The sequence below is a fragment of the Coregonus clupeaformis genome, chromosome 8 (genome assembly GCF_020615455.1).
Source record: "Coregonus clupeaformis isolate EN_2021a chromosome 8, ASM2061545v1, whole genome shotgun sequence".
NCBI lineage: Eukaryota > Metazoa > Chordata > Actinopteri > Salmoniformes > Salmonidae > Coregonus > Coregonus clupeaformis.
The window spans coordinates 15,961,699-16,250,056 of record NC_059199.1 but is presented as its reverse complement, the minus strand read 5'-3'; the positions used below and the strand labels follow the sequence as shown (position 1 = coordinate 16,250,056).

Sequence of the window (288,358 nt, the reverse complement as noted above, 5' to 3'; positions counted from 1 at the left end):
CCTGACTAGTGTCCCAGTCCCTGCCGCTGAAAAACATCCCCACAGCATGATGCTGCCACCACCACGCTTCACCGTAGGGAAGGTGCCAGATTTCCTCCCGACATGACGCTTGGCATTCAGGCCAAAGATTTCAATCTTGGTTTCATCAGACTAGAGAATGTTGTTTCTCATGGTCTGAGAGTCCTTTAGGTGCCTTTTTGCAAACTCCTAGTGTGCCTTTTTACTGAGGAGTGGCTTCCGTCTGGCCACTCTACCATAAAGTTCTGATTCGTGGAGTGCTGCAGAGATGGTTGTCCTTCCGGAAGGTTCTCCCCATCTCCACTGAGGAACTCTGAGCTCTGTCAGAGTGCCACTAGAGATCCTGGTTCGAATCCAGGCTCTGTCGTAGCCGGCCACGACCGGGAGAACCCATGGGGCGGCGCACATTGGCCCAGAGTCGTCCAGGGTAGGGGAGGGAATGGCCGGCAGGGATGTAGAGCATGGCGTTTGCAACGCCAGGGTTGTGGGTTCGATTCCCACGGGGGGCCAGTATAAAAAAATAAAAATAAAAAAAAGATAATGTAAGTCACTCTGGATAAGAGCATCTACTAAATGTCTAAAATGTAAATGTAACTCTAGCTCAGTTGGTAGAGCATGGCGCTTGCAACGCCAGGGTTGTGGGTTCGTTTCTCAGTATGAAAAACTGTAGGCACTCACTAACTGTAAGTCGCTCTGGATAAGAGCGTCTGCTCAATGACTAAAATGTAGTCTAACAGAAGGCCTACTATTGAAACAGGTAAATGAGGCTGTCAGAAATTCATGTTTCAGATTTTTCCCTTTTTTTTATAGGTTCTTGCTCTCGAAGTCACACTTTTTAAATTGAAAACAACAGAATTGGATGTTCTAACTTCATAAAAAAGCTCAAACCATATCAGGAGACCACTTTTGAAGTCTGGGAAAAACGTTGATTTGTGAGTGTAGTTACCCTTTAATTCAAGTGCACAGGTACCTACCACTGTTGTTTGGTTAACAATGTTTCTGTAGCACATGAGATGGCGTTTGCACAACAATGGCCACTGGATTGATGCAAATAATCATATCATTCTGCCAGTTAGACATAGGCTACTTTGTAGCCTGTTAACATTTAATTGAGGTTTTTGGGAAAGCCTTTCTATCTACCAGAAGACAGTTAGGCATATCATTAGCATCAATATATTTTTCCTGTTCCTTAATTGTTTGAAACCTTTACTTCATATTATGAGGCATGCCTTAACTTGCTTCAAAGAGGCCTACAGCCAAATCCCACCACAGAAATATGGAGGCAATTATTTTATAAAAACTTCCTCATATGCGTTCTCCTGTTCTATCGGTTTTCTTTCCACTTACTTTAATTGTCTAGCAGCCAGCATTATCCTAGTCATATTAGCAACCATGATAATTGTTGGATCTTTAGATCTCCCCTCTTTCTAAATTTCTAACTAATATGTGGTCCTCTGTAGCTCAGCTGGTAGAGCATGGCGCTTGTAACGCCAAGGTAGTGTGTTCGATCCCCGGGACCACCCCATACACAAAAATGTATGCACGCATGACTGTAAGTCGCTTTGGATAAAAGCGTCTGCTAAATGGCATATTATTTAATATTTCCATCTCTGTCCATGAAGCCGCTCGCATGTGCTGTGTGCATTTTAGAATGGTGTTTTCACACAAATTACATTTTGAAACATTCAAGCATAGGCCTACAACCTTGTGCACATTGGTGTGACTAAAATGTGAAGAAATAATAGTTTATCAACATTTCAAGCCAAACATTCTGATCTGTTCCATATTAATTGATACGGAGTATACTTCCATTACACTATTTTGATACGCATCGTGGGGATTAAGAAGTAAGTATGCGCAATGCCCACTGCAAAATAATTGGGTATACAGCGTATACCTGCATTTACCCTCCACTACACCACTGGATACTGAGCATTAACACATACATTTCCAATGCACAAATTTGATTCCACCATTTTGTTTGTGCGCACTCAATATATTAATTCAATCATGTCTTAATTGAGATAATAGGTCTCATTTGCTGAAGAGTATATCAGTATTTAGATGTGATTATGCATCCTACTTAAAAAGTCTATGCATCAAGGTTTCATTTATTTATAGCATCTTTGAGTGTGAACCTCCAAACCTCCAAGCTGTGAGGGTCATATCCATATTATTTATTTAAACTGTGATCGAGCCTAAAGTGCTTGGCAAATGCAGTAAATCTGCAAAGTGATTTCAGTTCTCATGAGTGTCTTCTTATGTGGTAAAATGAGTCAATAAGTAGCCTTGCAGGAGCCTTGGCTTGTACAAGCCGGAATGGCTCATAGGAGCAGGAGCCTATCTCCTGTTTCTGTAACGTGAGGCAGCTTGATGTACAAGTACACCCTATGGACAGGACACTAGTCTATCGCAGTGCCTTTCCATCCAATCTGTCTCCTTATGTGGTAAAATATGCTATCAACTGATAAGCATCAGTCTGTGATGCTTATGCAAAATATGCATCACGAGTCATGACACATAAGTCAATAAATTGCATTCAATGCAAAAATAGTTGCTGATAAAGCTGCAATGGCTAAATTGGTGAGAGACTCAGACAGAAAGACAGACATACATATATACTCACAGACAGACAGAGACAGACAGACAGACAGACAGACAGACAGACAGACAGACAGACAGACTAATGTGTAGTCACTGAGCTTCATCTAATAGCAGAACCAAATGACCTGGATTCCAGTTGAGATTACATTAAAAGAACATAGTGCAAGTGATCAATGCTGTTAAAGATTCTGCCAGATTATTATAGCAATTGTGAAGATCTCCACAGACCTTCGACCTTTGCATGCTATCTTGAACATGCATGTTTTCTATGATTACATAAGAAGATATTTATAGTTACAGTAACCACAAAATATGGCCATGGATGTGTTACTCATTTTAAGGTTAAATAAATACAGTTACATTGTCTTACAAAAGTAATATTGAATTGTGTTTAGATGTAAATGCAACCAAATATCAACATACACTACCAGTCAAAAGTTTGGACACACCTACTCATTCAAGGGTTTTTCTTTATTTATTTATTTTTTTTTACATTGTAGAATAATAATGAAGACATTAAAACTATGAAATAACACATATGGAATCATGTAGTAACCATTTTTTTTTTAAACAAATCAAAATATATTTGAGATTTGAGATTCTTCAAATAGCAACCCTTTGCTTTGATGACAGCTTTGCACAATCTTGGCATTCTCTCAACCAGCTTCATGAGGTAGTCACCCGGAATGCATTTCAATTAACATCCTTAAAAGTTAATTTGTGGAATTTCTTTCCTTCTTAATGCGTTTGAGCCAATCAGTTGTATTGTGACAAGGTAGGGGGGCTATACAGAAGATACCCCTATTTGGTAAAAGACCAAGTCCATATTATGGCAAGAACAGCTCAAATAAGCAAAGAGGAACGACAGTCCATCATTTCTTTAAGACATGAAGGTCAGTCAATATGGAACATTTCAAGAACTTTGAAAGTTTCTTCAAGTGCAGTCGCAAGAACCATCAAGCGCTATGATGAAACTGGCTCTCATGAGGACCACCACAGGAATGGAAGACCCAGAGTTACCTCTGCTGCAGAGGATAAGTTCATTAGAGTTACCAGCCTCAGAAATTGCAGCCCAAATAAATGATTCACAGAGTTCAAGTCACAGACACATCTCAACATCAACTGTTCAGAGGGGACTGTGTGAATCAGGCCTGGTCGAATTGCTGCAGACACCACTACTAAAGGACACCGATAATAAGAACAGACCTGCTTGGGCCAAGAATAATGAGCAATGGACATTAGACCGGTGGAAATTTGTCCTTTGGTCTGGATTCCAACGTTGGAGATTTTTGGTTCCAACCGCTGTCTTTGTGAGACGCATTGTGGGTGAACGGATCATCTCTGCATGTGTAGTTCCCACCGTAAAGCATGGAGGAGGAGGTGTTATGTTGTGGGGGGGCTTTGCTGGTGACACTGTCTTTGATTTATTTAGAATTCAAGGCACACTTAACCAGCATGGCTACCACAGCATTCTGCAGTGATACGCCATCCCATCTGGTTTGGGCTTAGTGGGACTATTATTTGTTTTTCAACAGGACAATGACGAAACACACCTCCGGCTGTGTAAGGGCTATTTGACCAAGAAGGAGAGTGATGGAGTGCTGCATCAGATGACCTGGCCTCCACAATCCCCTGACCCCAACCCAATTGAGATGGTTTGGGATGAGTCGTACGGCAGAGTGAAGGAAAAGCACCCAACAAGTGCTCAGCATATGTGGGAACTCCTTCAAGATTGTTGGAAAAGCATTCCAGGTGAAGCTGGTTGAGAGAATACCAAGAGTGTGCAAAGCTGTCATCAAGGCAAAGGGTGGCTACTTTGAAGAATCTCAAATATAAAATATATTTTGATTTGTTTAACACTTTTTTGGTTACTACATGATTCCATATGTGTTATTTCATAGTTTTGATTTCTTCACTATTATTTTACAATGTAGAAAATAGTCAAAATAAAGAAAAACCCTGGAATGAGTAGGTGTCCAAACCTTTGACTGATACTGTATATATATATATATATATATATATACAGTGGAGAGAACAAGTATTTGATACACTGCCGATTTTGCAGGTTTTCCTACTTACAAAGCATGTAGAGGTCTGTAATTTTTATCATAGGTACACTTCAATGGTGAGAGACGGAATCTAAAAATCCAGAAAATCACATTGTATGATTTTTAAGTAATTAATTTGCATTTTATTGCATGACATAAGTATTTGATCACCTACCAACCAGTAAGAATTCCAGCTCTCACAGACCTGTTAGTTTTTCTTGAAGAAGCCCTCCTGTTCTCCACTCATTACCTGTATTAACTGCACCTGTTTGAACTCGTTACCTGTATAAAAGACACCTGTCCACACACTCAATCAAACAGACTCCAACCTCTCCACAATGGCCAAGACCAGAGAGCTGTGTAAGGACATCAGGGATAAAATTGTAGACCTGCACAAGGCTGGGATGAGCTACAGGACAATAGGCAAGCAGCTTGGTGAGAAGGCAACAACTGTTGGCGCAATTATTAGAAAATGGAAGAAGTTCAAGATGACGGTCAATCACCCTCGGTCTGGGGCTCCATGCAAGATCTCACCTCGTGGGGCATCAATGATCATGAGGAAGGTGAGGGATCAGCCCAGAACTACACAGCAGGACCTGGTCAATGACCTGAAGAGAGCTGGGACCACAGTCTCAAAGAAAACCATTAGTAACACACTACGCCATCATGGATTAAAATCCTGCAGCACACGCAAGGTCCCCCTGCTCATGCCAGCGCATGTCCAGGCCCGTCTGAAGTTTGCCAATGACCATCTGGATGATCCAGAGGAGGAATGGGAGAAGGTCATGTGGTCTGATGAGACATAAATATAGCTTTTTGGTCTAAACTCTACTCGCCGTGTTTGGAGGAAGAAGAAGGATGAGTACAACCCCAAGAACACCATCCCAACCATGAAGCATGAAGGTGGAAACATCATTCTTTGGGGATGCTTTTCTGCAAAGGGGACAGGACGACTGCACCGTATTGAGGGGAGGATGGATGGGGCCATGTATCGCGAGATCTTGGCCAACAACCTCCTTCCCTCAGTAAGAGCATTGAAGATGGGTCGTGGCTGGGTCTTCCAGCATGACAACGACCCGAAACACACAGCCAGGGAAACTAAGGAGTGGCTCCGTAAGAAGTATCTCAAGGTCCTGGAGGGGCCTAGCCAGTCTCCAGACCTGAACCCAATAGAAAATCTTTGGAGGGAGCTGAAAGTCCGTATTGCCCAGAAACAGCCCCGAAATCTGAAGGATCTGGAGAAGGTCTGTATGGAGGAGTGGGCCAAAATCCCTGCTGCAGTATGTGCAAACCTGGTCAAGATCTACAGGAAACGTATGATCTCTGTAATTGCAAACAAAGGTTTCTGTACCAAATATTAAGTTCTGCTTTTCTAATGTATCAAATACTTATGTCATGCAATAAAATGCAAATTAATTACTTAAAAATCATACAATGTGATTTTCTGGATTTTTGTTTTAGATTCCGTCTCTCACAGTTGAAGTGTACCTATGATAACAATTACAGACCTCTACATGCTTTGTAAGTAGGAAAACCTGCAAAATCGGCAGTGTATCAAATACTTGTTCTCCCCACTGTATATATATATATATATATATATATATATATATATATATATATATATATATATATTTGTGTGTGTGTCTGTCTGTCTGTCTGTCTGTCTGTCTGTCTGTCTGTCTGTCTGTCTGTCTGTCTGTCTGTCTGTCTGTCTGTATGTCTGTCTGAGTCTCTGACAAGTTATCCATTGCAGCTTTATCACCAACTTTTTTTGCATTGAATGCAATATATTCATGTATTGATTTATGCGTCAATACCCTTGATGCATATCTTGTTGCATTGAATGCAATGTATTGACTTATACGTCATGACTCGTGATGCATATCTTTTTGCCTCAGTTTTAGCTGTTATCCCAAATGTCAGTGCAAGTACTAATCTCAGCAAAAAAAGAAACGTCCCTTTTTCAGGACCCTGTCTTTCAAAGATAATTTTAAAAAATCAAAATAACTTCACAGATCTTCATTGTAAAGGCTTTAAACACTGTTTCCCATGCTTGTTCAATGAACCATAAGCAATTAATGAACATGCACCTGTGGAACGGTCGTTTAGACACTAACAGCTTACAGATGGTAGGCAATTAAGGTCACAGTTATGAAAACTTAGGACACTGAAAAACACCAAAAGAAAGATGCCCAGGGTCCCTGCTCATCTGCGTGAACGTGCCTTAGGCATGCTGCAAGGAAGCATGAGGACTGCAGATGTGGCCAGGGCAATAAATTGCAATGTCCGTACTGTGAGACGCCTAAGACAGCGCTACAGGGAGACAGGACGGACAGCTCATCGTCCTCGCAGTGGCAGACCACGTGTAACAACACCTGCACAGGATCGGTACATCCGAACATCACACCTGCGGGACAGGTACAGGATGGCAACAACAACTGCCGAGTTACACCAGGAACGCACAATCCCTCCATCAGTGCTCAGACTGTCCGCAATAGGCTAAGACAGGCTGGACTGAGGGCTTGTAGGCCTGTTGTAAGGCAGGTCCTCACAAGACATCACAGGCAAGAACATCGCCTATGGGCACAAACCCACCAGTGCTGGACCAGACAGGACTGGCAAAAAGTGCTCTTCATTGATGAGTCGCGGTTTTATCTCACCAAGGGTGATGGTCAGATTCACGTTTATCGTCGAAGGAATCAGCGTTACACCAAGGCCTGTACTCTGGAGCGGGATCGATTTGGAGGTGGAGGGTCCGTCATGGTCTGGGGCGGTGTGTCACAGTATGATTGGACTGAGCTTGTTGTCATTGCAGGCAATCTCAACGCTGTGCGTTACAGGGAAGACATCCTCCTCCCTCATGTGGTACCCTTCCTGCAGATTCATCCTGACATGACCCTCCAGCATGACAATGCCACCAGCCATACTGCTCGTTCTGTGCGTGATTTCCTGCAAGACAGGAATGTCAGAATTCTGCCATGGCCAGCGAAGAGCCCGGATCTCAATCCCATTGAGCACGTCTGGGACCTGTTGGATCGGAGGGTGAGGGCTAGGGCCATTCCCCCCAGAAATGTCCGGGAACTTGCAGGTGCCTTGGTGGAAGAGTGGGGTAACATCTCACAGCAAGAACTGGCTAATCTGGTGCAGTCCATGAGGAGGAGATGCACTGCAGTACTTAATGCAGCTGGTGGCCACACCAGATCAAATCAAATCAAATCAAATTGTATTTGCCACATGCGCCGAATACAACAGGTGTAGACATTACCGTGAAATGCTTACTTACAGCCCTTAACCAACAATGCATTTATTTCTTAATAAAAAAGTAAAATAAAACAACAACAACAAAAAAGTGTTGAGATAGAAAGAGCAGAAGTAAAATAAAATAACAGTAGGGAGGCTATATACAGGGGAGTACCGGTGCAGAATCAATGTGCGGGGGCACCGGCTAGTTGAGGTAGTTGAGGTAATATGTACATGTGGGTAGAGTTAAAGTGACTATGCATAAATAATTAACAGAGTAGCAGCAGTGTAAAAAGATGGGGTGGGGGTGCAAATAGTCCAGGTAGCCATGATTAGCTGTTCAGGAGTCTTATGGCTTGGGGGTAGAAGCTGTTGAGAAGCCTTTTGGACCTAGGCTTGGTGCTCCGGTACTGCTTGCCGTGCGGTAGGGTGGCTGACTAGGGTGGCTGGAGTCTTTGACAATTTTCAGTCTCCTGATGGGGAATAGGCTTTGTTCAGGGACACCCCCCCCCTCTGTTGTTGAATCTTGTTATGTTCATACAAATATTTCCACATGTTAAGTTTGCTGAAAATAAACGCAGTTGACTGAGAGGACATTTCTTTTTTTGCTGAGTTTATATTTTATTGTATATTATGTACAGGTAACTGCCAAAATAAAGAGGTAAATGAGGGATACAAAGTATATTGAAAGCAGGTGCTTCCACACAGGTGTGGTCCCTGAGTTAATTAAGAAATTGCTTAGAGTCATGTATAAAAATGCCCAGTTGTCCATTCTTTTGGCTACCATGGCTAGAAGAAGAGATCTCAGTGACTTTGTGTGTGTATGTGTCTCAGTCACCAGATCTCAACCCAATTGAACACTTATGGAAGATTCTGGAGCGGCTGCTGCGACAGTGTTTTCCGCCACCATCAACAAAACACCAAATGATGGAATTTCTCATGGAAGAAAGGTGTCACACCCATCCAATAGAGTTTAAGACACTTGTAGAATCTATGCCAAGGCCCATTGAAGCTGTTTTGCAGCTCATGGTGGCCCACCGCCCTGGCAGACATATCAGTATGGATGACGGATCACCACCTCAAGCTGAACCTCGGCAAGACGGAGCTGCTCTTCCTCCCGGGGAAGGACTGCCCGTTCCATGATCTCGCCATCACGGTTGACAACTCCGTTGTGTCCTCCTCCCAGAGTGCGAAGAGCCTTGGCGTGACCCTGGACAACACCCTGTCGTTCTCCGCTAACATCAAGGCGGTGACCCGATCCTGTAGGTTCATGATCTACAACATTCGGAGAGTACGACCCTGCCTTACACAGGAAGCGGCACAGGTCCTAATCCAGGCACTTGTCATCTCCCGTCTGGATTACTGCAACTCGCTGTTGGCTGGGCTCCCTGCCTGTGCCATTAAACCCCTACAACTCATCCAGAATGCCGCAGCCCGTCTGGTGTTCAACCTTCCCAAGTTCTCTCACGTCACCCCGCTCCTCCGCACACTCCACTGGCTTCCAGTTGAAGCTCGCATCTGCTACAAGACCATGGTGCTTGCCTACGGAGCTGTGAGGGTAACGGCACCTCCGTACCTTCAGGCTCTGATCAGTCCCTACACCCAAACGAGGGCACTGCGTTCATCCACCTCTGGCCTGCTGGCTCCCCTACCTCTGCGGAAGCATAGTTCCCGCTCAGCCCAGTCAAAACTGTTCGCTGCTCTGGCACCCCAATGGTGGAACAAGCTCCCTCACGACGCCAGGACAGCGGAGTCACTCACCACCTTCCGGAGACATTTGAAACCCCACCTCTTTAAGGAATACCTGGGATAGGATAAAGTAATCCTTCTACCCCCCCAAAAAAAAATATAAACATTGTAAAGTGGTTATCCCACTGGCTATAAGGTGAATGCACCTATTTGTAAGTCGCTGGATAAGAGCGTCTCCTAAATGACATAAATGTAAATGTAAATATGTTGGGGTTTCCTTTATTTGTATTTTTTTGTAGAATTAAAGGGGCTAGCAACATTTCCCAAAGTAAAATATAATAAATATACTAAGGGAAAACCCAGGTTTTCAGTTTATTAAAGTGTATTTAATTTAATGGCCATGTGAATATGCCTTTTTGAGTACATTACTTCTGCTTTTATCTTAGACTAAACCATCTGCCATCACATCTGAAAACTAACGAGACCACGAGAAACCTGATTTAATAAAAGGTTACTCTCCTCTCTCCTTGTATTCTTGAAGATACACCCCATTACGTTGCCACCCCACCCAACCCACACTATTTTTAACCCAAGTTTAAATCTACAGTCAAATCTATTTAGGCAGGGTCCCACCACCAAATGTATTAAATAAGATTTTCAAAAACTCTCATTGAAATGGTCAAACTCTGCATGAAATAGGATCATTGGGGACACACACATTTCGTTTTTCAACCAAGTAAACCTGCTACTCCAATATCCTGCCCATACAAACCAAAGGACCTTGAAAATGATATCTAATTTCCAGGAAGATTAGATGACCCGCAAGCTGTCATCACAATATTATTTGGAGGGCATGCTTAATAATGATCCACTCCAATGCCACCCAGACTGCATCAATCGGCTCTCCCATCAATTGGCTCTCTCCTTGGTCTCAAGGAGATATTACTCCATGTGGCCTGTGATCATCCTCTTTCTGCTATTGTTGGATTTAGGGGACATCTGGGATGACATTCGCAAGCAGCTGCGAGGGCACCATTATGGTTGCCCCCACCTCGTCTGCCATATTTCCCCCATCAGTGTAACCGTGGCAATGAGGTTCTCTGGGAGGGATCCGACCCGGAGGTTGGCCTCGTCCTCCAGGCCAATCTGTTTCAGGGTGAACACACTCATACGCAAACACACATACAGCACACACACACACATACAGATGTCGGATCATAATTTGACCCGTTTCGTCGCTGGAGGAAAATAATGCTGCAGCAGGAGAATTGGAATATCTGAAGAAATGTTTAGATTCGCCGCCAGGGGGCAGCTGGAAGTTGTGTTTGTATACAATGCAGTACCGTACATACATTCTACTGGGCACAGAAGTCAATTCCACGTCTAGTTCACGTTGGTTCAACATAATTTCATCGAAATGGGGTGGAAACAACGTTGATTCAACCAGTGTGTGCCCAGTGGGATTGTACCTTAGACTGCAGGTCCACTGGGCACCAGTTAAAGTAGCCTATGTGGGCTATGTGCCGGCTACAGCGCGTCTCATATGAATACTTATGTGGATTATAATAAATGGACATACAGTATTTGTAAGGGGTAGATGTATTTTTCATTAAGCGTTTTCATTAGCAGTTTTTTTTAGATCAATGGTTTTATTATATGTTCAAGTCAAGCAATAGGCAGAATAAATGAATGGTCACCTCAGTGCCTGTGTGGTCCAGCACTGAGGCCACCATTAATTTATTCTGCCGCTGACCCACACACATACAGTATGCCAGAGTCGGCATCGGTTCAAATCCGTCCCACTGCCCTTTGACTCACTCTCTCCCATCTTTATAACACTGTTCTACCTCGTCAATAAAAGCTAAAAAATTAGGAATGCCCCACTCCTTCAAAAATACCTTTAAGAAAGATTAAGTCATTGGACAAATAATATTAGATTGTGAGTGCACGTCCAACATAAACCATGATTATAAATAATACAAGTAGGTAGGTAGGTTAAATTGATTCATAGAACATGCACAGACCTAGCAAGCAACAATAGATGCTATGCTAACGATTCCACCATTGAAAGAGAAAATAAATAGAAAATAAACTTTATGCTGAGATTCAGGTCTGAAATTTTGAGGTGGAAATTCTAAACATCAGAGGACTTTTAAGCCTTCAATACATGGCAAGTTTTCACTTTTGATTCACTAAATGAGTGGAGGAGTTCCACCATCAGATGGTTAAAGGTCCAATGCAGCTGTTTTTAGCTCAATATCAAGTCCTTTCTGGGTAACAATGAAGTACCTTACTGTGATTGTTTTCAGTTAAAATAGTCAAAAAGAAATAAAAAATTGTTCTTAGCAAACGGCAATTTCTCAAGCAAGAATTTTGCTATGACTGTCTGGGAGTGGCCTGAGTGGGGAGAGGAAAACTGAAAACTAGCTGATATTGGCAGAGAGGTTAGGAACTCTTTCTTATTGGTCTATTAACTAATTTACCACCTGGTGATGTCACCAGGCAGGCCAAAACTCAATCCCACCAAAATAGGCTGAAATTATATGGATATATATATAAAACACAGGAAAATCACGTTTTTGATTGCACTGGGCCTTTAATTTTTCTATTAATTTAGAGCGCATATAGCCTCCAATAGGCTCACCAATTAATTTACTTCAATGTTTTCAAGAAGTAGGGGCGGGAGGTAGCTTAGTGGTTAAGAGCGTTGTGCCAGTAACCGAAAGGTCGCTGGTTCTAAATCCCAGAGCCGACTATGTGAAAAATCTGTCGATGTGCCCTTGAGCAAGGCACTTAACCCTAATTGCTCCTGTATGTCGCTCTGGATAAGAGTGTCTGCTAAATGACTAAAATATAAATGTAAGTAAAACGAATAGTCTGATCATTTACACATCAAAGAAAAGTGTCTCAGCTCAACAAAATCGTCTTTGGATAGGCTCAAAAAGCATAAACATCTTGACAGCTTTAAGAAAATAAATATTAAAGCCACACAATACAGGCTTTCAATCCACAACAAGGATGACTTCAAATGCTGGCATCAAACTGAAAGTACAGTAGGCCTATGCTACTGTAGCCAGCGCATGACAGTTTAGCAATGGAAATATCAGCTACTGTAAGTGCAGTCCACACCAAACACCATAACTATATGACAAATTACACATAGCCTAACTATAAAACGTGGGCGAGAATCCACACTGGAGGAAAGTTTATCATTCTACAGTAGGCCTACATCTTTCAATCAACTGATGGCCCAAATCATCTCATCAACTCAGGGAAACACAAACAGTAGCCTATTATCGCTTTTCACACCTTTCATTATGTGACAATAGATAGGCTAATGAGTAGCCTACAGAACGTATTGGAATATAATCAAATAACAAGGGGTCTACTGCAACTATCGATGGCACTAGATTATCGCCAGCTGATGTCTCCTTAAATCATCGCTACATGCTAAATTCACCCACACAGCTGATCTCAAGTGCAACCATTATTGATCACCTCATTACCGCTCCCTAAAATATGATGTCTGTGTTACCTTAGTCCTGCTTGCAACCAGTCTTTCAAGATATGCTCGCCCTCTGGTTGGTAATATCATCAGAACAACTTAGTCATTTTTGAACAGACTAAGGGTGAATTATATATTTGACAAGCATTCCGTACAATAGAACTAAAGTATTTACTTGTTTTCCACGCAAATCTACTGTGGCAATTTACCCAACACTTTGTATGAATTGAAACTGATGTTAGTGTAGCCTACTGTTATTATATTAGTTTCCTATTGATGTTATTCATTAAACACAACTGTCTATAAAAAAAGTGACTGGTATGGTAATTTCTTATCAAAATATCCCTGGACTGTCCATATTTTGACCAATAAAATTTGATTTGATTTGACATCAAGTCAATAGGGGGGATTGATTTATTTGTGCCAGAAGGAAGTGGGCCGGAATTGAACACACGCTGACATGGTAGGCCTATATGTGCGCACTGAATGCAGCAGCTCTAACCGCTAAACCACCCCAGGCCACAATTGAAATTCGTAACCTTAGGTTTGCTAATATACCTATATACTGTATATGCCTCTTTTTTTTAAAAATCAGAGTCGCTCTCTTTCATGCGTCATTGCGCTCCATTCCACAGGCTACCTCACTATTCTCAATTTCATCTTATCTTTACATCTGATATTATAGACCTGTGTGTGCAATTCGTTTTGATAGGCTACAGTAGGCTATAGATTAGGTGTAGCCTATTGTACGGCTGCATTTCAGATACACTTGACAATTGTATGTCTTAGTGGAAACCAATATCTATCTTGTGTTATTAAGCTAAATAAAATGACGTTTGTTGAAGTGTACGGATGCATTTCAGATACACTTTTGTACATTTGAATGTTGCAGAAAATAGGACCTATAGGCCTACATTAGCAGTAGGACATGTATTAATGTTCTGTCTGGTGCTTTTAGCGTTTGAGCGAGCGAGAGTGGGATGATGATTTTTATAGCTGACACTGGTCCGAATGACTGCCCCCGCATGGAGAGAAAGAGAACAGTGGGTTTCCAGTGAAGGTATCTAAATCACAATGCTCATTTGAATACGTAGGTAAAACTTTCCGCCACAAAAGACTGATCAAATTAAGATCCGACATCTGTACACACACACATACACACACACACACTGTCCGCCATGCCATATGGGTACACACTGCTTAATGAAGGTCACTCCAGTGCCAGAGTGATGAGTGATTGACAGGAGACAGGTGCAATGAGTCCATCGTACAAAAGGACGGAGATGACAGTCGCCAAAGCAAGCCTAGACACGCGGGGCAGGAAGGTTTCTGGGCCCGCGGTGAAGAGCTTCAAAACGCTTGACCCAAGGTGACTCCCTACACTCTTCTTTCAGTCTGAGTGTCTCCTGCTGAAATTGATTTGACGGAACGCGTTGAGGTTGGTGCAGAAAGTTTGCAAAGCAAAATGTTTTGTTGGATTCAATAGGATTACTGCCACCATAGTCTTGTTGTCTGATCTGGTTTGAAAACCTTGTCATGACTACTCAATGTGATTGTTTTATGTAGTCTTCCTGTCTGGATACCATGATGGATTCTGATTGACAGTGGGGCTTCTCTAAGTATATGAAGATATCAAGTTATCTATGCCTCTGTTTGTGTTGACTTGTCCTTGTTGATCATTCACTCTCCTGATGAATGATCTACTTCATGGCTATGTTGCTAGTCTGAGAAAGACAAAGTCCTACTTTAAATGAACAACTTATAAAGGTTTTAACAGACATAGAATAGAGTCTTACTAAGCCCTTCAAAAATAATTTAAGCAGACGTAATACATTTTACGTTTACATTTGTATAATTTAGCAGACCCTCTTATCCAGAGTGCCTTAGCTACAGTTTGTCCATTCATCTTAAAGTAGCTAAGAGAGACAATCACATATCACAGTCATAGTAAAAACAAATCCTCAAGAAGTAGCTACTGTAGCAAAGTCAGTGCTAAAAGACAAGTGAGAGTGTTAGTTCATGAAAAGCAAGGGTGGGGGGGAGCTTCATTAATCAAGAGACATAAAGGGTGATATTAAAGGTACCGTATATGAAGGTTATGAAGGCTTCGTTAAGTTAAGTTTTATAGTGGGACCAGATATTATTTGTATGTTTATGTATATTGATATAATGTCACAGTAATATGGGAGAATAGCACAACCATGTACTGTATATGGCCTATTGCTCCGGTCTTTTACACAGAACCATGTACACTGAGTGTACAAAATATTATGAACACCTTCCTGATATTGAGTTGCACCCCCTTTTGCTCTCAGAACAGCTTCAATTCATCGGGGCATGGACTCTACAAGTTGTCTAAAGTGTTCCACAGTTGTGTCAAGTTGGCTGGACGTTCTTTGGGAGGTGGACCATTCTTGATACGCACGGAAAAATGTTGAGCGTGAAAAACCCAGCAGCGTTGCAGTTCTTGACACACTCAAACCAGTGCGCCTGGCACCTACTACCATACCCCGTTGAAAGGCCCTTAAATCTTATGTCTTGCCCATTCACCCTCTGAATGGCACACATACACAATCCATGTCTCAACAGTCTCAAGGCTTAAAAAACATTATTTAACTTGTCTCCTCCCCTTCATCTACACTGATTGAAGTGGATTTAACAAGTGACATCAATAAGGGATCATAGCTTTCTGGATTGTGTGATGCGTGTGATAGAAGGAGTCAGGCGCAGGAGAGTAATACGCATCCAAAGAGTTTATTCCGTCGATAAACAGTTGCGCAAGCATGCAAAAACTAAACTCAGGCACAGGGGAAAAATACTACCCTGGCAACAAGAAGGTAAGGGTAGCTCAACCGAGCTACACACAGCTCATAACAAACAATCACCCACACAGACAAGGAAGCAGAGGGAACACTTATACAATGACTAATTGGGGATAAGGACCAGGTGTGTGTGATTAATTAGACAAGACAAGTGGAGTGATGATAAATGGATCGGCAGCAGCTAGTAAGCCGGTGACGATGAACGCCCGAAACCTGCCCGAACAAGCAGGGGAGGCAGCCTCGGCAGAAGTCGTGACAGATTGACCAGGTTAGTCTATGTCATAGAGAGAGCACGTCTTCCTAATGTTTTGTATACTCAGTGTATATGTACTGTACAGTATATTTATATTAATGTCTCAGTAATATGGGAGAATAACACAACCATGTACTGTATTTGGCCTATTGCCCCAGTCTTTTACACAACACCATGTATTTGGCCTATTGCCCCAGTCTTTTACACAAAACCATGTACAGTGCATTCGGAAAGTATTCAGACCCCTTGACTTTTTCCTAATTTTGTTACGTTACAGCCACAGACGATGCAATCGCCATCACACTGCACACTGCCCTATCCCACCTGGACAAGAGGAATACCTATGTAAGAATGCTGTTCATTGACTATAGCTCAGCATTCAACACCATAGTACCCTCCAAGCTCATCATTAAGCTCGAGGCCCTGGGTCTGAACCCCGCACTGTGCAACTGGGTCCTGGACTTCCTGACGGGCTGCCCCCAGTTGGTGAAGGTAGGAAACAACATCTCCAGTTCGCTGATCCTCAACACTGGGGCCCCACAAGGGTGCGTGCTCAGCCCCCTCCTGTACTCCCTGTTCACCCATGACTGCGTGGCCAAGCACGCCTCCAACTCAATCATCAAGTTTGCAGATGACACAACAGTAGTAGGCTTGATTACCAACAATGACGAGACCGCTTACATGGAGGAGGTGAGGGCTCTGGGAGTGTGGTGCCAGGAAAATAACCTCTCACTCAACATCAACAAAACAAAGGAGATGATCGTGGACTTCAGGAAACAGCAGAGGGTGCACCCCCCTATCCACATCAACGGAACCGCAGTGGAGAAGGTGGAAAGCTTCAAGTTCCTTGGCGTACACATCACTGACAAACTGAAATGGTCCACCCACGCAGACAGTGTGGTGAAGAAGGCGCAACAAAGCCTCTTCAACCTCAGGTGGCTGAAGAAATTTGGCTTGGCACTTAAAACCCTCACAAACTTTTACAGATGCACAATTGAGAGCATCCTGTCGGGCTGTATCACCGCCTGGTACGGCAACTGCACCGCCCGCAACCGCAGCGCTCTCCAGAGGGTGGTGCAGTCTGCCGAACGCATTACCGGGAGCAAACTACCCGCCCTCTAAGACACCTACAGCACCCGATGTCACAGGAAGGCCAAAAAGATAATCAAGGACATCAACCACCCGAGCCACTGCCTGTTCAACCCGCTATCATAAAGAAGGCGAGGTCAGTACAGGTGCATTAAAGCTGGGGCCGAGAGAATGAAAAACAGCTTCTATCTCAAGGCCATCAGACTGTTAAATAGCCATCACTAGCACATTAGAGGCTGCTACTGCCTATTGAAATCACTGGCCACTTTAAGAAATGGAACACTAGTCACCTTAATAATGTTTACATATCTTGCACTACTCATCTCATATGTATATACTGTATTCTATTCTATTATATTCTACTGTATCTTAGTCCATACCGCTCTGTCATTGCTTGTCTATACAGTGGGGAGAACAAGAAAATCACATTGTATGATTTTTAAGTAATTAATTTGCATTTTATTGCATGACATAAGTATTTGATCACCTACCAACCAGTAAGAATTCCGGCTCTCACAGACCTGTTAGTTTTTCTTTAAGAAGCCCTCCTGTTCTCCACTCATTACCTGTATTAACTGCACCTGTTTGAACTCGTTATCTGTATAAAAGACACCTGTCCACACACTCAATCAAACAGACTCCAACCTCTCCACAATGGCCAAGACCAGAGAGCTGTGTAAGGCCATCAGGGATAAAATTGTAGACCTGCACAAGGCTGGGATGGGCTACAGGACAATAGACAATAGGCAAGCAGCTTGGTGAGAAGGCAACAACTGTTGGCGCAATTATTAGAAAATGGAAGAAGTTCAAGATGATGGTCAATCACCCTCGGTCTGGGGCTCCATGCAAGATCTCACCTCGTGGGGCATCAATGATCATGAGGAAGGTGAGGGATCAGCCCAGAACTACACGGCAGGACCTGGTCAATGACCTGAAGAGAGCTGGGACCACAGTCTCAAAGAAAACCATTAGTAACACACTACGCCGTCATGGATTAAAGTCCTGCAGCGCTCGCAAGGTCCACCTGCTCAAGCCAGCGCATGTCCAGGCCCGTCTGAAGTTTGCCAATGACCATCTGGATGATCCAGAGGAGGAATAGGAGAAGGTAATGTGGTCTGATGAGACAAAAATAGAGCTTTTTGGTCTAAACTCCACTCGCCGTGTTTGGAGGAAGAAGAAGGATTAGTACAACCCCAAGAACACCATCCCAACCGTGAAGCATGGAGGTGGAAACATAATTCTCTGGGGATGCTTTTCTGCAAAGGGGACAGGACGACTGCACCGTATTGAGGGGAGGATGGATGGGGCCATGTATCGTGAGATCTTGGCCAACAAGAGCATTGAAGATGGGTCGTGGCATGACAACGACCCGAAACACACAGCCAGGGCAACTAAGGAGTGGCTCCGTAAGAAGCATCTCAAGGTCCTGGAGTGGCCTAGCCAGTCTCCAGACCTGAACCCAATAGAAAATATTTGGAGGGAGCTGAAAGTCCGTATTGCCCAACAACAGCCCCGAAACCTGAAGGATCTGGAGAAGGTCTGTATGGAGGAGTGGGCCAAAATCCCTGCTGCAGTGTGTGCAAACCTGGTCAAGACCTACAGGAAACGTATGATCTCTGTAATTGCAAACAAAGGTTTCTGTACCAAATATTAAGTTCTGCTTTTCTGATGTATCAAATACTTATGTCATGCAATAAAATGCAAATTAATTACTTAAAAATCATACAATGTGATTTTCTGGATTTTTGTTTTAGATTCCGTCTCTCACAGTTGAAGTGTACCTATGATAAAAATTACAGACCTCTACATGCTTTGTAAGTAGGAAAACCTGCAAAATCGGCAGTGTATCAAATACTTGTTCTCCCCACTGTATATGTATATATTCTTAAATTCCATTCCTTACTAGATTTGTGTGTATTGGGAATATGTTGTGAAATTGTTAGATATTACTTGTTAGATATTACTGCACTTTCGGAGCTAGAAGCACAAGCATTTCGCTACACCGCAATAACATCTGCTAAACACGTGTATGTGACCAATAAAATTTGATTTGATTCGATTTGAACAATCTACACACAATACCCCATAACGACAAAGCAAAAAGTGGTTTAGAGAAATTCTTGCAAATGTATTCCATAAAAAAAAAACTGATATCACACTTACATCAGTATTCAGTCCCTTTACTCAGTACTTTGTTGAAGCATCTTTGGCAGCGAGTACAGCCTCAACCCTTCTTGGGAATGACGCTACAAACTTGGCACACCTGTATTTGGGGAGTTTCTCCCATTCTTCTCTGCAGATCCTTTCAAGCTCTGTCAGGTTGGATGGGGAGCGTTGCTGCACAGCTATTTTCAGGTCTCTCAAGAGATTTTGGATCGGATTCAAGTCCGGGCTCTGGCTGGGCCACTCAAGGACATTCAGAGACTTGTTCCGAAGCCAATCCTGCGTTGTCTTGGCTGTGTGCTTAGAGTCGTTGTCCTGTTGGAAGGTGAACCTTTGCCCCAGTCTGAGGTCATGAGCACTCTGGAGCAGGTTTTCATCAAGGATCGCTCCGTTCATCTTTCCTTCGATCCTGAATAGTCTCCCAGTCCCTGCTGCTGAAAAACATCCCCAAAGCATTATGCTGCCACCACCATGCTTCACCGTAGGGATGGTACCAGGTTTCTTCCAAACATGATGCTTGGCATTCAGGTCAAAGAGTTCAATCTTGGTTTCATCAGACCAGAGAATCTTGTTTCTCATGGTTTGAGAGTCTTTAGGGGCCTTTTGGCGAACTCCAAGCGGGCTGTCATGTGCCTTTTACTGAGGAGTTGCTTCTGTCTGGCCACTCTACGATAAAGGCCTGATTGTTGGAGTGCTGCAGAAATGGTTGTCCTTCTGGAAGGTTCTCCCACCTTCACAGAGGAACTCCGGAGCTCTATCAGAGTGACCATCAGGTTCTTGGTCACCTCCCTGACCAAGGCCTTTCTCCCCCGATTGCTCAGTTTGGCTGGGCGGCAAGCTCTAGGAAGAGTCTTGGTGGTTCCAAACTTCTTCCATTTAAGAATGTTGGAGGCCACTGTATTCGTGGGGACCTTCAATGCTGCAGACATGTTTTGGTACCCTTCCCCAGATCTGTTCCTCGACAGAATCCTGTCTCGGAGCTCTATGGACAATTCCTTTGACCTTATGGCTTGGTTTTTGCTCTGACATGAACTGTCAACTGTGGGACCTTATATAGACAGGTGTGGGCCTTTCGAAATCATGTCCAATCAATTGAATTTACCACAGGTGGACTCCAATGAAGTTGTAGAAACATCTCAAGGATGATCAATGGAAACAGGATGCACCTGAGCTCAATTTCGAGTCTCATAGCAAAGGGTCTGAATACTTATGTAAATAAGGTATTTCTAAAAACCTGTTTTTGCTTTGTCATTATGTGGTATTGGGTGTAGATTGATGAGGAAAAAATTTACTTTAATCCATTTTACAATAAGGCTGTAACGTAACAAAATTTGGAAAAAGTCAAGGGGTCTGAATACTTTCCGAATGCACTGTCTTTTACATAAAACTATGTATATTGTCTATTGCCCCAGTCTTTTGCATAAAACCATGTATATGGCCTATTGCCCCAGTCTTTTACATAAAACCAGTGTCTGGTTCATGTAATTACTATGTGTTGTGTGTTCTTTTACCAAAGCTATGTTTTTCCTTCAATTACTGTTCTATGACAAATTATTAGGGCGGTAATGATATGCCATTCATGTATCTCCCAGCAATTATCTAATTTCAATGGAAAGGTGCATAAAGGTTACACATGGAGTGTGTCTGCTATTGTTTCCCTTGAGGCTTGTATTATTTAGTTTGTGTGTGTGTGTGTGTGTGTTTGTCTATTTGTGTGTGTGTTTGTGTCTTTCTATGTGCATGTGTTTTGTATTGTATTTGCATTTATTATGGATCCCCAATACTACCTGCCAAGGCAGCAGCTACTCTTCCTGGGGTCCAGCAACATTAAGGCAGTAATATACAATTTAAAATATTACATGACATTACATTTCATAACACTTTTCACAACACAAGAAGTGTGTGCCCTTAGCCCACTACTCTACTACCACATATCTACAATACATAATCCATTTGTACGTGTGTGTAGAGTGCGTGTCTTATCATGTGTATGTGCCTGTGTGTGTGTCTCTTCACTGTCCCCGCTGTTCCATAAGGTGTATTTTTATCAGTTTTATAAAATGTGATTCTACTGCTTGCATCAGTTACCTGATGTGGAATAGAGTTCCATGTAGCCATGGCTCTATGTAGTACTGTACGCCTCCCATAGTCTGTTCTGGACTTTGGGATTGTGAAGAGACCTCTGGTGGCATTTCTTGCGGGGTATGCATGGGTGTCCGCGCTGTGTGCTAGTAGTTTAAACAGACAGCTCGGTGCACTCAGCATGTCAATACTTACAATACTTACCTACAAAAACAAGTAGTGATGAAGTCAATCTCTCCTTTACTTTGAGCCATGAGACATTGACATGCATAATATTAATGTTAGTTCTCCGTGTACATTTAAGGGCCAGATGTGCTGCCCTGTTCTGAGCCAATTGTAATTCTAAGTCCCTCTTTGTGGCACCTGACCAAACGACTGGACAAAAGTCCAGGTGCGACAAAACTAAGGCCTGTAGGACCTGGCTTGTTGATAGTGTTATTAAGAAGGCAGAGCAGCACTTTATTATGGACAGCCTTCTCCCCATCTTAGCTACTGTTGCACCAACATGTTTTGACCATGACAGTTTACAATCCAGGGTTACTCCAAGCAGTTAAGTCTCCTTAACTTACTCAATTTCCACATTATTCACTACAAGATTTAGTTGAGGTTCAGGGTTTAGTTAATTATTATTTGTCCCAAATACAATTATTTTAGTTTTACAAATATTTGGGACTAACTTATTTATTGCCACCCATTCTGAATCTGACTGCAGCTCTTTGTTAAGCGTTATAGTAATTTCACTCACTTTAGTAGCTGACGTGTATTGTGTTGAGTCATCCGCATACATAGACACACAGGATTTACTCAGAGCCAGTGGCAATGAAAAAAGTAAGAGGCCTAGACAGCTGCCCTGGGGATTTCCTGATTCTACCTGGATTATGTTGGATAGGCTTCCATTAAAGACCACCCTATGTGTTTTGTTATACAGTTAACTCTTTATCCACAATAGAGCAGGGGGTGTAAAGCCATAACACATACGTTTTTCCAGCGGCAGACTATGACTGATAATGTCAAAAGCTGCACTGGAGTCTAACAAAAAAGCTCCCACAAGATTTTGATCATCAATTTCTCTCAGCCAGTCATCAGTCATTTGTGTAAGTGCCGTGCATCTTGAATGTCCTTGTGAGAATGTGATTTGAAGGAGTCAGGCGCAGGAGGGTATATCACCGCATACAGAGTTTATTCCGTAGGACACAGTTACGCTAGATAGCGTCAACAAAATACAGGCACATGGGGAACAATATCTCCGGAAATACAAGGTACGGGTAGCTCAACCGAGCTACACTCAACTCACAATAACAATCACCCACAAGGACAAGGGGGGGGGGCAGAGGGAACACTTATACATGTACTAATGAGGGGATATGAACCAGGTGTGTGTAATTGACAAAACAAGACAAATGGAATGATGAGATATGGAGCGGCAGTGGCTAGTAGGCCGGTGACGACGTACGCCGAAGCCTGCCCGAACAAACAGCTTCGGAGGAAGTCGTGACAGGGTTCTTTAGGTCGTCCAACGCCTGGAGAGGAGAGGACCCGATCTGTCGAGACCAGCTGGCAAACCGGATCCAGCCACCCACACCCCAGCACCCGGAGGGATCCAGATATCCCGACCACGGGAGTTCGACGGGACGGCGGCGGTCTGCCAAGGATTCCTCCTCCAACTGGCACTCTCGCATCACCCCAGGTATCGAACACCCACACTCGTTCAGAGCCCTCTGCTGCGCACTGTACCCTACCCATCTACTTTCCCGATCACATGGTAGTTCCCCAGTGTAAGGCGCTAGTCAATTCATGCGCAGCTGGGAACTTTATGGACAGGGCATTCTCATGCCGTCTAGGTATTTCATTGGTTTCCCTATCCGTTCCACTCCCCATCAGAGCACTTGATAGTCGACCATTAGGGTCCGGGTTGGTTCAGGAAGTTACTGCACCAGTCACCATGATTACCCAGAAGACTCATTGTGAGCAGATCACTTTTTTTATTATTGAGTCCCCTGCTTTCCCTGTGGCATTAGGTATCCCTTGGTTAGCACTCCACAACCCCACCTTCTCAAGGCCGCAGAGGGTTCTCACGGGGTGGTCGCGAGAGTGTCAGGGTAGGTGTCTAGGTGTTTCCGTTGGTGCAACCACAGTGGAAAGTCCAGACAGTACCTCCACCGTGCGCATTCCCCCCGAATACCTCGATTTGGCGCACGCATTTTCAAAGACGCAGGCTACCAAGTTACCACATCGTCGCGCGGGGGATTGCGCGATAAACCTCTGGGTAGACGCTGTACCTCCCAGGAGTCATGTGTACCCCCTGTCGCAGGCTGAAATGGCGGATATGGAAACATACGTCACGAGTTCCTGCGCCAGGGAAAAAAGTATTTGATCGCCTGCTGATTTTGTACATTTGCCCACTGACAAAGAAATTATCAGTCTATAATTTTAATGGTAGGTTTATTTGAACAGTGAGAGACAGAATAACAACAAAAACATCCAGAAAAACGCATGTCAAAAATGTTATAAATTTATTTGCATTTTAATGATGGAAATAAGTATTTGACCCCCTCTCAATAAGAAAGATTTCTGGCTCCCAGGTCTCCTTTTATACAGGTAACGAGCTGAGATTAGGAGCACACTCTTAAAGGGAGTGCTCCTAATCTCAGCTTGTTACCTGTATAAAAGACAACTGTCCACAGAAGCAATCAATCAATCAGATTCCAAACTCTCCACCATGGCCAAGACCAAAGAGCTGGTGAGAAGGTGACAACAGTTGGTGCGATTATTCGCAAATTGAAGAAACACAAAAGAACTGTCAATCTCCCTCGGCCTGGGGCTCCATGCAAGATCTCACCTCGTGGAGTTGCAATGATCATGAGAACGGTGAGGAATCAGCCCAGAACTACACGGGAGGATCTTGTCAATGATCTCAAGGCAGCTGGGACCTTAGTCACCAAGAAAACAATTGGTAACACACTACGCCGTGAAGGACTGAAATCCTGCAGCGCCCTCAAGGTCCCCCTGCTCAAGAAAGCACATATACAGGCCCATCTGAAGTTTGCCAATGAACATCTGAATGATTCAGAGGAGAACTGGGTGAAAGTGTTGTGGTCAGATGAGACCAAAATCGAGCTCTTTGGCATTAACTCAACTCGCCGTGTTTGGAGGAGGAGGAATGCTGCCTATGACCCCAAGAACACCATCCCCACCATCAAACATGGAGGTGGAAACATTATGCTTTGGGGGTGTTTTTCTGCTAAGGGGACAGGACAACATCACCGCATCAAAGGGACGATGGACGGCGCCATGTACCATCAAATCTTGGGTGAGAACCTCCTTCCCTCAGCCAGGGCATTGAAAATGGGTCGTGGATGGGTATTCCAGCATGACAATGACCCAAAACACACGGCCAAGGCAACAAAGGAGTGGCTCAAGAAGAAGCACATTAAGGTCCTGGAGTGGCCTAGCCAGTCTCCAGACCTTAATCCCATAGAAAATCTGTGGAGGGAGCTGAAGGTTCGAGTAGCCAAACGTCAGCCTCGAAAACTTAATGACTTGGAGAAGATCTGCAAAGAGGAGTGGGACAAACTCCCTCCTGAGATGTGTGCAAACCTGGTGGCCAACTACAAGAAACGTCTGACCTCTGTGATTGCCAACAAGGGTTTTGCCACCATCTACTAAGTCATGTTTTGCAGAGGGGTCAAATACTTATTTCCCTCATTAAAATGCAAATCAATTTATAAACAATTTTGACGCGTTTTTCGTTTTTGTTGTTGTTATTCTGTCTCTCACTGTTCAAATAAACCTACCATTAAAATGATAGACTGATCATGTCTTTGTCAGTGGGCAAACGTACAAAATCAGCAGGGGATCAAATACTTTTTTCCCTCACTGTACGTCCCTCCACTTCACCCGCCTCCTCGAGTTTCTTCTTTGTGAAGAAGAAAGACGGCGGTCGGTGCCCTTGCATTGATTATTGACCACTGAACAAGGAGACAATCAGGTTTAGTTATCCTCTCCCCCTCATTCCGTCAGTGATCGAGTCAATGCATGGGGCGCGCTTCTTCACCAAATTAGATCTCAGCAGTGCGTACAACCTGGTGCGTGTTTGGGAGGGGGATGAGTGGAAGACAGCATTCAGCACAACCACGGGACATTATGAATACCTGGTGATGCCCTACGGTTTGATGAATGCTCCATCCGTCTTCCAGTCCTTTGTGAACGAGGTGTTTCGGGACATGCTTGGTCGCGGTGTAGTGGTCTACATCGATGACATTCTGGTGTATTCCGCTACGCTCGCTGAGCATTTGTCCCTGGTTCACAAAGTGCTGGCCCGACTGTTGGAAAATTACCTTCATGCCAAGGCAGAGAAGTGTATGTTTTTCCAGCAGTCTGTCTCCTTCCTCGGATACCGCATTACCACCTCAGGGGTGGAGATGGAGGGGGATTGCATTTCAGCCGTGCGTAATTGGCCGACTCCCACCACGGTTAAGGAGGTGCAGCGCTTTCTGGGCTTTTCCAACTACTATCGGAGGTTTATCCGGGGCTTTGGCAAGGTCGCAGCTCCCATTACATCTCTGTTGAAGGAGTCAGACATAGGAGGGTAAATCACCGAATACAGAGTTAATTCCGTAGGACACAATTACGCTGGATAGCGTCAACAAAATACAGGCACACGGGGAACAATATCCCTGGAAATAAAAGGTACGGGTAGCTCACAAGGACAAGGGGGGCAGAGGGAACACTTATACATGTACTAATGAGGGGATATGAACCAGGTGTGTGTAATTGACAAGACAAGACAAATGGAATGATGAGATATGGAGCGGCAGTGGCTAATAAAAATGTATGCACTCACTAACTGTAAGTCGCTCTGGATAAGAGCGTCTGCTAAATGACTAAAATGTAAATGTAAATGTAGTAGGCCGGTGACGACGAACGACGAAGCCTGCCCGAACAAGGAGGGGAGGCAGCTTCAGAAGAAGCCGTGACAGTCCTTCTCTTTACGCGTGCTGAAAGTCTGTTGTTTGTTTACTGTAAAATAGCATTGTATCTGGTCAAACACCATTTTTTCCTAAAGTTTACTAAGGGTTGGTAACAGGCTGATTAGTCTGCTATTTGAGCCAGTAAAGGGGGCTTTACTATTCTTGGGTAGCGGAATGACTTTTCCTTCCCTCCACGTCTGAGGGCACACACTTTCTTGTAGGCTTAGATTGAAGATATAGCAAATAGGAGTGGAAATATCGTCCATTATTATCCTCAGTAATTTGCCATCCAAGTTGTCAGACCCAGGTGGCTTGATATTGTTGATAGACAACAATACTTTTTTCACCTCTTCCACACTTTTCAGAAAATTAAAACTACAATGCTTGTCTTTCATAATTTGGTCAATGTCACGGACATTGAAGGACGGGTCAGACCAAGGCACAGCGTGAAATGCATCCATGTTTATTAAACCGTATAAACATACAAAAACAACAAAAGTCAACGAACCGTGACGTCGGAAGGCTATACACACACAAGCCAAACACACCGAACACAAAACAAGATCCCACAACACAGGCAGGAAAACAGGCTGCCTAAGTATGATCCCCAATCAGAGACAACGAGCGACAGCTGCCTCTGATTGGGAATCACACCCGGCCAAACATAGACATCCAACACCTAGATCTAAACATAGATCTACCACCACGTAGAACTCAACATGCACACCCTGACCAAACGAACTAGAGTTCTGTAGGTCAGGGCGTGACAGTACCCCCCCAAAGGTGCAGACTCCGGCTGCACAAACCTGACTTAACAGGGGAGGGTCCGGGTGGGCTTCCAGCCTCCGTGGCGGCTCCGGCTCCGGCCGTGACGTCTCCTCCCTTACTAACTCCGCGTTGCACCCCTGGACCGGTCTGGACCTCAATGCGGAGCTTCCCCTCTCAGTCCTCCCACGATGCACCGATCCCTGTCTGGACCCTGGTGTGGGAGTCCCCGAACCTAGAGAAGGGCTGACGTCTGGACCCGGAGGGGAGCCGCTGACCGGAGCTGGCTTGGGCACCAGTGGAGCGGACTGCTCTGGCTCCGGAGTGGAACCGTTGACCGGAGCTGGACTTGGCACCGGTGGAGCGGACTGCTCTAGCTCCGGAGTGGAGCAGCTGACCGGAGCTGGAGTGGGCACCGGTGGAGCGGACTGCTCTAGCTCTGGAGTGGAGCAGCTGACCGGAGGTGGACTGGACCCCGGTGGAGCGGACTGCTCTATCTCCGGAGTGGAGCAGCTGACCGGAGCTGGACTAGACCCCGGTGGAGCGGACTGCTCTAGCTCCGGAGTGGAGCAGCTGACCGGAGCTGGACTGGACCCCGGTGGAGCGGAATGCTCTGGCTCCGGGGTGGAGCCGCTGACCGGAGCTGGACTGGGCACCGGTGGAGCGGACTGCTCTGGCTCCGGAGTGGATCTGCTGACCGGAGCTGGACTGGGCACCGGTGGAGCAGACTGCTCTGACTCCGGAGTGGAACTGCTGACCGGAGCTGGACTGGACCCCAGTGGAGCGGAATGCTCTGGCTCCGGAGTGGAGCTGCTGACCGGAGCTGGACTGGGCACCGGTGGAAAGAGCACGGGCCGTGCCGGACTGGAAACACGCACCACTGGTCTGGTGCGAGGAGCAGGAACGGGCCGGGCCGGACTGGGAACACGCACCACTGGTCTGGTGCAAGGAGCAGGCACGGTCAGGGCCGAACTGGAGACACGCACCACAGGTCTGGGGCGAGGAGCAGGAACGGGCCATGCCGGACTGGATACACGCACCAGTGGAGTGGACTGCTCTGGACCCGGAGTGGAGACGTTGATGTACCATAAACATTTTCAATTCGTCATCAATCCACAGGGATTTAACAGTTTTTACAGTCATTTTCATAATGGGTGCATGCTTATTAGTAACTGGAATAAGCAATTTCATAAATGTTTCAAGTGCATCATCTGGTTGCTCCTCATTACACACCACAGACCAGCAAATATTATTTACATCATCAACATAGGAATCACTACAAAACGTATTGTATGACCTGTTATACACTATATTAGGCCCAGCCTTTGGAACTTTGGTTTTCCTAGATATGGCTATTATATTATGATCACTACATCTGATGGATTTGGATACAGTTTTAAAACAGATTTCTGCAGTATTAGTAAAGATGTGATCAATACATGTTGATGATTTCATTCCTGTGTTTGTAAATACCCAGGTAGGTTGACTGATAACCTGAACCAGGTTGCAGGCACTGGTTATAGTTTGAAGCTTTTTCTTGAATAGGCAGCTTGATGAAAGCCATTCAATTTTAAGCTCAAATAAGCCAAGAGAAACAAAAGTCCATCAGTACTTTAAGACATGAAGGTCAGTCAATACGGAACATTTCAAGAACTTCGAAAGTGCAGTCGCAAAAACCATCAAGCGCTATGATGAAACTGGCTCTCATGAGGACCGCCACAGGAATGGAAGACCCAGAGTTACCTCTGCTGCAGAGGATAAGTTCATTAGAGTTACCAGCCTCAGAAATTGCAGCCCAAATAAATACTTCACAGAGTTCAAGTAACAGACACATCTCAAGATCAACTGTTCAGAGGAGACTGTGTGAATCAGGCCTTCATGGTCGAATTGCTGCAAAGAAACCACTACTAAAGGACTCCGATAAGAAGAAGAGACTTGCTTGGGCCAGGAAACGCTGTGTCTTTGAGAGACGCAGTGTGGGTGAACGGATGATCTCCGCATGTGTATTTCCCACCGTAAAGCATGGAGGAGGAGGTGTTATGGTGTGGGGGTGCTTTGCTGGTGACACTGTCTGTGATTTATTTAGAATTCAAGGCACACTTAACCAGCGTGGCTACCACAGCATTCTGCAGTGATACACCATCCCATCTGGTTTGGGCTTAGTGGGACAATTATTTGTTTTTCAACAGGACAATGACCCAACACACATCCATGCTGTGTAAGGGCTATTTTACCAAGAAGGAGAGTGATGGAGTGCTGCATCAGATGACCTCGGCTCCACAATCCCCCGAACTCAACCCAATTGAGATGGTTTGGGATGAGTCGGACCACAGAGTGAAGGAAAAGCAGCCAACAAGTGCTCAGCATATGTGGGAACACCTTCAAGACTGTTGGAAAAGCATTCCAGGTGAAGCTGGTTGAGAGAATGCCAAGAGTGTGCACAGCTGTTATCAAGGCAAAGGTTGGCTATTTGAAGAATCTAAAATACAAAATATATTTTTATTTGTTTAACACTTTTTTGGTTACTACATGAATCCATATGTGTTGTTTCATAGTTTTGATGTCTTCACTATTATTCTACAATGTAGAAAATAGTAAAAATAAAGAAAAACCCTGGAATGAGTAGGTGTATCCAAACCTTTGACTGGTACTGTATGTTCATTTGGACTATTTTAAGCACTTTTCTGGGATGCTTGATTGTTTTTATTACTTTACTGGGAAGCTTATCAGAAGAAGACATGACAATGTTATTTATGTTTGAGTTAATAGTGCATGGTGAGCTGCACACAGTGGACTTCCTACTAGGGCACACCGCCTCAGTGCTAACAGTATAACTCTGGTTCATAGGCACATGATTACTGTATACAATAGCTGTAGGATCGACAGGTGTATTCAGGGGAGTTAGAGGGACATAAATTAGGTTACTTACACTGTGACTGCCAACGCCACTATACATTTGTTGCAGCATTACCACAACTCAGCGACACAATGGTACAGTAGGGATTATCTGAGCTGGTCTTGTGGCTCATTGATAAGTCATTGACTCAACGCAGCCTTGAAATGTTTGGACAGAGTCCAGGAGCCAAGATGATTTGGATGGACTCCGTCATTCCTGTAGAGCATCTTTTGTTTCCAGAAGATGTCAAAGTTATCTATAAAAGTTATTCCAACAGAGCTACAGTAATATTTTAGCCAGATGTGTAATGCCAGTAGCCTGCTGAATCTTTCACACCCATGGCCCAACGATGGTACCGGACCTGAAATAATTGGCCGCTTTTTAGAATCTTTCAGAGCTAGAATCAGTTCTTTAAATCAATTTTCAGCAGTTCCAAGCTAGCCCTCCTAATGTTGTTTGACCCCACATGGACTACGACAGCGTCAGCTCCCGGTAGCTGTTGCAGAACGGACTGGATGTGTGTGTTTTTGTTTTGTTTTTCTATTTCTTTCAAGAAAATAAAAACACAGCTTGAGAAGCATTACAGCAATCCATGACTTGGCTGAAACGTACATACATCTCCGAGATTAATGGTGGTTTACCCGTCGAGATTAGAGTTGAGAAAAATGTCTGTTGATGTAAGAAGCAATGCAGGCATCTGTTCGGGCACCATATGGGCCCACCTTGCTAATGAGCATGATGGACCCTTTTAATAACTTTCCTAATGTCTGCTACATCATAACAGTAAGAGGAGAGGTGTGGATGCACCATGTCCCTGGATGGCAGTAATTAGCTATTTACTTTGTGAAAAGCCAACTTTGTTAACAATAATGGGAGATTGTAGGGACTAGGGATCACACAAAGGGTTTCACCAAGTGTTTGAAGCTACAATCTATCTGCAATATTAAAGCTGATCTAACCCCTACATTTTTTTAAAATAACAAATGTTTGCTTGGCACTTGGTAGGTGCAAAGTCATATGGCGTGCAAGAGTGTGCAAAGCTGTCATCAAGGCAAAGGGTGGATATTTGAAGAATCTCAAATATAAAATATATTTTGATTTGTTTAACACTTTTTTGGTTACTACATGATTCCATATGTGTTATTTCATAGTTTTGATGTCATCACTATTTGTACAATGTAAAAAAAAAAACAGTAAAAAATAAAGAAAAACCCTTGAATGAGTAGGTGTGTCCAAACTTTTGACTGGTAGTGTATATATATATGTTTTTTCCATCTGTGTTTTCCCCCCTACTTTGTAACTCTGGCCTATCTTGAGACATTACTTTAATTCCTTCTCCTAATGTTTCATTTCATTCAACTTAGTTGTTCCCTTCCATATACAGTGGGGAAAAAAAGTATTTAGTCAGCCACCAATTGTGCAAGTTCTCCCACTTAAAAAGATGAGAGAGGCCAGTAATTTTCATCATAGGTACACGTCAACTATGACAGACAAATTCAGGGAAAAAAATTCAGATTATCACATTGTAGGATTTTTAATGAATTTATTTGCAAATTATGGTGGAAAATAAGTATTTGGTCACCTACAAACAAGCAAGATTTCTGGCTCTCACAGACCTGTAACTTCTTCTTTAAGAGGCTCCTCTGTCCTCCACTCGTTACCTGTATTAATGGCACCTGTTTGAACTTGTTATCAGTATAAAAGACACCTGTCCACAACCTCAAACAGTCACACTCCAAACTCCACTATGGCCAAGACCAAAGAGCTGTCAAAGGACACCAGAAACAAAATTGTAGACTTGCACCAGGCTGGGAAGACTGAATCTGCAATAGGTAAGCAGCTTGGTTTGAAGAAATCAACTGTGGGAGCAATTATTAGGAAATGGAAGACATACAAGACCACTGATAATCTCCCTCGATCTGGGGCTCCACGCAAGATCTCACCCCGTGGGGTCAAAATGATCACAAGAACGGTGAGCAAAAATCCCAGAACCACACGGGGGGACCTAGTGAATGACCTGCACAGAGCTGGGACCAAAGTAACAAAGCCTACCATCAGTAACACACTATGCCGCCAGGGACTCAAATCCTGCAGTGCCAGAGGTGTCCCCCTGCTTAAGCCAGTACATGTCCAGGCCCGTCTGAAGTTTGCCAGAGTGCATTTGGATGATCCAGAAGAGGATTGGGAGAATGTCATATGGTCAGATGAAACCAAAATAGAACTTTTTGGTAAAAACTCAACTCGTCGTGTTTGGAGGACAAAGAATGCTGAGTTGCATCCAAAGAACACCATACCTACTGTGAAGCATGGGGGTGGAAACATCATGCTTTGGGGCTGTTTTTCTGCAAAGGGACCAGGACGACTGATCCGTGTAAAGGAAAGAATGAATGGGGCCATGTATCGTGAGATTTTGAGTGAAAACCTCCTTCCATCAGCAAGGGCATTGAAGATGAAACGTGGCTGGGTCTTTCAGCATGACAATGATCCCAAACACATCGCCCGGCAACGAAGGAGTGGCTTCGTAAGAAGCATTTCAAGGTCCTGGAGTGGCCTAGCCAGTCTCCAGATCTCAACCCCATAGAAAATCTTTGGAGGGAGTTGAAAGTCCGTGTTGCCCAGCGACAGCCCCAAAACATCACTGCTCTAGAGGAGATCTGCATGGAGGAATGGGCCAAAATACCAGCAACAGTGTGTGAAAACCTTGTGAAGACTTACAGAAAACGTTTGACCTGTGTCATTGCCAACAAAGGGTATATAACAAAGTATTGAGAAACTTTTGTTATTGACCAAATACTTATTTTCCACCATAATTTGCAAATAAATTCATTAAAAATCCTACAATGTGATTTTCTGGATTTCTTTTTCTCATTTTGTCTGTCATAGTTGACGTGTACCTATGATGAAAATTTCAGGCCTCTCTCATCTTTTTAAGCGGCAGAACTTGCACAATTGGTGGCTGACTAAATACTTTTTTTCCCCACTGTATGCTTACTTCCCTCTTGAAATAAAATAGGCCTACCGTCAACCGTACTGTTCCAGCGGTCCATTAAGTGGTCTTACTTACTGGGACAAGTCCTAAATCCTGTCCTCGATGGGTGTCTGCCCGGACCTGAACAACACACAGAATAGAAACATGTTTATTTCAGTTGCTGATCAATTTCATGCTACATACAATTTGAAACGATCTGTGATCAAAATTCCAACAAATGTAGTCCACCATCTCCAATATCCAAGCCTCAATCTTCCAGCAGTAGTTTGAGCAGTATTAATGAAATACATTTTGACAGTAGTCTCTTCCTTTTGTTCTTTCGACAGTCATCATCTTGTATTCTTTGTCAGAAGTGGCCTCTTCCTCTCCCTTCTGAAAACTAAACAGTATCATGAAAATAACATTACGTTTATAAATTGTCACTTTCAGGTGATGTTTGCCACATGAATCCATGTCAATCAACAAAAGACGTCAGGAAAGAGTATTCCATTGGCCCCTTGAGTATTGTATTAATCCTGTCCCTGAGTGGAACCTTGTCCCGGAGCAGCATGTTGGCAGGCTCTGAGCTTTTAATAATAGTAGTATGAAGAAAAAGGCAATGGCATCCCCCATTCAGTGAGTGTGTGTCCATGTTGGAACACTGTTTTCCTCTCACTTTCACACCACCTGTATGACCACCTGGGTGACACCAATGATGCGAGGCCAGTGACACTTCTCAACACATTCACCCACGTCAAGATGAAGGCTGTCGGTCACATCGAGCAGATCTGAAAATCTTGATACTTCTGTCGCCGTCATAGGAACGATGCGTCAATGTTTTTGCAACACAGCCTTACCTGACATAAATAGACCGTCGGGTGGCCCCAAACTTCTCTCTTATTCCCCACACGTGGGGGGCGCATGATCTCCCTGAAGTAGGCTATCAGAGTTTCTCAACCTTGGCTTAGTACTAGTGCCCTACAATAGCTGGCTGACTGTGCTGATGTGATCATTTCTATCTGCCTTCCTCTGATCGCCGTCTTATTGTTGACTCTTCCCCTCGTTTCCTGTGCCCATTGCTGCCTCTGGATTATTACATCTGGAATCGATCTACTTTTGATTTACTTCACTATATCACTATTGGATTAGCTGACTCTCTCTCAGCCGGTGAAACGGCCTCTCTGAAGTGCGTCTTTCCTTGGTTTTTCTTTGGTAGCTAACTCAGTCAATCGGTAAGTCTCCGCTCTCTCTACTTTATATCTGCTGGCTTTTTGTGTGTGTTCTGTGGGTTCCTGCCTGTGCTAGACTAGTTGTTGTTATTCTCTGGCTTACTACTTAGCTATGTCAACTGTGGTGGTTGGCTAGTTAGGCTACTTAGCTGGCTAGGCTAGCTAGCAGGTTAAAATAACTAACTTTAGTTGGTTAAGATAACTGCATATACCGGTAACATTATTTGATAACTGGTTAGATGGTGTTATGTATTTCCAAAACTTTGGTTTACTTTAATGTAGCTGTAAGCTAGGTGTTGATAGCAACTGGCTAACTCATGCAGTGCTAACATAATGTTAGCAGGCTAGTAGGGCTAACGTTAGCAGGCTAGTTGGCTAGCAACCTTGCGAGCTGATTTTATACAATAAATTCATAAATTATTTGCTTGTAAGTTGGCAGAATATGAAATAGAAACCAGTAATCATGGATTACCACTGAAAACACTGCTACTCCTACTGCTCTCTTCTCGTCTGACCATGTGTTCTCGCATACCCCGAGAGCATCTGGTCAGAGGGGTGGTGGCACAGGAATCCTCATCTCTCCCAAGTGGTCATTCTCAATTTTTCCCCTAACCCATCTGTCTATCTCCTCATTTGAATTCCACGCTGTCACAGTCACTACCCCATTTAAGCTTAATATCCTTGTCATCTATCGCCCTCCAGGTTCCCTTGGAGAGTTCATCAATGAGCTTGACGCCTTGATAAGTTCCTTTCCTGAGGATGGCTCACCCTTCACAGTTTTGGGGGATTTCAACCTCCCTACGTCTACATTTGACTCATTTCTCTCTGCCTCCTTCTTTCCACTCCTCTCCTCTTTTGACCTCACCCTCTCACCGTCCCCCCTACTCACAAGGCAGGCAATACGCTTGACTTCATCTTTACTAGATGTTGCTCTTCTACTAATCTCACTGCAACTCCCTCCATGTCTCCGACCACTACTTTGTATCCTTTTCTCTCTCGCTCTCCTCCAACACTACTCACTCTGCCCCTACACAGATGGTAACGCGCCGCCGCAACCTTCGCTCTCTCTCTCCCACTACTCTCTCCTCTTCCATCCTATCATCTCTTCCCTCTGCTCAATCCTTCTCCCTCCAATCTCCTGATTCTGCCTCCTCAACCCTCCTCTCCTCCCTTTCTGCATCCTTTGACTCCCTGTGTCCCCTATCCTCCCGGCCGGCTCGGTCCTCCCCTCCAGCGCCGTGGCTTGATGACTCATTGCGAGCTCACAGAACAGAGCTCCGGGCAGCGGAGCGGAAATGGAAGAAAACTAAACTCCCTGCCGACCTGGCATCTTTTCACTCAACAACCTGCCCGCTTGACCCCATCCCCTCCTCTCTTCTCCAGACCATCTCCGGTGACCTTCTCCCCTACCTCACCTCGCTGATCAACTCATCCTTGACCGCTGGCCATGTCCCTTCCGTCTTCAAGAGCGAGAGTTGCACCCCTTCTCAAAAAACCAACACTCGATCCCACTGATGTCAACAACTACAGACCAGTATCCCTTCTTTCTTTTCTTTCCAAAACTATTGAGCGTGCCGTCTTTAGCCAACTCTCTTGCTATCTCTCTCAGAATGACCTTCTTGATCCAAACCAGTCATGTCTCAGGACTGGTCATTCAACTGAGACTGCTCTTCTCTGTGTCAAGGAGGCTCTCCGCACTGCTAAAGCTAACTCTCTCTCCTCTGCTCTTGTCCTTCTAGACCTGTCTGCTGCCTTTGATACTGTGAACCATCAGATCCTCCTCTCCACCCTCTCCGAGCTGGGCATCTCCGGCGCGGCTCACTCCTGGATTGCGTCCTACCTGACCGGTCGCTCCTACCAAGTGGCGTGGCGAGAAGCTGACTCCGCACCACGTGCTCTCACCACTGGTGTCCCCCAGGGCTCAGTTCTAGGCCCTCTCCTTTTCTCCCTATACACCAAGTCACTTGGCTCTGTCATATCCTCACATGGCCTCTCCTATCATTGCTACGCTGACGATACACAACTAATCTTCTCCTTTCCCCCTTCTGATAACCAGGTGGCGAATCGCATCTCTGCATGTCTGGCCGACATATCAGAATGGATGACGGATCACCACCTTAAGCTGAACCCTGGCAAGACGGAGCTGCTCTTCCTCCTGGGGAAGGACTGCCCGTTCCATGATCTCGCCATCACGGTTGACAACTCCGTTGTGTCCTCCTCCCAGAGTGCGAAGAGCCTTGGCGTGACCCTGGACAATACCCTGTCGTTCTCCGCTAACATCAAGGCGGTGACCCGATCCTGCAGGTTCATGCTCTACAACATTCGGAGAGTACGACCCTGCCTTACACAGGAAGCGGCACAGGTCCTAATCCAGGCACTTGTCATCTCCCGTCTGGATTACTGCAACTCGCTGTTGGCTGGGCTCCCTGCCTGTGCCATTAAACCCCTACAACTCATCCAGAATGCCGCAGCCCGTCTGGTGTTCAACCTTCCCAAGTTCTCTCACGTCACCCCCCTCCTCCGCACACTCCACTGGCTTCCAGTTGAAGCTCGCATCCGTTACAAGACCATGGTGCTTGCCTATGGAGCAGTGAGGGGAACGGCACCTCCGTACCTTCAGGCTCTGATCAGTCCCTACACCCAAACGAGGGCATTGCGTTCATCCACCTCTGGCCTGCTGGCTCCCCTTCCTCTGCGGAAGCATAGTTCCCGCTCAGCCCAGTCAAAACTGTTCGCTGCTCTGGCACCCCAATGGTGGAACAATCTCCCTCACGACGCCAGGACAGCGGAGTCACTCACCACCTTCCGGAGACATTTGAAACCCCACCTCTTTAAGGAATACCTGGGATAGGATGAAGTAATCCTTCTACTACCCACTGGCTATAGGGTGAATGCACCAATTTGTAAGTCGCTCAATGACTTAAATGTAAATGTAAAATGAGTGCAAACGATTTGATTTATTTGAAGTTATCCATTTGAAGTTATTTCTGTTATAGGGAATAGGCTGGTTTGCTGTGTCCTCCATATAATGTCACACCCCGCAATAACAAATTCTAGCTTCACTTCAGTAGTCTTTGGAATTCTGATCAGTTTTATGTAATAACTAGAACATTTGAAAAGTGAGGTGTAACTTTGCACGGGACTTTTGATGCACATTATCATGCAAATCCATATGTTACATGTGGTTACGTTTATGCTACCTGCCTTTTAAGCAGAGCTGTAAACAGCCGCGTCGTGTGATGCCTCTAATGTTGTCATAGGCTTAGAACGACGGCTCCCTTCTCAGGAGGCAATGCAACGTTGATTGATAAATGTCGGTCCTGACAGCAGGGCGCAGTGAGACAGACAAGTAGACCACTTGCTAGAGGAGCAGAGCTCGCCCCGACTTTACGACTGCCCACGGGGAAATTAACTGATGAGTGCATGGTTGCTACAGGGGTTTCCATAGAAACGTCAGATGTAAGACTGGCTTTCTACTCTGTCGTGGAGGAAGAAGAAGGAGGAGAAGGAAGAGAGGGAGGAGGAGGAAAAGGCTGTTGAATGTCGAACTACAGAGGCTTCAGAAGTGGTGTCGTCTACAGCGGAGGTTCCCAAATGTTTTGCTTTGCGCCATGACCCACTAATTGAGGTGTCTGTTGTCGCGAAAAAACATACTCCAACCTAGGCGGCAGGTAGCTTAGTGGTTAAGAGCGTTGTGCCACTAACCGAAAGGTCGCTGGTTCTAATCCCCAAGCCAACTAGGTGAAAAATCTGTCGATGTGCCCTTGAGCAAGGCACTTAACCCTAATTGCTCATGTAAGTCGCTCTGGATAAGAGCGTCTGCTAAATGACTAAAATGTAGGAAATCCCGTGGCCCACGCTGCCATCACCTGTCATTCATTTTGATGACACATTAATTATTATTGATAAAGCCCTTACAACTCTAGCATACAAATGCTCAGCTCCAATGTAGCTTTCGGTTGTAACGCTACTGCTTGGATATTTGCATACCTCTGTATCGATATGGTAATCAATTTAAGTTTGACATTTATCTATTATAATAAAAGTTGGTCAATTTGGAAGGGAGAGAGATTTCAACTTGTGTTGAGAAAAAGATTGGCTGGAGGTGCATTTCCTTAGATACTGTTGTACTGCCTCCTATTGGTTATTAAGATAATTTCATTTGCAATTAAAGGGACATGGAGACCATTTCATAACTAGTAGATATAATCATTAAACTTTGTGATATCTGATACAGATATGTTACTTTATTGCTCAGATAATAGACCATGACGGATCATGGGTCGATTCCCACTGGGGCCACCCGTATGAAAATGTATGCTCGCATGACTGTAAGTAGCTTTGGATAAAAGGGTGTGCTAAATGGCATACACACTGAGTGTACAAAACATTAAGAACATCTTCCTGAGTTGCACACCCTTTTACCCTCAGATCAGCCTCAATTCATCGGGGCACGGACTCTACAAGGTGTCGAAAGCGTTCCACATGCTGGCCCATGTTGACGCCAATGCCTCCCACAGTTGTGTCAAGTTGGCTGGATGTCCTTTGGGTGGTGGACCGTTCTTGATACACACAGGAAACGGTTGAGCATGAAAAACCCAGCAGCGTTGCAGTTCTTGACACAAACTGGTGCGCCTGGCACCTACTACCATAACCTGTTCAAAGACACTTACATATTTTGTCTTGCCCTTTCACCCTCTGAATGGCACACAAAAACAATCCATGTCTCAATTGTCTTAAGGTTTAAAAATCCTTCTTTAACCTGTCTCCTCCCCTTCATCTACACTGAATTAAGTGGATTTAACAAATGACATCAATAAGGGATCATAGCTTTCATCTGGATTCACCTTGTCAATCTATGTAATGGAAAGAGCATGTTTTGTACTCTCAGTGTATATTATATTGTGATATCTTGTATGTGTCCATATTATGTGTTTACTATGTGGAACTGTAAACTTTAATTTGCTCTCTAACTCTTAGCAAGTGGCTCCTGAGTCCTCTACCCCAGTCAGAAATCAATTACTCCAGCCGGTTTCCTCATCTTAAATTCAAAGACAAGGGCAAAACTACACTGTAACGGAAAACTGTAAATTATACGTTAAGTTTGAGTATTATCAACAGTAAAATACTCTGAAACGTTTTACTGCAGAATACTGTAAATGATGGTGCATTGTGGGAAAATGTTGTGGGCTGGGCAAATAATTGCTATATTTCAAATGGTACTGTAATTCCATCCCACAGAATACAGTACAATACCATATTTTTAGAGCGCCAAAAACCTTTTGACAACTTGTGGGTACATGGTATTGTTGTTTCTGGCTCATTAACATATTTTGAGGTATGTGTACCAATTTTTTGAATGCTGTACCAATTTAACTCCTATTTAGTTATAGTGCCCCATGAATTTGTATAGGGGATAGATTGGAGTGGCAGCAAATCTTAACCCTTAAATGGTTGATTATTTTGGTCTGTTTTGCCCTGTAGTCACTGCCAGTTTGTAATCCACAGTAACCCCTTTACAGTGTACACTTCTCTATATCCGAGTGAGAAGTATTTGATAATACTGTGGGAAAGGGCTAAGAAAAAAAAACTGTTCCCCTTTGAAGACAATATTTACTTTATGAAATCTATTTTTCAGGTCAAGAACAGTTGTGGAGAGATACACCTGTGGAAGAGAAGGAGATGAAATATGAGTAAGTGATGGCCTTCATTTATTGCTGCAAAACCAGAAGCCTCCACAGTGATTTATGGCTTTCAGAGCTCATCCTAATTTCAGTCTGGGTGACACACTAGTTTGAATTGTGCTTCAGGCGCTGACAGGAGAGTTGCAGAGCTATCTCCTTCTCTCCCCTCCTCCCTCACGCCTCTCCCGCTCTCTCAGCGACTGTCAGAAACGCCGGGATTGAAGATTGTCATGCAGGGGTAGACTCGCACATATCCATTGAGTATCACTTCCCTCTAGAAAAGTGTTCAGAGGAAAGTGAGAGAAAATACACACATCCCTTTTGAAAAATGTTTCTTCATAACTCCCATGCATCCCCCACCTGCGCAGTTTGGGTAGGTGTGTGTGCGCTGGTGGGGGACGCACATGTACTCACTCACACAGACGCACGTGCCTGCACTCACTTACACACAAACACTCATACCATGTGCACACACACACACACACATTTTCCTTCCAGACCTCTTTCTTTATTCTCAGTCCCTAAAGAAAATGACTAGGGTGAACATAGGCTAGGTTGAGGAGTGATATTGCCACAGTGGTGAATCTGTCAGAATGCAGGAATTATGGTTGAAGACAAGGTTTCCTCGGTTCATGGTATTTATGAACTAACTAAAAAGCACAGCTTTGCTGAGGAGGCTGGAATGGAGCCTGGAGTGGATCCTGTGGAGGCTAGAGTGGAGCCTGGAAAGGAGCTTGGAGTGGAGCCTGAGGAGGCTAGAGTGGAGCCTGGAATGGAGCTTGGAGTGGAGCCTGAGGCTGGAATGGAGCTTGGAGGTGAGGCAGCAGAGGCAATTGGTAGAGGGAGGCTGCGGCTGCAGTCCCGGAATGGCGGCCCACTGTTGGTGGTCCGGGTGGTGTCTGCACTGCTTGCTCAGGTTTAGGAGTTACAGCTGGAGGCTGTGTTAGGGTGGAGAAGTACTGTGCACTGGACCTTGAAGAGCTGGTTGGTTCCTGTAGCCTCATCTGTGCAAACAGTGCTGTGTGGTTCTGAAACAGTTTTTTAAATAGTGCTTTGTGGGTTTTCGACTGTTTTAACCACTGCCTCTGTATCTGCCTTAATAGATTGTAGCATTGTTAGAAGCTGTTGTAGGGGGTCTTCCTGGCCTATGATAGACGACATCGGGGGCTGTCGCAGGAAGCTAGAGACGATGGTTGTTGGAGTGGGGCCAGGGTGCGGGTTAAACTCAGATATTTTGAAATCACCATATTTTGCCCATTGTCTTCGTGCCTCTGTTTGCTGTGTGTGGATTTAGTGCATTTGGGGATGGCTCCTGGGCCTCCATCGGCTTGGCTGTTGTACTCAACCTCGTATTCCTGGAGGTGAGCAGGCCATCGAACCACGCACCCAGAGCGCTGAGGTAAAACAAGCTGCTTATATAGGTGAGGAAGGGAGGAATGGTGATTATCAGAGTGAGTTCAGGTGTGGTGAGTTGGCTGGAGACCGGGCGTGTCCAGGGGGTAATTAGGTAATTGATGAGATGGCATGGTCATTCAAAACAGTCCCTTTTAGCAAGTCTACCTGGATCTGGGCCTCATTACTGTGCATGCAGCCTGGTTTGGAGTTAAGGGAGGAAAGTGGAATTTTAAATGTCACCTTTGGCTCTTTGGCTTCTGGGGAAGGGCTACAAAGAGTAGAATGGGACATGTTGGGATCTGCTGATCCCTAGCCTTGGGACAGATGGTACGCTCGAACCCTTGGACGAGGAAAGAATGGGCCATGCCAAACAGAGTAGGGTGCGGGGGCACAGGTCGCATCGCTCAATCAAGGCCACGAACTGCGGCGTCAACGCGGTGGGTCAGCCCCAGCTGGCGAGTTGGCCGTTGTGACTCTAACAATGGGTCAGTGGCCAAGAATAGGACTGAGCTGGCCGAGACTTGATACCTTTCTTCCTCTCATTCAAAGACTAGCAGTAATGGAAATAGTGTGGAAGTAGTGTCTTCACTATGGTTTAAGCCAGACTTGGAGTCAATTGAGGTTAAATTGCAAATGGAATTTGAAGTGAAAAACGAATAAATGAACGAATAGGGTTACTTGCTTTTCAATTGAGATTTCATGTCCAAATCAGTTATGGATTGATTGTAATTGAAAATACATGGACCCTTCCTTGAAAGCCTGTTCTCCCTTTCATACAATGCTGATACTACCTGATACGAAACAATACTGGTCTGTTTCTTCTATTTCTCATGTCTTCTATCTTATGAGGCAGGATGGTTGTCAACACGTCATATTTGGCATTGAAGTTATTGAGCGACAGCACCTTATGATTAATTTCTCATTCAAAAGAACACGTTGTGATGTTTTCCAATTACAAGTGAAATGTCAGAAATGAAAGAGGAGGCTTACGTGTGCTGAGCTTGTTTTCAAAGATCAAAACCGAGCCCTCAAATTCGAGTTATCCTTGAAATCCCCATTGTCCCAGCAAGGTAAAGGTCAGCATCTGTGCAGTATTCTACCATCGCTGTAAGAGTGTATCGCAGTGCAATCTAGTTTTCAATGTCTTCTATTTATTCTTACCAATCTCATTCTACCATACACACATTGTCTTAGAAATCAAAATAGTGCTCCGAAAGATTTTTCATGTAGTCGACTTGGGGATTCCAACCAGCAACTTTTCACTTACTGGCCAAGTGGTCTTTACCGCTAGGCTACCTGCCACCGCAGCTATAACTTTCTATTGTCCAACAACTTTATTGACGCATTGGGGTAAGTTGTTCAACTCAGAAAATAGTAATTGTGTAATAACATGTGATTGTGCACTTGTTGTCAAGATAATGTACATTGCATTCAAAAACACCTACTATCTAACACAAATTTGTGTCAAAATCGCCAAGATTTTTCACAATGACTTCCCATGGGACCACAGTCTAAACGGACTTGTATTTCTCCATTATCACGTATTCCTGTTGGGTAGGTGAAGACTCTTATTTTCCCATAGACAAGCAAGTGTGATATGCATTCATATCATCAAAGCTATTGATCCGTCCTCACCGACACTCTGCCTCATCATATATGCTACATTTAGCTCAGAAAGCACTCGCCGTGGTGACCTTATTTGTAAAGTGTACAGGGTTGTCTTCATTAGTCACAAAACGGAAGAAAACAGACTGAAACAGGGAGGGACTACTTTTCGTTTCCCGTTTCATAACCTAACATACTCTACGGGTGGCAGGTAGCCAAGGGGTTAAGCGCGTTGGTAACCGAAAGGTCGCTGGTTCGAATCCCTGAGCCGGCAAGGTGAAAACATCTGCCGTTATTCCCTTGAGCAAGATAATAATGTAATTGTCATAATGTCATTGATGTGTTTAATCCTCTTCTGCACATCTTTATCCTCAGGCAACAGAAAACCTATTTACCCCTCACACCCCACAGAAAAAATACAAAAATAAATCCTACACATGACAATATGCAATGACAAGTCTGTAAATGATCCAAAAAGCTGCAGAAGTTGGCATGATGTATCAATTGGGGGAGGGACATTCTTTCAGGAAGCAGAGCGAAGTGAGCGCATGGTGTTTTGCATGTTTAAATAGAAATGAAAAAAATATGTACTTGTGTAGGAATCTCTGAAGAAGCATATTTGATAGTTTTTTTTTAACAGATTTTGTTTCTATATTCCAAAAATGTTGTTGCTTCAGGGCAACGTTGTGCAGTTAGGCTACTTTTCAAAGCAAAATCATGCTCAATGAAAGACATGTAATTTGATGTAAAATGATGGCCTTGGTCAATGTTTTTGCCAACATATCCACTGACATTCACAGAGACATTCTATGGGCGAAAGGAGCCTAAACGAGCCATTTGAATCATACCCTCCGACAGTGAGGTCAGTGAGCAAGGCAACAAAACAAATGCTGTGTGTGTGGGGGTAAAAGTAAATATTTGTATTAGTGATGCATCATCAGAAAGCCTAAAACTTCCAAGAAATAGGATGGAATATTTGTTTGAATGAAAATCCAAAATGTGTGCAGTAGAGGGTTAATATCTTTCTACCTTCATTTCTACCTGGTGAGTATAGCGTGACTGGCAGTTTTGGAAAAGTTTGGTTTTTCAATCATTTACATTATAGCACCGTTTGGGACAGAAACAAGGTCAATTGAAATATGAGGCTTTGAACACAAATATCATTCACAGTCATTGGCTAACTCAGTGGAGGCTTTTAGTCCCTCCAAACAAAGACCATGAGGTGAGTTGAATGACAGGGCCTGGCAATCCCTTGTCACACTTACAACTACACTCTTCTTCTGAGTAAAATAGATTATGACAGTATACCTTTAAGCAACAGTCTGTCCATTTGACCAAGCAAAGACTCTTGTGTGTTTGTGTGTGTGTGTGTGTGTGTCTTGAATAAAACGTGCCATTCTGTATCTCCATTGCCTGTGGCTTTGTGTGTCTGTTTGTGTGTGTGTGTGAGTGTGAGTGTGTGTGTGCATGCGTGGTTATGTGTGTGTGTGTGTGTGTGTGTGTGTGTGTGTGTGTATGTGCGCTAAATGTATGTACAGTCTGTGTGTGCTCAGACTCTGCATGACACTATCACCAAGAATCTGTCTGACTCAAGCTACAGTACGTTCTACTTTGTCATCCCTATGTGCTAAGCCTGCAATCATCATGTCCTTAGGCAGTATGTCAACCCATTGCAATTCCAGGAAGTGTGTGTGCATGGTATATGGTATGACGCTATCTCTATGATCAAGGTCTGACTGTACATGATCACCACTGGGTAGAGAGTCTGTGAATCAGACCTCTTCTCTGGTGTGCAGTGAAACAGTGCCATCTATGGAGAGGATGGTATTCTTATGATGCGTTTTGATGACAAAATGCAACTCTAACAGTGCATACAGCAAACAGGACGTTACGATATTATACTGAACAAAAATATAAACGCAACATGTAGTGTTGGTCCCATGTTTCATGAGCTGAGATAAAAGATCCCAGAAATTGTCCATACGCACAAAAAGCGTATTTCTCTCAAATGTTGTGCACAAATTTGTTTACATCACTGTTAGTAAGAATTTCTCCTTTGCCAAGATAATCCATCCACCTGACAGGTGTGACATATCAAGAAGCTGATTAAACAGCATGATCATTACATAGGTGCACCTTGTACTGGGGACAATAAAAGGCCACTCTAAATTGTGAAGTTTTGTCACACAACACAATGCCACAGATGTTTCAAGTTTTGAGGGAGCGTGCAGTTGGCATGCTGACTGCAGGAATGTCCACCAGAGATGTTTCCAGAGAAAGTAATGTTAATTTCTCTACAATAAGCCACCTCCAACGTCATTTTAGAGAATTTGGCAGTACGTCCAACCGGCCTCACAACCGCAGACAACGTGTAACCACACCAGCCTAGGACCTCCACATCTTCTTCACCTGCGGGATCGTCTGAGGCGGTGCTGAGGAGTATTTCTATCTGTAATAAAGCCCTTTTGTGGGGGAAAACGAATTCTGATTGGGTGGGCCTGGCTCCCCAGTGGGTGGGCCTGGCTCCCAAGTGGTGGGTCTATGCCCTCCCAGGCCCACCCATGGCCATATCTCAGATTAAGATGGGCAGTCTGAGATATGGCTTTTTCTTTGCAACTCTGCCTAGAAGGTCAGCATCCCGGAGTCGCCTCTTCACTGTTGACGTTGAGACTGGTGTTTTCCAGGTACTATTTAATGAAGCTGCCAGTTGAGGACCTGTGAGGTGTCTGTTTCTCAAACTAGACACTCTAATGTATTTGTCCTCTTGCTCAGTTGTGCACTGGGGCCTCCCACTCCTCTTTCTATTCTGGTAAGAGCCAGTTTGCGCTGTTCTGTGAAGGGAGTAGTACACAGCGTTGTACGAGATCTTCAGTTTCTTGGCAATTTCTCGCATGGAATAGCCTTCATTTCTCAGAACAAGAATAGACTGACGAGTTTCAGAAGAAAGTTATTTGTTTCTGGCCATTTTGAGCCTGTAATCAAACCCACAATTGCTGATGCTCCAGATGCTCAACTTGTCTCAAGAAGGCCAGTTTTATTGCTTCTTTAATGGGCACAACAGTTTTCAGCAGTGCTAACATAATTGCAAAAGGGTTTTCTAATGATCAATTAGCCTTTTAAAATGATAAACTTGGATTAGCAAACACAACGTGCCATTGGAACACAGGACTGATGGTTGCTGATAATGGGCCTCTGTACGCCTATGTAGATATTCCATAAAAAATCTATTATTTTACTTTCCCTTGAATGAACAATTACACGGTATCATAGATGCATATGTACTCTAGATCCAGTGGTAAGCAAACACACTGCTCTCATCTGTGCTTGATTGAGCTTGCCTGATGTAATGGACCAATAGAATAGTCCCAAAACTGCAAACCCTGCCCATCTGGCACTCCAGGCAGGCTAGAGCAAACTCTCCAAGTATTTGAAAGATTTCAAATAGTGTTGGAACCCAGGTCTGACTAGAAGAGCCAGTGTCCTGGCTTCATTATTGTAAATATTCAGCTGACCAGAGGTCTCATATGTCAGGTTCCGGTGCTCTCAATCATACTTAATGTTGTTGCGAAAGCCCATCAGAGCAATATTCTAGCCACCACAGGATTCATCCATTTTCTCCTCATTACCAGCCCAATGGCATTTCCAGTTTACTGATGCCTTGGGACCCAGAGGAGATGTAGATTAATTCTGATCTATCAAATTATGTTTTCTCATTTGAAATATGCTTTCGAGACTAAAAGTCTATTTTTGGAGAGGCTCCCCCTCCCTGTATTTTTTACCAAATGGTGGTATAATAACTTGAAACAATGGTGCAATATAGTCTGATATAAGCAATGTACTGTATATTGTCCCAGCAGGTTTTCCTAATTGAGTAAAACTAGCTTGAGTTTCAGAAATTAAATGTACTATAACTTGCATGTGGAATATGTGTTACATTTGGTGCTAGAACTTCAACCAAATTCTAGAACTTTATCCATATTCTAGAACTTCAACCATATTCTAGAACTTCAACCATATACTCAAATTAGAACTTCAAAATAATGTTTCAATTCAGTACACTACTTAATAATAACAAACAGACTTTGCCCACCCATAACCACTTTAAAACCTGGGACAAAAATGTGCCTGCAATGAATGTGAACAAATAAGACAGTTTGTCAATCAGATAACAAAGGCTGTGCACATTGGATTGTCATCTCAACAGGTCTTCTTCAAGCCTGTACCTGAGTCACTGAAGTGGCAAGGGAACAACCAAAGGGGGTTAGCTTTTATGCTAATTTAGTGTCACGCTAAAAAGGATCCCCAAAACGTCACCTTCAAAATTACAGTTACACTAGTTAAAACTTCAGTCTGACAGTGCTGTTATCTCTTCAATTGATTCCCATGTTGAACCATAATCTTTGACTGTGAATGGATGCCGATCATTTATCTCAAAACATTGCTTTAAAAGGTGTCTTTTTAGAGCTGAGGACCTCAAGGTTAAAATACACTGGTATAAACTGAGTAGTTGTTTAATGTGTGGTACACTGCTCATAAACCATTATCTCTATTTCAGATGTTTCATTTATGAAGTGACCTAAGGTTTTTGTCTGAGAGATATAAGCTGCTTTAGAGAGAGAGAAAACCAGGTGCTAAACGTAGTCTGTGAGAAGATTCCCCTAACCACCAAGTAGACATGAACCCCTCCTGATACTTCACCCCCTCACCATCCCTCCCTCCTGTCTTCTCTCTATCAAATAGGATATGTGCGGGGCTGCAGACAGTACAATGTGTTCCTGCAAGGACCTAGAGCCCAATGAGTCTGGAAGTCTGGAAGCCTGGGGTCCTCCAGGGCCAAGAGTCTGTCGGTTCTCTCTCCACCCCACAGACCTCAATTACTGAATCAAAGGAGGGGAGAGGCCCAATCTCACACACACAGGGTGTAGCAGAACCCTTTTGGGAACCCTGCAAGCGAGCTGGTGGATGTGCTCCAAAGAAGCTACATCACTTTGTCTTATTTAATTTCTTACTCTTATTTAATTTCTTATTTAATTTCTTACTCTTTACTACATATCTCCCATATCCCCATCACCCACCACCATCAGACATTGGCTATATATACAGGTTATGCTGTTTCCCACAGGCACCACTGCATTTAAAAACTGCTAGTCCTACAAAGGAAAATGTACACTGTATATACAAAAGTATGTGGACACACCCTTTCAAATTAGTGTATTCGGCTATTTCAGCCACACCCATTGCTGACAGGTGTAAAAAATCGAGCACACAGCCATTCAATCTCCATAGACAAACATTGGCAGTAGAATGGCCTTACTGAAGAGCTCAGTGACTTTCAACGTGGCACCGTCATAGGATGCCACCTTTCCAACAAGTCAGTTCGTCACATTTCTGCCCTGCTAGAGCTGCCCCGGTCAACTGTAAGTGATGTTACTGTGAAGTGGAAACGTCTAGGAGCAACAACGGCTCAGCTGCGAAGTGGTAGACCACACAAGCTCACAGAACGGGACCGCTGAGTGCTGATGCGTGTATCGTGTAAAAATCGTCTGTCCTCAGTTGAAACACTCACTAATGAGTTCCAAACGGCCTCTGGAAGCAACGTCAGCACAATAACTGTTCATCGGGAGCTACATGAAATGGGTTTCTATGGCCGAGCAGCAGCACACAAGCCTAAGATCACCATGTGCAATGCCATGCGTTGGCTGGAGGGGTGTAAAAATGTTGCCGCCATTGGACTCTGGAGCAGTGGAAAAGCGTTCTCTGGAGTGATGAATCACACTTTACCATCTGGCAGTCCGACAGGCAAATCTGGGTTTGGCGGATGCCAGGAGAACGCTACCTGCCCCAATGCATAGTGCCAACTGTAAAGTTTGGTGGAGAAGGAATAATGGTCTGGGGCTGTTTTTCATGGTTTGGGCTAGGCCCCTTAGTTCCAGTGAAGGGAAATCTGAACGCTACAGCATACAATGACATTCTAGACGATTCTGTGCTTCCAACTTTGTGTCAATAGTTTGGGGAAGGTCCTTTCCTGTTTCAGCATGCACAAAGCGAGGTCCATACAGAAATGGTTTATCGAGATCAGTGTGGAAGAACTTGACTGGCCTGCATAGAGCTGACCTCAACCCCATCAAACATCTTTGGGATGAATTGGAACGCAGACTGCAAGCCAGGCCTAATCGCCCAACATCAGTGCCTCACAAATGCTCTTGTGGTTGTATGGAAGCAAGTCCCCGCAGCAATGTTTCAACATCTAGTGGAAAGCCTTCCCAGAAGAGTGGAGGCTGTTATAGCAGAAAAGGGGGGACCAACTTCATATTAATGCCCATGATTTTGGAATGATACGTTAGACGAGAAGGTCATGTAGTGTACTTTTGGTCATGTAGTGTACTCTTTATCTGGTGCAATTTCCACGTATAGAGAAACGTAGAGGCTCAGCCCGGAAGAGAGGAAGAGATGACAGCTGGAATATTAATGTGACTGGTACCACTCGACTAGTTTATTATGACATAGATAGGCTGCAAAAATAGCTTTATTTTCTCTTCTGCATCGCGTACACAGAGGATAGATATTCTCCAGATGATTTCTGCTGGGGATGTGCTCCAAAGCCCTGGAGAAAATACTTCATAAAATCCTGCCCCAGTAAGGTAAAGCAGTGCAGCACATGACAAACAGAATTTTCAGCAGCAAAGGAGCCGTGTTACATGGCAAGTCAAGCTCCCTTTTTTTGGGGGGGGGTTTTGGTGAAGGTTTTGTCAACAAGGTGTAATCTTGTGGCTAAGGTTTTTGGTGTTGTGGATGTAGGCTAATCCTGCCAGCTTGTTTGGAAATCTGACTTCCACATGTATTTTTTGATAAAACTACGCATCCAGTGATGCTGAACAACATATTAAGTTATTACACATGCAGTTACATTGAAACATATTGTCTGAAAGAGACATCTATCATAGGTAAAATATTTATTTTGACCATTTCACTATCAACCTGTGCTCCTACCTAGTGCTAGTTACTGTCACACAGAAACACATTCAAACAGGGTGTTGTTTGTTTTGAAATATGATTCATAGTTCTTGTGAGAGTTACAGTAATGGTAAAAGGTTACAATCCTCGTACACCATACAGTATGGTTATAGATAAGGCTTGTCACTAAAACAAACTAAAATGTCAGCCTCTAAGAATAGCTCCTAGTCCTGAAGCTTAAAAGGGTTTGGGAACCAATGACAGCAGGGGCCCTACCAAGATAATCACATTAAATGCATCTTTTTATATAATTTACTCAACCGTTTAGGTTTATTCTCATTAAGAAAAGCCCTAAGAGTTTAATCTGGTTGGTTTAAAAAATTTAAAATAAATTAAGTGAAACTGTGAAAACGTAGGCCTATGTGAAGGATATCCCAAGTAGAACTAATACAATATTAAATGTCCAACTGGTTGTCCTCAATGTCTCTTCCTTGGTTCACTCTCACTCCAGCCAAATCTTCAACTTCTCAATCATCTCACCACGTAGTCCATTTTATTATAGACAATGCTTATCAAATATACCATTCTGTCATGGCGTGATCTTATTCCACACATCTTAAACACCCACTGATATATTTATCAGTAGACAGTCATTAACACTTTCTTCGTTGCTTCACTTTACATTTAACAACTGAAAATCACATGAGAATTACATAAGCGTTACGAAGGCCCATGTGGAGATTTATTTAGTCCAAATGGCATCTGCATATAGTGCATATAGTGAGGGAAAAAAGTATTTGATCCCCTGCTGATTTTGTACGTTTGCCCACTGACAAAGAAATGATCAGTCTATAATTTTAATGGTAGGTTTATTTGAACAGAGAGAGACAGAATAACAACAAAAAAATCCAGAAAAACTCATGTAAAAAATGTTATAAATTGATTTGCATTTTAATGAGGGAAAGAAGTATTTGACCCCCTCTCAAGATTTCTGGCTCCCAGAAACTCTTAAAGGGAGTGCTCCTAATCTCAGCTTGTTACCTGTATAAAAGCCACCTGTCCACAGAAGCAATCAATCAAATTCCAAACTCTCCACCGTGGCCAAGACCAAAGAGCTCTCCAAGGATATCAGGGACAAGATTGTAGACCTACACAAGGCTGGAATGGGCTACAAGACCATCGCCACGCAGCTTGGTGAGAAGGTGACAACAGTTGGTGCGATTATTCAATTATTTTTTTACATTTTAGTCATTTAGCAGACGCTCTTATCCAGAGCGACTTACAGTTAGTGAGTGCATACATTATTTTTCATAATGGCCCCCCGTGGGAATCGAACCCACAACCCTGGCGTTGCAAATGCCATGCTCTACCAACTGAGCTACATCCCTGCCGGCCATTCCCTCCCCTACCCTGGACCAATTGTGCGCCGCCCCATGGGTCTCCCGGTCATGGCCGGATACGACAGAGCCTGGATTCAAACCAGGATCTCTAAGGCACTGCAATGCAGTGCCTTAGACCACTGCGCCACTCGAGAGACTTGGAAGAATGGAAATGGAAGAAACACAAAATAACTGCCAATCTCCCTCGGCCTGGGACTCCATGCAAGATCTCACCTCGTGGAGTTGCAATGATCATGAGAACGGTGAGGAATCAGCCCAGAACTACACAGGAGGATCTTGTCAATGATCTCAAGGCAGCTGGGACCATAGTCACCAAGAAAACAATTGGTAACACACTACGCCGTGAAGGACGCCGTGAAGGACTGATGCTCTTTGGCATCAACTCAACTCGCCGTGTTTGGAGGAGGAGGAATGCTGCCTATGACCCCAAGAACACCATCCCCACGTCAAACATGGAGGTGGAAACATTGTGCTTTGGGAGTGTTTTTCTGCTAAGGGGACAGGACAACTTCACCGCATCAAAGGGACGATGGACAGGGCCATGTACCGTCAAATCTTGGGTGAGAACCTCCTTCCCTCAGCCAGGGCATTGAAAATGGGTCGTGGATGGGTATTCCAGCATGACAATGACCCAAAACACACGGCCAAGGCAACAAAGGAGTGGCTCAAGAAGAAGCACATTATGGTCCTGGAGTGGCCTAGCCAGTCTCCAGACCTTAATCCCATAGAAAATCTGTGGAGGGAGCTGAAGGTTCGAGTTGCCAAACGTCAGCCTCGAAACCTTAATGACTTGGAGAAGATCTGCAAAGAGGAGTGGGACAAAATCCCTCCTGAGATGTGTGCAAACCTGGTGGCCAACTACAAGAAACATCTGACCTCTGTGATTGCCAACAAGGGTTTTGCCACCAAGTACTAAGTCATGTTTTGCAGAGGGGGTCAAATACTTATTTCCCTCATTAAAATGCAAATACATTTATAACATTTTTGACATGCATTTTTCTGGATTGTTTTGTTGTTATTCTGTCTCTCACTGTTCAAATAAACCTACCATTAAAATTATAGACTGATCATGTCTTTGTCAGTGGGCAAACGTTCTGTGACGAGGTGTAGAAGGAGTCAGGCGCAGGAGGTAAAATACCGAAGTCCAGAGTTTAATCCGTTTGCATAAATCAAATGCCCCAAGCGTCAAACAAAACTGTACAAGGGAAAATATCCACCTTGGTAATAACACAGTGAAATGTAGCTCAACCGGGCTACACGCTCTCACAACAGAACAATGACTAACAAAGAAAAGGGGAACACTTATACACATACTAATTAGGGGAATGAGCACCAGGTGTGTGTGATTGACAAGACATGACAAGTGGAGTGATAAGAATGGGATCGGCAGTAACTAGTACTCCGGTGACGATGAACGCCGAAGCCTGCCCGATCCAGGAGGGGGGGCAGCCTCGGCAGAAGTCGTGACAGTACCCCCCCACCCCCCCGACGCGCGGCTCCAGCAGTGCGTAGACCCCGGCCTTGGGGACGGCCAGGAGGACGCAGAGCAGGGCGAGTCGGGTGGCGATGGTGGAAATCCCTCAACAGGGAGGGATCAAGGATGTCCCACCTTGGGACCCAGCACCGTTCCTCCGGACCGTACCCCTCCCACTCCACGAGATACTGAAGGCCCCCCACCCGACGCCTCGAATCCAGGATGGAACGGACCGAGTACGCCGGGGCCACCTCAATGTCCAGAGGAGGTGGAGGAACCTCCCGTACCTCAGACTCCTGGAGCGGACCAGCTACCACCGGCCTGAGGAGAGACACATGTAACGAGGGGTTAATACGGTAATCAGGGGGGAGTAACAACCTGTATGTCACCTCGTTTATTCTCCTCAGGACTTTAAACGGCCCCACAAACCGCAGTCTCAACTTCCGGCAGGGCAGGCGGAGGGGCAGATTCCGGGTCGAAAGCCAGACCCGATCCCCCGGTACGAACACCGGGGCCTCCCTGCGTGGGCAGTGTCCCAAGTCTCCTCTGCGCGCCTACAGCGTCTACCCGAAGGTTTATCACGCAATCCCCCTCCTGATGAGGTGGTAATTTAGTCGCTTGCGTCTTGGGAAACGCGAGTGCCAGATCATGGTATTCGGGGGGAATGTGCACACGGTGGGGGTACCGTCTGGACTTTCCACCGCGGTCGCACCAACGGAACTCACGCGACCACCCCGTAAAAACCCTCTGCGGCCATGAGAAATTGGGGTTGTGAAGGGCTAACCACGGGATACCCAAGACTACAGGGTAAGCAGGAGACTCAATAATCATAAAGGTGATCTGCTCAACATGTGTCTCCTGCATAATCATGGTGACTGGTACCGTAACTTCCTTAACCAACCCGGACCCTAATGGTCGACTATCTAGTGCTCTGATGGGGAGTGGAATGGTTAGGGGAACCAATGAAATGCCTTGACAGTGTGCAAATGCCCTGTCAATAAAGTTCCGAGCTGCGCCTGAATCGACTAGCGCCTTACACTGGGAACCTACCAAGTGATCGGGAAAGGAGATAGATAAAGTACAGTGCGCCGCAAAGGGCTCTGAACACGTTTGGGTGTTCGTTACCTGGGGTGATGTGTGAGTACCCTGCCTACCGCCTCCAGACCCAAAAGAACGTTGACTGCGACGTGAGGTGGATTGTCTCTTTGTGCCACCAGAGTGGCACTGTCGCTGTCCTCCTGTGCTCTCTCGACCGGCGGCTCCCCTCAGCTCCATCTGCTCCGGGTCAGAGTCGTCCGGAGTGGGAAAGGGCAGACCCCTACCAGGACGTCCTCTGGCTGCTAGCAGATTGTCCAGCCAGATGGCCATGTCCAGCAGTTGGGAGAACGATAGCATGGCATCCCGGCAGGCTAGCTCCCGTCGGACGTCCTCCCTTAGGTGGCACCGGAAATGGTCTATCAGGGCCCGCTCGTTCCACCCGGACCCCGCTGCCAGCGTCCGGAACTCCAGTGCGTAGTCCTGAGCGGTCCTCGTCGCCTGCCTCAGATGAACCAGTCGTTCGCCCGCCTCTTGACCCTCAGGCGGGTGATCAAAAACGGCCCGAAAGAGGCGAGCAAACTTCTCCAACGTGGTACCTCCCTCGTTCCACACCGCGTTGGCCCACTCCAGGGCTCTCCCACAAAGGCAGGAAACGAGGACGGATACCTTCTCCCGCTCCCGGGGCTCCGGCCTGATGCTGGAGAAATACAACTCCAGTTGGAGTAGGAATCCCTTACATTGCGCTTCAGTCCCGTCAAACGCCGGTGGCCGGGATATCTGGATCCCTCCAGGGGCTGGGGTGTAGGTGGCAGGATCCGGTTGACCAGCTGGTCTCGATAGATCGGATCCTCTCCTCTCCAGGCGTTCTACCACCTGAAGAACCCGATCCATTGCTTCCCGAGCTGGCCAACATCGAGGAATGCTCCTGGAACCCTTGCCACAACTCCAGGCATGTGGTCTTCTCCTGCTGACTCCATATCAGATCAGGTGAGTGATTCTGTGACGAGGTGTGAATGAAGGAGTCAGGCGCAGGAGGTAAAATACCGAAATCCAGAGTTGAATGTGTTTGCATAAATCAAACGCCCCAAGCGTCAAACGAAACTGTACAAGGAAAAACATCCACCTTGGCAATAACACAGTGAAATGTAGCTCAACCGGGCTACACGCTCTCACAATAAAACAATCACTCACAAAGACAAGGGGAACAGAGGGAACACTTATACACATACTAATTAGGGGAATGAGCACCAGGTGTGTGTGATTGATAAGACATGACAAGTGGAGTGATGAGAATGCGATCGGCAGTAGCTAGTACTCCGGTGACGACGAACGCCGAAGCCTGCCCGAACCAGGAGGGGGGGCAGCCTCGGCGGAAGTCGTGACAAGTACAAAATCAGCAGGGGATCAAATACTTTTTTCCCTCACTGTAACTATCCAGTTGGACGATAGATGAGATTGCTCAATTGGACTAATTGTGACATTACAATGCAGTGCAGTGTCATGTGGTGCCGGTCCTCTCCTCCCTTTCTCTGTACAGTACCTGTGTCACCACACCTTCGCTGCAGCACACACTCTTGGGGCGTTGCGCTTGATAAATCACAATGTTCCCAGGAGTCAGCCACTGGGAGGAGACAAACATTAATTATCCGAATGTCTCTGACTTCCATTCCCCTCTGCTGCAGGTGGCTCCCATTCCGCCATTCCTCACCACGTCTTAGCATTTCTCTAATGAGCTGTCTCCCACATTACAGCGGAAGTCTCTAATGAGCTGCCTCCCACATTACAGGGGAAGTCTTCAGCTCAGAGAGTGGGCGTATCAATATTCCTGAAAGAGAAAGGGATGCTGAAAGAGGCTGGAGTGAGTGTACTGTAGGTGCCTAAACCAAAGCCAAGAGTAGAGGAATTGGTAGTGCTTTGGGTCTGTGCTTTTGTTTAGCACTAACTGTTGTCAGTTTAGTTTCAATTAAGTTTTGATGCATCACCTTCAGTGCAAGAACCAGTGTTCTTGGGAAGATCATAGCTCATTCAGTGATTACATTTCCGAGTGCAACATTATGTCAAACTGCCTTTTCCCTTGACATACAGAGTGTTTGTACCAGTTTTCTTCAGTAAGGGATAAAATAACAAAAACAAAGCTAAAACATGACTTAATTTGACCTTTTTCTTTATTCCCTTTTGGAGAAAAAAAACAGGTGCTCAAACGCTTAGTAAATCTGTGTCACAGTGTCACTTATTCCTATACCAAGGAGTTGCCTGCCAATGAATACCAATTATGATGATGCACTTGTAAATGTAATTGCATTTATCAACAATTGCATAAGTACCACTGCCTTTGAAATACATTCAGATTATTATTTTACGTGCTACAAATTCAGTTGCCTTGAATACTTTCAAACCAGGTGCAGTTCAAAAGGATTCTGACCATACTCACTAGGCCATGGGTTAAGAGGGGAGTGATTGATAGGGAAATACGCCTTAACAGTAAGCTGAGCCCCTTCAATAAGACAAAGCGACAACCCCATCAAACCTGTTTAATCCAGTCGCTAAAATCAGTTAATGCTAGCGACATCACCTGTGCAAATCCAAAAGAGAGAAACTGGGCTCTGCTATGTGGATAGAGATCCCAGACGCTCAATAACGCTCTGGATAAGAGCGTCTGCTAAATGACGTAAATGTAAATGTAAAATAACGGTGGGGCACAGGTTCTGTTATTGAGAGCCTAGTTGAGAAATGACTGTCTGCACAGGAGAGTCAGGGTGCATTGGCACCGGTCCATAATATCTCTAACTCTCTCATTCTCTCACTTTCTCGCATTCGCACTAAGACTGGCGTTCTACTGACAACAGGAGAGGCGGTGGGGGATGGTGCATTAGTCCTGCCCGCCAATGGTATACACCATTCCATTATAAGACACCATCTCCACTCTTCGCAGGGAGGAGAAATATACCGCCAACACTGGCTACAATGGTTGGTGAACAAAGCGACTTGCTGGAATTGAAAGGCTGGAGAAAACGCATGCTCACATGCACACACAGACACTCTATTACATACCCACACATACACACACACATTTCTCTGTACCCACACACGCACACATTTCTTTGTACCTTATCATGACATACATGGGCCTTCCCGTTTGAGGGTTCAGGATTTCCACCTCCATGTATCCCAACTTGGCCACAACCTGTGGGAGTCCATGAAAGGTCCCGCATGCATGCCATTGTATTGGAGGCAGGTTATTGGTCCTTTTTATCCACAGAAAGAACAAAAGGATATTATCCCCTTTAGCCGTCTTGTCCACTTATTGAGTATGTGTACGGACACTGTACGAGCTTGCAAACGAAAAATAATTATCTTCAAAGCTTGGTGGTCCAAACTGTCTCAGGGGACGCAAAGTGACATGCCACGTTAAGTGGCATAATCGTAGCTGCCTAAACAGAGACAAATGTGCGGCTATATTTAAACCTCTCTGGTGGAACGCCTGTTTTTCTTTTCCACGCCTCAGTGTTTAGTTTTGCTACGAGGGAAACATGGCTGTCTGCTTATCTTGTTTGGCTGTTGAGGGCTTGGAGTGTTGGCAGTGGGGACTACCTCTCACAAACTGTCCCAAATGTTGGCAGGGGAGAGTTTATAAATGCATAACCCCTCTAATAAGAATGAATGTTGTGGTAGCAAATGGATGGATGGATGGATGGATGGATGACTTGTCTCAGAAATTGTGGAAAGCGTAAACGAGGTCATTATACAAACATTGGGCACGTGTAGAACATCATTGTTCAGCGTGAGGCATCCATTGCCACAGGCAATATGTATTGATCAGAGAACCCAGTCAAACCTGAGGGCTTTCTTGGCAAACTCTTTTACAGTAGGTCCCCTTCCAGATTACGGGGTCTCCCATACCATCAGCCAGGTGTATTTTGATTACATAGGAAGATAGGAATGTCAAGCTTTAAACCAACTTGCCTAAATTATTTATTGAAGGCATTTCTTCTTGGACATCCTCAACGTGGCTATTTTTGACTTGACTCTCTAATGTCCTAGATCGAAATAACTTTTAGGAAGGGGAAACTCTAGATTTTTTGATAGTATGTAAATATTACACTAAGTATTGAAACTGTTTACAATACAATTCAAATAACTTAGGGCTCTATTCAATCTGTGTCGCTGAAGTGTTACAGATTGCGTGATAGAAATGTAAAGGTCATTTCCAATTGGGTCGACATATGCAGTGCTGACTGTGAATGCAGTCTCCGCTAACGTGGGAACATTGCTTTTAAATTTCAATCACTCTTTAACGCTGAATTTCCGCGATACGGATTGAATAGAGCCCTTAGTCTTCTTTGCCATGAAAACATCCTTTTCTCATTACCCCACCTCTGATGAATCGAAGCGGTTTCAGCTCGGGATAACTTTGCCTTAACTTTCAGAAAAGACAAGTCTAAGAGACAAGTTTGAACTTCTCCATGCCTCTCAGAATTGACCTAATAAGATGAACCCACTTCTTTCCATTGGATGTTATTTTTTTGAAGGCAGGAGTGACAAGTGGCCACCTGATGCAGAGGACGGTAGCAGCATGCTGACATCAGATCAGAGACAGATCAGCAGTACAGAACAGAAGAGCCCAGGGTCTTAGTGAGGGCCTCATCTGGGTTTAAATTGTTTTTAAAACTAGGGCTTGTTATTGGGTTTATTTTTACGCCAAATGAGTTCTAGTGATGAATCAGGAGTACACTTACCTTAGCATCAGACTTGAGACTAAATTAAAGGGGAACTGCACAAGCTGATTTGGCCTCGTTTTTTTTGGCTTGCTCCTTAAGAAATGCTGGCGGCCATGACAGAGGCCAAGCGTGAGTTGGCTTGTTGGTGTGGTTTGATGTGGGTGTTTCTTGGGTGTGTCCTTGCCACCACCAAGAAACACCCATCTGTCAGAACCTTGCACAAAGCCGTTTCCCCCCACCCAATCATAACAAACCTCCTGCAGGTCGATGCCACACATGCCGTTTTCAAAGGGATTAGTTGCTTTTTAGGGGCACTCCATCCCTAAAAGTCGAGTTAATAGCTCATAAGCACCCAAGGTTTGTTTTCAAGCTCTCTACAGTATGTGCCTAATTTGGTGAGTGTGAATAGTACTGCAGGCTCAGATTCTCCCGCAATAATAAAATGGCTTAAGTCATCAAGGTTAAGAAGTATTACATGATTTAACATTGATGTCACCTCTTATGGCATTTCTCCACAGCAGACCTTACATTCAGAGCATGAACTGACTTTACAGAACTATCATGTGGTTGAGAATGGTCCAGGACTCTCCACCCTTGAAACACACAACTGATGATTGTGTTTTTTGCCGCTGCATGGATTCCAAATGCTTTGACCCTTCCTCAGCGCTAGCTCCACACAGTCTTAAGGAGGTGTTATTCACACACACACAGGAGCAGATGTTGCAAAGAAAACACAGTGTGACATGATTGTGATCGATGCACGCTGTCTCACCGAAATCTCAGCATAATTTGGCGGATGGCATCAGGATAAGAAAATGCATTAGCCAGAGACAGCTGTCGTCGTGGCGCCCGGGCAAAGGGGCTGCTACATTCTCCGCTTCTTATTTCAGATAGAGGTAGGACAGACAATTAGAGTGATTTACAGCTGGTGCCGAGACCACATTGAAGCCCATTCCCACACATGCAAAAACAAAGGCAAGGCTAACTGGGGCAAAAGTGGGGATCCTATAGTATATGAAGACACTGTGAGAAATGTTAAGTCTTTGAGTCTGACAAACCTGTTAGTGGTAGCACAATGGTAGACATTTAAAAGTGTATGGGGTTTTCCTTTAATGAGCAAATGTGCCTAAAAGTGGTTATTTGCCACTGTCAGCTGTTGTTCCCATTGTTTCCTTTTGGAGATAGAGGTACAAGATAAAATAATATAATCTATACTAGATCTATAATAAACAATCGTAAACATAATGAATTGATAATTGGGTCATTCCACAAAAAGAGTGCCCTTTGATATTTTAAATAGAAATTGCGCACCAATATTGCATTTTAAAAGCCTGTTATATTAAATGAAGTGCCATTTAATATAGACCACATGGAGAATTCAATCAATCAGATTTTTTATATAAATAAAGTCTTGCTAAAGTGCCCTCCGTCAACCCTCTGTCAGTTGTTGTGATGGGTGATTTGAAGGAGTCAGGCGCAGGAGGGTAAATCACAGAATAACAGGATTTATTCCGGAATACAGAGTTACGCAGTAATGCGTCAAAACAGTCCAGTGCGCAAAACAGGCGCACTGGAACAAACAAGGCACACAGGGAAAATAACCCTGCAATACAAAATACAAGGAGCTCAACCGAGCTTCACTATCCTCACAATAAACAATCACACACAAAGACAAGGGGGCAGAGGGAACACTTATACAGTTACTGATGAGGGGATATGAACCAGGTGTGTGTAATAAACAAGACAAAACAAATGGAATGATGAGATGAGGAGCGGCAGTGGCAAGAAGGCCGGTGACGACGAACGCCGAAGCCTACCCGAACCAGGAGAGGAGGCAGCTTCGGAGGAAGTCGTGACACTTGTAGCGAGATTTTAACCCGCTTAATCCCAAAATGTCTCCAAATTTCACCATCATGGTAAAGCCCTATTTATTGTGTTGCTTTGACAAAGCCATTTCTGAAAATTATCATTTATTTATTGTGATAAGTGTTTTTTTTTTTTTTTTGGTCATTTAGCAGACGCTCTTATCCAGAGCAACTTAGAGGAGCAATTAGGGTTAAGTGCCTTGCTCAAGGGCACATCGACAGATTTTTCACCTAGTCGGCTCGGGGATTAGAACCAGCGACCTTTCGGTTACTGGCACAACGCTCTTACCCACTAAGCTACCTGTCCCTCATTTTAAGGTCAACCCGGTTATGTGAACTGAACTCTCGTTTTAATATGGTGAAACAATTCCTTTTAAATATTTATTTTCAAAAGAAACATTAAACTAAAGATAACTAATGGTAAGTGCATGCAGCCAAGCAATCCCTTTTGCTTCAGAGCGTGTGTTCACTACATGACATGAATAAGCATGCAGATCTCCTGCACTAAATGATGCCAGGTTAGAATGTGCCTTTCTCCACTGGGAGAGGACTGCATATGGTTTATTATCAATGTATGAGCCATACATTGACACGTTGAGTCCAAAACGGGAGGTTTAAAAAATAACAAGGTCATTTTCAATCTTCCATAGTTTCGCTTTAAGGTTAGAAGTATAGAGCCCCACAGTAGATGTGCCATAACACCCATAAAACCTAGCGGTCAAACAAGGAAATGGTTTCAATCGTTTTTTCCACCATTCATTTTTCCCATAGGGAATTCTAGAAACACTTAAAATAAGGGCTGTGTTTTGTGTAGGCTTATCCTGGTATGACGTTTTGATAACCATATAAATCTCCCGGTGACTCTCAAGGTGACTTTTATCAATATATTTGGCTCTATTTACTCTCAAATTCTAAAAGGCTAATTAGCATCAACATAGACATCATGCAAGACTACAAATCCCTGCAAGCTCCTGCACGTCATCTCTAGCTGACACCTTTGCTAACAGGTATTGTGTCAATTTAAAACTTGCACAAGACAGTTCACAGAATTGTCAATTTAAAAGAAATGTAGCCAATTTATTAATTTCTAAATTTAGCTAACAATAGATAATTCTTACCTTTGCCTCAATTCGGCAGTCTCGTCGAAATCATCATGGCATTTGTAGTTCTTTATGATAGCCACATTAGCAGATAATTAGCTTTTCATTTTTGGGGGGTAAATACATGCAAATATATTGCTAAAAGTCACCTTGTCCTAGAGAGATTTACACAGTTATCAAAACGTCACACCAAGGTAAGCATACACGAAACACAGCCCTTGTTTTAAATGTTTCTAAAATCACCTATGGGATTTTTTAAAAAACATTTTAGTCATTTAGCAGACGCTCTTATCCAGAGCAACTTACAGTTAGTGAGTGCATACATTTTTCATACTGGTGTATGGTATGGTGGAAAAACTATTGGAACCATTTCCTTTTTTGACCGCTAGGTTTTATGGGTATTATGATTCATACTGTGTTACTCTATTAGAAAAGACAAAAGCAGTGGTCAAAAATTGTGAGAGTAGGAGAGCACTAGATGGCAGCAAACAAGGACTACAGTAGATAAAACAGCAGAGGGCAACAGGGGAATATGTTCATTAGAAGACAGCAAAGGGACCACTAAGACTCAACAGGAATGGTGAGAAATCAATCTATTCATTTAAACTAGGGTAGCCTTCCTAGTTGCTAGCAGTTTGTAAATCCCAAAACTTTCCCTTTGGGAAACAAAGACTACCAGATGGCAAGGCACTACAAGTCCTTACACCATGGCAACCCTGCCTCCCTACCAGTGGCGGCTCCTGAAAAAATTCTCAGGGGGGGCAATTTTTCTGATGATTTAGGTGACCTACACACATTTTAAAAAAGATATGTCCAGCAACAACATGAAGACAGGGGCAGCATATAAGTCAATACCAGAAGCATTTATTGACTGATCTCAAAAGTGTTGGCTTACCAGGGTTGGTGGAGCCCTCAGTTTCATCTTTGCCTCGCAAAGCTAACTCAAACACTCCGCAAAACTTCACACACTGGATTAGCCGGCTGAGGATGTGGCGGTTCTTGCTAATGTCGTAGTAAATATATTTGTTATAGTGAATATGGAATATGATATGTTGAGTAAAATGTTGTGCTAAGATCTATTTAGGTCAGGAGCTGGTTATAAGTTCTGTTCCTATCCAATAACAATGGACAAAAGGGTCCTATCTTGTCAGCCTTGTCAGCAGGTGGCCAAGGACAACACCCACGCCATAGGCCTCTCAGTTCTTCCAACTCACGAGTTCTTGCTCTGAGGACACACACACACACACACAAACACACACACACACACACATCATCACTGTTAAACACACACACACACACACACACACACACCCCACTCATCACTGTTAAACACACACACACACACACACACACACAAAAATCCCCTCTCTTAGGCTGAACATTTGAAGACAGAGAACCCGACTCAGAGCCAATGCAACAGTGACACTAGCCTGGAGGTGACCTCGCCCAACTCATCAGGACCAATCAGAAGATCAGAACTACTAGATTCAACCTACTTCATTTATTGCATAAAATGTCTGCACACAATGAAACATTGTCTTCAGATAACGAACGGGTCCGTGCACGCGATTCCAGATATCTTTACCTCTGAATAAACTGCCTTTATTATACCATATCCACCCTGTCCAAAGTCTCTACTTGGTCTCAGTTCTCCAGTAAACTTGTGATTATCAACACTAACCTCATCGTTGTGGCGGCGGACAGCTAGCCTGTATCCCTCATCCAGTTGAGTGGCAATGTTCACTCCCCAAAGCAGACAATCTCAAACAGCTATCCATGTGGGTCTTTGACAGCTCATGTTTCTTAATCTTTCCTGAAAGATGGTGCATGTCCGTTACACACCAGTCGCTGTCCAAGCGGTGCTGTCTGCCGTGCCGCCTTCAGGGTGAAAGAGTAAGCAGGGGGTAGCAGAAGACTGCATTAGCTACATCGCAGCCTGCTAGCCAGGTTTTTCGTTCAGTACTAATTTTTGGAAAATCCTCGGGTGTAGGACTTTCCGCCTTTAGTAGAAACCTGTTGAATTATTAAATTTGGTCTGGGAGGTCCTAATTGTTTCGTTGCCAATTTATCTTGATTTGTTCGCCGACAAAAAGTAACTTATTTCAAAGAGACAATCGAGTTGCACTGAACGCTATAGCAATCTTACCAGTAGTACGTGAATTGATTGACGCTGCTACCCGCTCTTTTCTTAGTTACGTTCATGGTTACGTATGACGTAAGCGCGTAAGTGCAAGCCCTCAGAAACCCATAGAGATTGTATTGAAAGCTCTGATATTTGAAAAAAATTGATTTTACATGGGAGTCTATGAGAGACTTCTGGGCGATTTTCAACCTGACTGAAATCGCCCCAAAAGGGGGGGGGGGCCATTTGAAGCACGACTTTAGCCTGATTGGACATTTAGTGGCAGATCAGACGTCTAGATTACAACACTGATAACTACTGTTGCCGTGATATAATTGATTAGAAAAAAAATCCCTTCCTTTTCCCGTTTGGCAGTGCGTCGCCCATATCGCCCTATTGAACACACCGCCCCTGCTCCCTACAGGATATGGGTATTGATCATGTTCTGGCCTCAATAAGAAAAGGTGACAGCCTTAAACAGTTAAACCCCCCAAACATGTGACTCCACTGCACTGTACTGTCAGGCATAGTGGAGTCCTACAGACTGATATAACAACATTTCATTGTAAAAGTTTACCACAGACATCCAAAAGATACATGTAATTTATTTTCTTGATATTATTTCTTAATTATCCAAATATTTTGTCTTCTCCATTCTGTTGAAGAATTGTATTTCTAAATTGGTGTCCAAAGGTCATAGGCTATTTTTAGAGTATGCAAGTGTAGAGACATTATCCTACTCATTGCAACTGTAGGAAATCGTAACTAGCAGACCATGATGACAGGGCACGACTCCATGACCCGACCCTTATGAACGGTGCATCCTCGTTTTACACTTTAAGATCAAAGTGACAGTGGAGATCTAACACTTGTAGTCATCTTGTAGTCATTGCTAACTGAGTATAACCTGATTATTAACGCTTCACTTGCCTGCCAAGCCAAAGCCCATAGGCATTGACTCCAAAACAACTTTTCAGGTCTCAGGCAAGGTTACGCATCACACAAGCGTGGTCAGTCACCAAACCACCTCAGTTACAGTAACACAGTCATACGGCCGATAGATTGAGTCACCACGGGCCTGTTCATAACTTCCCGGCCACCGTATGTTCATAATAATAATAATATAATATGCCATTTAGCAGACGCTTTTATCCAAAGCGACTTACAGTCGTGCGTGCATACATTTTTGAGTATGGGTGGTCCCGGGGATCGAACCCACTACCTTGGCGTTACAAGCGCCGTGCTCTACCAGCTGAGCTACAGAGGACCACCTGTTCAGGAGGATGTTACATTACAGAATGTTCAGATAGAAATGTATTGTGTAGATCAAATATGAGTGTCTGTGAGATAGAATAGGGAATCGTGTCTGTTCTATACATTATACTGGATTTCTATCATAGATGCAGTGGGCATATAAATCATTTTCAATCAACTTGCGCCATTTAGTTCATAGAACCGCATTACGTGAGTAATATGGTATCTGAAGATTATGCCTTTGTTAAATGTTTTTCATGACGAAATGGAATGTTGGTTATGTTAGTATCACAAGACAATGGTTAGTATAAGGTAACATATAATAGACAGGAAGTGTATTGTAAACTGGCCAGCAGAGGGAGCCCATCTTGTTGCATTGGTTATAAATAGGGGTGAACGAAGAAGATAGGACAGAGCAGAAATTAGAATGGGAGGACACTGCTCTCCGGACCACGCGTGTCTGTTACTCATGCTGAAGCTTGTGGTCTGAATAAACCTTATGATCAATGTTCAGTATGAGCAGACTCCTTTTGTTCATCAGCCATGACGACCACCATTCATCATATACTACATAATGGCGAGCTTGCCAGGAGGGATGATGCAATCCTTCTTTGCTGCATTTGGAGTCATGACCCGACTAGACACAGCTAAGTTGTTGGTTTTGTTACTGCTTATGTACACTGGAGGAGTGTACCCTTACGACCGTGTTTCGGGTGGCGTTATGGCTGTTAACTGGGAGTCTGAACGAAAATAGTCTAAATTTGGTTGATGTGTAAACGCTGTTTACAACAATGGATTGTACAAATGGATTGGTAGAGAATATGTTGGGAGATGTCTGCATAATTAGGGGCACCGGGGGATCTGGAAAAGCCCTCGAGGAGGCGACTCACAGGAGTGGGCCAGAAATCCAGACTTAGTTAGTATTGGGTCAGGTTGATTCCTTAAGCGGGAATTATGAAGTGAATTGGTGTATTTCGTTATACTCCGCCTCTGGTCGACGGGAAATTGGTTTGGGGGTAACCTCTTGATATGAGATTCATCTTTCAAGGCAACACAAAGTTAGAAGGAGATATTATTGATAATCATGGAAAATGATTGGGCCACGGTGCAGGATATTGATTTGTGTAGTATACCGTAGTTAGCTAGAGGCTACAGCTCATTCTTCATTGTTTCAGGTCACGTGGTACATCGTGGCTAATGCTAACGGCTAATGCTAACGGCTAAATGTGTGTTGTGTCACCATGTACTTTAGGCTAAGCTAAATGCTAATGCTACAGGCTAATTGTGTTGTGTGCTACATGTTAACGTATCCTTAGAGATTCCGTTGCGACGGGTGAAAGTCTCTTAAACTTGTTTATGTGTTCGTAAGTCAGGTTGTATGTTTTGTGAGCGCTGTTAAATGTTGTTTGACTATAAGGGGGAAATGGGAATTACAGCTGGACTGGTATTATTCTGTTTGGGGAGAGAGAAGAGAGAATCTTTCTTCCACGGTGAAAAGGGGTTTTTGACTGGTTGTGCGCATGCGTTTAATTTTGCGACACTACACTACAGAAAGGGGGAGTTTATGACACGAGATTAGGACACGTTTTGGTTTACGGCACTAAATCTACGACATGCGGTCGAAGAAACAAAATGGGGGCGTAAGGTCCTATCTTTGGGGTTTCTTGGCAGGGGTTTAATAGGGGTTTAATAGCTATCGGGAAGGAACGTTGGACATGAATCTTTTAAAATCGTTACAGTAACTGTTATTGGAACATTAAACTATTTGGCAAGATGTAGTAAAGTTATAAATCAAATATATGTTGACGGAGTATAATTAATTAAATTAAAAGACGATTAAAATTAAATGAAATGTTTTGGAGCGATTTATGTAATAAATGTATGGGCATGCATTTAATTGTGTGACACTACACTACAGAACGGGGGGAGTTGGAGTTTATGGCACGAGATTGGGGAACGTTTTGTTTTATGGCACTAGACGGCATTATGATGGGATGCTGAAACTCAAGCATTAGGTTAGAATGTAATTTTGCGCATGCGTGGAATTCTGTAAAAGCAACACCTTGGTTAAACTGCAGGGGGAGACAGAGGGACACAGACGACGAAACAAATAGGCACAAGGAGATTTTAACACGATGATTCTAGTTTAAACTGCGATTGGTTAAAGATGAAACTTGTTTTGTAGCCTATTGAATTTATAAATTAAATATAGGATAACGGATTATAATAGATTGAATTAAATAATTAAATGACGGATTGAAAGCAAAAGGTTTTTGGGCGATCTATAATTAGTCCTGAGTTAAAGTCTTACAGTGAATAATGTAGAACAAACGAATATTGAATGGTTGGAAATACTCAGTGATTGCATTAACGACTAAAATGTTATGTTGTGTCTTTGTTCTTCTGTCATATGAGAGGAACGCTAAGCGAGAGGCGAGAGGAGATACAGGAAGTGCTGACTGCGTCACGTGACAAGGTGACGAGGCAGAGGATCGGATCAGATATCAGGCTAGTTCACAAAATCTTCCCCATACAGGATATGTGATGTTATGACGATTTCGCATAAGCTTGGCAAACTGATTCATTAAAAATTGCATTTTGGAGGCTATGTGCATCATTGGGGTTTAATTACAGATGTGTTGGGAATCCAGGATGGATTGAGGATTCTTCTGTAAATTTATGATAATTAGAGCTAATAGAGCAAGGGGTTATGGGAATTGGAGTATTGAAGGGTTGTAAGGTTAGAAGGCTTTGTTTATGGGTATTTTAGTCTGAAGTTTACTAACTTCATTTACTTGCATTTGATGGGTTGTGGTAAGATAGCCAACACTAATTGATATTGGTGACATAGGAATAGGAATTGGGGTTAATTATTCAGGATGGTTAATGGATTTGTTTAGGTTATATTAAGAATTACAGGGGGAAGCTTATATAACTTATATAGTCTAAAATAGGATAGTTGACAATAAAGGAATATAAAGGGCTTGATATAGGGGAAAATTGATTAAAATAGTCATTTTTGATCAAAGTAGGGTTAGAGTAGTGTTAGGAGAGACTAATGGCAGAAGTTAGTACACCTTTCTCACATATGGATTCAGCAGAAAGACATCATCCAGCAGGGTGATTATGGCATCAGAGATGAAGACGAATACGAGCAGAAACAACGATGAAGATGAATCCAGAAGAAGGAAGGAAAATCGGGATGTCTGGGAACTTAAGGAGAAGAGGATGATGATGATGAGAGGTCATGGGTGGAGGTGACTCTGTGATCAGAAGGAAGTTGGCAAGAGAGAAACGAAGAAGGGTACACGAGATTTAATCTCTGATTAAAGTTGAACGAAGAAGGGGACAAGAGATTCGAGTTCTGATGAAGAAAGTGATGAAGATTTGGAGATTAAGGGTGTTGTATGTTCAAGAGGATTTTATCCTACAATGACTAGCAAAGAAGAAATGGAGGTATAGACCGATGCTTATCATGCCTGGATAAAGCGAATAGTTTAGAAGAAGTAACACCGCTGAAGATACAGAAGAGGAGAAACTGCTGAGGAAAGGATCCCAAGAATTAAAGAAGAAGAACACATTGAGGACACTAGTAAGAAGATGATGGAAGATGATATTTCAAGGACAGAATTTAGAAGAGAACCTTTTGAAGAATACTGATATGTCAACGACTGAAGAACCGGACGAAGAAAACTCTATCAAATACAACTTATAACTGGTGGTGGAGAAGAAGAAAATAAGTGTTGGTTATGAAGAATCAGAGTGAATCAAATCAACAATCACTGTTACAGCTTTAACTGAACAATATCAAAGGCAATTGTACCAGCCAAGGGGGACCAGATGTTCCATATCGACTGTCAGTTTCTGGACAGACACAGAATTGGAGAAGAAGAAACAGAGGAAGATCAACGAGCAAGTGAAGATCACCTGTGCTTCAGGTGAACACTAAATATTCTAGAAAGCCGAGAATATCCGGAAGGGGTGCATTGCTGAGAGCATCGATTAGAGAAGAAGAGAAAATAGCTAACAGTTGAAACAACCGACCATTAGAAGGGATAGTGAATAGGGGAAAACTTATCTGGGTTTAGGCCTAAAGAGGTTAAACATATCACTAATTGATAACTAATTAGGATAGGGATTTGAGGTAGTACTTACTCTTAAAGTACTAATATTAGAAGATACTGTTATTGTAGTGTTGGGAAGAGAATTGAATGGTACAATAAGATGTACACTAGACTGTCTATTAAGACAATCTGTCTGAAAAGTTAAAAGGGGTGACTGTTTATTCTGGGTTACATTCTTACACTAAGGGATTTCAGGCTAGGCTAAAGGTGTTTAGTCGGTTTTGCCAAGTCTGTGTGTAATGAGTCAGAAGCAGGTGGGGAACTTTCCCAATCACATATTCTAAAAATTTGGTGGTAAGAGATTTTGTCAATAACTCAGGGGAAAAGGTTTTAAATGTTATGAGAGAAAAGATTAGATTAAAATAAGTTAGGAGAACTAGGGGTGAAGGAACTCTGAGACAGTAAGCTAAGTTTCAAAGCTAGTAGTAAGAGAGAGAACAATGGTGAATGACACTGTACAGTAGGGAGATCAAGGTCATTATAGGTGTATTTTGTATAATCAGAAGGTTTAAAGTTTAGAGGTAGAACTGAAAGGGGGAAAAAGGTGACACTAGTGGGGATGGATGGAAGTACAAGGAAAGAGTTCAAAGTCTTAGGGGAAAACTGGGGGAAAACTAGGAGTAAATAAGGACATTAACACTTCAGTCTATTACAACAACAGGGAGAAGCAATTTAACTCTTTCAACATTGATAGGTATTAAAGTCATAAATATATTGCATTTGATTATAAGGGAACCAATACAGCACCAATTATAGGGGGAAAATACTGTTATTAGAGTTAGGATAATAATAATAATAATATGCCATTTAGGATGATGATGTTTCTTTCACAGAGAGAGAGAGATAATTAGGGAGGATAAGTATTGTTAGCAGGATCAGAAGTAGGAGCTGTTGCACCTACTCAAATAAGGGATTATTTTGCGTAAGGTTACAGATAAAGATCAGGGAGAATATGTGTACTTATCTAGTGAAAGCATTAAAATTTGTTTTGGGTAAGAATTATTGGTTAAAGGGCTATGTAATTTGTAAGGTGATGCTTATAATGGAAGATTTGAAGTCTGTAAAACTTTTCACAGTCACAGAGGGAGTTAAGGATAAGTTTATTACAGTAGTCACTCCAACAGGGAATAATCGAATAGGATGGTGGTAGTTTCCCACTAGAGGGAATCAAGGGTTTTAATTCATCAACTAAATCAACAACGTTAATGGTAACTTTGGGTAGGGATTAATGATACGATGGTAATAGCAAATGTAATAAGGAGGACGACAACTTTTCTGAAATTAGAGGTAGCAAGAGGGACTCAGGAGGTTATGGAAAATAGGAGGGCAGAGAGAGAGCAATATAGATTAATCTGAAATGGAGAAGAGAGATTCATCATGGAAGCTGCAGGATGAGGTCTTTTGATTTTGATGACAGAGGGGGGGGGCATCTGATCAGTGCTGCTCGTTCCTCTGTTGTGGAAATTAGAGATAGATTAACTCATTCTGTAAGAATCAGTGAGGAATCTTGAGGGTTGATGTCTGTTGGGGATGCCAGCCCAAGACGTGTTAGACGGTCGCGCGGCCTCTGGCGGGTCTGGGGCAGGGTTATGCTTTGTCATGACTGTGGTATCGGCAACAGTCATTGACCGATAAAATAATGTAGTTGTCAGAACAGTAGGGTTTAAGTGTTCTTGGGTAAATGGATTACCCTATGGGAATTGTTAGATAGAAAGTAAAGTCAGGTAACAGTGGAAACCTGAAGTATTCAGGTGAACCAGTGAGGATAAAAGTTGTTTTTGGTCTAATAAAACATATGAGGTAAGGGGTATGTTTATGGGAATATCATATTGGGATGTTATATGATAACTTTGGATAAGTATGACCTTAAGGGTAGTAAGGACAAATATAATGTAATTTTTAATATACCAGGGAGTAAGAAGAGCAGGATTTTGATGGTTAAAATATTAGCTTTTGATTAAAAGGGTGACTATGGGGAATCTTAGAGATATTTAGGGGTTTGGGGGTGATAAAGCATCTATATTCTTACATTAGGGATCATGTCAACGTTGAAGCTTCCATATGAGGCTTTTACTATTAAAAGAGAGCTAGCATCGGACACAGCTAAATCTAGGGTTAAAAGGGTGACATGGCTACATGTTATAGTCTTCAAGCCTATCATTGAAGGGTAGGTTTAAGGGAGAAGGGGGACTTCATTCATGGTATGGTGTAACATTTGGAAGATATCAGGGATGCATTTGGATGCAAAATCAGTTAGGCCAGTAGGGGGCAGTGATGGGGTACATTTTAAGGCACTGTGTAATATGTTACTGACTTTTGAGAAAGTTATGAGGTTGAGATAGGTTGGAGAAGTGGTGCCTGGAGGCAACACTCAGATGCCATTGTTGACTGTTCCGGATTTGGACGAAGAGGGACAAGTGGCCTACTGATGGATAAATATCATTTTGGATTATTTGATGATTTTTCAAATTGGTTTTTCAATATTAGTATGATTTTTAGTATGATTTATGAATCAAAGGGGGGGATGGATAATGTGATTCATGCATCATTTATATATCATTTTTAGATTGTTAGTGGATATTGATGTTTAATTTCAAAATGTGGTTTTGCAAAAGATACTGTTTGGTCGTTTATTTTCTTGTCATTCCAGAAGCATTTGGGAGAACATGTGGAGATTGGAATACTCAAACAAAGACAATATGAAGGGACAATATGACTGGAGGAGATGAAACAAGGAGGGTGTGGCTGATTCCATCATCAACAAGTCCATTGGAGGAGGAGACTACGGAGGAGATGAAGTGTAGTGGACTACATTCCAGTGTCTGCAATGAAATATAGACATATTTGATGTGTAATACATAATTGTGTCATATTCTTAGGTATTGATTTTAGTAGAATGATGTTTGATGTTATTGAATGCAGATGAGGAACTTAGATGCTTTTGTTTATTTCGATGGGGTTAGGGACAGAAGGTCTAGGAAGGGAGAGATTCATTGTACGATTCGATGGGTTGACCAGCTGTACAATGGATATTTATGGATAGGATTTTGTTTACATGTGTATTTAGTTGCATCATACTTTCAAATGCATTTACATGAGTTATGAGGTTATCTGGAGTACCGACGGTGGTTGCCTGGGGCAGAGGGACCGTGAGAGAATTTTACTGTCTTGATTGATATGGATGGATGGCTGCTGGACAGTTTTTCGCTCTTACACTCCATAGAGATTTCTTCATATGTCATAGTAATGTATTCACACTTCATAAACAGGTATTTCATAGAAAGGTATTTACACTCTAGAGGAGAATGTGTTTGGTTTAAGGTTAAAGATATTCAATAAGATAAATTGTTACTAGTCATAATCCTATTCTGTTTGGTTTCGAGACGTTTGGGTTGTCTCGAAAGGGGGGAATATGGTATCTGAAGATTATGCCTTTGTTAAATGTTTTTCATGACGAAATGGAATGTTGGTTATGTTAGTATCACAAGACAATGGTTAGTATAAGGTAACATATAATAGACAGGAAGTGTATTGTAAACTGGCCAGCAGAGGGAGCCCATCTTGTTGCATTGGTTATAAATAGGGGTGAACGAAGAAGATAGGACAGAGCAGAAATTAGAATGGGAGGACACTGCTCTCCGGACCACGCGTGTCTGTTACTCATGCTGAAGCTTGTGGTCTGAATAAACCTTATGATCAATGTTCAGTATGAGCAGACTCCTTTTGTTCATCAGCCATGACGACCACCATTCATCATATAACTACAGTAACCTCCGATAACCGCTAAATGCGGTTGTGTCAAACAGAGCGGGTTCAGTTTTCTTTGGCTCTAACTATTGGACGGTTGGAGTTATCATTCGCTGTTATTGCCCGATCTTTGAACACCCATGTCTTCATTTTCCCTCTATGACGCTCACAAGCTGCGCAGGACACGTTAGAATGGACTGTGACAAAAAACGCATTTAAAAGCATTATGCACACACCCACACACACACACTTATTACCAGATGATCCCATTAGCATTCTGACGCATTTAAGTCACTACAAACCATAACCCTTCAGATAAGGGCTATTTTACCAAGAAGGAGAGTGATGGAGTGCTGCATCAAATGACCTGGCCTCCACAATCACCCGACTTCAACCAAATTGAGATGGTTTGGGATGAGTGAAGGAAGAGCAGCCAACAAGTGCTAAGCATTTGTGGGAACTCCTTCAAGACTGTAGGAAATGCATTCCAGGTGAAGCTGGTTGAGAGAATGCCAAGAGTGTGCAAAGCTGTCATCAAGGCAAAGGGTGGTTATTTGAAGAATCTCAAATATAAAATATATTTTGATTTGTTTAACACTTTTTTGGTTTCTACGTGATTCCATATGTGTTATTTCATAGTTTTGATGTCTTCACTATTATTCTACAATGTAGAAAATAGTTTTAAAAAATAAGAAAAACCCTTGAATGAGTAGGAGTTCTAAAACTTTTGACCGGTAGTGTAGATCAACTGGCTTCATGCTACAGAAACGGAAGATAGGCTCCTTCCACTATGGACTGTTCTGCCTAGGACAAGTCTTACTTACTTAATGGATGCCTGGGCCATGTTATGTATAAGAGCAATTACAAACAGACTGCTGTAAGATGTCTGCTTGACAAGATGATAGGATGACCAACAGAGCATATTTGAATAGTCCTCTTCATGTAGAACTCAAAAAACAAAGAAGGGGTTTTTATGTTTTAATCTTCTGTGTTGTATATAACGTGTAATATTGGGATGTAAACAAAAACGTAAATACATTTCAACTCGATATCTGACATGGTACGGGTGTGTTCTTCAATTTGAGCCAATAACCATATACAGTGGGGAGAACAAGTATTTGATACACTGCCGATTTTGCAGGTTTTCCTACTTACAAAGCATGTAGAGGTCTGTAATTTTTATCATAGGTACACTTCAACTGTGAGAGACGGAATCTAAAACAAAAATCCAGAAAATCACATTGTATGATTTTTAAGTAATTAATTTGCATTTTATTGCATGACATAAGTATTTGATCACCTACCAACCAGTAAGAATTCCGGCTCTCACAGACCTGTTAGTTTTTCTTTAAGAAGCCCTCCTGTTCTCCACTCATTACCTGTATTAACTGCACCTGTTTGAACTCGTTACCTGTATAAAAGACACCTGTCCACACACTCAATCAAACAGACTCCAACCTCTCCACAATGGCCAAGACCAGAGAGCTGTGTAAGGACATCAGGGATAAAATTGTAGACCTGCACAAGGCTGGGATTGGCTACAGGACAATAGGCAAGCAGCTTGGTGAGAAGGCAACAACTGTTGGCGCAATTATTAGAAAACTGTATGTGTGAGGCGTATACTTTTGATACCATGAAGATTTGTAAGACTACCAAAATGAAACCTGTGTGACCCTGTTTTAGCCCATTGTGACGCAGTGGGTAAACACTATTTGGCAGTGGATACTATTTGGCATGACAGGAAACTGTGGGTGGCAAGTCAACAGAATGGAGGGTCCTTTAAAGGCTCTATGAAATGTAATTGGTAAAAAAAATTCACAGCCGTTGTCTTTCCTATATTGTCCTTAAAAGTATACTTTTACTTATTAACTACATTGGCTATTATAATGAATGAGTAAACCACTTAAAGGTAAACTTGACTAAATAAGGCATCCTCTCAGTCACTTTTACAATAGGCCTTCCACAAAGCACTTGTGGCTGGAGTGGCAATTTTAATGTAAAGTTTGATAATTGTGCACCAGTGGCATTTTGCACTTCAGTTGTGTACACTTTCGATAAACTTAGGTACAAATATACTTAAAGTATACTAAATGCATACTGATTATACTTGCGATATGCTTAAGTATACTTAAATAATACTATAATTATATATGTAATACATTTAAAGTATACTTGTAACACATTCCAAGTACACTTTCAGTCAATATGAAGAAAGTGTCATATAATACAATATATGTCATTTAGCAGACACTTTTATCCAAAGCGATCTACAGTTATGCATGCATAAATTTTTTATGTATAGGTGTCTCTTAGTCGATTGAACTTGAGTGGAGTTGAGTGGCGTCTAGTGTGGGCGGACTGGAGCGCCAACATCACATAAAATGAACTTTTTATCAAAAACGACTGATGTCAGCACCCAAAGAATAGCCCACAATTACACTGTGTTCATGGCTTGAGTGAGGTCAGAGGAGGGAGGAGGTGGTCAAACGGGGAGAGCCGAGAGCAGGCATGCAGCAGGCAGTACGTTGTCATCACGGTGTCTCACCATCCACGCCATCTGTGGCTTCGTAGTAGGACTCAGTCAGATGAAGTTAGAGTTCCATACTAGCCACTGGACTTGCCGGTACTCTTCACTACTACCGAAATGCAGCACCCACAAGGCGCCAGAAAGCACACCACACAATAGTAATTCAGGATTAGCCTTATAACTTAGTCCATGACTCCATACAGTCATGGTCATCTGTCATCTCTTTACACCTTTGCCTTCAGGCTTCTCTCCATCCTCAACCTCCGGACAGTTGGCATAATCAAATCGAAACATTGCTAGACAGCTAACATTAGTTAGCTAGCTAGCTAGCTAGCCAAAAACAAACCGCCAACTTCAGTCTTGAAAACGCTCTGATTCAAACTATTCAGACTATAATAATAAGCTAAATCAATAGTTCATTCATAAAACAAAAAAATTGTAGGGGAAAAATGCTATAAAGACAATTCATTATTAGAAATATTTACAAAATGTACAGCAGCTCTCTAACTAGACGACCTCACGGTGCCATGGCAACCACGGAACTCATTAGGCCCCTCCTCTCTGTTCGATTGATCCACAGTCTAACAGTGTAATTAATACATTTTATATATGCTATCACAAAAATACTCAATTGGCTGTGTTTATGAAGGTCTTAGGTAACATTAGAATTTGAAAAAATATATATTTCAAATAACACAATAGCATTTTCATTAGTTTATGTTACTGTAGGCTAGATGTACAAAACAAAAAACACAAAAAAACACAAATATTCAAGTGTTCAATCAATTTTATTCATGGAGAGTTTTTGTTACAACTATGAAACAGAAACAAGGTAACAGATTATTTTTATAACGACAAAATAAAAAAAATACCCCAGCAAGAAGTGCAGTTCAATTATGAAAACATCAGTAGCCTAAACATCATTATAAGAGCCAAGTGTGCTTGATAAATAGTGAAAATCAGCACAAAACCAATAATGGCACTGTAATGAACAGAGGGGGGCATGATTTAAAAAATGGCAGAGTAATATTTGTTTTAAATTCATGAGCAGTCAAATGACTGCTTTAGCGGTTCTAGTGTTAATGCACTGCTTTGGTGCCCTTCCCCTCTACACTCAGACAAATCCCAGACAGTCCTAGCTAAATTCTTTCTTGAAAAATAGTTTTTTTGCTAAAAAGCTATTTTTGGTTCTTTTTGACAATTTTCATAAACTATTGCGGTAAGGTACAGGAAAAAGAGTGCAGAACACACCCCCGTTCACATCGACGGGGCTGTAGTGGAGCAGGTCAAGAGCTTCAAGTTCCTTGGTGTCCACATCACCAACAAACTATCATGGTCCAAACACACCAAGACAGTCGTAAAGAGAGCACGACAACACCTTTTCCCCCTCCAGAGACTGAAAAGATTTGGCATGGGTCCCCAGATCCTCAAAAAGTTATACAGCTGCACCGTCGAGAGCATCCTGACTGGTTGCATCACCACCTGGTATGGCAACTGCTTGGCATCCGACCGTAAGGCGCTACAGAGGGTAGTGCGTACGGCCCAGTACATCACTGGGGCAAGCTTCCTGCCATCCAGGACCTCTATACTAGGTGGTGTCAGAGGAAGGCCCAAAAAATTGTCAAAGACTCCAGTCACCCAAGTCATAGACTGTTCTCTCTGCTACCGCACGGCAAGCAAGCGGTACCGGAGCACCAAGTCTAGGTCCAAAAGGCTCCTTAACAGCTTCTATCCCCAAGCCATGAGACTGCTGAACAATTAATCAAATGGCCACCCTATTTGCATTGACCCCCCCCACCCCCCTGCTGCTAATCGCTGTTTATTATCTATGCGTAGTCACTTTACCCTACCTACATGTACAAATTACCTCGACTAACCTGTACCCCCGCACATTGACTCGGTACCGGCACCCCCTGTATATAGCCTTGTTATTGTTATTTTATTGTGTTCCTTTTTTAGTAAATATTTTCTTAACTCTATTTTCTTAAAACTGCATTGTTGGTTAAGGGCTTGTAAGTAAGCATTTCACGGTAAGGTCTACCTACACCTGTTGTATTCGGCGCATGCGTGTGACTAGTACTGAGGATACGAAGAGGCAGGACGCAGATGCAGGAATCAACAATGTGAAGATTTACTTAAACACTGAGCACAAGAACAACAACGAGCGAGTACACGACAAGACACTAACAATCACACACAACACAACACTGAACAGGCCAGGGCTATATAGGGGTGGTGATGAGATGATGAGGTGCAGGTGCGCTGGAGGTGATTAGGGTGCGTTGTGTTTCCATTCCGGTGTTGCGCTCAGACCGGTGGCTCAGTAGACCGGCGAATCAGAGCGCCAGAGGGGAGCAACGGGAAGAGACGTGACAATGTGACAAATATATATTTTTTGGGAATTGTTACCCTGAAATAATTTGATATTGAGATAAAAACGGCTGCATTGGACCTTTAAAATGCAGGAAATGCGTCTTCAAGTTTAACACATTTTCTGCGGGAGGAGGACCCCCTGCCCTAATTGGTCCTCCCAATGTTAAAATCACGTCTACGCCACTGATTTCTATCAGAATGTTTCACATCACTGAATACGTCCCAGCTCTCCAATGAAGAAGGTCTGGTGAGTTGTGATCACAAATGGGTTGAGGTCGCAAATGGAGGGCCTAGGGGAAGGGGTGATTTGGGATTCAGCCTATGTCTCCATGAGAAGCCATCTTAACTGACTTCCTTGGCTTCAAATGCACTATTGAGTCTTCACATAGGAATGAATGGTGTCACGTGATTGATGGTTTTGAGGTGGAGGTTGTGACAGTACTCTAAGGACCCCACACAGGCTGTATTAGTCTGCCCAGTGGGATGCCTGTGGCCTGTCATCCTCCCTCTCCTTTGGAAATGTTCATGAGTGCCGGACGTGAAATGAAGAAATTAGTCATCAGAACAACGCCGTCAGGAATGGTTAAACTTCCTGTGTTCAGTGACTGTTGGCATCTATCTTTGCTACCAGCTATTACTAATATTGTTGCCTACAGTGGGTTTTAATTCCCCATTCTTCCCCAGGATAGAAAACAAAAGAACTTCTGAAAGCTGAAGTATGACTCCAGCCAGGGCCACTGTTGGCAGAGTTCAGGTATCATTCTCATATCATGAATACCATGGCCCAGTCAACAAGTAGAGTAGAATACCGTAATGTCTGGGCCGGGGTAAAGTCTGGGACATTTGAGTTGTCAAACCAGGAGTTCACAGCAGTGTATAAACTACACACATAAACAAATTCTATCCCACATTTAGTTGTTTGAATATGCATTTGCATCTTTGCCCTTTGGCTAGATGAATGCTTACTTCTTCTGAGAACATGATGGTGTGTGGGGAGAAAAAGCTAGAGACTAGGAGGGGGCAGGGGGGGTTGAGGGGATGGTGGGCAGACCTTCCAATTAACATTTGAGTCATTAGCAGCTCTGTGTGGCGCATTAGGACCACACATCGCGCTGGATTCACGCATCAGGGCTGGTGGGGCTAATCTCAACTGATGTACACCACCACTGGGCCTGGCTGAGAAGGATGTCAACCTCCAACCTCCTCCGTTAGCGCCTTACACTGGACCAACACTAGACTGTGAATGAGTGCCAAATGGCACCCTATACTATTCCCAATAGGGTGCCATTTCAGACAGGGCCCTGGTCAAAGTAGTGCACTGTACAGCGAACAGGGTGCTATGTCATGCACACTTGACGCTTTTTTGAACACTTTCAATTTCATGTCACAACTTTGCAGATATTGGAAGTCGGATGAATGTACAATATTGTTTTTGTTCTTGTGACGGCGTCAAACCTCATTGTGACCTTCTCCACAGCTAGTTTCAAGACTGGTCATTCAACTGAGACTGCTCTTCTCTGTGTCACGGAGGCTCTCCGCACTGCTAAAGCTAACTCTCTCTCCTCTGCTCTTGTCCTTCTAGACCTGTCTGCTGCCTTTGATACTGTGAACCATCAGATCCTCCTCTCCACCCTCTCCGAGCTGGGCATCTCTGGCGCGGCTCACTCTTGGATTGCGTCCTACCTGACCGGTCGCTCCTACCAAGTGGCGTGGCGAGAAGCTGTCTCCGCACCACGTGCTCTCACCACTGGTGTCCCCCAGGGCTCAGTTCTAGGCACTCTCCTATTCTCGCTATACATCAAGTCACTTGGCTCTGTCATATCCTCACATGGCCTCTCCTATCATTGCTACGCAGACGACACACAACTAATCTTCTCCTTTCCCCCTTCTGATAACCAGGTGGCGAATCGCATCTCTGCATGTCTGGCAGACATATCAGTGTGGATGACAGATCACCACCTGGCAAGACGGAGCTGCTCTTCCTCCCGGGGAAGGACTGCCCGTTCCATGATCTCGCCATCACGGTTGACAACTCCGTTGTGTCCTCCTCCCAGAGTGCAAAGAGCCTTGGCGTGACCCTGGACAACACCCTGTCGTTCTCTGCTAACATCAAGGTCGGTGACCCGATCCTGTAGGTTCATGCTCTACAACATACGGAGAGTACGACCCTGCCTTACACAGGAAGCGGCACAGGTCCTAATCCAGGCACTTGTCATCTCCCTTCTGGATTACTGCAACTCGCTGTTGGCTGGGCTCCCTGCTTGTGCCATTAAACCCCTACAACTCATCCAGAATGCCGCAGCCCGTCTGGTGTTCAACCTTCCCAAGTTCTCTCACGTCACCCCGCTCCTCCGCACACTCCACTGGCTTCCAGTTGAAGCTTGCATCTGCTACAAGACCATGGTGCTTGCCTACGGAGCTGTGAGGGGAACGGCACCTCCATACCTTCAGGCTCTGATCAGTCCCTACACCCAAACGAGGGCATTGCGTTCATCCACCTCTGGCCTGCTGGCTCCCCTACCTCTGCGGAAGCACAGTTCCCGCTCAGCCCAGTCAAAACTGTCCGCTGCTCTGGCACCCCAATGGTGGAACAATCTCCCTCACGACAGCGGAGTCACTCACCACCTTCCGGAGACATTTGAAACCCCACCTCTTTAAGGAATACCTGGGATAGGATAAAGTAATCCCTCTACCCCTCCCCTTACCACCCCCCCACCAAAAAAAAAAAAAAACATTGTAAAGTGGTTATCCCACTGGCTATAAGGTGAATGCACCAATTTGTAAGTCGCTCTGGATAAGTCGCTCTGTCTCCTGAGTGGCGCAGTGGTCTAAGGCACTGCATCGCAGTGCTAGCTGTGCCACTAGAGATCCTGGTTCGAATCCAGGCTCTGTCGCAGCCGGCCGCGACCGGGAGTCTCATGGGCGGCGCACAATTGGCCTAGCGTCGTCCAGGGTAGGGGAGGGAATGGCCGGCAGGGATGTAGCTCAGTTGATAGAGCATGGCGTTTGCAACGCCAGGGTTGTGGGTTCGATTCCCACGGGGGACCAGTATGAAAAAATATATATGTATTCACTAACTGTAAGTCGCTCTGGATAAGAGCGTCTGCTAAATGACTAAATGTAAAATGATAAGAGCGTCTGCTAAATGACGTAAAATGATAAGAGCGTCTGCTAAATGACGTAAACTTCAACAGGGCTGTGTTTTGCGTGTGGACCTAGCAACCTTCTTCCTTCTCTCAGATCCAGTCGTTTGTTTTGTTTTCCACTATAGGCTAGTTATTGTTGGACATCCAGTCTAAGATTATTGCTGCTGAATATAGCATTGAAGGATACAATCGGTATACATTTGAATCAATAGCCAAACATACGGACAGGGTAGATGCTGTGTTCCCAACTACAGGTGTTACTGGTGGCTCTATCTGCTTCAGTGTTGCTGGCGAGGGTCAGCATCGCTCCACACAGAGACGTGCTAATTGAACTACAGAGAGCAGACACAACCAAGGGCAATAAAGTGAATGGTCGACTGACTTGTGTCAATAGCCTAATTCATACCTGGTTCTAATATGAGTCCTTTGTTCTGATCTTATCCACATTCTGATTGTGCCCACATTGTAGCCTTTGCATGACACATGGTAGTAAAATGTGTGTCTTATCCATCCGCTGTGTCCGCATTGTGAACAAATGTCCGTGTCCCTCCCTGCATGCAAATTATTTTACATCCTTTCAAAGCCATATTTATTTTAAGACACATATTGATGCCAAACCTCAATTGTTCCACTGTCAAAATCCATCTACACTTGTAAGATATCCAGACACAATGGGTGCCTACTTCCTCTGGAGGTGGACAGGAAGTTCTGATCACAATCAGATCACAATACATCTTTTAATCATCTACACTTGTCTAAAAATGTGGGAACAATCAGAATGTGGACTAGATTAGGACAAAGAATGCATGTTAGAACCAGGTATAAACAGGGCTAATGTGTATAGTGTTTTTATTCATTCTTGAAAGATATTCTGTAATATTCTCAACTCAAATGTTAAACAATTTCAAGAGACCTGGTCAGATTAAATGACCATAACTTAAATGATTTGATGAAGCTTCTGATAATGTTTTGGTCCTTGAATAACTGACAGAAGTGGTCCCATGAAAACCATCATATTATGGAGTCTAGCAACAAAGAAGTTCAAAAATCCATGGTACCAGTCAATTAGTTTTGTTTCTGTAGTTATATTTGATTATATTGTTTTCTACTCTATTCTGTTCCCTATAGGACCTCTCCCGCATCCTCCTGCTGAAGATGTCGGACCTGATGACCACAGCCGCGGGGGAGAACGAGGTACTACCGGACCTGGAGGAGGCACTCGGGGTGAGGTCAGAGGTGGTGCGCCAGCTACCCCTCTCCCAACGGGAACTGAAGTTAGGATGCCGTAACTTCTTTTGAAAGACCTTCACATCATGCTAGCGCGCCTCCTCACCATCACCAAGCAGCACCTCTTCTTCATGTTGGATCATTTAAAGACCTATTTCTTACAATGTCACACATGTAAATGCTAGTTACTTAATCTTTTGCATTGTTTAAGGCCTAGAATGTTGGCGCTTGCTTGATATGTCAAAGATCAAATAAACTTAAAGTCTACTAAGTATGCAGCTTTTTCCATAGGTTGTCATGTGTAATAACACTGAATAGGTTTAGATTGGGGTCTAGTACAGCGGTTTATCAAAAGACATACACATGGTGTAGTTTGCTGAAAAAAAGGGATGGTTTATTGTATTGATCACGTACTACAATCGGCATTAGAGAAAAAAGGCAAATCATTTACACACACCTACTTCAAACTCAAGTGAAATTGTATAAACCACCTGCTCAGTCTATTCCTCGCATGGACAAATAAGATTATTCTGCAGTACTTATCAATAGGATGCTGTGGAACATAAAACAAATACACACAGTGAAAACACGACAAAGTGATGACCCTTAACCTCAATATCACAGATAAACATTGACTTAGTAACAATAGGAGTACAACATGAGTTGAAATAAATAAAAAGTGGAAAATGCAACTCACAGGGCTCAACACAGGGACCTTCATATCATTGTGCTCATTGGCCTATACTCTGAGAAGAATCAAATACTGAAACAAAACATGATTCTGGACAAAGAAAACTATTGGTATTTTAAGGGTCTTATAGTTGGAAGAGAAGCTTCAAAACCTTCAAATCATACAAGCAGTTTTTACGTTACAAAGCAAATGAAGACAGCGGAACGAAGAGACACGGTCAAATTACATCAACACAATGTGTGAATAACTCCAATGTCCCAGAGTTACTTAAAACAGGTATTACCAACACAAATCAAACTTCTAAGGCTAAGCTTAAACAAAACCCCATAATGAACACAAGAGGACGTTTTTTCAGCCCACGTGGCAAGCATGGAGATCCCTGTTTCTCAGTAAGACAATGGCAAGCATTATACTTCATTGCACCTTCTTCATCTTCATTGCAAAGTATCAAAATCAACCTAAATGTTAAAAAGGAAAAATATATATCTAATAAGCACATTCACATTTTAAAGAGGGGGTTTGGAGTTTGGGGCTGGTATACAAGTAACACATTCTCTGAAACTCAGTACCAATTATCCTTCTACAAATCGCTGTCCTGTGGAATACAATATTGATGTTATGTTCTGACATGTAGTGAAAGATATCATTATATAACATAGCCTACATACTGTTTTAACATCTAATGGGACCAAAGCATTGACTTTAGTGATCTTGTTCTCACTAACAAATCTTTATTTCCGTCTACTTTCTTAAACCTCTATTCTATTCACTGCACAAAGCACTCTGGCTCAGATACTTGCTCTCCAATCCATTCACTACACAACCACCTGCAATATAAACTCAGTCACAGAAATCACTTGCATATGTGCACTTTGTTCATGAGGCAGTTCAGCACTGTTATTGACTTTAGTGGTATACAAAATATATGTTCCATTATCTGGACTGATCAGTTACCCCACAGCCAGGAAGATATTGTATTCCTCATCATCATGCTCCTCCTCAATATCACCTCATTTTCCTACTTATCATCCTCCTCAACATCGGCCATATCCATCAATCATTATTTTCCATAGAGCTCCTTCCATGTCCCACCTGTGTCTGGCAGGGTAGTGTGCGAGACATAGTGTGTAACATGCAGGATAGGGTGTGAGATGAGCAGTAGTGAGGTCAAGGGTTTGGGGGGCGGGGGTAGTGCAGCCCCTGCTGCCTGCAGGTCAGGGGCTCTATCCAGTACTGGTATGGGACTGAGGGGTAGGAGATCGGGTGTAGTGTAGTGGAAAGGGAGTAGGGGTAGAGGATAGAATATAGAGGATAGGTGATAGTGTAAAGCAGAAGATAAGGAATAGAGGATAGGTGATAGTGTAAAGCCGAAGATAAGGAATAGAGGATAGGTGGTAGTGTAAAGCCGAAGATAAGGAATAGAGGATAGGTTATAGTGTAAAGCCGAAGATAAGGAATAAAGGATAGGTGATAGTGTAAAGCCGAAGATAAGGAATAGAGGATAGGTGATAGTGTAAAGCCGAAGATAAGGAATAGAGGATAGGTGATAGTGTAAAGCCGAAGATAAGGAATAGAGGATAGGTGATAGTGTAAATCAGAAGATAAGGAATAGAGGATAGGTGATAGTGTAAATCAGAAGATAAGGAATAGAGGATAGGTGATAGTGTAAATCAGAAGATAAGGAATAGAGGATAGGTGACCTGTAATCCTGTACCAATAAACCTGGTCAAGTGAAATTAAATAATGACTTCATATTGAAGACTGTCAGACAGTTTGAGGTTAAATAGTAGGCCTACTACTATTAATTCCACATATTTGGGCATCTGAAGAATAAAGACAGGCTATGAGATGATGAAAGTGAAAGGGGATGAAGTTGTAGTTAAGGTTACGAGTCAGAGAGGGGTAAAACTGATTCCAGATCTGTTCCTTAGGCCAACTAAATACCCCAGAGCAGGTGAAAGTAATGGAAGGGTTGAGGGGTCATAGGTTAAAGGTCAGAGGTGATTTCCCCTAGTTGGTTAGCAGTCAGTGGAGATTTTGGCAGAGAGGTCCTGGATGCGGAGGGCGCTGCAGCCCTTACACAGGATGTGACCATCCAGGGGGTAACAGCCTCGCCCCTCACCCTCAGAGGACAGGAGCAGACCACACTCCTGGAGGTGACAGAACACACACACAGGGTCAATCCAGGAACACTGATTGGGTTCAACTGATTGGGCTGTGTACATCTGATGTGATAGCCTGACAAACTGTAAACATCATTCAACTTGTTTTACTAACACACACTCGTGCACACACACACAGTGACCACTCACCTCACACACATAGCAGTTGACGTGGAAGCTGCGGTCCAGCGCCACTATTCTGACCGTCTCCTCCTGGCCCGGCTCGGGCATGATAGCCTGGCCACACACTGAACAGCGAGGGGCAAACTTCCTGTGTAGGACAGGAAGCAGGAAGTACCAGCGTCAACACTAACAGAGCTCAGGGGGTGGAAAATGAACAACACAATCAGATATAATAATCTGTCCAATAGACTCATGTCTAAAACTTGAAAACTCGTAATTCAAAGTTTAATTGATCAATGGGAGACTTGTGCTAGTGTTCCAGTTGATTGCATGTCTAAAGTACAGTCAGTATCTGGGCCGGGTAAGTATGTTCTATCCGTGTTGCTGACCTGTGGAAGTCGTCTATGCAGTGGATCTGGGAGGTGGCGTCCACGGTGAAGGGCACTCCGTCCAGGCAGCAGCCACACACCACGCAGTTGAAGCAGCGTGGGTGGTAGGCTTTGCCCATGGCCCGCAGGATACGGTCCAGGATGGGCTTGGAGCACTTGGAGCAGCGCGCTAGGGTACTCTAAGGGGGAGGGAGAGGGGCAGCACAGGTTCAGACAGAATAGTGTGGGTGTGTGAGAGAATCCAATACATATGGAGAAAGACGGCAAGAAAGAGCGAAAGAGAAGGAGAGATCAACTGATGAACTGAGAGAATACTGCTAAAAAGAAATGTAGAACATAAAGAGAGGAAGAAGAGCATTCTCAATACAAAGAGAGGACAGTCAGTGACAGCCACTCACAATGTAACAGCTCTCGCAGTAGCTCTTCTTGTCCAGGGCGTAGAACGGTTGCCCCCGGAGACGGGCGTGGCAGGTGATGCAGGTGAAACACTCCACGTGGAACACCTGCTCCATGGCGATACAGCCGCTGCCGTCGCCAAGGACATTGTCGCCGCAACGTGCACAGTGACCTGGTAGTATGGAGGGAAAGGGGGAGGGGAGAAGAGATGAGACAAATGGGAGGGATAGGAGATTTTTACTCAGAAGGAACATCATGTTGAATTGAAATGAACTTGGTCACCCAAGGGGAAATTAAGATGTAAATAACAGTCAACACAAAGGACATACAATTTTATTAGAAAGAAAGCGGGACGTACCAAAGTATTCCTCTGTAGGGGGATGATTCATGTCATACACCAACTTCTTGGTGAGCCGGTCCAACTCCTCCTCTTGCCTCGGAGCTGCTGACCCCTGCTGGACAAATATATGAACATTTTCCAAAAACATCAGCATATTAGAGATTTTACTTTCCCATTTAGATCAGTGAAACCAAGAGACTGATGATACAAGTATTCAAAAAGGACCATAGTTTACCTTAAAAAAAAGAGGCACCACATAGTGTAGTTGACCTTTGAACTCCACACTCACCTTACTGGGCTGATAGGTGGAGCTTGGTGCTGAGCCTGACCCTGATTGGTGAGTCTCTGGGCCTCTATTTGGCGTGGGACACTGGTTGGCTCTCCCTCCAGACCCTGCAGCACTCCCCTTGTAGCCCCCCTCAGAGTGCAGCTCCTGGGCTTGGGAAGCGGGGTGGGGAGGGTACCAGCCCTGGGGGCCAGTCTGATTCTGGGGCAGGGGCCGCGAGGCGTGCTGGCGGTGTGGGGGAGGGGTGTAAGCCTGCTCGGCTTGCCTACCAGTCTGGGAGTAGGTTACAGGCTGTGCTGTTTTGACCTGGACGCTGAACCTCGGGCCAGTAGGGGTGGAGGCAGTAGTGTAGGAGGCAGGGACAGGCTGGGGGTAGGGTTTGGAGACCTGGGCGTAGGTGTAGTCTGGCTGGGGGAAGTACTGGGGACTCTGGTGGGGATCGCTGGGGTATGGGGGTGCAGGATGGTACTGGGACTGGGGTTGGGGGTGGGGGTGAGGGGGGAAACCCATGGACGGCCTGCCCTGAGAGGGTGCTCCTGGCTGGGCTGAGGGTTTGTAGCGGTCCCCTGAGATGTGTTTGTTGTAAGGCACATTGTCGTACAGCTGCGAAATAATGGAAAGGGACCATAAATTAAAAAAAATTATGCATTCCTTACATGTAACTAACAACCAAGGCCTAAATATCCAGAGGAACCAGTGATACACTTTCAGCCAGATATGAAAACAATAAACAAAGTCAGATATGTTTCTGTATTAAGTGTCGGAGGAATCCTTTATTCCTCGCAGTCCCATGTAGTCAGTCAGGTAGCCTACCTGTGTGCTGTTCTGTGGATGGCTGTCCAGATCGGCCAGCATACAGGAGAGCGAGTCAATCTCTGCATCGATGTTGGAGTGGTGTCCAATCGGCTTCTCAGGAGGTCCACGGGGCTGAAAGAATTTAGCAGGATCACATGATAAAGATGGGTGCCTTTATAAAATGTCACAACAGGAGGAGATAGATAGGTAGAGCAAATGTAGAAATGTGCAAATGTGTTCGTCCTTTGTCCCAATACATTTTTTTTTTGAATATTATGAGCAATTTCTTGCTTCATAACAAAATTACATTACTACAAACCTTTGCCTAGAAACCACACTGAACACCATGGTGAAATGGAGCAATAATCAGTGGGAATTCCAGGCTACAGAAGCAATTACAACATTTACGTCTCATTGCGAGCTCACAGAACAGGGCTCCGGGCAGCCGAGCGGAAATGGAGGAAAACTAGACTACCTGCGGACCTGGCATCTTTTCACTCCCTCCTCTCTACATTTTCTTCATCTGTTTCTGCTGCTAAAGCCACTTTCTACCACTCTAAATTCCAAGCATCTGCCTCTAACCCTAGGAAGCTCTTTGCCACCTTCTACAACCTACCATCAGCTCGTAGCTGTCCATGTGAGGGATCCAGGAGTGGTCTTCTTTGAGCCCGTGTTGAGGTGGTTGGTAGTAGTGGTCGTTAGATTTAGGGTGAAACCCCAGGTCCTCTTGGTGCTGGTGCTGCATGGGCCCACCTGTAGAACACATACAAAACAGTGCACTTTACATTTACAAACAAGACTTAATAACCATAGGGTACACCTTTTACATTAACCACATGACACAAACACATTTCTTACATCAAGACTGTGCAAGTGCTAACCAAGAAAGCTGTTGGTGTCCTCGATCTTGTGTCAGGTCCAACTCTCTACTCCAAGGCTTGAGCTACAGAGTAACGGACTTCTGATTTTCACAATAGTCCATCATAAGTTCTCATTATAGCAAGGTTTCACACAAGACAAGCCCAGTGTGATGTGAGGCCCACCCCCATTTTTTTTTACCTGTGGGTCCGGTAGCCATGTACCTAGTGGCCATTCCTCCTCCTCCCCCTCCTCCGTTCTGGTCATAGACCACATACTTGTGCTGGGGGTCCGAGGAGACCTTTTTGAGCGGCTGTCTGTACACGGCTGGTCCAGAGTGGGACATCTGGGGGACGGGTCTCTCTGGGCTACCCAGAGTCCTCGGAGGCAGCCAGGTAGGACCGGACATGTCAGGGTTCTGAAAAAAATAAGGTTGACGTGATTAGACTGTTATATTTTAAAACTATAACAAAACTTACATTTTTGTATAAATAAGGTTCTTATAAAAAAACAGGTGCACTGTCCTATTTTGGCAAGATTTTCAGACACTGCCACATATTAATGTCACAGGTAAGCACTGGAAACCCAGAGATGCTTCAACCTGGGTTTCCTATGCCAACTCGCATACGTGGTTTAACAATAGGCTTATCTTTGAGAAGCAGAAAGATATAGCCATTCCCAACCATAAGGAGAATTCCAGCAGACAGAGACACTACAGGGGAATACTACAAAGCAGGATCAATGAGTTAGCCATCAAACTTGCCTAAATATTCAGAAATAACTGTATTCTTTGGAAAGATAAACTTGAAATGGCCTAATTCAGGGTTTCCCAAACTCGGTCCTGAGGCCCCCTCTGGGTGCACGTTTTGGTTTTTGCCCTAGCACTACACAGCTGTTTCAAATAACCAAAGCTTGATGATAAAATGGTTATTTGAATCAGCTGTGTAGTGCTAGGGCAAAAACCAAAACATGCCCCCGGGGGAGCCCAGGACCAAGTTTGGGAAACCCTGGTAATTAATTAAACAACCAAAAACACATACCTAAGTTTAACTTTCTTAATGAACCAGAAAATCTATATTTATTTCTGGTTGTTTATCAAAATCAAAAAATAATTAGCTGGCTAACTCATTGATCCCGCTATGTAATATCCCACTCTGTTCCACAGAGTGCGCCAACACACACACTCAAAAAATAAACACATGCACAAATCCCACAGGTGCGAGACCTATGGCTTGTCCCTCTATTACCCATGGGTCTGTATCCACTACAATAGATATTGTCTCTGATGTTTACACTCAACTCTAAATGATCCCAAATGAAGTTGCAGTGACAAAAACAACAGAGGAAATGTTGTGCAATGATGCGTCTCTGCTTAGGCACCTGGACCTGGTTCATAACAATATACACATTACACAAGGCAGTGGAAAAAATTAAACCACTGACTGGTAGGGTATAGCTGTAAAGATGGGACTGTAATTAGGCCTCCAGTCTGATTATTAGGCTACAAGATATTCTTCACAAAACTTTGACAATGACAGCCCCTATGGTGATCACTAATCTACCTTACATTTCGTAGTTTATAAATATGAGTTGTATCTGACGTAGATTGCATTATTATGTTAACTATAAGTCTATGGCTGGAGTCACTGTCTATATGCCATGGAGTAGCTGTCCCTACTCCCACCGACCTGATTTAAACCTTCTAAATCCGGCTGAGCACACACTCAAATCCGAGGATTGGTGGGCCGGAAAATGTTGCACAGCGGCTTTATCATTCTGTGATTAAAAGCAATTTGTTTTAGATGTACAGAGGATTGCAAGACCACTAACCACATTCACTTATAGACTATAACAACAAGTAGACAACTTGATATCAGTTGCCTAATAATGATAGCCGCACTTATGATTTGAGCGAACTGTCAAACGTCAATTGAATGGGAGAGCTGGAGCGCGCTAGAGTTGATACATTGTTGCTAGAGTTGATACATTGTTGCAATTCTAGCCTACTAAACTTCCGCAATGAAAGCAATAACACGACTACTGCGATTGGGACGTAGGTATTGTAGGCTACGAAGAATAGGCTATAATTCAGATTTCCTACCTCTTAAAATCCCGAAGCCTTCTGTCTCCTCGTCTTCATACTCATTTACAAACGAAAAACATTTCACAGTGAAGCGACAATTGAGGCTATTTGGGTCAATAGCCAGATCACATCCAAGCAATGTTAAATCTTATAGCCTACTTGCACCGCACCTTTCTAAAAGATCAAACTTAGAATATATTGCTTTGTCAAGTTACGCTGCGGAAAATACCATATGTATGCTAGTTAGTAGGCTAACCTATTTATGTCTAGAAAATGATACACTTTTTCCGTTTCAATTTTGTTCCTGCAGCGTCAATGTAGCCTAGGGATATCAAACGGGCAGTTACACTGACTTCTACATGCGAGATAATGCAGGGAAAATTACAACAATTAATTTAATTATATGTTTGTTTACTTGTTTGTTTAGAGATAGCTGTTTGGGCTACAGCGACTCGACTAGGCTACACATGAAGGATAGCCTACACTTGTTGAACACAAACACGCGAAATTAAACTTTCATTTGAGTTATTCCGAGTAGAATAAAAGTAGCTCTTAAAAATAGGCTTTTTGGGGGTCTAAATTCTGTAACCTACTTTCTCATGGATCCTGCGTTTGTCACAGGCCTTCAGCTGCCCTAGTCATCATGGCATTTTAAATGTGTGACGTAGCCTTAGCTTAGTGGTCGTGAACTTCGTGGTGAACCATGATTGTATTGATTTATTATTGTTAATAAAAAAACAATTAATAGAAAGCGTGGTGGCCCATGAGCACATGCCTGAGATTAAATTGTAAGTGAGCATTTAAGAACACAATACTATGCTTTCTTGAATGTATTCACAGATGGATCTAAGGACCCTAAAACAGTGAGGACAGGTGCAGCTTTTAGTGTTCCTGAGTTTAAGGTGACAGTGCGGTAAAGAGCAACACATCATTTATCTGTTTACACAATGGAGTTGTTGGCCATACTATTGGCTGCAGAGTGGGTGGAGGAGGTGTGGCCAGACAGGGTAGTCATCTGCTCTGACTCCTGTGCAGCACTGATGAGCTTAAATTCATGTGTGTCTCAGAGCAGACAGGATGTATTGTATGAGGTTTTGCAGTGCTTGAATAGGGTGACACAGATGGGGATATTTGTTATGTTCCTCTGGGTACCAGCTCATGTGGGAGTAGAGGGGAATGAGGAAGTGGATATTATTGCCAAACATCCTAATGTTGAGATGGAATTGTCAGTCAGTAAAGCAGAAGCCAAGGTGTTAATATGTGGCAAGAGTTGTGGAACAGGGAGAGAAAGGGAAGACACCTGTATAAGATTCAGGAAAAGGTGGGGGCAGGGAGGTCCTCAGGCCGAGAGAGAAGGGAGGAAAGTGTAGTCACAAGGCTGAGACTGGGACACACAAGGCTAAATAGTATATTGAAATTAGTGGGGAAACATCCGACTGGGAGGTGTGATCATTGCCAGGAGGAGATGGAGACAGTGGAACATGTTCTATTTCAGTGCCAGAAATATGTGAGAGAAAGGGAGCCATTTTTATTAGATTCATGGGGTTAAAGAGCCAGGATTAAGTGAACTGCTGGGGAAATCGATGTAGAATTTAATTATGTATTTCGTTTCCTTAGGGAGATGAGATTATTGGGTAGGATTTAGACCTTCACTGTCTCTGGTCCACACTCCAGTTCAGTTGGTGGCAGTAATGCACCTTAAAGTTGGTTGCCAACCACCATATAAAATCCACAGAAGAAGAAGAAGAGGAGGAAGAAGAAGAGCACATGCCTGAAGTAGAAGGATGGTATGATGCGCTGCATGTCGTACTGTATGTTACAGAGGGATCAGTCAATTGTGAAGAAGAAAATGGATTATGTCAAAATGGAGATTGCTTCTATGGTGCTGCCCATGCTGTCACAGACGCTGTAATAGCACAGACACAAAGATGAGTCCTCTATCTATCTCTATGGCACAGGTACAGTCTTTGATCAGTTATGGCCCATGTCAAGACAGATTTGGGCATGTCCATTTTGTTAGCTGAGATGGCTTTAGAACATCCCTCTCTTACTCCAAAAAATGACTCAGAAAACGTGTGAGTCGATTCAGATTCTTAGAATCTGATTCAAATTCTTAGTCCTACAGCTGCACCTGATAGGCTTCTGGGAATTTGGAATTGACAAACAATGTTCTTCGTGTTGGTAGAAGCCGATGCGAATGCAAAAAAAATATTTTGACCATATTTGTTGACAATTTTAAAGATTTGATCATTATAAAGAATAATCCACTGGATTATCCACATTCTGACCTGATTTGACCTGAGATCTGTAGAGCTAGACATAATGGAATCTCTTGAATCTAGAATCAACCCCCACCCCTGGCGGTTCTCTTTGGGGTTCTTGGCCCTCTCCAGTGTCTCTTGGAAGACTTCTACCAAGAAGCACGCTGAGACGACACTCATTAACCTGCCTACCACCTACTAGGGATTCTATGAAAATTGGTCTTGATATCAGCTATACAAGGCAAAGTAGGTTAGTTACAATAGATCGATAGATACTGTAGGTCTTCTTGCACCAGTCAATATAGAAAAACAGCATTTTCAGGTACTAAATCATTATAAATGTTATATTTTTACATATTCTGCTATGAAAAATCTATAAAAAGTTATTTTAACTGGTGGGTCTACCTATGAAAACTAAATGTCAAGTCAAGAGGGTTCATCCTCATACCCAGAGATCATACAGAGCCTTGTCACACTATTGGGTCTATTATTAACTTGTGTTTCTATTATGAAAGAGGACTTTGACCTCACATACCTCACTCCATGTCTGCCGTGTCACCCTCTTTTAGCAATAGATGATTTAACCAAACCTCTTAACCTGATTACTGCACAGTTGGGTCATATAAGGACTTGAGTAGCTGAAGGCTCATATACCACATCTTGGCATTCCTTCATTTCATTCAAGACTAGAGATTATTTGAAATTCCACAACTCAAGAATCAAGAAGTGCTGGGGTTTTTTCCATTCTTAAAGTGGAATTTTAATTGACTTCCTGAATTGAAACAGAATTCCCCTTCAACCCCTGATTGCTACTGCAGCAATACCCTCTTCTTCTCCACAATCTGCAATATTGCAGTATTTTCTAATATTAGCCAATTAATGTTGATTTATGAGTGTTTTCCACTTTTCCCAAATGAGTGTCCAGAACACTGCTCCCCTGCCAGGAAATAGTTTTCCTCCCTTGCACACCTTCCTAATTTAAGGCCCTGGATAGGAACCTCTCTCGCTCTCTCTGTCTCGCCCACTTGCCTATTTCCCCAGACAGTGCTTCAAAGGAAGCTCTTTTTCAATATGTTTTGCTTTATTGTTTTTCATTGCACCGGTTTTCTGTTGTTTAAAAAAAATAATTCCTGCCCCCTAGCACCATCTAAAGGAGACAAACAAGTAGACCCCCCCCCAGACTCCCCAGACTCCCCTACCACCCCTCTCTCCCTCCCTCCCTCCCCATCCTCTATTCTCCTCTGTCCGGATAGTGCTTACAGCTTGCCCTTATATGTCCAGAATGCTCGGCAAGCACAGGAAGACACAGTTTATGTGAATCTGTGTTATTGTTTCAGGCACTTGTTGTCAACACTTTTGCATCAGCTATTGAATTAGACTGTCGGTGATTGAGTATCAGTAATTGCCTTTTAAGGTATGCAGTTAAGTAGTTCCCCAAGCAACACAGCGACAGCCCAATCAAGGGTTTCCCCGGAATTGCATTTGTTGTGCTTTTGAAGCAGAAGCCAAATAGGAAATATAGTCTATTTGTAAATATATAACTTGGAAGAATTCATTGTCAAATGCATTATGAAAAATATGCTTAGTCAAAAAAGCAAAGTATTTTAGTATTCTTTAACTTTAAATTGTACTCTTTAACTCTGTCTTGTTTTATTTTATTTTAAAAGATTCTTGACCTTTGCCCTCGATTATATAACCACAATGTTACTGTACAGAGTTGATGTTTCACCCAACCAGTCTCTAGTCCTGCACAGTATCAGAACGATAACCATAGCACACTACAATAACTACAACACTGCAAATGAAAGTTTTGATAAAGCTCCTAACATTTACATGGGCATGGCAGTGGACACTGACAGATTGGGTGAACAAGGGGAAGTCTCCATTAGCTTAGCAGAGCCTTGCCAACTGGACAGACTGAATGGCTTCCGCTCATTGGCGAACCTGTTTAGTAATGTTCTCACTTTTCCTCAACCGCCCCCCTCTTCCGTTCCTCTCACAATGCCTGGAAGTATCCTAGACCTAGGCTACATCTCCTTCTCTGTTTTCTTAAATGTTGTTTTTCATTCATATTTTTTTTTTCCTTTTTCCCTTTTTATAAGACACAATTGATCCGGCCTCCATCAAAACAAATACAAGCACAAGGACACACGCACTCAACACCCCTCGCAAAACACTTAGCTTCCGACTCACATTTATACCATGGGTTTATACCCAAACATGGCCATATTGGTTGATTTGTCGTTGTTTGCAGCTTGTACACATATATTTCAACTCCTACTAAATTATCTTACAGTATGCACTGACAGAAAAACGGGATTAATATTATTCTCCTTTTAAAGTTAAGTATTTTTCTCGTATTTGATTTGGGTTGGCTTCAACAGTCAATTAAATAAGTCGAATTTGTTGTTTCATGCATAATAGTTAACACCCTATTACATTTTACAGTGATTCAATAATAGGATTCAGGGCGTATTATCTGTCTCATCATGACAGATTCAAAGCTTGTTTTCCTTAAATGGTGGAAACCTGCCCTCTCTCAGTCACTGCCTATAAAACCACAAAACCTGCCCTCTCTCAGTCACTGCCTATAAAACCACAAAACGATTAAAAGAAAAACACATTCAACAGAAATGTAAATCTCAGGTTTGCAGTTTGCATCATCCCTGTGGACTCTGTTGTTTCTGCAAGGGCGGGCCTCTCTCTAGACTCTTATCTCCTTCTGGTCTTGACCGACCGACAGATGCCTTGAAGCTCGTTCAAGGTCCTCCAGTTCTGTCAGATTTCTTTTATCTAAAGGAAATGCAAGTTCATGGTGCACTGAAGCAGCCCCTCTTAGGTCTGTGTATTGTAATGTCCTGCACCTCTTTGTGAACCAAGGCTGTGCTTAAGGTGAGGTCACTTTTCCACTTGTTTTTTAGTTATTGGTGACCTTTGACACTTTGTCCCCCCTCGCATCCCTCCTTCGTCCCCCCTCGTGTCTCCTGCTTCACTTATTATTGACGGATGTCCTGCGCAGGCGTTTTCATCCTCTTCTCGGTGCGCCTCAAAGGATGCATTCATAGATGGTGTGTGTGTGTGTGTTCAGCAGTTCCTGCACATCTGTCCTCTACATTTCTATCAGTCTTGGTGGTTGTTGTTTTGCAAGCCAGGGAGAGAGTATCTGCCACCCTCCTCCCCACACTCTCCCGTTTCCTTCCTCCAAGTGCCCATAACACGTTGGCCCCTCCCCTCAGGCAGCAGGCCAGAAGCTTCCGGAATACTTTATGGAGCGCTCATAACTTTACATTCACCTGGATCTGTCATCTCAGAAATATACTCTTTATGACTGCATGACTAAGAGGTACAAATTATTATATGTTATTTAGAGCGTCTGTCTGTAAAATAGCACAGATTTCGCTGCATGCTCACCCTAAGTTACAGTGAGTTGAGTAAGGATACTATATGCGTCTGGTGTGAAAGACAATGTTCCAGCCTGATGTATGTGGCAGTGCAATGTTAAATCCATCAAGTCAATGGCTTCTGCTCTTTCTATACCATGTTACATTTCAAGAATATTCCCTTCTCTGATATCTGAAGAGCCTCAGTCCCCACGGGGCAGGTTTTGAGTTTGAAACAAGGTTTGTTTATCTAACGTAGGTATTCTTCAACTTCCTCTCAGTCAGTTTCCTCTGTCCTGGAGAGGGTTCAGGGGGAGGAAGGCGTTGGTGGTGGAGGATGGAGGATGGTCTTCTCTGACCCTAAGGTTCAACTCCTGGATAGCCTCACCCTCACCACCATAATCCCTATTCCCTTAGGATCCTCATATATATTTGTTCTACTCACACCACTTTCCTGCCATTACATTGTTTGCAGAGACTATGGGGTTAGAAAAACTAATAGTCCACTAAAAATACCCTGCCGGCCGGCCTTTTCCTGCAAGCAGCACAGCTTCCAGGGTACGTGTGGGCCGCTGAGGAAAGAGGAAAGGAGCGGTGCTGGTCTGCATGGGGCTTCCTGCGCTATGTTATAAAGACTCCCCTCCCTCCGGCTAACCTCGACAGTCTTGCTCGGACAACTGTGGTAGGTTATATCTTAGCCTAGCTATATTGAGGAACCTGATAGTTGAACTGAGGGTCGTGAGGTCAGCATTGAGCACATTGGTTCTCGTCCCTGCTGGTCGGGGTGAGTGGTTACCTAGATGTTTTGTAGATGTTATTTAAGGGTTCGATCATGTTTTATAATGTTTAATAACATTTAGGGGTTGCCTGGATTGGTGTGGTTGAAACTGGCGACAGGGATGTTCATTCATGTACCATCTTATACCTCTTTTCTGTCTAAGTGTTAATTTTTTCAACATGGCTTCACCTGGAGGGTGAATTATGTGTGGATAAGAATCTCTTTTTGTGGCTAAATTTTTCCTACAACATGACAGATATTTAGTTATATAAATGGGGATGTATTGACATTTCAAAGGTATTTTTCATTATGTAATGAGATCCGTGTGTTGTGCATGCATGGTGCATAAAGGAATGACATTGCGTTTCATAATGTTGCATTATATTTCAGTGTCGTCATGTTTTGCTTCTTGCAGGTACGAGTAGGGAGCTGGTCTCACCTAACAGAGGCGTCCAGGAGACTGCCCTCTATTTATTCTCTAGTTGGTGTCTTCCTCAACAAGGTAGGTCAACGTGAGGGAGCAACACTTTGACTGGGACAGTATATTGTACATTTTAGAAACTTCTATAAAATACCAGTATGTTTTTTTCCTTCCTCTCCCAAACAAAAGATGAGCAAGATCCAGGTGGAGGGATACCAGGTTGGAGGAAGGCGTGAGGTGATGGGGTCTGATGCGGCTGCTGCGGAGGGATATGTGAAGGAGTTTACGCGCCACTCCAACGACGTCCTGCTGAATCTGAATGAGCTGAGGCACCGGAACATTCTGACCGATGCCACCCTCATGGTGGGCACTGCCCGGCTGCAGGCACACTGTGCTGTGCTCATTGCCTGCAGGTCAGCTCAGAGGATAATATGCATTGTCATTCTTGTTATTTTTCTTCTTGTTCTTGTACTAAATTGTGCATTCTCTCTCTCTCTCTCTCTCTCTCTCTCTCTCTCTCTCTCTCTCTCTCTCTCTCTCTCTCTCTCTCGCTCTCGCTCTCTCTCTCTCTCTCTCTCTCGCTCTCGCTCTCGCTCTCGCTCTCGCTCTCGCTCTCGCTCTCGCTCTCGCTCTCGCTCTCTCTCTCTCTCGCTTCCTCAGTGGGTTCTTCTACTCCCTGTACTCCAGTCGTGTGTCCTCCACCGTACGGAGTGGTGCTGGTGCTGGAGGCCAGGCCCTGACCCTGTCTCTCCCTGACTCCTTGGACCCCTCCAGCGTCTCCTTGCTCCTGGATTTCATGTACACCTCCCGGCTGCCCCTCACATCACGCACCGTCCCCGGGGTGCTCTCCGTCGCCACCTACCTGCAGATGGACCATGTGGCCGACACCTGCAGGGCTTTCATGTTACACAGGTGAGCCCCTTTTTTCTAGAAGTCTATGGGTGAGCCTTGGGGGGTGGGAGGGGAGAGAGTGGTGATGCTAGCTAACAGGATTAACTAAAATCACCCATGGGAAAATGAATTTACTGAAAGACTATGTCAGCTAGAGACTTTGGGGTAGACTTGAATAGGCAGTTAGCTGTAAATGTTTTAAGCTTTAAATAGGCTTCAAAGTCTCTCCGACAGGCGCCATGGCTGCTGGTCGAAACTATGTTAAAGAATAATTTACCTACGGTCTACAGTTAATTGGTTTTGACTGGCAATACCTGACAGTTCCTTTTGTTTCCCCATACAGTGAGAGGATGAGAGGGACGCCCCCTCAAGTGGAGCTGGACTCCATGGTGTCTGCAGTGTCTGTAGCACTCTCAGGGGGAGTTCCTCCCAATCCCCCCGTCAATGGAAGACCCCGCCCGTCTGTTCTCGCTGTCTCCACCCCCTCACAGCCCGCAGCGGTGGCTGAGGGACGTATTTACCCTATCTCGGCCAGGTGAGAGAGAGATAGAGAGAGGGAGGGTAGGTGTGTGTGTGTGTGTGTGTGTGTGTGTCTTTCTCTTTGCCAGTACCATGTGTGTGTTTGTCTCTATGTGCCATTGTCTATGTTCAGTTTTCTCATTACATGAGTTCCTTTTTTTCTCCTTCAGGGTCCCTGGAGACATCCAGGCCTCTCTGCAGCCAGGGACTTTCCTGACCTGTAAGCCCAGGTCAAAGGAACTAAAGCTGGAGCCTGAATCCCCCCTCCCCACCCCCTCTCCAGAAAGCCCATCCCGCTCCAGCTGCCAGCCCAACTCTCCCGCTGAGTCCAACACCTGTAACCTGGGTGAACCCAAGCGCAGCCCTGACCCTAAGGCTTGCAACTGGAAGAAATACAAGTACATCGTCCTCAACCCTCTCTGTGCCGTAACCACGGTGAAGGGGGAGGAGCCTGAGGAGGTCCAGCAGCAGCTTGGGCACAACCCCACCTCTGATAGGATGGAGGTTACATTGAAGCCAGCTATAGAGGTGTGGCCAGGGGAAGGATCCGGCCAAAATGACAGGTGTGTTGTCAATATTATACATATTATGCAATACAGGTATTTTTAAACCTTTTTCTAAACCAACAAGTCACATTGACAAAATAAACTTTCTAAGGAATACCTTGTCTGTCCAAGGAGATAGTTTAAGTTGGCACTGATGTTGACAACATGACTATGTTCTGTCTTCCAGGCAAGGGCAGGCCTCCTGCTATGATGTCCCTGGCCGTAGCCCTCCTCTGGTGCCCCACATAGGGCTGCCAGCCCACCATGTGGACCACCCCATGGAGCCCCCCACCCACAAGGAAGGAAGAGGTACTACAACCTTACTACCTCGGCAGCAGCAAATATGACATATAGAACACTTATTTTCTCCATCTAAACAGTGAGAGATCATAATTGTGTTGTATGCTTACAATATACATACATTGATATGTGTCATATGTAAATATATGAGATACGTATTGGTATATATTCTCTGCCCCTCCCTCTCAGCCTCGCCTTGCTATCTGGCACCCCGCCCATTGGAGCCAGAAGCCGCCCATCACTGCCAACACCCAATCAAGCACGAGAATTACAGCTTGCCATTCTGTTACTCGGGCAACCTGAGCGTGATAAAGGCTGTCTGCACAGGTGAGGCAGTTAACCAATCACATCTGATGATGTGGTCATTTGACACACACACCTCCATGACATGATGTTTGAGTGCCATTTATCATCATAGTAACGAACGGAGGGATTGCAGCAGTTTGGACAGTTAGGCATTATGATAATGGCCCCTGATTACAGTTGATTATCGCCACAGGTAGTTGATGTGTGTGTGTTTCATTGAACTTCTCTTTCCCTTCTTTTCCAGCCCCCGCTGCAGGCGACAAGCCATACCGCTGCAACGTGTGTGGCGCCCAGTTCAACCGGCCCGCCAACTTGAAGACTCACTCCCGCATACACTCTGGAGAGAAGCCCTACCACTGTGATACTTGCGGGGCCCGATTCGTTCAGGTGAGGACCCACCACTGATGAGGGAAAGGGGTTGAACAGAGGATGTGTGGCAGGGAAGGAATCTGTGTGTATGTGTGTGTGTGTGTGTGTGTGTGTGCAGGAACAAAGTGTAACGTCAAAGTAAAATTGTCAGTTTATGTTATAGCTATGTTATGTTATGTTATACGTTATTTATCAATGTTCATTTGGCTGACCTGTGCGTGTGTGTTATCCTACAGGTGGCCCACCTGCGGGCCCATGTTCTGATTCACACAGGGGAGAAGCCCTATCCCTGTCACACCTGTGGCACTCGCTTCCGTCACCTGCAGACCCTGAAGAGCCACCTGCGTATTCACACTGGCGAGAAGCCTTACACTGTGAGTATATTACTCACACATTACAAAGAACTGCATTGTTGGTTAAGGGCTCGTAAGTAAGCATTTCACAGTAAGGTCTACACCTGTTGTATTGTATTTGATTTGACACACATACGTGTGCAGACACAGACACACACATGCACACAGGCACGCACACCTCTTGTGTTTGACCTCTTGCAATACAAACAGTTGTTCCATGATGAAATAGATTGTTTGTCTGTTTAGAACCATCAACAACATTATGATGCCATGACCTTGCCCTCTCCCCTCCCCTCTCTCTCCCAGTGTGAGAAGTGTGACCTGCACGTCCGCCACAAGAGCCAGCTGCGTCTCCACCTGAGGCAGAAGCACGGCGCCGTCACCAACACCAAGATCCGCTACAAGGTCCTTGCCGACCCCTACCAGCCCATCCTGCAGGCCTGTTAAAGGTCCTCCCTGTGAACCCAGACCTTTAACCTCTAACCCCAAACCCAATAGATACCAGCCATGACCCCAACATTTCTGTCAATCAAATCATGATTGTTTATCTGTTTCCACCCTAGTTTCTCTTGTGTTATTATGGTCCATGGTTGCGTCTCAAATGGCACCCTATACTTTATATAGTGGACTTCTTTTGACCAGGGTTAATAGGGCCAATAGGGAATAGGGTGCCGTTCGAGACTGCCTGTCTGTATTTTTCTCAAGTATGTTTCACCCACTGGCTAGGAAGGCCATTATAACACCTACACATAATTTGGAAGTACATGGGTCCTGTATGTGAAGCCAATCAAGCCATGATGTTCTAATATGATTTGGGAAAGACGGCAGGACCAGAGATTTGAGCTGATATGTAGATAGCATGCTGATGCCTCTTCTCTACATGCTGTCAGTGAGGTATTGGGCTGCAGGCTGTCTCAGGTCCGTATGCGTTAGGTCAGTATGATGTGGATCTTGTCAAGAGAGCTGACGAGAGTTACTGGGAGTAGTATGGTATGTTGTATCCCATCAGTTATTTTGGAGTTGAAAGAAATTCACGAATTTTGAGGGTATGAGTAGAGAGAGAGAAAGACAAAGAGAGAGCGAGAGAGAGAGATACAGAGAGAGAGAGAGGAAGGGAGAGAAGGATTAAGGGGTGTAGCTAGAAGAGTTTAGGAGAATTTGACAGTTGATAACATGAAATTGGGATTTGACTGTATTGGAGTGATAGAGAGAATGATATTGTAAGTTGCTATGAGGTCGGTAGCAGTAGAGAATAATAGAGCAAGTGAAAGAACGTTTTCTGTGCCATTGTTTTATTTATTTTCCAGTCCCACAGCTATTTGTAGGGACTGGGACACATTGGGGACACGTAGTATTTTGAAGGGATACTACAAAGACGCCATTGCATAACAATATAGACAGAGATAGGTTAAAGGTCATAATGCCCCAAGCACTAATGTGTGAATAGACCACCCCGATTGTGTCAGCTTTAAATAGCTTTTTAACATTTACATTTTAGTCATTTAGCAGACGCTCTTATCCAGAGCGACTTACAGTTAGTGCATACATTACTTTCTTTTTTTTCATACCCCCCCCCGTGGGAATCGAACCCACAACCCTGGCGTTGCAAACGCCATGCTCTACGAACTGAGCTAATGTTTATTTTTTACATACCTGGGGCCTGGGGCCTTTGTATATTGTATAATGACGTGTCATATTGGATCAGATATTTTGGCCGTTACATCCTTTCTGTGTTTTTCTAAAGCTTTTTATTTAAATGGAAGATTATAACTTGTCATCGGTGCTTAATGATGATTTTATTTCGGAGTCCAAGCAGGCAAAGGACTTCCGTCTCTTGTATATGAAGGTATATGTGCTCTCAGAGCATAAAAGCTAGATAATGCGACTGTAAAAAATGGAGGAGAGATCATATTGATATTTGAAATTGTATGGTGTTATTTTGCTGGACAAAGACAAGGACTGTTTTATACAAATTAAATTAAATTGATTGCCATTAACTACAAATGAGTTGTATCTTCTTAAGTTATACTGAATGTGTTGAACGTGTGGACTAAATAATATACCTCCTGGAGATGGCTTGTGTAAGTACCTGTAATGTATTTAGGGAAATGGATGCAATCTAAATATTCAATATCATTCTGGACTCAGCATTCTACCTGCCATACTGATATTGAGAGATTTAGGATTTAGTGATTTAGGACTTTCCAAATCCACACACATTTGTTTCACTATCCTTGTGGGGATCAAACAATTGATTCCCATTTAAAATCTTATTTTCCCTAAACCTAACCCCTAACCTAATTGTAACCCTAAACCTAACCCCTAAGTCTAAAGCAGCCTTTTTCCTTGTGGGGACCGGCAAAATGTTTTACCATCCTTGTAAGGACTTCTGGTCCCCACAAGGATAGTAAAACCAAACACACACACACACACACACATCTCCTCCCTAGACTTCCTTCCTCTCATTAACTCACCCTTCAAACCCCCATGACTCACTTCTTGTGCAGAGGAGCCAACAATGCCTAAAACCACTCTCTGGGTCCGGGTGTTGGTGAGGGAAGGAACAATGGAGTCCCGGGCACCTGTTTCCGGCAGGGCTTTAATGCGGAGTGCACACTGTCATCCACTATGTGTTAGCATACTGCTTCCTGTGGTGAAGGGGGCAGTGGCTCCTGCTGAACTCTCCCACCCTCTGTCACCCTCAGTTCCTGCTCTGTGATGGGCTTGTGGCAGGCAGAAGGACCTTATGATCTCATCATTTGTGGCACCCTTTTCCTATACAGTGCACTACTTTTGACCAAGCCCTAGTTTGACCAGAGCCCTGGTCAAAAGTAGTGCACTATAGGGGATGGAGCGCTATTTCGGATGCAACCTGTGTCTGAAAACAGAATACTAGCTGCCCAATCCTTTTTTCCGCCTTCCTTGATTCCTCTCAAAGCTCATTGGAGGACGAGGTCTGACGGAGGGACCTTAGATCCACTCCTCCAATGCGCTCCTTTGAGAGTAATTGAGGAAACATGGATGGAGGATGCATTACGTTTGCAGACACAGCCATTGTCTGTGAGGGAACGGTGGCGAGGAGAAGAGGCAGTTAGAGAAACGTTGGAAATGAGAGGGGACTTTCTAACCCCTCCCCCCAGCCTTTCCAGAAACGAGATAATCACTGACATGACATGGCCTACCGTCTGTAAATCAACAGACATTTCATCTGGTGACCCATATTAGTTCTTGACACTGTCAGCATCCTCACACATGTCAGTGCTTGTATCACACGTTACTATCAATTCATCATTCATTCTATGCTCCATAGCCAGCGCTGACTATTCTGTTACACATTTTTTCTATCACTTTGACACATTTTTCAGATGTAAGTGGTATATTTAAAAAACTCTAAGTACAAAATTCTAAACTGATAACACTACCCACTGTGCAAAAACTGGTTTAATCAACGTTGTTTCCATGTCATTTCAACAAAAAAATCTATGTGATGATGTTGAATCAATGTGGAAAACTGACTAGATTTGCAAAAAGGTCATCAATTGAAGGGAATTGTGTCTTTTTTTCACCCAACTTTTAACCTAAATCCAATGACATGGTGACCAACTGTAAATCAAAATTAGACGTTGAACTGATGTCTGTGCCCAGTGGGTAGTAATGTCCCCTATCTTATGATCAGAACCTTTAATTGTGCATTTATTGGGGTTTCACACATCTTTAACCCCTGAGACATACAGTGGGGAGAACAAGTATTTGATACACTGCCGATTTTGCAGGTTTTCCTACTTACAAAGCATGTAGAGGTCTGTAATTTTTATTATAGGTACACTTCAACTGTGAGAGACGGAATCTCAAACAAAAATCCAGAAAATCACATTGTATGATTTTTAAGTAATTAATTTGCATTTTATTGCATGACATAAGTATTTGATACATCAGAAAAGCAGAACTTAATATTTGGTACAGAAACTGTATGCAATTACAGAGATCATACGTTTCCTGTAGGTCTTGACCAGGTTTGCACACACTGCAGCAGGGATTTTGGCCCACTACTCCATACAGACCTTCTCCAGATCCTTCAGGTTTCGGGGCTGTCGCTGGGCAATACGGACTTTCAGCTCCCTCCAAAGATTTTCTATTGGGTTCAGGTCTGGAGACTGGCTAGGCCACTCCAGGACCTTGAGATGCTTCTTACAGAGCCACTCCTTAGTTGCCCTGGCTGTGTGTTTCGGGTCGTTGTCATGCTGGAAGACCCAGCCACGACCCATCTTCAATGCTCTTACTGAGGGAAGGAGGTTGTTGGCCAAGATCTCGTGATACATGGCCCCATCCATCCTCCCCTCAATACGGTGCAGTCGTCCTGTCCCCTTTGCAGAAAAGCATCCCCAAAGAATGATGTTTCCACCTCCATGCTTCATGGTTGGGATGGTGTTCTTGGGGTTGTACTCATCCTTCTTCTTCCTCCAAACACGGCGAGTGGAGTTTAGACCAAAAAGCTCGATTTTTCTCATCAGACCACATGACCTTCTCCCATTCCTCCTCTGGATCATCCAGATGATCATTGGCAAACTTCAGACGGGACTGGACATGCGCTGGCTTGAGCAGGGGGACCTTGCGTGCGCTGCAGGATTTTAATCCATGACGGCGCAGTGTGTTACTAATGGTTTTCTTTGAGACTGTGGTCCTAGCTCTCTTCAGGTCATTGACCAGGTCCTGCCGTGTAGTTCTGGGCTGATCCCTCACCTTCCTCATGATCATTGATGCCCCACGAGGTGAGATCTTGCATGGAGCCCCAGACCGAGGGTGATTGACCGTCATCTTGAACTTCTTCCATTTTCTAATAATTGCGCCAACAGTTGTTGCCTTCTCACCAAGCTGCTTGCCTATTGTCCTGTAGCCCATCCCAGCCTTGTGCAGGTCTACAATTTTATCCCTGATGTCCTTACACAGCTCTCTGGTCTTGGCCATTGTGGAGAGGTTGGAGTCTGTTTGATTGAGTGTGTGGACATGTGTCTTTTATACAGGTAACGAGTTCAAACAGGTGCAGTTAATACAGGTAATGAGTGGAGAACAGGAGGGCTTCTTAAAGAAAAACTAACAGGTCTGTGAGAGCCGGAATTCTTACTGGTTGGTAGGTGATCAAATACTTATGTCATGCAATAAAATGCAAATTAATTACTTAAAAATCATACAATGTGATTTTCTGGATTTTTGTTTTAGATTCCGTCTCTCACAGTTGAAGTGTACCTATGATAAAAATTACAGACCTCTACATGCTTTGTAAGTAGGAAAACCTGCAAAATCGGCAGTGTATCAAATACTTGTTCTCCCCACTGTACATACAAAAAAGTTTTCCATGAAATACCATGAGCACATTTTGTTTAGTCGCCAATACATCATCACCATTTAGTCATTCTTTCTACCATTTAATCAATAGCAAAAAAAGATATACATTTCAAAACTGTTCTTTTTGAAGTGCTGAAAAAAATAAATAGTAGATGGTAAATAAAATTGTCCATACCGTATTTGACTAGAACTTGACATGCAATTTTTTTTATATAATTCTATCCAATGGCAGGTTGTGTGTATGTTGAGAAATATGTCAGTCTTACAGTTTCATTATCCTTATACAGTACATATGTAGGACAAATATTGTAGAAATGTAAAAAAAAATATGTAGCACAGTGTTGTATGCCATTTCTGCCCCATGCAACATTGTACAAGATCACTTTTTTTTTTACTTGACTTGTCAACTGATACAGCATCGCCTGTCTCTCTGCTTGAAATTCATCAGCTTACAGTGTATGAAATTCAGATAATAAGTGGAATATATTGTTATATACAACCCAGGTATTTCACCAGTGCATTTGTACACTACACTATAATTATAAATGGTAGCACATAGAGTGACACTTTCCAGTTTGTCCTATTGAAGCACACTGGGTGATGGAGAATGGGAATGTATGATTAGGTTTTACCTTCCAACATAAATTAATGTCAAATTGATACATTTAGATAAAATATAAAAATGAACAGTATTCAGCAGTACCCTTTTAGTCAGTCAACTTCGGTCTAACATGCTATGGGGAGCCGCACTCTCGCGACTTCGGCTGAAGGAACTACAACTCACGCCTTACAAGGCCAATGAAATCCGTGCCTTGCTGGAAGCCCTGCCTTCCACAGGTGATAAGCGTGAGGCTCGGATCAATTCTTTCAATTTATTCCACTCTTTACCTCGGTGTGAACAGGAACGATTCACGCTACTAAAACAAACAATTGGAAACGAGACACTGGGCGAAAAGGGTCCATATCAGGGGATATCTTTACATGACAAGTTTTTGATATTCTAGAGAATACAGACCATTTCCAACGCATATTTTGTGGATTTGCGCCATATCCTGACAAATTCTGAATCCAGATGTGTCTTTAAGACAAACATTCCCTGGACAGTTTATTAGGTTATTAACCATCTAGTCACGGGTCGGATCCCCCTTTGCCTCCAGAACAGACAGAATTCTTTGGGGCATTGATTCTACAAGGTGTCGGAAACGTTCGTTGCTCAATTGGTATCAAGGGACCTAACGTGTGCCTGGAAAACATTCCCCAAATCCTGACTCTGTCATCAGCATGACGCAACAGGAACCAGCATTCGTCAGACCAGGCAATATTTTCCCACTCCTAAATGTTCCAGTGTTGGAAATCGCGTGCCCAGTGGAGCCGCTTCTTCTTGTTTTTAGCTGATAGGAGTGGAACACGGTATGGTCGTCTGCTGCAGTAGCCCATTTGTGACTAGGATCGACGAGATGTGCGTTCCGAGATGCCGTTCTGCACACCACTGTTGTATTGCGCCGTTATTTGTCTGTTTCTGGCTGGCCTGTTAGCTTGCACAATTCTTGCCATTATCCTTCAACCTCTCTTATCAACGAGCTGTTTTCTCCCACTGGATGTTTTTTTGTTTTTACATTCTCTGTAATCCCTAGACACTGTCGTACATGAAAAGCCCAGGAGGGAAGCCGTTTCTCAGATACTGGATCTGGCGTGCCTGGCACCGACGATCATACAACGCTGAAAGCTTCGGTCACTCGTTTTTCCCATTCAAACGTTCAATCATACAATAACTGAATGCCTCGATGCCTGTCTGCTTGCTTTATATAGCAAGCTACGGCCACATGGCTCACTGTCTGTAGGAGCGATCAACTTTCGTGAAGGGGTGGTGTACCTAATAAAATGGCTGGTGTGTATATGATATTGGGGTTACTCTGAATGTCACACATGGACATTTACTACGGCCGGATATGGACTCATTCAATATCCTGAGATATGTGACATCCTGTTTTCTCTCTTCATGTTGACAAATACTGACTGTATACATCGCATATCTGTGTTTTCTCAGCACATTCAAGATATGAAGCTATATTGATTCCAGATATGCTTCTCTTGGCTGAGGTCCATATCTGGATCTTGATATGCTTTTTGATATGAAATCAAATATAAAATCAATATTTTTCTTTCATGCACAAGCATTTTTGGATTCCCTCTGGATATCATAGATGGTATGGCAAGATATTGACTCATTAGATATCCTGAGATAGGCCTATGTGGACATCTTATTTTCTCTATAGACATACACATATGCTCTTGACTGAGGTCCATATCAGGATCTTGACAATTTCTGATTTTTATTTAAGTTCAGGACATGCTCAATAATTTGACAAATATTAAATACATATCATTCTTTTAGACACTAGCTATAATTGTTGTATTCCCTCTGGAGAAAGGCGCATGAAAACCGCAAGCTAAAAGCACTGTAACTGGTAGCCTAGCAACAAGAATGACCTATTTTCTGCTGTGGAGTTCCAACTGTCATTTTTTTATTTGGGCGCCACAAATGAGTGTCTAAACAGTGTGTGGTCGAACTGACAACTGGAGAAACACAGAAGTGAGAAGCTGTTCAGAAAATACCAACATAAATGAATGCTAAAGTGAGTAGCTAATTTGAGATGTTTTATTTATCTTAGTAACTAGAATCAAGAACGGAAGCTAATTTGGCCAGCAGCCAGTAGGGCTAGCTAGCTAAGCTTGATAGGGGGGTAAAAGCTAACGGGTAGCCTAGCTAGCTAACAAATAACGAAATTGCCTTCCCTCCAGGGATTTATGTTTTACCCCCATCAAGCCTCAAGGTGACAGCTAATGTTTTAAAACGTTTAGGCATATTTTGTATTACTAGTTAATATAAGATAGCTTGCGAACTAACTTAGCTAGCTAGCTAACCAGCAACTTGGCTAGCTAGCTAGCTTGTTCCAGTTAGTCGTCATGAATGAAGCATGTAGAGTAGCGGTAGTGGTATGGTTATGTGAAATAATAATATTTTCTTGCAATATCAACACAATTTTGATTAACGATTTATGAATTGACAGTTTGGAGTGGATCAATGACCAACACTACCACCACATTGGGTCTGGACTGCGAGGGACCGCCGTTGATGACCCAATCTACACCCATCGCATCCATCGTCCCTAACAAACAGCGCAGGCAGGGGTATTGATGGTGTGCAACTTCTATTTTCTGTTAAATAAATTAAATACATTTTTAGCAAAGATTGGCCTACGTTTGCATCTTTACAGAAAACGTGGTGTGATTGGAGCTCTGGCACATACTGCGTACAAACTCCCTGGAAAGACGTGTAGCATTCTTGAGGAAGCTTGGAATTACCGATGGCGACATCCCTTTCCCGGAATGCCGGTACCTTGGCTGGGACCGAGGTGCAGAAAGCGGAAATGGATTAGGTGGTCGTAGCAAATGTCTTGTCTGCCTGGGCGTGGGGTATGCGGTGGCTGCCTGCGCCCAACCCGGCTCCTGTGCGCTCTGTAGCTGGTTACGAGAGGCTACTTGAAGAGAGAGGGCGGCCAGGTTTGGTGGGTACCCCCCGCTGCCTATGTCTGCCTAAGCACTGCTTGCCTCTCTTCCCAGACTTGTTGATGAAGGGTCCAGTCCCATCTCAGTGATATGGTCCTACGTGGAATTTCGGGACCAGGCTAGCTAAATGAGTGCTGCATAGCGTGCTAGCCAGGTTGGCTAACTCGCCGAGGTGAGCTAGCTATTGCTAGCTATTCCTGCCTCCCCACGGTGGAGTTGCTGGGGTAGCTCTCTTGTTTAGTATATGTAGCGTTAGGTTGCTTGGTTATTCTAAATGGACCATGCTGTGGTCAAAGAGGCTAGCTAGCCTAGCCTATACGAAAAAGCCACCTGGCTAACGTCGGCTAGCATGCTTAGCTTCTGGCCAGTGAAACTCACTAGCTTTCCCCCACCGTTATGGCAACCCCATTCCTATTTTCAGTTCCTGGAGTTGGAGGGAGTGAAGGAAACAGGGTTTGCGTGCACCTCTGATGAAGAAGTCACCCCCCAAGCACTTGGTTGGGGTAACCAGTGTGCCCCTCCGCAAAAACATTACTGTGACAACAGTGCCCCCACATTTGGCAAACCGGGTTCTACGTCAGCCATTGCCAGAACTCCCTGTGCCCGTAAAGGGGCCGGGCTTCATGCAAGCTATACAGTCTCGCAGAAGCACAAGGTATGTTGGAAGCTTGTCCATGTTTGATGTTGCCTCCTCTGTTACTCCGCATTCCACGGTGTTCACAGGGTTCAAGGGGTATATCAATCTCCCCAGGGTGAAAGTGACAAGTTGGGTCACTGTCCACAAGGGGGCACCCCTTCCTCATATCCCCCATAGGTGGCTCAGTACTGGGATTCTTTGCTGATTCCTACCTGTAGCTCAGTAGTTCCTATGAGGTGTCTAGTGATACAGGTTATGGGCTCTATAGGCGATGACTTGTTGTTACCGGAGTCGAGGGAACGAGCAGGGTTGGACATGACCACGCTATTATCCCACACGCAGTCTCTATGGTTCAAATGAGCCCCCAAAAGAGCTGTCTGTGTTCATCTCAACGCTTTTCATTCCTGGTAATTAGATTCAATTACGAATTGCCCATGTCTGTTACAACAGAAGGGGTCCGTTTTTCAGAGTTGTCTGTCCCATTCCCAGCTAGGTTACAAGGCGCTTTGTCGGTCGGTAGGGTAACCTCCACGATAACGTTTTTTCCACGGTCCAGTGCTGTGTGCCAGCCAGTTACCGGAACACATCGTACTGCTGAGTTCCACAGTGTTCACGGGTGTTAAAAGTGTTGTGTCCTGTATGTGAGTTCGATGAAAAGTGTTCCTTCTCCACACACGGTTGTCAAGAGTGGTGGAAATGGAAGAAGAACTAATCTCTCCCAGTCCACAAGGTGGCATCCCGCCCTTTCAGATGGCACTTCACGGGAGTCTCGCTGTCTGCTCCGACCAACAGTGATGTCAGGGTACAGGCTACAATTTGTTGTGTCCCCCACGCTTCTGCAGCTTCATCACGCTGACTGTTCCCGAGACCTCAGTGCCCATTTTGAGGGAGGAATATCCTCCCGTATCCAGCAGCGGGCAATCCGAGTGGTTCCTATGTCAAAAATCCGTGACTGCTGGATCTTCGACTTTGCCTCCCATTCTAGACTCAGCAAGCACCTCAGTCTACAAATTCAGAATGCTCAAGAGCCGTTGGTGGCAGCGGAGTCAAGGGGGCAAGCAGTGTTACACACATCCATACTACTGTCCCATATTCAGACTCTAGGCTTCATAAGAAACCAGAAAAAGAGCTGTCTGACTCTCAGCGCATTCCGTTTCTGGGTCTGGAGCTAGACTCACTCGCGTATCACGCTTTTCTATCCCCACGGAGGGTGTCCGGGTTCGGGATCTGCTTTGCCAAATTTTGTCTGGGTCACACAATGCTTTATCGCCAGTGCCTATGCCTACTAGGGATGATGGCTTCTGTGAAGGAAGTCGTTCCCGTGGGACTATTGTTGATATGGCCCTTCCAACGCTAGCCACTCACCTGGACACATCTCACAGTCTAAGTCGGTCACTTCGGGTGTCCCTGTCAGGCCTACGGGCCATGGCCCAGTGGTGGGACCCTCTGCTATTGTCAGGGGGCTCCCATGGGCTGAGTTGTATCCTGCAAGGTGATCACGACAGACGCATCCCCCCCGAGGGTGGGGTGCGCTGTACGAAGGCAACTCAATTTGGGTGGTTTGGATACTGGTGAGGAGCGCACCATATTTCAATTACCCAGAATATCTGGTGCTCAAGCGCTTCCCCCTGTTTTTGTAGGGCCGGCTTGTGCTGGTCAGAACCAACAATATGTCAGTGGTGGCGGGTATCAACAGATGGGGAGAGACTGTCTCTCTCCCTCCTAACCTTGACTCGCTCCCTATCGCTGGGCAGCAGTGCGCACATGCTTTTGCTTTGGGCAACGCATGTCTCCGGTTGCCTCAACTCGGATGCAGATATTTTAACCAGGTGGGACCCTCTCTCTCAGGAGTGGAGGCTCTCCCAGATATTTGAAATGTTCTGCAGGGCCAAAGTAGATCTCTTTGCGTCAAAATAAAATGTGCTGTCTATTTCTCTCGATGAGGGACCCGAGTGCCCCGTTGGGAATGGACACTGGCGATTCTTGTGGCTCCCCATTGGCCCAGGCAGCCTTGGTTAGCGCAGATCATTCACATTTTAGGCGGGGACCCATGGAAACTCCCGTTGCACAGGGATCTGTTGTCCCAGGTTTGGCAAGCGAGGCCAGAGATTTGGTTCCTATGGGCCTGGCCCCTAAAAGGGCCAATCTGATGACTAGAGGTTTACCTCCGAATGTTATTGCTACCATTCAGTCTGCAAGGGCGCCCTCCATGAGAGGGCTGTATGCGTATAAGTGGCAAGCGTTTGAGCTCTGGTGCCAAGATATAGGACTTGTTCCTTTTCAGTGCTCTGTGTATTCTCCACTTTAAAAGTGTACATGGCTGCATCTCAGCGAGTCATGTGGAAATTGACTGAACCTCACCGGGGGCTCACCCCCTGGTGGTGTGGTTCCTGAAAGGTCTACATCATCTCAGACTGGTCTCTAAACCTATTGCGCCCACATGGGACTTGTCGCTGGTTTTGGAGGCACTGTGTGCTTCCCCCTTTCAGCCTCTGGAGTCGGTGGATCTGAAGATCCTCTCCTACAAAACTTCACTGCTCAGCACTGTGGTCTCGACTAAACGTGTTGGCGACCTCCACGCGTTATCCGTACACCCTTCCTTTACTCAATTCGCCCCAGGTGACTATGGTGACGTTGTGTCCAAATGCGGCCTTCACCCCGAAAGTCATGGCTATGTCCTACAAGTCCTTAGCTTTTGAGCTATTTCCCTTTTGAAGAGCAACAGAGGATACATGCCTTGTGTCTGATGCACGTTTTACCCACGTACACTACCGGTCAAAAGTTTTACAACACCTACTCATTCAAGGGTTTTTCTTTATTTTTACTATTTTCTACATTGTAGAATAATAGTGAAGACATCAAAACTATGAAATAACCCATATGGAATCATGTAGTAACCAAAAAAGTGTTAAGCAAATTAAAATAGATTTTATATTTGAGATTCTCCAAATAGCCACCATTTGCCTTAATGACAGCTTTGCACACTCTTGGCATTCTCTCAACCAGCTTCATGGAATGCATTTCAATTAACAGGCCTTCTTAAAGTTAATTTGTGGAATTTCTTTCCTTCTTAATGCGTTTGAGCCAATCAGTTGTGTTGTGACAAGGTAGTGGGGTATACAGAAGATAGCCCTATTTGGTAAAAGACCAAGTCCATATTTTGGCAAGAACAGCTCAAATAAGCAAAGAGAAATGACAGTCCATCATTACTTTAAGACATGAAGGTTAGTCAATACGGAACATTTCAAGAACTTTTAAAGTTTCTTCAAGTGCAGTTGCAAAACCCATCAAGCGCTATGATGAAACTGGCTCTCATGAGGACCGCCACAGGAAAGGAAGACCCAGAGTTACCTCTGCTGCAGAGGATAAGTTCATTAGAGTTACCAGCCTCAGAAATTGCAGGCCAAATAAATGCTTCACAGAGTTCAAGTAACAGACACATCTCAACATCAACTGTTCAGAGGAGACTGCGTGAAGCAGGCCTTCATGGTCGAATTGCTGCAAAGAAACCACTACTAAAGGACACCAATAATAAGAAGAGACTTGCTTGGGCCAAGAAACAGGTTTAGTAGTTATCAGTTGTGTGCAGTTTGATGAAGTGATAGTTAATTGTGTGTTAACAAATTACAAGAAAATCAAAAGTCAAGTGAATATATAATTTTTAAAAGCAGATACCTATATTGAATATCTATTCAAATTGAAAGACTGATTTGGCACAGTGAATTTGTTTGTTGTACTTAGTCAATTGAAAATGTGCTCAGAGTTTTGAAACATGAGCCATTTTGATGATGTGTTTGTATTTTTGTGCTTAGAGTTTTGAAATGTACCACATCCCAGCAAAAATTTAACAAACAAAAAACGGATAGAAAAAAATATAGAAAAAAACTGTAATTGCACTGCTCATTGTATTGCCAGTCCGATAGAGTTGAGGTTGGGGCCAATTGGCATAGGTGAAAATGTACATTATTTTTCTGGGAGGCAAATCAACTTGTTGGTTGTGATGTTGTAGAAGTGTGTGTGTGTGTGTACCCAATAGCACAGGACACAATGGGCTGAGTTACCTGCAACATGAGTTCAAGTGTGCTTTCACTTCCCTCTAGCGTTGGTTTCAGTTTGTTGGTAAAACTGCACTTTAAAGTCACAACTAAACTCGGTTAACCCCATAGAGAATGATAGAGGACTGTAGTGCCCAAAAGCCTGTTTTAACATGGGCAGCGTCATTGAGGAATTTCACTAAGTAGTCAACTGGGTGGGACTTCCTATGGGTTAAGGAAGGATCACATAATTCCATCCAGGTCATCAGGAGCGATCAGCCAATGAATTATACTAATGGGCAAAGATTACACAACTGCAGTTGGCAGTAAATAGCCAATCTTGGCTTTATACCTGTTCAAACAACACACTCCAGGTGGCAGTATGCACCCTTTCAGTTTGTTTACCAACTCATAGAGGTAGTAGAAAAATAGAATGGACTACTTAAAAATGGAGATGGCCTCAATGGTGCTGCCCGTGTGCTCACAGATGCCATAATGGGACTAATACAATGATGAGTCCTCTATCATTCTTTATTGTTAACCCAGAACTAAAGTGATTCCTCTGGTTGGTTGGCCATTCCTATGGGGGAAATTAATGTGGAAAGAATGGGGTTTTGGGATATACGCCGAAAATAAGGTCTGAGGTTAAGGCTTAGGATATATTATTTGTTTTGTTCTATAAGATAATATCAGTCAGTTAACATGACCTTTATAAATTATGAAGCCTTTTTGTGCTTGTTTTGATTACATGTTAGCTGATGAAGATTATATCATATAACAAAATATATAAGATCTAAGGTGGGATTCTTACCAACTTCAATGACTAATTTATCCGATCAGGGGAAAAAACATCACAAAATTAACTGGGAATACATTACATAGGATGAAGAAACAATACTCCGAGCCGCAGCTCCATACTACTTGTCAGACATAGGGAGTTGATACTATACTATATACTCGTTAGGTACTATATTTATTGAATATTATATGAATCCTATAAATTAAAATGGGCAATTTGGGTGCAATCGATTCGTTTAATTTCTCAGAGATCAAGTTACATTTCAACAAAATAATGTTGCAGGAATGCTAATCTTATCTGTTTCTAACAACAGAAACAATTTCAGAACAATCTGAGATGGTGGGTGTCAAAATCCTTTCTTGTTATTTTTTAGGTGGAATGACCCTGCAGTATTTTACTTTATGAGGGGTTAAATGCTTGGCTCAAGGCCACAGCAGCAGGAGGTACAATACATTGGATCAGAGACCAGCAGCCCTCCGTTGTCAATACCAGTGATAATAATGAATTGTATTTTGTGAAGTGGTTCCTTGCATCATAGAACAGTGACTTGAGCTGTCAGACAAGTAAAAAGATCAGTCCTACTTCTCAGACTAATGGCTAAAAAAGTTAATGTCAAGCCCTGAACAATGTTTCTAGCCACAGCTCAGCCACAAGCAGCGACCCAGTAGGACTTGACAGAAGCCTACCATTGGGATCCCAACCCACCATTGGATTCAAGCCCACCATCGGATCCCAACCCACCATTGGATCCCAGCCCACCATTGCAGAAACAATATTCTAAACCCAGCACCACGTCCAGAAAAACTCACCGTAAGGAACTCTTAACCGATTAAAATGAATATACAGATTCACACGGGAGAGAAATCCTTTAGCTGTGGTGACTGTGGGAAAAGTTTCAATCAGAAGGGACACCTGAACTTGCACATATGGATTCACACAGGAGAGAAACCCTTTAGCTGTGATGACTGTGGGAAAAGCTTCAGTCAGAAAGTGTATCTGCTGAAGCATGTGAGTAAAGTCCACAAAGAAAGAAAACAGAATGAAAACTGAAAGAAGAAAGAAAATTAGGACAAAGAGATGTTCTGTCAGAAGGACTAAAAGGGCAGGATGTGGATTTTGATTTGATTTGATTTATTAGGATCCCCATTAGCCGACGCCAACGGCGACAGCTAGTTTTACTGGGGTCCCACACATAACGAAAAAGACATTACAGACAACAGACTACAATTTACATATATTTAAAAACATTAACATGTAGTGTGTGTGTGTGTGTGTGTGTGTGTGTGTGTGTGTGTGTGTGTGTGTGTGTGTGTGTTTGCATCTATCGGTTACAAATGTCAGTACATACACACAACAAGTAGGTCACATGGGGGAGAGGCGTTGTGCCGTGAGGTGTTGCTCTATTTGTTTTTTGAAACCAGGTTTGCAGTTCACTTGCGCTACATAAAATGGAAGGGAGTTCTGTGCACTCATGGCTCTGTATAATACTGTACGTTTCCTTGAATTTGTTCTGGACCTGGGGACTGTGAAAAGACCCCTGGTGGCATGTCTGGTGGGGTAAGTGTGTGTCAGTGCCGTGTGTATGTTGACTATGCAAACAATTAGGAATTTCCAACACATTAATCTTTCTTATAAAAACAAGAAGTGATGCAGTCAGTCTTTCCTCAATTCTTAGCCAAGAGAGACTGGCATGCATAGTATTAATATTAGCCCGCTGATTACAATGAAGAGCAAGACGTGCCGCTCTGTTCTGGGCCAGCTGCAGCTTAACTAGGTCTTTCTTTGCAGCACTTGACCATATGAATTGACAATAATCAAGATAAGATTAAACTAGAGCTTGCAGGACTTAATTTGTGGATTGTGGTGTCAAAAAAGCAGAGCATCTCTTTATTACAGGCAGACCTCTCCCCATCTTTACAACCATTGAATCTGTATATTTTGACCATAACAGTTTACAACCTAAGGTAACACCAAGTAATTTAGTCTCCTCAACTTGTTCAACAGCCACACCATTCACTACCAGATTCAGCTGAAGTCTAGAATTCAGGGAATGATTTGTACAAAATACAATGCTCTTAGTTTTAGAGATGTTCTGGACCAGTTCCAATTCCATTCCAAAACAGACTGCAACTCTTTGTTAAGGGTTTCAGTGACTTCATTTGCTGTGGTTGCTGATGCGTATATGCCTATATGGTTTTGGAATGTCTCTCAGGGTGATGAGAGAATGGTCTGACTGATGTTATTGATAAATTCAAAATATACTTTCCAGAAAATATCTCCTTGCATTTGTGTTCAGTGTTTCTGAAATGTGTTGACCTAATGCTGCTCATTCATGATATTTATTTAATAATTTGGGAAGTAATGATATACAGTTCACTCCTGACGAAGAATTAATTATCCCAGATCATCCTATATTTATGATAACCACCGTTTGTCTGCATGTTTCTTTCTGATGGTCTGTCAGCTACCTTGCACAGCAGTAAACCCCTATCCACCTGGTGGCGCTGTTCTGTGTTTCTGGGTTCGCCACCACGACAACACGGAAGTAGAATCGGAGACGACTTTGATTTTGCGTTCCTTCTGTGGAGTAAAGACCCACTGACCGAACTGAATACACTATCCAACTTTCATTCGACTAAAAATGTCTAAACTACAGTCGTTTCGTGTGTTTTTAAATGAGTACTTAGCTACGGCTTTTGTGAAGATTTTCGGGGCAGTTGAGAAAACGGTGGCGGAGTACCAGGAGGAGAATGATCGGCTACGGAGACTGCTGCGGTTCATACCGGAGATACAACTATGTAGAATAGGTTTGTATGTACAGCAAGGTTCTTATGTAGAACAATGAAGCTTCTAGCTGCGAATGTGTAGCTTATATAAGCTATGAGATGAAATAAACCATTGAATAAATTACACATTCTTAGGTATGAATAAAGGCGCTCTGTAGAGGAGTCATAGGTAACTGAATATTTAAGTATATCGTCCCAGTCGGTATTACATGTTGACTACGGGCACGCGCATATTGATTTTGTCCATCCACACCAGATGCGATCAGGACACAGCAGGTTCAAAACTATTTTAATTTGGGGACAGGTCGAAACACATGAAACATTCATGGACATTTAGCTACCTAGAGTGCTGTTGCTAACTAATTTGACCTGGGATATGAACATTAGGTTGTTAATTTACCTGAAATGGACTTGGGCTATACATGTAGTGTGTCTGAAAGTGGGCATGGCGATCAACTGAAGTGGGTGTATGGAAAGCGAATCAGCAGATTTGTTGCCTCAAGTAAGACCATTTTGCGTGGCTGATTGGGCTGCAGGAGGAATCGGTAAGCCGGTGTAGCATTTTAGCTAAACCGCCCTAACCCTTTTCTATGTGAGGAACGCTCAACTCCGTTCACTTATATTGAGGCGGAGTTGAGTATTCATAAGTTGTCGCGCGATTTCTAGCAACAACATTGAGTCACCATCAGTCGATACTTGTAAAAATGTCAATTCTGAAAACATGTTTTTAGACATGTTAGCAAATCTATTGAAAATGAAAAAAATATATATTCATTTACATACGGTAAGTATTCACAACCCTGAGTCAACTTTGTAGAAGCACCTTAGGCAGCGATTACAGCTGTGAGACTTTCTGGGCTAGTCTCTAAGAGCTTTCCACAGCTGGATTGTGCAACATTTGCCCATTATTCTTTTGAAAGTTCTTCAAGCTCTGTCAAATTGGTTGTTGATCCGGTACACAATTGGCCCAGCGTCGTCCGGGTTAGGGGAGGGTTTGGCCTGCTGGGATGTCCTTGTCCCATCGCGCTCTAGTGACTCCTTGTGGCGGGCCGGGCACATGCACACTGACTTCAGTCACCAGCTGTATGATGTTTCCTCTGACACATTGGTGCGGCTGGCTTCCAGGTTAAGCGAGCAGTGTGTCAAGAAGCAGTGCGGCTTGGTAGGGTCGTGTTTCGGAGGACGCATAGAACTCGACCTTTGCCTCTCCCGAGTCTGTATGGGAGTTGTAGCGATGGGACAAGACTGTAACTACCAATTGGATATCATGAAATTGGGGTAGAAAAAATCGTTGCTAGACAACCATTTTCAGGTCTTGCCCTAGATTTAAGTCAAAACTGTTACTCGGCCATTCAGGAACATTCAGTCTTCTTGGTAAGCAACTCAAGTGTAGATTTGGCCTTGTACTTTATGTTATTGTCTTGCTGAAAGGTGAATTCATGATGCAGCCACCACTATGCTTGAAAATATGGAGAGTGGTACTCCGTAATGTGTTGTATTGAATTTGCCCAAACATAACACTTTATATTCAGAACAAAAAGCTTTGCAAATTTTTTTGCAGTATTACTTTAGTGCCTTGTTGCAAACAGGATGCATGTTTTGGAATATGTGTATTCTGTACAGGCTTCCTTCTTTTCACTCTGTCATTTAGGTTAGTATTGTGGAGTAACTACTATATTGTTGATCCATCTTCCGTTTTCTCCTATCACAGCCATTAAACTCTGGAACTGTTTTAAAGTCACCATTGGCCTCATGGTGAAATCCCTGAGCGGTTTCCTTCCCTCTCCGGCAACTGAGTTAGGAAGGACGCCTGTATCTTTGAAGGGACTGGGTGTATTGATACACCATCCAAAGTGTAATTAATAACTTCACTATGCTCAAATGGATATTCAATGTTTGCTTTTTTTATGTTTACCCATCTACCAAGAGGTGCCCTTTTTTGCGAAGCATTGGAAAACCTCCCTGGTCTTTGTGGTTGAATCTGTGTTTGAAATTCACTGTTCGACTGCGGGACCTTACTGATAATTGTATGTATGGGGTACAGAGATGAGATAGCCATTCAATAATCATGTTAAACACTATTATTGCACACAGTGAGTCCATGCAACTTATTATGTGACTTGTTAAGCACATTTTTACACCTGAACTTATTTAGGCTTGCCATAACAAGGGGGTTGAATACTTATTTACTCAAGACATTTCAGCTTTTCATTTTAAATTAATTTGTTTAAAAAATAATCTAAAACCATAATTCCACTTTGACATCATGGGATATTGTGTGTGACCGAAAATCTAAATGTAATCCATTTTAAATTCAGACTGTAACAACAAAATGTGGAAAAAGTCAAGGGGTGTGAATACATTCTGAAGGCATTGTAAGTGATTGATAGTTGGTATTCAGCCTTATTTACTTTGAAGAACTATTGAAATAGGGATTTCATCAGACAGCATTGTCATTAGTTCTATAGAGATGAGATGATGACTTGGAATTACACAATAGTCATCAAATAAAACAAATGTAATATACACAACAACTGAAGTATTTTATTAAAGTAAGGTGATGTGAATAAAGAAGTAATGGGCCATCATGGGACTTTTATTAATTGTTTTATTCTGTGTTGTTACAGCATTCAACCTACATAATGCATAGTGTATTTAACGTAAAAAAATATAACCAAAATCGAAAACTGTGATTTTTTTTCTTCCATAATCGAGCCGAAATCAAACCGACCTCAAAAAGCACTAATCGCTCAGCACTATGACTTACTGACTTAAATTGTTGTGCATCATGGGAAAGCTCTGGGTAGAATCCTGCACGGGTCAGTTTTCTGTAGCCGCACCCGCCTCACGCCGGCCACATCAATTCCGAGCGCCACCAGACATCAGGACAGATTTTTCTCCGCAACCTGACCCACCTGCATAGAATTGTTCTGAGAGCTGATCTATGACCCGCCAAATAACATACATTTATTTAATAGTTTTTATGACTTCAGAGTAGTAGGCTATTGTTCCCCTCCCTGCATGAATACATTTGTCTGCGTGTCTGTTCAACATTTTTATAAAAGGAAACCATGCCATGAATTAAGAACAATATATTTTTTATGAGATGCAGCACAATCACTCTAGAAAAAAATGGGCTTCTAATTACCCTTCTTACCTAATGAAAGCCTATAGCCGACAAAACAAAGCCTTTACATTCAATATTGTTTAGATAATCAAATCGTTTAACTGAAACTTAAATAAACAATTCCCAATTCAATATCGGTTGCAGAAATACACTTATTTTGTAGACTATAGGCATACTGAAACTTTTTTACCAGCCTATGGTCTAAATGAACGAAAGCCTGAATTAACGTAATAATTAACTGATAATAAATTGAATTAGCCTATTGTCAACAACTAACTGCTTGCACTTTTTGCAGGCTGTGTATCTATCTACTGGGTTGTTGTCCTTGTCCACAATGACTCCAAAATCCTTCCACACCAAACCGGGGATTTCACTCGCGCAGCACCTGTTCCCACTATGGTGTATTTCATAGCCTTTCTTTTTATTTCTCCGGTTACATTAGCCATTTTCACTTGAGCTAGGCTATCCAGGGAAAGTAGGTTAGACTTGGCAACATATTCTTAGGTGGGGGGATGAAACAAGTTTCAACACCACACAAATAATGGAGAGTTCTCTGATCCACTGGGTGCGTGGCTGGTAGCCTATATGTCTGCCTCACCGCTCACAGAATGGAATTCGCAACACAACAAGCTCCTCGGTTTGTAAAAAATATATTATCTTGATCTAAAACTTTTCCGACCCGCATTATAATGGTTCTGAACCGCAAGCCGACCCGCGGGTTGAAAAAAGTATTTAATTCCACCCGCCAGCGGATTTATTTGCAGGTAAACCGCAGGGAACCTTAGATATCCAACCCGATGCAGGACTCTAGCTCTGTGCATCATCTTTCAGGTGAATTTTTCTCTGTTGTGGGCCTTTAAATAGTTGTCTGCGTCACACACGCAAAAAAAGGGTAATTGTTCACTCAGGCATGTCTAAAGACTGTATAAAGGTAACCTCTGTTCCTCCTCTCCTACCCTCCAGACTCCCTCCAGTCCTCTCTCGCTGTCTCTGGAGAGGAGGTTCCCCCTGAGCAGCAGCACTGTGAGCAGGAGTGGAGCCCCAGTCTGGGGCAGGAGGACCCAGAGCCCACACAGATTAAAGAGGAACAGGAGGAACTTGAGACCAGTCAGGAGGAAGAGGGGCTTCAAGGGCTCTTAGATACCAAAGACTCCATATTCACTCCTTCCTGTGTGAAAAGTGAATGTGATCAGGAGGACCCACTTCACGAAGCCGTACTAACTGATTACCCCCCTCTCAGTCGACTGAAAATGTCAAAACTACAGTCGTTTCATGTGTTTTTAAATGAGCGTTTAACGGCGTCTGCTGCTGTGGAGATTTTCGGGGCAGTTGAGAAAACGGTAGCGGAGTACCAGGAGGAGAATGATTGGCTAAGGAGACTGCTGCGGATCAAACCGGAGATAAAATTATGTAGAATAGGTTTGTATTTACACTGGGTGGCCAGTTTATTAGGTACACCCTCTAGAACAGCGTCTGACCCCGTTTGCCTTTTTGTTTGTCGCACCATTCTCGGTAAACTCTAGACACTGTCATGCGTGAAAAGTCTAGGAGGCCAGCCGTTTCTGAGATACTGGCACCGGTACGCCTGGCACTGACGATCATACCACGCTCGAAGTTGCTTAGGTCTCGTTTTGCCCATTCTAACGTTCAATTGAACACTAACTGAATGCCTGTCTGCCTGCTTTATTTAGCAAGCCACGGCCACGTGACTCACTGTCTGTAGGAGCTAACCATTTTCATGAATGGGGTGGTGTACCTAATAAACTGGCCACTGAGTATCTAGCTACTTTTCTACTCAATTAATAAACTGTTTAGGCTTTCTGTGATCACCATTTCAACAATTTTAAGAAGTAGTTTTTTAACGCTTACCGTGAATGGATGAAAATAGCACCGATTTGCCAATGCTTTCCCTTGCTTGGACAGCAGCGTCACACATTTTTCCATTGACAAATGTTGAATAAAATTATATTTGAATTTACTCTGATTATTTTCCGGAAAGTTGGTCCTTATGTTGCCCTTCTGACTCCACTGTATTTTGGGGTGATATGAAAAAGTAAAGTTTCGAAGGTTTCCAAAACCGTATGGAAAGTAAGGATTATTAACAGTTAGAGAGAGTATCGGGACTTTTATACACATTGGCTTACATAGTATGGAATTGACATGAGAACCCAAGCCTGAGAGTGCGTGTGTGAATGACAGCCAATACAATAGCTAGATATCTGCACTCAGGCATGTCTAAAGGCTGTATAGATGCATGAATATAATTCAAGTGTTCTATTTAATTCTCTGGTATAAAGGTAACCTCTGTTCCTCCTCTGCTACCCTCCAGACTCCCTCCAGTCCTCTCTCGCTGTCTCTGGAGAGGAGGTTCCCCCTGAGCAGCAGCACTGTGAGCAGGAGTGGAGCCCCAGTCTGGAGCAGGAGGACCCAGAGCCCACACAGATTAAAGAGGAACAGGAGGAACTTGAGACCAGTCAGGAGGAAGAGCGGCTTCAAGGGCTCTTAGATACCAAAGACTCCATATTCACTCCTTCCTGTGTGAAAAGTGAATGTGATCAGGAGGACCCACTTTGGTCCTTGACTCTTCCCCAAACCCAGACTGTGGAGAACAGAGAGAGTGACTCTAAACCAGTAGATCTTAAACCTTTTGGCACTTTGACTCATCTAAAGGGTCTCAACATTCCCTGTGACCCTCCAGATAATCAAAACAATGTCTCTAGCCACAGCTCAGCCGTAAGCAGTGACCCAGTAGGACTGGACAACAGCCCACCATTGGATCACAACCCACCATTGGATCACAACCCACCATTGGATCCCAGCCCACCATTGCAGAAACATTGTTTGAAACCCAGCATCACATCTAGAAAAATTCACAGCTGCCATGACTGTGGTGAAACATTTGATTTGAAAGCTGACATGCAGAGACATGTGACTCTCACCAAGAAGAGACCCATTGAATGCCACAAAAAATGCTACAACTCCACCTGTAAACGGAATCCCGTGGAGAAATCCTGTACCTGCCCCGTTTGTTGCAAGACCTTGAATTACAAAAGATATCTGTCCAAGCACATAAAGAATCACACAGGAGAGAAACCATTTAGCTGTGGTGACTGTGGGAAAAGCTTCAATCGAAGGTGGAACCTAACCATGCACGAACTGACTCACACAGTTGAGAAACCATTTAGTTGTGGTGACTGTGGGATAAGCTTCAAACGGAAGGGGCACCTAACCAGGCATAAACTGATTCACACAGGTGAGAAACGTTTTAGCTGTGATGACTGTGGGATAAGCTTCAGTCTCAAGGATAACTTAACCAGGCATAAACTGATTCACACAGGAGAGAAATCTTTACGCTGTGATGACTGTGGGAAAAGCTTCAGTTTCAAGAAGAATCTAACAATGCATAAACTGATTCACACAGGAGAGAACCCATTTAGCTGTAATGACTGTGGGGAAAGCTTCAGTCTCATGAAGAATCTATCCATGCATAAACTGATTCACACAGGAGAGAACCCATTTAGCTGTGATGACTGTGGGATTAGCTTCAGTCTCAAAAAGAACTTAGTCAGGCATAAACGGATTCACACAGGAGAGAAACCATATAGCTGTGATGACTGCGGGAAAAGCTTCAGTCGGAAAGGAGACCTAGGGAAGCATGTACGGACTCACACAGGAGAGAAACCATTTATCTGTGGTGATTGCGGGAAAAGCTTCAGTCAGAATGGAGACCTACGGAAGCATGAACGGATTCACACAGGAGAGAAACAATTTAGCTGTGGTGATTGTGGGAAGTGCTTCAATCAGAAGGGAAACCTAACCAATCATATTCGGACTCACACAGGAGAGAAACCGTTTAGCTGTGGTGACTGTGGGAAAAGCTTCAATGTCAGGGGGAACCTAAATGCTCATAAACTGACTCACACAGAAGAGAAACAACATGGCCGCTCAGTCTGGTGAAAGTTTCACTAAGAAGACTAATCTGCTGAACATTTTAACATTTTAAAAGCATGTAAAAACAACATCCACAAAGAAAGAAAACAAGACAAATAAAGAAATGTTGTACACAGACACAGAGAGTGGACTAAGCAGAGAAAAATGGCATTGTGAGTGCAGCTGAACGCTTTTTGAGACTCAGTGATTTTACAGCAGAGGCCTTGGAATGTTCCGCCCTCACAGGCCCCTGAGTCTGTAGGGATGTGATTTGAATTGGAATGTGAGAAGTGGGATGGTTTTTTAATGTCTTTTTTTTTTACTGTCGTTTTTTCTATTGTTCACTACCCTGTAAAGTAGCTGGCAGCAATATACAGTGCGTTCGGAAAGTATTCAGACCTCTTGACTTTTCCACATTTTGTTACGTTACAGCCTTATTCTAAAATGTATTACATTATTTTTTCCCCTCGTCATCTACATACCCCATAGTGACAAAGCGAAAACAGGTTTTTAGAAGTTTTTGCAAACGTATTCAGACCCTTTGTTATGAGACTCGAAATTGAACTCAGGTGCATCCTGTTTCCATTGATCATCCTTTATGTTTCTACAACTTGATTGGCGTCCACCTGTGGTAAATTCTATAGAAATAGAATGACAATTTAAATTTGAAATATTTGCATCACAATACCTGGCAGCCATTGCAGGTGTACCATAACGAGGGGTTCCTGTGTTTGCAGGAATTGCAGGCACAATTCTAAAAACCGGTTTTTGCTTTGTCATTATGGGGTATTGTGTGGAGATTGGGGGGGAAACAATTTAATCAATTTTAGAATAAGGCTGTAACGTACAGTGGGGAAAAAAAGTATTTAGTCATCCACCAATTGTGCAAGTTCTCCCACTTAAAAAGATGAGAGGCCTGTAATTTTCATCATAGGTACACGTCAACTATGACAGACAAATTGAGATTTTTTTCTTCCAGAAAATCACATTGTAGGATTTTTAATGAATTTATTTGCAAATTATGGTGGAAAATAAGTATTTGGTCACCTACAAACAAGCAAGATTTCTGGCTCTCACAGACCTGTAACTTCTTCTTTAAGAGGCTCCTCTGTCCTCCACTCGTTACCTGTATTAATGGCACCTGTTTGAACTTGTTATCAGTATAAAAGACACCTGTCCACAACCTCAAACAGTCACACTCCAAACTCCACTATGGCCAAGACCAAAGAGCTGTCAAAGGACACCAGAAACAAAATTGTAGACCTGCACCAGGCTGGGAAGACTGAATCTGCAATAGGTAAGCAGCTTGGTTTGAAGAAATCAACTGTGGGAGCAATTATTAGGAAATGGAAGACATACAAGACCACTGATAATCTCCCTCGATCTGGGGCTCCACGCAAGATCTCACCCCGTGGGGTCAAAATGATCACAAGAACGGTGAGCAAAAATCCCAGAACCACACGGGGGGACCTAGTGAATGACCTGCAGAGAGCTGGGACCAAAGTAACAAAGCCTACCATCAGTAATACACTACGCCGCCAGGGACTCAAATCCTGCAGTGTGAGACGTGTCCCCCTGCTTAAGCCAGTATATGTCCAGGCCCGTCTGAAGTTTGCTAGAGTGCATTTGGATGATCCAGAAGAGGATTGGGAGAATGTCATATGGTCAGGTGAAACCAAAATAGAACTTTTTGGTAAAAACTCAACTCGTCGTGTTTGGAGGACAAAGAATGCTGAGTTGCATCCAAAGAACACCATACCTACTGTGAAGCATGGGGGTGGAAACATCATGCTTTGGGGCTGTTTTTCTGCAAAGGGACCAGGACGACTGATCCATGTAAAGGAAAGAATGAATGGGGCCATGTATCGTGAGATTTTGAGTGAAAACCTCCTTCCATCAGCAAGGGCATTGAAGATAAAACGTGGCTGGGTCTTTCAGCATGACAATGATCCCAAACACACCGCCCGGGCAACGAAGGAGTGGCTTCGTAAGAAGCATTTCAAGGTCCTGGAGTGGCCTAGCCAGTCTCCAGATCTCAACCCCATAGAACATCTTTGGAGGGAGTTGAAAGTCTGTGTTGCTCAGCGACAGCCCCAAAACATCACTGCTCTAGAGGAGATCTGCATGGAGGAATGGGCCAAAATACCAGCAACAGTGTGTGAAAACCTTGTGAAGACTTACAGAAAACGTTTGACCTGTGTCATTGCCAACAAAGGGTATATAACAAAGTATTGAGAAACTTTTGTTATTGACCAAATACTTATTTTCCACCATAATTTTCAAATAAATTCATTAAAAATCCTACAATGTGATTTTCTGGAATTTTTTTTCTCATTTTGTCTGTCATAGTTGACGTGTACCTATGATGAAAATTACAGGCCTCTCTCATCTTTTTAAGTGGGAGAAACTTGCACAATTGGTGGCTGACTAAATACTTTTTTTCCCCACTGTATAGGCTACCTACCGCACATTACACAAGACAGAATAACACATAAGCCCATACAGTAGATCACAGGAGGCTGCTGAGGGGAGGACGGCTCATAATAATGGCTGGAACGGAGTGAATGGTATCAAACTCATGGAGACCATGTGTTTGTGTTCGATACAATTCCATTTATTCCGTTCCAGCCATTACTATGAGCCCGTCCTCCCCAAATAAGGTGCCACCGGCCTCCTGTGCAGTAGATGTAGCTATATGCTCTCTTGGGTACATAAATGAAAGAAGCTCCAGTAGGCTAATATTTTTGAGTGTGGATTGTATTACTGTACCGTATTGTATTATGCTGTGTTATATGGAGTGGAATTACGCACCTCGTTCAAACCATGAAGCTGGGAGAGAACATGTGATGCTGGTGCATGGGGCCTACAAAGTTACAATTATAGGATTGCGAATTTGATTTAAATATTGAAATATAATAGGGCCTATTTTATACTGAACAAAAAAATAAAAATGCAACGTGCAACAATTTCAAAGATTTTACCGATTTACATTTCATAGAAGGAAATCAGTCAATTGAAATGAATTCATTAGGCCCTAATCTATGGATTCCACATGACTAGGCAGGGGCACCGTCATGGGTGGGCCTAGGAGGACATAAGCCCACCCACTTGGGAGCCAGGCCCAGCCAATCAGAATTAGTTTTTCCCCACAAAAGGGCTTGATTACAGACAGAAATACTCCTCAGCTCCTCTTTTATTTCAGCTCATGAAACATGGGACCAACACTTTACATGGTGTGTTTATATTTGTAAAGTTTACATTTGTATAATTAGTATGCTGACATATATATATATATATATATATACATATATATATATACATATATATATACATACATACAGTGGGGAGAACAAGTATTTGATACACTGCCGATTTTGCAGGTTTTCCTACTTACAAAGCATGTAGAGGTCTGTAATTTTTATCATAGGTACACTTCAACTGTGAGAGACGGAATCTAAAACAAAAATCCAGAAAATCACATTGTATGATTTTTAAGTAATTAATTTGCATCTGGTCAGATGAGACTAAAATTGAGCTTTTTGGCCATCAAGGAAAACGCTATGTCTGGCACAAACCCAACACCTCTCATCACCCCGAGAACACCAGTATGGTGGTGGCAGCATCATGCTGTGGGGATGGTTTTCATCGGCAGGGACTGGTAAACTGGTCAGAATTGAAGGAATGATGGATGGCGCTAAATACAGGGAAATTCTTGAGGGAAACCTGTTTCAGTCTTCCAGAGATTTGAGACTGGGACGGAGGTTCACCTTCCAGCAGGACAATGACCCTAAGCATACTGCTAAAGCAACACTTGAGTGGTTTAAGGGGAAACATTTAAATGTCTTGGAATGGCCTAGTCAAAGCCCAGACCTCAATCCAATTGAGAATCTGTGGTATGACTTAAAGATTGCTGTACACCATCGGAACCCATCCAACTTGAAGGAACTGGAGCAGTTTTGCCTTGAAAAATCCCAGTGGCTAGATGTGTCAGCTTATAGAGACATACCCCAAGAGACTTGCAGCTGTAATTGCTGCAAAAGGTGGCTCTACAAAGTATTGACTTTGGGGTGGGGGGGGGTGAATAGTTATGCACGCTCAAAATTATTTCTTGATTGTTTCACAATAACAAATGTTTTGCATCAAACCCCCCAAAAATCCATTTAATTCCAGGTTGTAAGGCAGCAATATAGGAAAAATGCCAAGGGGGGTGAATACTTTTGCAAGCCACTGTGTGTGTATGTGTATATATATATATATATATATATATATATATATATATATATATATATATATAATCAGTTGAAGTCGGAAGTTTACATACACTTAGGTTGGAGTCATTAAACCTTGTTTTTCAACCATTGCACAAATTTCTTGTTAACAAACTATCGTTTTGGCAAGTCGGTTAGGACATCTACTTTGTGCATGACACAAGTAATTTTTCCAACAATTGTTTACAGACAGATTATTTCACTTATAATTCACTGTATCACAATTCCAGTGGGTCAGAAGTTTACATACACTAAGTTGACTGTGCCTTTAAACAGCTTGGAAAATTCCAGAAAATTATGTCATGGCTTTAGAAGCTTCATTTGAGTCAATTGGAGGTGTACCTTTGGATGTATTTCAAGGCCTATCTTCAACCTCAGTGCCTCTTTGCTTGACATCATGGGAAAATCAAAAGAAATCAGCCAAGACATCAGAAAATAAATTGTAGACCTCCACAAGTCTGGTTCATCCTTGGGAGCAATTTCCAAACGCCTGAAGGTACTACGTTCATCTGTACAAACAATAGTACTCAAGTATAAACACCATGGGACCACTCAGCCGTCATAACGCTCAGGAAGGAGACGTGTTCTGTCTCCTAGAGATTAACGTACTTTGGTGCGAAAAGTGCAAATCAATCCCAGAACAACAGCAAAGGACCTTGATGCTGGAGGAAACAGGTACAAAAGTATCTATATCCACAGTAAAACTGCTCCAAAACTGCCATAAAAAAGCCAGACTACGGTTTGCAACTGCACATGGGGACAAAGATCGTACTTTTTTGAGAAATGTCCTCTGGTCTGATGAAACAAAAATAGAACTGTTTGGCCATAATGACCATCGTTATGTTTGGAGGAAAAAGGGGAACGCTTGCAAGCCGAAGAACACCATCCCAACCGTGAAGCACGGGGGTGGCAGCATCATGCTATGGGGGTGCTTTGCTGCAGGAGGGACTGGTGCACTTCACAAAATAGATGGCATCATGAGGAAGGAAAATGATGTGGATATATTGAAGCAACATCTCAAGACATCAGTCAGGAAGTTAAAGCTTGGTCGCAAATAGTCTTCCAAATGGACAATGACCCCAAGCATACTTCCAAAGTTGTGGCAAAATGGCTTAAGGACAACAAAGCCAAGTTATTGGAATGGCCATCACAAAGCCCTGACCTCAATCCTATAGAAAATATGTGGGCAGAACTGAAAAAGCGTGTGCGAGCAAGGACGCCTACAAACCTGACTCAGTTACACCAGCTCTGTCAGGAGGAATGGGCCAAAATTCACCCAACTTATTGTGGGAAGCTTGTGGAAGGCTACCCGAAACGTTTGACCCAAGTTAAACAATTTAAAGGCAATGCTACCAAATACTAATTGAGTGTATGTAAACTTCTGACCCACTGGGAATGTGATGAAAGAAATAAAACTTGAAATAAATCATTCTCTCTACTATTATTCTAACATTTCACATTCTTAAAATAAAGTGGTGATCCTAACTGACCTAAGACAGGGTATTTTTACTAGGATTAAATGTCAGGAATTGTGAAAAACTGAGTTTAAATGTACTTGGCTAAGGTGTATGTAAACTTCCGACTTCAACTGTATTTATGTGTATGTATATATACACTGCTAAAAAAAATAAAGGGAACACTTAAACAACACAATGTAACTCCAAGTCAATCACACTTCTGTGAAGTCAAACTGTCCACTTAGGAAGCAACACTGATTGACAATAAATTTCACATGCTATTGTGCAAATGGAATAGACAACAGGTGGAAATTATAGGCAATTAGCAAGACACCCCCAATAAAGGACTGGTTTTGCAGGTGGTGACCACAGACCACTTCTCAGTTCCTATGCTTCCTGGCTAATGTTTTGGTCACTTTTGAATGCTGGCGGTGCTTTCACTCTAGTGGTAGCATGAGAAGGAGTCTACAACCCACACAAGTGGCTCAGGTAGTGCAGCTCATCCAGGATGGCACATCAATGCGAGCTGTGGCAAGAAGGTTTGCTGTGTCTGTCAGCGTAGTGTCCAGAGCATGGAGGCGCTACCAGGAGACAGGCCAGTACATCAGGAGACGTGGAGGAGGCCGTAGGAGGGCAACAACCCAGCAGCAGGACTGCTACCTCCGCCTTTGTGCAAGGAGGAGCAGGAGGAGCACTGCCAGAGCCCTGCAAAATGACCTCCAGCAGGCCACAAATGTGCATGTGTCTGCTCAAACGGTCAGAAACAGACTCCATGAGGGTGGTATGAGGGCCCGACGTCCACAGGTGGGAGTTGTGCTTACAGCCCAACACCGTGCAGGACGTTTGGCATTTGCCAGGGAACACCAAGATTGGCAAATTCGCCACTGGCGCCCTGTGCTCTTCACAGATGAAAGCAGGTTCACACTGAGCACATGTGACAGACGTGACAGAGTCTGGAGACGCCGTGGAGAACGTTATGCTGCCTGCAACATCCTCCAGCATGACCGGTTTGGCGGTGGGTCAGTCATGGTGTGGGGTGGCATTTCTTTGGGGGGCCGCACAGCCCTCCATGTGCTCGCCAGAGGTAGCCTGACTGCCATTAGGTACCGAGATGAGATCCTCAGACCCCTTGTGAGACCATATGCTGGTGCGGTTGGCCCTGGGTTCCTCCTAATGCAAGACAATGCTAGACCTCATGTGGCTGGAGTGTGTCAGCAGTTCCTGAAAGAGGAAAGCATTGATGCTATGGACTGGCCTGCACGTTCCCCAGACCTGAATCCAATTGGGACATCATGTCTCGCTCCATCCACCAACGCCACGTTGCACCACAGACTGTCCAGGAGTTGGCGGATGCTTTAGTCCAGGTCTGGGAGGAGATCCCTCAGGAGACCATCCGCCACCTCATCAGGAGCATGCCCAGGCGTTGTAGGGAGGTCATACAGGCACGTGGAGGCCACACACACTACTGAGCCTCATTTTGACTTGTTTTAAGGACATTACATCAAAGTTGGATCAGCCTGTAGTGTGTTTTTCCACTTTAATTTTAAGGGTGACTCCAAATCCAGACCTCCATGGGTTGATACATTTGATTTCCATTGATAATTTTTGTGTAATTTTGTTGTCAGCACATTCAACTATGTAAAGAAAAAAGTATTTAATAAGATTATTTCATTCATTCAGATGAATGTGTTATTTTAGTGTTCCCTTAATTTTTTTGAGCAGTGTATATTTGCAGAAAAAAACATTGGAAGTGATCTGCAATATTAAAGCTGATCTACCCCCTAAAAAAAATAAAAGGGTGGCTATTTGAAGAATCTCAAATACAGTGGGGAAAAAAAGTATTTAGTCAGCCACCAATTGTGCAAGTACTCCCACTTAAAAAGATGAGAGAGGCCTGTAATTTTCATCATAGGTACACGTCAACTACGACAGACAAATTGAGAATTTTTTTTCCAGAAAATCACATTGTAGGATTTTTAATGAATTTATTAGCAAATTATGGTGGAAAATAAGTATTTGGTCACCTACAAACAAGCAAGATTTATGGCTCTCACAGACCTGTAACTTCTTATTTAAGAGGCTCCTCTGTCCTCCACTCGTTACCTGTATTAATGGCATCTGTTTGAACTTGTTATCAGTATAAAATACACCTGTCCACAACCTCAAACAGTCACACTCCAAACTCCACTATGGCCAAGACCAAAGAGCTGTCAAAGGACACCAGAAACAAAATTGTAGACCTGCACCAGGCTGGGAAGACTGAATCTGCAATAGGTAAGCAGCTTGGTTTGAAGAAATCAACTGTGGGAGCAATTATTAGGAAATGGAAGACATGCAAGACCACTGATAATCTCCCTCGATCTGGGGCTCCACGCAAGATCTCACCCCGTGGGGTCAAAATGATCACAAGAACGGTGAGCAAAAATCCCAGAACCACACGGGGGGACCTAGTGAATGACCTGCAGAGAGCAGGGACCAAAGTAACAAAGCCTACCATCAGTAACACACTACGCCGCCAGGGACTCAAATCCTGCAGTGCAAGACGTGTCCCCCTGCTTAAGCCAGTACATGTCCAGGCCCGTCTGAAGTTTGCTAGAGTGCATTTGATGATCCAGAAGAGGATTGGGAGAATGTCATATGGTCAGATGAAACCAAAATATAACTTTTTGGTAAAAACTCAACTCGTCGTGTTTGGAGGACAAAGAATGCTGAGTTGCATCCAAAGAACACCATACCTACTGTGAAGCATGGGGGTGGAAACATCATGCTTTGGGGCTGTTTTTCTGCAAAGGGACCAGGACGACTGATCCGTGTAAAGGAAAGAATGAATGGGGCCATGTATCGTGAGATTTTGAGTGAAAACCTCCTTCCATCAGCAAGGGCATTGAAGATGAAACGTGGCTGGGTCTTTCAGCATGACAATGATCCCAAACACACCGCCCGGGCAACGAAGGAGTGGCTTCGTAAGACGCATTTCAAGGTCCTGGAGTGGCCTAGCCAGTCTCCAGATCTCAACCCCATAGAAAATCTTTGGAGGGAGTTGAAAGTCCGTGTTGCCCAGCGACAGCCCCAAAACATCACTGCTCTAGAGGAGATCTGCATGGAGCAATGGGCCAAAATACCAGCAACAGTGTGTGAAATCCTTGTGAAGACTTACAGAAAGCGTTTGACCTGTGTCATTGCCAACAAAGGGTATATAACAAAGTATTGAGAAACTTTTGTTATTGACCAAATACTTATTTTCCACCATAATTTGCAAATAAATTCATTAAAAATCCTACAATGTGATTTTCTGGATTTTCTTTTCTCATTTTGTCTGTCATAGTTGACGTGGACCTATGATGAAAATTACAGGCCTCTCTCATCTTTTTAAGTGGGAGAACTTGCACAATTGGTGGCTGACTAAATACTTTTTTTCCCCACTGTATACAATATATTTTGATTTGTTTAACACTTCTTTGGTTACTACATGATTCCATATGTGTTATTTCATAGTTTTGATATCTTCACTATTATTCTACAATGTAGAAAATAGTAAAAATAAAGAAAAACCCTTGAATGAGTAGGTGTTGTAAAACTTTTGACCGGTAGTGTAAATCCATATTTGACAAATTATACTGTGTTGTACGGCTTGTTATACTTATAATAACACTACTTGTGTTATACTGCATGTTATATTTAGGTCCATTGAATGACTTTACACAGAAACTTAAATTAACTGGTATTTTAATTGTCCGCAAGAAATACAGCTCTGGTACCTCACGCAGCCAATAGAAAACCCCACAAATAAACATGATATACAAAGAAACATCACATCCGAAATGATGAAGAAAAGTACAAGAGCACATACAACAATTTTACCCTTTGCTTCAAACATCTCCCTCCTTTTCTTTTGTCACAACTTACAGTACATTGAGAAGGCTCAACAAAAAGCAATACAACAATTAAAATGGCACTTTTTTTGTTCTACAGTAGTTGTGGGAAACATAGCCTTAAAGTCGAGTTTACGAGATGAGATCAGGTCAGATGGCATCGCTAGACTAAATTAAATTAGGAAATGAATCATTTAATGGGAAGTTATTACTGTATTCTCTGTCATTATTAGGCTGTAAATCTGGTTCCATCTCCTCCAACAAGTGTTTCATGTAGCCACTTAGCCTGAGTGTTCTCCTCTAGCATCCAAACACAAAGAGATTACTGTTGGACCGGAGCCTCTACTAGAGTAATCACCAGCTGAGCAATGACCTAACGCAGAGCAGGTGGCCAGCAAATGTGTGTTTGTCATTTGTCTGTGTCGGCGTGTGTGTGACAAAAAAAAGAAGGAAAACAGCATAACAACAGCATACATAAGAAACAGCAGTCAGGTAGCTCAAGTCTTATAGTCTGTGCTGCGCCGTTTGAGTTTCTCCGGGTTGTTAGAGGCCATGTGAGAGAAGTCCCTGAAGATGTCCTGGTACGTTTCATCACCTTAGGAAAACAAGACATGAGAAGAACATTCAGGAAGAGAGCATGAAGACATTTTTACGTTAATGTAATTTGTTTAATTTCGGGGGAGTATTGTCTGTACAGTACATTTCTGTCCTTAGCCGCCCTATTTTCTCTCTCTCAATTTGTCCACATTAAACTACTACTATAAACATGAATGCACGCGTAGGCACACTGTTTACCTGTAGCGCTGTAAGGTGGGGGCATCAAGGGACACACTGTGCAAGCAGCGCAGAACAGGCAGTCGCCTCATTGGACAAACACAAAGGCTCACAAGACAACAATGAGAAAGCACTGCATATCAGAGACTGACAGACAAATTAAGCATCTCCAAGTATAGACATTACATGAGCATCACAACCTCAGTCCTCCAGGGCCAGACATATTATTTGAGTTAGAATATTTAAAATAGTGAGTTATTGTGTCAGTACTGGAGTAAATAAATTGGACTTGGAACAGACTTGGCAGACAGTTTGGCCATGGAAGAATGGATGGGACACTCTCTTTCTCATACAACACAGCGCAGAAATATTGCAGCTCTGCCCAATGAGAGTCCACTGTTCCAGCCCAAATCGGTTGCATCTGCTAGGCCTACTGGCTAGCCGATGGGTTTAGACCAGTGGTTCCCAAATGTTTAAGCATTGTGCATTGTTCATTGTCCCGATAGACAAAAACATGTTTATAACAGCCACGACCCAGGCTTGACCAGCAGCCTAAGACTGGCCACAACATAAACCACCAGTGGGCCCCGAGCCACTGTTTGGAAAACACTGAACTACAATGGACAGGCTAATTACTTTCTGTACATCTTTATGTTCTCAGCATCAAGTTCTTATTCTCAAGCAAAAGCAATGCTTAAACAGTGGCAGTGTGTATTTGAAACCGGTCAAACACAATAATAACCACTTAGGTTTGACAAAAGAGTCCGTTTGAAAAGGTTAAAGTAAGCCTGGGAAATGGGGGAACATACAGTTGTATAAGTGAAAAAAGCATTGGTTGTTGGACTTACTACACATACAGCAGACTCAATTACACTATGCAAGGTACATAAAATGTACATGACGAGACAACCTAAACAATCAGATTCCTTCTTTTTCAGGCAACATCCTGTGCTATCATACAATACATTAGTCCATATAGAACTGTACACTTATTTATAGGTGTATAAATATATGTTAAACATGGCCAATGCCCAGTGTTATCATACTCTGTGATCTACATAGAGCTTATATGGGCTGTAAAGTGCAGGATGACTAACTGCGTTCATTAATTCTACATCAAAGTGCAACGTGGACTCACTCATGGGTGTGCATACATGTCATTACATAAACACTCCCTTAAATGTCCCTCCTTCCTCTTCTACGGTATGTTCTCTCCTTTTCCCTGGTTCTCTCATTTTCCCTGTTTTTCCCTTTAGTATTATATTCCCAAAATGGCCACCTCTTCCCACATACAGAAAGACTACAGTATAGAAGCCTCTTGTCCATACATTTACCCTGTATTCTAGTTATCCCTCTACTCAAACTGCATTCACTCTACTCCCCCTCTCTACTCCCTCTACTGAGTTACAGGAAATCGTCCCTACCCAGTAATCCAGTTAACAATTCTCAGTTCCAGGAACGTTCCCCATATAAGTTCCAAGAACGTTCCCCTAACCTATTATTTTTAGCACTCTAGGAAGGGTCCAGCAATGATTCCAGAAATCAATCAAAACATAATTTTAACATCAGCCTGTAATGTTTAAAAAAAAATTAAAATCTATTTTAATGTTACCTCACAACTTACTGGGAACTGTTAGCCGAGTAGCCTATGCACCTCAGCAGTACCCCTCCTCCTCCCTATCTGTTCTCTCCTCAGTTACGAATGCCAGTCCCCCTCTCTCTACTCATTCTGCCCCCCTAGTGCCCATCCACTCAGTTGCTTCTTCAAGGCCTGAAGTCCCTTCCTGGTTTGGCCCATCCCACTCCCTGTCCCGCCCACTCCCTGTCCCCCTGAGTGACCTGGTTGGCCAAAGGCTCCGTCCATCTCACGCATCTCCTTGTTCATCTTGGCAATTCGCAGCCTGTCAGGAGAAAGCAGAGTCGTGAGAAAATCAATCAATCTTTCTAGTGTCAACAAATCAACTGAAGTTTATACTCACAGGGTGACGATGTCAGCGTTGGCTGTCTCCACGGCGATAGTAATGGGGTCTTTCTGGGTGTTGTCTCTGGCGTTGTAGTCTGCCCCTCGCTTCAGGAACAGACACACAAGCCTGGGAGACAGGGACCAGGTTAGTGTGTGTGTGTGTGTGTGTGTGTGTGTGTGTGTGTGTGTGTGTGTGTGTGTGTGTGTGTTGTCCATCCTACCCAGTGTGTCCCAGTATAGTGGCGTGGTGTAGAGGTCCTCTCCCGTTACTGTCTGCTGTGTTAACATTGGCACCGTTCTGTAGCAGGAACTCACACGCTGCCAAGGAGTTCTGGAGAGACAGGGGTCAGAGGGCCAGTGAGCATATACACACAACAGATACATTCACACAAACCTGCTCGATCTCTTCTAAACACACACACACACACACTCTCTCTCTCTCCTCACCGCGGTGACGGCCTGTAGGAGTGGGGTGCTGGACCCCTCGGCTGTGTTGACCCAGTTGACGTCAGCTCCATGGGCCAGGGCGTCGGCCATGACAGGGAAATGCTGCAGCGCTGCAGACCGATATAACAACGCCCCGGGATGAAGACCAGACAGGTCCTCCTCTTCCTCATCTTCATAATCTGTGGAGGGATGACAGGGTTTTTGTTTGTGTGTATGTGTGTGTGGGGTGGGGGGGGGTGGGGGGAGTGAGTGTGTGTGGTGGGGGGCATCTCTGTGTGTGTTTGTGTCACCTTTGTGAATGCCAGTATTGTTGTTTTGGACAAGGTCACTCTGGTTGAGCCCTGAGGGGAGAGAGAGAGAGCGTCACATGACATTCCTTCAGTACAGCAACAGACCACAAGATGACAGGTTTATCCTGCTGATTATAACAATACACACACTACAACAATGTACCCAAGCTTACCGCTTTTTGCTGCGTCACCAAGTTTATGGTGTGTGTGTGTGTGTGTGTGTGTGTGTGTGTGTGTGTGTGTGTGTGTGTGTGTGTGTGTTGTGTGGAATTTCTGTCGTTGGTATCTATCCTCTTATCTATCCCTTGGACAGACACAAATAACCCACAGCACCTGCATCGCTTACATTCCTGACCTGGTGTCACGGATTCAGCCGAGGCTGCTCCTCCTCCTTGCTCGGGCAGGCTTCGGCGTTCGTCGTCCCCGGAGTACTAGCTGCTGCCGATCGATGTTTCGGTGTTTGTCTTGTTTAGTCTTTATTATTTACACCTGTTCGCCATTATGTTTGATTGTATTCCCTATATTTACCCGTCTCTCATTTGGTATTTTGTGTGTTATTGTTTGTTGTCATTTCCGGCAGTTCGTGTATGTACGGGTCTTTGTGCTTTCCTCCCTGTTTTGGAGGTTTGTTGTTGTGTACGTTGATTTTACTGTGTTCAGTAAATAACGTTGCCAGCCGCTCTGTGTCCTGCTTTTGACTTCGCTACCGCATACACGTCGCATGACAGAATAACACACCTTCCATGGAGTCAGCAGGAGCGACGGTGCCAGCGGGATCACTGGAGGAGCGCGTTATCCAACAAGCGGCCATGATCCAGGATCTTGGCACCGCCATGGAAGGGGTGATGAACACCTTGTAGGATTTTTAATGAATTTATTTGCTAATTATGGTGGAAAATAAGTATTTGGTCAATAACAAAAGTTTCTCAATACTTTGTTATATACCCTTTGTTGGCAATGACACAGGTCAAACGTTTTCTGTAAGTCTTCACAAGGTTTTCACACACTGTTGCTGGTATTTTGGCCCATTCCTCCATGCAGATCTCTAGAGCAGTGATGTTTTGGGGCTGTCGCTGGGCAACACGGACTTTCGACTGAGATCTGGAGACTGGCTAGGCCACTCCAGGACCTTGAAATGCTTCTTACGAAGCCACTCCTTTGTTGCCCGGGCGGTGTGTTTGGGATCATTGTCATGCTGAAAGACCCAGCCACGTTTCATCTTCAATGCCCTTGCTGATGGAAGGAGGTTTTCACTCAAAATCTCACGATACATGGCCCCATTCATTCTTTCCTTTACACGGATCAGTCGTCCTGGTCCCTTTGCAGAAAAACAGCCCCAAAGCATGATGTTTCCACCCCCATGCTTCACAGTAGGTATGGTGTTCTTTGGATGCAACTCAGCATTCTTTGTCCTCCAAACACGACGAGTTGAGTTTTTACCAAAAAAGTTATATTTTGGTTTCATCTGACCATATGACATTCTCCCAATCCTCTTCTGGATCATCCAAATGCACTCTAGCAAACTTCAGACGGGCCTGGACATGTACTGGCTTAAGCAGGGGGACACGTCTGGCACTGCAGGATTTGAGTCCCTGGCGGCGTAGTGTGTTACTGATGGTAGGCTTTGTTACTTTGGTCCCAGCTCTCTGCAGGTCATTCACTAGGTCCCCCCGTGTGGTTCTGGGATTTTTGCTCACCGTTCTTGTGATCATTTTGACCCCACGGGGTGAGATCTTGCGTGGAGCCCCAGATCGAGGGAGATTATCAGTGGTCTTGTATGTCTTCCATTTCTTAATAATTGCTCCCACAGTTGATTTCTTCAAACCAAGCTGCTTACCTATTGCAGATTCAGTCTTCCCAGCCTGGTGCAGGTCTACAATTTTGTTTCTGGTGTCCTTTGACAGCTCTTTGGTCTTGGCCATAGTGGAGTTTGGAGTGTGACTGTTTGAGGTTGTGGACAGGTGTCTTTTATACTGATAACAAGTTCAAACAGGTGCCATTAATACAGGTAACGAGTGGAGGACAGAGGAGCCTCTTAAAGAAGAAGTTACAGGTCTGTGAGAGCCAGAAATCTTGCTTGTTTGTAGGTGACCAAATACTTATTTTCCACCATAATTTGCAAATAAATTCATAAAAAATCTTACAATGTGATTTTCTGGATTTTTTTTTCTCAATTTGTCTGTCATAGTTGATGTGTACCTATGATAAAAATTACAGGCCTCTCTCATCTTTTTAAGTGGGAGAACTTGCACAATTGGTGGCTGACTAAATACTTTTTTCCCCCACTGTATCCCCTGGGCAGAGATAGCCCAAAACTCACTCCGCCACTCCTCCACTAATCTTACGCCTTTTCAGTGTGTGTTGGGGTATCAGCCGGTCCTGGCACCCTGGCATCAGAGCCAGATCGAAGCTCCTGCGGTGGATGAGTGGTTTCGGCGCTCGGAGGAAACATGGAACGCTGCGCATGTCCATCTGCAGCGGGCTATCAGACGGCAAAAGGCGAGCGCCGATCGCCACCGCAGTGAGGGTCCGGTTTATGCACCGGGAGATCGGGTCTGGCTCTCGACCCGAAACCTGCCCCTTCGCCTGTCCTGCCGGAAGCTGGGTCGGCGGTTGGTGGGGCCATTTAAAGTCCTGAGGAGATTGAACGAGGTATGTTATAGGTTACAACTGCCCATTAATTACCGCATTAACCTCTAGTTCCATGTGTCTCTCCTCAGGCCGGTGGTAGCTGGTCCACTCCAGGAGAATGAGATTCGAGAGGCTCCTCCACCCCCACTAGACATCGAGGGGGCTCCGGCGTACTCAGTCCGGTCCATCGTGGATTCGAGGCGTCGGATGGGGGGTCTGCAGTATCTCGTGGAGTGGGAGGGGTACGGTCCGGAGGAACGGTGCTGGGTCCCTAGGAGGGACATTCTAGATCCCTCCCTGTTGAGGGATTTCTACCGGAGTCATCCGACTCGCCCTGCTCCGCGTCCTCCTGGCCGTCCCCGAGGCCGGGGTCGGCGCACGGCTCCGGGGGGGGTACTGTCACGGATTCAGCCGAGGCTGCTACTCCTCCTTGCTTGGGCAGGCTTCGGCGTTCATCGTCCCCGGAGTACTAGCTGCTGCCGATCGATGTTTCGGTGTTTGTCTTGTTTAGTCTTTATTGTTTACACCTGTTCCCCATTATGTTTGATTATATTCCCTATATTTACCCGTCTCTCATTTGGTATTTTGTGTGTTATTGTTTGTTGTCATTTCCGGCAGTTCGTGTATGTACGGGTCTTTGTGCTTTCCTCCCTGTTTTGGAGGTTTGTTGTTGTGTACGTTGGTTTTACTGTGTTCAGTAAATAACGTTGCCAGCCGCTCTGTGTCCTGCTTTTGACTTCGCTACCGCATACACGTCGCATGACACCTGGACACACATCTGTACTGGATCAGGACTTATAACACCTCAACACCTACCAGTCCATCAGCAGACTGTGTAAAGAACATCAACATCTCTTTAATAGGAGGCAGAAATGTATACACTATTGATTTGCATACCTGATCAGTTGTAATGTAATGCGTAACCAGGCCAGCCCGGTACAGCTCTGCTCGGTTTGACCCTATAGTGTGAATCAGATAAGCATGTATGTCCTGTCCAGTACCTGCGAGTCGTGGCAGGGTGGCCCGGTTGGGTTTGGGTTTGAGTGGGGGTCGTGACCCGGCTGGCCTCTCCTGGGTGGTAGCCCTGTTCCTCCGGGCGCTGGAGCGCCGCAGGGGAGCGTTATGTCCCGTCTCTGGGAGCTTCTGGATAAACGTCTTCTCCACGTACTTAGAATGGATCCACGACTCCTTATCACCCCTGAGAGAGCGATAGAGAGAGAGAGCGGGAGAGAGAGAGAGATGGAGAAAGAGAGAGAGAGAGAGGGTGGAGCGAGAGAGATGGAGAAAGAGATATGGATAGAGATAAATAAAGGAAGGCAAGAGTGTCAGATCATAAAAGCAATTTGATTAAAACAATATATCAAATCAAATGAATTTCATACACAGTAATGCACATTATCAAACCATCATCATCACAATTCAGTTCAATTCAGCCCTCCCTGTACTGTTTTACAAAGCCATGCAGTTGCACAGCACATTTCTGGGGGACAGTTTAGTTACGACACAAACCACAGTCGTTGTCATGATACGACACAAACCACAGCCGTCGTCATGTACCTGTGTAACTTTCTGTCTGGGGTGCATCAGAGGAGAAGAAAAGAGGAAGTCAGATACACTATACAGGGCATTTGAAAAGTGTTCAGACCCCTTGACTTTTTCTACATTTTTTTACAATACAGCCTTATTCTAAAATGGATGAAATAGTTTTTTTCCCCTCACTCAATACCCCATAATGACAAGGCAAAAACAGGCTTTTAGAAATCTTTGCAAATTTATAACCACATTTTTTTTGAAATATCACATTTATATAAGTATTCAGACCCTTTACTCAGTATTTTGTTGAAGCACCTTTGGCAGCAATAACAGCCTCGAGTCTTCTTCGGTATGACGCTACAAGCTTGGCACACCTGTATTTGGGGAGTTTCTCCCATTCTTCTCTGCAGATCCTCTCAAGCTCTGTCAGGTTGGATGAGGAGCGTCGCTGCACAGCTATTTTCAGGTCTCTCCAGAGATGTTCTATCGGGTTCAAGTCCAGGCTCTGGCTGGGCCACTCAAGGACATTCAGAGACTTGTTCCGAAGCCACTCCTGCGTTGTCTTGGCTGTGTGCATAGGGTCATTGTCCTGTTTGAAGGTGAACCTTCGCCCCAGTCTGAGGTCCTGAGCGCTCTGGAGCAGGTTTTCATCAAGGATCTCTCTGTACTTTGCTCCGTTAATCTTTCCCTAAATCCTGACTAGTCTCCCAGTCCCTGCCGCTGAAAAACATTTCCACGTCCTCCAGACGTGACGCTTGGCATTCAGGCCAAAGAGTTCAATCTTGGTTTCATCAGACCAGAGAATCTTGTTTCTCATGGTCTGAGAGTCTTTAGGTGCCTTTTGGCAAACTCCAAGCGGGCTGTCATGTGCCTTTTACTGAGGAGTGGCTTCCGTCTGGCCACTAAAGGCCTGATTGGTGGAGTGCTGCAGAGATGGTTGTCCTTCTGGAAGGTTCTCCCATCTCCACAGAGGAACTCTGGAGCTTTGTCAGAGTGACCATCGGGTTCTTGGTCACCTCCCTGACCAAGGCCCTTCTCCACCGATTGCTCAGTTTGGCCAGGCGGACAGCTCTAGGAAGAATCTTGGTGGTTCCAAACTTCTTCCATTTAAGGATGATGGAGGCCACTGTGTTCTTGGGGACCTTCAATGCTGCAGATATTTTTTGGTACCCTTCCCCAGATCTGTGCCTCGACACAATCCTGTCTCGGAGCTCTCCGGACAATTCCTTCAACCTCATGGCTTGGTTTTTGCTCTGACATGCACTGTCAACTGTGGGACCTTATATAGACAGGCGTGTGCCTTTCCAAATCATGTCCAATCAATTGAATTTACCACAGGTGGACTCCAATCAAGTTGTAGAAACATCTCAAGGATGATCAATGGAAACAGGATGCGCCTGAGCTCAATTCCGAGTCTCATAGCAAAGGGTCTGAATACTTATGTAAATAAAATTACATTTGCAAAAAAAATCAAAAAACCTGTTTCACTTTGTCATTATAATTAATAATAATAATTAGTCATTTAGCAGACGCTCTTATCCAGAGCGACTTACAGGAGCAATTAGGGTTAAGTGCCTTGCTCAAGGGCACCGACAGATTTTTCACCTAATCGGCTCGGGGATTAGAACCAGCGACCTTTCGGTTACTGGCACAACGCTCTTACCCACTAAGCTACCTGCCGCCCTCGGGGTATTGTGCGTAGATTAATGAGGAAAATAAATGTTATCCATTTTAGAATAAGGCTGTAATGTAACAAAATGTGGAAAAAGTCAAGGGGTCTGAATACTTTCCGAATGCACTGTACATACAAAAGTCAGTGCCTGACCTCACTAATGGCTGAATGGAAGCAAGTCTCCGCAGCAATGTTAGAAACATCTAGTGGAAAGCCTTCCCAGAAGAGTGGAGACTGTTATAGCAGCAAAGGGGGGACCAACTCCATGTTAATGCCCATGATTTTGGAATGAGATGTTCGACGAGCAGGTGTCCACATACTTTTGGTCATGTAGTGTACTTAAAGAAAGAATGTTGGCATATTGAGCAAAGAAAAAGGATAGCTTACATTTAGCAGTATGCATGTAAAGTGTAATAAGGAAAAACTGTAAAACATCTCCCTGCAGGTTCATGTTAGTGACACCAGGAGGAGATGAAGGGGGAATTCTTATCCCTGGGGCTTCAACAGAATTTGAAATGTTTTGAATGTTGCGGATAAAGATATAATGAATAGAGCTACTCTACAGTATATACACAATACAGAATCATGTCTGGTCTACACAATATATTTCTATGAATGTTCTGTTCCATTATCCTTAATATAACTTCAATAAAATCACACAGCAACGCTATTAAATCTTGACTGTCTATGTGAGATTAATAAAAAGTGATGACTCATGACCCGAGGAATGAAAGTGAGAGTGGGGAGTGAGATAGTTCATACCTTGGACTGGATGGGTGGGGTTTCTTGATGGTGATCTCATCAATTCGCGCCTCGTAGATCCTGTTGATGGCTGTGTTTCCCAACTCACACATCAACTACAGGACAGGGAGGAAGGATAAACACACACTTCAGTTGTGTTTATATTGAATAAAGAAAGTATATTTCTACATAGACTTTTAACACATTCTAAAACGCATGTACAGTACCCCCCCTGACATTAGTCTAGTAATGTTACACTATTGAGATGAATCCAAAGGCAGTGTAGTGGATGTATTCTTACCCGGACCAGCTCTGGTTCCCAGGAGTCCAGGGTGAGGGAGCGTACTTTGGAGAAATGGACGCCCAGACTCCTGTCAGAAGGACACAGAAGAGGGGAGGTAGTTACATATTAGTTTGTGTGTGTGTTTGCGCGTGTGTGTGTGTGTGTGTGTGTGTGTGTGTGTGTGTGTGTGTGTGTGTGTGTGTGTGTGTGTGTGTGTGTGTGTGTGTGTACCTGTGTATCCCCGAGCAGACGATGCAGAGGGTGATCCCCAGGTTGATAGAGGCCCAGTCCGGACCGGGCTCTCCACAGTCGCAACACTGCATGTTCCCCGGGATGGTCTGGACCTTCTCCAAAGCCTCGCGGCCCCCCGTCTTCTCCTGCTCCCCACACAGCCCTCCTCCTCCTGGGCTGCCTCCCGACACAGAGCTGCAACGCTCCCTCTGTGTGAGAGAGAGAGAGAGAGAGAGAGAGAGAGAGAGATGTACACACACAAACATATTGAATGAAAGTGAGTGTGTTGATTCCTATACTTTGTGTAGACCAATGTTTCCCAACCTTGGTCCTCCAGTACCCCCAACAGTACACATTGTTTATGTAACCCTGGACAAGCATACCTGATTCAACTTGTCAACTAATCATTAAGCTCTCAATCAGTTGAATGAGTTGTGCTTGTCAAGGGCTACAACTAAACTGTGTACTGTTGGGAGTACTCAAGGACCAGGGTTGGGAAATACTGGTGTAGACAATGAGCTACAACCCTGCTTCTGAAACACGTGTAGTGAGAATGAATAATGTTAGTGTGTTTTCTCACTGGACAGTGTGGGTCTTCTCTGCGTTCCTGGAAGGCTGAAGCGATGCTGTTCTGGACAGCACTGATCCAGCCCTGCTGCTGACGCTCAGAGTCTGCCTGCAACAGACAGCTCCTACACACACACACACACACACACACACACACACACACACACACACACACACACACACACACACACACACACACACACACACACACACACACACACACACACACACACATACACACACACACACACACACTCACTATGTTAACACTAAACACCCTAAACAAATATCTAAAGCAACATCAACACACACACATCCCTACTTTCACTGTATATACCGACACACACACACACTACTGTAGACTCACTTGGATGGAGAGACCACCTCGAAGCAGAATCGTCTCTCGTTGTCAGCGCAGACCTTCACTGTACAAAGACGCAGATCCTCAATCACTACTGTGGGCTGGTCCTGAGAGAAAGAAGGACATGGTCAGGCTGTGTGTGTGTGTGTCTGTGTGTGTGTCTGTGTCTGTGTGTCTGTGTGTGTGTGTGTGTGTGTGTGTGTGTGTGTGTGTGTGTGTGTGTGTGTGTGTGTGTGTGTGTGTGTGTGTGTGTGTGTGTGTGCACTTCATTCTCTTTGTCTCTACATGGATTGCTATTAAAAATGCATTGAATAGTAAAACAGTGGCATTAAAAAATTCACCTTGAATTTCTTCTGATAGACCAGTTGATTTTTCTGGATAGAGAACCAGCGCCTACAGTCGTGAGACATGAGATCAAAAGAAGATGAGAATGAATAATGCAATCATCAGCTTCATCCTGATTCTACCCATCACCTTCCTAGCAGTGGAGGCTGCTGAGGGGAGGATGGCTCATAATATTGCCTTGAATAGAGTCAATAGAATGGTTTCAAACGTGGTTTCCATTCCAGCCCTTACAATGAGCCGTCATCCCCTCAGCAGCCTCCACTACTTCCTAGGCTATAGCCTTAAAAATATCCAAGAGACAAAGGAGAGAGAAATAGAGCGTGAGAGAATGTGAAAGAGGGAGAGAACAACATACAGTAGAGAGAAAGAGAGAGGGAGAGAGAAAGAGAGTGGTGGGGTAACATACCTGCTCCAGGTCTTGAAGGCGTTGCTAGCTCTCTTATACAGGTAGCCCTCCATGGCGATACCGTTGGGTGCGTCAGCACAGAAATCCATTAAGGAGTTATCATAGGAGACATCCTGCCAACACAAACATAAACATTACTGTAGGGAAGGGATGTTATCATTGCAATGCAGTGATGCCAGTAGATCACCAAGCTATGTCTAACAGGAAGTGATGACTTCATCAGGTTTGACTAAGCTGTATTTTCACAGGTTGGAGACTTCTAGCACAGATAGAACAATGAGACAGATATTTCACTGGATGTATAAATGTGAAGCATCCCCTTGGCGTTTCCACTCACTACCAAATATGGTAGTGAGAGGAAGCCCACTGGCCGGCAGTGGGAGAAGATGGAACGAGATGGATTTTGGCCGACATTCTGCAAATTTTCTCACCGATAAAACATTTGATCTCAATACAGTTTTCTGTTCCCAAAACTAGAATATGTTCTGAACAAAGTGGACTACGTTTTGTAGACTTGACCCTTCACAAAAAATTATAAAAATCACGTTGTTTAGATTGCAAAGGCGAATTGAGTTATTGCACACGGCACTTCACAGAGGTGGCGTTCCCTAAGGGAAATATGCAGATGCATGCTAGAAAGCACCAATTGGATCTCGCTAGTTCATGCTTGGCTCTGCCCACCTCCTTGCTTGTTCTGCCTACTATGACTAATTTGTTCCCATTGGAAACGACAGGCTGTGGTCTATCTTGGTTTAGTTATAAAAATCTTTGCTTCTAGTGTAATAACATGGCAGCCATCTTGGTGGCCTGTGTTTAGTTTGGTTCCAGCAGTGTTCACCTTTTTCTTAATGGCAGCATGTCTCTGTTCCATGTCTCTCTTCTCCCTGGCAGAATTCAACACTAGTTGAGTGTGCTGTGTGTGTGAGAGAGAAAAGAGAGAGTCAGGCACAAACAATTTGATTTAAAAAACACAGAATGCAATATGTTTCAAATGATGCACATTTTCCTATATCACACACGGCAGTGCAGCATGATAGGCCAGTTCGGTCAGGGAACAAAATATAGAGAATAATGTACACATTATACTGGAACAGTGTACGTTTTTGATGTAAAGTTGTAGAGATTCATGTAGAAACTGTTGAGGAAACTCAGGCTAGGAGATTAAGGGCTTCTGGCTTGGACAGCTTTTAGCTGGAGATCAGGGAGTCCATCACTCCAGACTTCCTCCTCTTGGGGAAACAGGAAGGAGGAAGTGCTGAACCTCTCCCAACTTTCTGTTGCTGCATGGAGGATCAAGGAAAACCCTCCAGCAGCTTCTTATAGCAGCTTTACTTTCTCCCTCTCTTTCCCATTAAGGTTTCAGTCGATCCAGCAGTCTTTAAACACCTTCTGCAGGTATTTGTACATTCTCTTGCCCTCTCGTTCTTTCTCTCTCTCATTCTGCCTATCACTCTTTCGCCATTTCCTGTAACAGCAGGAAGAGCTAAAACAGTCTTTGTGGCTTTAATGCTCCAGTGAAAGGTGACTTGCTTTCCGGTTTCGAGCTTCTCTCTGACTAACCTTCCTGTTAGTTTGAGTCTACTGTTGCCTTCAGGCCTAGTGCTCCATGTATAGTAGCACTTCCAGTTATGCTACAGTGCTCATCCAACGTAGCACTAACGTTACTGTATGACTAGATGAAAACACGCACGCACGTGTTCACACACACACATGCGCGCACGCAGGCACACGCAGGCACACACACACACACACACACACACACACAAACACACACTTTCTCAGTCATGTGAAATGTTTCCTGTTGACGGTGCCCACACTGTTTCCTGTCACGATGAGAGGGACGTCACCTTGTGACTTCCTCATCCCTCTGGACCACATTGTTAGGACTCATGTACTAATTAATCAATGGAATCAACTGTTAGAATAAACCTTTTCACCATCCAACTAAGAGGAGATGAATTCATCCCCCTCTTCTCTTCCACTCTCTCTCATAAACTCTTTTTACCCCACTCTCTCTCTCTGTTCCCTAATTTCAACATCTGAACAATGTACTTGAACAGATCTCTTCATCTATGAATTTGGGTTATCCAACACACTTCTCCCTCTCCCTTCCTCCCTCTCATTCCTTCACATGCTCTTGTTACCTCTTCACTCAGGGTGCGGCGGTAGTCGTCCAGCTCCGAGAGGGACTGGTGACCTTGCTGGAAGAACTGGGACTGGGCCTCCATCATAGACACAATCTGACAGAAAAACACAAAGCAAAGCGTTTTCATACAACCAACTACCTTCTAAACAATACATGCAAGCATAAAAAGAACTCAACAACTGCTCAAGTAAACAAATTATTACACACCCACATGTGGACTTAACCATGGAACATTTACAATACTCCCAACAATAAAAGTTCCCACATGATGAAACGCACCGCCATTAGGATGTCGGTCTTCTTCTTGGCCTCGATGACATTGATCTAGGAGAGTTTGTGAACAGGAGGGAACAGAACATGTGTGTTGTTATGATTGCAGGTAGTACGAACCTCTGGGTATGTATAGTGACCAGCATCCTACAGGGAAACCCTCAGGCAATGCTGTTATCATTCACCACAGCAAAACACATGTTCCTAAACATAGGTGCTGTTGCATATTATATTAATTCATTTGTTAGAAATATGGCCTGGCCCTGACATCTGTTATGTATAAAATGATCTAGCATTCTGTTTGAGGCCTTTGAGTAGTATCCATGTTCTCAGAAAGCAAGCCAGCTGTGGAATGAAAAACATTCCAGTCTAGAACTGATCGTTTCAATACTGGCCTGTAATTCAATTTCAAGCAAACCACTCAAACCCAATTCAAAGTCAAACTAACATGCTGAAAATGCATTTGGGCGTGTCAATTAAAGCATGTTTCTACAGCCATGCCAGTGTGTGTACACAGGCAAACACGCACCCCTCCATCTCCCTCAACCATCCACCTTGGATGCCCTCACCTGCAGTACGTAGTCGAGGGCTCCGGAGCGGAAGGTCTTGCGGGCGTTGAGGAGGGCATGGCTGGCCTCTTCCACCTCGTGCTGTTTTCCCCGGGGGGCCTGAGCGTTCCTCCCCAATGCCGCCTCCAGACTCTCACTGTCCCGCTCAAACTCCTTACGCACATCCTTGAACCGACGCACGTCCCTGGGAGAAGGGGAGGGGGAGAGAGAGGGAGGGAGGGAGGGATAAGGGGGTAGCATAATTGAATGCTAGGGAGTGGCCCTTTCAGACCAGAGGTGGGTGGGACTGGATTAGGAGATGTTGTGAAAGCAGTGTATGGTAGTAGTTTGGGCAAAGAGGACTGAATGAGGAAGGAGTGCCAGACTCACTCACTCTTTCACAAAACTCAGCAACTTCAACTTCACCGACTTCTGTGTGGTTTCAATCACTTCCTATGAGAAAAAGAGAGTGAGAAAGAGAGCGAGCGAGAGAGAGAGACACATAGGGAGACAGAGAAAGAAACAGAGCGAGACAGAGAACGAGAGAGAGACAGAGATACTCAGACACCTGACATTTAATAGTGGTTGCTACAGTAACTCATGTTAAAAGCGATGCACAATAGAGGAGTCCAACTCACCCCCTGAGCTTCAAGAATCACTGCCAGCTTCTTGGAGAATTTCTCCAAACACTCCTGGATGAGAAAATAACATAGAATTAGTCAGTTTTTTTTCTTTTTTTCAATGACTGAATACAATAGAACAGAACTTTCACTTCCCTTCATATGAATTTACTATGAGTAATAGGACCTATACAGTTAGGTTCCTTCTACACTGATCCCAAATCAGTGCTTAGAGTGTATTACCCAGAATCTCTATAGACTCACCCCCATCATGTTGTCCCCAGAACAGTGGTGGCCCAGCTCTTTGAGCCCTGTGACAAAGCTCTTGCTGGTCTGACAATAGGCCCTGCCAGCCTCTAGCATGGAGTGGCACTGCTTCACCAGCTACACAACACAACAACAAGTGTCAAGATACAACACAACATGGATACTACACAATGCTACAGTGAGGGAAAAAGGTATTTGATCCCCTGCTGATTTTGTACGTTTGCCCACTGACAAAGACATGATCAGTCTATAATTTTAATGGTAGGTTTATTTGAACAGTGAGAGACAGAATAACAACAACAAAAATCCAGAAAAACGCATGTCAAAAATGTTATAAATGTATTTGCATTTTAATGAGGGACATAAGTATTTGACCCCTCTGCAAAACTTAGTACTTGGTGGCAAAACCCTTGTTGGCAATCACAGAGGTCAGACGTTTCTTGTAGTTGGCCACCAGGTTTGCACACATCTCAGGAGGGATTTTGTTCCACTCCTCTTTGCAGATCTTCTCCAAGTCATTAAGGTTTCGAGGCTGACGTTTGGCAACTCGAACCTTCAGCTCCCTCCACAGATTTTCTATGGGATTAAGGTCTGGAGACTGGCTAGGCCACTCCAGGACCTTAATGTGCTTCTTCTTGAGCCACTCCTTTGTTGCCTTGGCCGTGTGTTTTGAGTCATTGTCATGCTGGAATACCCATCCACAACCCATTTTCAATGCCCTGGCTGAGGGAAGGAGGTTCTCACCCAAGATTTGACGGTACATGGCCCCGTCCATCGTCCCTTTGATGCGGTGAAGTTGTCCTGTCCCCTTAGCAGAAAAATACCCCCAAAGCATAATGTTTCCACCTCCATGTTTGACGGTGGGGATGGTGTTCTTGGGGTCATAGGCAGCATTCCTCCTCCTCCTCCAAACACGGCTAGCTGGCGAGTAGCTATTAGCTATTAGCAACGGTATTGTTATTTCACGCCTGGGAGTGCCTGTGGTTACGCCAGCTGGCTGCCTACAATGATTGCATACAATAATTGCCTACCATTCAGCTGTTTTCTAACCTCATGTCTGAACCGTTAACGTTAGGTAGCAAGTGGCTACTGTGCTTGAAATTTAGCTAGCTTGTTGCTACCTGGATAGCTACTAGTAAACAATAGCTGGAACGACCTAGCGAACAGACGCGAACTGGCTGAGTCAATTCAGTGGCTAGCTTTGCACTTGGCTAGCTAACAGTAGCTGCTAGGGGTAAGTCATAACCTACATCTGTGTTTTGTTTTTTACATATTGATAGCCCGAGTCGTTCAGGGAATTCGGGACATGGGTGACAAGTTAACGTTAGTTTGGCTCTCTCTGTGTGTTCGTGCCGTTCGTGCTGCGCCTAGTTAGCTAGCTGAGTTAGTCTATTCCTAGAAAACATTGAACCGCTGTAGTTTACAACAATTATAGTTTCTGAGGTGGAAGTTGGGAGAGTTATATTTGGGAGTTGTGGTGAGGGAGGCCCCCCTCTCTCCTTTCCCAGATGTTTAGTTCATTTCATTCCGATCTCCTCTGCATTATTGTAGCCATTTGCTGCAGCCTGTCAACTATGCCTCTGCCTATCCCTGATCTCTCCTCTCCGCACAGGCTACACAAACGCCTCACACCGTGTGGCTGCTGCCTCTCTAACCTGGTGGTCCCTGCACGCACCACTCACCTGGAGTTCCAGGTCTCAGGCAGCCTCTGGAACTGCCGTTCTGCTGCCAACAAGGCAGACTTCATCCCAGCCTATGCTACCCTCCAATCCCTCGACTTCTTGGCGCTGATGGAAACATGGATTACCACTGAAAACACTGCTACTCCTACTGCTCTCTCCTCGTCTGACCATGTGTTCTCGCATACCCCGAGAGCATCTGGTCAGCGGGGTGGTGGCACAGGAATCCTCATATCTCCCAAGTGGACATTCTCAATTTTTCCCCTAACCCATCTGTCTATCTCCTCATTTGAATTCCATGCTGTCACAGTCACTAGCCCATTTAAGCTTAATATCCTTGTCATCTATCGCCCTCCAGGTTCCCTTGGAGAGTTCATCAATGAGCTTGACGCCTTGATAAGCTCCTTTCCTGAGGATGGCTCACCCCTCACAGTTCTGGGGGATTTCAACCTCCCTACGTCTACATTTGACTCATTTCTCTCTGCCTCCTTCTTTCCACTCCTCTCCTCTTTTGACCTCACCCTCTCACCGTCCCCCCCTACTCACAAGGCAGGCAATACGCTTGACCTCATCTTTACTAGATGCTGTTCTTCTACTAATCTCACTGCAACTCCCCTCCATGTCTCCGACCACTACTTTGTATCCTTCTCTCTCTCGCTCTCCTCCAACACTACTCACTCTGCCCCTACACAGATGGTAATGCGTCGTCGCAACCTTCGCTCTCTCTCTCCCGCTACTCTCTCCTCTTCCATCCTATCATCTCTTCCCTCTGCTCAATCCTTCTCCCTCCAATCTCCTGATTCTGCCTCCTCAACCCTCCTCTCCTCCCTTTCTGCATCCTTTGACTCTCTATGTCCCCTATCCTCCCGGCCGGCTCGGTCCTCCCCTCCAGCTCCGTGGCTTGATGACTCATTGCGAGCTCACAGAACAGAGCTCCGGGCAGCTGAGCAGAAATGGAAGAAAACTAGACTCCCTGCGGACCTGGCATCTTTTCACTCCCTCCTCTCTACATTTTCTTCATCTGTTTCTGCTGCTAAGGCCACTTTCTACCACTCTAAATTCCAAGCATCTGCCTCTAACCCAAGGAAGCTCTTTGCCACATTCTCCTCCCTGCTGAATCCTCCCCCCCCTCCTTCGTCAACCACTTTGAAAAAAAGGTTGACGACATCCGATCCTCGTTTGTTAAGCCAAATGACACTGCTGGTCCTGCTCACACTGCCCTACCCTATGCTTTGACTTCTTTCTCCCCTCTCTCTCCAGATAAAATCATGCGACTTGTGACGGCAGGCCGCCCAACAACCTGCCCGCTTGACCCTATCCCCTCCTCTCTTCTCCAGACCATCTCCGGTGACCTTCTCCCCTACCTCACCTCGCTGATCAACTCATCCTTGACCGCTGGCTATGTCCCTTCCGTCTTCAAGAGAGCGAGAGTTGCACCCCTTCTCAAAAAACCAACACTCGATCCCTCTGATGTCAACAACTACAGACCAGTATCCCTTCTTTCTTTTCTCTCCAAAACTATTGAGCGTGGCGTCTCTAGCCAACTCTCTTGCTATCTCTCTCAGAATGACCTTCTTGATCCAAACCAGTCAGGTTTCAAGACTGGTCATTCAACTGAGACTGCTCTTCTCTGTGTCACGGAGGCTCTCCGCACTGCTAAAGCTAACTCTCTCTCCTCTGCTCTTATCCTTCTAGACCTGTCTGCTGCCTTTGATACTGTGAACCATCAGATCCTCCTCTCCACCCTCTCCGAGCTGGGCATCTCCGGCGCGGCTCACTCTTGGATTGCGTCCTACCTGACCGGTCGCTCCTACCAAGTGGCGTTGCGAGAAGCTGTCTCCGCACCACGTGCTCTCACCACTGGTGTCCCCCAGGGCTCAGTTCTAGGCCCTCTCCTATTCTCGCTATACACCAAGTCACTTGGCTCTGTCATATCCTCACATGGTCTCTCCTATCATTGCTACGCTGACGATACACAACTAATCTTCTCCTTTCCCCCTTCTGATAACCAGGTGGCGAATCGCATCTCTGCATGTCTGGCAGACATATCAGTATGGATGACGGATCACCACCTCAAGCTGAACCTTGGCAAGACGGAGCTGCTCTTCCTCCCGGGGAAGGACTGCCCGTTCCATGATCTCGCCATCACGGTCGACAACTCCGTTGTGTCCTCCTCCCAGAGTGCGAAGAGCCTTGGCGTGACCCTGGACAACACCCTGTCGTTCTCCGCTAACATCAAGGCGGTGACCCGATCCTGTAGGTTCATGCTCTACAACATTCGGAGAGTACGACCCTGCCTTACACAGGAAGCGGCACAGGTCCTAATCCAGGCACTTGTCATCTCCCGTCTGGATTACTGCAACTCGCTGTTGGCTGGGCTCCCTGCCTGTGCCATTAAACCCCTACAACTCATCCAGAATGCCGCAGCCCGCCTGGTGTTCAACCTTCCCAAGTTCTCTCACGTCACCCCCGCTCCTCCGCACACTCCACTGGCTTCCAGTTGAAGCTCGCATCTGTTACAAGACCATGGTGCTTGCCTATGGAGCTGTGAGGGGAACGGCACCTCCGTACCTTCAGGCTCTGATCAGTCCCTACACCCAAACGAGGGCATTGCGTTCATCCACCTCTGGCCTGCTGGCTCCCCTTCCTCTGCGGAAGCATAGTTCCCGCTCAGCCCAGTCAAAACTGTTCGCTGCTCTGGCACCCCAATGGTGGAACATGCTCCCTCACGACGCCAGGACAGCGGAGTCACTCACCACCTTCTGGAGACATTTGAAACCCCACCTCTTTAAGGAATACCTGGGATAGGATAAAGTAATGCTTCTACCCCCCCTTACCCAACCCCCCTAAAAAAATTAAATAAAATAAAATAAAACATTGTAAAGTGGTTGTACTACTGGCTATAAGGTGAATGCACCTATTTGTAAGTCGCTCTGGATAAGAGCGTCTGCTAAATGACGTAAATGTAAATGTAAATGTAAGTTGAGTTGATGCCAAAGAGCTCGATTTTGGTCTCATCTGACAACAACACTTTCACCCAGTTCTCCTCTGAATCATTCAGATGTTCATTGGCAAACTTCAGACGGGCCTGTATATGTGCTGTCTTGAGCAGGGGGACCTTGCGGGCGCTGCAGGATTTCAGTCCTTCACGGCGTAGTGTGTTACCAGTTGTTTTCTTGGTGACTATGGTCCCAGCTTCCTTGAGATCATTGACAAGATCCTCCCGTGTAGTTCTGGGCTGATTCCTCACCGTTCTCATGATCATTGCAACTCCACGAGGTGAGATCTTGCACGGAGCCCCAGGCCGAGGGAGATTGACAGTTATTTTGTGTTGCTTCCATTTGCGAATAATCGCACCAACTGTTGTCACCTTCTCACCAAGCTGCTTGGCGATGGTCTTGTAGACCATTCCAGCCTTGTGTAAGTCTACAATCTTGTCCCTGACATCCTTGGAGAGCTCTTTGGTCTTGGCCATGGTGGAGAGTTTGGAATCTGATTGATTGATTGCTTCTGTGGACAGGTGTCTTTTATACAGTTAACAGGCTGAGATTAGGAGCACTCCCTTTAAGAGTGTGCTCCTAATCTCAGCTCGTTACATGTATAAAAGACACCTGGGAGCCAGAAATCTTTCTGATTGAGAGGGGGTCAAATACTTATTTCCCTCATTAAAATGCAAATCAATTTATAACATTTTTTACATGCGTTTTTCTGGATTTTGTTGTTGTTATTCTGTCTCTCACTGTTCAAATAAACCTACCATTAAAATTATAGACTGATCCTTTCTTTGTCAGTGGGCAAACGTACAAAATCAGCAGGGGATCAAATAATTTTTTCCCTCACTGTACATGTGTCAGGATTCAATAAAACACAATTCCACATTACAAAAGATGTCAAAACACACTACAATGCATTCAGCATGTGTCACGCCCTGACTCAGGGGACTCTTATATGTTGAGTCAGGGTGTGAATATTCTATGTTAGTAGTTCTATGTTTTCATTCTAGGATTGTATGTCTATGTTTGGCCCGGGTGCGATTCCCAATCAGAGACAGCTGTCGCTCGTTGTCTCTGATTGGGGATCATACTTAGGCAGCCTATTGGCACTAGTTAGTTGTGGGATCTTGTTCCGTGAGTAGGCTTGTTTTGTGTGTAGCCTTCGGACTTCACGTTTCGTTGGTTTGTTGTTTTGTTGTGTGTTTATCATTTAAATAAACATGTACGCATTTCACGCTGCGCCTTGGTCTGACCCGTCCTTAAACGAACATGACAGAAGATCCCACCAAACACGGACCAAGCAGCGTGCCCAGGAGCAGACAGCCTGGACATGGGAGGCGATCCTGGACGGAAAGGGATCCTGGACATGGGAGGAGATTCAGGCTGGGATGGATCGCCGTCCTTGGGAGGAGACAGTGGAGGCCCAGTATAGAGAGGAGCAACGGCAACGCAGAAGGCGCCGGCCGAGGAAGAAGCCCGAGAGACAGCCCCAAGAAAAAAAAATTGGGGGGCTAAAGGGGTGGTCGGGGAGCGATGGAGAAGAGCCCCGACCACTGCACTCGTGGGGGCTCAGGGTGGAGTCCTCACCTGAGGAGGACTGGGCGCAGAGAGTGAAAGACTGGTACAGTCGGAGATCTCTGACGTCAGTTCCCAGTCCGGTACACCTCGTGCCTGCGTCTCGCACCAAGCCAGTGGTGCATGTCCCCAGTCCGGTACGGCCCGTGCCTGCTCCCCGCACCAAGCCAGTGGTGCGCGTCGCTAGCCCGGTACGGCCCGTTCCTGCTCCTCGCACCAAGCCAGTGGTGCGTGTCGCCAGTCCGGCCCGGCCCATTCCTGCTCCTCGCACCAAGCCAGTGGTGCGTGTTCCCAGTCCGGCCCGGCCTGTTCCTGCTCCTCGCACCAAGCCAGTGGTGCGTGTCGCCAGTCCGGCCTGGCCTGTTCCTGCTCCTCGCACCAAGCCAGTGGTGCGTGTTCCCAGTCCGGCCCGGCCTGTTCCTGCTCCTCGCACCAAGCCAGTGGTGCGTGTCGCCAGTCCGGCCCGGCCCGTTCCTGCTCCTCGCACCAAGCCAGTGGTGCGTGTTCCCAGTCCGGCCCGGCCTGTTCCTGCTCATCGCACCAAGCCAGTGGTGCGTGTCGCCAGTCCGGCCCGGCCCGTGCCTAATCCTCGCACCAGACCAGTGGAGCGTGTGTCCAGTCCGGCACGGCCAGTGCCCGCTCCACTCCGGAGCCAGAGCAGTCCGCTCCACCGGTGCCTGATCCAGCTCCGGTCAGCTGCTCCACTCCGGAGCCAGAGCAGTCCGCTTCGCCGGGGTCCAGTCCAGCTCCGGTCAGCGGCTCCACTCCGGAGCCAGAGCAGTCCGCTCCACCGGTGCCTAGTCCAGCTCCGGTCAGCGGCTCCACTCCGGAGCCAGAGCAGTCCGCTCCACCGGTGCCAAGTCCAGCTCCGGTCAGCGGCTCCAGTCCGGAGCCTGAGCAGTCCGCTCCACCGGTGCCTAGTCCAGCTCCGGTCAGCGGCTCCAGTCCGGAGCCTAAGTAGTCCGCTCCACCGGTGCCCGGTCCAGCTCCGGTCAGCGGCTCCAGTCCAGACCCAGACCTCAGCCCCTCTCCAGGTTCGGGGTCTCCCACACCAGGGTCCAGACAGGGCTTGGAGTATCGTGGGAGGAAGGAGAGGGGAAGCAGCGCGCTGAGGTCCGGACCAGACCAGGGGCGCAACAGGGAGGCGGAGAGTATGTGGTCGTCACACCCGGAGACGGATCCGCCTCCGAGGCGGAATACCCACACGGCCCCTACCCTGTTATGTAAAGGTTGTGCGGTCGGAGTCCGCACCTTTGGGGGGGCGGTACTGTCACGCCCTGACTCAGGGGACTCTTATATGTTGAGTCAGGGTGTGAATATTCTATGTTAGTAGTTCTATGTTTTCATTCTAGGATTGTATGTCTATGTTTGGCCCAGGTGCGATTCCCAATCAGAGACAGCTGTCGCTCGTTGTCTCTGATTGGGGATCATACTTAGGCAGCCTATTGGCACTCGTTAGTTGTGGGATCTTGTTCCGTGAGTAGGGTTGTATTGTGTTTAGCCTTAGGACTTCACGTTTCGTTGGTTTGTTGTTTTGTCGTGTGTTTATCATTTAAATAAACATGTACGCATTTCACGCTGCGCCTTGGTCTGACCCGTCCTTAAATGAACGTGACAGAATGACACAACATTTCAATAGGACATGAGATGACATAGCACCGCCTACAAATATGATCACTGTTCAGACACAAAATAGGTTGAGACTCACAAGAATCTGACCTTTAATGACCAAAGTATGCATCTGAAAATGTTATGCACACCAATCCCTTTAGGGAATTAGGAATATCATGTGATTGAAAGGACAATGTGATCAGTTACATTTTCTCTGGTAACAATAGAGTGGGGAAGCAGCACTAAAGTTAAATCCCTACAACTCAGGTAAAACACCACCATGTCTTTCTCAGTTCATAGTCACTATTCAGAGAAAAGGGATGTGTACAAAACTGACCCTGTCCAACTACTGCTTACTCTCTACTGTGTGGATGGCTGGGTGTGATTATACTGCAGAAGTAGTGGTATGCTCATATCGAGAGCTTTGATACTTGGAGCATAGTGGGGTGGGGGTGGGGGGGGCGGGGGGGTGGACCTGTGTGTCTTGTTCTTCTATCCTTGTAGGGGACCTGAAATCCCCAAAAGTCCCCACAAGGATAGTAAAACAAGGAAGATTCTCCCTCATGGGGACATTTCCAACATCCCCACGAGGACAAAGGTTATTTTAAGCTTAGGGGTTAGGTATAGGGTTAGGGTTACAATTAGGGTTACAATTAGGGTTAGGGTTTAGGGTTAGGTTTATGGAATACGGTTAGGGTAGGGTAAGGTTTAGGGTTAAGGGTTAGGGAAATAATAATTTTGAATGGAAATCAATTTTAGGTCCCCAAGAGGATAGAAAAAAAGTTTGTGTGTGTGTGTACGTTTCACTGTCGCTCACCTTCTCTAATCGAGTTTCCAATTCACAGACATCTCCTTCCACCACTTCAATGGCAGCCCTGGATGAAACACAGACACACACATTGCCACATTACTTGGCACATTAAGCCACATCACTTAGGCAGAAGGTATTTTCCCATGCATCCACACCCTGCTTGGGCAATACCATACTGGTCTGAATGTTGAACTTGTTATATAACAATAACAATGTTAGCACATCTACAGTAAAAATGTCTGTGGCTCCAATAAGTTTTGTTGGGCTGTAATATCAGACGTCATGAGAGTTCAAGCAGTACACTTGATGCTTTACTTGGCATCTAGTACGTTTATAAATGGGTAAAGCCTGTCAGAAGGCCAGTGGAAGGAGATTGTGGCTGTTGTGACTGTTTGTCTGTGAGTCAGTATCTCCTCTCCTCTGTCTCTCTGTCTGTCTTTCTCACATCAACGCTCGACAGTGTGGTTTCCGCTGCCTGCCACTGAAGACAGAGTGATACTGAGAGAGAGAAGAAAGACAAAAAGAGAGAGAGGGAGATGCTGAGAAACAGTTGAGAGAGAGAGAGAGAGAGAGAGAGAGAGAGAGAGAGAGAGAGAGAGAGAGAGAGAGAGAGAGAGAGAGAGAGAGAGAGAGAGAGAGAGAGAGAGCAGACAGTGTCTGTTTGTCTGCTGGTGGTGTAGTAGAGACAGAGGCTGCAGGTCTTGGGTCGGTCAGCTCAGTATCCTTCATATTCTAATCGCCTAGCCCAGCGTGACAGGGGTACCAATACAAACAGGACTGCCAAAGGTTTGGTGGAAAATATAATTGATGAGGTTGGAACAAAGCCTGTGTCATTAGACACACATTGTAATCATTAATATATGTGTGTGTGTGTGTGTGTGTGTGTGTGTGTGTGTGTGTGTGTGTGTGTGTGTGTGTGTGTGTGTGTGTGTGTGTGTGTGTGTGTGTGTGTGTGTGTGCTCGCGCCTGTGTTTGTATGGTGATAAAAAGGAATGTGTATCTGTGTGTGTGAACGTGCATGAGTAAGTGTGCCTGAGAGAGAGTGAGACCTCAAGTTTCTGCAATGATCCACCCCCAAAAAATACACTTCCTGTCTCCTATTTATCACCTTTGTATCTCTCGCCTCCTGTTCCACTCCACAACCCCAGCCCACTCCCATGGTTACCTAGCAATGGGAGGCCACAGTTTGAAGCACTACCCCAAGTCCTCGGCCTCTATGTCTGTATGTGTACTGTACTAGCCTCTCTCTTTTCCTCTTTCAATGCCTCTTTTCTGAGATGTCCCTCTCTCCTCTATCCTCCATTCACTGAGATGTTTGTCTCTTTTCTTCTCTTTCAAAGCCTGTTTTCTCATAACATCACCCTCTCCTCTCTCTCCAGTCATTCACACTACCTGTGTGTGTATATGGAGGGAGGAGAGAGAGAGGAAGAGAGAGTTATAAGCTCTTTAACCACTTACAAGGTTAATCAAACAAGAATTAAGAAAGGATAAAACAGCAAAGACCGAGAGACAGAGAAAGGGAGAGAGAGAGAGAGAGAGAGAGAGTTAGAGGGGGAGGGAGGGAGAGAGAGAGAGTTAGAGGGGGAGATAGAGAGAGAGAGTTAGAGGGGGAGGGAGGGAGAGAGAGAGAGTTAGAGGGGGAGGGAGGGAGAGAGAGAGTTAGAGGGGGAGGGAGGGAGAGAAAGAGAGAAGTTTCTTACCACTGTCACTCATGATCTCCCAGATCTCCCAAAACTATTTTATTAGCTACTTTCAAAACCAACACAAAATCCACTTTCCTTTTGGCTTTACATTCTGTTCCTTTTTAGAGTTAAAATAAATAAAATGTTTTGACTCTCTGAAAGAGATTAGGCCAGACAGAACTCCAAGGTTGGTGTGTGGCATTCCTACATTGACTTATAACCTGGGCTTGCAACCATCTTGGTGGCATATGCTCCTAAATATTGTGCTGTGTGACCTGGAATGTTGATTGGATAGCACCAGTGCGCCTAATACGTTGAATGGCAAAATGATATTTGTGCTGTTCGGTGCAAGCACAGTTCTTACGTTTGTGTTGTGTGTCTGGTGCAGCTGTTACATTTGTATCATATTTGTTTAAACTAACATTTTCAAGTTGGAAGCACTAGTTCTACCAATGAAAAGGTTCATTTAGAGCCCTGCTTACAACAATCAACAAAGTTTTATAAATTCGCTCTTTCATTCCGACACACAAAGCCAGTCTCATCAATGAGAAAAGGCAGTGTCTCGCGCCTCATGTCAATAGCCAGACTCATTTCACTCATCGCAGTGACAAATCTGACCCCAAGCAAGAGGCATGACAGCAAACCATCTGCAGGGCTGACACTTTGTAATTTGACAAGTGTATCCTCTGGTTGTGCTGACTAAACTAGAATGCACTGCCAATACTCAGCATCTATTGAGATTGCACAGGTAACTTTGACCAAAACATTTGTAGCACTTCTCTATTTCCTCACTGTTAGGGAGGATGCAAGCAGGATTCTAGTCATCATTTTGCCCTATGTGGACATGTAACAGTTTTGAAACTATCTAAATAATGTACTGAAAAAACATACAGTAGGCCTACATAGGCTACCTCGATTATAACTTATTATAACTGTAATATGCTGGTAGTAAGTAGGCTACATACATTTATGCATAATTTACAAATTAGCTCTCACTTTACAATGCTAATAATGTAACTGCATGAATAATGCCTGTAACCTATGTAGACTGTTGCCCCAAGTCATTAAAAATATTATTCAAGGGTTAATCATGACCTACCTGAATCGGGGGGAGTCTTTGAGACACTCTTCAAAGTCCAGTTTGACAGTCATCCTTCAGTTTTGACACAAATTATAACAATAACGTAACCGCAACTATTTCTATTGATGTTGAATGTGACATGGGAGAGTGCTTGAGAAAATAGATTAGCTCCTTTTGGTGATGTTTTTCCCCAACAAGCAATAATCCAAAAATAATATTTACATATTGAACGTATATTGCATAGTTTTTAGGTTTTTCAACAAATAACTTGTGTTGTCTTGAATTCTATTCTTCTCGACATCAAATCATGAAATTAGGTGTCAGTGAATCAGTGAATCGTGACTCTCTCTTCTTGGAACAACAGGTTATTACGTATTGATTAGAATAATTTAAATAACCAAATAACTGCAATCGATTAATTTATGATAGGCAAGTTGTTCCACTTCGCTCATGCTCTAGTGCGCGCTTGAGTCAGGAAAATTAGTGAACAAATTCCCAAAAGCTTCTCGACAGTGTAGATCCTTTCACCGTAAATAATCCAACATCAATAAAAAAAAATCCACCAGCATTTCCCTCGAGGACCCCGGGGTGACGAGGGTGCCACAGTAACGAAAAAAATCTGCTTCCTATGCTATCTCTCTCGCTTGCTGCCTTGGTCCACCCCCTCACACTATTTCCGGGTATGCAAGCGCCATTGCACTAACCTAACAGCAAAAAGCCAGTGGGAGTTCTTGCAGTGTTGTGGTGGTAGGGACATTTTTCAGATGAAGGGGATATGATTAAATAGGGTAGAAATTGCAATTTGGGTATTAAAATAAGTGGAATATGAGGCCTACATTCATTATAAGAGGCAATGATTATAAACATGGACATGATTGCATAAATGTGTAGGCTTATTCATAGTTAGCCTAGGCAGCCGACAGTGGGCGGTAATACACTCGTGTCCCCCATGGTCCGGCTAAGCAAAGCATCCTCTATTCAGGCTGCAAAGACATAATTTTCCTCCTTAAAAAGCTTTAATTTCGGGCCGGGGGAAAAATATTGAAAAATATGTGTAGGCCATATTTTCAATTTTTCATGGTTGCCATGTTCTCAGATAACATATTAATGTTCTAGACACGTTTCATGGGAACGTTGCAAGAACATTCCTGTGTCCAATTACATTTAAAACATAGGACGTTCTGTCATGGTCCCCTGGAGGTTTTGGTTAGGGACACCCGCACACAGTGCTTTTAACACAGCATTTTTCAATACAGTTGAAGTCGGAAGTTTACATACACTTAGGTTGGAGTCATTAAAACTCGTTCTTCAACCACTCCACAAATTTCTTGTTAACAAATTATAGTTTTGGCAAGTCGGTTAGGACATCTACCTTGTGCATGACACAAGGACTTTTTCCAACAATTGTTAACAGACAGATTATTTAATTTATAATTCACTGTATCACAATTCCAGTGGGTCAGAAGTTTACATACACTAAATTGACTGTGCCTTTACCCAGTTTGGAAGATTCCAGAAAATGATGTCATGGCTTTAGAAGCTTCTGATAGGCTAATTTACATCATTTGAGTCAATTGGAGGTGTACCTGTGGATGTATTTCAAGGCCTACCTTCAAAATCAGCCAAGACCTCATAAAAAAAATTGTAGACCTCCACAAGTCTGGTTCATTCTTGGGAGCAATTTCCAAACACCTGAAGGTACCACGTTCATCTGTACAAACAATAGTGCGCAAGTATAAACACCATGGGACCATGCAGCCGTCATACCGCTCAGGAAGGAGACACGTTCTGTCTCCTAGAGATTAACGTACTTTGGTGCGAAAAGTGCAAATCAATCCCAGAACAACAGCAAAGGACCTTGTGAAGATGCTGGAGGAAACAGGTACAAAAGTATCTATATCCACAGTAAAACGAGTCCTATATCGACATAACCTGAAAGGCCGCTCAGCAAGGAAGAAGCCACTGCTCCAAAACCGCCATAAAAAAGCCAGACTACGGTTTGCAACTGCACTTGAGGACAAAGATCGTACTTTTAGGAGAAATGTCCTCTGGTCTGATGAAACAAAAATAGAACTGTTTGGCCATAATGACCATCGTTATGTTTGGAGGAAAAATGGGGTTGCTTGCAAGTCAAAGAATACCATCCCAACCGTGAAGCACGAGGGTGGCAGCATCATGCTGTGGGGGTGCTTTGCTTCAGGAGGGACTTGTGCACTTCACAAAATAGATGGCATTATGAGGAAGGAAAATGATGTGGATATATTGAAGCAACATCTCAAGACATCAGTCAGGAAGTTAAAGCTTGGTCGCAAATGGGTCTTCCAAATGGACAATGACCCCAAGCATACTTCCAAAGTTGTGGCAAAATGGCTTAAGGACAACAAAGTCAAGGTATTGGAGTGGCCATCACAAAGCCCTGACCTCAATCCTATAGAACATTTGTGCGCAGAACTGAAAAAGCGTGTGCGAGCAAGGAGGCCTACAAACCTGACTCAGTTACACCAGCTCTGTCATTAGGAATGGGCCAAAATTCACCCAACTTATTGTGGGAAGCTTGTGGAAGGCTACCCGAAACGTTTGACCCAAGTTAAACAATTTAAAGGCAATGCTACCAAATACTAATTGAGTGTATGCAAACTTCTGACCCACTGGGAATGTGATGAAGGAAATAAAAGATTAAATAAATAATTCTCTCTACTATTATTCTGACATTTCACATTCTTCAAATAAAGTGGTGATCCTAACTGATCTAAGACAGGGCATTTTTACTAGGATTAAATGTCAGGAATTGTGAAAAACGGAGTTGGAATGTATTTGGCCAATGTGTATGTAAACTTCTGACTTCAACTGTATGTGACAATCTTTTACATACATTTTTACATTGTGCATGTTAATTTATACAGTAATTATTTTTCAACATGTCTTCACATGGGATTCAAATTCACAACCTCTTGGTTCACAGAATTCCAATCTTCGTGCTACACCACCATGTCTGTGTCAATTATCAGTTAATCTGACTATTCTCTCATCATAGATTTGATTGACTTATTTCAGAAAAAAAAAAAGAAACATTATAGTTGTCTCATGTTGGTGGGGCATATGACTCTTTTTAATGTTACTCCTTAATCAAGAGGTTCTTCAAATCCCAGGTGAGGACATGTTGAATAATAATTACTGTATAAATGAACATGCACAATGTAATGTATGTCAAAGTGTGTCAAATATGTAAGTTGAAAACTCTGTATGTTGAAAACCATGTTTGTGTTTGTGGGTGTGTCTACCCTTGCCAATCAGGGCCGTCATGGGCTCGTCAACAGTAACAAGGGGTGATGTATAAAGAAATATGTTTTTGGGGGGGAGAACGTCTCTTTGGGACCATCAGTCGACGTCCTAAAAACGTCTTCCGGGACGTCATCGGAACAAGCCAGGAACTAGACAAAAACCTCCAGGGGACCATGACAGAATGTCTTATGTTTTAAACGTCCTTGGACACATGTTCTTACAACGTTCCAATGAAACATATCTAGAACATTTATATCTTAAATTCTGAGAACATGGCAACCATGTTCTGTGTGTGTTTGGTGTGACATTGATGGAATATTCTCCTAACCCTCAGAAAACTGGACACATTAATATTCTTGCAACATGCCATGAAACCTGTGTAGAACATTAATATGGAATATTCTGAGAACATGGTAACCACGTTCTGGGCAAGTTTTGTTTGACATTAAGGGAATGTTCTCCTAACTCTAATGCCAAAACATGCTAAATAGGTTCTCAGGAGGTTTTTGCTAACATAGAATGTTCCCATAACTAACGGAAAACTGGACACTCAAACATCAGGGGAACATTACAGGTAACATTACAAAAACGTTCTCTCCCAATGATTCAGTCTTTGATGTGTATTCCCAATGACCAGTCAATTTGTGATTCATTCGCATAGTGACAGGGAATGTAGTTTGGTCAATAGGTTTTTATGTGAGATAATTATGCTTGCTAAGGGCCATCTACTCCCTCAATCCCATACAAATGTTTAGAAAGAGGCACAATTCGGGTGGTTAGGGTGTGTATTCTTGTTTGGCAACCTCTTGCAATTAATGAAGATACTTGTACTTTGTCTTACTGAGGCAAGAAGCCCTCTAATTAACATAAACACAGACAAATGCGAGCAATACACACAAACAAACAAACACACACAAACAAACAAACACACAGACATACACAGATACAGACACACACACAAACACACACACATATTGTATCTCCAAGAGGGCTATTTCAAAACAGAATGTTAAAAAGTCCACTTATCCTTGAGCAACAGGAGATTAGCACTACCTCAATACAACATACAGTTCTATGTAACCAGAGAGGTCTGCGTGCCACAGTAGCTACTCTGTGGTTGAGCGGCCAAGACAGACCTATCATTACAGTGGCTGATGATCTAGACCAATCATTTATGTCTCTCTGCATGGCGCAACACACATAGCCTACACACACACACGTATATACACACACACATTAGGGCACAATGTTCACATTAATAGAATAGAAGAGATGTACATTGTTAAAAGGCCTTACTCTGCTGAAAAGCTGCTAGATAGTATACATGCAGGCCTACAATGTTTACATCCTACACCACCATCAGAAAAGCTTGTAGGATCAAATGACAGGTGAGTGGCAATTGCTGCAGGGACTCAGCCAGGCCGATACCACCTGACCTGCCTGCACATGGCTCTCTTTCGTGACCAAAAGACGTCATTACATTACATGCACTGGCTGATCTGCTCTGAGTGTAAAATCTGAAACCAATCTCAAGTGTTTAGGAGGGATTTATTTTGGGTAGGATATCTATCTTGAATCTGTTTAATTACTACATGTGCGTAATGACGCGTGCGTAAACCCTTTGTGACCTGTATAGTAGCCTATCATATATTGCTTTTTTATGTTCTAAATGGATGGTGTTTTATCAGAAATCGATGTGAAGAGTTAACAAACTCAAGACAGATAAAACAATACTTTTTCATTTCGGACGTCATAATGCAATGGGCGTGATAGAGTCTCCCCATGACAGGCATTACATGTGTGTTGCTGTTACTATTAAAATAAACTTACATCAGACAACTCTCATAAAATAATCTGAATAAATATGTTTCAGCATAGTCATATAGAATAGAATGTAATAATTATAATGGTTAATTTTTTCTCTTCTCTGTTGGTTTATTTGTGTAGGTTGTTTTATTTATCGATCTATGCTATGTGTGAGCCTCTGTCCTTGCCTTAGCTGGCAAGCTGGGTTCCAAAAATCTGTCACCATTCCAATGCGACGCGTCTTCGTATGGCGAGCAGAGAGCGAAGCAGAGGAGAGAGATATTTAGAGCGAGACAGATTTCTTTCTCCACTGCCGAAGAGGATAATGCAGCAATGAATAAATAAATAACGACCTAGTAAAACTCTTTGACAGTATGACAAGATCTCCTCTGACTTCTTCTGCTAAAGACACGACACAGCCTGACGCAGGCATGTAATATCTGTCTCAAATCACGTTAAAGCGAGCTGCATAAATAATGCGGGCGTGAGTAATATATACTGTAAACGAAGGGAGAAATCAGGGAGGATAGCGGAGGGCCAGTGGTAAGCGGCTCACCACTACGAGCCTGTCGTCTGTGCCAGACCAAAGGCGGTGAGAGCGGACCGAGACAGCAATATGTCGAACCGAAAACATCGGGACAACCAAGAGATATGCGCCCGCAAGGTCCGGGAGTTGGCCCAGGCTGGAGTAAACAAACACTGCTTCGAGTGCAGTCAACCCGGGGTGACTTACATTGATATCACCGTGGGCTGCTTCGTATGCACGTCGTGCTCTGGAATGCTGTAAGTATGGATAGCTTTTTCTATAACATGCATATTGCGCATAGGCTATTAGGCTACATATGCCTACAATTATAATAAAACGACAAAACTAAGCCCATTTCATGCCAACCTGGACTCAGGGGTAGACGTAACATAGTAAATGTAAATCCGGGACTCTCCAATTAGTATGGAATGTATTCATTTGTGGATATCCATTATCCATTTCGTATGATAGGTTACGAATTGCAATTCATACAATATGTTACGAATTGCAATTCGTACAATATGTTACCAAATTGCAAAACAAATGATATGGCTAGATGGCTAACGCTAATGTTAACTAGGCTGCTAACGTTAGCTAGGCTAGGGTTTAGGGCAGGTTTTCCCAAACTCGGTGCATGTTTTGGTTTTTTCCCTAGCACTACACAGATGATTCAAATAATCAACTAATCATCAAGCTGTGTAGTGTTAGGGCAAAAATCAAAACATGCACCCCTTGGGGTCCCGAGGACCGAGTTTGGGAAATGCTGGATTAGGAGTTAAGGTTAGGGTTAGGAGTTTAAGGTTAGGGTTAGGAGTTAAGGTTAGGGTTAGGAGTTAAGGTTAGGGTTAGGAGTTAAGGTTAGGGTTAGGAGTTAAGTTAAAGGGTTAGGAGTTAGGGATAGGGATAGTGGAAGGGTTAGCTAACATGTTAAGTAGTTACAAATTAGCTAAAAAGTAGTAAGTAGTTGCAAAGCTGCTAATTAGATAAAATGCTAAAGTTGGCCGTGATGAGATTTCAACACGCAACCTTTGGGTTGCTAGAAGTTCCCTGTATACGCCCACCCATCCACCACTCGACCAATCACCCTACTTAATTTTTTTCCTTAAGTAACCTTCTGTCTTATGTAACCATACCAAACGTAACATAATTTGAGTGTCACCGGGGGCGCACTGCCTGCCCTCCAGGACATCTACAGCACCCGGTGTCACAGGAAGGCCAAGAAGATCATCAAGGACCTCAGCCATCCGAGCCACGGCCTGTTCACTCCGCTACCATTTAGAATGCGGAGATAGTACAGGTGCATCAAATCTGGGACTGAGACTGAAAAACAGCTTCTATCTCCAGGCCATCAGACTATTAAACAGTCACCACTTGCCGGCCCAGTACCCTGCCCTGAACTTTAGTCACTGTTACTAGCCGGCTCAACCCTGCACCTTAGAGACTGTTGCCCTATGTACATAGTAATTTACCACTGGTCACTTTAATAATGTTTACACACTGTTTTATCCGGACATTGCTCATTCTAATATTTATATATCTCTTAATATCTTTCTTTAGATTTTTTGGATTTGGTTGTATTGTTTTATATTGTCAGGTATTACTGCACTGTTGGAGCTAGGAACATAAGCATTTCGCTACACCCGCGATAACATCTGCTAAATATGTGTATGCGACCAATTAAATTTGATTTGATTACTATGTTACGTCAAGTCTATGAGACCAGGCTGTGCATGCAGATAATGATTAACCAGTATGTTGCATCTGCAGATTATATTTTAGGATGCTGCTGTTACATTTGAGTATTGACAAGAAACTGAAACTGTGACGCGCCCTGTATTAATCTATGTGGTGTCTCTTCCTCCCCTTGGTGTCCTATGCTACAGTTAATCAGACTACTTTATCATTTTCAGGCATGCCCGTAGTCGTGCTCGTGTTACGTTTCATTTCGGCATTGCACCAGGTTTGGCATTCTCTTCAGGCTCATGTATTGTATTCTGCATGCAGACCATAGCTCAGGTCCCCAACAGATTATAGGCTGTGGCTGTGGGACATTTCGCAAGGTTTCACTAATTCGCAGTGGTGAGATTTCAGCATAGGTTTAGAGTCTTGCACATGCTGTCTCACTCCAAAGAACAGCCTGTCATGATTACAGAAGAATAGCCTAAAGATACCATTTGCACAGTGAATGAACACAATATTATGTCCTGTTGTGTAAGCCTTCTCTACACTGGATACATTTGCACTATGACCATTTTCACTGTAACAATCTATTTTAACTTTTTCTCACAGTCATCTGTCATTGCATCCATTTTTTGAACAATTTAAATACCCTCTACTGCCCTTTCCTCTTTTAAATGCAGTATCACAAGTGTTCATCTTTAGTGATTTATGTTGTTATGAATGTGGAGTGCCCCCTTTCACATATCTTACATATATCTTTTATCGGTTTCTCTTTTTCCAATCTCTCTCTTCTCTCAGGAGAGGACTCAACCCTCCCCACAGAGTCAAGTCTATCTCCATGACAACCTTCTCCCAACAGGAAGTGGAGTTTCTGCAAAACCATGGCAATGAGGTGAGTGACAGGCAGGCTGCCTCCATTATCGACAGAGTCAGGTGGGCTTGTGGGCGGGACTTAACAGTATTACACCTATATTTCACCCACCTCATTTCAATTCTGGGCATAATGCTCAATGCTCAGCTGGATACTTCAATATTTCAACAGCAGGAAAAGGTGAACAAAACACAATTGTGACGCATACTTGGACTCAGTATTAAATATATACATGTTTCATGTCCCAGGATGAATAGAGCAAGAATAGATTATATAGGTATTATAAATAGATATCATAAATGATAAATGTACATTATTGAGCCGAGGCCACCAGGAGAGGGATTGAGGCCACATGAGATAGATTCATCCATCTCTGTCTAAGGAATCGTTTTTTTTATGTGAACTAGACTATATAAGGTCCAGATAAAATCTCATCCATCTTTATGAGATAGAAGAGGATGCTTTATGCTTCCCTGTCTTTTACCAGTCAGACCAATAGAGTGTAGCACTGTTTGGTGGTTACAGGCTGTTTCTGGAGGAATGTAGGTGCTCTGCCCATTTTGTGCAGTGAATCAGATCGAACATCGCAGTTACTGTACACCCAAACCACCTCATCACTGTGTGTGTGTGTGTGTGTGAGAGAGAGAATGTGTGTGTGTGTGTGAGCTGAGAGAGTGTCTGCAGTGAAAGGGATCAAACTTTACAGTTGCACACAATGATACCATTTAGTTAGAAACTAGTCTGTGCGTGCGTGCGTGCATGAGTGTCTGATTCATTGCACTGATGCAGATATCAGGTAGAAAAGTCTGGGTAGTCAGATTTGGTTAGATCAATGTTTTGATGTTGGTGATTCATAATTAGTCAGTGAGCTACAGTAGTGTCGATCAGAGCAAGTGACTCTAGCATGTTAACTAATGTGTCAGTAGGCAGAGGTGTCTACTGTTCAGTTTCTACATCATTATTTTGGTGTGTGTGTGTGTGTGTGTGTACATGTTTAACTATACTTGTGGGGACCAGCAGTCCACACAAGAATAGTAAACTAACACAATTTGGCCATTCGGGAACATTTTGTTGGTCCCCACAAGGTCAAACGCTAATGCTAGGGGGTTTAGGGTTAAGGTTAGAATTAGGTTTAGGGTTAGGGTTAGGAGCTAGGATTAGGTTTAGGGTTAAGGTTAGGTTTTCGGGTTAAGCTTAGGGTTGGGTTTAGGGTTAGGGGTTAGGGAGAATAGGATTTTGAATGGGACTGAATTGTGTGTCCCAGCAAGGTTAGTTGTACAAGACTGTGTGTGTGTGTGTGCGTCCACGTGTGTGTGTATGTGGTGTCTATTGTTGATGTTCTGCATCATTATTTGTGTGTTTGTGTGTGCACCCGTACGTGCGTCTGCGGCTCTGCACATGTGTGTACGTGTGTGTGTGTATGTGTGTAGGTGGGGAGGAGGACTTGGCTGTGTGTCTTTGAGCCAAAGACAGATGGATGCTTCGATACAAGGGACTCCCAGAAACTCAAGGAGTTCCTCCAGGACAAATACGAGAAGAAGAAATGGTGAGGAAATCAATAAAGATATCATCATATCTCCATAAAGATATCTACAGTGCTGCTTGAAAGTATGTGAACCCTACGTCGCTGTGGAGGAATTTTGGCCCACTCTTCCATGCAGAACTGCTTTAACTCAGTGACGTGTGGGTTTTCAAGCATGAACTGCTCGTTTCAAGTCCTGCCACAACATCTCAATTGGGATTAGGTCTGGACTTTGACTAGGCCATTCCAAAACTTCCAATTTGTTGCTTTTTAGCTATTTTCATGTAGACTTGATTGTGTGTTTTGGATCATTGTCTTGCTGCATGACCTAGCTGCAATTTGAAACGAACGGTTCATGCTTGAAAACCCACACGTCACTGAGTTAAAACAGTTCTGCATGGAAGAGTGGGCCAAAATTCCTCCACAGCGACGTGAGAGACTGATCAACAACTACAGGAAGCATTTGGTTGGAGTCATTGCAGCTAAAGGTGGCACAACCAGTTATTGAGTGTAAGGGGGCAATTACTTTTTCACACAGGGGAATTGGGTGTTGCATAACTTTGTTTATGAAATAAATGAAATAAATATGTAATTGTTGTGTTATTTGTTCACTTATGTTCCCTTTATCTAATATTAGGTTTTGGTTGAAGATCTGATAACATTCAGTATCACAAATATGCAAAAGTAGAGAAAATTAGAAAGGGGGCAAATACTTTTTCATAGCACTGTACTTCGAACTCATCCGAACACATCCGATCAAAGTTGTACACATTGAGTTGAATATGTTGAATGTCCACTCAAATTATTTTGTAGCACAATGCATTTACTTACAGTGGGAAAATTATTTTTTCGTTCTTAGTTTAGTTTAGTCTCATTGAGATAAAATCTCTTCTTCAAATGTACTCACAGCAACATTGAACTATTCTTCAGGCATTTTTCGAAGAACAAGTGCCGGAGGGAGGTGGAGGGACCCTGGAGCCCGCCGGGGGTGCAGGCTTTACCCTCCTCTCACGGCCCCCCGCCCGCCCAGGCCCCATCCCACACCATGCTCCCCTCGGCCAGACGCACACTGGTGAGATACATAACTCCTCCAATAGATGAGAGAGGCAGAGGTGTATTTCATGTATATAAAGCTTTATTAAATTAAATTGAAAGGGAAAGTGAAGAGGGAGGGAGGGGGGGAGGGAGGGGGAGAGAGAGAGCAAGTGGAGAGAGAGTGAGAGAGAGAGAAAGAGGAGAGAGAGAGAGAAAAAGAAGTGGAGGGAGTGGTGTTACTGTGGAGAAGCGTAATAGAGTTAGAGATAGGTGAATACTGCACCAGAATACTGAATACTGTACCAGAATACTGAATACTGTACCAATAGAGATCCAATGACACAGAGAGACAGAGGCGGATGACCAAAGAAATAACCCACTCCAGGTCATCTTCACATCAAAAATAAAGGGGTGAATAATAGATGAAGGGTTAAATGAGGATAACGTAACACAGAGGAAAAATACACCCACCCACTGTGTGGTCCCCCCCGTCTCCCCTCTCCTCCAGTCCCAGTCCCAGCTCTCGTCAAGAGTCCCCGCTATCTCCCCTGCGGACATGAAGGCGGAAGTGTTTACCGCCCGTGCTCCCTCACGCTCCCAGAGCTTTAGAGACCCCCCTATGAAAGGTAGAACTGTTCACCTTCTTTTTTGATACTATGAATAATGGAACCTGAGGCAACATGATTTGACCCTGTTGTTTCTTTCTCTTTCCACCTCTCTATCGTTATATCTTTTCCTCACTCTTTCTCTCTCTGTCCTTCTCTCTACTGTTCTCTCCCACTCTCTCTCTGTCTGTCTCCCTCTCTCTCTCGCTCTCGCTCTGTCTGTCGCTCTCTCTCTCTCTCTCTCTCTCTGTCTGTCGCTCTCTCTCTCTCAGAGTCTCTACTGAGAGGTATAGAGAGACAACGTCCAGGCTCTCTGTCTTCAGCGATGGGACCCCAGAGCCACGCCCCCTCCTTTCCTGCACTCCCTCGACCCTCAGGTAAAGACCACACCCTCTACCTACATATCTCTCATTTTCTCTCTCTCTACTTTTACCTCCTTAGCCAGTAGCACTTTCAATAAGAACTTCACTCTAGGTACTTCCTGTACTCTTCTGCTATTACTTCTGATTAGTCAATTTCTCCCTTCAGTCCCCGATCGGAGGAGAGAGAGAGAGAGAGAGAGAGAGAGAGAGAGAGATTTTTTAGAGAGTGGACAATGCTCCTTTCAACAGGGGCCCAATGGTATTTCACAGCTCAGAAGTATGCTATGATTCTGTCTAGGAACACATTCAACTCCTGCTGGCTGCTAATACATGTAGCATGCTAAACGTTTGTGCAGCCCATGCATGTTTTTCCTGACCATGTGACTTGACCAGGCAATAGCCTCACCAGACCAAGATGGCAAATATAGCCTCAATAATCCATTGAGGCTATTGCCTGGTCAAGTCACATGGTCAGGAAAAACATGCATGGGCTGCGTCTGAAATAGCACCCTATTACCTATGTATTGCACTACTTTGCGGGCCTTGGTCAAATGCAGTGCACTATATAGGGAATAGGGTGCCATCTCGGACACACCCCCAGCCTTCCTTATCTCGGCCATCTTTGTTTGGTCTTCTCAGGTCGTATAGTGTCCTCCTCGGGGGGCTTAGCCCCCTTCAGGGCCTTCCCTAAGTCTCTGAGTGTGGATTTTGGAGGGCTCAGCCAGCAGCACAGTCACAGTGCCCTCAGCATCACCCCCCCAGCCCCAGCCCCCGGCCCAAACACACACACAAACCACCAAGACCGCTACGCTGCCCTGTCCCAACTAAACAGTGTCTTCTCTGACATGTCGCCTGGACCAGGACCTACAGGTAAGGGTAGAAGGAGTGTGTGGGGGGTGGGAGAGGGTGGGTGTGTGTGTGTACACATTTTACTATACTTGTGAGTACCAGAAGTCCTCACAAGAATAGTACACCAACAAAAATGTGGAGAAGTGAGGACATTTTGCCGGTCCTCACTCAACAAAAAAGTATATTTTAGGCTTAGTGTTAGGGTTATGGTTAGGTTTAGGGGTTAGGAGTTAGGGTTAGGTTTAGGGGTTAGGGAAAATAGGATTTTGAATTGGAATCAATTGTTGGTCCCCAAAAAGTCCTCACAAGTATAGTAAGACATAGTTTTGTGTGAGTGTGTGTGTGTGAGAGAGAGAGAGGTTATTGTCAGCTACATTGCATAATGCCCTTACTCTAAATGCCAAGGTTTTACCAAGTGAATTATCCCCATTGTGTTTTCTGCTCTCAATACTACACCGTTGGGTTGTTACAGAACAACCGAGGAAATATGTTCCAGTTTTGATTAAGCAATGCTACTAACTGCTAACTTAACTAATGATAACATAAATGTGCTGGAACAATGCCTTAGGCATGTTTGAACATATAGCATTGTTTTATTCCCATGATTCAATACTTACTATCTCTCACCCAGGCAATCATATACTGTAGGTTGATTTATGTGTAGTTTCTTTTGATTAATATAGCCTTGAACTATAAGCATGTTTTTTACCCTGAGCACAGTCAATACAGTTACACCTTGACCAATCACACACTGAGAGTGGAAAATGTGCACCCTATGTCAAATCAAATCAAATCAATTACACTTGATCTCTCAAATCAGCCCCCAGCTGAGCCCTCTGCTTATAGACGGGTTGGCTGACAACGTTACGAAAATTATGCACATGCATTGATGAGGCAGAAGGCCGTATGGTGTTATGATTCTGAGCGGTCTGATAGCTAGCAACAATGACAAGAAGCATCCATGTGGGGAATCATAGGTGGCTTGTTTCAGCTCGTTGTAGCTTTTTATTGATACCATGTCTTGTTTTGAGGTGTTTTGACTCATCTTTGTTGCAGGTGCATTGTAACAGTTGAATAATCACTGCTCTTTAATAAGCTTTACGTATCGGCCTCAAGGCCTTCGTCAGAGCTTCCTTTCTATGCTAATAAGGCAAAAATTCGCTAGCCAGTTAACCAACAACTGTAATGATGTAGTTGAGGGACAACAAGTACTCATTGTGCAAATGTATTTATGTTTTCAATAAACATTTGAAGACAAAATATAGTTTACATGTTGTCAACAATCTAAGCCAACCCTGTCTGTTTTGCCCCATAGTTGCGCACGCGTCGGTTTTGTTTAGCCTAAACAACCAACCCGTCTATGGTCTGTCTATTTATTTGAATGTGTGTTTTCAGCACCCCCCGGTGGACTACCCCAGTATAGCACCCTATTTGGGAACCGCCTGTCCTCCAGTTCCACTCCTGCCAGGTAATGAATGCAATGTCAAGCAAATACACTTAACATTTCTATTTAATGCATCGAAGAAGTGTCGACTGTGTTAAAGTGCACCAGTCCCGGTACAAATACATTGTTTTAATTGCTCAGGATATCTGCATGCCCTTGGTTTACTAATTCATGACAGTCTCACACCATAGCCGGAGGCAACTGCAATATTAAATTGACTTGTTTTTGTTAATGTTCATGAATGTAATAATATATAGTTGGTCCTTCCTTCCTTCCTCTCTTCTTTTCCTTCTTTCTTCAGCTCTCCAGGTGTGGATGCCGTGTCGGGATCCCAAACATTTGCAAGTAGGCAGTGTTACAAAAATATTAATCAATCATGCAGGTGTATATATTTCATTAAAGACTTTGAAAGGCTTGAACATATCCATTAACTATTGTCTCTATCTCTGTCTCTGTCGCTCTCGCTCTCCTTGTCTCGCTCTCTTCCTCTTTCTCTCTGTCTCCTACCTCCATGTCTCAGACTTCCCCAACCCGTTCAGCTCCAGTTCCAGCTCTCAGCAGCAGCAGCCTGCCCTATCCCCCAGTAACCCCTTCAACAGCTCCACCTCAGGAGGTAAGCTGCCAGCAGAGCACTGCTTATTCAGCCTGGGGGAAAGGTCAAGAATGTCCAGTAACACTTTACATGAAGGTACCCCTTAAGGGGTAAACTGTATATAAGTAGTTTATAGACAGTCTTCATTAGTTAATAGTGTATGTACAGTACCAGTCAAAAGTTTGGACACACCTACTCATTCAAGGGTTTTTCTTCTACATTGTAGAATAATAGGGAAGACATCAACACTATTAAATAACACATATGAAGTCATGTAGTAACCAAAAAAGTGATAAACAAATCATAATATATGTTATATTTGAGATTCTTCAAATAGCCACCCTTTGCCTTGATGACAGCTTTGCACACTCTTGGCATTCTCTCAACCAGCTTCACCTGGAATGCTTTTCCAACAGTCTTGAAGGTGTTCCCACATATGCTGAGCACTTGTTGGCTGCCGTCCGACTCATCCCAAACCATCTCAATTGGGTTGAGGTCGGGGGATTGTGGAGGCCAGGTCATCTGATGCAGCACTCCATCACTCTCCTTCTTGGTAAAATAGTCCTTACACAGCCTGGAGGTGTGTTGGGTCATCGCTCCTGAGTGGCGCAGTGGTCTAAGGCACTGCATCGCAGTGCTAACTGTGCCACTAGAGATCCTGGTTCGAATCCAGGCTCTGTCGCAGCCGGCCGCGACCGGGAGACTCATGGGCGACGCACAATTGGCCCAGCGTCGTCCAGGGTAGGGGAGGGAATGGCCGGCAGGGATGTAGCTTTGTTGATAGAGCATGGCGTTTGCAACGCCAGGGTTGTGGGTTCGATTCCCATGGGGGGCCAGTATAAAAAAAAAAAAATGGTATTCACTAACTGTAAGTCGCTCTGGATAAGAGCGTCTGCTAAATGACAAAAATGTAAATGTAATTGTCCTGTTGAAAAACGAATGATAGTCCCACTAAGCCCAAACCAGATGGGAAGATGTATTGATGCAGAATGCTGTGGTAGCCATGCTGGTTAAGTGTGCCTTGAATTTTAAATAAATCACAGACAGTGTCACCAGCAAAGCACCCCCACACCATAACACCTCTTCCTCCATGCTTTACGGTGGAACTACACATGCGGAGATCATCCGTTCACCCACACCGCGTCTCACAAAACACGGCGGTTGGAACCAGAAATCTCAAATTTGGACTCCAGACCAAAGGACACATTTCCACCGGTCTAATGTCCATTGCACGTGTTTCTTGGCCCAAGCATATCTCTTCTTCTTATTGGTGTCCTTTAGTAGTGGTTTCTTTGCTGCAATTCAACCATGAAGGCCTGATTCACACAGTCCCCTCTGAACATGAACAGTTGATGTTGAGATGTGTCTGTGACTTGAACTGAGGCGGGTAACTCTAATGAACATATCCTCTGCAGCAGAGGTAACTCTGGGTCTTCCATTCCTGTGGTGGTCCTCATGAGAGCCAGTTTCATCATAGTGCTTGATGGTTTTTGCGACTGCACTTGGAAGAAACGTTCAAAGTTCTTGAAATGTTCCGTATTGACTGACCTTCATGTCTTAAAGTAATGATGGACTGTCGTTTCTCTTTGCTTATTTGAGCTGTTCTTGCCATAATATGGACTTAGTCTTTTACCAAATAGGGCTATCTTCTGTATACCACCCCTACCTTGTCACAACACAACTGATTGGCTCAAACGCATTAAGAAGGAAATAAATTCCACAAATTAACTTTTAAGAAGGCACACCTGTTAATTGAAATGCATTCCAGGTGACTACCTCATGAAGCTGGTTGAGAGAATGCCAAGAGTGTGCAAAGCTGTCATCAAGGCAAAGGGTGGCTATTTGAAGAATCTCAAATATAAAATATATTTTGATTTGTTTAACACTTTTTGGGTTACTACATGTTTCCATATGTGTTATTTCATAGTTTCGATGTCTTCACTATTATTATACAATGTAAAAAATAATAAAAATAAAGAAAAACCCTTGAATGAGTAGGTGTGTCCAAACTTTTGACTGGTAGTGTAGTTTAGAAATCATTAACAAACAGTTATAATGGAGAATTGGGGCCCATGGATTCTTGGTTTATTGGAGGACACAAGATAATTCAATTTACTGTGTGTGACTTAACACCCTTATGTTGTGTTTCCCTATGCAGGTGACTCCAGTGGGTTCGTCAGCTCTCCAACCTCAGTGTTCCTCCCGTCCACCACCTTCCCAACTCCCGCTACCCAGAATGCATTTCCACACAAGCATGCCAACAACCAGGAAGCCAACGGCAAGTAGAAGTGGACTATAATTCTATTCTCATTCTAATTGTCATGCAATTCTATTCTCGTCAAAATAATTTGGAGAATTGTCTCCAACCGCACAGGACAAGAGCACGCAAAAATAGCATTTTCCATTTTGTGTTCTATATATACAAATTACAGTACATGCTTTGCCAAGAAACACAACAGTTAGTCACTGGAGTGCTGCATGGATGTGTTCTTTGGCTGGGCTGCAGCAGCATGCCATGTCATCTGTTATGTATGGGATTTGGCCTGTGATCAAAATGAACTCCGCCTCCTCAAACCCTAAGGAGGCGCCAACATCACAGCTAATGATGATCACAGCATATTTTCCCATGCTTACATAATACCAACTCAGCCCCCAAATATAGAGTTAGAACCCATGAAATTTGAATGAGTGAAATTTCTATGGTCTGAGGGGCGTTGTCTATTCTAGTAATTATATTTCTAGGTTAGAACCCCCTTTCATGTTGGATGCTGGATGTTGTCAATGTGTTTGAATGTGGTTCTATGTTTGTCAGACTAGTATTGGATGTATTAATATTTGGTCCTAATGTATCTCTGATTTTGGGGTGTTGTTGGATTTGTAGGTTTTGCCTCTTTCCCTGCACCGGACTCTCAACCCAAAGTTCCTCGTCCAATGTCAGTGAACCCATTCACTGTGAGTACCATACCACACTATAGCAACACTACCATGAGCATTGAGTGTACTTCAATAGATTTGCACAGAGTTTGTTGGGGATTTGGACCGCTAGCTGCTTAATTGTTATGCTAATGCTTAATTCAAAAGTTATTGGAGGGCATTTTTGGTGCAGTAGATGTACAGCAGGAACTCTCCCTCACCCTCTCTCTTTCCATCTCTCCCTCAACCACTCCCTCCCTGTCTCTTTCCATCTCTCCCTCCCTCCCTCTCTCTCTCTCTCTCTCTCTTTCCATCTCTCCCTCCCTCTCTCAGGGGAATGTTTACCCGGGTAGAGGAACGTCGCGAAACCCTTTCATCTGATACCGGCGCCCCCGGCTACCCCCCGATTACCCACCCCACCCCTGGGCACATGAAGACCAGTGAACTATTTCCATGCCTCTAGAGTATTTTGACCTTCAGAGAGAGAGGGGAAACGTTCATGCAGGCTCCTCTCCCCTCTATGTGTGTGTGTGTGGAGTCTCTGTACAGTAATGTTAATCCGTTAAAATAATGTGTACAAGTGCGTGTCTGTGTGTGTTTTGAGTGTGTGTGTGTGTGTCTGTGAGTGACCATATATCAAAGGTGTTTGTGTGACATTAAAATCCACCTCAGGGCTCTGTGGGTGTCATCACCAAGACACACACACACACACTTCGCTGTTTCTCCCATGTCCCGCGTCTGTGCAAAAATAGTCCCATTCGTAAAACAGTACACCAAATCATCACATTCTGCTTGCTTTTTGGAGACACATCTGAAAACTGCCTTCAAAAACTCCCCAAAACTAGCCAGTCCAGTCAGTCGGTCAGTGTGTATCAAGTTACAGACTTTGAGAGATATCCCTCTTCAAGGCTATGAGAGCTGAACAAGATGACAAGAGCAAAAAATTATGACAAGCAAGCATTTTTTTCTCCTTAGTGATGGTTATGGCAGCCTTAACACAATATCCTCCTAATGCATGTAGATAAGACATTACAGACAAGCCCGTCTTTTCCCCCCATGTGCTGTGTGTGTATGTGGAAAACACGTTTGTATTGTTTTATATGTCAGTTGTTTTTGTCTGTGTAAATCATTTGTGTTTCAGTCTCAGGCTGCATGCGCTTGGAGGTCTGCAAGAGGAGATACTACTGAATGTAAAAGCTATTTTCAAAACAAAAACGGTGTTATTTCTCCCTGTAGTGGACCAAATGTTTCTTGTTCTTTTGGGTGAAAATATGGAGGTGAAATTGATCTCTTTCTTTTGTTTGCAAGAGTTCTATTGAGAAAGTATTTATAATGATAATTGTCCATGTTCATACATTTAAATAATATCTGTTGCTTCTTTAAACAGTGTCTAGTGTGTGTGTGTCTGAGGGAAAATCTTTCATAATACATCATTTGTAACAAACATAATTGGGATCATCAAATATTTACCCAAGTAATCGATTGCTTCCTTTGGCTTTTAGTCAATTATGGGTAGCCTATTTTAAAACGTCCCTAGTAACAACTTGAAATAGGTCAATTCAACCACCAGGCGGCGTATGTTGCATAGTTTTCTAGCCTTGTCCATGATGTGGCATATACACTGAGTGTACAAAACATTAAGAACACCTGCTCCATGACATGGACTGACCAGGTGAAAGCTTTGATACCTTATTGATGTCACTTGCTAAATTACACTTCAATCAGTGTAGAAGAAGGGGAGGATACAGGTTAAAGAAGGATGTGTAAGCCTTGAGACATGGATTGTGTATGTGCCATTTAGAGCATTCAAAAGATTTAAGTGCCTTTGCTAGTAGGTTTGAGTGTGTCAAGAACTACATCGCTACTGGGCTTTTCACGCTCATCAAGAATGGTCCACCACCCAAAGGACATCCAGCCAACTTGAAAGAACTGTGGGAAACATTGGCGTCAACATGGGCCAGCATCCCTGTGGAACGCTTTCGACACTTTGTAGAGTCCATGCCCCGACGAATTGAGGCTGTTTTGAGGGCAAAAGGGGAAAGTGCAACTCAATATTAGGAAGGTGTTCTTAATGTTTTGTACACGTTGTACAATGTAATAACGGAAATAAAGATTAATCATTTGGCTGCTCGTTATGACAAACTATGTGTAACTAAAATAATACAATTAACAATCTTAAATGCACATGACCTTGATTGAATCATGTAATTATGCCTAAACAATGTCAATTTTTCCCATTACAATTAAATCGATCGCACCAACAGCTGTTACAGGGTTAAACTGAAAAGTTAAATCAAGCCAATTGTGCTCAGAGGTTCGTTCTATCATCGGGATGCAATTTGATGAGGGTTGCATTTCTGGTTATAAAATGTCACAATCGTTCAATCGTGCAGCACATCATATGATCTTCAAAATAACGTTGGAAGTTTCACAATATTGGCTGAAGAACACTGGCATAGGCATTCTTATGAGAACCAAACGGCATATGAAATTCGATTTATGTTCGCACATGAACTCAATGTTCTCTCTCTCTTTCCTTCTCTGTATACACTGTCTCTCGCCCTCTTCTGTCACTACAGACAAGCGTTGACTGACAGCTTTTCATTCACATTAGCTCCACGCCATAGAGAGGGGACAGGAGTGGAGAGGGCAGCAGTTGCAGCGAAGTATTCAGTACACAGCTGCCAAGCTATACAGTAAATGGATTAAAGCACTCAGCTAGCTAGCTAAATAGTAGTAGCAGGCACAGTACTGCAACGAGAAAGGAAAGGGAATATTTAGTTTATATTTTAAAAGACTGGACTGGACTAGAGGACCTCTCTCCCTTGCATACATGTGTTAAAGGGAGGGAGGGGAACGCGACTGAATGATGTTTGAATTATCTAGCTAGCTAACTTGCGAAAATATTTTTGCTGTCATTGAATAGAAGTTTAGGTTGTAGTTGAGAAAAACAAGATAACTCGAACGCAATGGAGTGCCAAACACCCGACCCGCAAAGCTACGAGGACATTCGAAAGAGCGGCTACCTCCGCAAGCAGAAATCCATGCACCGGCGATACTTCGTCCTCCGGACGGCCTCGGTGAGGGGCCCGGCCCGGCTCGAATACTACGAGAGCGAGAAGAAATTCCGCGGAAAGACACCCGTCCCAAAGAAAGCCCTGGTGCTGGAGACGTGTTTCAACATCAATAAGCGGGCTGATGCGAAGAACAAGCACATGATAGTGCTGTACACCCGGGCGGAGAGCTTTGCCATCGCGGCAGAAAACGAGGCGGACCAGAACGAATGGTATCAGGCCATGGTGGAGCTGCAATGCAAAAGTAAGTAAACATATATAGCTAGCAAACTACAGCGAGCTCTGACTGCAACCCGAGCTCTATATGGCTGCCTAGCGTTAGCGAAGTGGCCATAGTATTATCTGAACGTGGCAATGTAGCCCACTGCAAAATTGCTCAAATGCAACTTATAAATTCAACACGTGGTCGTTTAAAATATGGGTCATTGTTATTCGTTTTTTTTTTTTTTTAGGACATCCAAAAATGTGAATATAGAAGTATGCATATGGTTCTCAACGTGAGTAATTTCACATTGCATGTCAGCAGCGAGGGTTTTCCCACTATTTACTACCAGCGCTGTTTCGCAAATGTCGGTCCCGATTTTATCATAATATTTTGAGGCATGCTCTTAAACCAATTATGTGGTGTCAAAATATATTCATATTACAATGTGTGGTTACTGTACTTCATGTGAATTGCTGCCTATGGACCATAATTTAAATATTATGCAAAATTACAGTGCATACTTCTTTGCATAATAATTATATTTACCAATGTACACCAAAAACTGCAAATCTCATATTCCAAAGTAACCATGTGTACTTATCCTTGACACCACCCTGAGAACATAGCTACGTGATCATACTTTTATTACCACCAAAGATAGTCTACTTGCTTCAAAAGTTCAGATATGGACAAAGAGCTTGTGGTTTGTACAGGGTTTAGAGAAGGGAAAAACAAGTCGTTTCATTAAAATGTTGCCTGTATCAATAGTAGGTTTAGCTAGCAGATTGTAACAGGCTAATGTGATGCTCCATTAGCAGTTACAGGGTTTTTCTTCCATTGTAAGCCTTGGGCGGGCCTAAGCGTTTTTTCGGGTCGCCTAAATCCAAACTTTTAAAATAAAATTTCAGGATGAAAACGTAATCTTTGAGAACTAACAATCACCAAAATAAAAGCTAGACAGTTGGGGAGACTTAAAAATTCGCAAAACAATTAATTTAGCAGTATTCATTTTGTTATTATGTTTGAGCAAAAGAACACAGCATTAACAATGGCAAAATGCATAGAATTGCAGGAAACTAGCTTTAAAACATACATTTTTTCTCTCAGCTCCATGGTAGAATATGTAGAATCGCAGAAAATTTGCTTTAAACTGCAAAAATGTCTCTCTGCTGCATGGCAAAATGTGTAGAATTGCAGGAAATTAGCTTTAAAACTGCAAAAATGTATCTCAGCTCCATGTAGAAATTTGTAGAATTCTAAAATGTCTCTAGAGTGCCAAGATGAGGTCTCTAATATGTAACCTCATGAAGGCTGACTGTGTTCATTGTCACGCCCCCTGCCACGCCCACCACCTAAGCCCCTTTTTGATCCAGAAAAAACCCTGTACTATTTGGCATAGCACAGAGAATTTTCAACCTACCTTAACTTCCCGTCTTGGAAGACAACCAATGTCTTCTAAATATACACTACCGGTCAAAAGTTTTAGAACGCCTACTCATTAAAGGGTTTTTCTTTATTTTTACTATTTTCTGCATTGTTGAATAATAGTTTTGATGTCTTCACTATGAAATAACACATATGGAATCATGTAGTAACCAAAAAAGTGTTAAACAAATCAACATATATGTTATATTTGAGATTCTTAAAATAGCCACCCTTTACCTTGATGACAGCTTTGCAAACGCTTGGCATTCTCTCAACCAGCTTCACCTGGAATGCTTTTCCAACAGTCATGAAGGAGTTCCCACATATGCTGATCACTTGTTGGCTGCTTTTCCTTCACTCTGACGTCCGACTCATCCCAAACCATCTCAATTTGGTTGAGGTCTGGGGATTGTGGAGGCCAGGTCATCTGATGCAGCACTCCATCACTCTCCTTCTTGGTAAAATCGCCCTTAAACAGCCTGGAGGTGTGTTGGGTCATTGTCCTGTTGAAAAACAAATGATAGTCCCACTAAGCCCAAACCAGATGGGATGGCGTATCGCTGCAGAATGCTGTGATGGCCATGCTGGTTAAGTGTGCCTTGAATTCTAAATAAATCACAGACAGTGTTACCAGCAAAGTACCCTCAAACCATAACACCTCCTCCTCCATGCTTTACGGTGGGAAATACACATGCGGAGATCATCCGTTCACCCACACCACAAAGACACAGCGGTTGGAACCAACAATCTCCAATTTGGACTGCAAACCAAAGGACACATTTCCACCAGTCTAATGTCCATTGCTTGTGTTTCTTGGCCCAAGCAAGTCTCTTCTTCTTATTGGTGTCCATTAGTAGTGGTTTCTTTGCAGCAATTCGACAATGAAGACCTGATTCGCGCAGTCTCCTCTGAACAGTTGATGTTGAAATGTGTCGGTTATTGAACTCTGTGAAGCATTTATTTGGGCTGCAATTTCTGAGGCTGGTAACTCTAATTAACTTATCCTCTGCAGCAGAGGTAACTCTGGGTCTTCCTTTCCTGTGGCGGTCCTCTTGAGAGCCAGTTTCATCATAGGGCTTGATGGGTTTTGCGACTGCACTTGAATAAACTTTCAAAGTTCTTGAAATGTTCCGTATTCAATCAATCAATTTTATTTTATATAGCCCTTCGTACATCAGCTAATATCTCGAAGTGCTGTACAGAAACCCAGCCTAAAACCCCAAACAGCTAGTAATGCAGGTGTAGAAGCACGGTGGCTAGGAAAAACTCCCTAGAAAGGCCAAAACCTAGGAAGAAACCTAGAGAGGAACCAGGCTATGAGGGGTGGCCAGTCCTCTTCTGGCTGTGCCGGGTGGAGATTATAACAGAACCATACCAAGATGTTCAAAAATGTTCATAAGTGACAAGCATGGTCAAATAATAATCAGGAATAAATCTCAGTTGGCTTTTCATAGCCGATCATTAAGAGTTGAAAACAGCAGGTCTGGGACAGGTAGGGGTTCCATAACCGCAGGCAGAACAGTTGAAACTGGAATAGCAGCAAGGCCAGGCGGACTGGGGACAGCAAGGAGTCACCACGGCCGGTAGTCCCGACGTATGGTCCTAGGGCTCAGGTCTCTCAGTTGGCTTTTCATAGCCGATCATTAAGAGTTGAAAACAGCAGGTCTGGGACAGGTAGGGGTTTCGTGAACCGCAGGCAGAACAGTTGAAACTGGAATAGCAGCAAGGCCAGGCGGACTGGGGACAGCAAGGTGTCAGCATGCCCGGTAGTCCTGACGTATGGTCCTAGGGGCTCAGGTTCTCAGAGAGAACGAGAGAATTAGAGAGCGCATACTTAAATTCACACAGGACACTGGATAAGACAGGAGAAGTACTCCAGGTATAACAAACTAACCCCAGCCCCCCGACACATAAACTACTGCAGCATAAATACTGGAGGCTGAGACAGGAGCGGTCCGGAGACACTGTGGCCCCATCCGAAGAAACCCCGGACAGGGCCAAACAGGAAGGATATAACCCCACCCACTCTGCCAAAGCACAGCCCCCGCACCACTAGAGGGATATCCTCAACCACCAACTTACAATCCTGAGACAAGGCCGAGTATAGCCCACAGAGGTCTCCACCACAGCACAAACCAAGGGGGGCGCCAACCCAGACAGGAAGATCACGTCAGTAACTCAACCCACTCAAGTGACGCACCCCTCCTAGGGACGGCATGAAAGAGCACCAGCAAGCCAGTGACTCAGCCCCTGTAACAGGGTTAGAGGCAGAGAACCCCCAGTGGAGAGAGGGAACCGGCCCGGCAGAGACAGCAAGGGCTGTTCGTTGCTCCAGAGCCTTTCCGTTCACCTTCACACTCCTGGGCCAGACTACACTCAATCATATGACCTACTGAAGAGATAAGTCTTCAGTAAAGACTTAAAGGTTGAGACCGAGTCTGCGTCTCTCACATGGGTAGGCAGACTGTTCCATAAAAATGGAGATCTATAGGAGAAAGCCCTGCCTCCCGCTGTTTGCTTAGAAATTCTAGGGACAATTAGGAGGCCTGCGTCTTGTGACCGTAGCGTACGTATTGGTATGTACGGCAGGACCAACTCGGAAAGATAGGTAGGAGCAAGCCCATGTAACGCTTTATAGGTTAACAGTAAAACCTTGAAATCAGCCCTTGCCTTAACAGGAAGCCAGTGTAGGGAAGCTAGCACTGGAGTAATATGATCAAATTTCTTGGTTCTAGTCAGGATTCTAGCAGCCGTATTTAGCACTAACTGAAGTTTATTTAGTGCTTTATCCGGTAGCCGGAAAGTAGAGCATTGCAGTAGTCTAACCTAGAAGTAACAAATGCATGGATTAATTTTTCTGCATCATTTTTGGACAGAAAATTTCTGATTTTTGCAATGTTACGTAGATGGAAAAAAGCTGTCCTTGAAACAGTCTTGATATGTTCGTCAAAAGAGAGATCAGGGTCAAGAGTAACGCTGAGGTCCTTCACAGTTTTATTTGAGACGACTTTACAACCATCAAGATGAATTGTCAGATTTAACAGAAGATCTCTTTGTTTCTTGGGACCTAGAACAAGCATCTCTGTTTTGTCCGAAGTTTAAAAGTAGAACGTTTTCAGCCATCCACTTCCTTATGTCTGAAACACAGGCTTCTAGCGAGGGCAATTTTGGGGCTTCACCATGTTTCATTGAAATGTACAGCTGTGTGTCATCCGCATAGCAGTGAAAGTTAACATTATGTTTTCGAATAACATCCCCAAGAGGTAAAATATATAGTGAAAACAATAGTGGTCCTAAAACGGAACCTTGAGGAACACCGAAATGTACAGTTGATTTGTCGGAGGACAGACCATTCACAGAGACAAACTGGACAGATGCAGAGCCTCGGTCTGACGCCATTAAAAGGTCATTTACCACCTTCACAAGTGCAGTCTCAGTGCTATGATGGGGTCTAAAACCAGACTGAAGCATTTCGTATACATTGTTTGTCTTCAGAAAGGCAGTGAGTTGCTGCGCAACAGCTTTTTTCTAAAATTTTTGAGAGGAATGGAAGATTCGATATAGGCCGATAGTTTTTTATATTTTCCGGGTCAAGGTTTGGCTTTTTCAAGAGAGGCTTTATCACTGCCACTTTTAGTGAGTTTGGTACACATCCGGTGGATAGAGAGCTGTTTATTATGTTCAACATAGGAGGGCCAAGCACAGGAAGCAGCTCCTTCAGCAGTTTAGTAGGAATAGGATCCAGTATGCAGCTTGAAGGTTTAGAGGCCATGATTATTTTCATCATTGTGTCAAGAGATATAGTACTAAAACACTTAAGTGTCTCTCCCGATCCCAGGCCCTCGCAGAGTCTGTGCAGATCCAGGACAGCTAAGCCCTGGAGGAATACGCAGATTCAAAGAGGAGTCCGTAATTTGCTTTCTAATGGTCATGATCTTTTCCTCAAAGAAGTTCATGAATTTATTACTGCTGAAGTGAAAGCCATCCTCTCTTGGGGAATGCTGCTTTTTAGTTAGCTTTGCAACAGTATCAAAAAGAAATTTTGGATTGTTCTTATTTTCCTCGATTAAGTTGGAAAAGTAGGATGATCGAGCAGCAGTGAGGGCTCTTCGGTACTGCACGGTACTGTCTTTCCAAGCTAGTCGGAAGACTTCCAGTTTGGTGTGGCGCCATTTCCGTTCCAATTTCCTGGAAGCTGGCTTCAAAGCTCGGGTATTTTCTGTATACCAGGGAGCTAGTTTCTTATGACAAATGTTTTTCGTTTTTAGGGGTGCAACTGCATCTAGGGTATTGCGCAAGGTTAAATTGAGTTCCTCAGTTAAGTGGTTAACTGATTTTTGTCCTCTGACGTCCTTGGGTAGGCAGAAGGAGTCTGGAAGGGCATCAAGGAATTTTTGTGTTGTCTGAGAATTTATAGCACGACTTGACTGACCTTCATGTCTTAAAGTAATGATGGATTGTCATTTCTCTTTGCTTATTTGAGCTGTTCTTGCCATAAAATGGCTTGGTCTTTTACCAAATAGGGCTATCTTCTGTATACCCCCCCTACCTTGTCACAACACAACTGATTGGCTCAAACGCATTAAGAAGGAAATACATTCCACAAATTAACTTTTAAGAAGGCACACCTGTTAATTGAAATGCATTCCAGGTGACTACCTCATGAAGCTGGTTGAGAGAATGCCAAGAGTGTGCAAAGCTGTCATCAAGGCAAAGGGTGGCTATTTGAAGAATCTCAAATATAAAATATATTTTGATTTGTTTAACACTTTTTCGGTTACTACATGATTCCATATGCGTTATTTCATAGTTTTGATGTCTTCACTATTATTCTGCAATGTAGAAAATTGTAAAAATAAAGAAAACCCTTGAATGAGTAGGTGTTGTAAAACTTTTGACCGGTAGTGTACATGTCTAGTTGTAGGCTGTTTGTTGAATTTAGAAAATGTTCTGTTACTAAATGTAAATAGAATGTTCCTCCATTAAGTAATCCAACAATGTGTATGCATAGATCGAGACAGGTGATGTAATCATGACATGCGGCACACCAGTGGCGGTCGGTGCCATTTGGGAGGAGGACAAATGTAAAAAAAAAAATGAGAATGGCCTTATTTCTATTACAGCATATTGGATGACTGTCATTCATATGCCATTCACCCAGCTCAATGTAACATTGATGAGTTTAGGCAACTACATGATACTCAAATTTTCCCTGTACCCATCATGAGGTTGCTACAACCTAGCCTATGAATGAAAGTTTACAACGTACTGTAGGTGCACAGCTCAAGAGAAATTTGAGTAATAAAGGTGACAGACATTGACACATTCAATGCCGCCTTGCACACTCTTGCCTGCATCTAGCTGATCTAGGGTGTAATCATTAGTCCAACAGTTGCAAATGAGAGTTCCTATTGGACAAATTCAGGTATGTTTTCCCCGTTTCCTTCCGTTTAAGAACGTTTTTCAACAGAATCGGCGGAATGAATACACCCTTTATCACACGCAAACACAGTTCACTTTCATAGCAGCCACATACAAACAGCATGATCCCTTTGATCGTTGTTCCCGTATCTACGCACCCTCCCTTCTCACCTTTTCCCTTCGCTTGTGGACTTCAGTGCACAACACATCAGCTGTCTGTCGCCAGGCGAAAAAAACCTTTCTAAGCCAAACCTTCATATCATAACCGCTAACCGCTACACACAGCCTACATCTTTGTCACCATATTAGCTAATGTCATAACCAACATAGCGACTAGAACTAACGCGTTAGTAAACCCGCTACAATCATGCAGTACAGTTTACAGTCAGCAAGCAGTTTAGCAGTTACACCGGCGGGCCCCGGTGGCAATAAATTAATACAACCAAAAGCTTACTTTGACTTGGAAGATGTCCAGTGTTGGATGTCCATAGCCAGCTAACTAACATATCATCCCTCTCTGTTTGAGCCGGGTGTTTGAGTAGACTAAACTAGCTAGCTGCATTCGCTAGCTAAGTGAAAGTGAAAAAAAATACAATGAAATATAGCTCTCTCTCTTGCTCTTGCTTCTCCTTCATTTTTAAAGAAATTAATTTGTTCAAAACTGTTCAACTATTTTCTTTCTTTCTCTTTAAGTCAAAGATTTTATGCACTGATCCTTTGATTGGATGGACCACATGTCAGTTTACTGCAAGATCTCTGATAGGTTGGAGGAAGTCTTCCAGAAGTTGTCATAATTACTTTGTAAGTCTATGGAAGGGGGTGAGAACCACGAGCCTCCTAGGTTTTGTGTTGAAGTCAATGTAACCAGAGTAGGACAGAAAGTAGCTACACCATGGTGCTACCCTACAGAGTGCTGTTGAGGATACTGTAGACTTTCATTGCAAAACAGTGTTTTAATCAATTATTTGATGACGTGAATATATTTGGTATAGTTTTATATCGTTTCACTATTTTATTTTGATGAAATTCACTGAGGAGGATGGCCCTCCCCTTCCTCCTCTGAGGAGCCTCCACTGGTGGACACCCACCTGTCCCAATCAATGAAAGAATATTTGAAATAGACAAGATGGCAGCATACACATTGTAGAATTACTTCATGGAGCAAAACATTTATTTAATTGAACAAGGGAGCATTTTCTAAATTCAAACGAACCCCCTGCAACTAGACATGGAAGTTTAGAAGACATATACACTATATGGCTAAAAGTATGTGGACACTCCTTCAAATTAGTGGATTCGGCTATTTCAGCCACACCCATTGCTGACGGGTGTATAAAATTGAGCACACAGCCATGCAATCTCCGTACACAGTAGAATGGCCTTACTGAAGAGCTGAGTGACTTTCAACGTGGCACCATCATAGGATGCCACCTTTCCAACAAGTCAGTTCGTCAAATTTCTGCCCTGCTAGAGCTTCCCCGGTCAACTGTAAGTGCTGTTATTGTGAAGTGGAAATGTCTACGAGCAACAACGGCTCAGCCGTGAAGTGGTAGGCCACACAAGCTCACAGAACATGCTGAATCGTCTGTCCTTGGTTGCAACACTCACTACCGAGTTCCAAACTGCCTCTGGAAGCAACGTCAGCACAATAACTGTTAGTCGGGAGCTTAATGAAATGTTTTTCCATGGCCGAGCAGCCGCACGCAAGCTTAAGATCACCATGCGCAATGCCAAGCGTCAGCTGGAGTGGTGTAAAGCTCGCCGCCATTGGACTCTGGAGCAGTGGAAACGCGTTCTCTGGAGTGATGAATCCCGCTTCACCATCTGGTAGTCCGACGGACTAATCTGGGTTTGGTGGATGCCAGGAGAACGCTACCTCCACCAATGCATAGTGCCAACTGTAAAGTTTGGTGGAGGAGGAATAATGGTCTGGGGCTGTTTTTCATGGTTCGGGCTAGGCCCCTTAGTTCCAGTAAAGGGAGATCTTAACACTACTGCATGCAATGACATTCTAGACGATTCTGTGACAACAGCGCACATTTGAATGGTACAACAAGTCCTGGTGCTCTGCCTCTGTGTCATTAAACAGCTGAATAAACTGACGATGGTTACGCCCCCTTGCCCGTATAAAGATGGCAAGTTTTACAATCACTTTGACAACATTTTCCAGTTTTAACACACTTTTACACAGTGCTTCCTGATGAATAATACAGTGAAGAAATATCAATTCCTCGAGTTAGGGCTTTCTTCTTTTACTTTGTCTTGTAATCTTTTTAGTAGGCCAATGTTTTTACCGGTTAGATCCACGGTAGATTTTTTTCCAAGCAGGCAGACACCCTGTCATATAAGTCAGAGCCCCTGGTTGTTCCCATCATTGATTCCATCTGACAAAAATTAAAAGTTGAGCGGTGTCTCTAATGTCAGTAATCTCATCCAGTGCTGTAGAAAAAAGATCGAAGCCATCTGCTTTTTTCTTCAACTCGGAGATTAGCTCCTCACTTATCACTTCCACATGCCTGGTGATGGTTCTGCGTGATAAGCTAATTTTCTTGAATTGGCTTTTACTCTCAGGACAAAGTAAACCAGCAGTTTCCACCATACACTCTTTCACAAACTCCCCTTCAGCAAAAGGCTTGCTATGCTTTGCGATTTTATGTGCCACTACGTAGCTTGCCTTATTTACGGAGTCTTGAGTAGAGCACCATTTAGTAAACGTGTTTTGTTGAGCTTTTAAGTTTGTGGCAGGTTTTGAGGCCTTCCTTGCCTTTTCCTGAGAGGACAGATTGCTAGCGTAGTTTAGCATGCTTGCTTGGAAAATGAGGATTGAGATTATATTCCTTAAAAACTGCATATTTCTTGGTATATTAGACATACTGCCTTATGTCCAATATTAGTAAAAAAGTATTTTGCTGTCCATTCTTCTTTAAACACACGACATTCAGAGTCCACTTTTCTCATTTTCGCAGCACTCATTTTTCACGTCAAAAGTCGTCAAGCAATGAAGTGGCTATGATGATTGAGCACATTCTAAATGACACAAATATTAATTTTCACAAAGTCTGCTGCCTCAGTTTTGATGATGGCAATTTGCATATACTCCAGAATGTTATGAAGAGTGATCAGATTAATTGCAATTAATTGCAAAGTCCTTCTTTGCCATGAAAATGAACTTAATCCCCACAAAAAAATTACACTGCATTTCAGCCCTGCCACAAAAGGACCAGCTGACATCATGTCAGTGATTCTCTCGTTAACACAGGTGAGTGTTGACGAGGACAAGGCTGGAGATCACTCTGTCATGCTGATTGAGTTAGAATAACAGACTGGAAGCTTTAAAAGGAAGGTGGCGCTTGAAATCATTGTTCTTCCTCTGTTAACCATGGTTACCTGCAAGGAAACACGTGCCATCATCATTGCTTTGCACAAAAAGGGCTTCACAGGCAAGGATATTGCTGCTAGTAAGATTGCACCTAAATCAACCATTTATCGGATCATCAAGAACTTAATGGAGAGTTTCAATTGTTGTGAAGAAGGCTTCAGGGCGCCCAAGAAAGTCCAGCAAGCGCCAGGACTGTCTCCTAAAGTTGATTCAGCTGCAAGATCGGGGCACCACCAGTGCAGAGCTTGCTCAGGAATGGCAGCAGGCAGGTGTGAGTGCATCTGCACACACAGTGAGGCGAAGACTTTTGGAGGATGGCCTGGTGTCAAGAAGGGCAGCGAGGAAGCCACTTCTCTCCAGGAAAAACATCAGGGACAGACTGATATTCTGCAAAAAGGTACAGGGATTGGACTGCTGAGGAGTAAAGTCATTTTCTCTGATGAATCCCCTTTCCGATTGTTTGGGGCATCCGGAAAAAAGCTTGTCAGGAGAAGACAAGGTGATGCTACCATCAATCCTGTGTCATGCCAACAGTAAAGCATCCTGAGACCATTCATGTGTGGGGTTGCTTCTCAGCCAAGGGAGTAGGCTCACTCACAATTTTGCCTAAGAACACAGCCATGAATAAAGAATGGTACCAACACATCCTCCGAGAGCAACTTCTCCCAACCATCCAAGAACAGTTTGGTGACGAACAATGCCTTTTCCAGCATAATGGAGCACCTTGCCATAAGGCAAAAGTGATAACTAAGTGGCTCGGGGAACAAAACATCAACATTTTGGGTCCATGGCCAGGAAACTCCCCAGACCTTAATCCCATTGAGAACTTGTGATCAATCCTCAAGAGGTGGGTGGCCAAACAAAAACCCACAAATTCTGACAAACTCCAAGCATTGATTATGCAAGAATGGGCTGCCATCAGTCAGGATGTGGCCCAGAAGTTAATTGACAGCATGCCAGGGCCGATTGCAGAGGTCTTGAAAAAGAAGGGTCAACACTGCAAATATTGACTCTTTGCATAAACTTAATGTAATTGTCAATAAAAGCCTTTGACACTTATGGAATGCTTGTAATTATACTTCAGTATACCATAGTAACATCTGACAAAAATATCTAAAAACACTGAAGCAGCAAACTTTGTGAAGACCAATACTTGTGTCATTCTCAAAACTTTTGACCACGACTGTAGGCCCAAATACAGAGTGTGGAGGCTACAGCGCCATCTATTGGAGGTTGTTTGTATATCATGGAATGAGTAATTTTAGGCCAAAAATCATAACTCAAATATAATAATATTTAATACATTAAATTTTTTTATTGCAGGCTGGATTTAAGTTCCCGGCGGGCCGGATACGGCCTGCGGGCTGGATACGGCCTGCGGGCCGTACTTTGCCCCCCCTTGGACTAGGAGATCTTTTTTATAGCTGGAGTAGGCTATATTGGAGCCAATGTGCCACTGCCAACCTTTGTCCTGCTTCTTCTTCATTCCCAAGTCAACCCAGGCCATTGCTCAAACACATCCAGATTTCTGTTATGAGCCTGATTCTCTGTTTACTTAGTATGTTCTCTTTTCCTGCTGACATGACAGTATTTGCCCAGACAAGACATTGATCACAGTGGTGAAAACAATCAAGTATGAACAAGTTTATACTGTGATCAAGATGCGGTTGTCCCACTGGTTATCCTAAGTTGAATGCACCAATTTGTAAGTCGCTTTGGATAAAAGCGTCTGCTAAATGACTTAAATGTAAATGTAAGATCCATATGGTTGGATACCTGTGCAGTATACCCAACTGTCAGTAGGCCTACTCATCTTCAATTTAGAGGTTTTTTTTGTATTATTTATTATTTGCAATTATGCACACAAAAACAGAAAGCATTGATTTCAATGTAGAGACACTTTCGAATCCCTCCTGTTATCAGCTGTTGATCAAGCATTTTGTGCAAACACAACTCTCAAGCCAGTGGCCGACTGGCTGCAATCGGCAGGTTTGTTCTGCGGTCTCACAATGTGAAAGCTCATAGACCGGCGGTAACTGGGGTGGGGAGGACACACATGATGCAATCTTAGCAAACGAAGGTTTGGATTTGAGGTACTTACAGCTGAGTTGCTGGCCTGCGTTATGTAAAAGAGCTGATTTAGAATGAGGGCACTAAACTAGGTGAGAGAGAAACACAGAAGCCTCTTACTGTATAGATGTATTCCATGTCCCAAACATTCTGCACCGGTAACAATGATCAAGAGGTTGAAATAGAATTGGACCTCTTTTGACTTGGTTAACCTGTGCCTTAACTAATGTCGTCGGCTGGCCTATTACCTGTGCTCTCCAGGCTGTCTCAGGCGTTAGTTGGCCCTACTTACAGATCTAGGATCAGTTTTCCTTACTCCAGTCCTAACTGTAACCAACTGGGCAGAAAACAACAGCAACAATAGGCTACATAGGCCTAACTGATCCTGGAATGTTTGTCAAACGTTTCTCCCCCACATGCAGCACTACGCATGGAAGAGACAGAAGGAAACAGCAGCAGAGGAGCACCCTCAGAGACCTCCGAGTGGGTATGGGATGTGGTTGCCAGATTGCGGAGGGAGGGGAGGAAAGGGGGAGGAGAAGGGGTGTCTCTCTCTCCAGTTGTCAGCCATAAAACATCGGCAGAGCTAACTAAATCAACGACCCTGTCTTGACAAACATTTTGACATCTGTCTTTTGGCATTTCTTCTGTCAATTTTGTCACTGATTTCTCCGCTTTGTGGTGTTGTTGAACAACAGCGTAACTCGACATTGCTCAGAAACCTGTTACCCCCACTCCTCCTGTTTCTTTAGTGTTGTGTTATAACACATACATCTCTCTCCTCTGACTGGTCTGAGCCAGCTACATCAATCTACACCCATACGGCTCATATTGCATATAGGGTCTAGTTCATGTAGTTCCACAATTATCCATCTCTGTCATGCTAACGTTGGCAGATTTTTTTGTTGTTGAGGGGAAAGGCCAACTTGTATGCACACCCACCCTTTGAATTCCAACCTATGTATACAGTAAAAGTGTGTGGCTGAAATATGTTATACTGGGGTTGAAAACAGTTGACAACAAGCTCCTCACATTTTCAAAGATGCCATTGGAAAAAGATCTAGGCTAAATGAGCAGTCTTTGTGTCAGTGACCGTGCAGTCTTTGGGGTTTCCATCCAGTAAGCTGAAAGTTTATGGGGGTAACGTGAACCCCCACTTGTACAGTATGGAAGCAGAAGAATTCACACCAACTCAGACAAACAGGCTAGGTCCTATAGGACAAATGGGGGGCCAGAGGAGAGATGACACATAGCAATGCATATATTCCTTTCTGGAACACTCCGCTTAATTTAATACCTTTTCAGTCAAGCAAATACTGTGCTGCCGCCACTTTCAAGTCATGTCAGTCTTCTTGGTCCTGTAGGTGTGGAGGAGTGCTTTTTGACATGCTATGGCTTATACTGCGGTTCTGGGCCTAAGCTTTGAGAAATGTGTTGACAGTGGGAGGTAGCTATTATACACTGGCAGTGTATGTGGGAGCTGGTGATACAAAAGGGAGAGAAGTGCATTCTCTCTCGCTCTCTACACACACACACACATACACACACACACAGAGAAAAAGCATAACAGACATCACAGCAGTCAGTCTGTGCACCCGTAGCCCACTTTGAATAACTGCCTCAGTCTCCGACGCTCTCCGTGCTGCGTTCTGGGAAACTCACCTGAAGCAGCCAGGGACCGTTTTCATCTTAATATCTCGAAGGCAATCTCCCTCCCTATCCATAATTTGCACAAATACAGTCCAGCTGCCGAGAGAGATATTGTTAAGCTGGGTTCAAGGAGTCCATTTGGCCAATAAGAACTGTATCAAGCTGTAAGAGAAGCTTATTTACCGAACTATTTATATTCACTGGAGTGTATCAAGGCTGAAGCAGAGTATAAGTGTGGGGCATCATCGTTTGCCAGACCAAATCTTCTGGCTCACAAGCCACCTCAAGAACTGTTGTTGACCCTTGTAAACAACGGAGCAGTGCAAACTTAAGGTGAGGACATACACAGCACTGTATGTATGTATATGTATATAACATTTGTTTTGGGGGGGAGGGCATCCACCACCACCACCACCTCTTCGGAGGACAAAAGTAACTGTTATATTGTTTTGTTTTTACAATTTTTTTGTTACATATACATTTTACACACATTTTTCAAACATGGTACTTTTATACACAGTAGTTACCGTAAAACTTCAATTAAACGCTGAGCCTCAACTAGCCACCTGTTAGTGATGCGCGGGTAAGCTGTTTTGTTCACCCGCACCCGCCCGCAATTGCTAATAACCCATCCGCAACCTCCCGACTATATGTGATAAAGTGAAAATCTGAGGCCCGCACCCGACCCTAGCCTGCTAATATAGAACATGCACTGTAGGCTACAGTGAATTATTTTTTGACAGGGGGTGCAGGATTTCTTTTGCCTGATTTTAGGTCTATGTTTCCGCTAATAATTTCCAACGTTTTGGTAGGCTATTTGTTAGTCAACTTGTCTATAATTAGATACTTCTCTTTTGTCATTATATTTGCCATAGAACACTAAATAAACCCTTGCTCACCAAAATTATATCATTAATTGGTAGAATGAACGCTTCAATCTAGTTGACATTGGTCTTCTCTGCTTCTTTCGCAGAGCAAAGACATTTAGGGACCGGGGAGAAAAAGCAATAACTCCCCAAAAAACTGGAAAGATTTTCAGTGCAAAATTTTGCCCGGTTGTAAGGAAATACAAAGCTGTGAAAACGACCCAACATGTGTTTGATAAGATTTAATTTAGGCTTGGATGCTTATTTTATGTGGTTGAAATACTATCAGCTTTTATGATGCTGATTAAGATAGATAACGTCTGTAGGTGCTAACCGGGGATTAGCATTCTCTCAAGATGCTGAAAGAAAGACAATATATTTCTCCACTCCATTTCCCAAGTCAAAATGTTGGCTACATTTGGTGTAATTAAGAAATGCTTAATTCTGCAGCAGTTAATATTAAGGCTATGTGACAGGTTAGAGACCTACAGTCAGTGTCCAGATTTCAGTTTCCATTTAACCCATCTGAACAGTACGCTACAGTTCCCTTGACGTGCCGTAGGCCTATTTGAAGTCCCTGTCGTGTGACTGTCATCACAGTCCTCACACATAACACTGCTATCATCCTCTTTTACTACTTTAACAAATATTTTCCAAACATTACTTTTCTGGCCCTCCCTTCTCTTTATTTTCAACTCTCCATTTCACAGTTTTTCTCTTATTGAAATAAATTCCAACATTGTCCTTTTTGCATCCGTGGATTGCCCGTTCCCAAAAGCATTTGGCGATTGGCGTGTAGACCCTTACAAATCGTCCGATCGCCCTCTAGTGTTGAAAGTAAAAACTGCCGAAAATGCACAGTCAAAGAGTAGAATAATTATTTTGTCAAGGACATTTTTTAATTTAAATTTTAAATAGAGGCATACTAAGAAAAAAGAAACGTGACAGAGTATGTAAATAATAACACATTAGTGCAGGAAATGAAGAAATTGATTAAAATGCTGGAAGTGAATGCTGGAATTAAACAATTCAACTATGCAAATGAGCAAAAGCTGTGTGCATTAAGAAATATAAGCCTGTCTCTAATAAGTGCTTGTTGTGTTCAGTGATTTAAGCAAATAAATGCCTGGGCTATTAATGGAGGTTTTACGGTACATAAAGTTATCATTTTTTTTCTTATACACATTACATTTTGGATAGATAGGACTCAGACATCTCCATAGTGTTTTCAGGAATAACTATTACCGATCGTGAGCTTTAAAATCCCAAACCTCTGCTACTCTCAGCCATCCCACCTTGGTACCGGTACTCCTTGTACACTGAGTATACAAAACATAAAGAACACCTGCTCTTTCCATGACAGACTGACCAGGTGAATCTAGGTGAAAGCTCTATAATCCCATATTGATGTCACTTGTTAAATCCACTTCAATTAGTTTAGGTGAATGGGAGGAGACAGGTTAAAGAAGGATTTTTAAGCCTTGAGACAATTGAGACATGGATTGTGTATGTGTGCCATTCAGAGGATGAATGGGCAAGACAAAAAATGTAAGTGCCTTTGAACAGGATATGGTAGTAGGTGCCAGGCGCACCAGTTTGTGTCAAGAACTGCAACGCTGCTGGGTTTTTCACGCTCAACAGTTTTCCATGTGTATCAAGAATGGTCCACCACCCAAAGGACATCCAGCCAACTCGACACTACTGTGGGAAGCATCGGAGTCAACATGGGCCAGCATCGCTGTGGAACGCTTTCGACACCTTGAAGAGTCCATGCCCCTACGAATTGAGGCTGTTCTGAGGGCAAAAGAGGGCGGGTTATTGATATTTTTTGTTATTTTACTGTGTTACTCTTTTATTTTAGTATATTTGTTAATTTACTTACTTTTTAACTGCATTGTTGGGAAAGGGTTATTAAGTAAGCATTTCATGGTAAAGCCTACACTTGTTGTATTTGGCACATGTGACAAATACAATTTTATTTCATCTTGTAGACATCATCAAATCAAATCAAATCAAATTTTATTTGCCACATGCGCCGAATACAACAGGTGTAGACATTACCGTAGACATTACCGTGAAATGCTTACTTACAGCCCTTAACCAACAATGCATTATTTTTTTATAAAAAAGTAAAATAAAACAACAACAACAAAAAAGTGTTGAGAAAAAAAGAGCAGAAGTAAAATAAAATAACAGTAGGGAGGCTATATACAGGGGGGTACCGGTGCAGAGTCAATGTGCGGGGGCACCGGCTAGTTGAGGTAATATGTACATGTGGGTAGAGTTAAAGTGACTATGCATAAATAATTAACAGAGTAGCAGCAGCGTAAAAGATGGGGTGGGGGGGGGGGGCAGTGCAAGTAGTCCGGGTAGCCATGATTAGCTGTTCAGGAGTCTTATGGCTTGGGGGTAGAAGCTGTTGAGAAGCCTTTTGGACCTAGACTTGTCGCTCCGGTACCGCTTGCTGTGCGGTAGCAGAGAGAACAGTCTATGACTAGGGTGGCTGGAGTCTTTGACAATTTTGAGGGCCTTCCTCTGACACCGCCTGGTATAGAGGTCCTGGATGGCAGGAAGCTTGGCCCCAGTGATGTACTGGGCCGTACGCACTACCCTCTGTAGTGCCTTGCGGTCGGAGGCCGAGCAGTTCCATATTTTTCAACTATGCTGTGATGTCTTACATGAATTTTGAACCATTTGAAGTTAAACATTAATATTTTTCCTAAAGGTATTTGTATATTGTTGATTGATTGACTATGGCTTTCCAAATCGCCCAACACTGCTACTTGAAGGGTTAATTTTAAATGAATGTTGTGATTTGTCAGCCATTCCTGAACCTGTGACCAGAAACAAGCTACATGGGGACAATACCAGAATAAATTATCTAGTGATTCTGTTTCTTTGCAGCAAAATCTATAGAGCTGAGATTATTGTATGCCCCATATACAGTGCATTCAGAAAGTATTCAGACCCCTTGACTTTTTCCACATTTTGTTAGGTTACAGCCTTATTCTAAAATTGATTAAATAATTTTTTTCCCTCATCATTCTAAACACAATACCCCATAATGACAAAGCAAAAACAGGTTTTTATGAATGTTTGCTAATTTATAAAAATAAACTGAAATATTACATTTACATAAGTATTCAGACCCTTTACTCAGTACTTTGTTGAAGCACCTTTGGCAGTGATTACAGCCTCGAGTCTTCTTGGGTATGACGCTACAAGCTTGGCACACCTGTATTTGGGGAGTTTCTCCCATTCTTCTCTGCAGATCCTCTCAAGCTCTGTCAGGTTGGATGAGGAGTGTCGCTGCACAGCTATTTTCAGGTCTCCCAGAGATGTTCGATCGGGTTCAAGTCCGGGCTCTGGCTAGGCCACTCAAGGACATTCAGAGACTCATCCCGAAGCCTCTACTGCGTTGTCTTGGCTGTGTGCTTAGGGTTGTTGTCCTGTTGGAAGGTTAACCTTCACCCCATAAACACCCTGGCTCTGGGGACTCTCGTATGTTGAGCCAGGGTGTTAATTTCTAGGTTTTGTAATTCTATGTTGGCTAGGGTGGCTCCCAATCAGAGACGGCTGTAGCTCGTTGTCTCTGATTGGGAGCCATACTTAGGTAGCCGTTAGGCATTCATTTGGTGTGGTTTCTTGTTCCGTGTTGGTTGGTGTATGTAACCAGGGACGTCACGTTATCGTTTTGTTGTTTTGTTCGTGTGATCATTATTTAATAAATATGTTCGCATTCCACGCTGCGCCTTGGTCCTCTGTTCCCGACGATCGTGACAGAAGAAACCACCATAACTGGACCAAGCAGCGTGTCCAGGAGCCAACGCCAGAGAGGACTTGGAAGCAGAAGAGCGAGAGTTGGGCGAGAACTATGGAGGCCTGGTCCACGAGGAGGACAGACACCCAGAAAATTTTTAGGGGGGGGCTCACGCCGTGGACGACGGGGCAGCAGGAGGCCGCGATAGAGCGGTTAGTAGAGGAGGCCGCCAGGTTACGGGGGCCACTGGTCACAAAAGGGGAGGAAAGTGTAGAGGCACGGCGAGAGGTACTGGGGTGTGTTACCAGTCCGGTCCGGCCCGTTCCTGATCCCCGCGTAGGGCCAGTGGTGTGTGTCCCCAGTACGGTCCGGCCTGTTCCTGTCCCTCGTACCGAGCCTGTGGTGCGCGTCGCCAGCCCGGTCCGACCTGTTCCTGCTCCCCGCACCCAGCCAGTGGTGCGCTGCGTCAGCCCAGCTCGGCCCGTTCCTGCTCGCCGCACCAAGTCAGTGGTGCGCTTCGTCAGCCCGGTCCGGCCCGCTCCTGCTCCCCGCACCAAGTCAGTGGTGCGTTTCGTCAGCCCAGCTCGGCCCGTTCCTGCTCCCCGCACCAAGTCAGTGGTGCGCTTCATCAGCCCGGCTCGGCCCGTTCCTGCTCCCCGCACCAAGTCAGTGGTGCGCCTCGTCAGCCCGGTCCAGCCCGCTCCTGCTCCCCGCACCAAGTCAGTGGTGCGTTTCGTCAGCCCGGCTCGGCCCGTTCCTGCTCCCCACACCAAGCCAGTAGTGTGCGTCGTCAGTACGGCACAGCCCGTGCCTGTTCCACCGGTGCCTGGGTCGGCACGGGTCAGCTGCGTCACGCCGGAGCTAGAGCAATCCGCTCCACCAGTGTTCAGTTCAGCTCCGGTCAGCAGGGCCAGACCGGACCAGGGGTACTTTGGGGGGTTAGAGAAGGAGTGGGGGTAATGTCCGGAGCCGGATCCGCCGCCGAGGCGGAGTGCCCACCCGGTCCCTCCCCTGTTGTGTTTGGTTGGCGCGGTCGGAGTCCGCGCCTTTGGGGGGAGGTACTGTCACGCCCTGGCTCTGGGGACTCTCGTATGTTGAGCCAGGGTGTTAATTTCTAGGTTTTTTAATTCTATGTTGGCCAGGGTGGCTCCCAATCAGAGACGGCTGTAGCTCGTTGTCTCTGATTGGGAGCCATACTTAGGTAGTCGTTAGGCATTCATTTGGTGTGTAATTCTGTCAAGGGTTCTGATGCGAGTGTGGTGTGGAATCAAGTGCAGGACACAGGAGCTCAGTCAAACCTGACTTTACTGAGATGAAACAAATACAAACGGGTCCAACTAACCCGGAGGCGAACAATACGCAACAGTGCGTAAAATACCAAAACCGACTATGCACGAAAACAAAAGTGCGACGGTACACTCTGGCGTCTGACCAAACAAATGAAGAGCACCAACAGACAGGTGAAAACAATTACACACAACACATGACAGAAACAACGAGAACTTATAGGACACATAATCAACACTAAACATGAACAGGTGTACCAAACAGACCTAACCAAACAAACATCGAAAACAAAGAACGGTGGCAGCTAGTACTCCGGAGACGACGACCGCCGAAGCCTGCCCGAACAAGGAGGAGGAGCAGCCTCGGCCGAAACCGTGACACCCAGTCTGAGGTCCTGAGCTCTCTGGAGCAGGTTTTCATCAAGGATCTTTCTGTACTTTGCTCCGTTCATCTTTCCCTCGATCCTGACTAGTGTCCCAGTCCCTGCCGCTGAAAAACATCCCCACAGCATGATGCTGCCACCACCATGCTTTACTGCAGAAATGTTTTGGTACCCTTCCCCAGATCTGTACCTCGACACAATCCTGTCTCTGAGCTCTACAGGCAATTCCTTCGACCTCATGGCTTGGTTTTTGCTCTGACATGCACTGTCAACTGTGGGACCTTATACAGACAGCTGTGTGCCTTTCCAAATCATGTACAATCAATTTAATTTACTACAGGTGGACTCCAAGTTGTAGAAACATCTCAAGGATGATCAATGGAAACAGGATGCACCTGAGCTAAATTTTGAGTCTCATAGCAAAGCGTCTGAATACTTATGTAAATAAGGTATTTCTGTTTATTTTTAATACATTTGCAAAAATTTATATAAACCTGTTTTCGCTTTGTCATTATGGGGTATTGTGTGGAAATTGCTTAGGTATTGATTTAATCCATTTTAGATTAAGGCTGTAACATAACAAAATCTGGAAAAAGTCAAGGGGTCTGAATACTTTCCGAAGGCACTGTATATAACATTCTGTTGGTGGCAAGAATTTTAATGTATTAATTTAAATCACGTGTCAAACTCATTCCACTGCGGGCCGAGTGTCTGCGGGTTTTCATTCCTCCCTTGTACTTGATTGATGAATTAAGGTAAATTATTAAGGAACTCCCCACACCTGGTTGTCAAGGGCTTAATTGAAAGAAAAACCCAAAATCTGCAGACACTAGGCCCTCCATGGAATGAGTTTGACACCTTGAAAAAAACCGTAATGTTGAATCAAGCGTTGTTTTGTGTATTGGAAGAACATCTCTTCCCAGCTATTTTGCAACATGTATGGCGCATGTAAGCCGCCTCCAACGTCGTTTTAGAGAATTTGGCAGTATGTCAAACCGGCCTCACAACCGCAGACCACGTGTAACCACGCCAGCCCAGGACCTCCACATCCAGCTTCTTCACCTGCAGGATTGTCTGAGACCAGCCACCTGGACAGCTAATGGAACTGTGGGTTTGCACAACCAAAGAGTTTCTGCACAAACTGTCAGAAACTGTCTCAGGGAGCTCATCTTGTCATCCTCACCAGGGTCTTGACCTGAATGCAGTTCGGCGTCGTTACCGACTTCAGTGGGCAAATGCTCACTGTCGATGGCCACTGGCACGCTGTAGAAGTGTGCTCTTCACGGATGAATCCCGGTTTCAACTGTACCGGGCAGACGGCATGGCGTCGTGTGGGTGAGCGGTTTGTTGATGTCAACGTTGTGAACAGTGCCCCATTGTTGGCGGTGAGGTTCTGGTATTGGAAGGCATAAGCTACGGACAATGAACACAATTGCATTTTATCGATGGCAATTTTAATGTACAGATATATACCGTGACAAGATTCTGAGGCCCATTGTCATGCCATTCATCCGCCGCCATCGCCTCATGTTTCAGCATGATAATGCACAGCCCAATGTCACAAGGATCAATACACAATTCCTGGAAGCTCAAAATGTCTCAGTTCTTCCATGGCCTGCATACTCACCATACATGTCACTGAGCATGTTTGGGATGCTCTGGTTCGACGTGTACGACAGCGTGTTCTAGTTCCCAACAATATCCAGAAACTTTGCACAGCCATTGAAGAGGAGTGGGACAACATTCCACAATCAACAGCCCACAATCAACAGCCTGATCAACTCTATGCGAAGGAGATGTGTCGCTGCACACCAGATACTGACTGGTTTTCTGATCCATTTTTAAAAAGTCTGTGACCAACAGATGCATATTTGTATTCCCAGTCATGTGAAATCCATAGATTAGGGCCTAGTGAATTTATTTCAATTGACTGATTTCCTTAAATGAACTGTACAGTGAGGGAAAAAAGTATTTGATCCCCTGCTGATTTTGTGCGTTTGCCCACTGACAAAGAAATGATCAGTCTATAATTTTAATGGTAGGTTTATTTGAACAGTGAGAGACAGAATAACAACAAAAAAATCCAGAAAAACGCATGTCAAAAATGTTATAAATGGATTTGCATTTTAATGAGGGAAATAAGTATTTGACCCCCTCTCAATCAGAAAGATTTCTGGCTCCCAGGTGTCTTTTATACAGGTAACGAGCTGAGATTAGGAGCACACTCTTAAAGGGAGTGCTCCTAATCTCATCTTGTTACCTGTATAAAATACACCTGTCCACAGAAGCAATCAATCAATCAGATTCCAAACTCTCCACCATGGCCAAGACCAAAGAGCTCGCCAAGGATGTCAGGGACAAGATTGTAGACCTACACAAGGCTGGAATGGGCTACAAGACCATCGCCAAGCAGCTTGGTGAGAAGGTGACAACAGTTGGTGCAATTATTTGCAAATGGAAGAAACACAAAAGCACTGTCAATCTCCCTCGGCCTGGGGCTCCATGCAAGATCTCACCTTGTGGAGTTGCAATGATCATGAGAATGGTGAGGAATCAGCCCAGAACTACACGGGAGGATCTTGTCAATGATCTCAAGGCAGCTGGGACCATAGTCACCAAGAAAACAATTGGTAACACACTACGCCGTGAATGATTGAAATCCTGCAGCGCCCGCAAGGTTCCCCTGCTCAAGAAAGCACATATACAGGGCCGTCTGAAGTTTGCCAATGAACATCTGAATGATTCAGAGGAGAACTGGGTGAAAGTGTTGTGGTCAGATGAGACCAAAATCGAGCTCTTTGGCATCAACTCAACTCTCCGTGTTTGGAGGAGGAGGAATGCTGCCTATGACCCTAAGAACACCATCCCCACCATCAAACATGGAGGTGGAAACATTATGCTTTGGGGGTGTTTTTCTGCTAAGGGGACAGGACAACTTCACCGCATGAAAGGGACGATGGACGGGGCCATGTACCGTCAAATCTTGGGTGAGAAACTCCTTCCCTCAGCCAGGGCATTGAAAATGGGTCGTGGATGGTTATTCCAGCATGACAATGACCCAAAACACACGGCCAAGGCAACAAAGGAGTGGCTCAAGAAGAAGCACATTAAGGTCCTGGAGTGGCCTAGCCAGTCTCCAGACCTTAATCCCATAGAAAATCTGTGGAGGGAGCTGAAGGTTCGAGTTGCCAAACGTCAGCCACGAACCCTTAATGACTTGGAGAAGATCTGCAAAATCCCTCCTGAGATGTGTGCAAACCTGGTGGCCAACTACAAGAAACGTCTGACCTCTGTGATTGCCAACAAGGGTTTTGCCACCAAGTACTAAGTCATGTTTTGCAGAGGGGTCAAATACTTATTTCCCTCATTAAAATGCAAATCAATTTATAACATTATTGACATGCGTTTTTCTGGATTTTGTTGTTGTTATTCTGTCTCTCACTGTTCAAATAAACTTACCATTAAAATTATAGACTGAACATGTCTTTGTCAGTGGGCAAACGTACAAAATCAGCAGGGGATCAAATACTTTTTTCCCTCACTGTAACTCAGTAAAATCTTTGAAATTGTTGCATGTTGCGTTTATACATGGAGGAAGAGGTGTTATGGTAAAACTACTAGTACCATCATGATCAAGCTGCTAGACATAGCTGTACATGAGAATTACAATGTGTATAACTGCCCTCCGTTGTCCCTCTCCTAAAAAGTCTCCCTCTATCCCAAGGAAAGCCCTATCACCCCCCTCCCTGAATTGCACGTCTTGCACCTTTCATCACTTTCCTAATCACGGAGTGCATGCCACTACACCTGTCCCATACTTAACCACATTATGCCCCCCAGCTTAAACCTAAAGGTCTGAGTTGGGAGGTACATTTACTATGTGGTTATTATAGCCTAGAGCACTGATTTTAGTTGAAAGAAGTGGTCAATAGCAAAAAAAAACAGGCCAGTAACTCCAAGTAGAACCAAATAAAAAATAAAAAAGAGAAACTGGCAAGAAAAGAGACTGCAATGCTAACCCAGGCGGCAGGCACACATACAGACACTAGTCCCGTGTAGCTCAGTTGGTAGAGCATGGCGTTTGCAACGCCAGGGTTGTGGGTTTGATTCCCACCGGGGGCCAGTTTAAAAAATGCATCACTAACTGTAAGTCGCTCTGGATAAGAGCGTCTGCTAAATTACTAACATGTCAAATGTAAATGAGACAAACCTTTCATTAAACTATATTGTCAAACTTGACCAGCAAGCCACAATCCAGAACAAAGGCCCTTCCAAGTCTATCTCCATGACAGACAGCTACTAAGTTCTGATCTACAGTCAGTTTTCCCTTTTCGCCTCACATAAAACACAGTCCTATTAACTGATGTTTGATACACTAACCCCATATCAGCTCTGATCTACAGTCAGTTTTCCCTTTTTATTCCATGTAATGGATATGACATACTCTGACTCCATATCAGTGCAAGTCAAGAGGCCACTTCACCCATGAGGATACACTTGTCTCATTGTTGAAGTGTAGTATTTATACCCAGCCCTTGTCATTCAGTTTCCCAGTCATCCAGGCAGGCGGTGTGATCTGGATCTCACCTGTGGCCGCCGGGGAGGTGATTAAACGTTAAACCGCTGCTCATCTCCCTAATTAGACAGTAATTATTGTCTCTGAGTCGGCTCGACGCAGCGCTGCATGACGGGGACAACCGGATGGTGTGGGTGTGAACAGCCACTGGAGCTAGCCTAGCACTATTTTAAACGCTAAGACCCAGGGGTGGTGTCCCAAATGGCACCTTATTCCCTATTCATTGCACTACTTTTGACCAGAGCCCTATGGAACCTTGCCAAAAGTAGTGCACTATATAAGGAATAGGGCACCATTTGGCACGCAGACCAAGTGAGCGGTGTGAGTTGGATCAGAAGCCAGCCAGCCCTATCCAGCCGGGTGCAGGATCCTCCCTCTTTTCCCTTTAACCACAGCCACTGCAGGGTCGTTTCCTATGCAGAAAATAGTTTACACCATTAACACCCTGTAATTTCATTTAACATAGGGCTAGCCAGTTTTTTGCTGGGTGGGTAGATCCCCTATTGCGCAATAGCCCCATGTTCACTCTTTTTTTATATATTTTTATTTTACCTTTATTTAACTAGGCAAGTCAGTTAAGAACAAATTCTTATTTACAATGACGGCCTACACCGGCCAAACCCGGACGACGCTGGGCCAATTGTGCACCGCCCTATGGGACTCCCAATCACGGCCGGTTGTGATACAGCCTGGAATCGAACCAGGGGGTCTGTAGTGACTCCTCAAGCACTGAGATGCAGTGCCTTAGACCACTGCGCCACTCGGGAGCCACTCTCAACAGTCAACTACTGTAAAATATCAACCTTAAGTCTTGTAGACTTGAGCGAGATCAATGTAAAGCCCCTATATGTGCTTCATATGCATGTTATACACTGCCGGTCAAAAGTTTTAGAACACCTACTCATTCAAGTGTTTTTTTATATACAGTGGGGAGAACAAGTATTTGATACACTGCCGATTTTGCAGGTTTTCCTACTTACAAAGCATGTAGAGGTCTGTAATTTTTTATCATAGGTACACCTCAACTGTGAGAGACGGAATCTAAAACAAAAATCCAGAAAATCACATTGTATGATTTTTAAGTAATTAATTTGCATTTTATTGCATGACATAAGTATTTGATACATCAGAAAAGCAGAACTTAATATTTGGTACAGAAACCTTTGTTTGCAATTACAGAGATCATACGTTTCCTGTAGGTCTTGACCAGGTTTGCACACACTGCAGCAGGGATTTTGGCCCACTCCTCCATACAGACCTTCTCCAGATCCTTCAGGTTTCGGGGCTGTCGCTGGGCAATAAGGACTTTCAGCTCCCTCCAAAGATTTTCCTTTGGTTCAGGTCTGGAGTTTAGACCAAAAAGCTATATTTTTGTCTCATCAGACCACATGACCTTCTCCCATTCCTCCTCTGGATCATCCAGATGGTCATTGGCAAACTTCAGACGGGCCTGGACATGCGCTGGCTTGAGCAGGGGGACCTTGCGTGCGCTGCAGGATTGTAATCCATGACGGCGTAGTGTGTTACTAATGGTTTTCTTTGAGACTGTGGTCCCAGCTCTCTTCAGGTCATTGACCAGGTCCTGCCGTGTAGTTCTGGGCTGATCCCTCACCTTCCTCATGATCATTGATGCCCCACGAGGTGAGATCTTGCATGGAGCCCCAGACCGAGGGTGATTGACCGTCATCTTAAACTTCTTCCATTTTCTAATAATTGCGCCAACAGTTGTTGCCTTCTCACCAAGCTGCTTGCCTATTGTCCTGTAGCCCATCCCAGCCTTGTGCAGGTCTACAATTTTATCCCTGATGTCCTTACACAGCTCTCTGGTCTTTGTGGAGAGGTTGGAGTCTGTTTGATTGAGTGTGTGGACAGGTGTCTTTTATACAGGTAACGAGTTCAAACAGGTGCAGTTAATACAGGTAATGAGTGGAGAACAGGAGGGCTTCTTAAAGAAAAACTAACAGTTCTGTGAGAGCCGGAATTCTTACTGGTTGGTAGGTGATCAAATACTTATGTCATGCAATAAAATGCAAATTAATTACTTAAAAATCATACAATGTGATTTTCTGGATTTTTGTTTTAGATTCCGTCTCTCACAGTTGAAGTGTACCTATGATAAAAATTACAGACCTCTACATGCTTTGTAAATAGGAAAACCTGCAAAATCAGCAGTGTATCAAATACTTATTCTCCCCACTGTATATATATATATATATATATTTATTTTTTTTACAATTTTCTACATTGTAGAAAATAGTAAAAATAAAGAAAAACCCTTGAATGAGTAGGTGTTCCAAAACTTTTGACCGGTAGTGTATGTGCAACAAGAACTATTTATCCTAAGGATAGTCAATAAGTGGCACATCATTTGATTGACATGAAGGAAAGGCTGAGAGAGAAACGCAATCGAGCTAGTAAATGAGTGTCCATATTCCATACTGCAGCTGGGTGCTGAGGTTTATGCAAATATAAACCTTTTATGGTGATATTGATTTGCTAGTTGATAGTACATTATATAACCACCAGGTCACCCCACTGTGGTGCAGGACCAGGTCAATGGGTTCGTCTTAAGGGTTAAAACGAGGGGTACCCAATTACACTCAGCCACTGGACGTTTTTTTTCTTGAGCAGATGGTCGGGGGGACGGAATATAGTTGTGGATAATTTTTACACTGCAAAAACAGATATAGTATTTGACAAAAACAGAATAATTTCAAACCTTTATTACATTGGGATACGATCACGTACACTGAGTGTACAAAACATTATGAACACCTGCTCTTTCCATGACATAGACTGAACAAGTGAATCCTTATTAATGTCACTTGTTAAATCCACTTCAATCAATGTAGATGAAGGGGAGGAGACAGGTTAAAGAAGTATTTTTAAACCTTAAAACAATTGCGACATGGATTGTGCATGTGTGCCATTCAGAGGGTGAATGGGCAAGACAAACTATTTAAATGTCTTTTGAACGGGGTATGGTAGTAGGTGCCAGGTGTCAGGAACTGCAACGCTGCTGGGTTTTTCACACTCAACAGTTTCATGTGTGTATCAAGAATGGTCCACCACCCAAAAGGATATCCAGCCAACTTGACACAACTGTGGGAAGCATTGGAGTCAACATGGGCCAGCATCCCTGTGAAATGCTTTCGACACCTTGAAGAGTCTATGCCCCTACGAATTGATTTTTAGCAACAAAAAAGAAGAAGAAAAAAGACTGAAATATCACATTTACATACGTTTTCAGACCCTTTACTCAGTATTTTGTTGAAGCACCTTTGGCAGCGATTACAGCCTCAAGTATTCTTGGGTATGACGCTACAAGCTTGGGAGAGTTTCTCCCGTTCTTCTCTGCAGATCCTCTCAAGCTCTGTCAGGTTGGATGTGGAGCGTCACTGCACAGCTATTTTCAGGTCTCTCCAGAGATGTTTGATCGGATTCAAGTCCGGGCTCTGCCTGGGTCACTCAAGGACATTCAGAGACTTGTCCTGAAGCCACTCCTGCGTTGTCTTGGCTGTGTGCTTAGGGTAACTGTCCTGTTGGAAGGTGAACCTTCGCCCCAGTCTGAGAACCTGCTCCAGAGCGCTCAGGATTTCATCAAGGATCTCTCTGTACTTTGCTCCGTTCATCATCTTTCCCTGACTAGTATCCCAGTCCCTGCCACTGAAAAACATTCCCACAGCATGATGCTGCCACCACCATGCTTCACTGTAGGGATGGTGCCAGGTTTCCTGCAGAAATGTTTTGGTACCCTTCCCCAGATCTGTGCCTCAACACAATCCTGTCTCTGAGCTCTACGGACAATTCCTTCAACCTCATGGCTTGGTTTTGCGCTGACATGCACTGTCAACTGTGGGACCTTATGTAGACAGGTGTGTGTCTTTCCAAATCATGTCCAATCAATTGAATTTACCATGGGTGGACTCCAATCAAGTTGTAGAAACATCTCAAGGATGATCAATGGAAACAGGATGCACCTGAGCTCAGTACATAAAACATGTATATATATAGTATTTATTTATTTATTTATTTTTGTTCAGAAAACTTGGAGGGCCAAGTTTAGGGAACCCTGGTTAAACTAAAGCCACTTCCTCGTCTGCAGCTGCACTGACATAAATAAATCTGGACAGGTTAAATTCCCCTGGTGGTCCTCCATGATATTCTGTCTTATCTTGTATTTTTGGATAAGTGATGAAGGAGAGGAAGCCATTTAGACTATTGAGATGCACCTGGTATGTCCTCTTCCAGTGCAGTCTTCACTCGTCAGTGGTTCTGTGACCTCACAAAGGCCTTGACGTGGCAGTGTTTAACTCAGGACTTGGCCAACTGTCAAGGTTTTTAAGATGGCTGCCAGGTTGGCGAGGTTGTTGTGAAGACAATCTGGGGAAGACCGACTAGCACACTAGCTAACCTTCACGATCCCTTTCATGTGGCGCTTCGGGTGATGACAAAGCTGGATGCCTCACTGATAAGTGTGTGAAATGAACCTTGGGGAGGTGGTGGTGTGTTTCTCTCCTCGGGGGCCTAGAGAGGCGGGGCGGGGCGGGGGGGGGTTGATAATGAGAGAGAATGAGGGAAGGAGAGATGGGAAGTGGGAGAGTAGAGGAGACAGACTGGGACACTTGGCAGCAAGGGAGATCTTTTTGGGGAGACCCAAGGTTTTATTGACTCTGGGTGGCTTACTCACACACTGGACACAGCTGTCCTGTGTCTCTCCACACTGGTAACTCAGGATGGAGGCGAGGGGGGAGGGCAAGGGGGGATAGCCGAGCAGGCGAGATAAATAATGGGTCTTTAGGCCTCAGAAGTCCAGCTTGTTGAAGTCCCCCCATGGTGCACATTTTGCCGTTTGCCCTAGTACTACACAGCTGATTCAAATAATCTAGGTTGATGATGAGTTGGTTATTTGAATCAGCTGTGTAGTGCTAGGGCAAAAACCAAAACATGCACCCAGGGGGGTCCCCAGGACCGAGTTTGGGTCACTGTGGTCAACAGCATGAAACAAGACCTGGTGGGAAAAGGCTCTTTCAATGCCAGCTCTAGCTTTCAGTGATTTACTAAGTGCTTAAACTAAGAGAGAGGGGAAGTTTTGCTAAATTTGCTGGACACTTGAATTATGTGACTCTCTGATTTACCCTGTTTTGTTTAAGGCCCAGAAATGTATTGGCAAGATTTAACCTAGCACTCACAGAGGTCATGCCCCGCCATGAATTTGATGAGATTGGAATGTAAAATCCACAAACGGCGAATCCATGAAAGGCAAAAGACGGTAACCCGCTAGCCTGAGAAGTGTTTGATTTCACCGCTGTATGAACAGTAGATTAATCTCAGATCATCTTCAACCTTCATCTCCCCCACAGACAGTATACCATGTGCTCTGTCTACTGTGTAAGCTCACATAATACACATTAAACCCTATAGCCAACCACACACTGCATCACAAATATGTCCTACCTTACAAATGTATCCCAACTCATAACTAACTGTTCCCTGTTTCATAAATGTATCATACTTACAGTACTTCGGTCTCACAAAAAATAAGAGGTTTTAAATTTAACCTAAAGAGAGTTTCTGGTCAAAAAAACGTTATCCTCAACTTCACTACTGCTCCTCATTATGTATTAACATCTACCATACTACCACATGCTATCTACTTCACAACTGAGGGCTACTCCACAGTACCATGTCCATACTGTTGACCTACATTAAACAGGGTAGCCTAGCCAGTGTGTGATAAGTTATCACTAGGTCACACTCCGGTCGTCGCTAATGGAAAGGGCTCGTCAATATCCCATTAGCCAGCTGGCTGTCCTACAGGTTCATGGGCAAAGGACAAGCGGCTGTTATGGCCCCCAATAAAAGCTGACCTGGATAAGGAAGCTGGGGAAATACCGTGGTGCCAACGCACGTCATATCTAATGGCCTGTGGAGAGGCCCAGCGACAGAGATTAGTCTATATGGTAATATTTGTCTTATAAAGGATGTATGAATAGAGCAGTGTGTAGTGTGTGTGTGCTGGACTTCACACTTTGGTTGGTTGTAGACTAGCCACACGTGAAGCAGAACGTTGTGGTAAGGTTGTAGTTAGGTTATAATAAGGTTGTAATAAATTACTTATCGTGTGTGTGTGTGTGTGTGTGTGTGTGTGTGTGTGTTAAAACTGCAGGCGTTGCCCATGTTTCTGTCACGGTTCAGACAGACGACAAGAGGACCACAATTGCGTCACACCAGAAAGTTTATTAAAACTTAAGGGAAAAGGGAAGTAGGGAGTGAGTGAAGGCTCCAGGGGTTATCCCGTCCAATGTGCTGGGTCTGTGCCCCCCAGTGGCAGCGATCGTCCGATGGCGCCGGTGGTTGGTGGTCCAGAAGTCCGGGGGTCGAAGAGTAGTCAGGAGTCGTAATGGCAGAGAGCAGGTCTGGTTTTCCTGGGGCAGAAGAGTATCCAAGAATCAGGCAGGTCCGGGGTCACAAAACAAGGGTGAGCCAGAAGCGCGAGCACACAGGTTCGGGTGTGAGCTTTGCAGACGATCTGACAAAGGAGAGCTGAAAGACGGGACTTTAAATACTGGGAGAGGTTAGTGGGTAATGCAGCGCAGCTGGCAGAGTAATTAGAGCCGAGCAGAGCAGGAACAGGTGGAGCTCGTTAGGCTGAGTAGAGAGAGAGAGTGAGCAGAGTGGAAGATAGTGGAAACACATTAAGGTGGTAACCCGGTGGAGTGAGAGGGCTCATGACAGAACCCCCCCAAGGGACGGCCCCCAGAAGTCCCAAGAGCAACACCACGCCGGGCGGGAGGAGGGGAGCCGGAGGAGGGCTAGAACTCCTCCGAACGGTCCCGAGCGAACGCCCTCATCCTCGGAGGAAGCCGGAGGGCCGTGGTCGGGAGATGGGACAGGTCCCGAGACAGGATCAGGCACAGGACAGGAAGCCGAGCGGGCAGGACGGTTAGGGGATCCCTCTGGGGCGGCCCCTACGGATTGCAGGTTGATCAGGATGCCGTTGGTGGAAGGCGGTGATGAGAGTCCTATCCACAATCCGACTAGCTGGCACCCAGGTCCTTTCCTCAGGTCCATAGCCCTCCCAGTCAATGAGGTACTGGAGACCCCTACCCCTCCGTCTGGACCGAAGCAGGCGGCGGACGGTGTAAACCAGACCACCATCGACCGAGCCGTGGAGGAGGAGGACAAGGCGCAGCAGGGACCAGCGGACTCTCATGAATGGGCTTAATCTTAGACACATGGAAAGTGGGGTGCACCCTCATGGAATTAGGCAGTTGGAGCCGGACAGCAGTTGGGCTAATCACTCTTATGATAGGGAATGGGCCAATGAACCGAGGTGCCAACTTCTGCGACTCCACCCTGAGTGGCAGGTTCCTTGATGACAACCACACCCTTTGACCAACATGGTAGGTGGGAGCAGGGATTCTCCGACGGTTGGCCCCGGTAGTGTAGCTGGCAACGGATCTGAGAAGTGTGGCTCGGGCCTGTGACCAGGTGCGGCGACATCGACGGGCAAACGCAAGTGCAGATGGGCAAGTAACCTCCCCTTCCTGACTGGCAAATAGAGGAGGCTGGTATCCATAAACACATTGGAAAGGGGACATACCGATGGCAGAGCAGGTCAGAGAATTGTGTGCGTACTCCACCCATGTCAATTGCTGCGACCAGGAGTGGGGGTTGCGTGAAGTCATGCATCGCAGTGCCTTCTCGAGCTCCTGATTTGCCCGCTCTGACTGCCCATTGGATTGGGGATGGAATCCGGAAGTCAGACTGACTGTGGCTCCCAGCAGGTGACAGAACTCCTTCCAAAAAGCGGAGGAGAATTGTGGACCACGGTCAGAAACTACATCCTTTGGCAGTCCGTGGATCCGGAAGACGTGTTCCAGGACCACCTGGGCGGTCTCCTTGGCGGTTGGGAGCTTGGGGAGGGAATGAAGTGTGCCATCTTGCTGAATCGGTCAACTATGGTGAGAATGACGGTCTTGCCCCTTGAAGGGGGCAGCCCCGTGACAAAGTCAAGGCGATGTGAGACCAGGGACGTCTGGGCACAGGCAGGGGCTGCAGCAATCCGGCTGGGGGCTGGCAGGACGACTTGTGTTGGTTGCAGATGGGGCAGGCTTGGACGAATTCCCGTACATCCTTTCTCAGAGCGGGCCACCAGAACCTCTGGGCGAGCAGGTTGTAAGTGCGGGTGGAGCCAGGGTGACAAGCTAGGCGGGAGTCATGTCCCCACTGAACGACCTGGGACCTTAGGTTTTCGGGGACAAAAGGCGGTCAGCTGGGCAAGTGCTGGGACCGGGCTGGTTACGGAGAGCTTCCAGCACCTGTTCCTCAACAGCCCAGGTCAGAGCTGCTACGATGCAGGGACTTGGCAGAATCGACACAGGATCCTTGGAGGGGTTGTCATCCTTCTGGAATTGACGGGAGAGGGCGTCTGGCTTGGTGTTGCGTGATCCAGGCCGGTATGACAGAGTGAAATTAAACCTGGTGAAGAACAGGGCCCAGCGGGACTGCCTGGAGTTCAACCGTTTGGCCGTGCGGATGTACTCCAAGTTCTTATGATCGGTCCAAACGAGAAATGGAATGGTGGACCCCTCCAGCCAGTGACGCCACTCCTCCAAGGCAAGCTTCACAGCCAGCAGCTCTCGGTTCCCTATGTCGTAATTGCACTCAGAGGGGGACAACCGACGTGAGAAAAAGGCACAGGGATGGAGCTTCCTATCCTCCGCAGCCCACTGAGAAATCACAGCACCAACTCCCACATCCGAGGCGTCCACCTCCACAATGAATTGCCGGTCCACGTCAGGCATCTGGAGGATGGGAGCGGAGGTGAACCTTACCTTGAGGGTACTGAAGGCCTTGTCGGCTGCTGGGGTCCAGGTGAAGGGTTGCTTGGTGCTGGTTAGAGCAGTGAGAGGGGCAGCAACGGTACTGTAGTTCCGGATAAACTTTCTATAGAAGTTAGCAAACCCCAGAAACTGTTGCAGCTTCTTTCTGTTCTCCGGAACTGGCCATGACGTGACTGCTGATACTTTGGCAGGATCCATTTGGATACTTCCCTCTGCCACTATGTACCCCAGGAAGGCCACTGTCTTGACGTGAAACTCACATTTCTCTGCCTTGGCGTAGAGGGAATTCTCCAGAAGACGATGAAGGACTTGCTGGACATGGCGGGTGTGTTCAGACAGGTTTCTGGAGTAGATTAAGATGTCATCCAGGTAAACGAAGACAAACTTGTTTAACATGTCCCGCAGTACATCATTCACTAGAGCCTGGAACACAGCAGGAGCATTGGTGAGGCCAAAAGGCATAACCAGATACTCGTAGTGGCCTGTTGGTGTATTGAATGCGGTCTTCCATTCATCTCCCTCCCGGATCCGCACTAGGTGGTAAGCGTTTCTGAGATCCAACTTGGTAAAAACAGTGGCTCCCTGGAGCAACTCAAAAGCAGAGGTGAGCAGAGGGAGAGGGTAACGGTTTTTCACTGTGATGTCGTTGAGTCCCCTGTAGTCGATGCAGGGGCGAAGAGATCCGTCCCTCTTCCCCCACAAAGAAGAAGCCAGCACCAGCCGGAGATGAAGATGAACGGATCAATCCTGTGGACAGAGAGTCATTGATGTAGTCCTCCATGGACCTTCTTTCAGGAGCAGACAACGAATAAAGACGGCCCCTTGGAGGGGCTGTTCCAGGGAGGAGGTCGATGGCACAGTCGATACGGTCGGTGAGGGGGCAGAGATGTGGCTCTTGCTTTGTTAAACACTTCTCTGAGACCATGGTAGCATTCTGGGACATGGGAGAGGTCAGGGGCGGAGTTAGTAGGTACTGGCCGAGGGGGTAGTGCGGCAGCAAGCAGGCAGGTTCGGTGGCAGTCCTCTCCCCACTCCCTGATCACCCCGGTCACCCAGTCGAGCTGAGGGTTGTGCCGGCGGAGCCATGGGTAACCCAGGATGAGGGGTTGGCCTGGAGAGGGGAGCAGGTGAAACTGGATAGTCTCTTGATGGTTTCCGGACAGACCCATCAAGACCGGGGGCCGTGACATGAGTGACCGATCCGAGTAAGTGTCCGTCCAGTGCCCGGGCAGGAATAGGAGGTGTCAAACGGAGGTTCTCCAGTCCCAGTTGGCGTGCCAGCTTGATGTCCATTATGTTGGCTTCGGCGCCAGAATCCACCAGAGCAGCCAGGGTGTGAGTAGAGTCAGAGAGGCGGAGGTGAACTTGCAGCAAGGGGTTTGCGGTCGGAGGACTGGATGGTCATTGAGCTCAACCGGACTCCCCTATGCCCGGTGAGCTCGGCTTTTAAAGGGCAGGTTACCACACGATGTCCATCACCTCCACAATAGAGGCAGAGGTTTGAGGTGAGCGGCGCTGGCGCTCTGCAGGAGTGAGAGAGGCTCGCCCAATCTCCATAGGCTCAGACTGATCAAGCTGACTTGGGTGAGTGGCAGTAGCTGACAGGAGCCCAGTCGGATCTCTCCGAATGCCGGTAGTTGGTGGACCTTGGCGCCCCCTCTCACGACGACGGGTCTGTATCCTTCTGTCGATCCGGACAGTCAGTGCGATGGCTTCATCAAGAGTGGAAGGCAGTTCATGGGAGACCAACTCGTCCCTTGATATAGTCAGCCAAGCTATGGAAGAACGCGTCCACCAACGATGGTGTGTTCCAAGAACTTCGTCTTGCCAGGGTTCGGAAGTCGATGGAATGGTCTGCGACTGTACGTCTGCCTTGTCGAATACTGAACAGTTCACGAGACGCCTCTGCGGTTGGTGAATCCAGGTCAAACACCTTCAGCATCTCCTCAGCAAACAGGTCGAAGGTTGCACATGCGGGGGTTTGACGTTCGAACTCTGCTGTTCCCCAGAGTCGAGCTCGGCCCGTCAGGTGAGTGATGGCATACCCGACCCTAGCCCCCTCCGTGGCGAAGGTCCTTGGCTGCAAGGAGAACTGAAGTCGGCAGCTAGTCAGGAATGGCCGGACCTGGGTAGAATCGCCGTTGAACCGCTCGGGGTTTCCAATCTTGGGTTCCGGGGCAGCGGCTGAAATGACCGGGGCAGGTAACTCGGAGGCAGGGCTGGTGGGCAGACTGGCTGGGGTAAGGTTGGTGAGGAGTTGGATGATCCTGGCGAAGTTGTTGTTGCTGCTGCTGGGACTGCTGCTGGTGCTGCTGGAACTGCTGATGCTGTTGGTGGCCGACCTGAAGCAGAGAGGTGATGTCGCCGCTCATGCGACCTAGCTCTCTCTCAGTGTGTTCCAGGCGTAGCATGGCGGTGGGTTGCTCAGGTTCTTCGGTTTCCATGTCGGGGAAGTGTGCGCTGAGTCCATGATGGTCAGATCGTACTGTCACGGTTCAGACAGACGACAAGAGGACCACAATTGCGTCACACCAGAAAGTTTATTAAAACTTAAGGGAAAAGGGAAGTAGGGAGTGAGTGAAGGCTCCAGGGGTTATCCCGTCCAATGTGCTGGGTCTGTGCCCCCCCAGTGGCAGCGATGGCGTCCGATGACGCCGGTGGTTGGTGGTCCAGAAGTCCGGGGGTCGAAGAGTAGTCAGGAGTCGTAATGGCAGAGAGCAGGTCTGGTTTTCCTGGGGCAGAAGAGTATCCAAGAATCAGGCAGGTCCGGGGTCACAAAACAAGGGTGAGCCAGAAGCGCGAGCACACAGGTTCCGGGGTGTGAGCTTTGCAGACGATCTGACAAAGGAGAGCTGAAAGACGGGACTTTAAATACTGGGAGAGGTTAGTGGGTAATGCAGCGCAGCTGGCAGAGTAATTAGAGCCGAGCAGAGCAGGAACAGGTGGAGCTCGTTAGGCTGAGTAGAGAGAGAGAGATGAGCAGAGTGGAAGATAGTGGAAACACATTAAGGTGGTAACCCGGTGGAGTGAGAGGGCTCATGACAGTTTCGTAGCAAGTGAGTCATGCACAAGACAGGTCGCGGTAGACAATTGCATGTGCGTGAATGGATTTAGAATTTTGGAATATTGATAAGTGGCAGTTGGAACATCAAGTGCGTCTAAATGCTCATTTTGGCTAAAACACTTGCAGACTCAAGTGATCGCTATTGAGCACAACAGCAAGTAGCCAGTTGATAAAGGGCTTAGGGGCCAAGTGTTCGGTTTGAGATTCAGCCTATGACTGAGGTAGATAGAACTTATTGGAAAACCGATTTTAAAAAATGGCTGTTTTAACATTAAACATTTTCCATTTGTCATGTCCTTAATATCCAGGTGACTTCATGCTGGTGGTCCATCCCTGGTCCGTGTTCTGGACTTGACCGTACGGTCACCTCACTGGCTTTGCATTGCGTGAGCTAAAACCCTGCTCCTTCTCCACCGCTGGCTCTGTTAGTCCTACTCTGCCAGGGAAAGATCCCTTGGAGGAAAACCAGTCACATCTATAATTCACACACTTCTGTGTAATATCAAATCCACCTTCCTCTTATGTAACGTTAGATGGATATAGCCTATTTGGTCACTGTAATGCTCTGAGAATTTCAACCGAAGGGTAACAGAGCTAGTGAGGTTTTCGGGCTGCTCTGATTGCTGCAGAAGGTCAACGTGTGTGCGCGTGCACATGGACCCGTGCGTGCGTATCATTAGCAGGTGTAGGAGGGAAAACAGTGGGCTTGCGAGACCCGAGATCAAATGAGGATCTTGTAGGGCTGTTGATGGTTGAAGTGGAAAACACGAGCACGGCTGATTTCTAATGATGTTTTCATAACAAACACAGACCTGCTTCACAGATAGCTGAGGAGTTTTCTAGGAGAAAATAAATAATCGCTTCAGCAGTATTTGACATTGGGATCTGAAGCCGTGTGTGGGAAGGAAGGACAGTGCAGTGGTAAGACGGTGACAGGGAGGGAAATGGTAAGGTAGCCTTGTACTGAAAGAAAAGGAGAGAAGAAGGGTGAAGGAAGAACAGGGGATCCAGTTTTACTTCCATTATTATTGAGTCATCCAGAAAGTCTACCTCTTTTCATTCCTCTGCTTTCTTTCATTCTTCCTTTACATTTCTTCTCTTCTCCCTTCATTTCTTTTCAAATATGTTTTTGTTTTCTTTCTGCGTTCCCTCATCTGTCTCAGTCCCTTTGCCTCAAAATCTCAAAAACATTGCTTTCCTTTAGTAAATCCAAATGCAGCTGGCAAGACAGGACAACACACAGCAGCCCATTAAATAGTCATGTGTGGCCCCAGAGTGACTCATCTAATGTAGGGGACGTGCCTCATACATAGCCACTGGTCTACTGTGTAATCCACTGGCATAGCCTTCAATAGAACACAACAGCTATTCTGGTGGGCCTTGAAGTCATGGTTCATCATCCATTTAGCGGTAAGAGAGCCAGAAGAACAGACACGCAGGTTCCCCATACTGCGACCGCAACTAAATGTTTTGGAAGCGGTCGTGGAAATGTTAGTCATAACGGAGGCTGAGTCTGTTGTTGTGCGTTCGTGCCGAAGGGTTTTGTGTATATATGGTTGTGATTGTTGGGTTGAAGAGAAGGCACGGTAGAGACAGAGGCACACACACACACAGAGAGAGAGGGACACGTTTCCCTGAGGCTAATTGAGTCTACTATCCAGAAGACAAGGCAATGCTACTTCATGGAAGTGCGTGAACACACACACACACGCGCACATACACACTCTCAAGTATGATAATAATGTTGGAGGTTATGGAGGAGTGGAGGTTCTCATCTGTTAAGGTGAAGTTGGCAGAGGTGCCTGTATGAGCTAGTAGTCTAGTCATGTAGTCTGAGTGTGTGGGTCAGTCAAGGAATCATTGACCCCATTCTTATCTATGAAAGCAGTTATTAAACAGGTGTTCTGGTCCCCTTGCATACCATTGGTATTGACAGAGGACGTCATTGTTCCATATCTGACCAGGTGAGCTCAGTCCCAAGAAAGGTGTGGTTTTCTCTCTCTATACAGTGAATGACCTGTAAATGAGTGTCTTCATACTGCAACTGAACTCTATACAGTAAATGAACTATTCTATAGGGTTCTAATGTATTCAGAACGTCTCAAACCTGCAAACACCAACCAATTGTATGGAAAGAACTTGGCGTAAGGGCCACAGATGGGTGGGATAGATGGAATCTGTTGCAGTATCAGTTAAATTATTTCCACTACAGTTTCGCTTTTTTTTCATAGTCATTGTCCTTTTGAAGTGCTTGAATCCTCGACAATTTGAATCTTCTGTGTGTGTGTGTGTGTGTGTGTGTGTGTGTGTGTGTGTGGCCACCGAGTTGGAACATGCAGGTGCAGGGAGAGCGGGACTCGCAAGCCACTGCATGCTCGCCTAAAAAGCAGATTGTTCAGAATTTGCTAAAAAGCTCGTTATCAGCACATCTTGCATAATGGCGGAGGCTTATTCTCGTGGGCTACGTAAATAGTGGTGCTTTCACCTCACATTCCCTCTGGCAACTGATGCACGATGGTCATGTTGGTCCATTACAACGTTGGTGATTTACCACTTTGTTCCTTTGTGAACTTCCTCACAACCCACATTACTAACCTATCTCTCTTTCTTTCCATCCCTCTATCCACCCACCTGTACCTCACTCTCTCTCTCTTTCTTGATCCATTTCTCTCTCTCCCTCTCAAACACTTTTCCTTAACTCTCTCTTTTCTCTGTCTTTATACATCCCTTCCCCTCTCTCTTCCTCTCTCTCTCTTCCCTTCGCTCTTCCTCTCTCTTCCTTTCGCTCTTCCCCTCTCCCCCTCTCCCCTCCCCTCTCCCTTCCCCTCTCTCTTCCCCTCTCTCTTCCCCTCTCTCTTCCCCTCTCCCTTCCCCTCTCTCTTCCCCTCTCTCTTCCCCTCTCCCTTCCCCTCTCCCTTCCCCTCTCTCTTCCCCTCTCTCTTCCCCTCTCTCTTCCCCTCTCTCTTCCCCTCTCCCCTCCCCTCTCTCTTCCCGTCTCTCTTCCCGTCTCTCTTCCTTTCCAGGTAAGATGCCTACTACTGATACAGGTGCTGGAGGGGACTACGTCGTGCCCACCCCAGGCCCCGCCTTCAAGGAGGTGTGGCAGGTCAAGGTGTGGCCTAAAGGGCTGGGCCAGGCCAAGAACCTGGTGGGTGTCTACCGGCTGTGCCTGACCGACAAGACGGTCAACTTCGTCAAGCTCAACTCGGACGCGGCCGCCGTGGTCCTGCAGTTGATGAACGTGCGGCGCTGCGGTCACTCCGAGAACTTCTTCTTCGTGGAGGTCGGTCGCTCTGCGGTCACGGGCCCCGGAGAGTTCTGGATGCAGGTGAGATGAAATGTCACACAAGCCCAGTCTCTGAGGTTACAGCTGTGAATGGCTATGGTGTTTTGATTGTCAAGCAGTGTATTCCTCCTGATGCATGACCATTTGATGTTGGCTAAACTCAAAGGAAAGGTTACAGTAGAGAATTTGTTATGGATTTGGTTAAGGTTAAAGCATGGGTGCCCAATTACATTCAGCCGTGGGCAGATTTTTCATTGAGCGGATGGTCGGGGGGCCGGAAATAATTTTTTGCTCAGAAAACTTGGGGGGGGTTAAGATTATGGATTAGAGGATAGAACATGTGATCGACATGTGGTTGTAAGCCCATAGAGTATGACTGTGTTCTGCCTCATGCAGGTGGATGACTCAGTGGTGGCCCAGAACATGCATGAGACCCTACTGGAAGCCATGAAAGCCCTGAGTGAGGAGTTCCGCCAACGCAGCAAGTCGCAGTCCAACTCTGGGCCAGGTGGGGGAGCCACCGCCTCCAACCCCATCAGTGTCCCCTCGCGACGCCACCACCCCAACCCGCCCCCCAGCCAGGTGGGCTTCACCCGCAGGCCTCGCACCGAGCCGCCCGGAGGGTCTCGAACTGGCGGCAACAGCGCCAACGCATCGCCCACCCCCCGCCACAGCTTCCCCAGGTCAGGCACAGGGAGCGACGGGGGTAAAGGAGAAGAAGGCGTGGGGGGAGCGTATGGAGGTGTAGGTCAGAGTTCCAGTCCTACCACCAACGGGTCCTGCTCCACCACGCCCATCCTCAGGTCCAAGTTGGCTCGCTCTGCCTCCACCCCGACCAAGAACAACTCCCTGGGCCTGATGCGCTCCATCTCCACCCCAGCCCCCTCCCCGGCCCCCAGCCTGTCCTCCAGCTCTGGCCACGGCTCCGAGTTTGGGGTAGTGGTGGGTGCAACCGGAGGAGGGGGAGGAGCAGCAGGGGCCGGTGCCTACAGCCACCTTCCCTCCCACAACGTTTCCGTGTCGGGCTCCCCCAGCGACTACGGCTCCTCGGACGAGTACGGCTCCAGCCCTGGGGAGCACTCCGCCCCCTCCCCCAACATGCCTGGAGGGTCAGCCAGGTCAGGCCATGATCAATCCCTGAACGACGAGGCTGCTAACTACATCCTAATGGGCCAGCGTGGTGGTGGTGGAGCCCCAACATCCGGCACTCTGCCTGTTGGAGCATCCAGCTCAGCCCCTTCCCACCAGCCCCAGACCAAGAGGGTCCTGCGGCGCTCCTCTAGCCGGGAATGTGAAGCCGAGAGGCGGCTGCTGAGCAAGCGGGCGTCCCTGCCGCCCATGGCCCTGGAGCGCCTGGCCCCGCGACCACACAGGGAGGAGGAGCAGGATGAAGACGCAGCGGACTACGCCATCATGTCCCACAGCACCAGCGGCGATTCCTTCACCACTTGCATCTCCTCACAGAGAGACTCTGAGATGAGCCCCGGTGGAGGGGGGGGGGGAGGGGGATACCTGGACGTGGCTGTAGAGTTGGTTGGTGGTGGAGGTGGGGGTGGAGGTATAGTGCGGGATAATGGCTACATGTCCATGCTACCAGGAGGAGTGACCCAACCTCCAGTCTCCCTCACCCACTCGCTTTCAGTCTCCGTCGCCGACTTGGAGTCCAAGCCGGCAGATGACTACATGGCCATGACGCCGAACAACAGTGTGTCCCCCCCGCAGCAGATCCGGCCCCCTCCCGGCTCCGGCGACGGCTACATGATGATGTCACCCAACAGCAGCTGCTCTCCGGACCAGCGGGGCTGCCTAGGAGGCGTGGCCTGGGTGGACAGCAGCAGCACCGACAGCCGGGCGGGCAGCGACTACATGAACATGTCCCCCATCAGCACCCGCTCGGCCAACAGCAGCCCCCCTCCCCCCGAGCAACCCCCTCAGGCAGACCACCACACCCCGCAGAAGGCCCCCAAGATGGTCTACTCCTACTACTCTCTGCCCCGCTCCTACAAACACACGCCACCTGGTGGACACTTTGAGGACGGTCCCGGCCGAGGCAGGAGGCCCAATGGGGGCGGTGATGGTAGAGGAGTTGGCAGGGCGGTGGTGGTTCGTCAGGACCCCAATTTGGGTGCGGTCCAAGGTCGCCACCTGTCCCTCTCCTCGTCCTCATACTCCTCCAGCTCGGCCAGCAGCGAGAGCCTAGGAGAGAACGAGGACAGGGCTCTCCAGGGAGCAGGCTCCTCAGGTGGGGGAGCTCACTCTAAAGACATGGGGCACCTCCAGCAGAGACGAGCGGCCCCCAAGCAGGGCCAGCAGGGGGGACACAGGACCCGGCCTGTCAGCCTGTTTGTGGACGTGTCCAAAGCCAACACCCTCCCCAGGGTCCGTGAGAACCCCCTCCCCCTGGAGCCCAAGAGCCCAGGGGAGTACGTCAGCATCGAATTCAAGGGGGACAAAAGCACTAGAGGAGGGCCAGGAGGTGGGGGTGGGAGGGGACTCAGACACGGGATGTCCCTGCCTCACGGCTCCAGCCAGTGCCCCTCACACCGGCCCGCCTCTTGCCTGGGGGGGTTCCTGCCCCTCTCCCGAAGCCCCTCCACCCCCCAGACCCCCCTCACGCCCCTCACCCCTCCATCCGCCTCAGAGTATGTTAACATGGACCTGCGGCCCTCACCGTCCCCCTCTCCCCTCTCCCTGACACCACTGGGCTTCCCCTCCTTCCCCACCCCTCCCACGCCCCCTCCCATGACCCTGGCCCCCAAGGCCCGCGACGGGGCTGAAGCGGGGCCCAGGACAAACAGACAGACTACTCCTGTAGTGGTCACTCAATCAGAGTCCCCTACCTCCTGCGGGGACTATACAGAGATGGCCTTCAGCCTGAACAACAACACCGTCCCCAGCGCCACGTCCAACAACAACTTCCCCAAAGCCCCCTCCCCAGCCAGGCCCTATCCCTCAGTCCCTGTCGTCACCCTGGGCCTGGACTTCCCCCTGCCTAAACCTGGGCCCAACCCTGACCACGGCGCTAAAGTGATCCGGGCCGACCCCCAGGGCCGCAGGCGCCACTGCTCCGAAACCTTCCTCGCCTCTCCCTCTCTCCCTCCCCCCTCCTCCTCCTCTTCCTCCTCCAACTCCTCCTCTGCCGCCTCTCTCTTCCCGGAGCACACCCAGGCCGTGGCTCGCCGGCTGGGGTTCGAGGGCATGCTGTGGGGGAACGGAGCGTCGGCCGAGCATCTCCCCTCGCAGTTCCTCCACCCTGGGCCTGGCCTACCCGCTGCCCAGGCTTTGTCCGTGGAGCAAGGTCTCAACTACATAGACTTGAACTTGGTCAACAAAGAGAGCCCTCATTCAGCCTTAGACGGGTCCTCAACCGTCCAGGCTATCCCCACTCGCCTCTACTCGTCCGTGCTGAATGGGGTGTCCGGAGCAGGCGTCGGGGGCAGTGGAGGCTCCAACCTCAACACCTATGCCAGCATTGACTTCTACAAGTCAGAGGAGCTGCGGACGCAACAGAACGGAAACAAAGACGGTACAGGTGAGAGTTCATTTCTACTCCTTTGGCCATATTTGGGGGGGAAGTCTAAATGTCCTCTCTCTGTGATGTTTTGTGTGCAGCTTTGGTTGCTCTCCTGCTCTTCTTCCTATTCCACCCCTCTTTCTCACCCTGTCTCTCTCTTGCTCTCCCCCTCTCTCTCTCTCCCCCCTCTCTCTTTTCTGTCTCTCCCCCCCTCCATTCCTGTCTCCTGCTGCCACTGTCTAAATTTTTCAGATGAAACGGTGGCATTTTAGATTTTGTCCATCTATGCTTAAATGCAGGCGCCGGATTACCCAGCAGTCACCACACACTGTCTATTTACGCCTAAATTAGAAGAGATATGGTGAGTCTGCTATCTTTAGCTAAGTACATATGGTTTTTATCTTAGTCTGTTTTGTCTAAAGGGCAGGCCTTTTTATTTATTTTTAATTCAATCTTTATTTGTAGCGATGAAAATGAAAATGTGCTTATATATTTTTTCATAGAGTCTCAAACTGAACATTCTATTGACACTCATCACATATTCATGCAAGTTTATTAACAGGAAATGGCTTCAAAGTAGAAATTTGGAAAAAAGTTAATAGTTGGACTCATACTCAATATCACCAGCTGAACTCCTATCCTAGCCTTGCAATTAGCTCAATTTCTGACAAGCATGTTCTCTGAGGAGGAGACAAACGTTCGCAATGAGAGAAGCCACTGTCCTCCCTGACTTAGCCAGAATTGGCTCATTAGAGAAGTCTGTCTGCTGTTTTATTTATAAGCCAGTATTAACTAGTGAAGTGCTAAGTCGCGCTAGGCTACCTAGACTTCAAACAGTGGGCCTTTATGGAGAACGTTAGCACCATTAGCTAGCCTCCACAGTTGGCCTTTATGGAGAATTCAGCACCGTTAGCTAGCCTCCACAGTGGGTCTTTTTAGAGGATTTTAGCGTTAGTGGTAGCCCACCACAGTGGGTCCTTATGGGAAATCTCTGGCTGTGCGCGTTAGCATGGTCGCGTCAGCAAGGCAGTGTGGGGGCAGAATGTTACACGATGGCTGGGAATGTTGAGAGGGGGCCAGCGTTTCACTAATGCACACTGCTCCCAAATCAAATGCCTCTGTACAGTGTCCCCTCCTCCCTTCATCCCTCCAGTCCATTCCGTCTCCCCCTTTTTCTTCCTCCAATAAATGATCCTTTTGTCCGGGTGTTTCTGCCGCAGTGGATTGCCAGTTACCTTCAGCTAGGCCAGGCTGGACTGAACTGAGCTCCTCTCCTCTCCCCCTGAAAGTGTTCTATCTCTCACTCTCTCTCTCTCTCTCTCTCTCGCTCTCTCTCTCTCTCTCTCGCTCTCTCTCTTACACTCTCTCCTGTCTCTCTCTCCTCTTTCAATCTTATTTTTCACTCATTCATCCTTTATCCTCTTTCTACTCTTCTCCCTCTCCTCCCCCTCTTTCTCTCCTCTTCTCCCTCTCCTCCCCCTCTTTCTCTCCTCTTCTCCCTCTCCTCCCCCTCTTTCTCTCCTCTTCTCCCTCTTCTCCCTCTCTTCCTCTCCTCTTCTCCCTCTCTTTCTCTCCTCTTCTCCCTCTCCTCCCCCTCTTTCTCTCCTCTCACTGTCTCTTTCTTTTGCATCTTTCCCCTCCCTCTGTTTTCACATTGTGTCTCGCTCCATCCTAGAACGATGAGAGAAGGCAGATAAAAATCTATTTTGGGAAGTCCCCCTCTTATTGAGAAGAGAGGAAAGCAACTAGGATAGAGAGAATTAATAAAAGAGAGAGATAGAATGAGAGACGGTGTGAATGTAGTGTGAAGTACCCAAAAGTACAGATTGATCCGTGGATTACGGCGCGGTTTGGACGCAATTAATCGTTTCGTCTGTGCATTTATTTAGGCCTAAAAGTGTTTGGTCAACTAACTCCATGGTAATTGTGGGGATTTTTTTCTGGCAGGCTCCCCAGTGTGTGTGTGCGTGCGTGCGTGCGTGCGTGCGTGCGGTATGTATGCTCGTAGTATAGCCTCAAGGGGTCATTAGGTCCATGGGGGCACTTCCCAAACTTTAACAGCACATGACTGCAAATTGACACTAGAAAATGCAGGAGACCCCACTTTGAAAAATGATATTCCCTAGTTAACGCTGGGAATATTCATTCTATTTTAGTTTCCGCAGTCTGTGTCGCAACACATAATAACATGAATCTGCATCCTAATAGTAGTTGACACTAAAAAGTTGTATTCTATAACCATTTGAAGAGAAAAAAATCTTAATTTGTTAAGATTACAGATTTTCTCAGGGAACCCCATTTCAACTTTCGGTGACCACACATGGGGTCCCGACCCCAGATTTGGGAACCACTGACCTAGAATGTGACCATTTTATGTGTTGGTTAATGGGAGCTCATACTGTAAATGATTTAGATGACAACTGCACTGTGAACACGTGTCCCTTCCTGAAGCAAACAACCGTGGGGTACCACCTCACATCTGTGTGTTTCAGCTACAGTACCTGGAGAAAGGTTCTTTCAAACTGAGTGGGATGGATGCGATGAGTGCATGTGTTTTTTCTCCTGATAAGTCTGATGATGGAAATCAAATCACCCTGTAGGCCATGCCAACATGTTCCAGGAAGACCTGACTATTAGCCTTCTCCTCACCATGCCGCTACCTGCCCCTCTATCCTCGCTCATTTGATATAAACTACCAATGCTAAACCGACACCTAGCCTCTACCCCGGGCCCCTACCCCCTACCCTCTGTGAGTTGCACTCAACCACTGACACAGGATCCGATACTTTTCAACCTTTTTATTTCAATAAATCGTATTTTATCTCCCTAAAGAGGTGGCACAAAAAGCTCAGAATAGTGAGACACAAAGCAGTGCAAGAAATGAGGTCACTGCCCATTTGGTATAGCCTGGTCTAGCCGGTATACATGCCAGTAGCGTGGCGCTGCCCTGTAAGACTCTGTAACGCTACCCTGCTTCATGGCAAGCCTGAGGGCGACATGGCATGTTGGCACCTCCTTAAAGCCCCATGCCACGTGTGGAACTCCTGCTTGCTCAGGGCACACACACACACAGGGGTCCACACACACACACACACACACACACACACACACACACACACACACACACAGGGGTACACACACTTGGGAGGGAGGGGAACAATAAGAACCATTTACCCAAATCTACCTCTCTCTCCCAAACCCTCTCTCACACACACACACACACACTCTCTTTCTCTCTCTCTCACACTCACACACATCTGGCCTCGCCTCGCTGTGCTGTGGTGGCTGCTCACCCTGTGGTAAGTGCCTCAAAGATGTGAGGGATAGAGGGAAGTTGAGCCGAGGTAGTTTAGAAGTATTTAATCCATCTCCCCCTCCCTCTGCACCCCCCACCAGAAAGAATGGCTCTCCTTGTTGTTGGAGTTATATTAGATCTGCCACCCAATACACACACTCTCTCTCACACACACACACACACACACACACACACACACACACACACACACACACCATACACATAGTGCCCTGACCATCACCTGGCTTAATGCAATGCAGCGTTCCATTTAGAGACCGTTTTACATAACAGGACTAGCCTATAACCCGTGGTTCCCCTGGATTACAGGACAGAATACTCAGACTAACAGACTGAGCAAGTCTACTCTGTCATTTAATCCCTGACCTGTAACCATAGCGATGCTTATTTATACGCTACCAGTATTTTAACTCTCCTTTTGGACTTGTTGGATCATGACTGCAGTCAGAGCACAGCAAGTGTACTGCGTTTGGTGTAAAAATACCCTACTTTTTCACATGGTAGTGTAGGACTGTTGCAGACCACAGTATCTGACTAGATATGACATTCTGTACAATTAGTTGCCCCTTGGTGACATTTTGTCACTATAAATATACAGAAATGTTACCAAATACTGAAAGTGACACCATTCAAAAAGTGTTTGGGAAACTGTCAAAAGCAATCGCCAATTGCATCACATGCGTCACTTACTGCCTTCTCATGGCTCATGCAGAAACAGAGGTTATCATGAAATTAATGCTGCTACAGATATTGCGTGATATGATCAGTTTTGATAACGTCTCCACATTTTTCCACTGTCAAAAGTTAGGCTAGTTTCTCTAATTTAGTGCATGCATTCACATGTAGAATCAGGATTTGACTGTACTTTGTTTTCTATTTCTAATGCCATCATTTATATGTCTATAGGCATAATTTCAATGTCTATAGACATCATTTCTATGTCTATAGCATCATTTCTATAGCCATAATTCCTATGTCTATAGCCATCATTTCTATGTCTATAGCCATCATTTATATGTCTATAGCCATCATTTCTATGTCTATAGCCATCATTTATATGTCTATAGCCATAAGTCCTATGTCTATAGCCATCATTTATATGTCTATAGCCATCATTTCTATGTCTATAGCCATCATTTCTATGTCTATAGCCATGTGAGTGAAGTCTGGTCCTGGAGGTCCCTAGGGACCAGATCCAGTTGTTGTTGCTGGCTCAGAAAGGGTTCAAGTCAAGAGAAGAGAGATGGAGATTAGACTATGTTTGTAATCCTCTGTCTAGTTCTCCACATTTATATCCCGCTGTAATCTATTGTAATGTATTCTCCTCTACGTGCCAGGCCTGTACACCACGCTCAACGGCCCACCACAGATTATACACAGCCTATATTGGGTAAGATGTGAGCTCTGTTATGGATTTAACTCTAATCTAGATATAGAACTGATTACTATTGTCAGTGTTGCAGTTCTCTTAAAACAATGAATGTCCTAATTGTGTCTATGGCAGAATTGCCCTGGAAGTTCCACTGTTTTATAAATATAAAATACAATATAGAAATACATTATATAGCCGCTATATATTTCTAATGTAGCAGAACCTAACCCAGCTCAACCTCTTCCTGTTTTATTCATGTGTTGTTTCCTGTTAGGGCCAGTCTGTTCTATTGCCATGTACAAATGATACTGGATATTGCTTTCCATAACTCAGTAGCTAGCTAGTAGTTTCAGCACTCTACTCAACCAGTGATCTCACGGTACATATACGTTTGTTACAGTCTTGTATGAAACCATGTCAAGGATATTTCTTTTTTTGTTCAAGCTCCCTGTTGTTACCCTGTGATGGTCTGAGTCTCACAGTCCCTTGTAAAGTACATAGTGGTGTGTTAGTGTGCATTCCAAATGGCTCCCTATTCCTTATTTGCGACTCAGTACTGTTTGGGTGATTTTATATTCGCCCGGACCCTGAGCACCACATTCCATTTTGTGACATCATCTCTCTGAGCCACAGATGTCAGTTCTCTCATTCCACCACATTGTCATGAAGTCATGAATCCAGTTTAATGTTAGTGAAGTAGCTCAATGTACCCCTACATGGGTGGACCACAGCCCAACTCAAAATCCCTGGGAGTGGGTGATCTAACCACACACACACACACACACACCTTCGACCCCTGTGCCGAACTCAGCATGACAAGGGCCAGCCCAGCAACAGTCAGCAAAACTTAATGTGGTGCTGCAGCTTTCAACATCAGGGCACAATACGGTCCCAGCCCACTCTGGAACACAACACAGCATAGGCAGGGGAGGTTTACCCCCCCACACACACACACACACACACACACACACACACACACACACACACACACTGGAACATGAGGGAGGTTTACCACACGCACGCATACACACACACACACACACACACACACACATAAACACACTGAGGTTTTTATCATAGAGCTCAACAGAGTCGATCTTTCCACTGTACTGTTGACAGTAAGAGAGGGATGAGAGATACAGCAAAGCACACGGGCCAGCAGAACAGGACAATAAAACCACAAATGTTCTGTGTCACCGTAATGTCACCTGGAGTCACCTGTGACCTAAGTTTACCAGTGTAAATTACGTAAGAGTGTGTGTGTGTGTTTGTATACGAGCATGTAGTTGTGTGTATGTGTATACATGCATTTATGTCCTTTTAAAGTTCACCTGCTCGTGTGTGTGTGTGTGTGCGTGTGTTGCGTCAGTGTGTGTGTTGCGTCTGTCCCTGAGGTACTGGCTCGTACGGTCTAATCTCCCATTGACTACAGTGAGAGAGGAGAGGAAATGGGCGGATCTGGTTCTGTAAAGGATGAATAGAGACCTAATCTCTCATTTAGCGAGAGAAAGAGAGAGCGGATACTACGCGCCAACGCAGCTATCCTAAATGGAGTAATAACCACTTGTTTCATCACATGCATATGCATAATATTCACAGTCATTTTGCTTGTCAGTTGTATTCTATTAATGTATTCTATAATATTCTGTTGTCTTTATGCTCCATTTATTCCCTCCTCTACGTTGTAATATTCTAGGTCAGTGGTTGAGATTGATATTGATGGAATTTTGATGGAATTCAAAAGCCTTTTTATTGCCTGTTGTGGACAGTCAACGGTGTTAGCCTTAGCACACAGACTAGAGAATGGCGTGCTACATTTGTCATGGTGATACTCAGAAGTACAGGAACAAATATTGAGCGAGAACAAGAGAGGAAGAGAGAAAAAGGGAGGGAGAGAGAAAGAAAGAAAGAAAGAAAGAAAGAAAGAAAAAGAAAGGGGGGGAGAGAGGGAAAGGAGAGGGAGAGAGAAATAAAAAAAGAGGGCGAAGGAAAGAAAGAAAGAAAAAGAAAGGGGGGGGGAGAGCGAGAGGGAGAGAGAGGTTTTCTTGGAATTTTAGCCCGCAGGAGAGGAAGTGTGTTTAGTTTAGCGCTGTTTCCTTAGCGACGCAAATGAAAGAAGTACAAATAAAGTCTCTCTCTCTCTTTCCTGCTCTTTATCTCTCTGTCTTTACATTTTGTCATTTAGCAGACGCTCTTATCCAGAGCTACTTACAGGAGCAATTAGGGTTAAGTGCCTTGCTCAAGGGCACATCAACAGATTTTTCACCTAGTTGGATTCGAACCGGTGACCTTTCAGTAACAGGCACAACGCTCTTAACCACTAGGCTACCTGCCACCACACGGCCCGCCTACCCTTTCTTTCCTTCTCTCCTTCTTGCTCTATCTCTCCGCCACTCTATCAGTTAACTCTCCATGTTATCCTATCAGTCTCGCCCAAATCTCTCCTTCTCTCACTCCACTCTGTCCAATCTCTTCCAACCATCTCCCATCTCCCCATTTCTTTGTCTCCTCAATGCCGTTCTGCAAGCACCCACACACAGACTTGGTGGGAGATTGCTGATAGTGCTGGGAAATTGTGTGTGTGCGTGTGAGGATAAGAGCATGACTGTGTGACCTTAAGTGTGTGTGTGTGTGACCTTGTTGTTCATGGGGGTCATGGTGAAAGACCTGACTAGCTTAATTCCTATGCTCAAGAGAAGGGCAAGGGGGGAGAAAAGAGGAGGAGAGAGAGATATGGGGTGAAAAGGAGAGAAGATAAGTGTCACAATAGACCTCAGCGCTTTTGTGTGTATTGTATGCATGGACCGATGTACACGGATGTGTGGGTTGCGGGTGCATGTCTGTACATTGCAAGTACAGTGGGGAGAACAAGTATTTGATACACTGCCAATTTTGCAGGTTTTCCTACTTACAAAGCATGTAGAGGTCTGTTTTATCATAGGTACACTTCAACTGTGAGAGACGGAATCTAAAACAAAAATCCAGAAAATCACATTGTATGATTTTTAAGTAATTGATTTGCATTTTATTGCATAACATAAGTATTTGATCACCTACCAACCAGTAAGAATTCCGGCTCTCACAGACCTGTTAGTTTTTCTTTAAGAAGCCCTCCTGTTCTCCACTCATTACCTGTATTAACTGCACCTGTTTGAACTCGTTACCTGTATAAAAGACACCGGTCCATACACTCAATCAAACAGACTCCAACCTCTCCACAATGGCCAAGACCAGAGAGATGTGTAAGGACATCAGGGATAAAATTGTAGACCTGCACAAGGCTGGGATGGGCTACAGGACAATAGGCAAGCAGCTTGGTGAGAAGGCAACAACTGTTGGCGCAATTATTAGAAAATGGAAGAAGTTCAAGATGACGGTCAATCACCCTCGGTCTGGGGCTCCATGCAAGATCTCACCTCGTGGGGCATCAATGATCATGAGGAAGGTGAGGGATCAGCCCAGAACTACACGGCAGGACCTGGTCAATGACCTGAAGAGAGCTGGGACCACAGTCTCAAAGAAACCATTAGTAACACACTACGCCGTCATGGATTAAAATCCTGCAGCGCACGCAAGGTCCCCCTGCTCAAGCCAGCGCATGTCCAGGCCCGTCTGAAGTTTGCCAATGACCATCTGGATGATCCAGAGGAGGAATGGGAGAAGGTCATGTGGTCTGATGAGACAAAAATAGAGCTTTTTGGTCTAAACTCCACTCGATGTGTTTGGAGGAAGAAGAAGGATGAGTACAACCCCAAGAACACCATTCCAACCGTGAAGCATGGAGGTGGAAACATCATTCTTTGGGGATGCTTTTCTGCAAAGGGGACAGGACGACTGCACCGTATTGAGGGGAGGATGGATGGGGCCATGTATCGCGAGATCTTGGCCAACAACCTCCTTCCCTCAGTAAGAGCATTCAACTAAGGAGTGGCTCCGTAAGAAGCATCTCAAGGTCCTGGAGTGGCCTAGCCAGTCTCCAGACCTGAACCCAATAGAAAATATTTGGAGGGAGCTGAAAGTCCGTATTGCCCAGCGACAGCCCTGAAACCTGAAGGATCTGGAGAAGGTCTGTATGGAGGAGTAGGCCAAAATCCTTGCTGCAGTGTGTGCAAACCTGGTCAAGACCTACAGGAAACGTATGATCTCTGTAATTGCAAACAAAGGTTTCTGTACCAAATATTAAGTTCTGCTTTTCTGATGTATCAAATACTTATGTCATGCAATAAAATGCAAATTAATAACTAAAAAATCATACAATGTGATTTTCTGGATTTTTGTGTGTACCTATGATAAAAATTACAGACCTCTACATGCTTTGTAAGTAGGAAAACCTGCAACATCGGCAGTGTATCAAATACTTGTTCTCCCCACTGTATGTGCTATGCAAGCTTGTTGTGATGGTATCTGAGTGTGTGTGTTTGTTGAATAAATCCAGTTGGCCACTCTCTTGTTAAGGTCCTGTTCCTATGGTAACACACCCAGTCCCATCCCTAAGTACACTAGTATATCAAGTAGGGCTGGGAATAGCCAGGGATCTCACAATGTGATATTATCACGATCCCTATGCAGTGTTTCCCCAATTATTTTTTTCAGCAGCAGTGGCAAAGATAGCAGCGGGGGGGTTAGAGGCCCTCCTCTTGGCCGCAGAGATTTCACAGTTTAAAGCTAATTTCCTGCAGTTCTAAACATTTTGTCATGGGGCTGAGAGAAAATGTTCAGTTTTAAAGCTAATTTCTGTCAATTATACACAATTTTCCAAGGCTTATGCCTTGTTCTTATGCCATCTGAGTGACTCAAACATGAAAACAAAATCAATTTAGATTTAGTCTAGTTTTTATTTTGGTGATTGTTAGTTCTCAAATATATATTGCTCCATTATCTTTTCTACATACTTTATATCTGGTTTAGTCATTTAAGTTTACACTGAAAACATTTGACCATCCCAAGAATTCTGCTGCAGAAGGAAAAGAGAGAGCCATGAGAAAACAAGTTTTGATCAGTTATTGAAATAAAAGTGCTAAAAACAAATTGGCTTACTATTTAAAAAGAAGATGGAGAACCAGCTATGAAGGAAAATTACTGTAGAGAAAACAAGTTTTGATCAGTTATTGAAATAAAAGATAAGTTATTGAAATAAAAGTGCTAAAAACAAATTGGCTTACTATTTAAAAAGAAGATGGAGAACCAGCTATGAAGGAAAATTACTGTAGTTTTGGTGCAGGTACAGCCGACTAGCGCAAAATATTATGTTGCGATATTGTCAAAAATAATATTGCGATATATAGTAAAAAGTTATTACATTTTAGTCATTTAGCAGACTAAATGAGTGCATACATTTTTTCATACTGGTCCCCCGTGGGAATCGAACATCGAACCTACAACCCTGGCATTGCAAGCGCCATGCTCTACCAACTGAGCTACACGGGACTACGTGTAATATCAAGTTCACTCACTGACTGATAATAAATTATTCTCTGACACACACACACACACACACACAGAGGGATGGGCAAAATTTCAAAATACAGTTACAAAATACCATAAAGATGAATGTATCAAAATAAACTACAAAACACTTCAAATACATTTGCCATACGTTTGCAAGTAGCCAACCGCGAACAGCAACAACATTCTCAGTAACGGTTACAGAAATGTTTTACATGTTATGACTGTGATATGTTGTTGAATGCACTGACTGTAAGTCACTCTGGATAAGAGTGTCTGCTAAATGACCAAAATGTAAATGTATATGTGAAAATGAACATACCAAAATGAACACTGGGTAATATTATAGCCTTGTTTTGGGGTCATGTCTAGGTGGGATACAGCTTAACCTAATTCTCCTAACCTGCTACATTAATTATCCTAAACCTGCCACAAAAAGTACATTTTGACAAAAACGATCTCTTCTAGACAAATCCTTGTTTCGGGGCGGAGCTCATTAGAATAATAGTTTGCAATTATCCGTATTGACATACACATTTATTTTTAGTTAATTTAGCAGACGCTCTTATCACACCACAGTGCCATCAGACTTCTGATACCAATGTAAGGTGAAAAGGGGCCACAAATAGGTGGACTGCTATAAAAAATGGTGTAGAAAAGTATTTTGTATTTTGAAATACAAATTACAGCTGTCAAAAGTATTTTGTTACAAAATGTGTAGTTCAGTGTAGTGTAATACAAATGACAAAATACTCAAAAGTAATTAAAATACATATTTGAAATACATGTAACAGTATTGTAATATCTGCACACACACACACACACACACACACACATTGGGGCGCCGGACATTGCCCAAGTCAAGAGGGAGAAAGAGTGAATGTGTGTGTTTGTGTGTTCCTCAAATCAAAGCTGTTAGATTGTAGTAAGCTCTCTGGTTGCTGTGTTTATATACACAGTACAGTCACACACGTGTTTGGGGCTTCTCAATAAGAAAGGCTCAGACTGATCTGTAAGCCAATCAAATCACAGGAAAAAGAGATAGGCGAAAAGCCTCTCACCTAATGCCCAAAGTCCCCCGCCAGCCTCAAGTCTGTGGAAGGCCTTAAGACTGCTTTCTTGGCAGTACACCCACACACTCTCTCCTTTTCTCTCTCTCTCTCTCTCTCTCTCTCTCTCTCTCTCTCTCTCTCTCTCTCTCTCTCTCTCTCTCTCTCTCTCTCTCTCTCTCTCTCTCTCTCTCTCTCTCTCTCTCTCTCTCTCTCTCTCTCTCTCTCTCTCTCTCTCTCTCTCTCTCTCTCTCTCTCTATCTCTTCCTTCCTCCCTCCCTCTTCCTCCATCTCTCTTCCTTTCTTATAATCATGTTCTGTGGATTATGGAGAGTTCCGCCGGGTGTTTGTTTGCTTGTGTGTTTGTGGTTGTGTGTCTGTGTGTGGTTGTGTGTGTCTGTGTGTGTGTGTGTATACTAGTACAGTATATAGTTCCTTGATGGTTGTGGCCGCCTGCCAGGAACTTTGTGGATCAGTTTTACAGTAGTACAGAGCAGTGATTCTCTGCTGTGGTATGGTGTGTGTGTGTGTGTGTGTGTGTGAGCAAGCGCGCTGTGGTGTGTGTGGTATGTATGCTCGTAGTACAGACTCAGGGGGTCATTGAGTCCATGGGAGCACTTCTCTATGGACGGAAAAGGGGGTTCTCTCTTCACTTTCAATGACACACACCCTCTTTCATGCATTTCCTTTTTCTTTTTTACCCTCTTTTTTTTTGGCATTTCGTTTGTTTGTTTAATCTATGCTCCGTCTTTCTTGCATTCTCTCCCTCTTCTCTACCACTTTCTCTCTCTGTTTTGCATTCTCTCACTCCTCTCCTCATGCACCCTCTCCCCCTCTTGCTCCCATCAATCTCTCTCTCTCTCCGTTGCACTCGTTTGCCTCGTTGCCTTCTCTCTTTATCTCCGCTCTCTCTCCCTTTTCCCCTTCATTTTTGCAACACCTCCTTCTCTTACTCCTCCTGTTCTCCCAGTGTTGAGTAACTGTTGTCATCAGTACTGCTGCTAACCCCAGTGATCTATGCCTGGATCTAGCCCGGCCTGGATCTCTCTCTCTCTCTCTCTCTCTCTCTCTCTCTCTCTCTCTCTCTCTCTCTCTCTCTCTCTCTCTGTCTGTCTGTCTGTCTGTCTGTCTCTCTCTCTCTCTGTGTCTCTCTCTCTGTGTCTCTCTCTCTCTCTCTCTCTCTCACTGGGTTTGTCTGTAAAGAGCTTAGCGCTGGTGGGCGTTCGACAACACTGCTAATGATAATGAGACGTTCTCACATGGGGAGGGGGGAGACGTGTGTGTCACAGGCTGGGGTCAATGCTGAGGCAGAGGGTCTCATGGGTCGGTGGGAGAGATGAGAGAAGTGTAAAGGCCACGTAGGGGTCAGGGGTTATAGTGCATGTAGAGTATCAACCCAGGGTGAGAGAGAGGGTGGGATGTGATGTTTGACCTGAAGGGGTCAGGTTAGTGATATTGGATCAGAGGATGACTCATTGACTGCACACACACACACACACACACACACATACATACACACACAAACATAGGCCTACCTTTGTGTAGATCTCAGCGTACACACTGATTCTCACACAAACACACACACACACTCTGAGACACCCCCCTCAGGGCAAAGACTGGTTAAATCATGTAGGAAGGAAGGAGAACAATGTGTGCTCCAACTAGAGAGCGCTGAATGCTGTCATCAACGTGTCAGAGAGGGCAGGCAGAGGTAATGGACAGAGAGAGTGGAGGAAGATGTTTGCTCTGTCTCCCATTATGCTACGTGGAATGGTCGTTAACCTTCAAGGTTTCTGCGACTGAAACAGAAATAAAGGTCTCCTGCAGAAATGTGGACACTCTGAGGAGTGTGTCACCATGGAGGCTGTATTTTGTGTGTGACTCAATATGTCGTCACAGAAATGCCACAGAGGATAGTGTGTGTGTACCTGCAAGCGTGTATTGGTGTGCTTCTCTGTCTGCATCTCTGTGGTGTGTAAGCCTATATTTATTGGTATGTGTACTGCTTTAATATGTGTGTTTGTCAATTATGTACATCTGTGTCTCTGTCTCTTTTGGAACACGTCCCATCCCATCCCATTCGGTTTGTGATGCTCAGTGAGCCAGCATCGGTAATTAGCATCCGGCACACAATGTTCTCCCCACCGAAGCACGTAGGACCTAATCTTTGGTGCATTAGGCCTTATAAAAGGATTGACTCATACAGGCATGGAGAGGAAATATACCCCCCTATCAACACTGGCTAGGAATGAGTAGGTGTGTGTTTGTGTGTGTGTGTGTGTGTGTGTGTGTGTGTGTGTGTCAACAAATGAGTGGAGCTTTGTCATTTATTTTTAATTTCATATACATTTTTCCTTTGCCTAGCCTAGTGGGCTGGAGTGGTGGGGTTAGGCGTTTGTGTGTGTGTGCATGGAGTGGTCACGTCTTTTCGTAGTGAGGTCAACTGCAGATAAATTGGAAAGTATTTTAGAGTACAAATGAATATGAATCATATTACGAACCAAAACACGCGTCAAGCACCACTGCTCACTGTCAGGGCTAATTTACATATGTGGTGGTGACTGTGTGCCCAGGAGTCGGGCAGAGTGGTAACATTTGCATTATGCATGACTGTGTGTGTTTGTGTTGTTGAGTGTTGTTGGTTGAGAGAGTGTGTGTGTGTGTGTGTTTTGTAAAGGGAGAATGTTGATGCGCTTATTCTTTTTGTGTGTGTGAGCAAAGGTCTGTGAAACGTGTGCGCGTGTGTAAAGTCTGTGGAACTGTTTGTGCGCGAGTGTGTGCGTGCTTGTGTGTGTTCAGGACATAGCCTCCTGGGATGGTTAAAAACAGCAGCGGTGCAGTGACATGCTTTATGACTAGCCTTGACCACAGACAGCTACTGTTACCCTGCTGTCCAGCATGACCACTGGATCCTACTGCTCTCCCTTACACACACACACACGACAAGCCAGCAACTCTACCTTTGCTGCTCCTGCTTTCCTACCATAGCAACACACACGTGTACCCAGTCGCGCACGCACACACACACACACACACACACACACACACACACACACACTCAGACCCATTTCCAACCAGACGTAAAACATTTCTGCACGCATGACTGTAAGTCACTTTGGATAAAAGCATCTGCTAAATGTCATATATATAATTGATGTGTATTATATTAAACCAGCAACACTACCTCCTCTGCGCACACACACACACACACACACACACACACACACACACACACACACACACACACACACACACACACACACACACACACACACACACACACAGCCCCATACAGTGTTCAGTCTCTGTCTTGTCTATGCTGTTCAGACCAGGTAATCTGTTCACCACAGGACTCCAAAAACGAACATTTTATTAGGATGAGGGGAGCAAAAACCCACACTGTAAATCTACCAACCTACGTACATGAGGGGGAGTGATGGAATGAGTGAGAGAGAGATGGATGGATGGAAGGAGGTAGGATGGTGAGGGGTCTAGAAAAGAGACAGAGGGGTAGAAGAAGAAGATTCTTGTTTCTCTTTCTTTTTCCACTGGTGGTAAGGAGGGAAGGGCCCCTATTGGAGCGCCCAGCATTCCCCTTGCTCATAGATAAATATTTGCGGAGCCATATTGGGCCACGCCTGGCTGTCACACTCACACACTCGTCCACATACACACATACACTACTAGTCAAAAGTTTGGACACACCTACTCATTTGAGGGGTTTTCTTTATTTTTACTATTTTTTACATTGTAGAATAATAGTGAAGACATCAAAACTATGAAATAACACATATGGAATCATGTAGTAACCAAAAAAGTGTTAAACAAATCAAAATATATTTTATATTTGAGATTCTTGAAATCGCCACCCTTTGCCTTTGACAGCTTTGCACACTCTTGGCATTCTCTCAACCAACTTCATGAGGTAGTGACCTGGAATGCATTTAAATTAACAGGTGTGCCTTCTTAAAAGTTAATTTGTGGAATTTTCAGTTGAGCCAATCAGTTGTGTTGTGATAGGGTAGGGGTGGTATACAGAAGATAGCCCTATTTGGTAAAAGACCAAATCCATATTATGGCAAGAACAGCTCAAATAAGCAAAGAGAAACGACAGTCCATTATTATTATTATTATTATTATTATTATTATTATTATTATTATTATTATTATTATCTTTAAGACATGAAGGTCAGTCAATACGGAAAATGTCAAGAACTTTTAACGTTTCTTCAAGTGCAGTCGCAAAAACCATCAAGCGCTATGATGAAACTTGCTCTCATGAGGACCGCCACAGGAATGGAAGAGTTACCTCTGCTGCAGAGGATAAGTTTATTAGAGTTACCAGCCTCAGAAATTGCAACCCAAATAAATGCTTCACAGAGTTCAAGAAACAGACACATCTCAACATCAACTGTTCAGAGGAGACTGTGTGAATCAGGCCTTCATGGTCGAATTGCTGCAAAGAAACCACTATTAAAGGACACCAATAATAAGAAGAGACTTGCTTGGACCACGAAACACGAGCAATGGACATTAGACCGGTGGAAATGTGTCCTTGGTCTGGAGTCCAAATTGGAGATTTTTGGTTCCAACCACCATGTCTTTGTGAGACGCGGTGTGGGTGAACAGATGATCTCTGCATGTATAGTTCCCACCGTAAAGCATGGAGGAGGAGGTGTTATGGTGTGGGGGTGCTTTGCTGGTGACACTGTCTGTGATTTATTTAGAATTCAAGGCACACTTAACCAGCATGGCTACCACAGCATTCTGCCGTGATATGCCATCCCATCTGGTTTGGGTTTAGTGGGACTATCATTTGTTATTCAACAGGACAATGACCCAACATACCTCCAGGCTGGGTAAGGGTTATTTTACCAAGAAGGAGAGTGATGGGCTGCTGCGTCAGATAACCTGGCCTCCACAATCCACCGACCTCAACCCAATTGAGATGGTTTGGGATGAGTCGGACCGCAGAGTGAAGAAAAAGTAGCCAACAAGTGCTCAGCATATGTGGGAACTCCTTCAAGGTAACTGTAAGTCACTCTGGATAAGAGCGTCTGCTAAATGACTAAAATGTAAATGTAATAAAGGTAAAGGGTGTATATTTGGATTTGTTTAACACTTTTTGGTTACTACATGATTCCATATGTGTTATTTCATAGTTTTGATGTCTTCCCTATTATTCTATAATGTAGAAAATAGTAGAAATAAAGAAAAACCCTTGAATGAGTAGGTGTGTCCAAACTTTTGACTGGTAGTGTACACACTCACAAACTCTCATACTCACACACACACACACACACACACACACACACTCTCTGTCCCCGTGCACCCTGCTTCACAGAAGTGCACTTATCTGAATTAAGGTACTAAGGTTACACATGGTAATTCTAAACGCCACAGGGGGAGGAAGGAGGGAAGGGTTTGGAGGACGGACTGTAAGGGGGATTGGATTGAAGGGACACCACTTACAACTCTTAATAATTACATAATTTATCAGGAGATCTCAGGACGGGGGTATGGCCTGACGACGTGAACACACATACACCCACACACACATCAGTTTCTCCCTCCTGAGCCATGGGACAATGTTTCCTAATAAAAAAGCTTGGTTAGCAGTTTTGTTCTTTCTTTGTCGAAATGTCCCCAAAAGTTTGTCAATCAATCACTTTGGTGTTCTAGACTAGTAGCCAAAACCTCTGACTTATTTGGTGAAACAAAGAAACAGGGGATGTAAAATAGCCTTTGCCTTTGAGATGCAAGTTTTTCTTACCACAGATCTAGGATCAGATTAACCTCCCCTAACCTCTAACCTCAACCACTCTGCGAGTACACACAAAACTGACCCAAGATCAGTGTCTAGACTCTAGAACCAAAACCCTATTTACTCTACATAGAACGATTCCACCCCTAAACGGTGTAGAACAGCGTTGAATGTTCCACAACAGCGGAGGCGTATAGGCTATCACGTCTTGTGTTCTACTTTAGAAGGGTGAATGAAGTACAGCTTTTTCTGGGAATGGTATTAGGAAGAACTACTGCAGGGTTGCCAGAGGGCTAGAGCCCCGTGCTGCCTTGCCTCTCCTTATGGTAGTAAATCACCTCTGAACTGAACAGTGTTTATTCTGGAGCTTTCTGAGAACACTTTGGCAGAAAAGTGGCAGAACTGGTAGAGCAACGGAACAGAACAGAGAGGGGGGGAGAGGGGCTGAGTCAGCAAATGGGCTGGAGGGGTGTGTGTTTGTAAGGGGGTGGTGTACGGTGTGCGGTGTGCGTGGGTCTTTATATCATTATTTAGCAGAATGTTCCCTCCTATAATTTCCATTTCTGTGGATACATTCAATCACTGTACGATTTATGTCCAAACTGTTGAACATAGCGAATAGATAGAGCATACTTGAGCCCTGAACTCATGCCCTACAACACAGTTATCTAATGCTAATTTGCATTATGGAACAAACATTCACACATAGCCTACTGCCTTGTGTGCATTGCTGCGGTTATAATGTGAAGAAATAGTTTAACATTTTATGCTAAACGTTCTGATCTGTTGCATGAACCTCGTTGCGTTTACGTTTTTTGGATGTAGTCTATGCCTACTGGTTGTATGAATTTGGGATCTATCGTTCCACAACTGTCCCAGAGTCTGTTTGGAATAGGCTATTTATTTCTCGCACAGAACGATAAGCTGACCAATAGAATAGGTCAACTTTTCTACTATGGGGGGGATAGTAGATTAACATAGGCTAGGGATTTTGCTCTTCGTTACTCATTTTATTGGCTGAGGAAAAGTAAATGTGGGCAGTTATTCTAACATAGGCGACACGTGAGTTTCAAGCTTGGGGAAGCAAATTTTCACCATTAAAAAGTACCTTTATAATAAAGCAATCCATGCATCCTCGCTTTTGCAGTCTTATGTAAAATAGCCTGATATTTCTAATGTGATGATTAGATTGGATAGTCATAATTTAGGCTAATAATATAGCCTAACTCAATCACTGTTTGCAAAAAAAGACTGTTCAATGCAGCGCGTAGTGTCTAAGAGTAGGCTTAGGCTATATCAGCCTACATTTCTTTTCCTTCCGTTGCACAGGAAAACACGCATTTCGTGCAATTCTACTACACATATGACTGGAGACATTAGCAGAATCTTTTTTTAATACAACAAAAATTACAGGGTAGCCTTCTCTGCTGACACTGACAAACAGATCAATAAAACCGATGTTGTCTGATCCATATATTTGTAACGTAGACGCTGGGAGTCAAGAAGCAGGTGCAGGTGGTAAGTTTAATATAACAAAGAACAATGCAACATAGGAGTAGCGTCTTGACATGAAACAATACTGCCTTGGGAAAGAACCTAAGGGAGTGCCAGATAAAGGGGAGGTAATGGAGTCCAGGTGTGCCTCATGATGAAGCGCAGGTGCTTGTAATGATTGATGCCAGGTGCGCGTAATGATGGTTACCAGGACCGGTGGTTAGTAAACCGGCGACGTCAAACGCCGGAGGGGAGGAGCGGGAGTAGACGTGACAGTACACCCCCTCCCCAGCGGCTCCAGCCGCAGGATGATGCTGGCCAGAGGGACAGCCCCGAGGGCGAGGAGCGGGCCGGTCATGGCGGCGAAGATGGAAATCATGGATGATGTTGGGATCCGATCCAGAATGGAATGTCCTCCACCGGAACCCAACACCGCTCCTCTGGGTCGTACCCCTCCCAGTCCACCAGGTACTGGAGCTGACCCCCACGACGTCGGGAGTCCAGTAGGGATCTGACAGCATAGGCGGGATCTCCCACTACGTCCAGGGGGGGCAGAGGGGTGTCGTGGGGGACACCATCAGGCAGGGGACCAGAAACCACCGGCCTGAGAAGGGAGACATGAAAAGAAGGTGAGATACAGTAGTCACTGGGAAGCTGTAACCTATACGTCACCTCGTTGACCCTCCGGAGAACCTTGAACAGCCCCACAAACCGGGGGCTCAGCTTCTTGCAGGGCAGGCGGAGTGGGAGGTTCCTGGTAGAGAGCCAGACACAATCCCCAGGATGGAACACGGGGGTCTCACTGCGGTGGTGGTCTGCCTGCTCCTTCTGATGTTGGACAGCGTGCTGGAGTCTCACGTGAGCCTTGCTGCACACCTCTCATCCACTGCAGGAGCTTCGGTCTGGCCCGGGGTCCACAGAGCCAGGGCTGGCTGAAAACCCAGAACACACTGGAAGGGAGTCAGCCCGGTGGAGGAGTGACATAACGAATTCTGGGCGTACTCACCCATGGAAGGAATTGGGCCCACTCTCCCTGCCGGTCCTGGCAGTGACTCCTCAGGAACCTCCCCAGCTCCTGGTTCATCCTCTCCACCTGCCTGTTAGACTGAGGCCTATACCCGAAAGTGAGGCTGACTGTGACCCCAAACTTCTCCATAAAGCCTCTCCATACCGTGATGTGAATTCAGGGCCACGGTCGGAGACGATGTCCTCCGGAAGGCCATAATGCCGGAAGACCTGCTGGAATAGTGCCTCAGCGACCTGGAGAGCAGTAGAGAGACCAGAGAGAGGGATGAAACGACATGATTTTGAAAATCTATCCACAACCACTAAAATGGTGGTGAAACCGTCAGAGGAGGGGAGATCAGTGACAAAGTCAATGGATAGATGAGACCATGGACGCTGAGGCACGGGTAACTCTTTCCCTGCTGGAGCGTGCCAGGGGGATTTGGTTTGAGCACATACGGAACAGGAGTTGACGTAGCGAATAACGTCCTGCGCCAAGGTAGGCCACCAATACTTCTCAGAGATAGATTGAGCAGTACGAGAAATACCTGGATGTCCAGCGACGACAGCTGTGTGCGCCCAGGTCAGCAGCCGATCCCTTATCCCCGTGGGAACGTAGATGCGCTCAGGAGGACAGGTAGTGGGTGCGGGCTCCCTCTCCAGAGCCTGGCGTATGTCCACATCTACGTCCCAGACCACAGGGGCTACGACTCGAGAGGAAGGGATTATGGGTGCACTCTGGACAGGACCCTCTCCCGAATCGTAGAGACGGGACATCGGCTTTGGTGTTCTTTGAACCTGGGCAATAGGTCAGCGTGAAGTCAAATCTCGTGAAGGAAAGGGCCCACCTTGCTTGGCGCGGATTCAGCCTCCTCGCTGTCCGTATGTACTCCAGGTTCCGATGGTCGGTGAGGATGACGAATTGGTCCTTGGCGCCCTCCAGCCAGTGTCTCCACTCCTCTAATGCCAACTTCTCAGCCTTGACAAACAGTTGGTTAGCCAGGAGCCGTTCCAGGACTACTCGGATGTGAGAGATGTGATCCTTCAAGGTAGCCGAGTAGACCAGGATGTCGTCAATATACACGACCACCTGTTGTCCAAGCATGTCCCGGAACACCTCGTTGATGAATGCCTGGAACACTGACAGCGCATTGGCTAAGCCAAATGGCATCACCAAGTACTCGTACTGACCAGACATCGTGCTAAAAGCTGTCTTCCATTCATCCCCCTCCCGGATGCGGATGAGATTGTATGCACTCCGCAGTTCCAATTTGGTAAAGAACCGGGCCCCGCGGAGCTGATCGAGGAGATGCCGGCACCAACAGGAGAGGTTAACGGTACTTGGTGGTGATCTCATGGAGTCCTCTGTAATCAATACACGGGCGTAACCCCCATCCTTCTTGGCCACGAAGAAGAAGCCTGCAGACGCAGTAGAAGTGGACATGCGGATTAAACCTTGTTGGAGCGCCTCCTGGATGTACTCCTCCATGGCCTTGGTTCAGCCACCGACAGAGGGTAGATGCTTCTGCGCGGGGGCGCAGAGCCTGCAAGCAGGTTGATGGCACAGTCCAAGGGGCGATGAGGAGGGAGACAGGTGGCACGGGTTTTGGAAATACCTCAGGTCCCGGTATACCTCTGGGATGTTGGGCTGAAGGGCAACCACAGGACTCTCAACCGACGTGAAACCACAGGGGTCGGGAAAGCAGGTCCTCCAGCATTCGGGTGCCCAGTCCGTGATTTTCATCCTCGACCATGAGATGGTGGGGTTATGACGTTGAAGCCAAGGGAGGCCGAGGATGATCTTGTGAGCTGGTGCTCTGGTGATGTTCTCAGAAAGTGATGAAGAGGGGATACTCACACCTGCCCCAGGAGGTGGAAGATCATGTGACCGTCCCTCTGCTCTCGTGGATCCCGAGTTGGGACGTACCGGACACTGCTGGAGCTGGTGCCCTCCTTGACCACAATAGAGATGGAGCCCCAGCTGTCTCCATCTGCGTCGCTCTGCGGCAGAGAGGCGTGTGACCCCTACCTCTATGGGTTCAGGCTCTGATCCAAAGTGTTCACTGAGAAGGGAGGGAGAGAAGCGATGAGAGTGCCGTCGCTCCCGAAGTAGATTATCCAGACGGATGGCCATCGCAATGAGTGTGTCCAAGGAAAGGTTGTCGTCTCGACAGGCCAGTGCCGTCTGGACCTCCTCGCGCAGTCCTCTTCTGAATAGCGTACGAAGCGCCTGCTCATTCCATCCGCTGGACGCTGCTACTGTCAGGAAGGTGAGCGCGTACTTGGCAGCAGTCAGGTCCTCCTGCCATAGTTGGAGTAGGTGCTCACCCCCCTCTCTGCCCTCCGGTGGATGATCGAAGATACCACTGAATGATGTCTTCACTATTATTCTACAATGTTAAAAAAAAGTGTAAAAATTAAGAAAAACCCTTGAATGAGTAGGTGTGTCCAAACTTTTGGCTGGTACTGTACGTCCATTCATTTTTTTCAACTGGTACAGGGGGACTTTCACACAACTCTTGTGAGGCCTGAGGGCATCCTAGAACAAAACCGGCATATAAGTATTCGTGAGAGTCTCACCATTCCATAGAGGGGTCATATTCGTGTGTACCCAAACTGTTCGGACACTACAGAAGTTGGCAGATCGGCTGCCTATGTATTCTAACATCTTCAAATTGCTCACTGGAATTTGGTAAGAATGATACATGCTGTTGCATCCGAGTCGCATGTTCTGTTAAGATGAATTACCATAAACTAAACGTGATTTCTGTCATTCTGAGAACCGTGGGTGGACGCCCTAATCAGGTTACGTGACCAATGATAATGGGTCCAGTAAATTTCTAAAATGTTCTAGCGGAATCCCCGGCGTGTGTGGTGTGTGTATGTTTTGCCCACTACCCATTGGCTTCCCCCTCTCCCATTCTGTAGCCAGGGACAAGATGTCCCGTACAGATCAGGATTCTAAGCCACTAGAGAATCTGTTCACATACGTGCAAAGAACACACACCCTGTCTCGCTGTCTTTCACTCACACGCATACACACCCTCTCGTACGCACACACATAGAAAAATGTGGTGCCGGACATTTGACCGGCAGCATTTTAATTTACCGGACACTTGAGAAATCGACCGAACCCATATGCATTGGGTGTGTAACCTGATTAGGGTGTCCACCCGCAGTGCTCAGAATGACAGAAATCTAATTTAGATTATGGTAATAAATCTTAACAGAACATCCAACTCGAGGATGCAACGCCGTGCGTCCTTCTAAAACAACAGATCAGAACGTTTAGCTTAACATTTTTATAAACTATTATTTCATCACATTATAAGCGCAGCAATGCGCACACGGCAGTAGGCTACGCGCAAATGTCCTTTCCATAATGCAATTAGCGGGAAAACTCTGTGGTCAAAAGCGCACTGGACATACGAGCGGTTTCATGTGACAGATGGAAAATATCCATCAGACATTTTTTAAGATGGGAGATCTAACCAGCATGGGTTGCTAATATGACTAGGATTGTGCCTTTGGCTGCTGGACAATGAAAGAAAGTTTATTTGAAAACCAATAGAACATGAGAGAAAAAGGCTACTGGTTTCAATGGCATTGCAATTGGATTTTGGCTAGGCAACTTTGAAGCAAGGTAAGACATAATATGAAGTAAAAAGTTCAGGTTTCACACAATTAAGTATATGTTTTCAAAATGCATACTGCCTCCAGCTCACACTGTAAATTGAGACCCGCTGAAGCCTGCCTACCGTTGCACTTGAATGGAGAAAGGGAAGCGAGCTTCAATTACCAGTTGAGAAATAAAAATAGTAGCTATTTTTAATCGTGGCCATCAAAACTCCAGCTGCAACAGGAGCTGTAGCAGCAGCTCTCGTGCTGTCTGCCAGATTTTCTGCTTAAACTAGGCTCTGTATCTGTATGCTGTGCATGTGTGATAAATAAGAATCATAATGACTAACGAAAATACACACAGCAATTTAATTCCAGTAAATTATGCAGTTTAAGCATGACCGGTCAAATGTATTTACATCGACTGATATTTTCATCAATAATATGGCTAAAAAGCATTCTTTTGATATGGGATTTTTTTCTCCTCCCGGACAATTGGCCGGCGGCAATTTTATTTATCGGTTTGTCTATTTTTGGGGGCCAAAATCCAGCTATTACTGGCTAACGGAAACCCTGGTACACACCCACACCCACCCACAGCCTCTACTGCATACTGCAGGCCTTCAGCCTTACCTGATCCGCAGCACAGCACAGCACATACATCTCCCAGATATCACACACACACACAGAGAGAGAGAGAGAGAGACCACCTCACTCTCTCTCTCTCTCTCTCGCTCTGCTCTTTGCACTGCACCCCTCTTCCCTACTGGCTTTCAAAACACCCTCTCTTTGCTTGGCAGAGGCCTTCCTATGGTGATGGGCCCCCACCTTGTGCGTGCATACTGTCTCTGCAAAATGGTGTATTTTAGTATGCACATTGCACGGGTCTAAATCCCTAAGAGGATATGCATACACTCATATACAGCATCTCGGAGTCGCCTCTTCACTGTTGACGTTGAGACTGGTGTTTTGCGGGTATTATTTAATGAAGCTGCCAGTTGAGGACCTGTGAGGCGCCTGTTTCTCAAACTAGAGACACTAATTTATTTGTCCTCTTGCTCAGTTGTGCACCGGGGCCTCCCACTCCTCTTTCTATTCTGGTTAGAGCCAGTTTGCACTGTTCTGTGAAGGGAGTAGTACACAGCGTTGTACGAGATCTTCAGTTTCTTGGCAATTTCTCACATGGAATAGCCTTCATTTCTCAGAACAAGAATAGACTGACGAGTTTCAGAAGAAAGTTATTTGTTTCTCGCCATTTTGAGCCTGTAATCGAACCCACAATTGCTGATGCTCCAGATACTCAACTAGTCTCAAGAAGGCCAGTTTTATTGCTGCTTTAATCAGCACAACAGTTTTGAGCTGTGCAAACATAATTGCAAAATAGTTTTCTAATGATCAATTAGCCTTTTAAAATGATAAACTTGGATTAGCAAACACAACGTGCCATTGGAACACAGGACTGATGGTTGCTGATAATGGGCCTCTGTACGCCTATGTAGATATTCCATTAAAAATCTGCCGTTTCCAGCTACAATAGCCATTTACAACATTAACAATGTCTACACTGTATTTCTGATCAATTTGATGTTATTTTAATGCATAAAACAATTGCTTTTCTTTCGAAAACAAGGACATTTCTAAGTGACCCCAAACTTTTGAACGGAAGTGTATATACACACACACACAAACACACACCTGGTTAAGCAGGTTATATAACTTGACCACCGTGTCTCCTGGGGCATGGAAGTGATTGACAGTGCAAGGGTCAGAGGGGAGAGCGAGTGTATGCGATTGTGTGTGTGTGTGTGTGTGTGTGAGAGAGAGAGATGTGTGCCCACTTGCGCAGCAGCAGTATGTGCTCAGCCAGTGTCAGTCTATTGAAGGACACACAGATCTAAACTAAGTCCAGTGACCCCATCACAAACAGACAAACAACTGACGCAGACAGACAGACACAATACTGTGCATCACACACAGAACAAGGCATTGCATCTTATATTCATCTTACATCATATATTAAGTGAGCGGTTGCGGACACTGACTCACAGACTGACAGATGCTAGGGTGACACACAAAAACACTCCAATTAATCTACTTAAAGGCACAGAGGGTGCCTTATCCTTAATGAACCACTAAAGTGAGCAGTCACAGAACCGGACATTGACAGCCCCAGGCAGACAAACACACACTCACGCACAACATTGACTTCTTCATCCAGTGAGCCATCACATTGACTGCCCCAGATAGACACATAGACAGACTGAGATAGGGACCGATATAGAAAGGGAACAGTTTGTAGGCCAGACAGTGGCTGAGGCAGATCATAGCCCCATCTGGCCTCAGAGTTAAAGAGCCTGCAGAGCGGGACAGTCACACACACACACACACTCCCAGAGGCATCATCACATCGATTAGAGCCAGAATGGAGAGATGGCGCAAGGAAATGAATGAAATCGATAGACAAGCAGAGAGAGAGAGAGAGAGAGAGAGAGAGAGAGAGAGAGAGAAAGAGAGAGAGAGAGAGAGAGAGAGAGAGAGAGAGAGAGAGAGAGAGAGAGAGAGAGAGAGAGAGAGAGAGAGAGAGAGAGAGAGAGAGAGAGAGAGTGTGTTACAGTAGTTTAGGAAAGGAAATGCTTCCTGTCTGGTTCCGTATGATGTCAGTAGTTAGTGGGTGTGTTGCGGTTCGCATTTAGATATAGAACAGTAGAAGAGGATGCACCCACTGACCCCGGCCTATTGGTTTGGTGTGTTTTTGCGTGGGGGGGTGTATTTTAAGCTTAAGGGTTAGGGTTACAATTAGGGTCAGGGTAGAATTAGGGTAAGGGGTTAAGGTTAGGAGTTAGGGTTAAGGGTTAGGGCAGGGTTTCCCAAACTCGGTCCTCTGGGCCTTCAATATCAAATAATATTCACATAATCAACTAATCATCAAGCTTTGATAATTTGAATCAGCTGTGTAGTGTTGGGGCAAAATGTGCACCCCATGGGGTCCTGATGTCTGAATTTGGGAAATGCTGGGTTAGGGAAAATAGGATTTTGAATGGAAATACATGTTTGGTCCCCACGAGGTTAGAAGAACAAAACGTGTATGTGTGTGTGTGTTTAGTATGCTCTTATGTGCCATCCATATTTACCCAGTCACTGTGTCCTCAATGTGTGTGTGTTGGTGTGCCAATGTGTGGGTTCGTGCCCACACGAATACTTGCCTGTGAGCGCTTCTACACCAATGTGTGTGTGCCAATGTGTGCCCTGTCTCCTCCGGTCTCCCTGGGCCCATTGGGCTGATTGTTTGTGTGGCTCTCTCAGGCTGAGCTGCACTAGCTGCTGCTGTTAGCTGTCACCGTCTGTGCCAGGACGCTAAATATAGACTGCACCAGGAAGAGAAAGAAGGGGGGGTGGGGGCACCAAAAATATAGAGGAGGCACTTTTTTTCATGGACAATTAGAGCGCAGGGCTGGGAAATTTAGGAAAAGGAACAAAGGAGTCCTTTCTCTCAATCAGTCACCATTCGGCGTCACTGTTTTGGTTGATTTGATGTTTCCGTCATGCGGCCCGCCCACCCACAACGTTTCCTCGTATTTACACTGGCCTTTAATGATGATGTTAATTACATGATTATTATTATAGACCTACAGTACATACTCGTCACGTGTGAATGCTAGTTACCCCTAATAAAGGGTAATCGACCAACGGAGAGGAAGACGTATGAGAGTTGTGTTATGGTATGCATTTTCAGGCCTTTTCCTCTCCGTAGTGTAAATATCCATCAGTCCGTCAGTACGACCTTTGTAGGCGTTATCAATCGTACAAGAGGTTCCATAACAAAAGACAAGTTTGTGTGTGAATGTGGAGCTCTCAACGGCTCCATGTTATTGAAATAATGAGGACATTTTCTTAATGACATACTTGCTTTAGTTGCATAATATGACGGGAAAAGTGTAAATTGACCTAAAACAATACATGCGCACACACACACACACACACACACACACACACACACACACACACACACACACACACACACACACACACACACACACACACACACACACACACCCTGCAGCAGTGGTTGCCCTCTCTTTCCCCTTCTTTCTCTCTCTCTCTCTCTGTCTCTCTCTCTCTCTCTCTCTCTCTCTCTCTCTCTGTGTGCGGTCTCACTCACCTCCGTTCTATTACTCAGTTGAACTTCACTGTATATGTAATTAAAGAACACAATGTTCCCCTGTGGATAATCAGACATAGATATCTTATTGTAGATATGCAAACAATGTTGGTGATAAGGTGTGGTAGTCAGTAGATAAATGTAGTAATATTTGGTTAATCTTCATATCATATGCTATTGTTTACTGTTCTTCTAACCTGACCATTTCCTCTCTGTTTTCAGAATGCTGATGTCTTTGCCCTCACCTTGGAATTATGGGAAATTGTGACAGCCAATGGGAAGAGAGTGGGGTTGCACTGGTCACGCCCCTGAAGCACTTTGGAAGGACTGATGGAAAACCTAAATTATTTTGCTTTCAGTTTATTGGTTGTGATGACCAATGGGGATGCGTGCCAATGATATTCTGAAAACCTATTGGTTGCTCTTAGCCTGAGAAGGGAGGACTTCAGAGAAGAGTATAAAGACTGACTGCTGACTGGGAGCCAATTATATTTTTCGATGATCAGCTTAAATGGAAACACAATTAACCAATCAAAAATAAGGATTTAATCTAATGATGATGGCTGAATATACAAAGTGTAATAACAAAATATATAGAAATATATATCTGCTCAAAAGTGCCTCATTTTTTGATTGTAGCCATTTTACAAAGAACTTCAACCTAGCATTGACTTAAGGAAGTGAAGAAGCTTCAGTATTTGTGCTTGTTTTGAAGTAGAATATGTTGTGGCAGGTGTAAGAATAATATGAAAATGATGATGATGATGGTGATAATAATAATACCAATTTGCTTGCCTTACTATCTATCTGTCTGTCTGTGTCTCTTTCAAAATATCTCTCTCTCTTTCAAAATCTCTCTCTCTCTTTCAAAATCTATCTCTCTCTCTTTCAAAATCTCTCTCTCTCTCTCTTTCAAAATCTCTCTCTCTTTCAAAATCTCTCTCTCTCTCTCTCTCTGCCCACACCAGTTCATCCAAGATTGCAGTTATTCCATATCACATACCAACACGCCCACATACTATACAATAAGACACTCATCCTTCACCGTGAATACTGTCTCTGGCTCTGGACAATATGTATTTAACACACAAAGACAGATACTTGGCACTTGTTGCAGGTAAAGACAGGGGCTCTGTTCCAATATCCACATTAACATACCACTTGGAATGAAGTGATGCATTGTGGAATGCATGCATTCTGAGTGGTGTAAATGAGCTATGTTGGAACATAGCCATCCAAAATAGGGGAGAGTGGGGTAAAATGAGCTCAACCACTCAACATACCCCAATCTCCTCTACCTAGGTTGGTCAGATTATTATAGCATTGTGCTAGGTAGACGGTAAATCCCTCAACATTGTGCTAGCTAAGTGCTAAATGGCTAGTTTTGCTGATCACAGCTCAGATATAGGTACGACATTATTATCCTACGCAATCCAATTATCAGATAAAACGTTAGCATCTATTAGCTCAAGACAGTTGCAGATCTTTTCATCCCCATTGTTGCAGGAGCCTGTTAAGCGATAGGATGGTAGAGTATAGTGTCCATAGAGATAAAGGAGGCGCTAACGTTATCTGTGCTAACAATAGCCCTTGCTAAAGTCGTCTTAGCTAACGTCTGGATTTGATAACATGGGCCTCGCTAGCTGTGGGGAATGTGCTAACTTTAGCCTAGTTAGCAAAGTATTGGGTTAAGGGACATATATGGCCACAACCCTCCTTTCTGTTTTTCATTCTCCCTCTTTCTCTGTCTCTCTTTTTGGCTCTTACTTTAAACTCTTTCTGCTATGCATCAGCACTAAAGTGCCTGTCTGTCTGTCAGTCTGGCTGTCGATTTCTTCCCCTTTAGCACTATCAGGGCTATCCTCTCAAAATATATATATAGTCTATTTTTATGTCTATTTGTCTCTTAGCGTATGTACAATATTGTGTAACCTCAAGGTACCCTTCCCTTATTGAGGTTTCAAATATGATGTTCAAGGATGTAGTGACCCATGAAATGACTTGACCAATGGCCCCTGACTTCATCATGTGTTTGTATTGGGTTGGTACTGAGGACCTCGTCTATGGATGGCCGTATTAGTGCCAAAATAAAAATACGCTGTGACTCTTTCAAACAATACATTAAAAAGCTACAGTAGCAACTTTGAGCTAATACAATGAGCTTTTTCTCGGTTGTTAAATGCTATTATAACCTCGCCTGCTCTCTTGTTGTTTTCTTTACCACTGTAAAAACTAAAAAAACCTGTTTTGGATGTTTTTGAGACATCTTGCCTCATAGTTTGCCTCTGGGACACTTATGAAAGAAAGGGGTGGGCGGAAGCACTTATGAAATTGTACTTCATGAACAATACTTACCGTAAGTTGCCAATATGAGCAATCACAGAAAGAGAAAAAGAGGGGGAAAAACACCCTTTAAACAGAACGACATTTCTCTGTCCGTTTCACTACCACCAAATTTGTATATGGGCTGTCTGCCTTAAGCGCTTCCTCCTCATTTGAGTCACATGACTTTCGGTAGCATAACAAAGCGGCTTTATTGCTACCAGATTGGGATCTGTGGTCAGGACAATTGGCCAAAATGGTTTCTAATGCAGGTGGGGTTAGGAAAGTAGTTGGACTCTAACCTCACTGTGCCGGGTTTGTTTCTGTTCACTGCATGGCACAAAGAGGCAGCGACACGCACACACATTAAACACAAACAGTGTTTTGGAAATGTTATATTTTTCTCATAATGACTCATCAATCTTCCAAACTAAAGCAAGATCCTAGGTACCAGTAATATGGGGGAAAACACACAAAAACAAACTTAGTGCAGGAGTTCACTCTGAAATCAAAGTTATGTTCCAAGTTGGCCTCAAAAGTGGACAATGGCCATGAACTCAGTCACTGTTGAGGTCTAGATGACAAACTTGAATTTTGGAGTGAAGTGTCACTTTAATTCTTAGAGAAGCAAGGTACTTGGAGGCTAGAGTGTCATGTCTCCATTTAACATACCTACAGTGGCGACCCGTCTATCAGGGCAGGTGGGGCAGAGCCCCACCTGTTTTGCATGTTATTTTGGCATTAATACATGTCACATCAGTTTGCAAACAATGTAAAAAAATAAAATCATAATAATCTTTTAGTTAATAAAGCTGCATACAAACTCTTTTCTCTTTTTTGCCTTCTTGAGTAAGGCAGCTCCAAAATGCAGGTATTTCAGCCTAGCTCAGTGCTTTCTGTGGTGGTGGGGCAGCCAGCGGAAAATACAGAGTGTAGGGGTTGGTAATGTTCTCTAGTTGCGCCGTGATTGGCTCAGTGTTCTGTCACTCATGGGGACACTACGTCACTGCATAATTTACAGGGAGAGCTCGAAAATTTAAGCCCCTTGGGTGCTGCCATAGATTTACATTAGACGTGCCCATCCAAGAAGGCTCAAAGTCATTGGCCACAGAAACAATTATGTCAGATCACGTTATATCTACCGTAGCTTTGATTGGACTGATCATGTCAACATCATACTTTCAAAATCTTAGCTAGCAAGCTAGACAAGCAGTCATCATCATGAATCAAGTTGACAATCTACTGTTGTAGAGAAAATTGACAAAGCCTGTTGTAGAGAAATGTCATCATCGGATATTGTAAGAGCTTTCATTGTCTGCTTATATGCCCCCTTTTATTTATCCTACAGTTCTGACTTGGTGTACAGGGAGAATACTGTAAGAACGGCCCATGTTCTGAATTCTGTCGCTGTACATTTCAAAGTGCTGAACAAATAGTTACATTGATTACGTCCGTCTTAGCTCACTCATTGTCTTATCCGCTCATCGTTCCCTTATGCCATAGTTTGTACATCTCAATTGTCAGTAGAAACCACATTTGTTTAAGCAAGTCAGCCATATCAGCTATGTTTTTTAAAAAGGCAGTAAATGAGGCTGAATGAACTGTTTCGCTGCCAGACAAGGCTCCGCTGATAGCCAGGTGTAGCAGTGGTAAGGATTCACTCCATGGTGCTGAAAAGAAAGCTCTGCTGTTGGGACAGCTTTATGTAGGCCCTAACTGTTTGTGGGCACTGTTTGTCACCATCATAGTGCAATTAATGTATTGTTTAGTGTTGTGTTGTGTTGTGTTGTGTAGTGGCTTTGCTGGCATGCATTTAAAACAAACTTTTTGAGTTTGCCCCACCAAGATTGACATGCTAAAATCGCCACTGCATACCTACCACCCCCCTGTTCCAAACGGAGAGCCGTGTTGTGTTAATATGAAATTAATTGATGGTGATAATGATGTGTCATGAAGTTGAATGTGTCAGCTAAGTTGCTGTTCTCCATCACGATAGGGGGTTCTAGGTGTTCTACGGAGGAGGGGAGGAAGGGAAAAGGTTGTTTGGGGTTCTAGATGTTCTACAGAGGAGGGGAGGAAGGGAAAGGGCAGTGTCGGGTTCTAGATGTTCTACAGAGGAGGGGAGGAAGGGAAAGGGCAGTTTGGGGTTCTAGATGTTCTACGGAGGAGGGGAGGAAGGGAAAAGGCAGTTTGGGGTTCTAGATGTTCTACGGAGGAGGGGAGGAAGGGAAAAGGCAGTTTTACAGTGTTTCTTTCTTTCTCTTATTTTCTTTGAGGGATAATTCTGAATGAGAAATTGATGATATTTGCCTGTGATGTTAGACAATTTCACTTTTGTGCTTGAGAGAAAAAAAACTAAACTGCAAAAAAGGCAAACAAAGAAATGTGCCGTTTGTTTTTATTCTGGAGATAAAGTTGGAATTGTCCTTTTATCAAAATCTCATAAAAAGAAGAGTTGTCTGGATGGATGTCTGTGGGGAGGGACAGATTGAGACAAAAGGAAAACATAAAGACTGATAAGCAAAGTGACAGGCACAGACAGTTGTACAGGCTCAGGCAGGAGGTGATATTTGCATACTGTACTATAGTGACAGACACACACACACACACACACACTCTTACACACACACACAGTCAAACTCATTAAGGTTTTAACAACCATAACTCAGATATTCTGATGACATATAAAATTATTCTGTTTAATGATTTAATTACTGTACACACAAAGCCATTGAATTATATTAGTCATCATCTCTCAGTCATAAGAATGACTAAAATGTAATAAGATCAATGTGACTCTAGTGGCAAGATGCCAACAGGGTTTATCACGCATCTGACTGGAATGTGTGTGTGTGCGTGTGTGTGTGTGTGTGTAATGCTCTCTCTCAGTCTCTTTCACTTGCATATAAATTAATTTCATTGGGCATTAAGATAAGTCAGTGAAACATCACAGTACAGTTGAGAAATATATGGCAAGTAGAAATCCAATATGGATGGTGTTAAGAGATAGATTGGAGGGGTTGAATGGAGCTGAAGGTTGGGACTAATAACAACAAAATAACTAATGTAAAACATACTGTGTCCATAATAAGTATATAGGTTGAGAACTTTTGTGAAAGAGCACCGTTTGGGGATATGGCATGTAGAGGCAAACCAGATGGACATCATGAAAATGATTGGAGAGGTTGAGGGTAGAGGAAGTTCAGGAGTAAAAACAAACAAAAATATAATTATTGTAAAATTGACTTATTATTGTATTTATATGTATTTATATGTGTATGTATGTACAGTAAGGGAAAAAAGTATTTGATCTCCTGCTGATTTTGTACGTTTGCCCACTGACAAAGAAATGATCAGTCTATAATTTTAATGGTAGGTTTATTTGAACAGTGAGAGACAGAATAACAACAAATAAATCCAGAAAAACGCATGTCAAAAATGTTATAAATTGATTTGCATTTTAATGAGGGAAATAAGTATTTGACCCCCTCTCAATCAGAAAGATTTCTGGCTCCCAGGTGTCTTTTATACAGGTAACGAGCTGAGATTAGAGCACACTCTTAAAGGGAGTGCTCCTAATCTCAGTTTGTTACCTGTTTAAAAGACACCTGTCCACAGAAGCAATCAATCAATCAGATTTCAAACTCTCCACCATGGCCAAGACCAAAGAGCTCTCCAAGGATGTCAGGGACAAGATTGTAGACCTACACAAGGCTGGAATGGGTTACAAGACCATCGCCAAGCAGCTTGGTGAGAAGGTGACAACAGTTGGTGCGATTATTCGCAAATGGAAGCAACACAAAAGAACTGTCAATCTCCATCGGCCTGGGGCTCCATGCAAGATCTCACCTCGTGGAGTTGCAATGATCATGAGAACGGTGAGGAATCAGCCCAGAACTACACTGGAGGATCTTGTCAATGATCTCAAGGCAGCTGGGACCATAGTCACCAAGAAAACAATTGGTAACACACTACGCCGTGAAGGACTGAAATCCTGCAGTACCCGCAAGGTCCCCCTGCTCAAGAAAGCACATATACAGGCCCGTCTGAAGTTTGCCAATGAACATCTGAATGATTCAGAGGAGAACTGGGTGAAAGTGTTGTGGTCAGATGAGACCAAAATCGAGCTCTTTGGCATCAACTCAACTCGCCGTGTTTGGAGGAGGAGGAATGCTGCCTATGACCCCAAGAAGACCATCCCCACCGTCAAACATGGAGGGAAAAATCTTGGGTGAGAACCTCCTTCCCTCAGCCAGGGTATTGAAAATGGGTCGTGGATGGGTATTCCAGCATGACAATGACCCAAAACACACGGCCAAGGCAACAAAGGAGTAGCTCAAGAAGAAGCACATTAAGGTCCTGGAGTGGCCTAGCCAGTCTCCAGACCTTAATCCCATAGAACATCTGTGGAGGGAGCTGAAGGTTCGAGTTGCCAAACGTCAGCCTCGAAACCTTAATGACTTGGAGTTGATCTGCAAAGAGGAGTGGGACAAAATCCCTCCTGAGATGTGTGCAATCCTGGTGGCCAACTACAAGAAACATCTGACCTCTGTGATTGCCAACAAGGGTTTTGCCACCAAGTACCAAGTCATGTTTTTGCAGAGGGGTCAAATACTTATTTCCCTCATTAAAATGCAAATCAATTTAAAACATTTTTGACATGCGTTTTTCTGGATCTTTTTGTTGTTATTCTGTCTCTCACTGTTCAAATAAACCTACCATAAAAATTATAGACTGATCATGTCTTTGTCAGTGAGCAAACATACAAAATCAGCAGGGGATCAAATACTTTTTTCCCTCACTGTATATGTGTGTATATATATATATATATATATGTGTGTATTTGCAAAAAAAACATATGGGGGATTGGAAGTGATGCAGACAATTACATTGATGGAAGTTACAATCTATCTGCAATATTAAAGCTTATCTACCCCCTAAAAAAATACTACAAATAATTATAATTATAATTTTAAAAAATACTAATAAAAAGATAAGTCAGTATCTTACATCTCCCTACCGCTTTCCTTTCACTATTTATTATTTTTATTTTTTATTTCACCTTTAGTTAACCAGGTAAGCCAGTTGAGAACAAGTTCTCATTTACAACTGCGACCTGGCCAAGATAAAGCAAAGCAGTGCGATAAAAACAACAACACAGAGTTACATATGCGGTAAAAAAACATAAAGTCAAAAAAATGATAATACAACAGAAAATATATATACAGTGTGTGCAAATGTAGCAAGTTATGGAGGTAAGGCAATAAATAGGCTATAGTGCAAAATAATTACAATTAGTATTAACACTGGAATGCTAGATGTGCAAGATATTATGTGCAAATAGAGATACTGGGGTGCAAAAGAGCAAAATAAATAACAATATAGGGATGAGGTAGTTGTGTGGGCTAATTTCAGATGGGCTGTGATCAGGTGCAGTGATCGGTAAGGTGCTCTGACAACTGATGCTTAAAGTTAGTGAGGGAGATAAGAGTCTCCAGCTTCAGAGATTTTTGCTTCCAGAGAACTGGAAGGAATGGCGGCCAAAGGAGGTGTTGGCTTTGGGGATGACCAGTGAGATATACAGTGGGGAGAACTGGAGCGCAGACTACGGGTGGGTGCTGCTATGGTGACCAATGAGCTAAGAAAAGGCGGGGATTTGCCTAGCAGTGATTTATAGATGGCCTGGAGCCAGTGGGTTTGACGATGAACATGTAGTGAGGACCAGCCAACAAGAGCGTAGTGTATGGGGCTTTGGAGACAAAACGGATGGCACTGTGATAGACTACATCCAATTTGCTGAGTAGAGTTTTGGAGGCTATTTTGTAAATGACATCGCCGAAGTCAAGGATCGGTAGGATAGTCAGTTTTACGAGGGTATGTTTGGCAGCATGAGTGAAGGAGGCTTTGTTGCGAAATAGGAAGCCGATTCTAGATTTAACTTTGGATTGGAGATTCTTAATGTGAGTCTGGAAGGAGAGTTTACAGTCTAACCAGACTGTCGGGTGGGCGGGTGCCAGCAGCGTTCGATTGAAGAGCATGCATTTAGTTTTACTAGTGTTTAGGAGCAGTTGGAGGCTACTGAAGGAGTGTTGTATGGCATTGAAGCTCATTTGGAGGTTTGTTAACACAGTGTCCAATGAAGGGCCAGATGTATACAAAATGGTGTCGTCTGCGTAGAGGTGGATCTGAGAGTCACCAGCAGCAAGAGCGACATCATTGATATACACGGAGAAAAGAGTCGGCCCAAGAATTGAACCCTGTGGCACCCCCATAGAGACTGCCATAGGTCCAGACAACAGGCCCTCCGATTTGACACATTGAACTCTATCTGAGAAGTAGTTGGTGAACCAGGCGAGGCAGTCATTTGAGAAACCAAGGCTATTTAGTCTGCCAATAAGAATGCGGTGGTTGACAGAGTCGAAAGCCTTGGCCAGGTCGATGAAGACGGCTGCACAGTACTGTCTATTATCGATCGCAGTTATAATATCGTTTAGGACCTTGAGCGTGGCTGAAGTGCACCCATGACCAGCTCGGAAACCGGATTGCATAGCGGAGAAGGTATGGTGGGATTCGAAATGGTCGGTGATCTGTTTGTTAACTTGGCTTTCAAATACTTTCGAAAGGCAGGGCAGGATGGATATAGGTCTGTAACAGTTTGGATCTAGAGTGTCACCCCCTTTGAAGAGGGGGATGACCGCGGCAGCTTTCCAATCTCTGGGGATCTCAGACGTTACGAAAGAGAGGTTCAACAGGCTAGTAATAGGGGTTGCGACAATTTCGGCGGCTAGTTTTAGAAAGAAAGGGTCCAGATTGTCTAGCCCAGCTGATTTCTAGGGGTCCAGATTTTGCAGCTCTTTCAGAACATCAGCTGTCTGAATTTGTGTGAAGGAGAAGCGGGGGGGGGGGCATGGGCAAGTTACAGCGGAGGGTGCAGTGTTGGTGGCCGGGGTAGTGGTAGCCAGGTGGAAAGCATGGCCAGCCGTAGCAAAATGCTTGTTGAAATTCTCGATTATTGTAGATTTATCGGTGGTGATAGTGTTTCCTAGCCTCAGTGCAGTGGGCAGCTGGGAGGAAGTGCTCTTATTCTCCATGGACTTTACAGTGTCCCAAAACTTTTTGGAGTTAGTGCTACAGGATGCAAATTTCTGTTTGAAAAGGTTAGCCTTTGCTTTCCTGACTGCTTGTGTATATTGGTTCCTAACTTCCCTGAAAAGTTGCATATCGCAGGGGCTATTTGATGCTAATGCAGTACGCCACAGGATGTTTTTGTGCTGGTCAAGGGCAGTCAAGTCTGAGGAGAACCAGGGGCTATATCTGTTCTTAGTTCTGTATTTTTTGAATGGGACATGTTTATTTAAGATTGAGAGGAAATTACTTTTAAAGAACAACCAGGCATCCTCTACTGACGGAATGAGATCTATATCCATCCAGGATACCTGGGCCAGGTCAATTAGGAAGGCCTGCTCGCTAAAGTGTTTTAGGGAGCGTTTGACAGTGATGAGGGGTGGTCGTTTGACCGCGGACCCGTTACGGACGCAGGCCATAAGGCAGTGATCACTGAGATCCTGGTTGAAGACAGCGGAGGTGTATTTAGAGGGTAAGTTAGTCAGGATGATATCTATGAGGGTACCCATGTTTACGGATTTAGGGTTGTACCTGGTAGGTTCGTTGATAATTTGTGTGAGATTGAGGGCATCTAGTTTGGATTGTAGGATGGCCGGGGTGTTAAGCATATCCCAATTTAGGTCACCAAGCAGTACGAACTCTGAGCATAAATGGGGGGCAATCAATTCACATATGGTGTCCAGGGCACAGCTGGGGGCTGAGGGGGGTCTGTAACAAGCGGCAACAGTGAGAGACTTATTTCTGGAAAGGTGGATTTTTAGAAGTAGAAGCTCAAACTGGTTGGGCACAGACCTGGATAGTATGATAGAGCTCTGCAGGCTATCTCTACAGTAGATTGCAACTCCACCCCCTTTGGCAGTTCTATCTAGACGGAAAATGTTATAGTTGGGGATGGAAATTTCAGAATTTTTGGTGGCCTTCCTAAGTCAGGATTCAGACACTGCTAGAACATCAGGGTTGGCGGAGTGTGCTAACGCAGTGAATAACTCAAACTTAGGAAGTAGACTTCTGATATTAACATGCAAGAAACCAAGGCTTTTGCGATTACAGAAGTCAACAAATGATAGCGCCTGGGGAGTAGGAGTGATACTGAGGGCTGCAGGGCCTGGGTTAGCCTCTACATCACCAGAGGAACAGAGGAGGACTAGAATAAGGATACGGCTAAAGGCTTTAAGAACTGGTCTTCTAGTGCGTTGGGTACATCGAATAAAGGGGGCAGATTTCCGGGCGTTGTAGAAAAGATTCAGGGCGTTATGTACAGACAAGGATATGGAAGGATATGAGTAAAGTGGAGGTAAACCTAAGCGTTGGGTAACAATGAAAGAGATAGCATCACTGGAGGCACCAATTGAGTCGGTCTCCGCGTGTATGGGGGGGGGTGGTGACAAAGGAGCTATCTAAGGCAGGTTTAGCTGGGCTGGGGGATCTACAGTGAAATAGTACAATTAGAAATAACCGAAACAACAATAAGCTAACCATATTGACATGGGAGAGAGGCATAAAGCAATCACAGGTGTAATTTGAGAGAGCTAAGACAACAGCTGGTAATGATGACACAGTTTGGGCTGAGGCTAAACATAAACAGGATGCGGTACCGTATAAAGGAACAGTCCAGCAGGCATCAGCTGTATAGCTGAGTTATCATGGGGGTGGGGGCCACAAATAATCTCATCATGGGGGGGCCGCAGTGGCTTGCGGGTCTGCGTACCCACTCCATACCCACACATTACCCAATCTTTACCTAATGAAGTCTGTTGTCTGTCTCTCCCAGATGGCCAGGTACCTAGACCCCAGGTGATCTGTCCACCGAATCCCTGTTTGGATGAATAGGAATGAACACACACGCACACCATGCACTGGAATGAGAATGAAGCAGATGCTCTCACGTTCTCTTTGCCCTGCCCAATGAATAGGAAGGAATATATCCCCTTTTGTAGGCTGCGGATCATTCGGGGTCTCAATTTACTGTTGAGAGTTAGAATAGTACAATACACAAAGTGTAATTTCGAAATTTGGTTGTGCATCAGCAGTTTTTTTCTTGTTATGTCAGTCACTGACAGTCACTCAATTACCCAATTTTTTAGATTGGTAAATTAGTCTAGCGGCCAGCTATCTACACTTGTAGTAATCATGGTCGAATTTCTCACTCAGATATCAGACATTTCTCGGCACCATTACAAAATGTGTAGAATTGCAGCAAACTTGCTTTAAAACTGCAACATTTTCTCTACGCCCCATGGCAAAGTGAGTAGAGTTGCATGAAATTAGTAATAAAATTGCAAAATCTTCTCTCCGCCCCATGGCAAAATGTGTAGAATTGCAGCAAACTTGCTTTAAAACTGCACCATTTTCTCTATGCCCCAAGGCAAAATGTGTATACATTTTTCAAGAGGGAGGCTGCTAAAATGTTTTGCTCGCAAGGTAGGTGGGGGGGGCTTCTTTGTTTTCTTGTTGCTTAGGGCCCTCAAAAGGCTAGGGCTGGCTCTGACTGAATGTGTGGGTATGAAGTGGGTACGTAGACCTGCAAGCCACTGCGGCCCCCCCATGATGAGATTATTTGTGGCCCCCACCCCCATCAAAGTTGCCCATGCCTGTATTAGGGGAATATGAGGCTCACACACCCTCACCAGAAGGCCAATAAAACCCTGTAGGTACATAGTATCTGTAGTCTATTCCCTGTTGTGCTGACACTATTGCTCTCTTCATGATAGCTAGTTCCTGTTCCCTCTCAACTAACGTCTCCTTTAGGCTTCCCTCGGGGCATGTTTAGCCCTGTTAGACTTGTTACATTTACATTTGAACCCTCTAGTCTAACCTTCGACACGGGGCGGGGGGGCAGGAGGGAGGGACATGTCCCACCCATGAACACACACGGTCACAGAGACTCTAAAAAGCCCGGTGGCTTGGCCCTAGGTGAAGTAAGTATTGTAGCTAACCACTAGCTGACCGCTAACCACAAACACACTGCTTCCCTCCATTAGGGCTGCTCTTACATTACAGTGGCCATTGTGACCAGCCAGGTGACAGGACAGTGAATTAATGGATAGATATAGGAAAAGAGGAGGAGAAAAGAAGGGATGAGATGTGGCCCTTAGAGCCTCCACATCAAAAAGAGAGAGGTAGGGAGTGATCGAGTGAGAGACTGGAGACGCAGAGTCAATGCCCGTGTTTCGTTGCGTTGGTGGCAGCTCCACAGTTGACCCCTCCCATGAGAGAGAGATGAGTATTCTGGGATGGTGCCAAGACGAGGTAGAGGACACCGAGTTCAGACGGGTAATCATCACAGACAGACAGTGATGTCATAAACCTAGAGGAAACGAGGGATAAAAAGAGAAGGAGGGAGGGAGGGAGGGGGGAAAGAGCTGAAGAGTGGGAGTGAGTAACAGAGATGGAAAGAGAGGTGGAGAGAGCAGCTTGGAGGCCAGAAGAAGACTACAGGTGGGTCTGTTTTGAGAAGGAGATGAGGATTATGCAACTGAGATCATCCCTCTGTCTGCAGTGTTTGGGCTGTTAGCCAAGCCTCCATCTGGTGTGTGTGACCTGTGAACTCTAGTTGTAGAACTAGGCGGAGGGACATGCCCTCTGTACAACAGCATCTTTTGGCTCTCACCCTCAGCCACGTGTTAGGGTGAGTCACAGGAGCATGCAGACCCACACACACACACATTTACACACAATTGTGTGACTAGACAATTGTAGGGCATTAACACATTAACAACAGGTGTGTGTTTACAATGTCTATGTTATACAGAACAGAGAAAACAGAAAAAAATGATGATGTGATACCGGGCACAGTCCATACTAAACCATCATTGTATTTGAGGAACCAAAATGTATAAAAAGCTTTTAACATGTTTCAGAATTACTTGTATGTGTGTGTAGGGGGATTAAAAAGTATATTTATTGGATTTTTATCAATTTAAAAATGTAGGCTGGATACATTTTAATACATTTGATTTCATTTCCCATCTGTCGTTCATCACCTCCAACCCCCATGATGTAGCAGCATGTAGCGGTGCTCACGTTCATCGGCGCGTTGGTAATAATACAGGAAGTCTTCCTGCTTTATGACTTCCTCTCTGGCACGGACAGACAGGAAGTTCACTCCGTGTTTGTCACGGAAATAGCCAAGCTCCCCAAACCAGACACACTGAAATACACCGTGATACCAGTGGAGGCTCCTCAGAGGAGGAAGGGGAGGACCATCCTATTCAGTAAATGTCCCCACCAAAAAAATAAAAAATAAAATAAACATTACAAAAGTTTTACTTTTTAGATAAAACGATACTAAATATATTCACATCACCAAATAACTGATTAAAACACACTATTTTGCATTGAAGGTCTACAGTAGCCTCAACAGGACTCTCTGGGGTAACACCATGGTGTAGCCGGTGGACAGCTATTTTCCAGCTAATGGTTCTCACCCCCTTCAGTAGACTTACATAGTAAGGTTGACAACTCCATTGTGTCCTCCTCCCAGAGTGTAAATAACCTTGACGTGACCCTGGACAACACCCTGTCGTTCTCTGCTAACATCAAAGCGGTGACCCGATCCTGCAGGTTCATGCTCTACAACATTTGCAGAGTACGACCCTACCTTACACAGAAAGCGGCACAGGTCCTAATCCAGGCACTTGTCATCTCCCGTCTGGATTACTGCAACTCGCTGTTGGCTGGGCTCCCTGCCTGTGCCATTAAACCCCTACAACTTATCTAGAACGCTGCAGCCCGTCTGGTGTTCAACCTTCCCAAGTTCTCTCTCGTCACCCCGCTCCTCCGCACACTCCACTGGCTTCCAGTTGAAGCTTGTATCTACTACAATACCATGGTGCTTGCCTAAGGAGCTGTGAGGGGAACGGCACCTCCTTACCAGGCTCTGATCAGACCCTACATCCAAACGAGGGCACTACGTTCATTATCCTCTGGCCTGCTAGCCCCCCTACCTCTACGGAAGCACAGTTCCCGCTCAGCCCAGTCAAAGCTATTCGCTGCTCTGGCACCCCAATGGTGGAACAAGCTCCCCCACGACGCCAGGACAGTGGAATCACTGACCACCTTCCGGAGACACTTGAAACCCTACCTCTTTAAGGAATACCTGGAATAGTAATCCTTCTACACCCCCTTTACTACCACTGTCTTTTGTCTAAACTAACACCTGACTTATTTCACCTGCTAGCACTGACTTGTTTAAAGAAATGTACTTATTGTGATCGAGATGTAGTTGTCCCTGATTGCAATGAATTTGCTCACAGCTGCTTGTTTGAAGAAGTGTACTTACTGTGATCAAGATGTGGTTGTCCCCTAAGTTGAATGCACCAATTTGTAAGTCGCTCTGGATAAGAGCGTCTGGTAAAATGTAAAAAATATATAGTAATTATGACAACTTCCGGAGGACGTCCTCAACCTATTAGAGCTCTATCAGCATGAACTGACATGTTGTCCACCCAATCAAAGGATCAGAGAATGAATCTAGTACTGAAAACATAAGCTACAGCTCGCTAGCACTGCAGTGCATAAAATGTGGTGAGTAGTTGACTCAAAGAGAAAGACAATAGTTGAACAGTTTTGAACAAATTAATTTCTTAAAAAATGTAAGACAAGCAGCAGAGAGGGAGAGTTATCTGTATTTCGTTGTATTTTTTTTCACTTTCACTTAGCTAGCTAATGCAGCTAGCTAATTTAGCCTACTCAAACACCCAGCTCAAACAGAGAGGAATGCTATTTATGTTAGCTAGCTGGCTAAGGCTATCCATCACTGGAACTCTTCCAAGTCAAGGTAAGCTTTTGATTTTATTAATTTATTGCCACCAGGGCCCGCCGGTGTAACTGCTAAACTGCTTGTTGTACACTGTACTGCGTGATTATAGCGGGTTTACTAACACGTTAGTTCTAGTAGCTATGTTGACTATGACGTTAGCTAATATGGTGACAAAGATGTAGGCTGTGTGTAGTGGTTATGGTATGTAGGGTTGGCTTGGATAAAAAAAAATTGCCTGGTCACAGACAGCTGTTGTGTTGTGCACTGAAGTCCACAAGTGAAGGGAACAGGTAAGAGGAGGAGAGCTCGTAGATGCAAGATAGAATTATACAACGAACAAAGTGATGATGCTGTTTATATGTGGCTGCTATAAAAGTGAACTGTGTGTTCGAGTGATCAGGGGTGTATTCATTCTGCCGATTCTGTTGAAAAACGTTTCTTAAACGGAAGCAAATGGAACAAAACGGGGATAAACCTACCTGAATTTGTCCAATAGAAACTCTTGTTTGCAACTGTTTGGACTAATGATTACAACTTAGATCAGATAAATGCAGGCAAGAGTGTGCAAGGTGGTATTGTCTGTCACCTTGATTATTCCAATTTGTCTCTCGACCTGTGCATCTACGTTATAAACTTCCATTCATAGGCTAGGTTGTAGCAACCTCAGATAGGGAATATTTGAGTATCATGTAGTAGCCTAAACCTGTCGATGTTACATTGAGCTGGGTGAATGGAATATGAATGACAGCCATCCAATATGCTGTAATTGAAATAAGGCCATGCTCATAAAAAACTAAATAGTCCTCTCTAATCTTAAACAGCACCGACCGCCACTGTGTGATACAGATCCTCATTCACATGACACACATCCAATGAAGACAACTTTTTTTTTTTTTTAAGGCTCCTTAAACTGGTCTACATAGAACATTTTTCCAAGAATCAAACTCTACATTAGAATACCGTCTCCTTCCCCTACTAAGATATTGTGTTGTTTTTAAAGCTTTAGATTTTTGTTTTTGTGCGTTGGCACTAAGGAGATAAATATGTTTTTATAGACTGATAAAGATCTGAACTCTAGATAATAACCGTACCGTTTCATACATTTCAGTTAATCACCCTTTCCTTCACATTCTCCTTGTTTAATCAATTCCATTCTATTTGGTGCACTTGTTTAAGTTAATTTCTTATGAAAAGGTTGAGGGTAAACTTTGTTGCAGTGCAATGCCACAGCAGACCCAACCATTTCTAATGTATTTCAGCCCCCCCAGCCCCCCCATTCCACTCTTTCGCATAGTGTACTTGGCCAAACAAAAAGCCTTTCTCTTTCGTTCCTTCCCTCCCTCCCTCCATGCCTCCCTTTTCACTCCTCCCACGCCTTAATCGTACTGCATGGGAAATGTGAACATAATTTTGGATGTGTCTAGTTTATGTAATGCTGCGGACGTAGTTAGCTCGGTTACTCTGTCGTTTTTGTTTCAGTGAGAGTAAAAGAATGAGGTAGAAAACATAAAACTACCACATGGAGCGAGGGAGGGATAGGGAGTAAGAGAGGGAGGAGAAAAAGGAGGAGGGGAAGAGGGGGAGATGACTGGGCGGCCTCTATACTTTATTTTCCTTGAAAGCTCCCTGAAAACCACAGACACATGGTACAGAATTCCCCTCAGAGTGAGAGGAGGAGGGGGGAGCCAGTTTGAAAGAGAAAACACGTCACACACACAGATACATGCACACACTTGCACATACACACACGCACACTCAGGCATGCACATGCTCATGGGCACACACAGGGAGAGAAAAAGAGAGAGGGAGCTTAGAAAGACCTGTCAGTTTACCTCGGCTTTGTAATGTTCAAAATCAGACAGGCTTAGTTCATGGGACAAGAAAACAGTACCCTTACACAATATGGCTTTAATGGGTTTGAACTCTGAAGGAGACTTCTATGGGAAAGTGGCTGGGGGAGTTGCGTTAATCCAATGTACAATGTATTTAAACTTGATTGACAGATCCCTCAAGCTTCCCCCTAGCCTTGGCCCCCCACTGCTGGTTCCAGAATGGCAGTTGAGGACAAGCAAAGAAGTGGGTATTTTGGTGAGGCTCACTCGCTGGGAAAAGGTGAAGGGTCATCCTCCATAAATGAGACTGTTAGCGCTGTAATTTGAGCAATAGCATGGACACATCGAACCGTGCTAAATCACTGGTGGCTGGACCAAAGCAACAACATCCCTGTACTTGTGAAATGTTTGTCTCTTGTTGATTCAGACTGTGGGAAACTCACAGTAAAAATCAACCAAACTAAACTGAGGCCTATGGCTATTCTAGCAATAATGGTTATTATCCAGTAAGTATTATGTGCAATGAATGTGGTTTATAGTGTTCTTTCCATACTTCCCCAGATTCCTGTAGTAAGTAACCTAACTTGACACTTCTTCCACTAGGGGAAACCAAAGGGAACTGAGAAAAAAAACCCACCCCTTTTGGTTTTCAATGGTATCACATGCCACCTAGTGGATAAACTAAGCACTTGGAAAAAGTGAACATCAATCATAGACTCCAGTGCAAGTCTAGGCATGCTATGATGATGCTTAAACTGCACTGCATTTAGGCCTATGTCATCTTGTCAAGAAAGAATGTTGTGGATTTAAATGTAGATAAATCAGGTTGGGGGGGTCTCTTGACACTAATCACACTGTACATGTTCTTATCTGAAACAGTGACAGATTTACAGTGCCTTGCAAAAGTATTCATCCCCCTTGGCGTTTTTCCTATTTTGTTGCATTACAACCTGTAATTTAAATGGATTTTTGGGGGGATTTCATGTAATAGACATACACAAAATAGTCAAAATTGGTGAAGTGAAATGGAAAAAATTACTTGTTTAAAAAAATTCAAATAAATAAAAGCAGAAAAGTGGTGCGTGCATATGTATTCACCCCCTTTGCTATGAAGCCCCTAAATAACATCTGGTGCAACCAATTACCTTCAGAAGTCACATAATTAGTTAAATAAAGTTCACCTGTGTGCAATCTAAGTGTCACATGATCTCAGAATATATATTCACCTGTTCTGAAAGGCCCCAGAGTCTGCAACACCATAAGCAAGGGGCACCACCAAGCAAGCGGCACCATGAAGACCAAGGAGCTCTCCAAACAGGTCAGGGACAAAGTTGTGGAGAAATACAGATCAGGGTTGGGTTATAAAAAAAATCTAAAAAACCTTGAACATCCCACGGAGCACCATTAAATCTATTCTACATTTTTTTAAAGAATATGGCACAACAACAAACCTGCCAAGAGAGGGCCACCCACCAAAACTCACAGACCAGGCAAGGGGGGCATTAATCAGAGAGGCAACAAAGAGACCAAAGATAACCCTGAAGGAGCTGCAAAGCTCCACAGCGGAGATGGAGTATCTGTCCATAGGACCACTTTAAGCTGTAGACTCCACAGAGGCTTTACGGAAAAGTGGCCAGAAAAAAGCCATTGCTTGAAGAAAAAAATAAGCAAACACGTTCGGTGTTCGCCAAACATATGGAAGAAGGTTCTCTGGTCAGATGACACTAAAATTGAGCTTTTTGGCCATCAAGGAAAACGCTATGTCTGGCGCAAACCCAACACCTCTCATCACCCCGAGAACACCACCCCCACAGTGAAGCATGGTGGTGGCAGCATCATGCTGTGGGGATGTTTGTCATCGGCAGAGACTGGGAAACTGGTAATAATTGAAGGAATGATGGATGGCGCTACATATTTTTTTTTCACCTTTATTTAACCAGGTAAGCCAGTTGAGAACAAGTTCTCATTTACAACTGCGACCTGGCCAAGATAAAGCAAAGTAGTGCGATAAAATACAGGGAAATTCTTGAGGGAAACCTGTTTCAGTCTTCCAGAGATTTGAGACTGGGACGGAGGTTCACCTTCCAGCAGGACAATGACCCTAAGCATACTGCTAAAGCAACACTCGAGTGGTTTAAGGGGAAACATTTAAATGTCTTGGAATGGCCTAGTCAAAGCCCAGACCTCAATCCGATTGAGAATCTGTGGTATGACTTAAAGTTTGCTGTACACCAGCGGAACCCATCCAACTTGAAGGAGCTGGAGCAGTTTTGCTTTGAAGAATGGGCAAAAATCCCAAGCTTATAGAGACATACCCCAAGAGACTTGCAGCTGTAATTGCTGCAAAAGGTGGCTCTACAAAGTATTGACTTTGGGGGGGTGAATAGTTATGCACGCTCAAGTTCTGTTTTCTTGTCTTATTTCTTGTTTGTTTCACAAGAAAAAATATTTTGCATCTTCAAAGTGGTAGGCATGTTGTGTAAATCAAATGATACAAACCCCCCAAAAATCAATTTTAATTCCAGGTTGTAAGGCAACAAAATAGGAAAAATGCCAAGGGGGGTGAACACTTTCGTAAGCCACTGTATGACAACCTTTCAACTCTTTTCCATCTCAATTTGTGTGATCTCTTTCTGGCAGCAAGGTCAAGTGAACATAAATAAACCACATTTACAGACTTTCTTTCGATAACATATTTTGTAAAATAGACTCTCATTTTGGTATTATCATAAAAAGATAATGACATTTTGTTGGACATCATCATAAAAATATTTCTTACAAAGGGCTGATAAAAACGTTTTCCATGTTGTTTGTCCACTCAGGAACCAGTATGCCAAATCCTCTCCGCTCCTCAAGCCCTGAGAGGGGATGGAAAGTCTGTGTCAGCTGATTGTAGAGGGCCTCTCTGGCTCAAGGGGACTCAACTGATGGGAAAACTATCGTTTTATCAACAACAAAAAGTCCAATGCCTTTCTCCTCCATCATTTTCCCTAACTAATACTCCCCATGACAATATCCAAATACTTTCTTCCTAAACAACCCTGATATTATGTTGAGTGGACCATTAGTGCGTCCCAAATGGTATCCTATTCCCTATATAGGTCAAAAGTTGTGCACTAAATAGGGAATAGGGTGCCATTTGGGACACAGTTCATGTCTGACCCTTGGAGGTTTCCCACATTGAAAAATGTATTGGTTTTATTTTAGAATGGGCCTCTTGGGGTGAGATGTTAAACCATTATTTATTATCATCCATAATATTGTCTGTTTGCTGTATTTTGTCCTTGGGATATCAGTGCTTGAAGTGTATAATTACTGGTTAATACACTATATTAATATATTTATAGGCTAAGCCCATGCCAGATATAGATAACCAGATAGACATAGATAACATAGATAATCACAGACTCAAAGGTTATTGGTGAATTATTCAATGTGTGAATATGATTAATTCCACATACAGTACATTCTTTCCAAAGAGAAAGACATACCTGACATTACACATTAGCAACACTTTCTATGAAGTCACCTGTATAAAATATACTTAAGTATCAAAAGTAAAAGTATAAATAATTTCATATTCCTTATATTAAGCAAACCAGACGGCACCATTTTCTTGTTTTTTATTTATTTATGGATAACCAGAGGCATACTCCAACACTCAGACAGAATTTACAAATGAAGCATGTGTGTTTAGTGAGTCCGCCAGATCAGAGGCAGTAGGGATGACCAGGGATGTTCTCTTGATAAATGTGTCAATTTTCCTGTCCTGCTAAGCATTCAAAATGTAACGAGTACTTTTGGGTGTCAGGGAAAATGTATGGAGTAAAAAGTTATTTTCTTTAGGAATGTAGTGAAGTAAAAGTTGTCAAAAACATAAATAGTAAAGAACAGATACCCATAAAAACTATTATAGTAGTACTTTAAAGTATTTTTACTTAAGTACTTTACACCACTGAAATTTACAAGCACAATAATGTTCTGCATAAATACTTGGGAGCAGGGCTATGGGGCCAGGTCACATCTTTCACGAAACCAGACTTTATTGAGGAGAGAACCTGCAGATGTCCTCAAATAGTTCAGTTCTGATGCCTCTTCAGATTGAGGCGTTATCAGTAGACTGCAGAGGGCACATCCGACCCATCTAAAGGTACATTTTCTTCACTTATCATGCCCCTTTCCACACTAATGAAGACCCCTACCTCACTTTGGACGTCCCCTTTGACACTACTGACATCCACCTCTTCACTCTGAGCAGTATCGGCTTCACTGGGGAACGGTGGGAGTGGGACGGCCTTGGGGTCCCCTCCTTTACCTTGGGGTGACCCCGACCCTCTGGGTGTTGGTTGATCCTTGTCCAATGCACCTCCATCTTGGCCTGACGCTGTGGTATTGGATGTTGGCTTTACACTGGGTCTGGAGCCTCCCCTGGGTCGGACTCCACTGAAAGAGGCACTTCCTTGAATATTAGGAAACTGGATTCCCTTGAACCTCTTGGGGCGGCCTGATGATGGGTGGGGAGGCGGTGTCGTTGGAGGGAGAGGAGGCATCGGAGGAGAAAATACGATTTTGGCCCTTTCCCTTGACACGTTTGCCCTTTACAACGCTGCTGGTGGGGTTGTGACTCTCAGCGAGTTCAGTGGTGCTTGGATCTGGTTCGATTTGGACACTGGGAGGGCTTGGGTGGACACTGGAGGCAGAGGTGGGTGTAACTGGGGGTGGATGCTCTTCACTGGCCTCAATTGATCCAGAGACAGGTGGAACCTTACTGGGGGTGGGGGTGGTTGTGGTGAGAGGCACATTTTGGGCACAGAGGTTAGCATCTTTCTTTGTCCTGGGTTGACCCTGCTTTGCCCATTTGTTTTTGGAAGCCCATGAAAGCATAGCCATTCCAGATTTTTGTGAGTTTACCAGATTTGTACCTAATGGAATTGCTTGACATTTTGTTGCTTTCTGAGTCATGTGGGGGAGACTTGGGGTCTTCATAACTAGAGTGATCATCAACAGTTTTGTGAGATGAATCACTACTTTGGCTCTAATCGGCTGTGTGCTTATTGGACCAGGTTTAGCCTCTCTAGTGGTAGAACTGACATGGACATCATTGTTGCTGGGAAGACCAGAGCTTGGCTGGACGTTGTTTAGACTCTCAATCTGGGGAGATGGTGGTTGGGTTGGGGCTGGTTTGAATCCCTTGAAAACATGGCCAGTTTTAGCATTGTTATCCTTGCCAGGTGTGTAGCTGCGAAACCAAGGCCTACTGACTCTCTGGGTAGAGCGAGGCATGTCGGTGGTAGTGGTCTGCACTTCTGAAAAAGACATGAAATTGCTGAGGGAATGCAGGCTGCTTTGAACAGAAGTATCAGAAGATTGTTGGACCACACTGGAGATGGAAGTTTCAGTGATAGGCACATTCTGGATTGCAGCGTTAGTGTCCTCCATCTGTAGTGAAGCAGAACTGCAGGGAGGTGCATTAACCCCTTTGAGCAGAGATGCTCTTGAAGTTATTCAATTGCCTGGGACCTGGGGTGTAGGAGCTGTGGTCGGTGTCAGACCTTACCACTTTAGGAGTATGTTGCACTTTTCTATGTTAATTTTCACCATGTGCAGAGTCTGTATTGCTAGAGACAAGGTTATCTTCTGTGGACATAGGTTGGACTCCTCGTGGGCCTGATTTGAATATCCTTGGGACTAGAGTATCAATTGGGGCAGGGGAAGCTTTAGTGGATTCCTTGGGTCAAAGCCATACTTTTTGAATATGGATACCTACTGACAGAACCCATTTGCATGCCCCTAGGTGTACCATGGTTTATCTCCAGCCAGTACTTTGACTCTTTGCAGTTTGTGTTGATTGAAGGTCTGATAGCAACAGAGGGTTGGTCTTCTTCACTCACGATGGGAGCCAATGTTGTCTTGGGAGCTTGATATTGGAACCCTCTGAACCCAAAGTGCATGTTGACGTTCGTGGATCTTTCAGGTTTGTAACTGCATGTGGCTCCTCTGTTCTGACCTCTGGCTCCTCCGTTCTGACCTATGGCTCCTCCATTTTGACCTCTGGCTCCTTCGTTCTGACCTCTGGATGAGTTTCTTATCCCAGGACAAACAGTAGCTACTCTTGGTTTTCAAAGACTGGCCAGGGGCAGGACTATAAGGCAAAGTTTCTCTCTCTGCAGGCTCAGAGGGACTTGGGTAGGTTGAGTTGCAGTGGAGGCTACTGCGTTCAGGAAAGAACCAAACCTACTATGAGGTTGAATTCTGCTGAAAGAACTTCTAGCCTGAGTATCAACCACTTTACCAGGGGAATAGCATATAGGGCTACCTCCACTTTGGGAAAAGCTAGCACTGTCAATTATGGAAGGGTTTGGTGATACTAGTAGCATGTTGGGCTTCACTGGTAGCATCTATTTTAGAAAATGCTGATTGGCTCAGAGTTGGTGGGTGCACTTGTGCCTGACGTCCATTGACAAACATAAAGGATCTAGGGTACAATTGAGAGCCTATGTAGCCATAGCCCCCTTGGGACATGTGTGGATCTTCCAGGCCCAAGAACACTGGGGTTTCCTTCACTTTGGGTACAAGAGGAGGCACCAAGTCAACTGATGGTCTTCACTCCTTCACAAGTGCCCTTATGAGTGGTTTCAGAGGTGCTAGAAGTGGGTTGGGATTCCCCCGAAGAGGTAGGAAGACAGAACCTTTCTGTACTTGGGTTTGTCATTGTTTCTTACAGGGTTTTCTGCCTGTTGGGCTGGAATGGGGGTGTGTTCAATGACAGGAGAGACAAATCTGTCCCTGACAGGTTGCAAACTACTGGGGTCAACATGGCTACTTTGTATCACAGTGATTTTGACTGACTGAAAGGTACCGGAGGCACCCCATGTTCTGGGGACAATTGGGCTACCTAGGTTAGAAGGGTAGTTACGGTAATGAACAGTCTTCTTAGGCACAGAGCTATTTGGAAATATCCTAGAACAACTGTTGGAGGGCTAATACTCCTCTCCATCAGGGGGACCTTCTTTCTGGTTGGCCACAATGTTGTTGGTCCCAGGTTGGATTCCCGGTCTCAGGCTAAAGATCCTCTGAGCCTGGCCAATTTGGAGACAGTTGGGGACCGGTTGACTAGGGCTAAGTTTCCGTCTCAGGCTGGGGCTTTGGCTGTGGCTGGGGTTGTGTAGAGAGGCCTCCAGCTTCTGAGCTCCTCTGTGCCAAGAGAACATCCTTCCTCCTGTACTGTTCTCCTGCTTATGGCTAATGGGAAATGAATAAGAACATCATTCAGTTTCACAAAATACGTTTAAGTATAATTGATGTATTTCATTATAAATGTCTGGATACTATAACCTCAATCAATACATTTATAAACAGTGATTATCAAGTTATGGTATCAATTGCCTTGCTGAATTAAATGGACAATGTGTTATAAGTAGTGCCCAGAGTTTTTTGTCCTTACATGACATTTCATATTTGTTTGTAGGTCACTAAGATAAGGCAGCTATGGAAGTTCATTGAGCTTCTTGATGTTTTCAAACACATAGTCTAAACCATCATATCTGGTCAAGGTAAACGATTTCAGGTCACAAGATATCTTGAGGTCAAGCATTGACAATTTGATAAACACTCAAGTCATGTAAGGACACATTCTGAACAATAACCCTGAGTGCCTGGATATTGTTAAACATTAGCCCAACTGTTGTGTATTTAGGTCTTTATGGACATAGGTCTATATGACCTAAAACAACCTTTGCTCAGTTTTTGTGCAATAAGATAAGAATGATAATTAAATAAAATCAAGCTTTATTTATACAGCACATTTCATACATGAAATGAGATGCAGTGTGCTTAACAGCAAGATAATAATACAAACATGAAAATAAAAGCTGAAATATTTACTACACAACAAAGATAAGATAAAAAAAAAAAAACTAAAGTATGACATAAACTGAACAACTAAAAAAGCACCCTCAGGAAAAGCAAAGCTAAAAATATGTTTTAAATATGTCCAGTTTCGGCCCCCCTCGGGTTCTCTGGCAGGCTATTCCAGAGGCTGGGGGCATAATAACTAAAGGCTGCCTCTCCATACCTCTTGGTCCTAGGCTTTAGGATAGTTAAAAGGCCAGTGCCAGAGGACCTGAGGGACCTAATGGGTACATAACTTTAAAGCATGGCTGACATGCATTGGGGTGCACAATCATGTATTGATTTAAAAACCAATAGAAGAATCTTAAAATTAATGATACAATTCACAGGCAGCCAGTGCAAAGACCTTAAAACCGGTGTAATGTGTGCTCTCCGTCTGGTCTTGGTCAGTACCCGTGCTGCAGTATTCTGTATGTTTTTCAGTTGACCAATGGCTTTCTTGGGTAGACCAGACAGGAGAGCATTATAGTATTCAAGCCTGCTTGTAATAAAAGCATGGATGAGTCTCTCTGTATCAGCCTGAGAGAGAAACGGACACACCTTGGCAATGTTCCTCAGGTGGTAAAAAGCTATTTTTGTCACATTCCTAATGTGTGATTCTAAATTTAGTTCAGTATCAAAAATAACACCTAGGTTTTTTACCTGGTATTTTATCTTTATTGCCCGTGAATTAAAATGTGCGGCTAGATTCTCTCTCTGTGCTTTGGCTCCAACAATAAGTACCTCGGTCTTATCTTGATTTAGCTGGAAGGAGTTGTGAGTCATCCAAGTATTTAAATCACTAATACAGTCTAATAATTTATCCGTGGAGATAAAATCCTCTGGTGACACAGAAATGTAATGTTGTGTATCATCTGCGTAGCAGTGAAAATAAATGCTGTGCTTTCTGATAACGCTGCCAAGGGGTAACATACAGTGAGGGAAAAAAATATTTGATCCCCTGCTGATTTTGTACGTTTGCCCACTGACAAAGACATGATCAGTCTATAATTTTAATGGTAGGTTTATTTGAACAGTGAGAGACAGAATAACAACAAAAAAATCCAGAAAAACGCATGTCAAAAATGTTATGAATTGATTTGCATTTTAATGAGGGAAATAAATATTTGACCCCTCTGCAAAACATGACTTAGTACTTGGTGGCAAAACCCTTGTTGGCAATCACAGAGGTCAGACGTTTCTTGTAGTTGGCCACCAGGTTTGCACACATCTCAGGAGGGATTTTGTTCCATTCCTCTTTGCAGATCTTTTCCAAGTCATTAAGGCTTCGAGGCTGACGTTTGGCAACTCGAACCTTCAGCTCCCTCCACAGATTTTCTATGGGATTAAGGTCTGGAGACTGGCTAGGCCACTCCAGGACCTTAATGTGCTTCTTCTTGAGCCACTCCTTTGTTGCCTTGGCCGTGTGTTTTGGGTCATTGTCATGCTGGAATAACCACCCACGACCCATTTTCAATGCACTGGCTGAGGGAAGGAGGTTGTCACCCAAGATTTGACGGTACATGGCCCCGTCCATCGTCCCTTTGATGCGGTGAAGTTGTCCTGTCCCCTTAGCAGAAAAACACCCCCAAAGCATAATGTTTCCACCTCCATGTTTGACGGTGGGGATGGTGTTCTTGGGGTCATAGGCAGCATTCCTCCTCCTCCAAACACGGCGAGTTGAGTTGATGCCAAAGAGCTCGATTTTGGTCTCATCTGACCACAACACTTTCACCCAGTTCTCCACTGAATCATTCAGATGTTCATTGGCAAACTTCAGACGGGCCTGTATATGTGCTTTCTTGAGCAGGGGGACCATGCGGGCGCTGCAGGATTTCAGTCCTTCATGACGTAGTGTGTTACCAATTGTTTTCTTGGTGACTATGGTCCCAGCTGCCTTGAGATTATTGACAAGATTCTCCCGTGTAGTTCTGGGCTGATTCCTCACCGTTCTCATGATCATTGCAACTCCACGAGGTGAGATCTTGCATGGAGCCCCAGGCCGAGGGAGATTGACAGTTATTTTATGTTTCTTCCATTTGCGAATAATCACACCAACTGTTGTCACCTTCTCACCAAGCTGCTTGGCGATGGTCTTGTAGCCCATTCCAGCCTTGTGTAGGTCTACAATCTTGTCCCTGACATCCTTGGAGAGCTCTTTGGTCTTGGCCATGGTGGAGAGTTTGGAATCTGATTGATTGAATGCTTCTGTGGACAGGTGTCTTTTATAGAGGTGTCCCTTTAAGAGTGTGCTCCTAATCTCAGCTCGTTACCTGTATAAAAGACACCTGGGAGCCAGAAATCTTTCTGATTGAGAGGGGGTCAAATACTTATTTCCCTCATTAAAATGCAAATCAATTTATAACATTTTTGACATGCGTTTTTCTAGATTTTTTGTTGTTATTCTGTCTCTCACTGTTCAAATAAACCTACCATTAAAATTATAGACTGATAATTTCTTTGTCAGTGGGCAAACGTACAAAATCAGCAGGGGATCAAATACTTTTTTCCCTCACTGTACATAAACTGAACAGTACCGGACCCAAAATCGAACCTTGTGGAACGCCACATGTGATATGTATTATCTCTGAGTTATGTTCACCAAGGGTGACAAAAAACTCTTGACCATTTAAATAGGTCCTAAACTACTTTAGAACTGGACCGGAGCGGCCAACCCACCTCTCCAGTCTGTCCAGAAGGACGACATGGTCAACAGTGTCGAATGCAGCACTTAGTGCACAGAGTGCTGTTTGACATCTGTGTTGGCTCTAAGATAATTGACCACTTTAACACTTTAACTAAGGCTGTCTCTGTGCTGTGGTGGGCATGAAAACCAGATTGGATTTTTTTTTTAATACAGTTCGCACTTAAAAAATTATTTAGCTGTTTGAACACCAACTTCTCCAGAATGTTGCTTAAAAATGAAAGGTTGGAGATTGGCCGAAAATTGCTAAGAGCTGAAGAATCTAGATTACTTTTCTTCAGAAGAGGTTTCACCATAGCAGTTTTTAGTGCAGTGGGGAAACTGCCTGTGAACACGGAGTGATTAACAATATCTTGCACTTCTTCATATATGCAATTAAAAACTGTTTTGAAGAAGGTGGTGGGGATAGAATTGAGAAGGCAGGTATAAGGCTTAAGTTGTGGTATCACTTTCCTGAGCATGTCTGTGTCAACCAGGGAAAATAAATCCATAGTGCCATTGCATGGTAGGCTAGGGCACATACAGTTGAAGTCGGAAGTTTATATACACTTAGGTTAGAGTCATTAAAACTCGTTTTTCAACCACTCCACAAATTTCTTGTTAACAAACTATAGTTTTTGCAAGTCGGTTAGGACATCTACTTTGTGCATGACACAAGGAATTTTCCCAACAATTGTATACAGACAGATTATTTCACTTATCACAATTCCAGTGGGTCAGAAGTTTACATACACTAAGTTGACTGTGCCTTTAAACAGCTTGGAAAATTCCAGAAAATGAAGTAATGGCTTTAGAAGCTTCTGATAGGCTAATTGACATAATTTGAGTCAATTGGAGGTGTACCTGTGGATGTATTTCAAGGCCTACCTTCAAACTACGTGCCTCTTTGCTTGACATCATGGGAAAATCAAAAGAAATCAGCCAAGACCTCAGAAGAAAAATTGTAGACCTCCACAAGTCTGGTTCATCCTTGGGAGCAATTTCCAAACACCTGAAGGTACCACGTTCATCTGTACAAACAATAGTACGCAAGTAGAAACACCATGGGACCACGCAGCCATCAAACTGCTCAGGAAGGAGACGCGTTCTGTCTCCTAGAGATGAACATACTTTGGTGCGAAAAGTGCAAATCAATCCCAGAACAATAGCAAAGGACCTTGTGAAAATGCTGGAGGAAACCGGTACAAAAGTATCTATATCCACAGTAAAACGAGTCCTATATCGACATAACCTGAAAGGCCGCTCAGCAAGGAAGAAGCCACTGCTCCAAAACCGCCATTTAAAAAAAACAGACTACGGTTTGCAACTGCACATGGGGAAAAATATTGTACTTTTTGGAGAAATGGCCTCTGGTCTGATGAAACAAAAATAGAACTGTTTGGCCATAATGACCATTGTTATGTTTGGAGGGAAAAGGGGTTGGCTTGTAAGCCGAAGAACACCATCCCAACCGTGAAGCACAGGGGTGGCAGCCTCATGCTGTGGGGGTGCTTTGCTGCAGGAGGGACTGGTGCACTTCACAAAATAGATGGCATCATGAGGAAGGAAATGTTTGTGGATATATTGAAGCAACATCTCAAGACATCAGTGACCTAAAACAGGGATTTTTTACTAGGATTAAATGTCAGGAATTGTGAAAAACTGAGTTTAAATATATTTGGCTAAGGTGTATGTAAACTTCCGACTTCAACTGTATCAAATTTCTCATCAGGTCTTGCTTGACTGATAACCAGCCTAATGTTGGTTAACTTATCTCTGAAATATGCCACAAACTCATCATATTTAGATGTGGAGGAAAGTTCACATAGGTTTGCGAGGGTAGGATTTTTCAGGCCATCAATGGCCGAGAAGAGCAATCTCAAATTATGCTGATTAATAGTGATCAAGTTAGAAAAATTAGCCCGTCTGGCATTTCTATACTGAACAAAAATATAAACGCAACACGTAAAGTGTTGGTCCCATGTTTCATGAGCTGATATAAAAGATCCCGGAAATACTTCCAACTGGCCTCACGACCGCTGACCACGTGTATGGCGTCCTGTGTGCGAGCAGTTTGCTGATTTCAACGTTGTGAACAGAGTGCACCATGGTGGTGGTGGGTTTATGATATGGGCAGGCATAAGTTACGGACAATGAACACAATTGCATTTTATCAATGGCAATTTCAATGTTGCACTTATATTTTTGTTCAGTTAAATTGCCTTGTTATATATGCCAAGTTGCTCTCCAGTGGTGGAAAAAGTACTAAATTGTCATACTTGAGTAAAAGTAAAGATACCTTAATAGAAAATGACTCAAGTAAAAGTGGAAGTCACCCAGTAAAATCCTACTTGAGTAAAAGTCTAAAAGTATTTTGGTTTTAAATATACTTAAGTATTAAAAGTAAATGGAATTGCTAAAATGTACTTAAGTATCAAAAGTAAAAGTATAAACCATTTCAAATTCCTTATTTTAAGTAAATCAGACGGCACAATTATATTTTTTGGTCTTTTTTTACGTATAGCCAGGGGCACACTCCAACACTCAGACAACTGTAATTTACAAATGAAGCATTTGTGTTTAGTGAGTCCGCCAGATCAGAGGCAGTAGGGATGACCAGGGATGTTCTCTTGATAAGTGTGTGAATTTGACCATTTTCCTGTCAAAATGTAACGAGTACTTTTGGGTGTCAGGGAAAATTTATGGAGTAAAAAGTACATTATTTTCTGTAGGAATGTAGGGAAGTAAAAGTAAAGGTTGGCAAAAATATAAATAGTAAAGTACAGATACCAAAAAAAACTACTTAAGTAGTACTTTAAAGTATTTTTACACCACTGTTGCTCTCTCAGAATATCAGAATGGTCCTGCAACTTCGACTTTCTCCACTTCCGCTCTGCCTTTCTGCAATTTCTCTTTAATTGATTAGTTTCCTCACTCATCCAAGGGGCTCTCCGTTTGGATGTGGCCTTCCTCAACTTTACTGGAGCTATGGCATCAATGGTTGCCCTTAATTTGCTATTAAAGTTATCAACTAAATCATCACAGGAGATAAGCATTATACTGTACATTCTCTCTCTCACCACTTGATGGCGCTAAACAACTAACATCTACAGCAGCTATCACCAGAAAGACAAACAGAAGTCTGTAGGACAAAATAAAGTTTGATTACATTAGTGCACTGACTAATATGAGAAAACTGTCACTTTTCTATATACTGTATAAATGTTGATATCAGTAACTTTCATTAGGTTAGTGACATCAGTTACGTTACCTAAATATCATTCATTTTCTCAATGCTATCACAGTACAAAGTGTTGGGAAATAGTCTGTTGAGGTTACTTGATTAAAGGCCCATTGCAATCAAAAACGTGATTCCCTGTGTTTTATATACACTGAGTGTACAAAACATTAGGAACACCTGCTCTTTCCATGACAGACTGACCAGGTGAAAGCTATGATCCCTTAAGCCTTGTTCACACTGCAGGCCTTAATGCTCAAATCAGTTTTGTTTTTCAAATCCGTTTTGGACTACTGTCTGTCCAAACAGCAAGTTACAGGTGACTAAATCGGATGTGTGTGTGCGTTCAGACAGCAGTCATTTGCTGCCATGGCTACGCTAGTTGTCATAGTAATGACGGGTGTGTGTGCAGTGGCGTAGGCTGATTGGTGGTGGTGCTCATGCTTAGTTCCTTTCCCTCAGAAGTTCTGTAGCAGATAAGGTGACAATGCCTGCCATGGACGTTTCCCAGTTACTTTGAATGTTCAAAATCATAGCGTAAGAACACTTCAAAAGCCTCAAAGGATAAGATGATCCAACTTTCAAAACAAGTACATGTTGGCTTGCCACAGCAGTCAACTACTAGCTAGGTAGCTGTTTAGCGTTCTAGCACATTCACTAATTTGTAAACAATTAACAAGTTAGTTAACTACCACATGTTCTTGTCAAACTATCTACAGAGTAGCTAGCGAACAACAAGATATGCCAAATAACAGTCTAAAACCAACTTGAGGGCAAATAAATCAGATTTGAACGTTCAGACGGGCACATGGCCAGGAATCAGATTTGTATCGGACTTCTAACCACTTAGGAAGGTGGCTTGAAATATCCGATTTCATGTGCTTTTTGGCTGTTCAGACTGCATGAAAAAGAACAGATTTGAATCGGATATGCAATTGTTTTTAATTTCACTCACTTCCAATGCGAACAAGTATTAAGTGTCCTTGACACCGTTGCTGGCCATCCACCAACCAAAAGACAGACATGCAGACAATACAGCTCAATCAGAGAGTAGTAGATTGTAACTGACAAAGATTTTAAGGTAAAAGCTTTGTTTTATCAACCTCTTGTCCTGCTAGTAGTCAACTAGAACTCTGCAGTCACAGATCCCATTGATTAGCTGCACCTGTTGCTATCTCAAACTGGGCCTTGTTCAGAAGAGTGCAACATTACAGAACGTTTTGATAAAGATGTATTGTGTAGAACATATTCTTTCTTGTTTGTATAGAATAGGCCAGGGAATCAAGTTAGCTCTATTTGTTACATTTCTATTTGCATTCTGCAACCTTCTGAATCTTTCACCTCACTGAACACACCCCAGGCCCATGTGAACACAGGTGCAACCATTAATGTTGATTGCCTCCTCCAGAATTTCGGAGGAAAATTACACGTCATAGTAAAATTCAAGGGAAGGCATTAACCAGGTTTCCATCCAACATTTTTATGCGAGTAAAGTACATAAAAAATGTACAGGCCTGATGGAAACAGCTAATTTGTCGGTAAACTTTCCAAATTTTGACAAAACAAAATACGCTAGACAAGGTGGGATCTTTTTGTGTCGGTAAAATTAATTATGAGAAATTGTGGTGGAAATGCCTTTATGCGCAAATATGGATATATACTGAACAAAAATATAAATGCAACATGCAACAATTTCATTGATTTTACTGAGTTACAGTTCATATGAGGAAATCAGTCAATTGAAATAAATTAATTAGGCCCTAATCTATGGATTTCACATGACGGGGAATACAGATATGCATCTGTTTGTCACAGATACCTTTAAAAAAAATGGGCCTCAGGATCTCGTTACGGTATTTTTGTGCATTCAAATAGCAATTGTGTTTGTTGTCTGTAGCTTATGCATGCCCATACCATAACCCCACCTCCACCATGGGGCACTCTGTTCACAACGTTGACATCAGCATACCGCTCGCCCATACGACGCCATGCAAGTGGTCTGCGGTTGAGGCCAGTTGGACGTACTGCCAAATTCTCTAAAACAACGTTGGAGGCGGCTTATGGTAGAGAAATGAACATTACATTCTCTGGCAACAGCTCTGGTGGACAATTCTGCATTCAGCATGCCAATTGCACACTCCCTCAAAACTTGAGACATCTGTGGTATTCTGTTGTGTGACAAAACTGCACATTTTAGAGTGGCCTTTTATTGTCCCCAGCACAAGGTGCACCTGTGTAATGATCATGCTGTTTAATCAGATTCTTGATATGCCACACCTGTCAGGTGGATGGATTATCTTGGCAAAGGAGAAATGCTCACTAACAGGGATGTAAACAAATGTGTGCACAAAGTATGATAGAAATAAGCTTTTTGTGAGTATGGAACATTTCTGGGATCTTTTATTTCTGCTCATGAAACATGGGACCAACACTTTACATGTTGCGTTTATATTTTTGTTCAGTGTAGAAGTAAACTTGGAGTCACACGTGGATATATTGTGTGATCCTCCCACTACGACTCAGGAAACCACGCAGTTTATTAGGCTACATATGAAATAAGTTATGAACTTCACAGGGTGGTGAAAGTGCACGGTGATGAGCTTTATGCTCCTTTCCAATAAATATTGAGTGTCTTATTCTGGCGACATGATGATCGATGCTTGGCTGCCGTTTGACAAATACAAATAATCTTGCCCTTTTGTCTATAATATCATCATGTAGGCTATACCCGCACTGTCTCTGCAGGCTGCATCTGCAAGCTGTTGGCTAGAGCGCAACTGCCAAGACCAGAGTGGGCACATTCGCTATATAACACAAAACATTGTGACTAAACCATCAGTAGAGTTGAAAATAAGATGGAAACCCATTTAACTTGTATTTTCTATTCAGTAGGCTATTAGGGAATTTAACCGCAGAAGTAATTTTTATGTAACCAAAATCTCAAATTTGGACTCCAGACCAAATTACACATTTCCACCGGTCTAATGTCCATTACTCATGTTTCTTGGCCCAAGCAGGTCTCTTCTTCTTATTGGTGTCCTTTAGTAGTGGTTTCTTTGCAGCAATTCGACCATGAAGGTCTGATTCACAAGTCCCCTCTGAACAGTTGATGTTGAGATGTGTCTGTGACTTGAACTCTGTGAAGCATTTATTTGGGATGCAATTTCTGAGGCTGGTAAGTCTAATGAACTTATCCTCTGCAGCAGAGGTAACTCTGGGTCTTCCATTCCTGTGGCGGTCCTCATGAGAGGCAGTTTCAATATAGCGCTTGATGGGGTTTTTCGACTGCACTTGAAGAAACGTTCAAAGTTCTTGAAATGTTCCATATTGACTGACCTTCATGTCTTAAAGTAATGATGGACTGTCGTTTCTCTTTGCTTATTTGAGCTGTTCTTGCCATAATATGGACTTGGTCTTTTACCAAATAGGGCTATCTTCTGTATACCCCCCTACCTTGTCACAACACAACTGATTGGCTCAAACGCATTAATTCCACAAATTAACTTTTAAGAAGGCACACCTGTTAATTGAAATGCATTCCAGGTGACTACCTCATGAAGCTGGTTGAGAGAATGCCAAGAGTGTGCAAAGCTGTCATCAAGGCAAAGGGTGGCTATTTGAAGAATCTCAAATATAAAATATATTTTGATTTGTTTAACACTTTTATGGTTACTACATTATTCCATATGTGTTATATCATAGTTTTGATGTCTTCACTCAGATCCTCAAAAAGTTATACAGCTGCACCATCGAGAGCATCCTGACCGGTTGCATCACTGCCTGGTATGGCAACTGCTTGGCATCTGACCGTAAGGCGCTACAGAGGGTAGTGCGTACGGTACGGCCCAGTACATCACTGGGGCCAAGCATTCATGACATCCAGGACCTATATACTAGGCGGTGTCAGAGGAAGGCCCAAAACATTTATAAAATGGCCACCCGGACTATTTACATTGACGGCCCCCCCTTTGTTTTTACACTGCTGCTACTCGCTGTTTACTATCTATGCATAGTCACTTTACAAATTACCTTGAATAACCTGTACCCCCGCACATTGACTTGTAAGTAAGCATTTCATGGTAAGGTTGTATTCGGCGCATGTGACAAATAACATTTGATTTGATTTGATGCCCAATTTTCATCAAAACGTCTCCTTCGCCACTAGGGGCAATAAAGACCACTGTTACTCTACCCACAAGGAAGCACACAAGGCCCTCACTCGTCCCCCATTCGGCAAATTAGATCATGACTCTGTACTCCTGCTTTCTGTTTACAAGCAGAAGCTCAAACAGGAAGTACCCAT

The 288,358-nt window shown here is 44.4% G+C and overlaps 6 protein-coding genes across 13 annotated transcripts; 4 read left to right on the top strand and 2 right to left on the bottom strand.

The window, feature by feature from the left end:
• Positions 1 to 84,803: 84,803 nt before the first annotated feature.
• LOC121572103 (thyroid receptor-interacting protein 6) lies at positions 84,804 to 90,874 on the bottom strand. 5 transcript variants are annotated; one of them, XM_041884016.1, is made up of 11 exons: positions 90,811 to 90,857; positions 90,236 to 90,275; positions 88,336 to 88,552; positions 87,893 to 88,029; positions 87,295 to 87,408; positions 86,485 to 87,084; positions 86,214 to 86,310; positions 85,858 to 86,027; positions 85,460 to 85,638; positions 85,098 to 85,218; positions 84,804 to 84,935 (listed from the first exon to the last, which is right to left on the bottom strand). In XM_041884016.1, exons 3-11 carry the CDS (start codon positions 88,541 to 88,543, stop codon positions 84,804 to 84,806), a joined length of 1,758 nt encoding a protein of 585 aa, XP_041739950.1. In that variant the 5' UTR covers positions 88,544 to 88,552; positions 90,236 to 90,275; positions 90,811 to 90,857. The 5 variants fall into 5 exon arrangements, with proteins under 5 accessions (XP_041739950.1, XP_041739951.1, XP_041739953.1 ...); XM_041884017.1 differs by lacking the exon at positions 90,236 to 90,275 and having other exon boundaries at positions 90,811 to 90,874; XM_041884019.1 differs by lacking the exon at positions 90,236 to 90,275 and having other exon boundaries at positions 88,413 to 88,552; positions 90,811 to 90,874.
• Positions 90,875 to 96,532: 5,658 nt separating this feature from the next.
• LOC121572104 (B-cell lymphoma 6 protein homolog) lies at positions 96,533 to 101,892 on the top strand. The gene is made up of 11 exons (XM_041884022.2): positions 96,533 to 96,642; positions 97,052 to 97,138; positions 97,247 to 97,470; positions 97,718 to 97,969; positions 98,292 to 98,483; positions 98,638 to 99,030; positions 99,200 to 99,321; positions 99,502 to 99,639; positions 99,863 to 100,005; positions 100,224 to 100,361; positions 100,647 to 101,892. Exons 3-11 carry the CDS (start codon positions 97,247 to 97,249, stop codon positions 100,785 to 100,787), a joined length of 1,743 nt encoding a protein of 580 aa, XP_041739956.2. The 5' UTR covers positions 96,533 to 96,642; positions 97,052 to 97,138; the 3' UTR covers positions 100,788 to 101,892.
• A 19,766-nt stretch (positions 101,893 to 121,658) lies between these two features.
• On the top strand, positions 121,659 to 124,997 carry LOC121572105 (gastrula zinc finger protein XlCGF57.1-like). The gene is made up of 2 exons (XM_041884023.2): positions 121,659 to 122,055; positions 122,966 to 124,997. The coding sequence occupies exons 1-2, from the start codon at positions 121,887 to 121,889 to the stop codon at positions 124,591 to 124,593; spliced, it is 1,797 nt and encodes a 598-aa protein (XP_041739957.2). The 5' UTR covers positions 121,659 to 121,886; the 3' UTR covers positions 124,594 to 124,997.
• A 9,003-nt stretch (positions 124,998 to 134,000) lies between these two features.
• LOC121572106 (arf-GAP with coiled-coil, ANK repeat and PH domain-containing protein 1) lies at positions 134,001 to 162,289 on the bottom strand. The gene is made up of 23 exons (XM_041884024.1): positions 161,709 to 162,289; positions 158,934 to 158,991; positions 150,256 to 150,375; positions 150,010 to 150,063; positions 149,766 to 149,824; positions 149,393 to 149,576; positions 148,833 to 148,877; positions 148,552 to 148,647; positions 147,246 to 147,320; positions 146,408 to 146,520; positions 145,998 to 146,049; positions 145,663 to 145,763; positions 145,309 to 145,420; positions 144,729 to 144,937; positions 144,516 to 144,585; positions 144,236 to 144,330; positions 141,270 to 141,466; positions 137,638 to 137,688; positions 137,348 to 137,526; positions 137,122 to 137,231; positions 136,917 to 137,027; positions 136,777 to 136,838; positions 134,001 to 134,758 (listed from the first exon to the last, which is right to left on the bottom strand). The coding sequence occupies exons 1-23, from the start codon at positions 161,759 to 161,761 to the stop codon at positions 134,661 to 134,663; spliced, it is 2,304 nt and encodes a 767-aa protein (XP_041739958.1). The 5' UTR covers positions 161,762 to 162,289; the 3' UTR covers positions 134,001 to 134,660.
• Positions 162,290 to 166,968: 4,679 nt separating this feature from the next.
• On the top strand, positions 166,969 to 180,561 carry LOC121572108 (arf-GAP domain and FG repeat-containing protein 2-like). Of its 2 annotated transcripts, XM_041884025.2 has the most exons (13): positions 166,969 to 167,561; positions 169,783 to 169,876; positions 171,286 to 171,401; positions 172,308 to 172,449; positions 172,921 to 173,038; positions 173,290 to 173,394; positions 174,019 to 174,249; positions 175,624 to 175,696; positions 175,974 to 176,017; positions 176,193 to 176,285; positions 178,423 to 178,542; positions 179,146 to 179,216; positions 179,511 to 180,561. In XM_041884025.2, exons 1-13 carry the CDS (start codon positions 167,395 to 167,397, stop codon positions 179,556 to 179,558), a joined length of 1,422 nt encoding a protein of 473 aa, XP_041739959.2. In that variant the 5' UTR covers positions 166,969 to 167,394; the 3' UTR covers positions 179,559 to 180,561. The 2 variants fall into 2 exon arrangements, with proteins under 2 accessions (XP_041739959.2, XP_045077759.1); XM_045221824.1 differs by lacking the exon at positions 174,019 to 174,249 and having other exon boundaries at positions 166,970 to 167,561.
• A 1,172-nt stretch (positions 180,562 to 181,733) lies between these two features.
• On the top strand, positions 181,734 to 254,081 carry LOC121572107 (insulin receptor substrate 1-B-like). Of its 3 annotated transcripts, XM_045221819.1 has the most exons (5): positions 181,734 to 182,495; positions 222,209 to 222,513; positions 222,868 to 226,003; positions 226,285 to 226,346; positions 253,427 to 254,081. In XM_045221819.1, the coding sequence occupies exons 1-4, from the start codon at positions 182,147 to 182,149 to the stop codon at positions 226,329 to 226,331; spliced, it is 3,837 nt and encodes a 1,278-aa protein (XP_045077754.1). In that variant the 5' UTR covers positions 181,734 to 182,146; the 3' UTR covers positions 226,332 to 226,346; positions 253,427 to 254,081. The 3 variants fall into 3 exon arrangements, with proteins under 3 accessions (XP_045077754.1, XP_045077755.1, XP_045077756.1); XM_045221820.1 differs by lacking the exon at positions 253,427 to 254,081 and having other exon boundaries at positions 226,238 to 226,323; XM_045221821.1 differs by lacking the exon at positions 226,285 to 226,346 and having other exon boundaries at positions 181,735 to 182,495.
• The last annotated feature ends 34,277 nt before the right edge of the window (positions 254,082 to 288,358 follow it).

What these genes read in the sequence shown, in the direction of transcription:
- LOC121572103 (XM_041884017.1), bottom strand. Translation starts at nt 88,543, where the DNA reads ATGTCCGGTCCTACCTGGCTGCCTCCGAGGACTCTGGGTAGCCCAGAG. An exon ending in ATCCACAGAACAGCACACAG is followed by an intron (nt 87,085 to 87,294) that starts GTAGGCTACCTG and finishes ATTATTTCGCAG; the next exon opens with CTGTACGACAATGTGCCTTA. An exon ending in CCACCTATCAGCCCAGTAAG is followed by an intron (nt 86,311 to 86,484) that starts GTGAGTGTGGAG and finishes ATATTTGTCCAG; the next exon opens with CAGGGGTCAGCAGCTCCGAG.
- LOC121572104 (XM_041884022.2), top strand. Translation starts at nt 97,247, where the DNA reads ATGAGCAAGATCCAGGTGGAGGGATACCAGGTTGGAGGAAGGCGTGAG. An exon ending in GCTGTGCTCATTGCCTGCAG is followed by an intron (nt 97,471 to 97,717) that starts GTCAGCTCAGAG and finishes TCGCTTCCTCAG; the next exon opens with TGGGTTCTTCTACTCCCTGT. An exon ending in CACCCACAAGGAAGGAAGAG is followed by an intron (nt 99,322 to 99,501) that starts GTACTACAACCT and finishes CCTCCCTCTCAG; the next exon opens with CCTCGCCTTGCTATCTGGCA.
- LOC121572105 (XM_041884023.2), top strand. Translation starts at nt 121,887, where the DNA reads ATGTCAAAACTACAGTCGTTTCATGTGTTTTTAAATGAGCGTTTAACG. An exon ending in GATAAAATTATGTAGAATAG is followed by an intron (nt 122,056 to 122,965) that starts GTTTGTATTTAC and finishes GCTACCCTCCAG; the next exon opens with ACTCCCTCCAGTCCTCTCTC.
- LOC121572106 (XM_041884024.1), bottom strand. Translation starts at nt 161,761, where the DNA reads ATGACTGTCAAACTGGACTTTGAAGAGTGTCTCAAAGACTCCCCCCGA. An exon ending in CCCTCGACTACGTACTGCAG is followed by an intron (nt 148,878 to 149,392) that starts GTGAGGGCATCC and finishes AAACTCTCCTAG; the next exon opens with ATCAATGTCATCGAGGCCAA. An exon ending in ACTATACTGGGACACACTGG is followed by an intron (nt 137,028 to 137,121) that starts GTAGGATGGACA and finishes CCTGTCTCCCAG; the next exon opens with GCTTGTGTGTCTGTTCCTGA.
- LOC121572108 (XM_041884025.2), top strand. Translation starts at nt 167,395, where the DNA reads ATGTCGAACCGAAAACATCGGGACAACCAAGAGATATGCGCCCGCAAG. An exon ending in CCTCGGCCAGACGCACACTG is followed by an intron (nt 172,450 to 172,920) that starts GTGAGATACATA and finishes CCTCTCCTCCAG; the next exon opens with TCCCAGTCCCAGCTCTCGTC. An exon ending in CAACAACCAGGAAGCCAACG is followed by an intron (nt 178,543 to 179,145) that starts GCAAGTAGAAGT and finishes TTGGATTTGTAG; the next exon opens with GTTTTGCCTCTTTCCCTGCA.
- LOC121572107 (XM_045221819.1), top strand. Translation starts at nt 182,147, where the DNA reads ATGGAGTGCCAAACACCCGACCCGCAAAGCTACGAGGACATTCGAAAG. An exon ending in CCGGAGAGTTCTGGATGCAG is followed by an intron (nt 222,514 to 222,867) that starts GTGAGATGAAAT and finishes TGCCTCATGCAG; the next exon opens with GTGGATGACTCAGTGGTGGC. An exon ending in CGGAAACAAAGACGGTACAG is followed by an intron (nt 226,004 to 226,284) that starts GTGAGAGTTCAT and finishes GCTTAAATGCAG; the next exon opens with GCGCCGGATTACCCAGCAGT.